Genomic DNA, 288,358 nt, shown 5'->3' on the forward strand with positions numbered 1-288,358 from the left:
GTAAGTAGTTTTTTGTCCTCTATGTAAATGGTCAGGTCCAGAAAGTTAATTTCTTTACTGCTGTATGTAGAACTAAATTCCAAGTAAAAATCATTTTTATTAATATCTTCTAAAAATTCCAGCAATTTTATTTCCCCCCCATCCCATATAAAAATAATATCGTCGATAAATCGTCGCCAGAGGACGAGACCCGCACGAGGGGCGCCACCTGGGTGGATGGTCAACTCCTCCCACCACCCAACATATAGGTTAGCGAACCCCGGTGCGAATCTCGTCCCCATCGCGGTACCCCACGTCTGTAGGTAAAATTGTTCATTGTATAAAAAATAGTTTTTGGTTAAAATGAACATAATGCATTCTCCCAGGAAGTTAATTTGTGTTTCGGGCATTTCTCCTTTTTTTGTTAGAAAGTGTTGGACAGCGTTCACTCCTTTATTGTTTTCTATCACGGTGTACAATGATTTTACATCCAATGTACCAATTATATAGTTGTCTTTCCATTCTATGTTATTGAGAATTTGTAGAGTGTGTTGGGTGTCTTTTAGATAGGTTGGAAGTATCTGTACGTAAGGTTGAAGTTGTTGATCTATATATCTGGATAGGGAGCTAGTGAGGCAGTCTATACCTGATACAATAGGTCTCCCTGGTGGGTTTCTCATATTTTTGTGTATTTTGGGATTGTGATATAGTACAGCAATTTTTGGATAGGTATTGTTTATAAATGTAGCTTCTTTTTTATTAAAAATGCCTATGTCTCTCCCTTTTTGGACTAGCCCTTTTAATTGTTTTTTGAACGGTTCAGTGGGATCACTTTTTAGTTTTTTGTATGTCCTTGCGTCACTTAGGATATTTTCGGTTTCTTTTTTGTAGTTGTCAGTGTTGAGTAGGACAATACCCCCCCCTTTATCAGCTGGGCGTATAATGATGTTGTGGTTTTTTTGCATGCTGGAGATAGCTTTCTTTTATTCCTCCGAGATGTTGCGCATATATTGGTTTTTTTTTGGGTATTTAATTTTCCTTATGTCCCTAGTTACTTGGTTCATAAAGCTTTTTAAGGCTGAAGAGTATTCTTGTATGGGATTGTATCTTGACTTAGGCTTTAAGTTGGTATGTTTGAAGATATCAGTCGGCTCTTCTTCCGTATCTTTACACGTTTCCTTCTGTTGATTTTTTTGGGGCATGTGGTTATTAGCCGATTTTTTTATAAAATATTTTTTCAGGGCTAGGTTCCTCATAAATTTTCTAACCCCGATGAATGCCTCAGATTTGTTGAGATGTACCGTGGGGGCGAAATTTAGTCCCTTTTTGAGGATTTTTTCCTCCCCTGGTTTTAGAGTGTGGTCGCTGAGGTTGTATATTTTTTGTTCCCATTTTCCCTCCGTTTCTGTTTTCCCTAATGGTTTTTTCTTTTTTTTGGAGAATTTCCCCCCTCTGCATCCTCTTTTTTGTTTGTATTTTTTCGGACCTGAAAAAAATCCTTTTTTACTGTTTTTTTGATGCTATCTCTCTTCCTTCTTGTTGTTCCCAAAAGTTCTTGATTTTCCTGATTGGTTTCCTTGTTTGTTGTTGGCTGTGTGTCCGCTGTGTCTTCTCCTGTTTCTCCAGAGTCTTTTCCATCTGTCACTATTGCGCTTTGTGATGTGTTTGTGTTTTGTCTTCTTAGTGAGAATCTTTCACTCTTCCCCTCACTCTTATTGCTGGCGTTTTCTGTTATCTTTTTTGATTTTATTGTTGGTTGTGTGTCATCATTTTGGTTTATGTCATCGTCTTTTGGTTTATGTCAAAAATGACACTGAATGCATGCAGGATTGGCAGGGAAGAGGTTAAAGCTCTGGAGAAATACCTATAAAAAGGGTGCACGAACAGCCAGGCAACACTCCCTGAGGAAGAACAGCGCCTGTTCGAAACGCGTTGGAGAAGGATACCTGGCACCTGTCGGTCAATGCTTGACCGCTTTAGTGACGTCACTAACCAAACTCCAAGTGAGCGCCAACCACTCCCCTACACACACCTCTACCTGCGGCTGTAGCGTGCCACCGGCCGGGACACGAGGCAGCACGCCGACTCATCCTGCATCTGGATTACTCCATCTTGATCCAAAAACAGCGATAAAGAATAAAGAAAAAGATAAAGAAAGAAAAACACCAACCAATAACCAAAGAAGCCTCCTTACCGAACGTACAGGGACGCAGACAAAAGCACGCCAACTGAAGGCTTCACTACAGGTAAGCGGTTCCTAACCAGCTAATACACCTGTATAGTGACACACCTTTGCATGCCAGCCTGCATCCAATTGCAAATACTCGTATAATAAATATCGATCGCCAAATAACTTGTCCTTCAGCGCAGTATCTCCAATATACCTGATTACCTTTCCAGTGCGGCAGATTTGTGTGGTCCCTGCCGCGATACCGCTGCTTCTGGCATACAGCTCCCACTGAGCGCCACCCCTGCAATTCTTCTATTACATGTCCTTGTTATTAGATTGTTATATTGGTTGTCACATCCACATAATTGCTATCTTGTTTTAGGATGTCTTTTGTGGTACTTGTGGTCCACTGCGGGCATCCTCCACTGTATGCATTTTTGCTGCGGATTGCCATTAGCAGCGGGCCACAAGTGCAGGATTTGCTCCCCTGTATATACATATATGCACAATTGGATATGGGTTTGAGCACTTCCTGCCTGTTTAACATCACGCTATTCTTGTTAGTTTGTGTATATATATATATACAGTACAGACCAAAAGTTTTAACACACCTTCTCATTCAAAGAGTTTTCTTTATTTTCATGACTATGAAAATTGTAGATTCACACTGAAGGCATCAAAACTATGAATTAACACACATGGAATTATATACATAACAAAAAAGTGTGAAACAACTGAAAATATGTCATATTCTAGGTTCTTCAAAGTAGCCACCTTTTGCTTTGATTACTGCTTTGCACACTCTTGGCATTCTCTTGATGAGCTTCAAGAGGTAGTCACCTGAAATGGTTTTCACTTCACAGGTGTGCCCTGTCAGGTTTAATAAGTGGGATTACTTGCCTTATAAATGGGGTTGGGGCCATTAGTTGCGTTGTTGAGAAGTCAGGTGGATACACAGCTGATAGTCCTACTGAATAGACTGTTAGAATTTGTATTATGGCAAGAAAAAAGCAGCTAAGTAAAGAAAAACGAGTGGCCATCATTACTTTAAGAAATGAAGGTCAGTCAGTCCCAAAAACCATCAAGCGCTACAAAGAAACTGGCTCACATGTGAACCGCCCAAGGAAAGGAAGACCAAGAGTCACCTCTGCTGCGGAGGATAAGTTCATCCGAGTCACCAGCCTCAGAAATCGCAGGTTAACAGCAGCTCAGATTAGAGACCGGGTCAATGCCACACAGAGTTCTAGCAGCAGACACATCTCTAGAACAACTGTTAAGAGTAGATTGTGTGAATCAGGCCTTCATGGTAGAATATCTGCTAGGAAACCACTGCTAAGGACAGGCAACAAGCAGAAGAGACTTGCTTGGGCTAAAGAACACAAGGAATGGACATTAGACCAGTGGAAATCTGTGCTTTGGTCTGATCAGTCCAAATTTGAGATCTTTGGTTCCAACCAGCGTGTCTTTGTGCGACACAGAAAAGGTGACCGGATGGACTCTACATGCCTGGTTCCCACCGTGAAGCATGGAGGAGGAGGTGTGATGGTGTGGGGGTGCTTTGCTGGTGACACTGTTGGGGATTTATTCAAAATTGAAGGCATACTGAACCAGCATGGCTACCACAGCATCTTGCAGCGGCATGCTATTCCATCCGTTTTGCGTTTAGTTGGACCATCATTTATTTTTCAACAGGACAATGACCCCAAACAGACCCCCAGGCTGTGTATAGGGCTATTTGACCATGAAGGAGAGTGATGGGGTTCTGCGCCAGATGACCTGGCCTCCATAGTCACCGGACCTGAACCCAATTGAGATGGTTTGGGGTCAGCTGGACCACAGAGTGAAGGCAAAAGGGCCAACAAGTGCTAAGCATCTCTGGGAACTCCTTCAAGACTGTTGGAAGACCATTTTAGGTGACTACCTCTTGAAGCTCATCAAGAGAATGCCAAGAGTGTGCAAAGCAATAATCAAAGCAAAAGGTGGCTACTTTGAAGAACCTAGAATATGACATATTTTCTGTTGTTTCACACTTTTTTTGTTATGTATATAATTCCACATGTGTTAATTCATAGTTTTGATTCCTTCAGTGTGAATCTACAATTTTCATAGTCATGAAAATAAAGAAAACTCTTTGAATGAGAAGGTGTGTGTCCAAACTTTTGGTCTGTACTGTGTATATATATATATATATATATATATATATACATACATATTCTATTTGCAAGCCTTTAGCAGGATATAATTGACTGATAGTTATGTGCTTCTCATCATGGGAGGAAACTGCTATTACAGCCTTCTGTGTCCAGATGTAAAGAAAATCCAGTGACTAAAGGGGTTTGATTCTGGTTGACACAGTCTGCTTTTGGTCTTTCCCCTCAACAGCATCATAACCCTAATTATACACCTAAACACTTCCTAGATGGTGTCACATATGACGGCAGGTAACACAGAATATGCAGGCACCCCAAAACTACCTCCGTTGCAACTAATTGCTCTCTCTCAGGCTGTAGAACAGCTAGAAATTTTAGTGAAAGCTTACATATTGTACCTGCAGATCTAACTGCAATCCTGCAGATCTTATTGTTTGTTTTGAGACAATCGAAATTGAGAGTTATAAAACAAGAACAGTACAATAGAGAAAAGTAATGACAGTAAAAGAATGGTACAAAGATAATACGTACACATTGCATATTGTATACACTGAATCAGATATAGCTTTAGCTCATAAGAACATTAACTTGTACAGATCCTGTACTCAGAGTTGGTCATATGCATCAGCATGAGATAAGGTTTATAAGAGAGTAGTAGTAGAGCTCAATTATTAGTCATATTAAAAGAAAATAATCTCCCAAGCTGTATGTAATACTGGGAACTCATGGGCAATTGCAGAATGGGATTCACCTGTGCTATCCAGAGATTGGGATTAAATTTAAAAAAGGGAAAAGGAGGGGGTAGGGAACATAAGAAACCTAGAACAAAAACATAACTGAACTAATTCTGAATAAACATATTGGTCATGGAGGTTGCGTCACCAATCCATCCTACTCTGCGAAATATATGCTTTTTATCCATATGTTCCATACATAAGTACTTAGGCATGTTAAAGCTTTGATACGACAGTATCTCCTCAAAGTTACAAACTCTGTTAACTGTGTTCAGAACTTTGTTGATATGTGGTAATTTACTTTCTTTCTAGCGTCTGGTAATTGCGAGCTTTGTGGTCATCAAAATGTGAGCCACTACTGTTCTCTGATGTGTTGGAAAAGATTCAAGGTCAATTAATAACAATGCCATAGCTGGTGATAGAACGTGAGTTCCAGTTAGAATATTAATTACTCTGTGTGGCATGTCGGAGGAGACTCACCTTATGACAATCCCAGAGAATGTTTTTCAATGTACCCAACTGACCACAATTCCTCCAACATCTATCTGTACACTTAGGTTACATAAGCCTAAGGCTACATGCACATGACAGTTGTTTTTATCTGTGTCCGTTCAGTTTTTTTTTTGGCTGATCAAATGGTTACCCATGCATTTCTATGGAGCTGTTAAAATTGCGGTGTAGTCAACCATTTCTTTTCCGCGTCCGCTGTCCGTGTTTCACGTCCGCAAAAAAAGTATTGCATATCTTATTCTTGTCTGCAATAAAGGTTTTGCGGACCCATTGAAGTCAATGGGTCCGCAAAAAATGTGGATGACCAACGGAAGCCATCCGTATGTCATCTGCATCCGTTTTTTGCGGATGGTTGCTGGGAAACCTGTATATACCAGTATCCTGGGTGGGGATATTTAAATTTCAAGACCGCAAAAAAAAAAACTGAAGACACACAGAAATACAACCTACAAAATTTGCTGACAAACGGAATGGATGTGGATGTAGGCTAAGTCTGGCTGATGTAAAATATTGTAATGGCTTTGCGGTGTGTAATACATCTAAATAGTTTATGAATGTGTTTAAGGCTACATCCACACGGCCGTGTGTGTTTTACGGTCCGCGGATCCGCCAAAAAAAAAGATGATGTTCCGTATGGCATCCGTTTTTGTTGTGGAGCTTCAAGATATACCATCAATATCTCCACTTAAATCCCCTTGTAGCTGAAGAAGCAGGTCAATATCCAAGAGACAATTTCCTCAGTGACGACACACAGTTTGGGAGTCAACTGACTTTACTAGGCATAGCACACATGGTTTCAAACCCCCAACAGCCTCATTTACATACAATACATAGATTACTATGGTACTAGGAAAGGTGGGGTCAGACAATAGCAAGAGCTGATGGGAGATTGAGGGGGGACACTGCAGCTAGTTTAAACAGGTTTGGCAGTGTCCCTGGGACACCGCCCTGATCTTGGGAAACAATGGAACAGGAAAGTGGGGAAGGGGAAAGAGGGTATACAGACAGCGGAACATAAAATAATATAAAAGGGTCCACCTGTTACAGTTTTTTTTTTTTTGCGGATCCATTATAATTATGCCTATCCTTGTACGCAAACTAGAAAAAAATAGGACATGCAGTATTTTTTTTGCGGGGCTATGTAACGGACATACTGATGCGGACAGCACACGGTGTACACGGTGTGCTGTCCACGTTTTTTGCGGACCAATTGAAATGAATGGGTTCGCATTCTATCCGCAAAAAAAAAGGAACGACACGGAAACAGATATGTCACTTCCTCACTCTGCCAATCAAGAGTGAACTTATTTTTTTAATTCTTACAGAGATTGGGATGAGACCAAGATTGGAAGTGCTTGTTGTGGAAATTTTATTAGGATGTGTATTTAATATATTGTGTATTGTCATCATTTCTCTCAGTGTCAGGGTAAACAATTGGAGTGGATATCTTCCCGTGTATGTCCTGTCACAGCTGCTGGGCGCAGAGGTCTCCGTCAGCGAATGGTCCATGTGCTAAGCACTGGGCTGTGGGCCGGGGGAGACTGACGTGTTCAGCAGAGCAGTGTTTTGTTGGCTGATGTATGGACGCCGGCTAGGGCCCCGGCTGAAGAGGCAGATTTATTGGCTTGGCGTGGATGCATTTGTTAAGAGAACAATATATGAAAGGAACTTGCGTTTGTTGTTTCTAGTGCGCCTGATCAGCCGCTGGAGATAATGATGTTGTCCTGTAAATAAACATGCATGAGGATCATAGTAATTTTATCTGGCATTGATCACTGAGCAAGGCTGGATAAAATTAGCTCCAGTGGTAATGGTACATGTGTTTGTTAGCTGGCTAGGTTATTCTAAATAATGGTGTCTTCCTATGTCATCACTTCCTGTATGTCATCACTTCCTGTATCCTTGTCTTGGGCCAGCCCCTTTTACATCTTTTGTTAGTAAATAAAAGAACAGACTGGGCATGGAGGAGAGGAGTTTCTCAGAATTCAATCAAGATGGTAACACCTGGGTCTGTCTCTGACTGTGGTTGAGGGAAGAGAGATTTACCTATTTCTTTACACAAGGTTTGATGCGATCAGATTTACAACTATTAATATTTCTACAACAATGCTTGATATTTTTCAGTGTTCATTACTTAGTAGTGATGAGCGGCAGGGTCTAATTTCGAATTCGAGATATTTCATGAATATTTGGGTGAATATTTGTCATATATTTGCAAATTCAAGATAATTTTCTTGATCGTGAAAAATTAGCAATGTAATATTCGCATAATGCGCGCAAAATGCAGCTGTGGGGCACTTTTGCTACATTTTCCAAGCTGCTAGAAGTTTCCTGAGACTGGAGAAAATGGTTGGCATGGCAGAACATTAAAAATGGCTTTATATGCACTTAGAGTGCTCCAATATATTCGCAATTGCGCAAATCAGCACTAACAATGCGAATATTTTGGCGCAATACGTGAAACTTCACATGCAGGTCAGCATATATGCATGGGCAGCAGAACCTATAACACTACCTAACACACTGCACTGCAACAGCTACGCTATATCAGGATATAACCTACACTGACTATCTGTATTATATATATAAGCTATCTAACTATCTATCTAATGTAGTGTGGAAAGCACAGAGCTCAGCAATGACACTGCTGTCTCTCTCAGAACTTATCACACTGCCTTACACACTGCACTGCAAGAGCTCCACTATTTCAGGATATAACCTACACTGACTATCTCCCACTAACTACCTGTATTATATATATATATAAGCTATCTAACTATCTATCTAATGTAGTGTGGAACGCACAGAGCACAGCAATGACACTGCTCTCTCTCTCTCTCTCTTTCAAAACTTTAAAAAACTGTAGAAAATGGCTGCTCGGGAGGTTCTTATATAGTAAGGGGTAGGAGACTTTTCTATTGGTTGCCAGGGATGTTGCTAAGCTCAGACAAAGACATTGCAGCCTTCTCATTGGCCCACAAGCAAGAAGGGAGGTTACTGATGAAAAAAAAAATCTAAAATATTTGAAATTACGAATATATATCACTATATTCAAAATATTCACAAACTCTCGAAGTGCTGATATTTGCGATTAATATTCGCTTTTTGAATATTCGTGATCAACACTATTTCTTAGTACAAGTGCTAAATTCTTCTGCAAATTTAAAAAAGGCATTCAGGGATGGTAATGGGTCTATAAGTGTCAAGACGATATTCACAAATAAGGCTAGTTTTGACTCTACACAGCCTATTGTGACTCCGTGAATGTGTTTTGTCTTATCATGGCAGCGAGGAGCTCAATAGCTAGGACAAATAGGATGGATGGAAAAGGAGCAGCCCTGCCTGGTACCATTCGACAGTGAAAAACTGAGAGAGTACTGATAGGCTACTTTCACACCAGCGTTTTTGCTGGATCCATCATGGATCAGCAAAAAGATTCCATCATGATAATACAACCATCTGCATCCGTCATGAATGGATCTAGTTGTATTATCTTTAAAATGGCCAAGACGGATCCGTCATGAGCACCACTGACGGATCCGTTTTCTAACGTGTCAGAGAAAACTGATCCATCCCCACTGACTTACATTGTGTTCTTGCAGCGTTATTCTGTCCACAATAGGGACGCAACCAAATGGAACGGAATGCATTCTGGTGCATTCCGTTTCGTTCAGTTCAGCTTTGTCCCCATTGACAATGAATAGGGACAAAACGGAAAAGAAAAGCAGAAGTGTGAAAGTAGCCTTAGTTAAAACATTAGCAGAGGAGACAGAATAAAATGCTTGATTGGCTTAAAACAAATTTGTTCAGAACTGAGAGTTCCCCCTATCAAAAAACTTCTAGGCGTCAATGGTAACTAATACTGTTGAAGAGTATTTTAATTAACTGCGTTGTATGATCAATATCATCCTCCTCGTATTGTCCGGACCGTGTCTACCTTTGATTAATCCCATCTGGTCAGGGTGTATTAGTGAGGATAGGATTGAGCTGAGTCTAGAAGCCAAGATTTTCACATACAGTTTCACATTCCCATTTAGCATTAATATTCTTAGTGTCAGTTGGAGATATGTTTTGCTTGGGGATTATGATGACAGTTGTCTGCAATATTTCTTTGGGGAAATTACTGGTTTTTGCAGCTTTGTGGAATACTTTTTAAAGACAGGGTTGGAGAATGTGTGTGTATTTACCTTAATATTCATTCACCAGACCCTCGGGCCCAGGGGATTTTCTCAGTGGAAACGTCAAAATTGCTCTATTGATTTCCCCTTCCGAGAAAGGTTTGTTTAACTTGGTAAGCTGTTCTGTAGTTAGTGATGGGAGGTTAACCTTATCTATGAATTCTTTAACTCTGTCTTGTAGCACTGGGGGGTTTGTAGGGTCTGATTGCAACTTATACAGGCGTTCGTAGTAATCTTTGACAGAGTTGGCATTATCCCTGGGGGCTAACATTTTTTGTTTGGAGAAGGGGTGTTCAATGGCTGCTATTTTCAATTTATTGGCTTGGGATTTGAGTTTGCTGGCTAATAAACAAGTAGATTTGTTATCTAATGAATAGTAATTCATTTTATTTTTTTAGTTTTTTTTTGTGTGCATATTCATGTTTTTGGAGGAGTACAAGAAGAAGTACAAGAAGTTAAATCCTTCAGTAATACATTTTAGAATATGCTATAAGATGGCCCATTGGAAACTATGGAGTTTCCCCTGTAAGTGTGCTGAATCAGTTCTGCCCAAATCACCTTTCACCCATAAAGAGTGTCAGAAAGGATGGCGAAGACCCATTTTATAAGAAATATCACCATGCATGAGCAGGAAAAAACATAAGAGGTAAACAGAACATAAAAAAATAAAAAATAAAAATAAATTATTTCCATCACAGGGGATGGAGAAGAGTCTCTAGGTTTTAGATGGTGGGGTGTGAACCAACTTTTGGTAACATCCGTAAGTTTACATGTGAATCAAAGAAAGAAAACATATTAATACCAGGTCTGGACCCAATAATACTTATAGAAGAGAAAATATAGCATGTAAAAGTGTAGGATAGTCATTAAGTCCTTTCTTTTGATAGCTTTCTTGGTTGAGGGCTTGGAATCGGTGAGGTTTCACTTTCTTAGCAGTTCCATGCCAGAATCTGGTGATGAGACGATGTAGGGAGCCCCTTGGAAAGAAAGCATGACTTTAACTCGGAATCCCCATCTGTATGGTATGTTGTGAGCTCGTAGTTCCTAAGTGAAGGAAGCAAACTTTCTCTGTTTCTGTAGAGTTATCGCCGAGAGGTCTGCAAGGAGTTTAATGCCTGTAAACTGGGGAGGCAGGTGTGGTGGTTTTCTCAAAATCGCTAGCATTCTTTCTGTAATGTGAAAGAACTTGAATCTTGCTAACGCATCTCTGGGGACCTCTGCCGGAATGTTCTTTGGTTTCACGACTCTTTTAGTTTTCTAAGATGTAGCTGTCTTTCTCTTTATGGAGTTAATGTCAGTGTGAATCATCTGGTTATTACCTTTTATGGAGGTGTTTAGAGTCCTCTCTCAGCTTCATGGTGGTTGGAAATCCTGGACCACGTTTCACAGCAATTGGAAGCAGTGGAGATCTGGTGCCATCTTGGGATCTTCTACCGCTTCCCTCCTTCTGCTTTTGTTTAATGGTGGATGCTAATGTAGTCTTCTCCATTCTTGTCCTACCGTACTGCCACATTTGTGGTGATTTAACTTTTGGTTTGTAGTTGCTGGCAAGGTTTAGTGATCGTTACTAGCGAGGGTTTAGATGGAGCTCTTAATTCACACGGCCATACTCTTCAGCGGCCAGAACAACGACCCCTCATTGTTTTAAAGTTTAGATTATTTGCTTTAAAACAAGACCTGGTTCATATCTCTAGCTGTTATACAGCCTAATCTGGAGCAGGTTGAAGCAGCTGCCTCTTTAGCTGGCTATGATCTCAACTCAGCGTGGAAAAGAAGGAAGGGCAGTGTGGGACCTGCCTACAGACTCAAGCCCTGCTGTAGGTCCTCCTGTCCCTGTATAACTGTATATGACCCCATTGGGTAACAAAGTACTGTTGATGGAATTTATTTACTGTTGATGTTATCAATTCCCCCACCCTCTGCATCAATCAGAGAACATGGTGTCATATTTCACCACTAACCACAGTACACACAATAAGAGACTGAGGCACAGTCAAATTAAATTTTATTAAATAACATTGTTTTGGATGTATAATGGCCACGGTGTTTTACATTACCTCACTTAGACAATCAAAATTAGTTAACACAACAGAACTAATTATAAAACCAAGACCTTGTCTAAGACCCCAACTAGTCCGCTCAAGGAGCGACTATTACCCCGCATAAACACTGTGACGATAAGACAAAGGGGAGGGTGGGGAGAGGGATTCTTCGCTGTCCAAAACGGTATGTGCAGCAAGTAACTGAATTCTCCGTCTCTTACAGATAACTCGTGCTGACCGTTACCAGTAAGCCAATCAAGGCCTCCACGTGCCCACGAGGACAAGATCAACCCAGCACACACTTCAGGTAAGTACATAAACTTAACCCTTTCAGATCCAAATATACCCTTGCACATACCAAAGGGGGGGGGGGGGGATGTTCCATGAAACCATGTCCCCCCTTTTGTATTCGCAAAAGGTTATCTCATACTTGCTCATTGTTTGTCACATATGGGAAGGCTTTTTCCAGGAAAGGAGTGAGCTGATGAATTCTTGTTTACCTAGGTACCCCTCTGGGCCTAATTTATCTGTTTATTGATGTCACCACCCAGTCATTTATCAGTATCCTTGCACCAAATGCACCACACAAAGTAACCCATGTCAGATTTCCAAAAATCAGCCTGGTCACGAAGGTGCAAACTGGCCCAGTCATTAAGGGGTTAACAGAGAACTCAAAAGGTTGATAACTTTACTACAGCAAATAATATCAGGGCAGCATTTTCATAACAAGTTAAAACCATAAAGGCAACATATTGGTCCACAGATTAAATGAACTCAACTACAACTTTGAGGTTGCTGCTCAATATAACAGGTTTCATAATATTTGCCAGTATCCTTTCTGCATTTTTGTTTGACGGTTGATATTTGCCAGAATAACTTCTAATTATCTCACTTTAGAGTCTGTTACTGAACTAGGTATTCACTGTAGAAAGTGTGCAAAGCTACGCAACATCTAGTGGCCTCCTAAGGCATCTTTCAGACTGATCAGTCTGAAAAATGCCTGATCAGTCAGAAAAAATGACATGCATTTGCATACAGTTTGCCTGATCAGGCAGGCAGTTCAGGCTACGGAACTGCCTGCCGGAATCAAACAACGCAAGTGTGAAAGTACCCTAAGAACACTGCTAAATAATCTCAACCATATAACTGTATTCCAAAGCCAGACCGCACGGTGTATGGACACCCTTAAGAGAACTTGTGATGATTTGGAAACCATTGGTTAAATATACAGTACAGACCAAAAGTTTGGACACACCTTCTCATTTAAAGAGTTTTCTTTATTTTCATGACTATGAAAATTGTAGCTTCACACTGAAGGCATCACAACTATGAATAAAGACATGTGGAATTATATACATAACAAAAAAGTGTGAAACAACTGAAAATATGTCATATTCTAGGTTCTTCAAAGTAGCCACCTTTTGCTTTTATTACTGCTTTGCACACTCTTGGCATTCTCTTGATGAGCTTCAAGAGGTAGTCACCTGAAATGGTCTTCCAAAAGTCTTGAAGGAGTTCCCAGAGATGCTTAGCACTTGTTGGCCCTTTTGCCTTCACTCTGCGGTCCAGCTCACCCCAAACCATCTCAATTGGGTTCAGGTCCGGTGACTGTGGAGGCCAGGTCATCTGGCGCAGCACCCCATCACTCTCCTTCATGGTCAAATAGCCCTTACACAGCCTGGAGGTGTGTTTGGGGTCATTGACCTGTTGAAAAATAAATGATAAAGACCATTGTGAATGTTTGGCTTTGTTCTCAAACCACAGTGCTGAAAAAATCTTTGAGATATGCTTAAGGAATATACAGTAAATGTGTATTGTGGTACAAAACATAATGTAACAACAGTTTATTAATATCCCCCTGTCATATTTTATAAATACGGGTTGTATTATGTCTCTTGTTAAATATTTTTATTGCTATATGTTTTTGGAATGATGTATTAAAGATTAAGAAAAGCTCTCTTTCAATATGTGAATTGTCTGGTGATAATGCGAAAAAAAGATAGATATTTCATCTGTCAAAAATATTATATAAACGCACCCAGATAGAAATGTCGGATTGCTGCAAAACTCAGCATGCAGTTATGTTTCAGGCAGATACATAAATGATCACAGGTGTGGTCTGATTAGACACTGGGTCTTGCCACAAGAGGGCGTCAGAGTGCTTCTCCCTTCTGAGAGGGGGCACATCACTGGACTGAGAAAAGCAGAATGGTTGTTTTGACGAATTGCTCACCATCTAGTCTAGGCCATTCTGATCTAGCTGTTAGTAGGTGTTGAAAGCAGTGGTTATATGAGGGCACGCACATACGGCAAACAGGCTCCAGATGGCCCAGACAGACCACCAATAGAGCATGGTTGCCTGTTCACTTCAGCAGGATCATTTTAACCAATGAGATCAATAATTGAAATGTACCCTACCACTGTCACAGCCTTTGGTTTAAGCTGTGACACTGTTGCCACACTTGCGGTTGCCCGCGGCAACGTGTTGCTGTGAGAGCATGCGGTGGCAGTGTCTCGGCCTTCTGGGTGATTGCCGGGACATTGTTGCCACGCATGCTGTTGCTGGTGGTAACATGTGGATTGGTATGCTTGTGTGTGCACTTCCCCTTTAAGTTGCTTCCTTCCCTTATCTGGTGTTGGAAGGGTTAACTCCCTTCCTAGTGTTTTGTGAACACTGGGTTTGTGTGTGTGGGTGTGGCTGCTTGGGCTATTTAGCCTCTGCTGGATGCCTGAAGCTCTGGGTTCCTCCAGCCTTGGTGTATGCTGGTGGTTCACGGTTCCTGGCTTGTTCCATCTGTCCAGTGAGGGCCACCCTTGTGGTCATTGATGTTCTATGTTATCCCAATGTCTCCTTCCCTTCCTGTCATTATTTGTATGGAGTGGGTTATGTGCAGGGTGTTTGAATGTCTAGTTTGGTGTTACATGTCTAGTTGTGTTTGGTGTCATGTTTACTAAACATTCCCCTGTCTCAAGTTATTGCAGCTTTGGTGTCCTGTGTTCCTGTGTGGTTTGTGGTGTTTGCTGTGTCCTTTAATGTTGGTGTGGACACTAGCACTTGTGCACGGGTTCCAGTCAGTGTGTCTGTGGCAGGTAAGTGTGTTACTGGTTTCACTTACCTGCCATCTCCTTTAGCTGTATGTGTTTCCCCTCCTTGCAGCCTGGCCTTAGTTAGAGACTCCTGTTCCTCCGAGTTGCGGATGAACAGGTAGTCTCTCCCCTGCTCCTAAGTAAGGGATTTCCAGGGCGACTCAGGATATTAGGTATCCAGTGTATGAGCCGTCCAACCATCTGGGTCCGCTCATATGGTGAGGAGTCAGGGAGAGGATTAGGGACGTGGTAGGAGGTGACCTGCTCCCTTATCACTCCTTTTGGCCAGGCTTATCCCCTTTACCCTTTGACATCGCACGGTGGGGGGTTTCCCCCACTCCCTGCCGTGACAACCACATCGACTTTCTGCCAACCATCTAAAACTAACCTCCTCCAGAGCCAAAACCTTTTACTTGTGTCTCCAAGACTTTTCTTGTGCTGCACCACTTCAGTGGAATGTGCTACTCTGGATAATCATATTAATTGCCAGCATCCACAGTTTTTTACATGCCTATCACATTCTGACTCATTTCTTTTTATCTCCTTTACATTATTACTTAGATACTGTTCAATTAATTTAATATTATCCCCCTGTGGGCATGGATGCAGCTCTACCTACTCACCATGCCAGCCAGCATCCTGGTCTCCTTAGGGCTACTGCACTTTCACCTCTGGCTTCTTAAAGGCCCAGTGAGCACGCTTGCTAATCATACCTCAGCCAATGGCAAGGGGCCCCTGGGTATTTAAAGGGAACCTGTCACCTCAAAAACGCATATGAAACTGCCAGCATTACCTCATAGTAGCCCCCAGTCTGTTAATAATCATATGTTTGATCTGGTAGTCTGATGCTCCATAAGTTCAAAAAAGCATGTTTTAAGCGCCATCAGCGATATCTTGCCGGTCAGCTTGAAGTCAAGGGGGCAGCAGCTTCCTTGCTTCAAGTCAAGGTAAGGACGCTCCCTAACCGTCCCCTTTTTTTTTTAGATTGACAGCCTGCAGTGAGGCCGGGATTGCATAAGTCTCGCCCATGCGCAGTGCGCTCCTTGATAAGACACGATCCTGCCTGTTCCTTGGAGACCAGCAAAGGTGTATTGAAGTCTTGTGCTTCTAAGATTCTTCTGCTTTTTGTCTGTAATTTGCCTGCATTATGTCCTGTGTATCCAGTCTTGAACCACCCTACATGTGTTATCCTACACTTTCAGTTTCAGTTCTGTTTGTATTTTGAGTTAACCTAGTTTGACAGCCTTGTCTGTATTCCTGCCAAACCGCAGTGGGTCAGCTGCCAACTTTACTGGAACTATTACAAAAGGCAGCGGTCTGGTAGCTACTCTGCAGCAAAGTCCAGATACCTGTACAGGGGTTAAAGGGCAGAGCTGCCCCTGCATTTGTTATCATGCACCTTCAGTTTGAGTTCTGTTTGTATTTAGAGTTAAGCCGTTTTTTCAGCCTTGTTTGTATTCGTGCCAAACACCCAGCCTGCCGTACCTGTGTCCGCATTAATACCCTGCCTGCCAGTCTACCCTATGCCCCCATACATCCACACTTCCAGTGTGCTTCCTGAACTTCCAAACCAGAATTGAGGTCTAAATCACTGTTGAGACCATACCTGTGGTCAAACTAGTTAGATAGTCCAGTGGACATCAAACAAATACTAAATAGAAGCGGAATATGGCGGCACTGCTACTGCATCAGGTGAACAAATTCACCTTACTACTGTCCTGAATGAAGGAAGAATAAAGAGATACATATTTGCTACTTCGGTGAGTGCCGCATGTTTACTTTGTTACTTTCTCTACATTGTTGCAGATAGCCCAGTGGGTCCACACTTACTGAACCATAACAATTTAGATGGCAGCCACCAAAAAGGGCAGAGCTACCGATAGCGACTGAATTATTCAATAAGATGTATCTTTATAGCGCCAACTGTTGCTTGCTATTCTCTTCATTTGTCCACCTCTCTCAGGTTGTCGTAATACTCAGTTCCATCTTTTAACTGACGCCAAAAGCTGGGGCAAATAGGCCTTATTCACACATTAGTGTTTGGTGTTTTCCCTCAGTGATTGTGAGCCAAAACCAAGTGCTAATCTTTCCAGTATACCTTATCTCTGTGTAGGCTCCACTCCTGGTTTTGGCTCAAAATCCCTGATGGAAATCCCTGACTAAACACTGACTGTTTCAATAAGGCCTTACAGGGAGCTCTAGCAGAATGCACACATCCTTGAGAAAGGACACACAGTGTGAATTGCCAGTTTGAAATAAATCTTTCAGAAGCATTGGAGCAATAAATGGGGGAAGCTTTGGATCTAGCTTTGTTAGAAAAAGAGTGTCATAGATCCAAAGTCAATTCGCTCTAACACTTACAGCATTCAAATGTATTGTCTCCATGGAAGCAAAATTAATTTCACTTGAGAGACTTTGTGCGAGACTTTGGTGAATGAATTCGGTATTCAGTTCTAAATCTTTAAAAACCTTTGAAATTCGCAATCTGAAGTCAGGTTTGGTACCGGCTGGTACCTCGTTACCAAACCCGACTTCGGATTGCTAATTTGAATTGTTTAAAAAAAATGTAGAAATAGATACCAACGTCTCGCACAAAGTCTCTCTCGAGTGAAACAAATTTTGCTTCCATGGAGGCAATACATTTGAACGTTATACAGGGACAGTTGTACAAATCGACTTTGGATCTATGATGTCACATGTCATATGATGTATGAGTTTAGATTAATCATGTGAAAACCTCTTGAAGCTAAACCTTGAATGCAAAGTTACAGTTTAAAGCTAGCATAGGGTCATTGTATGCAATAACTTTTATCTGTTTGGAACATAATGTTGAAAGAACCCATCTGAAGCCCAGCTAGTAGCACCTTGAGTAAAAATCACAGTCACGCACTTCCTCAATAGACTCTTTCTACATTGAAAGATGATGACGCACAATAATGAATAATCAATTCCTCTTTATTCATACCATTTTCTGGAAAGCTACCAAGTAGACCTGAATGGAAACAATTGCTGTTCAGATTAATTAGTTCCCTTCTCTGACAGCTGTCTCGTGACGGCTTGGACATCACATGTACACAGATATGGGTCACTGCTGCTTGTTGTTCATAAAGAACGTCTTTATTTGGATTATGCAGAAGCTAAATAAGTAGGATTGTCTCATTCATTAACTAAATGTAATATCAATTTAATAAAGCAGGATTTATCGAGAACAAAAATCTTAGGCCCCATTCCTCGCGGGTGCAATGCATGATGCGAACACATTGCGCCCGCACAGAATCTGGACCCATTCATATCAATGGGGCTGTGTACATGAGCGTTGGTTTTGTGCGTTGCGTGAAAATCGCAGCATGTTCTATATTTAGCAAATTTCACGCAATGCTGGTCCCATAGAAGTGAATGGGGCTGGTGAAAAATCACATTGCATCTGCACGCAAGTGCAGATGCGATGCGTTTTTCACGGATGGTTGCTAAGAGATGTTGTTTGTATATCTTCAGTTTTTTGTCACAAGTGTGCAAAACGCATTCAATCGCATTGCACTCGCATGATAAAAACTGAACAACTGAATGCGATTGCATACTAAACTGAATGGACTTTCTTGCGAAATTGAGCATTTTTCACTGAACACATCCCTAACGCATCCGGACCTATTCCGCTCACGCTTGTCTGCAAGGGGCCTTAGGAATATGTTTCTGGTCTGAGGCAAACACTTGTATGGTGCAGTGTATATGATAAAATTCTATGGAAACACATAGCATATTTTGAATATAGTGAAAAGATCACTATTTTATTCAGGAATTAATTCACTGGTATCCATTGTGAGCTGTTTGGATATGATTACTGAATTGTTCTGGATCTGAAACAGCTTCCCTCTTGTCCATGCGATTAAATGTAATTCCAGGCACAGCAATAGCAGACTAAGGCTACTTTCACACTTGCGTTCAGAGCGGATCTGTCTGAGATGGATCTGCTCATATAATGCAAACGGTGGATCCGTTCAGAACGGATCCGTCTGCATTATCTTGTAAAAAAAATTCTAAGTGTGAAAGTAGCCTCAGACGGATCCGTCCAGACTTTACATTGAAAGTCAATGGGGGACGGATCCATTTGAAAATTGAGCCATAGTGTGTCATATTCAAACGGATACATTGTAAGTCTGGACGGATCCGCACGGCCAGGCGGACACCCGAACGCTGCAAGCAGCGTTCAGGTGTCCGCTTGCTGAGCGGAGCGGAGGCTGAACGCTGCCAGACTGATGCATTCTGAGCGGATCCGCGTCCACTCAGAATGCATTAGTGCTGGACGGATGCGTTCGGGGCTGCTTGTGAGCCCCTTCAAACGGAGCTCACAAGCGGACACCCGAATGCTAGTGTGAAAGTAGCCTAAGGCCTCTTTTACATGACTGTATTTTTGTTCTGCATCTGACCAGCATTTTTTGCTGATCGGATGCGGACCCGTTCATATTAACGAGGCCGCAAAAGATATGTGTAGCACACCGTGTGCTGTCTCCATCCGTACACAATTCTGCAACCCTGCAGAAAACGTAGAACATGTCAAATTCTTGCCATTTTGCAAGCAAGAATAGGCATTTCTAACAGGGCAGGATGTGCTGATCTGCCAATTGTGAAATATTTGGACTGCAAAATAGATACGGCCCTATGTATACTGTTGGATTGAGTAATTTGATGCATCAGATGTTCATAGTGGTGATTGGTGGGGTCACAGCTCAGTGTCTCAAATAGAGACGAGTGAATCAAATCCCAAGTGGAATTCGATCCGAATTTCAGGTTAAATTCGATTTGCCTAGAAGCCGAATTTCCTCTTGCTTCGTGTCAGTGAATTGGTTTAACCTGAAATAGTATAAAAAAAAAAAAAAATCCAATTTACCTCCTCCATTTTCCTGCGACGGGCCACCAGCCTCCATCATGCTTGAAGATCTCGGCCGAAATTAAGTGCGGCGCGAGATTACATCACCACGCCAGCCGGCATGATGACGTAATCTCGCGCCGCATAGGATTTCGCCCGAGATCTTCAAGCAAGACTGTGGTGGCTGGCCTGTTGCAAGCAAATGGGAACGGTAAGTTTGATTCAATTATTTTTTTATTGTTCATTTTACACTCTGATGCCGCGATCATGTACCGTATGAATGCCGCATCTGAGGGGTACAATGACGTGGGAGGCACCATCGCAGCTCCATGTCATTGCACCCACTACTTACAAAAAAAGTAATTAGTCATGAAGCAAATGTGGTTTTTTTTTTATTCGGCAACTCAGCCAAATCGAACTTTTAAGAAATTCGCTCATCTCTAGTCTTGAGTAGAGTTGAGCGTACACCTGGATGTTCAGGTTTGTCCGAACTTCAAAAAAAAGATTGAGTTCGGGACCCAAACTTGACCCCGAACCCCATTGAAGTCAATGGGGACCCAAACTTTTAAGCACTAAAATGGCTCCAAAAATGTCATGGAAAGGGCTAGAAGGCTGCAAATGCCACAAAATGTGGTTAAGAGCATGGCAAGTGCTCTGCAAACAACTGCGGATAGGGAAATGACTTCAAATAACATAAAAAAAATATATATAATCTTGATCTAGGAGGACGAGGTCCATATGGAGTAGGAGGTTGAGGAGGCAGTGGATGTGGCGGAAGCGGCGGTGGAGGAGGAGTAGGTAGCCTACACTGTTTTTTAGTTTTAATTATTTATTTATTTTAAAATTAGGGTACACCCCAAAACATTGGGAAATATAACCTGTGATAACCCCCTCCAGCCGTGCTAAACACACATTCAGACAATACACTGGCTGCAGGGCAGGCCAGCACCTCCAAGGCATAAATGGCAAGCTCAGACCATGTGCCCAATTTTGAGTCCCAGAAGTTGAAGGGGGCAGACCATCAGTCAGTACATGTAGGCTTGTGCACACATACTGCCCCACCATGTTGCACGTCTCTGTGATGTTCATGATCCAATTGGATATCTTCTCTATCAACTTTCGATGTTCTTTTCTGCGCCTACCATGTTGATCACGGTTAGCGGTGAATCAGGGTTCCACGCCGGAGAGGGAGCGTGAGAAAGGGATACCACATCCAAGGGAGGTTAATTGTTTGAAATTAAATGTGATCGAATGGAAAAGTGGGACAAATTATTGAAGCGCAAATGTGGGACAAGTTGTTAAAGTTTAAGCATTAAATGAGTCAATTAAAGAAGAATTTTTGAAATTTAATTCCCTGTCACCTATGCAGAGCAGGGGTTTGTATACAGCGAAATTGGTAAAATGTCACCTGACAATGTAACAGACGATTTTTTGAAATTTATGTCCCTGTCACCTATGCAGAGCAGGAGTTTAATGACGGCAAAAATGGTCAAATGTCACCCAAGAATGTAACAGACAAATTAGTGAAGTGTCTACTAGGTATAGCAGGGGTATATCACAACCCAAAATTGTTTTTTCAAGGAGGCATAGAAGTGGGATAGTAACGCTCAGAACGGCGTTATCGGCACTGGCCATGTTGGTGGAGTACTCAAAACAGTGCAATAAGGAACAGAGGTCTCGCATGGAGGACCAGTCATTGGTGGTGAAGGGGTGTTGTTCCGCAGATCGACTCACCCGTGCGTGCTGCAGCTGAAACTCCACTATTGGCTGCTGCTGCTTGCACAGTCTGTCCAGCATGCGCAAGGTGGAGTTCCACCTTGTGGGCACGTCGCATATGAGGTGGTGAGCGGGAAGGCCAAAGTTACGCTGCAGCGCTGACAGGCAAGCAGCAGCAGGGTGAGAACGCCGAAAGCGCACACAGACGGCCTGCACTTTATGCAGCAGCTCTGACATATCGGGGTAATTTTTAACCCCTTAGGGACCGGGCTAATTTTCACCTTAAGGACCAGGCCATTTTTTGCAAATCTGACCAGTGTCACTTTATGCGGTGATAACTTTAAAACACTTTTACTTATCCAGGCCATTCTGAGATGGTTTTTTCCTCGCATATTGTACTTCATGACACTGGTAAAATGGAGTTAAAAAAATTCATTTTTATTTATAAAAAAATACCACATTCAATTTAAATTTCTCTACTTCTATAATATATAGTAATACCTACAAAAATAGTTATTACTTTACATTCCCCATATGTCTACTTCATGTTTGGATCAACCTACTTTTTAAGGACTAGTTCAGGTCTAAAGTCACTTTGTGAGGCTTATATAATAGAAACCACCCAAAAATGGGAAACTACACCCCTCAAGGTATTCAAAACTGATTTTACAGACGTCGTTAACCCTTTAGGTGTTCCACAAGAATTAATGGAAAATAGAGAACATTTCAAAATTTCACTTTTTTGGCAGATTTTACATTTTAATAATTTTTTTCCAGTTACAAAGCAAGGGTTAACAGCCAAACAAAACTCAATATTTATGGCCCTGATTCTGTAGTTTACAGAAACACCCCATATGTGGTCGTAAATTGCTGTACGGGCACACGGTAGGGCGCATAAGGAAAGGAATGCCCTACAATTTTTGGAAGGCAGATTTTGCTGGACTGGTATTTTGACACCATGTCCCATTGGAATCCCCCTGAAGCACCCCTATAATAGAAACTCCAAAAAAGTGATACCATTTTAGAAATTACACCCCTTAAGGTATTCAAAACTGATTTTACAGACGTCGTTAACCCTTTAGGTGTTCCACAAGAATTAATGGAAAATAGAGATAACATTTCAAAATTTAACTTTTTGGACAGATTTGCCATTTTAATAATTTTTTTCCAGTTACAAAGCAAGGGTTAACAGCCAAGCAAAACTCATTATTTATGGCTCTGATTCTGTAGTTTACAGAAACACCCCATATGTGGTCATAAACTGCTGTACGAGCACACGGCAGGGCGCAGAAGGAAAGGAATGCCATACGGTTATTGAAAGGCAGATTTTGCTGGACTGTCTTTTTGACACCATGTCCCATTTGAAGCCCCCCGGATACACCCCTAGAGGAGAAACTCCCAAAAAGTGACCCCATTTTAAAAACTACAGAATAGGGTAGCAGTTTTGTTGGTACTATTTTAGGGCACATATGATTTTTGGTTGCTCTATTACACTTTTTGTGAGGCAAGGTAACAAGAAATAGCTGTTTTGGCACAGTTTTTATTTTTTGTTATTTACAACATTCATCTGACAGGTTATATCATGTGGTATTTTTATAGATCATTTTTATAGATGTGACAATACCAAATATGACCTACTTTTTGGGGTTGTTTGTTTCGGTTTTACATAACAAAGCATTTATTTATTTTATTTAAATGATTCTTTAACGTCTCTACATTCTGAAAGCCATAGTTTTATTTATATTATATTTTGGGCGACTGTCTTTTGTAGGGGCTCACTTTTTTCAGGATCAGATGACGGTTTGATTGGCACTATTTTGGGGTGCGTATGACTTTTTGATCGCTTGCTATTGTGATATTTTTATAGAGTAGGTTTTTACAGACGCGGCGATACCTAATATGTACATTTTTTAATTTATGTAAGTTTTACACAATAATATTTTTTAAACAAAAAAAAAAAAATGCTTTAGTGTTTCCATATTCTGAGAGCCATAGTTTTTTCAATTTTTGGGTGACTATCTTAGGTAGGGTCTCTATCTTAGGTAGGGCACTATTTTTAGGTGCAAATGAATTTTTTATCGCTTGCTATTACACTTTTTGTGATATAAGGTGCCAAAAAATTGCTTTTTTAACACGCTTTTTTTTAATTTATTTTTATGGTGTTCACCTGAGGAGTCATGTGTTATTTTTATAGAGCATGGTTTTATGGATGTGGCGATACCTAATATGTATACTTTTTCTATTTGCTTAAGTTTTACACAATAACAGCTTTTTTAAAACAAAAAAAATGATGTTTTAGTGACTCCATATTCTATAAATCACTGAAAAAAATGCACTAAACGGATATTCCACTGACTATACTAGCTAGTCATACAAGCAGATATTAAAAGCTGAGACTTTTGCCAATATATTCCTGTCAGGAACATATCAGAGCCCATCATGCACCATGTCACGGTCTCTCAGCATGGCAAGGGTCCTACCACTACGCTAACTATGGTGTGAACACAGTCTGAAGGTCTTGAAATCCAGCTCACAGCCAAGCTTCCACACAACCGCATAGCAGTTCAACTAATGCAATGTGAATAAAGCAAGACTGTAAGCCACACCCATATCAGACCGTGTGATGGAGGTTACCAGGTGCAAAAGAATGTTTAAATGCCAGGTAAAGGCACATTTAATACATATAAAACAAAATCACAGAAATATAGTAGCAAATATGGGGGAATTTTTTTCTGTGATTTATATAATTATATTTTCATCCGCACAATGCTCCGGTTTGTGTAGGATGCCTTGGTGGTGCATGTGGACCGCGCCCGCATCCACCATTGTATGCATTTTGTTGCTGGGGATGGTCGTCTGCTGCGGTCCACATGCGGTGGGACTGCTCCCCCAATGAGAAACACGCTACAGTGTTTTAGCAGTTCCCCCATATTTGCCACTATATTTCTGTGATTTTGACTCCATATTCTGAGCCATAGTTTTTTTTATTTTTTGGGGCGATTGTCTTAGATAGGGGTTAATTTTTGGCGGGATGAGGTGACATTATATTGGTACTATTTTGGTGAGCATACGCTTTTTTGATCGCTTGCTTTTGTTCTTTTAGTGATGTCAGGTGACAAAAAAAAATTTTACATTTTTTTTTTTTACGGTGTTCATCTGAGGGGTTAGGTCATGTGATATGTTTATAGGGCCGTTCGATATGGACGCGGCAATACCTAATATCCCTATTTTTTACCAATTTGTTTTTACTTTATTTGGGGGGAATGACGTTTTTTTTTTTCTTTTTACTTCAAACTTTTTATTTTTTGGAGGGAAAACTTTATTTTTTCAACTTTTTTTCACTTTATTTTTTTGTCCCACTTTGGGACTTCAACTTTTGGGGGTCTGATCCCCTTTACAGTGCATTCATATTGCTTATACTGCATTGTAATACATTGGCTGTATGAGTAATACAGCTTCCTGCCTGTGAGATCCAGGGGGCTGGATCTAAGAGGCTCTTTACTGGAAGGCAGCGCTGATGCCTAAGGAAGGCATCCATGACATCGGGTCCTCATTACAGCAGCACGGGGACCCGGTGGCACCGCCGTTCCCTCTCAGGAACAACCCGCAAACGCAGAAAACCGCAGGTCTCAATTGACCTGCGGTTTGCTGCAATCACTGATACAGGGGGGTCACATGACTTATTAATTTTAGCAGGCACCCAGTTCCGACCACCGCCCGCCGCGTGGCGGTGATCGGAACTACACACTCCTTAAGTATCGGGACATCATGACGTACCGGTACGTCATGCGTCCCCAAGAGGTTAAGGAACCTCTGCACCACCAAATTCAGCACATGCGCCAGTAAAGGGATGTGCGTCAAACCGGCTAGTCCCAGAGCTGCTACGAGATTTCGTCCATTATCGCACACCACCAGGCTGGGCTTGAAGCTCACTGTCACAAACCACTCATCGGTCTGTTGTTGAAGGCCCGTCCACAGCTCCTGCGCGGTGTGGGGTTTGTCCACCAAACAGATACGTTTTAAAACTGCCTGCTGTCATTTACCCCTGGCTATGCTGAAGTTGGTGGTGAAGGTCTTACGCTAACCGGATGCGGAGCCGGTTGAGGATGAGGAAGCGGAATAGGAGGAGGAACCCTGTCATACCCTGTCACCTTTGCCCAGTCCCCTGCCCCCCTTAATCATACCCTGTCACCTTTACCCAGTCCCCTGCCCTTCTTAATCATACCCAGTGTCACCCTTACCCAGTCCCCTGCCCTCTCAAGGTACTCACTATTTGAAGTCTTCTGCTCCCTCCCTGTCTGCAGAGCACCGGCCGCTGCCCCCACGCATTGAGCGGATCCTTCCGCGGCTCTCTGTGAATGGCGCAGCACTTGAACGCTGTGCCTGCGCTCCTAAGCTCATCCTCCACATTCCGGAACCTGACCTGGCAGCTGCAGCGGCTCAGCTCGCCAGGCTTGCCTCACACAATCTCGGGCCGGCCTGCTGTAAGAGACCGACTGTAAGCTGTGTCGGCCACCGGGCGCCCCTGTTGCCATGGCGCCCTGTGCGGCCGCACAGCTCGCACACTCCAAAGGCTGGCCCTGGGCGGCAAGATGTACTGTGGGACAGCCACCGCCATAAGGCTTTTAAAACAATCTGTCTCCACCATACTGAATGATAGCATTTAAAAGGCCAGTAATTTTGAAATGCTGGCATTCAGGGCCAGGGATGGCAGGTGGGTAGGGGGGTACTTCCTCTTCCGCTCCAGTGTTTGGGAGATGGAGAGCTGAACGCTTCCATGAGACATTGTGGAGATGCTTGCTGACCTTGGTGGTGGTGTTGCTGGCAGATCCTCTGTTTGCGGGGTGGCAGGTGGCAATGTCACTCCAGGGGTGGATGAAGAGTCCGAGAATGCAGCAGAAGAGGAAGCAGGAGGAGCCAGAGATCTTTCTTGGTTTCTGAGGTGTCTACTCCACTGCAGCTTGTGCTTTGCACTTAGATGCCCGGTCATGCAGGTTTTGCTCAGGTTGAGAACTTTTATGCCTCGTGTCTTGTCATCAGCACATTATCTGAAGAACTGCCACGCCAGGGAACTCCTTGGAGCTGGCTTTGGTGTGCTCGGTCCCTTGCTGCGGTGGGCAGTAGCAGGTGTACTGTCTAGGGGACAGCCACTCCGCTTTTACACCCTACTCCCTCTTCTGCTGTGCTGGTGGCTCTGTGCAACCACCGCCTCTTCCTCCAAACTACACAGGTCACTTGCATGACGTTCATTCCATGTGGGGTCGAGGACCTTATCGTCCTCCACATCATCTTCCACCCAGTCTTCACCCCTGCCCTCCTTGTCGATCTGCACACTTTCGAAAGCCACAGCAGTTGGCACCCGTGTTTCATCATCATCCGAGATGTGCTGCGGTGGTCCTCCCATGTACTCATCTTGAAACATAAGTGGTTGGGCATCAGTGCGCTCAATCTCTTCCACTTTTGGGGCAGGGCTAGGTGGATGGCCCTGGGAAACCCTGCTAGCAGAGTCATCAAAAAGCAGAAGAGACTGCTGCATGACTTGGGGATCAGACTGCTTGGCTGATTTTCAAGGGGGTGAGGTTAAAGACTGATGGACATCGGCTGCAGGTGCCAATGATCTTTTAGCAGGAGACTGGGTGGGAGACAATGTAAAGGAACTGGAGGCACTGTCAGCAACCCAATCTACTATCGCCTGTACTTGCTTTGGCCTTACCATTCGTAGAGCCGCATTAGGCCCGACCAAATAACGCTGAAGGCTCTGTCGCCTACTCGCACCTGAAGAAGGCGTTTCACTTGTGCAAGTAGCTGGCACAGATCGACCACGTCCTCTCCCTGCAACAGGAGCTCCACCAGCAGCACCACTACCGGGGCCACGTTCCTTATTTGACGCTCTCCTCATATTTCTAAAATGTAGGATCTTGCCCAAAATGGGTGTTTTTTAAATAACAGAATAGAACACCAGTATCTAATGCGTGTATCTCACACTGACAGATCCAGCAAAGGCTGCAAATTTAGTTGTTTGACCAAAATTTGTGTTTTTTTAATAACAGAATAGAACACCAGTATTTAATGTGTGCATCTCACGCTGACAGATGCAGCAAAGGCTGCAAATTTTTTCTTAACCCAAAATGGGTGTTTTTTTTAAATAACAGAATAGAACACTAGTATCTAATGTGTGTATTTCACACTGACAAATGCAGCAAAGGCCGCAGATTTATTATTTTGTTTAAAATAGGTGTTTTTTTTATAATAGAATAGAACACCAGTATCTAATGCGTGTATCTCACACTAACAGATGAAGCATAGGCCCCTGAAGTAGGGTATTGCCAAAAATGGGTGTTTTATTAAACCCAGAATATTATTGCAGTATTTCAAGCTTGTATCTCACACTGACAAATGCAGCATAGGCTGCATAATTAAGTATTTTGCCCAAAATTTGTGTTTTTTAATAACAGAATAGAACACCAGTATCTAATGCGTTTATCTCACACTGACAGATGCAGCAAAGGCTGCAAGTTTAGAGTTTTGTTAAACCCAGAAAATTATTGAAGTATTTCAAGCTTGTCTTTCACACTGACAAATGCTGCAAATGTAAGATATTGCCAACAATGGGTGTTTTTTTAAACCCAGATTATTATTGCAGTATTTCAAGCTTGTATTTTACACTAGAAAATGCAGCATAGGCCCCAGATGTAGGGTGTTGCCAAAAATTGGTGTTTTTTAACCACTTCAACCCCTCTAGCTGAAACATCCTTAATGAATAGTCCACTTTTTACACTTCTGCACTACACTACTTTCACCGTTTATTGCTCGGTCATGCAACTTACCACCCAAATGAATTTTACCTCCTTTTCTTCTTACTAATAGAGCTTTCATTTGGTGGTGTTTCATTGCTGCTGACATTTTTTGTTATTAATCGAAATTTTATGTTTTTTGCAAAAAAATGACATTTTTCACTTTCAGTTGTAAAATTTTGCAAAAAAATCTGCATCCATATATACATTTTTCGCTAAAATTTATTGTTCTACATGTCTTTGATAAAAAAAAAAGTTGGGGTAAAAAAAAAAAAATGGTTTGGGTAAAAGTTATAGCGTTTACAAACTATGGTACAAAAATGTGAATTTCCACTTTTTGAAGCAGCTCTGACTTTCTGAGCACCTGTCATGTTTCCTGAGGTTCTACAATGCCCAGACAGTAGAAACCCCCCACAAATGACCCCATTTCGGAAAGTAGACACCCTAAGGTATTCGCTGATGGGCATAGTGAGTTCATAGAACTTTTTATTTTTTGTCACAAGTTAGCGGAAAATGATGATTTTTTTTTTCCCTTACAAAGTCTTATATTCCACTAACTTGTGACAAAAAATAAAAACTTCCATAAACTCACTATGCCCATCATGAAATACCTTGGGGTGTGTTCTTTCCAAAATGGGGTCACTTGTGGGGTAGTTATACTGCCCTTGCATTTTAGGGGCCCAAATGTGTGGGAAGTAGTTTGAAATCAAAATGTGTAAAAAATGGCCGGTGAAATCCTAAAGGTGCTCTTTGGAATGTGGGCCCCTTTGCCCACCTAGCCGGCAAAAAAGTGTCACACATGTGGTATCGCCGTACTCAGAAGAAGTAGGGCAATGTGTTTTGGGGTGTCATTTTACGTATAACCATGCTGGGTGAGAGAAATATCTTGGCAAAAGACAACTTTTCCCATTTTTTTTATACAAAGTTGGCATTTGACCAAGATATTTATCTCACCCAGCATGGGTATATGTAAAATGACACCCGAAAACACATTCCCCAACTTCTCCTGAGTACGGCGATACCACATTTGTGACTTTTTTTGCAGCCTAGGTGGGCAAAGGGGCCCACATTCCAAAGAGCACCTTTAGGATTTAATCGGCCATTTTTTACAGATTTTGATTTCAAACTACTTCCCACACATTTGGGCCCCTAAAATGCCAGGGCAGTATAACTACCCCACAAGTGACCTCATTTTGGAAAGAAGACACCCCAAGGTATTCCGCGAGGGGCATGGCGAGTTCCTAGAATTTTTTATTTTTTGTCACAAGTTAGTGGAATATGAGACTTTGTAAGAAAAAAAATAAAAAATCATCATTTTCCGCTAACTTGTGACAAAAAAAAAAAATTCTAGGAACTCACCATGCCCCTCCCGGAATACCTTGGGGTGTCTTCTTTCCAAAATGGGGTCACTTGTGGGGTAGTTATACTGCCCTGGAATTCTAGGGGCCCTAATGTGTGGTAAGTAGTTTGAAATCAAAATGTGTAAAAAATTACCTGTGAAATCCTAAAGGTGCTCTTTGGAATGTGAGCCCATTTGCCCACCTAGGCGGCAAAAAAGTGTCACACATGTGGTATCGCCGTACTCAGGAGAAGTTGGGGAATGTGTTTTGGGGTATCATTTTACATATACCCATGCTGGGTGAGAGAAATATCTTGGCAAAAGACAACTTTTCCCATTTTTTTATACAAAGTTGGCATTTGACCAAGATATTTATCTCACCCAGCATGGGTATATGTAAAATGACACCTGAAAACACATTCCCCAACTTCTCCTGAGTACGGCGATACCACATGTGTGACACTTTTTTGCAGCCTAGATGCGCAAAGCGGCCCAAATTCCTTTTAGGAGGGCATTTTTAGACATTTGGATCCCAAGTTAGCGGAAATATATATCTTTTTTTTTTCTTACAAAGTCTCATATTCCACTAACTTGTGTCAAAAAATAAAATCTCACATGAACTCACCATACCCCTCACGGAATCCAAATGCTTAAAAATTTTTAGACATTTATATTCCAGACTTCTTCTCACGCTTTCGGGCCCCTAAAATGCCAGGGCAGTATAAATACCCCACATGTGACCCCATTTTGGAAATAAGACACCCCAAGGTATTCAATGAGGGGCATGGCGAGTTCATAGAATTTTTTTTTTGGGTGCACAAGTTAGCGGAAATTGATTTTTTTTTGTATTTTCTCACAAAGTCTCCCTTTCCGCTAACTTTGGACAAAAATTTCAATCTTTCATGGACTCAATATGCCCCTCACGGAATACCTTGGGGTGTCTTCTTTCCAAAATGGGGTCACATGTGGGGTATTTATACTGCCCTGGCATTTTAGGGGCCCTAAAGCGTGAGAAGAAGTCTGGAATATAAATGTCTAAAAAATGTTACGCATTTGGATTCCGTGAGGGGTATGGTGAGTTCATGTGAGATTTTATTTTTTGACACAAGTTAGTGGAATATGAGACTTTGTAAGAAAAAAAAATATATATATATCTATTTCCGCTAACTTGTGCCAAAAAAATGTCTAAATGGAGCCTTACAGGGGGTGATCAATGACAGGGGGGTGATCAGGGAGTCTGTATGGAGTGATCACCACCCTGTCATTGATCACCCCCCTGTAAGGCTCCATTCAGACGTCCATATATGTTTTGCGGATCCGCGGTGTCCGTGTTTTGCGGATCTACGGATCTGCAAAACACATACGGACGTCTGAATGGAGCCTTACAGGGGGGTGATCAATGACAGGGGGGTGATCAGGGAATCTATATGGGTGATCACCCCCCTGTCATTGATCACCCCCCTGTAAGGCTCCATTCAGACGTCCGTATGTGTTTTGCGGATCCGATCTATGTATCCGTGGATCCGTAAAAATCATACGGACGTCTGAATGGAGCCTTACAGGGGGGTGATTAATGACAAGGGGGTGATCAATGACAGGGGGGTGATCAGGGAGTCTACATGGGGTGATCAGGGGTTAATAAGGGGTTAATAAGTGACAGGGGGGGTGTAGTGTAGTGTAGTGGTGTTTGGTGCTACTTTACAGCGCTACCTGTGTCCTCTGGTGGTCGATCCAAACAAAAGGGACCACCAGAGGACCAGGTAGCAGGTATATTAGACGCTGTTATCAAAACAGCGTCTAATATACTTGTTAGGGGTTAAAAAAATCGCATCTCCAGCCTGCCAGCGAACGATCGCCGCTGGCAGGCTGGAGATCCTGTCTCTTACCTTCCGATCCTGTGAACGCGCGTGCCTGTCGGCGCGCTTTCACAGGAAATCTCGGCTCGCGCGAGATGACGCGTATATTCGTCGCTGAGCCTGGGAGAGCCGCCTCCGGACCGCGATCCTGCGTTAGGCGGTCCGGAGGCGGTTAAACCCAGAAAATGATTGAAGTATTGCAAGCTTCTATTTCAAACTGACAAATGCTACAAAGGCACCAGATGTAGGATATTGCAAAAAATAGGTGTTTTTTTTAAACCCAGATTATTATTGCAGTATTTCAAGCTTGGATTTGAACGTCACAAAAGCACATATGCTGTGCTGGTTGCATAAAATGTCCACTGCCGTCCACCTAACAGATGGTTAAAAGTTATTTTTCTGTGTCACTGGGCTCAAGTGTCATGGAACCATGAACCAGACGTACAACAAGAGATAAGTGGAAATAAGAAGGCTTTATTGAAAATCAAGCTGTAAGGCAAAAGTCCAAATGGATGGCTAAACCGAAGCAGGGTCTTGCGAAGCCAGAGGTCAGGAACCAGAAGGGTAGTCAGACGAAGCCTGGATCAGGAACCAGCAGGGTAGTCAGACGAAGCCTGGATCAGGAACCAGCAGGGTAGTCAGACGAAGCCAGGATCAGGAACCAGAAGCAGCAGCAGTCTTAGAAGCATGTGAACACAGGAGGACCAAGCAAGGAACTGAAGCCACAGACCTCCTATATATATGAGCTAGGCATCCAGCTCCTCCCAGTGGGAAGGAGAAGCCGCAGGGTGGGAGGCTACAAGAAACCCAGAAACCAAGATGGCCGCCAGCACATGTCAAACGAAGGAGAACAGCAAGAAGGTAAGACCATGACAGTACCTCCCCCTCAAGGGCCCCTCCTCCGCGGAGTAAAGAACGGTTTCTGAGGGAAGCGTGCGTGGAAGGCTCGGAGTAAGGCAGGAGCATGGACATCTGCGGAGGGAACCCAGGAACGCTCCTCTGGACCATAACCACGCCAATGGACCAAAAACTGCACCCGACCGCGGACCAGGCGTGAGTCCAGGATATTGCTCACCTCATACTCCTCACGATTGCCCACTTGGACCGGACGAGGCCGAGGAACCGAGGAAGTGAAATGATTACACACCAGTGGCTTCAACAGGGAGACATGAAACACGTTGGAGATCCGCATGCCAGGAGGAAGCGCAAGGGCATAGGCTACCGGGTTTACCCTGCGAAGCACTCGGAAGGGACCAACAAAGCGAGGCGCCAGCTTGGGAGTGGGCACACGAAGGTTGAGGTTGCGGGTTGACAACCATACACGGTCTCCGATCTGGTAGGAAGGAGCGGGCGGTCGTCTGCGATCAGCCTGGAGTCTCTGGCGCTGCGCAGAGACCTCAAGGGACCTCTGGATCTGTACCCAAGAAGCACGTAGGACGGAAAGGTGATCCTCCACAGCCGGAATATCCTGGGGAGAGAATACCTCCGGTAACACGGCAGGTTGGAACCCATAATTGGCCATGAAGGGAGACGTCCCAGAGGAAGAGTTCACCGCCGTGTTCCTGGCAAACTCAGCCCAAGGCAGGAGGTCAACCCAATTGTCTTGGTGATCGGAGACATAGCAACGAAGGAATTGCTCCAAGGCCTGATTGGATCGTTCTGCGGCCCCATTGGACTGAGGGTGGTAGGCCGAGGAGAAAGAGAGATGAATCCCCAACTGGGAGCAAAAGGCGCGCCAGAACCTGGACACAAACTGACTCCTCCGATCCGACACAATCTCCTTGGGCAAACCGTGCAACCGGAAGACCTCCCTGGCAAAAATCGAGGCCAACTCTTGTGCAGAGGGTAACTTCTTGAGAGGAACACAGTGGCACATTTTGGAAAACCGATCCACAATCATGAGAATGACCGTATGGCCTCGGGATGCAGGGAGGTCCACAATGAAATCCATCCCCAGGTGTGACCATGGACGCTCCCCGGTGGCTATGGGTTGCAAAAGGCCCAACGGAAGGTGCCGAGGGGACTTACTCTGGGCACAAACGGAGCATGCCGCTACATATGCGGCGATGTCGGAACGTAGAGAAGGCCACCAGAACAGACGTGAAACAGCCCAGGACAGCTGATTCTTTCCAGGATGCCCCGCGGCCTTGGAGTTATGGTAGGTTCGCAACAGCCTAGTGCGCAACTCCTCAGGCACAAAACATCTGCCGTTGGGTCTCCCAGAGGGAGCACCAGATTGAGCCGCCAAAATCTGCTCACCCAGGGGAGAGGTCAGGCTGGTGCGAATGGCGGCCAGGATCTGATTCGGAGGTATGACCGAAGTCGGAATCGACTCCTCCCCGGACAGCTCGGAGTACTGCCGTGATAAGGCATCCGCTCTGATGTTCTTGGAACCGGGTAGGTAGGAGACCACGTAATTAAAACGTGACAAGAACAGAGCCCATCTGGCCTGACGTGGTGTCAATCTCTTGGCCTCAGAGAGGTAGGTCAGATTCTTGTGGTCCGTCAGGATGAGAACCGGAACCATCGAGCCCTCGAGCAAGTGCCTCCATTCTTTAAGGGCCTGCACGATGGCCAATAACTCCCTGTCACCAATCTGATAGTTGCACTCCGCGGAAGACAGTTTCCGGGAGTAAAACCCACAAGGAAGCAGAGGACCCTCTGGTGTTCTACGCTGAGACAGAAGGGCGCCTACTCCCGTCTCAGACGCGTCCACCTCGAGGACAAAAGGCAACCCAGGGTTGGGATGCGACAGAATCGGAGCCGACACAAAGGCGGACTTTAGAGCCTCAAAAGCTCGGATGGCCTCGAGCGGCCAGACCTGGGGATTACTGCCCTTCCTGGTCAGATCCGTGAGAGGCTTGGCTAGCATGGAAAAGTCCCTGATGAACTTCCGATAATAATTGGCGAAGCCCAAAAAGCGCTGCAGGGCACGAAGACCACTGGGCTGGGGCCACTGTAAGACAGCCGAAACCTTCTCAGGATCCATGGAGAACCCCTCAGCGGAAATGATGTAACCTAAGAAGGTTACCTGGGATCGGTGAAATTCGCATTTCTCAAGCTTACCGAACAGCTTGTTCTCTCGTAACCGTTGCAACACTCGTCTGACATCCAGAATGTGGGCCTCCATGGATTCAGAATATACCAAGATGTCATCCAAATAGACCACCACACACTGCTGCAACAGGTCACGGAAAACATCGTTGATGAATTCCTGGAAGACTGCGGGCGCATTGCACAACCCAAAGGGCATAACCAAGGATTCATAATGACCGGTCCTGGTGTTAAACGCGGTCTTCCACTCATCGCCCGCCTTGATCCTTACCAGGTTATATGCCGCCCTCAGGTCGAGTTTGGTAAAGACCGTGGCCCCTTTGAGGCGATCGAACAGCTCGGAAATCAAGGGTATCGGGTAAGCGTTCTTGATCGTGATGCGATTGAGGCCCCTGTAATCTATGCAAGGCCTCAACTCACCGCCCTTCTTTTTCACAAAGAAAAATCCAGCCCCTGCAGGGGACGAGGATTTGCGAATGTGTCCACGTGAAAGCGCCTCCATGGCCTCATTCTCCGCTACCGACAGTGGATAGACTTTGCCACGAGGAGGAACGGCACCAGATTGTAACTCTATGGCACAATCGTATGGGCGGTGCGGAGGTAGGGCAACCGCACGCACCTTATCGAATACATCCCGGTACTCCTCGTATTCAGGAGGCAACAGAGAGTCCGAGGAAGTACACAGCAACTTGACAGGCCCATGGATGCAACTAGCCCCACACTGCGGTGACCACGAGAGGATCTCGGCCGATCTCCAATCGAAAGTCGGATTATGCTTCTGGAGCCAGGGGTACCCCAAGACCACCGAGTAGTGTGGAGACGAAATAACCTGGAGACAGACTGACTCTCTGTGAACGGCACCAATGGCCATCCCCACTGGAAGGGTCTCCTGAGTCACGTGTGGCGGCAGAAGGGGTCTGCCGTCTATCGCCTCAAGAGCCAGTGGGGAACCTCGAGGCTGCAGAGGAATGGAATTGGCGGCAGCGAACACACTATCAATGAACAAACCACCAGCACCAGAGTCCACCAACGCCTGGGTCGTCACCGAGCCCCCGACCCAGGAGAGGACAACAGTAATCAGTGGTTTGTCAACACGGGAAACCGGGGACGAGGAGACTCCACCCAAGATCTGCCCCCGACAGGATCTCAGGTGCGAGCGTTTCCCGGACGGTTCGGGCATGCCAACCGAAAATGCCCACCGAGACCACAGTACATGCATCGGCCCTCGCGTCTCCGGAGTACCCTCTCCCCCTCGGACAGGCGAGCAAACCCCAGCTGCATGGGTTCACCCCCAGACAAGTCATCCCCAGGAGGCGTGGGAGGAGAGGGAGGCACGGGTGGGACAGCAAACGTAGGCGCCAATCTGTTGGAAGACCTCCGCAGGCTCTCCTTAAAGGAAGGTCTCTCCCTGAGTCTGGTGTCAATCAAAATCAGGAAAGAAATAAGAGACTCGAGCTCCACTGGTAGGTCCTTAGCTGCAACCTCATCCTTCAAGGCATCCGAGAGACCATGAGAGAAAGCAGCGACCAGAGCCTCATTATTCCAGCCCACCTCTGCTGCCAGGGTACGAAACTCAATGGCGTATTCAGCTACGGATCGTGAACCCTGTCTGATGGACATAAGGAGCTTCGCAGCAGAGGCAGCACGAGCCGGCACATCGAATACCTTCCGAAGAGAAGCAACAAAACCGGAAAACTCGGCAACCACCGGATTGTTGTTCTCCCATAAAGGGCTGGCCCAGGCCAAGGCCTTGTCCGAGAGCAGCGAGATCAAGAAACCCACCTTTGATCTCTCAGTAGGAAAGGCATGTGGCAGCAACTCGAAATAAATGCCCACCTGGTTAAGGAAACCTCGGCACTGAGTTGGCTCTCCCCCAAAGCGCTGTGGAAGGGGGGCAGAACCGGTCATACCCCGAAACACCGCAGGCGCAGCAACAGGTGTCGGGGTAGACTCTGGCGCAACAACCGGAGCGGCAGTAGGAGCGGGCCCAGGAGCGACAACCGACCCATCGGCAACGGAAGCTAAATGAGCCGTGCGTTCAAGCAGGGTTTGCAACGCCACAGCGAACCGACCCAACAGGTGATCCTGCTGATTAAGTCTGGCAACCAGCGTAGGTAGCGAGGATGGCCCTGTACCGTCAGAATTCATGGCTTGGTCCTAATGTCATGGAACCATGAACCAGACGTACAACAAGAGATAAGTGGAAATAAGAAGGCTTTATTGAAAATCAAGCTGTAAGGCAAAAGTCCAAACGGATGGCTAAACCGAAGCAGGGTCTTGCGAAGCCAGAGGTCAGGAACCAGAAGGGTAGTCAGACGAAGCCTGGATCAGGAACCAGCAGGGTAGTCAGACGAAGCCTGGATCAGGAACCAGCAGGGTAGTCAGACGAAGCCAGGATCAGGAACCAGAAGCAGCAGCAGTCTTAGAAGCATGTGAACACAGGAGGACCAAGCAAGGAACTGAAGCCACAGACCTCCTATATATATGAGCTAGGCATCCAGCTCCTCCCAGTGGGAAGGAGAAGCCGCAGGGTGGGAGGCTACAAGAAACCCAGAAACCAAGATGGCCGCCAGCACATGTCAAACGAAGGAGAACAGCAAGAAGGTAAGACCATGACATCAAGGCATGGTAAAAAGATTGTGCACTGCACCCACAAAACTAAATCTATGTAGATCACTGAGTTAACAATCAATTCTGATTAAAGATTCTTTCCTATACTCTCCCTCACAGCAGCAGCATCCTCTCCCTACACTAATCAGAGCAGAGTGACGTGCAGTGCTACGTGACTCCAGCTTATATAGAGGCTGGGTCACATGCTGCACTGGCCAATTACAGCCATGCCATTAGTAGGCATGGCTGTGATGGCTTCTAAGGGCACAGAGTTAAACGATTGTTGATTGGCTGCCCTGCAGCCTTTCTAAAAGCGCCATTAACTCGCCAAACACCGAACCCGAACTTTTACTGAATAGTTCAGGTTTGGGTCTGGGGTCCAAAAATCCTAAAGTTCGGTACAAGCCCAAACTTTTTGCTCAACCTTAGTCTTGAGTTCACATTTAAGTTATTTAATCAGTTATTTCCATCAGTTATTGTGAGCTAAAGCCAAGAGTGGAACCTACTCAGAGATGAAAATGGAAAGATTTGCACCTCTTCTGTGTTTTTGACCAGTGCCTGGTTTTGGCTCACAGTCACTGATGGAAATAACTGACAAAATAACTGAAGTGTGAACTTAGCCTTACATTTCAGAAGATGTTATAACCTGTTTACTCCTTCTATATACATTATATATCCTCCTTCTATATACATTAGATATCTTCTTCCAGTCCTCCCTCTATAAACATTATGTACTCTTCTCCAGTCCTCCCTCTATATACATTAGATATCTTCCTCCAGTGCTCCCTCTATATATATTAGATATCCTCCTCCAGTCCTCCCTCTATATACATTATACTGTATGTCCTCCTCCAGTCCTCCCTCTATATACATTATATACCCTTTTCCAGTCCTCACTCTATATACATTATATACCCTCCTCCACTCCTCCATCTATATAAATTATATACCCTCCTCCAGTCCTCCCTCTAATTAAACTATATACCCTCCTCCATTCCTCCCTTTATTTACAATTTATACCCTCCTCCAGTCCCCCCTTTATATACATTAGATATGCTTCTCCAATCCTCCCTCTATATACATTAAATATCCTTTTCCAGTCCTCCCTCCATATACATTAGATATCCTTCTTCAGTCCTTCCTCTATATGCATTATATACCCTCCTCCAGTTCTCCCTCTATATACATTATATACTCTCCTCCAGTTCTCCCTCTATATACATTATATACCCTCCTCCAGTTCTCCCTCAATATACATTATATACCCTCATCCAGTCCTCCCTCTATATACATTATATACCCTCCTACAGTCCTCCCTCTATATACATTATATGCCATCCTCCAGTCCTCCCTCTAATTACATTATATACCCTCCTCTAGTCCTCCCTCTATATACATTAGATAGCCTTCTCCAGTCCTCCCTCTATATACATTAAATATTCTTCTCCAGTCCTTCCTCTATATACATTAGATATCCTTCTCCAGTCCTTCCTCTTTATGCTTTAGATATCCTCCTCCAGTCCTCCCTCTATATACATTAGATATCCTTTCCCAGTCCTCCCTCTATATACATTAGGTATCCTCCTCCAGTCATCCTTCTATGTACATTAGATATCCTTCTCCACTCCTTCCTCTTTATGCATTAGATATCCTCCTCCAGGATGGGTCCCCAGAGACAGCACAAGACCCAAGGAGAAGGCAGAAGCAGTGTATCAGTGCTTCTGCCTTCTCCTCACACAGGGTCACGCTGTGCAGTTTAGACCCGGCGATTTCACCGAATGTCAGGGGCAGAGGACTGCAGAGCCTCACCAGCTCTGCCCTGTCAAAGCCCCCCCCCCCAGCATGCTGATTTTCCCTGTAACTGGGGCTCCTTTTAAAAAAAATCAGTTTCCCAAAAGTAAAAAAAAAAAATTGAAAACATAATAAAAAAAATAGAAATAAAAGAAAAATAAATTGTACAAAAAAAAAAAGTCTCCCAGAAGTCTTTTAATGACCTCTTGGGGGATAAACAGTGCTGCAAAAGAAAAAAAAGAAAAGAAAATAAATTTTAGATGTTAAATAAATAAAATAAAAGTAACAGAAAACTATTAAAAGGAAAAATTGTTCACTGTCATATTATGTGACAAAAATATATTTTAACCACCTCAGCTCCCCTAGCTTAAACACCCTTATGTCACCACCAGACATCTGAGAAGCTCTGACAGATGTCTTTCAGAACTTCCTCCTTGACCTTCCTTTTTGTTTTGCTTTCATTTTCTCATCTCGTTAGCCTCTCTCAGCTGTCATGTAGTTGCACTGATTGCATCCCTTTAAATTCCTTCCCAGACTGCTTCACTTTGCGGTTTATATTCCTTCCTGGAGTGTGTGCATGCTGATCCTACTTCTGAGTCTTCTACAGATAAGTTTTGTTCATTCATTTGTGTTTTTCTGTTTGCTGGATCCCAGGTGACCCTGACTCCCTCCGTATCAAGTGTAGGGAGCCAGTGGCCGTGTCCCCTCACTATTATAGGGTGTTCAAGTGTTATACAGTCGAGGTACGAGGATATGCGATCATCTACCATTGGGATTTTCGCATAGGCTGAGCAGTCAGGGAGAGAGACAGGTCTGATGCAGGGCTCTCCCTTTTGTTCCTTAGTTTTGGATCCAGTGAGTCGGATATTCATTTTGTGTCTTCTAGTTTCCTGTACACCTTCTGTGACACCTTAATGACCAGGCCACTTTTTACACTTCTGCACTACACTACTTTCACCGTTTATTGCTCAGTCATGCAACTTACCACCCAAATGAATTTTACCTCCTTTTCTTCTCACTAATAGAGCTTTCATTTGGTGGTATTTCATTGCTGCTGAAATTTTTTACTTTTTTTGTTATTAATCGAAATTTAACGACATTTTTGCAAAAATATTCTGCTTTTTGTAGCAGCTCTAACTTTCTGAGCACCTGTCATGTTTCCTGAGGTTCTACAATGCCCAGACAGTAGAAAAAACCCACAAATAACCCCATTTCGGAAAGTAGACACCCTAAGGTATTTGCTGATGGGCATAGTGAGTTCATAGAACTTTTTATTTTTTGTCACAATTTAGCGGAAAATGATGAATTTTTGTATTTTTTTTTTCCTTACAAAGTCTCATATTCCACTAACTTGTGACAAAATATAAAAGCTTCTGTGAACTCACTATGCCCATCATAAAATACCTTGGGGTGTCTTCTTTCCAAAATGGGGTCACTTGTGGGGTAGTTATACTGCCCTGGCATTTTAGGGGCCCTAATGCGTTAGTAGTAGTTTGAAAACAAAATGTGTAAAAAATGCCCTGTGAAATCCTAAAGGTGCTCTTTGGAATGTGGGCCCCTTTGCCCACCTAGGCTGCAAAAAAGTGTCACACATGTGGTATCGACGTACTTAGGAGAAGTTGGGCAATGTGTTTTGGGGTGTCATTTTACATATACCCATGCTGGGTGAGAGAAATATCTCAGCAAAAGACAACTTTTCCCATTTTTTTATACAAAGTTGGCATTTGACCAAGATATTTATCTCACCCAGCATGGGTATATGTAAAATGACACCCCAAAACACATTGCCCAACTTCTCCTGAGTACGGCGATACCACATGTGTGACACTTATTTGCAGCCTAGATGCGCAAAGTATTCAATGAGGGGCATGGCGAGTTCATAGAATTTTTTATTTTTTTAGGCACAAGTTAGCGGAAATTGATTTTTTGTTTGTTTTTTCTCACAAAGTCTCCCTTTTCCGCTAACTTGGAACAAAAATTTTAATCTTTCATGGACTCAATATGCCCCTCACGGAATACCTTGGGGTGTCTTCTTTCCAAAATGGGGTCACATGTGGGGTATTTATACTGCCCTGGCATTTTAGGGGCCCTAAAGCGTGAGAAGTCTGGAATATAAATGTCTAAAAAATGTTACGCATTTGGATTCCGTGAGGGGTATGGTGAGTTCATGTGAGATTTTATTTTTTGACACAAGTTAGTGGAATATGAGACTTTGTAAGAAAAAAAAATATATATATATCTATTTCCGCTAACTTGGGCCAAAAAAATGTCTAAATGGAGCCTTACAGGGGGTGATCAATGACAGGGGGGTGATCAGGGAGTTTGCATGGGGTGATCACCACCCTGTCATTGATCACCCCCCTGTAAGGCTCCATTCAGATGTCCGTATGTGTTTTGCGGATCCGATCCATGGATGCGTGGATCCACAAAACACATACGGACGTCTGAATAGAGCCTTACAGGGAGGTGATCAATGACAGGGGGTGATCAGGGAGTCTACATGGGGTGATCACCCCCCTGTAAGGCTCAGACGTCCGTATGTGTTTTGCGGATCCGATCCATGGATGCGTGGATCCGCAAAACACATACGGACGTCTGAATGGAGCCTTACAGGGGGGTGATCAATGACAGGGGGGTGATCACGGAGTGTATATGGGGTGATCACCCCCCTGTCATTGATCACCCTCTGTAAGGCTCCATTCAGACGTCCGTATGTGTTTTACGGATCCGATCCATGGATGCATGGATCCGTAAAACACATACGGATGTCTGAATGGAGCCTTACAGGGGGGTGATCAATGACGGGGGTGATAAGGGAGTCTATATGGGGTGATCATTCCCCTGTCATTGATCACCCCCCTGTAAGCCTCCATTCAGACTTCTGTATGTGTTTTGCGGATCCGATCCATGGATCCGTGGATCCGCAAAACACATACAGACATCTGAATGTAGCCTTACAGGGGGGTGATCAGGGAGTCTATATGGGGTGATTAGGGGTTCATAAGGGGTTAATAAGTGACGGGGGGTAGTGTAGTGTGGTGCTTGGTGCTACTTATTACAAAGCTGCCTGTGTCCTCTGGTGGTCGATCCAAGCAAAAGGGACCACCAGAGGACCAGGTAATATACCTGTTAGGGGTTAAAAAAAATCGCATCTACAGCCTGCCAGCGAACGATCGCCGCTGGCAGGCTGCAGATCCACTTGCTTACCTTCCGATCCTGTGAACGCGCGTGCCTGTGTGCGCGCGTTCACAGGAAATCTCGCGTCTCACGAGATGGCGCGAGGATGCGTCCAGGAGGAATGAATCGACTGCCACCAGGACGCATCCGTGCGTTAGGCGGTTGTGAAGCAGTTAAAAATAAATAATAAAGTGATGATTAAAAAAATACAAAATTAGTAAAATACAAAAAAAAGAAACATGTGGAAAATAAAAAGTCAGTCTCCCCCAAAGGTCTTTTTGTAGCAGAAATATATAAAAAAAGTTAAAAAAAGAAAAAATTGTAAAATACATAAAAGAAAAAAATTCTCACACCAACCAAAACCATTACAATTATCACGCCATTCATGTGAAATTATACATAATGTATAATAAAACGATCCAACACATATAGGGAACTAATTATAATAATTTGCATATTTAATAATGAGCTATAGTTTGAATAAAAATGTCAATTTTGTTTTTACAATTTCCCCCTAATAGAACTAAAAATATATATATTAAAAAGCCCTGTGTTATGTAATAAAAAGCTGCAAAAGTTATTTTGGTCGTCCAAAAAATAAGTGTCTGAACCATATGCGCTAAATCACAAAAAAATGACTGGTCATTAAGACCTTTTCAACCCTGGTCATTAAGGGTTAACCATTAAGTGCTTTACCGGCTAGTAAGGCATCATACACACGACCATACCTTTTCTTTTGGTCCGTAGGACACCATCAATGTGTGTTCTGCATTTTGCACAACAGAGTAATGGAAGCAGACAGCACATGGAGTGCTGTCCGCATCTTTTGCGGCCCCGTTGAAGTCAATGGGTCCACATCCAAGCCACATAAAAAAAAATGGTACGCTGGATGTACATTCCCTTTATACTATAATCAACCACCAACAAGGGATGGAGGCAATGAAAAAGCAACTATTAATAGATGGCCAATTACCCTTGGAACAGATAGAATATTTGGTAGAGGGGGTACAATTTATATTAACCCATAACAATTTTTTCTTTGAGTTTGAGTTGTACTTACAGATACAAGGCACTGCCATGGGCACCAGGCTTGCCCCCAGTTATGACAACCTATTCATGGTGGATTGGGAACACCAGTTTATTTTACCCAGACTGGGGACAGACCGGGTGCTCTGGCAAAGATATTTAGAAGACATCATATTTGTTTTGCAAAAAGATGAAAAAGAACTTAATTTTTTTTTGGAAGAAATAAACACAAATACTTTCAATTTACTATCTACATCTAGCATATGTAAGACATCAATAGAATTTTTTGATCTTAAAATCACCATAGAAAAATTAAACTTAGTCTGCAATACCTTCCAGAAACCTGTCACAAAAAATAGTTACATCTTATTCACGAGCTGCCATCTCCGCAGGTTGCTCCTAAACATACCACTAGGACAGTTTCATAGAATCAAACGTAATTGCATCAGGAAAGACAAATTTGAGGAAGAGGCCACAAAAATTAAGGAACAGTTTCTAAATAAAAAATATCCATCAACTATGTTAGAAACATCCCTAAAGAAAGTTTGAGATATGGATAGACACACATTTAAAAAAAAAAAAATGATAGTGTGACATTAGATAAATCAAAAGAAAGATTCAACAAATTATTATAAAACCCTGGCACTACATTTTAAAGGATAAATTTATAGGCTCGTTGGTCCCTAACATACCACAAATTAAAATTACAAAGGCCCCCAATTTAGGCCTTAAAGTAGCACCGTCCATTAAGATGAAACAAAAGGGCAATTGCACTATCCAAACATGGGCAGGACTGACTGGGTTCCATAGATGTGGAAAGTGTATCAACTATAAGGTTACCTCATTTCCAAAAATCACTCTAGAGATCATCTCAACTATGAACAACCACTCACAAAAGATTTTTTAACATGCAATTCTACCAAAGTAATCAACGTAATCTATGTATAATCTATGTACGTGGGGAGGACCAAAAGAACCCTTAAAGGGGTTATCCCATCTTATCGCTAGGATATGCCCCCATTGTCTGATAGGTGCGGGTCCCATCGCTGGGACCTGCACCTACAAGGAGAACAGAGCAGAGAAAGTGGAGGAGGGTGCACTGCGCATGCACAGCCGCCCTCCATTTATTTCTATAAATGAATGGGAGCAGTGGCCTGGCATGTGCGGTGCGCTCCCATTCACTTCAATGGGAGAGGCGGGGAGTTGCGCCTGGTGGTGCTGCGCCTGGTGGTGGACGGATCCCGGGAAACCCGAGGTCCTCCAGCCACAACTCTCCCCGACTCCGTTCTCCTTGTAGGTGCGGGTCCCAGAGGTGGGACCCGCACCTATCAGACAATGGGGGCATATTCTAGCAAAATGCCCCCATTGTCTAAGATGGGATAACCTCTTTAAGAAGAGAATTTCGGAACACATAACGAATATTAAAAAAGGTTTTGATAAACATTCCTTATTGAGCCATTTCAAAGCGGTGCATAATCAAAACCCTATGGGTTAAAATTTGCATCACTGGAAAGGGTAGAGAGACATTGGAGGGGTGGAGATCACATTAGCAAAATGTCAAGACTTAAATTCAGGAGAATCTTTGAATTTAACACACTATTACCTGCAGGCCTGAATGCCGAACTTGAAGTATTTGGATTCTTGTCGTTTTGGGTGGGTGCCCTCTGCTGACGGGCGATCGGATTATCCTGTTGATATACCGATCTATCCTTAGCGGGAGGCTGCAACCCGACTGGCGTTGATCCTGACCGCAGATATACACCTGTGAAAAGGATGAAATAACAGACAAGTTATAACAGAGACACAGTCATTTTTAGGACATGGATATAATACCCATGTAACCGCCCATTAAACACATCAAGGGGAAATAAATAAATTAAAAAAACAAAACAAAAAAAAAAACTAAAGAAGTTCAACCATACAGGGAGTGCAGAATTATTAGGCAAATGAGTATTTTGACCACATCATCCTCTTTATGCATGTTGTCTTACTCCAAGCTGTATAGGCTCGAAAGCCTACTACCAATTAAGCATATTAGGTGATGTGCATCTCTGTAATGAGAAGGAGTGTGGTCTAATTACATCAACACCCTATATCAGGTGTGCATAATTATTAGGCAACTTCCTTTCCTTTGGCAAAATGGGTCAAAAGAAGGACTTGACAGGCTCAGAAAAGTCAAAAATAGTGAGATATCTTGCAGAGGGATGCAGCACTCTTAAAATTGCAAAGCTTCTGAAGCGTGATCATCGAAAAATCAAGCGTTTCATTCAAAATAGTCAACAGGGTCGCAAGAAGCGTGTGGAAAAACCAAGGCGCAAAATAACTGCCCATGAACTGAGAAAAGTCAAGCGTGCAGCTGCCAAGATGCCACTTGCCACCAGTTTGGCCATATTTCAGAGCTGCAACATCACTGGAGTGCCCAAAAGCACAAGGTGTGCAATACTCAGAGACATGGCCAAGGTAAGAAAGGCTGAAAGACGACCACCACTGAACAAGACACACAAGCTGAAACGTCAAGACTGGGCCAAGAAATATCTCAAGACTGATTTTTCTAAGGTTTTATGGACTGATGAAATGAGAGTGAGTCTTGATGGGCCAGATGGCTGGATTGGTAAAGGGCAGAGAGCTCCAGTCCGACTCAGACGCCAGCAAGGTGGAGGTGGAGTACTGGTTTGGGCTGGTATCATCAAAGATGTGCTTGTGGGGCCTTTTTGGGTTGAGGATGGAGTCAAGCTCAACTCCCAGTCCTACTGCCAGTTTCTGGAAGACACCTTCTTCAAGCAGTGGTACAGGAAGAAGTCTGCAAGGTAAGAAAAACATGATTTTCATGCAGGACAATGCTCCATCACACGCGTCCAAGTACTCCACAACGTGGCTGGCAAGAAAGGGTATAAAAGAAGAAAATCTAATGACATGGCCTCCTTGTTCACCTGATCTGAACCCCATTGAGAACCTGTGGTCCATCATCAAATGTGAGATTTACAAGGAGGGAAAACAGTACACCTCTCTGAACAGTGTCTGGGAGGCTGTGGTCGCTGCTGCACACAATGTTGATGGTGAACAGATCAAAACACTGACAGAATCCATGGATGGCAGGCTTGCAAAGAAAGGTGGCTATATTGGTCACTGATTTGTTTTTGTTTTGTTTTTGAATGTCAGAAATGTATATTTGTGAATGTTGAGATGTTATATTGGTTTCACTGGTAAAAATAAATCATTGAAATGGGTAAATATTTGTTTTTTGTTAAGTTGCCTAATAATTATGTACAGTAATAGTCACCTGCACACACAGATATCCCCCTAAAATAGCTAAAATTAAAAACAAACTAAAAACTACTTCCAAAAATATTCAGCTTTGATATTAATGAGTTTTTTGGGTTCATTGAGAACATGGTTGTTGTTCAATAATAAAATTAATCCTCAAAAATACAACTTGCCTAATAATTCTGCACTCCCTGTATACCCTTTTAGGGACCTTTGAGGGATAGTAGTCTAGGCACGCGGACAGGGGGCCTCCACCATCAGAAGCCTTCCCTGGGCTGAGGTTATAGGATGGGGGTAGATATAGGGACAATTATTCCCATACCCCAGGTGATTATCTAGTCTCTGGATACTATTTATCGGTCACATACCCTGTATGTATTTTTTCTTTTTTGTGTTTTGTATGGTAGGTCCAATTGGGATCTTTTTAAGGTATATCATTAAACTCGTGATTTTAGGGGTATTTTTCTATGCTGGAACTTTGATATATACTCTCTATACCCGTGATATCTATGTTTATTGATTTTGCTGGAACCTAAATGATAAAGTACATGGAAGATACACTATATTGGTTTTCAGGTTAAATTGCCGTGTTGGCACTTTGTGATAAATAAGTGGGATTAGGTTGCAGTTTGGGCACCCGGTCTCTAAAAGATTCGCCATCACTGGCCTAGACCGACAGATGTCCGACTACATCGATGTGGATGCTCTGAGAAGCGATGAACCCTTGGACTACTGGGTGTGCAGGCTTGACCTATGGTTAGAGCCGGCACAATTTGCCATGGAACTGTTGGCTTTCCCTTCGTCCAGTGTCCTGTCCAAAAGGACGTTCAGTGCAGCAGGGGGGATCGTGACCGATAAGCGCACTCGCCTAGCTCACGACAGTGTGGACTACCTCACATTTCTAAAAATGAATGATGCATGGATCTTGGAGGAATTCAACACATGTGACGAGTCGATTATGTTTGATTGAAATTCCTCATGACAGCCCACAAATATCCGCCACCACCCAGAACAAATCATGGTCCCTGTCTTAGGTAAATACAGCGGCATAAAAGGCCTTCTATGTACGTTGAATGCCTAATTTTTTAGGCCTGTACTAGCCGAGAGTTACATACTTATCCTGTGACCGGCTAATGTACCTCCAGCCACAGAATCCAAAGTTCTTTGCTGTCAGGTGAACGCCTATTGACTAATTTTTGGGGCCTGTACTGGAGTGGCAAGTTCTCACAACAATACTTAATGCACCAATCACTAATATCTCATGAGACCTTATAAAATGTGAAGTTGTGTGTACCGCCAAAAAAAGAAATCACATCATAGGGATTTTTGCAATGGCGCTTTTGTTAAACACTCAATCTACATATACAACGATTGTTATAACATGCATGTGAAATGTAATAAAATACACTGCCTTAATGTTAAATTACTTACAGTGATCAGAAATTCTTCCTCAACGTTGCGAAAATTGTTGGCAACCATTTTTTCAGATCGCATCCAACTTCGGTCTGGTGGAAACCCAGTTGCTGTAGTAGGCCGCGCATATTTTACCCATGCGAATAGGCAAAAATTACAATGCCGATATTTTGCATTGAAAAAATAATGAATTGAAATCGCAAATTCAAAAAATACATCTGGTATGTCACTATCAATGTTGTGGGACGATTTTTGCACTTCATGTAATTATTTGGTGGCTGCAAATATGAGCTGAAGGTTTTTCAGGTTCGCCTACCATTAAAGTGAATGGGGCCCGCTACGAACTTGCGGTTCGCGAACATTTGATCGCATTTGATCGAACGCGAACTGTCCCGGCCGATGTTCGTCCATCACTAGTTGCTGGATATGACTCAGGTGTAGCTTAAGTGGTCATTCCAACTCCTCTATTTTGTCTCATTCATCATGCTATGCGGTTAATAGCTCCTTTCATGTTGTGGAAGTGCTGGTGTTTGGTGCTCCTCTGAGTTCCTGCTCATCCATGTACTTCCATGTACTTCGGAGTTAAATCTGATGGGCAGAAATATCTAACAAAGCTAAGCAAGTTTTATGCAAAAAAATAAAATAAAAATAAATAAATAAATATATATATATATATATATATATATATATACAGTGGAGGAAATAATTATTTGACCCCTCACTGATTTTGTAAGTTTGTCCAATGACAAAGAAATGAAAAGTCTCAGAACAGTATCATTTCAATGGTAGGTTTATTGTAACAGTGGCAGATAGCACATCAAAAGGAAAATCGAAAAAATAACTTTAAATAAAAGATAGCAACTGATTTGCATTTCATTGAGTGAAATAAGTATTTGAACCCTCTAACAAAAAAAGACTTAATACATGGTGGAAAAACCCTTGTTTGCAAGCACAGAGGTCAAACGTTTCTTGTAATTGATGACCAAGTTTGCGCACATTTTAGGAGGAATGTTGGTCCACTCCTCTTTGCAGATCATCTCTAAATCCCTAAGGTTTCGAGGCTGTCTCTGTGCAACTCTGAGCTTGAGCTCCCTCCATAGGTTTTCGATTGGATTAAGGTCCGGAGACTGACTAGGTTACTCCATGACCTTAATGTGCTTCTTCTTGAGCCACTCCTTTGTTGCCTTTGCTGTATGTTTTGGGTCATTGTCGTGCTGGAACACCCATCCACGACCCATTTTCAGTTTCCTGGCAGAGGGAAGGAGGTCACGCTCAGGATTTCACGATACATGGCTCCGTCCATTTTCCCGTTTATGCGAATAAGTTGTCCTGTGCCCTTAGCAGAAAAACACCCCCAAAGCAAAATGTTTCCACCCCCATGCTTGACGGTGGGGACGGTGTTTTGGGGGTCATAGGCAGCATTTTTCTTCCTCCAAACACAGCGAGTTGAGTTAATGCCAAAGAGCTCTATTTTGGTCTCATCAGACCACAGCACCTTCTCCCAGTCACTCTCTGAATCATTCAGGTGTTCATTGGCAAACTTCAGACGGGCCTGCACATGTGCCTTCCTGAGCAGGGGGACCTTGCGAGCCCTGCAGGATTTTAATCCATTGCGGTGTAATGTGTTTCCAATGGTTTTCTTGGTGACTGTGGTCCCTGCTAATTTGAGGTCATTAACTAACTCCTCCCGTGTAGTTCTAGGATGCTTTTTCACCTTTCTCAGAACCATTGACACCCCACGAGGTGAGATCTTGCGTGGAGCCCCAGAGCGAGGTCGATTGATGGTCATTTTGTGCTCCTTCCATTTTCGAACAATCGCACCAACAGTTGTCACCTTCTCTCCCAGCTTCTTGCTAATGGTTTTGTAGCCCATTCCAGCCTTGTGCAGGTCTACAATTTTGTCTCTGACATCCTTGGACAGCTCTTTGGTCTTTCCCATGTTGGAGAGTTTGGAGTCTGCTTGATTGATTGATTCTGTGGACAGGTGTCTTTTATACAGGTGACTAGTTAAGACAGGTGTCCTTAATGAGGGTGACTAATTGAGTAGAAGTGTCTAACCACTCTGTGGGAGCCAGAACTCTTAATGGTTGGTAGGGGTTCAAATACTTATTTCACTCAATGAAATGCAAATCAGTTGCTATCTTTTATTTAAAGTTATTTTTTCGATTTTCCTTTTGATGTGCTATCTGCCACTGTTACAATAAACCTACCATTGAAATGATACTGTTCTGAGACTTTTCATTTCTTTGTCATTGGACAAACTTACAAAATCAGTGAGGGGTCAAATAATTATTTCCGCCACTGTATATAAGATTTTCAAAGAAGAGGCAGCACTCCAGAATATCGGTAAAACGACCCACTTTAATTTCCCCTGTGCACAGGGGAAATTAAAGTGGGTCGTTTTACCGATATTCTGGAGTGCTGCCTCTTCTTTGAAAATCTTATAACCATACTTGACCAAGTGGCCTAAGGTCAGAGGATTTTTTTGCACCCGACTACATCCACAAGTGCTGCTGCTCTCTCTTTGCATTGTGTGTATATATATATATATATATATATATATATATATATATATATATATATATACAGACGTGGACAAAATTGTTGGTACCCTTTGGTCAATGAAAGAAAAAGTCACAATGGTCACAGAAATAACTTTAATCTGACAAAAGTAATAATAAATTAAAATTCTATAAATGTTAACCAATGAAAGTCAGACATTGTTTTTCAACCATGCTTCAACAGAATTATGTAAAAAAATAAACTCATGAAACAGGCATGGACAAAAATGATGGTACCCCTAACTTAATATTTTGTTGCGCAACCTTTTGAGGCAATCACTGCAATCAAACGCTTCCTGTAACTGTCAATGAGACATCTGCACCTCTCAGCAGGTATTTTGGCCCACTCCTCATGAGCAAACTGCTCCAGTTGTGTCCGGTTTGAAGGGTGCCTTTTCCAGACTGCATGTTTCAGCTCCTTCCAAAGATGCTCAATAGGATTGAGGTCAGGGCTCATAGAAGGCCACTTTAGAATAGTCCAATTTTTTCCTCTTAGCCATTCTTGGGTGTTTTTAGCGGTGTGTTTTGGGTCATTGTCCTGTTGCAAGACCCATGACCTGCGACTGAGACCAAGCTTTCTGACACTGGCTAGTACATTTCCCTCTAGAATTCCTTGATAGTCTTGAGATTTCATTGTACCCTGCACAGATTCAAGACACCCTGTGCCAGACGCAGCAAAGCAGCCCCAGAACATAACAGAGCCTCCTCCATGTTTCACAGTAGGGACAGTGTTCTTTTCTTGATATGCTTCATTTTTTCGTCTGTGAACATACAGCTGATGTGCCTTGGCAAAAACTTCGATTTTTGTCTCATCTGTCCACAGGACATTCTCCCAGAAGCTTTGTGGCTTGTCAACATGTAGTTTGGCATATTCCAGTCTTGCTTTTTTATGATTCGTTTTCAACAATGGTGTCCTCCTTGGTCGTCTCCCATGTAGTCCACTTTGGCTCAAACAACGACGGATGGTGCGATCTGACACTGATGTTCCTTGAGCATGAAGTTCACCTTGAATCTCTTTAGAAGTCTTTCTAGGCTCTTTTGTTACCATTCGGATTATCCGTCTCTTAGATTTGTCATCAATTTTCCTCCTGCGGCCACGTCCAGGGAGGTTGGCTACAGTCCCATGGATCTTAAACTTATGAATAATATGTGCAACTGTACTCACAGGAACATCTAGTTGCTTGGAGATGGTCTTATAGCCTTTACCTTTAACATGCTTGTCTATAATTTTCTTTCTGATCTCTTGAGACAGCTCTTTCCTTTGCTTCCTCTGGTCCATGTCGAGTGTGGTACACACCATATCACCAAACAACACAGTGATTACCTGGAGCCATATATATAGGCCCAATGGCTGATTACAAGGTTGTAGACACCTGTGATGCTAATTAGTGGACACACCTTGAATTAACATGTCCCTTTGGTCACATTATGTTCTGTGTTTTCTAGGGGTACCATCATTTTTGTCCATGCCTGTTTCATGAGTTTATTTTTTTACATAATTCTGTTGAAGCATGGTTGAAAAACAATGTCTGACTTTCATTGGTTAACATTTATAGAATTTTAATTTATTATTACTTTTGTCAGATTAAAGTTATTTCTGTGACCATTGTGACTTTTTCTTTCATTGACCAAAGGGTACCAACAATTTTGTCCACGTCTGTATATTTCCTCATTTCCCTGGTTCTTTTCTGGCCCTTTGTTTACATGCAATAAAAACAACCTCTGCCACTCCCCCTGCTCTGCTAAGGGAGTGACTACAAGTGCTGCCCTGAGTGACATGTCTGCCTGCTGGGAGACTCTGCAGCATGTTGTATGTGTAGAACTATAAGTGCCAGCTGTATAATGACACTGCTAATACACACAGGATCTTCCCCCTACCTTCTTGTGCAATGCTCTCTCTAGTCCTTCCGCTTCTGTGCCCAGAATTGTCATTGCTGCAGATACCCAGTGTGTGCCGCTGAAGGGGTTAAGAATCCTAGCAGAGAATAGACGGTAGTGAAGGGGGGCGTGGCCAGCACAGTGACGTCTCGTTTACAGGCTTGTAAACAACGTTTATCAGAGCAGGGAGAGAAGCTGACATCACAGGTCATGTGACCCTCAGTGAAATCTGAGAAACTAGCCACTGGAGATAAAGTGAGTTAATTGGAAAGCTGTTACATTTGCCCAGTTAGGAACATAGAAAGAACAAAAAAATAACTCGGACAACCCCTTTAAGTGTCTTTTCCCTATTTCTTGTTTGTTGTATTCCCCTATCTTTGGGTATTAGGCTTGAGGGAGTCTCCTGTTCCTTCAGCTGGGAAGGAACAGGTCATCATTTGTCCTGACACTATTTCCAGGACCCTTTAGGGTCAGATAGGGCTCTAGGTTCCTGCTTATAAACATTGCTACCATCGAGGTCTGTTCATACTGATAGTAGTTAGGGCTCGGTTTAGGGACCTTTCCCCTTTCTCTAGTTTCCAGGCCTAGTACCTTTTCACTTCCCGCTTGTGTTCGGTGTGGAGTTTACTACCCACACCGCGCCATGACAACGCCGCTCTATGGGTGAGGTAGAGGCAACACGTGTATTAGGTAGAGCCTAGACAGGCAGGTGTTTATTTTCGATGTTTGTGTGTGATGGTGCTGAAGTGCCAAAATAAAGCACCTTTTGGACTTGAACCCCATTGTCAGAGGAGAAGTCTGTGATTGTGAATCCCCTGAGAGAGAACGATCCCTTACACTTTAACCTTTAGAAGCTTTGCACATAATTAAACTTAGCCAGTGAGATAAGCTAGTGTGATACCTCACCAGCTATGACTTTAAACCTGGCTACATCTGGACTACCGGAGGACCCCATCGCTGAAATGCAGATATGTCCTATGAGTGTTCTTTTCTGTCTGTTATTTTTTCTTTTAGTAAGCATATACAACGTGTGAGTTGTATATGCTTACTATGGCAACATCAGCGGAGGTGTATAAAGAGTAGACGCATATGCGTCATGATGTCATAGGCCTGACAAGGGGTATTGACGCAAAATGGTTGTTGCCTTACTTGTGTAGTGTACTGCACTTGATACCTGTTCAAGTATAATAAAGCAAAGATTTTAGCAGTTGGTGAGTGCTGTCTTTCATACAATATTTCTACAACGTGGATGAATGTGTTAGTCATATTGATATCATTTATAACCATTTAATATCTTTGAGCTGCCAATTTAACAGTTAGGGTACCACCACTAGTGATGTCGCGAACATAAAGTTTTCCGTTCGCAAACAGCGAACGCAAATTTCCGCAAATGTTCGCGAACGTGCGAACCGGGCGAACCGCAATAGACATCAATAGGAAGGCGAATTTGAAAACCCACAGGTACTCTTTGTGGCCACAATAGTGATGGAAAAGTTGTTTCAAGGGGACAAACACCTGGACTGTGGCATGCCAGAGGGGGATCCATGGCAAAACACCCATGGAAAATTACGTAGTTGACGCAGAGTGTGGTAAGTTGAAATCGAAATGCGATTTATAGAACTTGAATTAATCGCATTGCGATTTCAACTTTCTCAATTTCGACAGTACATTCTAGCATGGAGTCGTTCCCATGGTGATAGGGACGCTCCATGAGCACGGAAGTCAGCAGAAGTTCTGTTGAAATCACAATGCGATTTATAGAACTTGAATTAATCGCATTGCGATTTCAACTTAGAGCTTCTGCCGACTTCCGTGCTCATAGAGCGTCCCCATCACCATGGGAACGGCTCCATGCTAGAATGTACTGTCGGATTTGAGAAAGTTGTAATCGCAATGCGATTAATGCAGGTTATATTAATCGCATTGCGAATTCAACTTAGAGCTGGGTTCCTAATGGTTGTATTGCTAGAATATAGCGAAGATTAAGAATATAGTGCTATATTCGTTATATTCGTCAATTCTAGCAATACAACCATTAGGAACTTAGCTTGCATTCGCTAGCTTGAATTCGCAATGCGATTAATATAACCTGCATTATTCGCATTGCGATTACAACTTAGATCTTAGTTCCTAATGGTTGTATTGCTAGAATTGACAACGAATATAGCACTATATTCTCAATCTTCATTATATTCTATCAATATAACCATTAGGAACCCAGCTCTAAGTTGTAATCGCAATGCTATAACCTGTATTAATCGCATTGTGATTACAACTTTGTGACACTGCAGCTTAAGAATGAATCTAAGATGGAAGCTGTCCCTAAGATGGATGCTGTCCTTGCTTTTTGATAGGCGGTGGGAGGGTCTGGGAGGGAGGGTATGCTGATTGGCTGGAATGTGTCTGCTGATTGTGAGGTAGAGGGTCGAAGTTTGCTCAATGATGACGTATAGGAGGCGGACCGAACATTGCATATGTTCGCCCGCAGCGGCGAACGCGAACAAGCTATGTTCGCTGGGAACTATTCGCCTGCAATCAGGTTTATGCATCCAGAAATCAGTAGTGGATCATAAAATGAGAGAAAGTATAATGGACAAATACTACTTTTCTTTTTTGAATTCACTCCTGGTTTTGGCTTCCAAAACTGCATGCAGAAACCTGACCGTGTGGCCGTACCCTCAAAATGTCATCGAGAAAATCTATTAAAACCTTTATTTATAATTGTGGCAATTGGTGTTTATAAGGCTTTTGTGTTTTTTTTTATTATTTTAAAAAGCTTTTAAAAGTAAATGTTCTGCAGCTCTACACATGTTATATTTATTATCTATTTCTCCAGCTGTGCCCTTCCAATATTGTAACCATGTTTCCTAGAAACTTCCAATCGATCAGACAATGTCTATACTTGGCTCCAGTCCAGAGCTATTTTTATACACTGTGCTTGTATAGAAACGAAGCCCACGCAAAGCGTTAGACAATTAGTGCAGAAGCATAAAATAGACAACCCATCACAATGTGGTAGCAACACATTCCCATGAAAATAATATAAAAAAATGTACGCACCAAGGGTTTGCACCGATATATGATTTACATGAGATGATTATTGAGATCATCTCATGTCAGTACTAACTATTTATAACTATTAGGCTTTTTTCACATGTGTTAGGGTCTATTTAGTGATGGTTTTTCATGCAAGTCGATTCAGTTTTGTCCTTGATTTAATTCATTGTTTGTTTGTTTTTTATTTGTATTGCATCAGTTTTTTAACATCTCCTAGCAACCATCAGTGAAAAATGGACTACATCCAGACCATGCGTGTACTGTCAGTTTATTTTTCACTGATACATTCACTTGAATAGACCAGTCAACTTGTAGTTTCACAGCAGCTGGAGTGCCGAAGGTTGCTGATCCCTGGCATATATCATTGAAATGCTTGGCTCACTGTTAAGTCCAGATGCTCTCTATTTGCAAAACGGAACACATTCAGACAGAAAACTCACTTGTGTGAAATTAGCCTTAGATCAGTGTTGGTCCAACCACTGGGACCCCCACTGATCACAAGAATGAGGCTCCCGTACTAGTCTCCCCCAAATAAATTGAGCAGCTGAACTGCCACTCCATTTATACACACTACAGACTTCCACTCCCTTTATATCTATGGCACTGCCACAGATAGCAAAATACAGATGTAGCAGAGCTAAAATTGACTCTGATAACCCGTGGCACAGTGTTATCTTGTGACAAAAGCCATTCAAATCCATTAAAAGGTCAGTTAACATTTTCTTAATTAACGCATTAATCATCAAGTTTGCTCGGCTGCATCTATACAAGTAGAGGTGAATGGAGTGGCATTTTGCATGCTCGACCAGCCATTCCATTCATTTCAAGGGCCCTATGGGTTATGGAGCCCTCATTCTTATGAACGGTGGGAGCCCCAGCAGCCAAACCCCCGTAGATCTAATATTTATCCCCTATCCTGTAGATAGGGGACAACTTGTTACAACTGGAAGTCCCTTACTAATGGTATAACTAATGGTATGTATAGTCACCCATTGTTCTGTCCTCAGATGCAAATCCAGTTGTTTCTGTGTGTTTCACAGTTTTCACATTGCAATTTATCTGTGCTGTATTTGATCTGCATTATATTGTATGGTAACAGCACCATCTACTGGCGAGTTCATGTATTTCATCCAGCCTGTTTTCCTATGCATTATGGGAGTCCCAGGGCATTGTGGGTAGTTCCTGGTTCTTTGTAGTCTTGTGCTTGTATTATTAGCAGTAGCCATCTTATGTCTGTGTGAGAAGCCACTGTCTTTTTCTCCTGATTTCTTATAAAGCCTGTTTCAAGCATAGTCGGTAAGGACACTATCTATGTGACATTTACTGTAGTTTTTATATGTTTCTTGTATTTGATAGCTCATTATCATTGTATTACCTCATGTACTGTATGTATAGCAGATATTCTGTATTCATGCCATGTACTATGAATATTCATGTTCTGAAACACTACTGTTTTATTCTGTAGTTTCACCTTTCCTGTCAATCTACTAGCAATAAAGAGAAGTTAAAAGGTAAACAGTCTCTCTTTCTCAGAAGACAGAGGGTTTAACTACATGTCAGATTACACACCATGCTAATGTGTATGAGGACAGTATACCCATACTGTAGTAGGTTCCAGACATTAGCCTTATCACACATCCCTTATAAAATCTAAGCAGTGACCGACTAAGGTTAATCAAAGGAAATGATTTTGACCGCACCTGCCATAAGGTAATAGATCTTAATGTCATGATTGGATTCTGCTTCTTCCTTATTGTCATAGTCTGAGCCTACTGGAATATGGAATATTAAAGGGCATCTGTCAGCAGATCTGTACCTATGAAACTGGCTGACGTTTTGTATGTGCACTTGGCAGCTGAAGGCAACTGTGTTGGCCCCATGTTCATATGTACCTCAGATTATGACTCAGCCAGCTCCCACCACACATGCATAGGTCCCAACCTTCTTGGATCTGGCAGGACAGTCCTAGTTTTTCACCCTGTCCTGCTGTTCCTGACGGTTGTCTCCATGTCCCGCCTCTCCCTTAAGGTTTATGCCCACGAATGTAAGGGCTCCATGCTCTTGCACCAAGTAATGGTCCACAATGCACGGGCACTGGCCGTGTGCACTCCGTGCTGTGGATATAGCCCAATTGACTTGAATGGGTCCACGATCTGCAAGATATGGTAAAAGATAGGACATGTCTTATCTTTTGCAGTACAGAGAAATGGACTCAAAAGCCCATAGAAACACTTTGTAGTGTCCTGAGGATAGGTCATCAAAATAAATACATTCTGTGCTGATTTATGTGGGTTTTGCATCTAAACAGCACCCAAAACTGTCATTTTTAACAAGCTTTTGGTGTGGATTTGATGCAGTTTTCACTAATTTGTAGAAAAGGGTGAAATCCGCAGCTAAAACATCGAAGACAATTGACAAGCTGACAATTTCTAAATCCACACAGCAGGTCAGTTTCTGAATGGAAATAATCCACAAATCAGATTGTGAATCTCATACACTTTGCTGGTACTGTACTACACTGAGGTTTTTCTGCACAGAAATCCGCAATTCTGCAAAGTCTGCAGGTAGCCTATGGTTTGGTTTCTGTGTGTTGTTTCATCAGCCACTTTACTGGGTGTGAGGTCTTCCTTTTGGGGGTGTGATGTTCTCTCTTTGGAGGTTTGATATCCTCCTTTTTGGGGTTATGAAAATGGCCTCTCTACTGTCCATACATACACACAGTAACAATTATGTCTGTCATCCATTACATCCCGGGCCTCATTCCCTGGTCATGCTTTCTCCAGCAGGCGTGATGTAGTGACATTTCCTGCAAGACTGACTAAAAGGGCGTACGCGCCAACGATCATCCCCTGGCTTGTCCTCGTCAACTAATCCCAGCAGTTGCGATTATGTCACTGCAGGATGCCTGCCGGGGAGAGTGGGATATGCTCTGTACATAGTGAGAATGAGGCTAGGTGAGTATTACTGATTTTAATTTATTTATAGCACTGGGAGTTTTCACTTATATTATTGGGAGTACTACTGTGTGGAGGCATTGAGGGGAAGCACTACTGTGTGGGTGCATTAAGAAGGCATACAAACAGGTTGGGAGCACTAAGGGAGAATTCTACTATATGGGGGTACTAAGGAGTGTAAAGATAGACATTGGGTGGAGTTAGAGGCATGCTTAGCATAAAAAGAAAATTGCCACGTGCAGCCAATATTTTCCCTACTTGGCTTTTTTAAAAGTTGTAAGGTATGCACATGGAGCGACAAGAGGTTAGGTTTGGAGTAGTAAATGTAGCATTAAAGTATAACTAAAACTGAGAGATTCTCCTAATAGGCTTGCTGGCGATTAGGCCATGAACTTATGGTATAAAATGAGTGTTTAAAGGGAAATTATACAGCCAAGTAGTCATAAGGAACCTGCGGTGGCCTGTCGAATGCATAGACATCAGCACATGGTCAGGCCGATCGCAATAATTGCAGTGGCTTTTTGTTCTGGTTAATAGAGAAGGGTCTCCTCCTATCTCATTTCCATAGGGCATATAGAAATGGTTTGTCTTAGGCCTCTTTCACACTACATTTTTTTTGTTCCGTTTTGCGGGCCGTTTTTTGCGTTCCGTATACAGTCCGTAAAAAAAAGTAATGTACTCCATATGCATTCCGTTTCTGTATTTCCTTTTTTCCGTTCCATTGAAAGATAGAACCTGTCCTATTATTGCCCGCAAATAACGTTCCGTGGCTCCATTCAAGTCAATGGGTCCACAAAAAAAAGGAACACATACGGAAATGCATCCGTATGTCTTCCATATCCGTTCCATTTTTTTAGGAACCATCTATTGAAAATGTTATGCCCAGCCCAATTTTTTCTATGCAATTACTGTATACTGTATATGCCATACGGAAAAACAGAACGGAAAAATGGAACGGAACCTGAAACTCAACGGAAACAAAAAAAGGAATAACGGATCCGTGAAAAACGGACCGCAAAACACTGAAATAGCCATACGGTAGTGTGAAAGAGGCCTTAATAAGACAATTTTTTAAATGCAATAATGTCAAATAATTAAATATGAGAGTGATGAGGCTATTCTGCATCTGTGCGTCTATGATCCACATTTTTGGATTGCACAGTATTAAATCTCAGTCACTCTGATATAGGACAGCACAATGGTTAGTGCGGCGAGCGGGAACTGAAGGGCCCAACGCTAGGGGTCCCTTTAAGGTGTTGTGAGAGTTTTTGTCATGACGCCAGTTGCATTTCAGCAACGAGGGACTGAGTCCCCCTAAGTAGATGGTATTGGTGGAACCCAGATGTAGGAATGCCAGAGTGGTGATGTAAGGGGTAGCCTATAATGTCCTTTTAGATGTTGTGGCTGTGCACTTGTCACGGTGCTCCTACATGGATATCCTGGAACACCAGATGTGGTCGTCCGCTGCAGAGCAAGGCATCGTTGTAGAAGGGGATGAAGTAAAGGAATTGAATCCAGGCTTGCATTAACGTTGAAAACAGCTTTACTTGAATAAACTTGCATCAGAGGAACAATCTTCCAAACTTTATCTTGGTTACCAGCAGGCTTTGGCTTAATTCTGGTAGGCAAACACATTCGGCTCTGCTACATCTGTCACTTTCTCTAGCTCTGCTGTGCTAACTGGATTAAATACAAACTTTTCCTTTCTGCTTTACTTAGCTTTGTAGTCTGACTCTGTCTTTATCTTTTAATCTCTGTCTTGGTATATTTAGCTTTATCTTTCTCTTTGTTTCTGTATTTTTATTCCTGTATTTATTCAGGAAACCTTTACTCTTGACTCTGGAGGCATTCAGCTTAGACCTCCGGGCCCAGCAGAGCAGATTGTGCTCTGCTGGCTGGAACACCGCCTCCCCTTGCAGGGGGTACTCTATTCTCACCTTCACTAACTAGAACTCGTCCCTCTCTAGAGAGTGCTAGAATGGAAGGAAAGTTCTAAAACCTAAATATGTAAAGAAATGATGATTTATTCAATCTAAGAATAGCAGTAAGAAACCATATAACCCACATTCACGCTACAGAGGGTGATGACAAACATTCAATATATTGACTTTGTTTCATTAAATATAGATAGCCGCACATCGAGCACTATACTTAGCTGTATACATCAAAAGTTCCTCGCTGGCATGGCTGGGTGGTGTGGCAATGGTGGATCTACATTGATTGAAGATATATATAACATGTAGTACAGTCCTAAAAATCAATCTTTCATAAGGAAGTTATAATAATGCTTACATAACACAGATCGAATGACAAAAAACAAATATAACTTAGAATTGTACATTGCTTTTAGAAATGAGAGAATATAAAAAAAAATCGATTTGGCTGGTTCGCAAATTTTTTTGCGGCGAATCGCGTTACAAAACTGCTATTTCCTGGCTGCATAGAGCCTTTATAGTGGTGCTTGCACTAACACACATAGGGAGTCTGCTGTGGTAGTGAAATAATACTGTGAGTCAGTATGACATGCAGATGACAGGCGTCGCTCTTAGACTCACTGCACACTTCACTTATTTGGGCAGTGACAGGGCCAAAATTGACCAAATAACTCAAGTATGAACTCAGCCAAGAAGAAGCGCACTCCTTTTACACCTTCGTCAACTGATTCCACATAGATCTCTACAGAACCTGTTCTATTAAAACGCTTATACAAGTAGAGCCCCCCGACAAAGTGGAGAGAGTGTCAGCAGTATGTTTGTGTTGACCTCACTGATTATTTTGCTCTTCCGCTGATCCGTCAGAACAATATCCCTCAAAAAACGTATCCTGTCTGTTGAGCATCCGCCTTCACTCAGTCAGGATTTGGTCAGTAATCCATCAATATTGCTAAAAAATAGGAGTGGATCCAAAACAGAAATGACACGAGAATGGAATATTTGCATGTCTTCTGTGTTTTGTACTCATTCCTGCTTTTGGCTACCAAATCACAAGCCAATTCTGATGGGACCATACAAGCCTTACAGCTGCTACACAGACAGGATCCATTGTGCATCTCACTTTTCCTTCCTTCTGACAGATCAGAAAAAGGTACAAATAAATGATGATGTCAGCCAGGACGAAAGGCAAAATAGTGGCCCAGTCATGAAGTGGGGAGGGTGGAAACAGCATGAGAAGTCCACAGAGTGGTCCTATGACATAGTGGTGAGATGGAAGCAGCATGAGGAGGCCACAGAGTGGCACAATGACACTGTGGAGGTGGCGGCAGCATCAGGAGGCCACAGAGTGGCACAATGGCAGTGTGGAGGCGGTGGCAGCATCAGGAGGCCACAGAGTGGCATAATGACAGTGTGGAGGTGACAGCAGCATCAGGAGACCACAGAGTGACCCAGTAACAGAGTGGGGAGGTGGCAGCAGCATCAGGAGACCACAGAGTGGCAAGGTGACATAGTGTGGAGGTGATAGCAGAATCAGGAAACCACAGAGTGGCAAGGTGACATAGTGTGGAGGTGTAAGCAGCATCAGGAGATCACAGAGTGACCCAGTAACAGAGTGGGGAGGTGGCAGCAGCATAAGGAGACCACAGAGTGGCAAGGTGACATAGTGTATAGGTGACAGCAGAATCAGGAAACCACAGAGTGCCAAGGTGACATAGTGTGGAGGTGACAGCAGCATGAGGAGACCACAGAGTGGCAAGGTGACATAGTGTGGAGGTGTAAGCAGCATCAGGAGATCACAGAGTGACCCGGTTAAAGAGTGGGGGGTGGCAGCAGCATCAGGAGACCACAGAGTGGTAAGGTGACATAGTGAGGAGGTGGCAGCAGCATCAGGAGACCACAGAGTGACCTGGTGACAGAGTGGGTAGGTAGGTTGCAATATGAGTACCAGCTGAAGATGGTGGGTGAAAGAGGGAGCACTTGACATCAGATGTGTTGCATCAAGCGGGTGGCAGCATCATAATAGTAGCTGTGGCAGGTAGCCAGAAGAAACCGGTCTCTTTTTTCAAAGTGTTGGTGTGGCACCATGGATGATGTAGTCTGATGCATCAGGCATTGGTGGGTAGAAATCATGGCTGATCCACGCATGATTAATCTTGACAAAGGTCAGTCTCTCCACATTTTGGGTGGACAAGCGAGTTCTTCTTGGGGTCTTGGGGTAACTATAGTCCCCGCCGCACTAAACACCCTCTCTGATGCCACACTACTGGCTGGGCAGGGCAGCTTTTCCAGGGCAAACTCTGCTGGTTGTAGCCACAAATCTAGTTTGGCTGCCCAGTAGTCCAGCGGATCGTCAATGAGGGGTGGCAGGGTACTGTCCAAGTATGGTACCACCTGCTGGTTTAGGTCCTGCTCCAGGTCTAGCTGCTGCTGCTGGTGAGTAGTTTCTTCAATAGGCGGTGAAGAAAGCTGCTCATCAGCGACTCTAGACTGAAGTTGCTGGAACTGCTCCTACCTCCCCCCACCCTGCCACAACAGCCATGGCAGAGGAACGTGAGCACAGTGGGCCCCCCAGGTCAGACCTGCAAAAGGATGGACGATGTCACAGATGGGCAGTGGCCAACTGACTACATAGGATGTCTCTATAGTAGTTCAGTTTGTCCTCCCTCTCAGCAGGTGTAAAAAAGGCCCCCATTTTGGACCGATAGCAAGGGTCCAACGCAGTAGAGAGCCTGAAGTCATCCCTCTGCTGAATGGTGACAATTTTGATTTCACTACTCAAGCAAGTGAACATGCATCGGGCCATTTTTGGAAGTGACTCGGCGGGACTCCCTACTTCCACCTCCACTGCATACTGCCATGGTGTGTCTAGGTCCTCTGCCTCATCTTCCTCATCACCCTGTAGCTCCTCTGGCTGCTTCTGCTCCTCCTCTCCTGTCACCTGTGTGTAAAAACCACCCATTTCGCTACACATTGCTTGTGCTCCAATGTCATCCTCCTCCTCCAGTTCAGCCCCCACAGAGCTAATGTGGCTGTGAGATCTAGGTGCCAAGTCTCCAGTCCCCTGACCAGCCAGATTTGCCAGCATCTGTTCAGGACATGAAGGAGTGGAATGACGTTGTTCATCCTATAGTCCTATCGAATTACAACATTTTTGGCCTTCTCGAAGGGCCTAAGCAAACGGCAGGTGTCACGCATGTGCTGCCACTGGCTGACAACAAAGTTACACAGAGGAGTACTCCTGTCCGCTTGCATCATCAAGAAATTGTTTTTGGCCTTTCTCTGTACATATAGTCGGTCCAACATGTGTAGGGTGAAATTCCTACTCTCCTATGTTGGGAGATGCCGTTCTGCCTCTGCAGCTCAAGGAGGATGTGCTTTGCAGTGTACGAGTGACTAAAGTACATGCAAAGTTTCCTGGACATGTATTGCAGATGGGCAGAATATTTTCAGGAACCACTTTACAACCAGATTGAACACGTGTGCCATACAGGGTGCATGGCTCAGCCCTCCTTGATGCAGAGCTGACACAATGTTCTTCCCATTGTTGGTCACCGTGGTTCCGATTTTGAGTTATCGCAGAGAAAGCCAGGATTCGATTTCTTGATGAAGCAAACGGAGCAGTTCCTCCCCTGTGTGACTTCATTCGCCCAGGCAAACGAGGTGCAGAACAGCGTGACACCGCTGTGCCCTGCACATGTGGTATGCTCGAGGGGTACTTTGAATTTTCCCTGCAGCGGAGGCTAATGACATGGTGGAGGATGAGGAGGCAGAGGAAGACATTGTCGCAGGACCAACGGCTTGACAACATGGAGGCGGAAGCAGCGTCACCTGGCCAAGTTGCTGGTGTGGCTGTGCAGGAACCACATTCACCCAGTGGGCCATAAAGGACATGTATTGTCCCTGACCGTAGTTACAGCTCCACACGTCGGCGCTGCCGTGCACTTTGGCAGACACAGACAGGCTCAAGGACTGGCCCACCTTCTGTTCTACATGTGTGTGCAGGGCTGGTACTACCTTTTTGGCAAAGAAATGACGGCTTGGGACTCTTAACCTCAACTCGGCACAAGCCATCAGTTCTCTGACAGGTGCAGAGTCCACCACTTGGAAAGGGAGGGACTCCAGCACCAGCAAAGTGGACAGGAGCACATTCAGCTTTTACGCCATTGGATGAGTGCATGCATACTGTTGTCTCTTGGCAATCGCTTCAGTGATCGATTGCTGATGGAATGATTGACGAGGAGTACGAGGAGGGGGAGAAGAAGGAGCATCAGGACCAGCAGATGATGGGAAGGACGGACAGCTCCCTTTGGCTGAGGTAATGGAGCCTTGACTGCCTGAAACCAGGTGCATCCCACTGGGTGATGCAGCGGTAGGCTGGACCATCACATCGGAGCCACGGTTCTCCCAGGCCACTTTATGGTGAAGCTGCATATGTTGACGCAGGCCATGTTCACCTCCTCTGTTGGAGTAACAAAAAACTGCCACACTGCCCAGCCATGCTAGCGACTTGCTGGCTCAGCCGCTGCCTCACGGGCAAGCTGTCACCCTCTTCTCCTGATAACGATGAAGCCCCTGATTCATTTGGCTCCCAAGTGCAATCAACTATATTAGCATCATTGAGTACTGTTTGCATTTCATTGATGTCCTCCTTAACAGTCTCTGGGTCAGGAGCCTCACCGCTCGCAACACCAGCTACCACTCCACTCTCCTCATCACTACTTGCCCTCCTACCGGAGGAAGCGGCAGATGTCTCCTCCACATCTTGGCTGGCCAGTAGCTGCTGACTGTCCTCTAGAGCTCGTCCTCGCTGTATAGTGGGGCTGAGCCCACAGCATATAATAGTTGTCTGGCTGAGGGAACAGAAGAGGACAGAGGCAGGTTGAGGACAGGTGAGAGCACAGGACCTTCTCCCGGGCCATGCCAACTAAGGGTTGTGTTTGACAAACCCACCGACTCTTGGCTGGGGGTGTCTGATGTCACTTGGGATGAAGTGGCTGACCGAGTCAACCATTCAAGAACCTCTTGTTGCTGGTCAAGACATGACCGCTAGATGACACTGGGAGCTCAGGCCTCTCGCTGCGACTCCTGCTGCCACGTTCCCTTACTCTGCTGCGACCTGTGCCTGCGCCCGAAAAAAATGTAAGCCTCTGCCACTCCCTTGTGCAGGGCCTGGCACTTCTCTGTCTGACATACTGTTAGATCAAATAAATAAATAAAAAGGAAAATAAAACACCCCAAAAAAGTCAGCAATTTTCTCACTTCACCACACAATGGCTAATAAGCCCTCTTTTTTTTCCCACTAATACATGCCAAAAGGGCTGTAATTTTCTCACTTCACCACACAACGGCAAATACTTTTTTGTGCCACTAATACATGACAAAAAATGGCTTTTGAACATAAAACCACACCTCTGAACGGCAAATAGGCCCTTATTTTTTTTTTACTTATACACTCCACAAAAGGCTTTAGAACATTTATCTGCACCGCTGAACGGCAAATATATTTATCTTTTTTCCACTGCCAAGCGTCACTCACATATACACCGGCTCCTCAACTACCTGTCTCTTTAAGAACACATGAAGTGGTGCACAGTCTCAAAAAAATAGGTATAGTAACCATGTGGAGAACAATAGAAAAGGCGGCACTCACCAGTGTAGATAAAACAATGCTTTATTCGTTCATATATAAAATCTTCGTGCTAGAGAATAACGTGCGGATGTACACAGATGAAGTTGGTGGCGATGGCTGTTTCACGCTAACTTGCGCTTCGTCAGGCCAATGACCTCATTGCGCTATCACACGCACTTTATACACGTCAAAGCGTCCTAGGCAACCCAGACGCTACTCTTCCTTGTAATAAGTGTGCATTGCAACAACTAAATAAAATCGCACCTGTGCGGCTGGTAGGTTGTGGATTGAACATCTCAAATAAAGACAAATCATTCCTATCATTTAGTCCTAGGGGACCTAGGGCATCGGTTCTCATTATCCATCTTGATTCCCTTTGCAGGAGTGCACGGTGCCTATCCCCACCTCGGGGCATGAATGGCACTTGCTCTATCCCCGCAAAGGAAATACATTGCGGATTTCCACCATGCGCATTACGAACATGTTCGATGAGCCTGGTACATCCTTTTCCTGTTTTCAGAGAATTCAAGTGCCCTCTGAACCTTTCAAATAAGGGGTGAATGGTTTTCCCTATATAAAAGGCACCACACTGGCATGTGACCAAGTAGACGACGTAACTACTCTTGCAGGTGATAAATTGTGTCACCAAATGTGACACCCCACCAAATGACAGATATTTATTTTGATTATTGTAGCTGCAAAAGGAGCAATTGCCACATTTATAATTGCCCACAGGTCTACTCGATGACAGCCAATTGTTTGCCCCTTTGTTCTTAAATCTGCTCCTCACTATTTTGTCTTTGATAGTATGGCATTTTCTGAAGACTATAAGAGGTCTATTATCTACAATGCTTTCTAGCCCTTCCTAAGTCTTCTTAGTCTCTTAGTCTACCTTTTAATTCTTTTGATTGTCTGTTATATCCCTCCTCCGTATTATTTATGTGCTTTAACCGTACAAACTGGCCATAAGGCACTGATCTCTTGACATTGTCTGGATGGAAGCTTTTGTGATGCAGTAGGGAGTTTGTGGCTGTAGGCTTGCGGTGGTCACGAGTCTGCAAGCCATCTTCTCCAGCTTCTATATACACGTCTAGGAACTCAAGAGAATAGCCCCCAAAATTTAGGGTAAATCTAATGTTCATGTTGTTGCAATTATTTAAATAAGACACAAACTCCCTACATTGCTTCTCGGTGCCCGACCAGATTACAAATACGTCATTGACATATCTTAAGAACAGCTGTATGTATTGTAAATAAGGATTAGCTGTAGTAAAAACATACCTGTATTCAAATACAGTCAGAAATAAATTAGCATACGTGCAAGATACAGGCGTACCCATTATTTTTGGCCAAGGGAGATATAATCATGGTATCCCCCTTGGCAACTGATTATGTTTTCTCTCAGGTGTGTGTCACACTTTTCTTTCTGATGTATTTTGTCTCTATCTTTTTACTGCATTTTATATACATATAGACTAAATAAAAATTTGTATTTATTTTGAGCTATTTTAGACCTTTTTTTGACTCAGAAGGAAAGGAGCTCCATATGGTTTTTGGAGGGCAGCTTTTGTTGGGATGGTTTTGGGATGCCATGTCACATTTTAAGAGACCCTGATGTACCCCTAGAAAGTAAACTACCAAAAAGTGACTCTTTTTTTTGAAAGTACACCCCTCAAGTCACTGTATGGGCAGTGTATTGACCTAACAAGCGTTTCATAGAATATAGAAATACTTTACTGTAAAAATGAATAAATACAATAATTTTTTTCCAATAAAATGTTGCTTTAGCCCCAAATTTTCTATGTTCACAAGGGGTAAAAGGAGAAAAAGCACTTAATTATTTGTTACACATTTTCTCCTGAATATGGTAACACCTCTTATGTGGTGGTAAACTACTGTGGCACATGGCAGGACTCAGACAGGAAGGAGCGCCATATTGCTTTTGCAGAGCAGATTTTGATGGATTGGTTTACTGGTGCCATTGGTTTTAATTTTTTGAGTGATTGTCTTATGTGGGCATTAATTTTTTTTGTGATGAGACCACATTTTCATTGGTACCATTTTGGGATATATATGACTTTTTAATCACTCGATATTATGCATTTTGTAAGGCGAGGTGCCAATAAAATAATGTTCTGGCGCAGGTTTTATTTATTTATTTTTAAAGCATTCACCTGAGGGGGCATATCATGTGATATTTTTATAGAGCAGGTTGTTACAGACGCGGTGATACTCAATGTGTCTATAATTTTAATTTTTGCTAAGTTTTACAGTGAAAGCATTTTTGAATAGCATAAAATATTGTTTTTGTGTTGCCATGTTCTGAGAGACATATTTCTTTTATTTTCTGATTGTCTTAGGTAGGTAGGGGTTCATTTTTGGCGGGATCAGATGACGGTTTGATTGGTACCATTTTGGGGTACATAAGACCTTTTGATCTCTTGGTATTACACTTTTTGTGATACAAGGTGACTAAAAATGCCTTTTTGTCGTAGTTTATTTCTTATTTTTTATTTTTAAAGCATTCACCTGAGGAAGCATATCATGTGATATTTTTATAGAGCACTTGAATGGGTCCGCAAATCCGGAGATGCGGTGCGGAAGCACGGATCAGAACCCCACGGAAGCACTACGGAGTGTAGACCATCGGATGTGGTTTGCGGATCCCATTCAAGTAAATTGGTCCGCGATCCGCATACGTCGCAGAGCCCTTACATTTGTGGGCATGAGCCCTAAGCCTGATCAGGCTCCTGCCTTTAGGAGGAGCATGATCAGGCTTAGATATACTGTGGCAAGCTGGATGCCTGTGAAGGCGTCTGGTTGCCATGGTAACCATATTACAGCTAACACTCTGCAACCACTGCTGCTCTGCCATCCAAAAGGGGGAGTGGGGCCATTCTGAACACGATTTGGAGTGAGAACAAGGGGGGCGGGGTTACATCAAGCACCACTGGCTTGGGCAGAGCAGGGGGCAGTCCATAAAGGTGTAGTCATTGCTTGACTGACAGGTTCATGGTAGGTGGTACTGAAGCTCCAGGATCACATGAACAATGAACAGCACGTGTTCTTGAAGCAAGCTGGAAGTGAAGGGAGGGCACCACGTGACCAGTTTGCAGAGCTCAGCCCCGGTAGGAAATTTTTTATAAAAGTGATTTTAAAACTTGCAGGGTGTGCTATTGTGGCAAGCATAGCATTAAAAAGTTTAATGTCTAAAAACCCCTTTAAGTAAAATTTTTGATTTCAGCATTTGTAACATGGCAAATAGAATCATTTTGCATGTAGAATTTCTCCCACCATATTGATGCCATGGGTATCTTCTAGGGGTGCACCGAAATTCCGGCGGCCGAAAATATCGGCCGAAAATGGGCCTGATCCATTTCGGCCGATATTGGTACATATCGGCAGAAAATAGCGGGGAGGGACTGGGAGGAGGAGCTGGGGGCCAGTGCGTTCACTGTGCTCCGGCCCCCAGCTCCAGTAGTTATAAAATGTGTACAATTAATAAGGATACTATTCATGAGGCCCCCTGCAGTAGAACATTCAATATAGCCACATCCTACTCACAGGGCTGTTATCTTAATGCTGGCCGGCCGGGCAGACGAGCAGTAGCGTCACGACTGACGTCATGTGCCCGGCCTACTTTCTGAATGAAGGAGGCGGCGCAGGCATGTGACGTCAGTCGTGACACTGCCGCTCGTCTGCCCGGCCGGCCAGCATTAAGATAACAGCCCTGTGAGTAGGATGTGGCTATATTGAATGTTCTACTGCAGAGGGGGCCTCATGAATAGAATCCTTATTAATTGTACACATTTTATAACTAGTCTGTACTGGAGCGGCAATGGGGGGGTCTGTGGATGGCACTGTTATGGGGTGGGTGGGGGTCTGTGGATGGCACTGTTATGGGGTGGGTGGGGGTCTGTGGATGGCACTGTTATGGGGTGGGTGGGGGTCTGTGGATGGCACTGTTATGAGGTGGGGGGGTCTGTGGATGGCACTGTTATGGGGTGGGGGGTCTGTGGATGGCACTGTTATGGGGTGGGTGGGGGTCTGTGGATGGCACTGTTATGGGGTTGGGGGGGTCTGTGGATGGCACTGTTATGGGGTGGGGGGTCTGTGGATGGCACTGTTATGGGGTGGGTGGGGGTCTGTGGATGGCACTGTTATGAGGTGGGGGGTCTGTGGATGGTACTGTTATGGGGTGGGGGGGTCTGTGGATGGCACTGTTATGGGGTGGGTGGGGGTCTGTGGATGGCACTGTTATGAGGTGGGGGGGTCTGTGGATGGCACTGTTATGAGGTGGGGGGTCTGTGGATGGCACTGTTATGGGGTGGGGGGGTCTGTGGATGGCACTGTTATGGGGTGGGGGGTCTGTGGATGGCACTGTTATGGGGTGGGTGGGGGTCTGTGGATGGCACTGTTATGAGGTGGGGGGGTCTGTGGATGGCACTGTTATAAATATCATTAAAAAAAAAAGTATTTTAAAAGTATTTGGGCAAAAAGGCAGTTTCGGTTTCGGTTTTCGGTCAAGGGCATCCTGAATTTTCGGTTTCGGTTTCGGACCAGAATTTTCATTTCGGTGCACCCCTAGTATCTTCAGAGTCTAACAACATGTCATGCATTAAAAGTACTGGAATAGGGGTAGTTGAGAGCAGCATCTAAGTCGATCAAAACTTATAAGTGTGTCTACACATAAGATGATGTGTCAGTTGGAGAAGAAGAATTTCAGCCACATGACACAGATAATGAGTAGTGATGAGCAGCAGGGGCAATATTCGAATTCGCAATATTTCGCGAATATTTGGGCGAATATTTGCCATATATTCGAGAATGCGCGAATTTATGATCTCCAGGCATTATTTTCTTGAAAATAATTCGCGATTACGAATATATTTTGCAATATTCTAAATTTTCGCAAATTCTCGAAGTGCCGATATTCGCGATTAAAATTCACAATTCGAATATTCGTGATCAACACTAATAAGGAACAGGAAGGAGGGGATAACTCACAACTACAGTCATCGGCAGGGATGCCAACCCTTCAAAAATTTCTGGACAGTCTGTAAAAATAGGCCACTTTTTTCCAAGGCATTTTTTAGGCCTGGTGAGCTTGCTGGGTAGTAATCTCTGGTCACCGCCTACTCCAGAGTATCAGGTTTAGCACTAACCACATTACAATATCTAAGGAGTAGCCTCAAAGAAGTTGCTTATCTAGGGTTGTCTCCTATCCTGGAGCAAGAGCTCAGTCCAGTAATTCAATTGACTGTCCAGAGCAGGTCCAAGACATAGGCATGCAATCGCCCTTTCAGATCTAAGGGTCCCTACCTGTTTTAGATCCTCCCCAGTGTTAACTAACTAGTGCTATGCAGGTGAGCGTCACCTAAGCAGCACTCTACCATGACTGACTGCAGAAGGCACCTTCATTTATGACTTTGCACTAACTAGGATGCAACCCAACATTGCAGCATCTGCAATTAGCTATATACTAGCTATCTCATAATTCATATAAATATGTATAGCTGTATATTATTGATTTTACTTATAGCACTGGCATTTTTTGCAGCACTTTACAAACATTATCATTGCTTGCTGTCTCCATTGGAGCTCAGAATCTATGTTCCCTATCAGTATGTCTTTGAAGTGTGGTAATACCCAGGGAAACCCGCACAAACACAAGAAGAACATGCAAACTCGCAAAGATGTTGTCATTCTTCAGATTTAAACCTAGAACCCCTGCACTGGCAAGACACTAGTGCTAACCACTGAGCCATGGTGCTAAGGATGCATAATGTGTGCTGGTGAAGCTGAAAACTAGGGTTGAGCGAACCCTAACTGTAAAGTTCGGGTTCGTATCGAACTTTAGGATTGTTGGACACCTGACCAAAACCCAAACATTTCAGTAAAAGTTTGGGTTCGGGATCAGTGTTCAGTGATTTATTGGCGCTTTTCGAAAGGCTGCAGAGCAGCCAATCAACAAGCGTTTAACTCTGTGCCCTTAGAAGCCATCACAGCCATGCCTACTAATGGCATGGCTGTGATTGGCCAGTGCAGCATGTGAGCCAGCCTCTATATAAGCTGAAGTCATGTAGCGCTGCACGTCACTCTGCTGTGCTTAGTGTAGGGATAGGATGCTGCTGCTGTGAGGGAGAGAATAGGAAAACATATTTAATCAGAACTGCAATTGAACTCAGCGATCTACATAGATTTGTTGTTTTACCCTGCCCTGAGCCCAGTGACAGAGAAAAATAACTTTTATCCGTCTGTTAGGTGGGCGGCGGCGGCAATTTTATGCAAGCTCAGTGCACCAGCACTGCATATGTGCTTTTGTGACATTGAAATCAAAGCTTAAAATACTGCAATAATAATCTGGCTTTAAAAAAAACACAAATTTTTGGCAATAGCCTACATCTGGTGCCTTTGCAGCTTTAGTTAGTGTGCAATTTAAGCTAGAAATACAGCTATAATTTTCTGGGTTTTGAAAAACACCCTTTTTGGGCATAATACTTTACAGCCCTTGCTGCATCTGTACGTGTGAAATTCAAGCGTTATATACTGCTGTCATATTGTGTTAGTAAAAAAAACTCCCTTTTTGGGAAAAGTACTTAATATTAAAGCCTTTGCTGCATCTGTGATTTTTAAAAACTAGCTTGAAATACTTCAATAATTTTCTGGCTTTTAAAAAACACTAATTTTTGGCAATAACCTCCATCTTGGGCCTCTGCCGCATTAGTCAGTGTGCAATTTAAGCTAGAAAAACTGCTATAATTTTCTGGGTTTTATAAAAAAAACACCCTTTTTGGGCAAAATACTAAATTTTACAGCCCTTGCTGCATCTGTACTTGTGAAATTCAAGTGTTATATATACTGCTGTCATATTCTGTTTTTAAAAAAACTCCTTTTTGGGGCAAACTACTTAATATTGCATCCTTTGTTGCATCTGTTATTGTTAAAACATGCTTTAAATACTTGAATAATTTTCTGTTTTTTAAAAATAACACACATTTTTTGCAATACCGTCCATCTGGGGCCACATCAGTCAGTGTGCAATTTAAGCTAGAAATACAGCTTTAATTTTCTGGGTTTTAAAAAAACACCCTTTTTGGCCAAAATACACAATTCTGCAGCCCTTGCTGCATCTGTACGTGTGAAATTAAAGCGTTATATACTGCTGTGATATTCTGTTATTCGAAAAACACCCATTTTGGGCAAAATACTTAATTTGCAGCCTTGTCTGCATCTGTCAGTGTGAAGTTCATGCGTTATATACTGCTGTCGCATTCTGTTATTCACAAAAACACCCTTTTTGGGCAAATTACTTATATTGCAGCATCTGTTATTGTTAAAACAAGCTTTAAATATGGTACTTCAATAATTTTCTGGGTTTTAAAAATGACCCATTTTTGGCAATACCCTCCATCTGGGGCCTCTGCCGCATTAGTCAGTGTGCAATTTAAGCTAGAAATACAGCTATAATTTTCAGAGTTTTAAAAAACACCCATTTTGGGCAAAATACTTAATTTGCGGCCTTGTATGCATCTGTGAGTGTGATATACACGCTTTAGATACTGCTGTGCTATTCTGGTATTAAAAAAACACCTATTTTGGGCAAATATCTTAATTTTGCAGCCTTTGCTGCATATGTCATTGTGAGATACACCCGTTAGATAATGTTTTTCTATTCTGTTTTTTTTTAAAACACCCATTTTGGGCAAGATCCTAAATTTGAGAAATATGAGGAGAGCGTCAAAGGTACGTGGCATCGGTCGTGGAGCTGCCGGTGGAGCTCCTGTTGCAGGGAGAGGACGTGGTCGATCTGTGCCAGCTACACGCACAAGTAAAACAACTTCCTCATGTGTGAGTAGGCGACAGAACCTTCAGCAGTATTTGGTCGGGCCTAATGCGGCTCTACGAATGGTGAGGCCAGAACAAGTACAGGCGATAGTAGATTGGGTTGCTGACAGTGCCTCCAGTTCCTTCACATTGTCTCCCACCCAGTCTCCTGCTGAAAGATCAGAGTTGGCACCTGCAGCCGATGTCCATCAGTCTTTAACCTCACCCCCTTGCAAATCAGCCAAGCAGTCTGAGCCCCAAGTCATACAGTCATGTGAAAAAATTAGGACACCCTTTGAAAGCATGTGGTTTTTTGTAACATTTTTAATAAAAGGTTATTTCATCTCCGTTTCAACAATACAGAGAGATTAAAGTAATCCAACTAAACAAAGAAAACTGAAGAAAAGTCTTTTCAAGATCTTCTGTAAATGTCATTCTACAAAAATGCCTATTCTAACTGAGGAAAAAGATAGGACACCCTTGCCCCTAATAGCGAGTGTTACCTCCTTTGGCTGAAATAACTGCAGTGAGACGGTTCTTGTAGCCATCTACCAGTCTTCGACATCGGTCTGAGGAAATTTTACCCCACTCCTCAATGCAGAACTTTTTCAGCTGTGAGATGTTTGAGGGGTTTCTTGCACGTACAGCCCTTTTCAAGTCACCCCACAGCATCTCAATGGGATTCAAATCTGGACTTTGACTTGGCCATTCCAGGACTCTCCATTTCTTCTTTTTCAGCCAATCTTTGGTTGATTTACTAGTATGTTTTGGGTCATTGTCATGTTGCATGGTCCAGTTCCGCTTCAGCTTTAATTTTCTAACTGATGGTCTCACATGTTCTTCAAGCACCTTCTGATACACAGTAGAATTCATCGTGGATTCTATGATGGTGAGCTGACCAGGTCCTGCTGCAGCAAAGCAGCCCCAAACCATGACACTTCCACCTCCATGCTTCACAGTTGGTATGAGGTTCTTTTCTTGGAATGCTGTGTTTGGTTTACGCCAAACATGTCCTCTGCTGTTGTGTCCAAATAATTCAATTTTGGACTCATCTGTCCAAAGAACATTATTCCAGAAGTCCTGGTCTTTGTCAACTTTATCTCTGGCAAATGTCAGTCTGGCCTCGATGTTTCTCTTGGAAAGCAAAGGTTTCCTCCTTGCACACCTCCCATGCAAGTTAAACTTGTACAGTCTCTTTCTGATTGTAGAGGCATGTACTTCTACATCAACAGTAGCCAGAGCCTGCTGTAGTTCTCGAGATGACACTTTAGGGTTTTTGGAGACCTCTTTTAGCATCTTGCGGTCTGCTCTTGGGGTGAACTTGCTGGGGCGACCAGTCCTGGGCATGTTGGCAGTTGTTTTGAAAGCCCTCCACTTGTAGACTATCTTCCGGACAGTGGAATGGCTGATTTCAAAATCTTTTGAGATCTTTTTAAATCCCTTCCCAGACTCATAGGCTGCTACAATCTTTTTTCTGAAGTCCTCTGACAGCTCTTTTGCTCTCACCATGGTGCTCACTCTCACTTCAACAGTCAGGAGCACACCAAACTAAATGTCTGAGGTTTAAATAGGGCAAGCCTCATTCAACATGCAGAGTAACGATCTACTAATTATGTGCACCTGGTGTGATATACCTGTGTGAGATCTGAGCCAATTTAAGAGGGAATACATGTGAGGGTGTCCTATCTTTTTCCTCAGTTAGAATAGGCATTTTTGTAGAATGACATTTACAGAAGATCTTGAAAAGACTTTTCTTCAGTTTTCTTTGTTTAGTTGGATTACTTTAATCTCTCTGTATTGTTGAAACGGAGATGAAATAACCTTTTATTAAAAATGTTACAAAAAACCACATGCTTTCAAAGGGTGTCCTAATTTTTTCACATGACTGTACAACAGTCTCTTCTGCTTTTTGATGACTCTGTTAGCACAGTTTCCCAGGGCCATCCACCTAGCCCTGCCCCAGAAGTGGAAGAGATTGAGTGCACTGATGCCCAACCACTTATGTTTCAAGATGAGTACATGGGAGGACCATCGCAGAACGTCTCGGATGATGATGAAACACAGGCGCCAACTGCTGTGGCTTTTGAAAGCGTTCAGATCGACAAGGAGGGCAGGGGTGAAGACTGGATGGAAGATGATGTGGAGGAAGATGAGGTCCTCGACCCCACATGGAATCAAAGTCATGCGAGTGACCTTTGTAGTTCGGAGGAAGCGGGGGTGGTCGCACAGAGCCACCAGCACAGCAGAAGAGGGAGCAGGGTGCAAAAGCGGAGCGGCCATCCTCTAGACAGTACGCCTGCTACTGCCCACCGCAGCACACCAAAGCCAGCACCAAGGAGTTCCCTGGCGTGGCAGTTCTTCAGACAATGTGCTGACAACAAGACACGAGTGGTTTGCATGCTGTGCAATCAGAGCCTGAAGCGAGGCATAAACATTCTCAACCTGAGCACAACTTGCATGACCAGGCATCTAAGTGCAAAGCACGAGCTGCAGTGGAGCAGACACCTCAAAAACCAAGAAAGGTTTCTGGCTCCTCCTGCTTCCCCTTCTGCTGCAGTCTCGGCCTCTTCATCCACCTCTGGAGTGAAAGTGCCACCTGCCACCCCGCAAACAGAGGATCTACCAGCAACACCACCACCTGGGTCACCAAGCATCTCCACAATGTCCCACGGAAGCGTTCAGCTTTCCATCTCCCAAACACTGGAGCTGAAGAGGAAGTACACCTCTACCCACCCGTGATCCCTGGCCCTGAATGCCAGCATTTCAATTCAATTAATGGCCTTTAAAATGTCATTCTGTCGGCCTAATGTCCCACAGTAAGTCGTGCCCAGCCACCACTACTTTTCCAGGCATGCCATCCCTTCCCTGCATAACCAAGTGGGGGATAAAATCAGGTGTGCACTGCGCAACGCTATCTGTGGCAAGTTGCACCTCACTACGGATGCGTGGACCAGTAAGCACGGTAAGGAACGTTATATCTCCATAACAGCACACTGGGTAAATGCAGTGGCGGCTGGGCCTGAGGCGGATAGCAGTTTGGCGCATGTCCTTCCACCACCAAGGATTGTAGGGCGCTTCAGTTTGTCTTCTGTTGCTTCCTCCTTCTACTCAGCTTCCTCATCCTCTACCAGCTCCTCATCCGGTCAGCGTAACACCTTCACCAACAACTTCAGCACAGCCAGGGGTAAACGACAGCAGGCAGTTTGAAAACGTATCTGTTTGGGGGACAAACCCCACACCGCGGAGGAGCTGTGGACGGGCCTTGAATAACAGACCGATGAGTGGTTGGTGCCAGTCAGCCTCAAGCCCAGCCTGGTGGTGTGCGATAATGGGCGAAATCTCGTAGCAGCTCTGGGATTAGCCGGTTTGACGCACCTCCCTTGCCTGGCGCATTTGGGGGTGCAGAGATTCCTTAAAAATGACCCTGATATGTCAGAGCTGCTGCATAAAGTGCGGGCCATCTGTGCTCGCTTTCGGTGTTCTCACCCTGCCGCTGCTCGCCTGTCAGCGCTGCAGCATAACTTCGGCCTTCCCACTCACCGCCTCATATGCAACATGCCCACAAGGTGGAACATGCTGGCCAGACTGTGCGAGCAGCAGCAAGCGATAGTGGAGTTTCAGCTGCAGCACGCACGGGTGAGTCGCTCTGCGGAACAGCACCACTTAACCACCAATGAGTGGGCCTCTATGTGACACCTGTGTTCCTTGCTGCGCTGTTTCGAGTACTCCACCAACATGGCCAGTGCCGATAACTCCATTCTCAGCGTAACTATCCCACTTCTATGCCTCCTTGAAAAAACGTTGCTGGCGATGATGGAAGAGGATGTGACACAGGAGGAGGAGGAGAAAGACGGATCATTTCGTAGGGTTTCCGGCCAGTCATTCACAAGTGGCTCCAAGGGTGGGTTCCTGCACCCACAAACGCCAGGTACACAATTGTCCAGCCAGGGCACAGTTCTGGAGGACGACGAGGTGGAGGATGAGGAGGAGGAGATGGAGGAGGAGGAACCATGTTCACAGCAGGGTGGCACCCAGACCAGCTCATGGCCATCACTGATGCTTGGCTGGGGGGATACAGAGGACACAGACGATACACCTCCCACAGAGGACAGTTTTTCTTTGCCTCAAGAAAGGTGATCAATTAATGAAAAAGCTTATAGAAGTAGAAGACATTAACAGGATAATTAAACATTGTCCTAAACCCAACATAGCTCCACAAGGCTGATGTACTTAAAAAGAGCATGCAAGGGAAGAAACTATAAGCAGGAGGATATGAAACTGATTATAGATGGCATAGTGGGTATACACTCAGGGTGGGATTGGACAAAGGTACCCGCTATAAATGACATTCAACAAAATGCCACTGCCCGTACTTATGCCCTCAATACACACGCAGGAAGAGAGGCTATGTGGACTCAACTAAGTCAACACATTTTGGGGGTTTTTAAACAGAGATCATCCCTCCTGATAGCAGCAGCATGCAAACAAAAGGTCAATGAGACTGTGCCTAATTTTTTGAAGAGGTTCAAAGACTGCTGGACCCAAGAGGCGGTCCTCCAATTGGTAAACAATGACAGTTTGCTAATTTCTACGTTTATCAACAATTTCCTCCCCGGTCTCATTCTCACAGTCAAACAAAATGTCTCTACTTGGACATCAGATAACATTGCAGACTTTGAGAGACATCTATATGAAACGGAAGCAGCAGGGTGTTTTGAAGTAAAGAAAATCACTACACATAATTTTCAGGGAACGAGAAACACAAATAGAAGGCAGAATAATTCATCACAGTGGCAGAAAACACTGAATAGGCCTCCATGACTAAATCAGCCCCCAACAGGAACCCCCCAGGAATGATAGAAACAGTTGCTATAATTGTAGACAAGAAGGGCACTGGGCTTGTCAATGCCCATATCCTAGAAGGGTAAAATCGTCCTAAGGGCCGCCCTAACCAACACCACAGAATCAAACTAACCAGACCCAGAGTCAAGGCCCCTAAGAGCCCAGGCTCCCCATTGATTGGAACTGACAACAGCAATATTGATGCTGCCCGGAAGACGGTATTCCCACTTTCACACAGATCACGAATCATTGGAAAGAGTCACCCATAATTGTCCTCAGAGTGGGGGGCCGAAAAGTTGGGTTTATGTTAGATAGCGGTGCTACCACAAGTGTTCTGTGTAGGGATCTCTACAAGGGGCCCCTCAGAAAGTCAGATCCTTCAATGGGTATAAATGGGATATTCACCAAAACCTACCAAACAGGCACTTTATTATTACAAACACCAGATGGAGATTATATCACTGAACATGCCTTCCACATTATACCTGACTGCCCTGTGAGCCTTCTGGGACGTGGCTTGTTTTGCAAACTTCATCTCAAGGTATTCGCCCCGCAGAAGGGCTTACACGTCTGGTCAGATATAATACCAATCACCAAATCTCATTTCTTTTTGAGCCTTACAAACACGCCCACAGAATTGACACGATTAGACCCACAACTCTGGTCACAAGGTGACTATGATACTGGTTTAATTGACTGTACGCCATATCAGGCTACTCTAAAAATAGGAGCTGCCCCAGTCTATCAGAAACAATACCCGTTGTCCAAAGAGAAACTGGAAGGCATTAAACCAATGGTGGAACAATTCCTAAAAAAGGGCATATTGGAGGAGACAGTATACCCATACTGCACCCCCATTAACCCCGTGGGCAAAAAAGATGGAACTGTCAGGTTTGTGCAGGACCTTAGGGCCATTAATAAACTCATTGTATCTATTGCACGAATAGTACCAGACATAACACAGCTCCTCTCGTCCATACCTGCAGACGCTGCCTTTTTTAGTGTGGTTGACCTGAAAAATGCCATCTTCTCCATTCCTGTTGACAAGCAAACCAGACTTATTTTTGCTTTTTCCTTTGAGGGGCGGCAGCTGACCTTGTGCAGAATGCCCCAGGGGTATGCTGATTCACCTGTTGTGTACAGCATTGTCCTCTAAGCCACTTTAAAATCATGGCACCTTCCACAAGGTTCCGTCCTCCTGCAATACGTGGATGATTTGTTACTGTGTAGTATGTCAGAGGAGGCCAATAGAGAAGATGGATTGTCTTTACTACAATGGTTTTTGTTATGTGGGCATAAAGTGTCACAAAAGAAAATGCAATGGTGTGAAAAGCAATTTGAATATTTGGGCTTTGTCCTCACACGGGGGAAAGGAGAATCACAGAGAAAATGCACCAAACGGATATGCCACTGACTATACTAGCTAGCCATACAAGCAGATATTAAAAGCTGAGACTTTTGCCAATATATTCCTGTCAGGAACATATCGGAGCCCATCATGCACCACGTCACGGTCATTCAGCATGGCAAGGGGTCCTACCACTGCGCTAACTATGGTGTGAACACGGTCTGAAGGTGATGAAATCCAGCTCACAGCCAAGCTTCCACACAACCGCATAGCAGGACAACTAATGCAATGTGAACAAAGCAAGACTGTAAGCCACACCCATATCAGACGGTGTGATGGAGGTTACCAGGTGCAAAAAAAATTTAAATGCCAGGTAAAGGCACATTCAATACATATAAAACAAAATCACAGAAATATAGTGGCAAATATGGGGGAACTGCTCAAACCCCAAACACTGTAGCGTGCTTTTCATTGGGGGAGCAGCCACTTTAAAACCATGGCACCTTCCACAAGGTTCCATCCTCCTGCAATACGTGGATGATTTGTTACTGTGTAGTATGTCAGAGGAGGCCAATAGAGAAGATGGATTGTCTTTACTACAATGGTTTTTGTTATGTGGGCACAAAGTGTCATAAAATAAAATTCAATGGTGTGAAAAGCAATTTGAATATTTGGGCTTTGTCCTCACACAGGAGGAAAGGAGAATCAGTCCAGGAAGAATCCAGTCTGTAGTGGGCCTGGTCACCCCGCAGACCAAGAAGGAACTGCTATCCTTCCTTGGTTACTGCAGTCAATGGATCCCTGACTGCTCCTACTATGACAATATTCTGAGGCAAGCCACACATTTGAAATGTCAGCTCTTGTAAGATGGTCCACTGAAATGTTGAATGCATTTGATTACTTGAAATGTTCTTTAATGTCATGTCCTGGTCTAGGCTCCCTGACTACAAACTGTCATTCCATGTCTTTGCATGAGACAACTGTAAAACCATGGTGGGGGTTCTGACCCAGTACCACAGAGGTAAGCTGCGCCCATGTGCCTTTTTCTCAAAGGTGATGCCTTTCACCGTACAAGGAATGCTGGCATGCCTTTGGTCACTGGCAGCGTGTGCAATGGTTGTAAAAAATGGCCACCACACTGACCCTTGGTCTCCACACCGTATTACACAGAACTCATGATGTTTTGGACCTCCTTAAAGGCGTGCACACCCAACACATGACTGCTCAGCGGTTATCAGCATATGAGATCCTGCTTCTCAGTAACCCTTCACTTTAACTTCAGTATGCAGGCCAGACCACAGGCCCCGCACCTATTCTCAACGATCTCCTTGGTCTCAAAAGTGAACAAGATGAATTACCTGAACCTCATGACTGCACTTACTCCATTACTTATAAGACCTCACCTAGGTTAGATCTCTCATCCGTACCAATATCAGGAGCACCGGAAGTTTTTGTTGATGGATCTTGCAGCAGACCTAATGACAATACCTTCCATGCAGGATATGCCATTGTCATGCTACCTGATATTGTGCTGGAGGCAAAACCCATCCCCTATCAGTCTGCACAAGCAGCAGAACTGATTGCCCTTACCCGTGCCTGCCAATTACACAAAGATATACATGTCACAATATACACGAACAGTAGATACGCCCACGGGGTAGTATAGGATCATGGGTTCATCTGACAATGAAGAGGATACACAGCAGCAGATGGCAAGCATATCTCACACTCACAACTAATCACTGAATTGATTGAGGCCATCCAACTACCTTCAGAATTAGCCATAGTACATTGCAAGGCACACACCGGGGGCAAGGATCATGTTTCCAAAGGTAACACACTCGTAGATGTAGAAGCAAAGAATGGGGCCCAACAGACTCCAGCCACCCTCCAACTGTCCCTCCTAGTGCCACCTTCCCTTGAGGAGACAGATGGTAGTGGACCTCCAAAGCTCTGCTCCGCTGGCAGAGTTAAAGGATTGGTGTTATCCAGTATTACAGAAGATTTCAAAATCAGGATTAATCTGCAAAGAGGGGAGACCATGCATTCCCCGTCACAGTGCACCCCTTTTTATTGCACACTTTTATGGTGTGGGACACAACAGCATACAAAACACGTGCACACTACCGAAACAAAATTTTGTGTATAAATCCAAATAATAAATGTGCACGTGACACACTAACATCTAGACTACCCCACCACACCTTTCACACACCTGCAGGTAGAATTCACACACATCCCTAGAACAAAAGGTAAACAGGAGTATACACTCATAGTAGTGGACATGTTCTCAAGGTGGCCAGAAGTATACCCTACCAAGGCAGAGGACGCAAGGACAGTTGCCAAGATACTCACCCACAAGATCATCCCACTTTGGGGATTCCCATTCAGAATAGAATCTGATCAGGGACCAGCTTTCACATCTAGAGTAAATAAGGAATTAGTTAAGAGTTTTAGAATAGAATGGAAATTTCATACTCCCTACCACCCACAAAGTTCAGGCATTGTGGAGAGAATGAACAGGACAATAAAAGACAAATTGAGGAAGGCTACCTCAGGAACCTTCGAAAGGTGGAAACAGGTATTACCAATAACACTTGCTGAAATCAGAATGACCCCTACCAAGAAACTAGGAATGTCCCCGTTTGAAATCCTAATGGGGAGGCCTTTCCCCACCCCATGAATAAAACAACCCATAATAACTCAGGAAAGGGATCTTGACCTCATCAGGGATGCGTATGTCAGACAACTGATTACTACTTTGAATAAAATAGAGGAAAAAGTTGCTTGTAAGTCTCCTTCTTTTCCACAGGATGCTACCCACCCTTATAGACCCGGTGATAATGTGATGATTAAGACCCTTACAGCAGTGACCAGAACAGCAATCCTGACAGAAGGTAGCCAGACCTGGATACACCCTACAAGAGTCAAACTATACCAGCCCGCTCCCAAGGCTCATACTGAGGTACTAACGGGGGCAGACAGCACTGACCTCGATAAAAGGGACCAAGAAAAGGAGGTAGCAACGGGAGGTAGACAACCCTGACCTCGAACATGCATCCCCCCGAGTTTTGGGAAATGGTGCACGCTCCAATGTGTAACAGTATTGACTATACTGACTTTCCTTGCAGGCAATTATGCTGAAGTAGCTATTACCCAAAAATACAGTCGGTACATCCTCTGGTATAATTCCACTGACACCCAGGTTGCCACCTATAAATTCACCTTTTGCCAAATAAAATGGTGTCCCAAGGATCAGCAAAAGTGGCAATGGGAAACTGGGTTTGTGGAAGCCAGTAGAGACTGGTACTATACAGGATATGGAGAATGATACCAGCAGTACCTTGCTAAGTATAGAGAAGAAAAAGAAAAAGCTGGGAATGAACCATGTTATATAATGTCCCATGTTATGGGATTGAAGGGAAACTGTGATTCTCCATTTTGCATGTATCAGCATCTATCTTGTCTAGATAAGTTACATATCTCTACCCTGATGTGTACAGCCACATTCCTGTTTTTACGATAGGGGAGTTCTAATTCTGCCACGTATGTCTTAACTGCCTATGAAAGGCGAAGCTTTAGCTGCAATAAACCAGAGTATTTCTCAGCTACCTTCTTGTATGTGTCATTTGTATGCAGCGCTGAGAAATATCTCTCCTGGATCCAGTGAGACTTAAACCAAGGTAGTCTTAGAGAAGGAAGCGATCCTTTCAGTCACAACTGCAACAGTAGCGGGGGAGTGAAGGATCTGGGGCTCTGGCCTTAGGGGGGAGTGTCTGCCAAAAGAAGATGAACAAACCCTTCAAGATCTGACAAGAATAAAACTGTCTGACTCACCCTTCAAAGTCTTCCAGAAAAAGTGACTCAATTAAACTCATCTGAAATTTTTCATTTCAAGCAGGTGACAGATATGAATAATTCTAAATAGTCTGCGTAGCTGGTAATTTATAGGTGTAAGGTGGGTGACCATATTTTGGCTTTCAAAAAAGAAGACACAGTGCACCCCCACCTCAGCTCCCACCCCTACTCCTCGATCCCCCTTCCTTTACAGAATCAATTTAGAGCGCCAATGCCTGGTGTCAGACCCCCACTGATCAGATACTGATGACCTAGCATAGGTTGTCAGTATAAAAATCTTGGAATTTTTTTTAAATTGCCTGCGGACTGCTGGACAACTTAAAAATCTGGCGGGTTCACATATAACTCTGCAATTATGTTCCTGAACTTCCTTGCCGAGTCTGCAATTGCATGGATATCGTGCAGACTCAAGAACAGGGATCTAGTTATCAATAATGGCTGGCGTCCTCAGAGATGATTTATTAATATCTCTCCTGCTTCTATGATGATGATCACATAATCACTGAGCTCCAGATATCTGAAGGAGCTTCTGGATCTTGGGAGACGTGGATGGAGTCTCCAGAAGCTGTATTTTCATTATAAATGAGGCTAATATGTCAATCAACAATAAAAATAAAAAAAATTGATAAATAATGTAATGTTGACCAGTTCAAGAAATAATGCAATGTTGACCAGTTCAAGATGGCTGAATACACACGGCCGTGAACGGTCCATGGTATCCCGGCCTGTCATCCTGCTGAGAGCAGGAGCGCACCGCGTCATTGGTTGCTATGATGTCGTGCGCTTCATGCCGCCGCTGCACTACAGTAATACACTCGTATGATCTATAAGAGTGTATTACTGTAGTGCAGCGGCGGCATCAAGCGCATGGCGTCATAGCAACCAATGACGCCGTGCGCTCCTGCTCTCAGCAGGATGCGAGGCCGGGATACCACAGACCGTTCACGGCCGTGTGCATTCGGCCATCGGGACATTTTTACCCCCTACATGAACAGGCATATTTTTAATACATGCTTCAAAAGCTGTAACTTATTTTTATTTGGCTATTTAAATAATTTTTGCAGCTTATTTCTGTGATATACCGTAAGGAGTTTTATTTTAATGCCATTTTTATTATAGTGTTTTTATACCAGTGAAAATGTTAAAAGGGAGAAAACTATTTTAGCATATTTTTTCAATGTTTTTCAACTAAAATACATTTTGAATTGTGTCCCCTTTCCGGTGCAGTTGTTTTTTATATAAGGGCTATATAGTTTATGGTGAATGGAGGTGGCACTCGAAGAAAAATAAATAAAACAAGAATGCCACTTCTAGCCCACACTGCAGCTTCTCGCTCCGCTGCTACAGCTGTAAATAATAGATAACATACCGTATATAAAAGTGATCGTAACAGAAAGTGGAAAAACAGATAAACTGATTCTTCCTCCCCATCTTTTATTTCCCTAGGTACTATATATATATATATATATATATATATATATAAAATTAAAAAGTACATTTTGTGAAAAAGACACAAAAAGGAATTCAATAATCCAATAAACAAACGTAAAACATTTTAAATGTTTCGAATGAGTTAAGGCAAGAGAACAGATCTCTGATTGATTGCTGTGTGCAATAAAGATATATGTGGGTGTGTGCTGAGTGACTGCGCACAAGTGCCACAATCTGAAGCATCTGTAGTAACAGCAGTATTGGTATTTTTGATACTGTGACAAAGGGCCACTGCAGGAGGAGTCTCAAATATGACCTCATGTCAGAATAGGTTCTTATGTGATAGTAACAGTAATAGTAGTCTCAGTACCCCTTTTTGCAACTTTTAAAATGCCTGTGCGACAATATTTTGTCTAAAGGGCGTTTCTGAGCCAAGTGGCGAGGGGATGGCAGGTAAGCGTTAATTTTAACGTAAATTTGTTTTCCCTTAGTCCTAACAGCAGCACAAGTGGGGTAGTTCTCCCCTGTGAAACTGGCAGGACAGGTGGAATTTTTATTGATTAAAATTACTACCAAGATAATTAAACAATTAACCCACCCCCTATAAAGGGACGCCCGCCCTTCAACCAGTGCTTTATCAGCAAGTACACAAACAAAAATAGGGTGGGAAATTTGTGCGCTGCTTTTAGGACTAAGGAAAAACAAATTTACGTTAAAATTAACGCTTCCTTTACGTCCTAACCAGCAGCACATGTGGGGACCTAGCAAGGAGCAATAGACAAATTGGGAGGGTTCCCCGTTCTCTTTTTTTAATTTATTTTTTATGAGAGGGCGGCACTGAGAATGGTACGTCCAAATGCCACTCCCTCAGAGCGCCTAGGGTCTAGGTGGTAATGCTTTATAAAGGTGCTGTGGGAGCTCCAAGAGGCTGCAGCACAGATTTGTTCCAGCGGAACCAAACTTTTCTCTGCATATGAAGTAGATACTGTCCTTGTAGAGTGGGCAGTGACAAAGGATGGAGGAGCCAACCCCTGAGCTAGAAAAGCTTCATGGATTGCCTCTGTTACCCATCTACTCAAAGAGGGTTTAGAGGCCTTTAGACCTTTGTTTTAACCCGACAAGAACAGCAGGAGGTGTTCGGATCTTCTGAAGTCCGCAGTTCTGTTCGGGTAGATTCTGAGCACTGATTGAAGGGCGGGCGTCCCTTTATAGGGGGTGGGTTAATTGTTTAATTATCTTGGTAGTAATTTTAATCAATAAAACTTCCACCTGTCCTGCCATTTTCACAGGGGAGAACTCCCCACTTGTGCTGCTGGTTAGGACGTAAGGGAACATCTACTACATTATCAGTACTCAGAAAGATATCACTGTGTTATCTGTGTTGTTAGATAGAACTGCAGGTGACATCTACTACATGATCTGTACTCAGAGAGTTATTACTGTGGTGTTACAAAGGCCTTCAGGTAATATGTACTACATTATCTGTACCCAGAGAGGTATTACTGTGTTATCTGTGATGTTACATAGGACTGCAAGTGACATCTACTACATGATCTGTACTCAGAGAGTTATCACTGTATCTGTAGTATTACATAGTACAGTACTGCAGGTAATGTCTACTACATGATCTGTACTCAGAGCTATCTCTGTTATCTTAGGTGTTACATAGGACCAGGGGCGGACACAGACAGCAGAGGGCCCCTGTGCAAAGAATGTGTCTGGGCCCCTCCACCCCCCCCCCCCCCATGCCGAATTCTCAACCTAACCTATTCCCTCCTAGCATTACATACATCAATACAAAACATACAGAGTAAGGCTACTTTCACACCTAAGGCATTACAATCCGTCCGGACACAAACAACAGCATGCAGCGGTGTGTCCCCCACTGATTCTCTGTATTTTTGCCAGATTGTGGCCTGATCTCTGACGTACCCATTATAGTTAATGGGGCCAGCGGGCATTCTGTCTGCATCCAACAGTGCCAGATCCAGTGAATTCCTGCAGACTGTTCTCTGCTGGAGCAGCCTGCCAGAATCACTAACGCTGATGTGAAAGCAGTCTAATACAGCGCCATATACCTTTTACATCCGGTGACATCTCCTTAGATATAGACCTTCTCTTTCCTCATATTCTCCTTTCAGACCAGACCACCATGATGATTTTTTTCAGCCTTTTCTTCTCTCTGCAGAGTTTGACAGACAGACATCTTAGTTTCCTACTTTTCCAACATCCTCCAAGCTTCTGAACACCCCATCCTGCTACCTCTAATACTGTGCCCACTGTGCTCCCTAATACTGTACTGCAGAAACAGATAAACCCTCTGAAAATACTAGTACCAGATAGTGCCCCTTTAATAATTATTGGCACACAGTGCCCTTAAAAATAACCCAGGAAACAGTGTCCGCGACGCTAATAGTGTAAACATAATGTCCCCCAAAAATACTGATACAAAAAATGCCCTGTTGTGTGGCAGCAAAGAAAATGCCTCCTCTCAGTTCTCCCAGTAGAGCCAATGTCCCTATAGTGCCTTCATAATGTGTGCCAATGCCCCATACGATGTGCCCCCCAAAAAAACTCTTAGTTCCCCCAGTTGAGCTAAGGTCCCCATAGTGCCCCATAATTTAGACCAGTATAAAATACTCCTATATAATGCCCCAGTAGATGCCCCCAAAGTGCTCCTCCCCATCCCATGGTGCCTGACATAATGTGCCAGTATAAAATGCCCCTATAGAGTGCCCCAAATAGATACCTCGATAATGTTCCTCTCTCCCCTTCCCCATAGTGCCCCCATAATGTCTGCCAGTATAAAATACCACTATAGTACTCATCCCCACCACATATTGCACATATAGTTTGTGACAGTATAAAATGCCCCTATATAATGCCCCTCAGCATATGCCCCCATAGTGCTCCTCTCCCCCACTTCTCTATAAGTCCCCCCATATGTGACAGTATATCATGCCAATATATAAGGCCCCTTTAGATGCCCTCATATGGCTCCTCTCCTCCCTATAGTGCCAGTATAATTCTAATATATAGTGCTCCCAGTAGATACCCCCATAGTGCTCCTCTCTCCCACGTGTGCCATTAAATAATGCCCCCTAGTAGATGGCCCCACAGTGCTCCCCCCATCTGTGCCAGTAAATAATGCCCCCTAGTAGATGCCTCCATAGTGCTCCTCTCTCCCCATGTGTTCCAGTAAATAATGCCCCCTAGTAGATGCCCTCATAGTGCTCCCCCCTCTGTGCAGTAAATAATACCCCCTAGTAGATGCCTCCATAGTGCTCCTCTCTCCCCATGTGTTCCAGTAAATAATGTCCCCTAGTAGATACCCTCATAGTGCTCTCCCATCTGTGCCAGTAAATAATACCCCCTAGTAGATGCCTCCATAGTGCTCCTCTCCCCCATGTGTGCCAGTATAATGCCCCCTAGTAGATGCCCCTATAGTGCTACTCACCCCCCTTCCCCATTCTGGGCAACAGCATAATGTTAATAAAAAAAATAAACTCACATACTTACCTTCATGACACTCTTAGTGAAGCGGTGCAGGCCCCTTCCGGGCCTGTGTCCCGGGCTGTACGACTCACGCACTCGGCCTGCAGCCTATCATAGGAAGGGCTAAGGGAAACGCCTCTCCCCTGCTCCGCAGCACATCCATCTGTATTGCTGTTGTGAGGGCATCTATACAGATAAATATAGAGATGAGCGCTTCCACAATGGAATCACTCATCTCTCCCTGCCCTGCCGCCAAACCCCTCACGGGCCCAATAGGACTGCAGGTAATGTCTACTACATGATCTGTACTCAGAGCTGTCACTGTGTTATCTGTGGTGTTACATAGGACTACAGGTAATGTCTACTACATGATCTGTACTCAGAGGGTTATCACTGTATCTGTGGTGTTACTACATAGTACTGCAGGTGACATCTACTATATTATCTGTACTCAGAGAGTTATCACTGTGTTATCTGTGGTGTTACATAGGACTGCAGATGACATCTACTACATTATCTGTACTCAGAGAGTTATCACTGTTATCTGTGGTGTTACATAGGACTGGAGGTGACATCTACTACATTACCTGTACTCAGAGATATCACTGTTATCTGTGGTGTTACATAGGACTGCAGGTGATATCTACTACATTATCTGTACTCAGAGAGTTATCACTGTTATCTGTGGTGTTACAGAGGACTGCAGGTGACATCTACGACATTATCTGTACTCAGAGAGTTATCATTGTGTTATCTGTGGTGTTACATAGGACTGTAGGTGACATCTACTACATTATCTGTACTCAGAGCGTTATCACTGTTATCTGTGGTGTTACATAGGACTGCAGGTGACATCTACTACATAATCTGTACTCAGAGAGTTATCACTGTGTTTTCTGAGGTGTTACATAGGACTGTAGGTGGCATCTACTACATTATCTCTACTCAGAGAGTTATCATTGTGTTATCTGTGGAGTTACATAGGACTGCAGGTGACATCTACTACATTATCTCTACTCAAAGAGTTATCATTGTGTTATCTGTGGTGTTACATAGGACTGCAGATCATGTCTACTACATTATCTGTACTCAGAGGGTTATGACTGTATCTGTGGTGTTACATAGTACTGCAGGTAATATCTATTACATTATCTGTACTCAGAGAGTTATCACTGTGTTATCTGTGGTGTTACATAGGACTGCAGGTGACATCTACTACATGATCTGTACTCAAAGAGTTATCATTGTGTTATCTGTGGTGTTTCATAGGACTGCAGGTCATGTCTACTACATTATCTGTACTCAGAGAGTTATCACTGTGTTATCTGTGGTGTTACATAGGACTGCAGGTGACATCTACTACATGATCTGTACTCAAAGAGTTATCACTGTGTTATCTGTGGTGTTACATAGGACTGCAGGTCATGTCTACTACATGTCGACGACGTGGCCCAATTGACCCTTGAGTAGTGCCCACATTTACTTATGCACATATAAGGATACCAGTGTTGTAAAAGGTAAATGATAGGTGGGCGTCCTGATTCAGATTTTGCATTGTAAAGTTTCAAGTGACGCCTCCGGTACAAGCCTCTCAATGTCACAAGTGCATCCTCCTAAATCAGTTTAGGAACCAAAGTGCAGCCATGCATAAAAATAGAAACAGAAAATTTGTATTTCTTCCATTTCAGTTCATCTAATAATCACCCATGAATTATAATATGATGATAATTAAATTATAATATTCCTCCAAACTGGGATCAATGGCTTGGTCACTTGCCTTACATACTAATAGTGTAATAAAAGAAGGAAGTCAATGGTAATGGAAACTACTCCCACAAAGAGAACGTTTCTGGAGACTAGATGTAAGAAAGTGAACATTATTTATCATCCATCAGGGAATCAGCAAAAATAGATCCAGTATAAAATACAACCCTCTGCATTCGTTCAGAACGGATCTGGTTGTATTAGATCCCAAATAATCCCAAAACGAAATCCATTGAAAATCAATAGGCACTGTATCAGTTTTTACTTGTGTCTGAAAAAACTGATCCGTTGACTTACTTTGTGTTTCATGCCAGATCCGTCTTGGTCCATATCCCATGATGCAAGCAGCGTCTTTGCGTGCGTCATGGGAAAGCAAAGAAAAGGAAGAGAATGCATTCTGGTGCACTCCATTCCGTTCAGTTTAGTTTTGTCCCCATTGAAAATACATGGGGACAAAACTGAAGCGTTTTCCTAGGGTTTTGAGAACCTATGACGGATCTCAATACCGAAAAGGAAAGCCCAGATGTGAAAGTAGCCTAAACAGGGTTTCCAACTGTCCTTTATACAGTTCACAAAAACTGTGGGGGAGATTTATCAAATTGGTACAAAGGAAAACTGACTTAGTTGCCCATAGCAACCAATTAGATTCCACCTTTTTCAGAGCTCCTCTTCACCAGTTTTGATGAATCTACCATTGTGTGTTTATTCTGCAGTAAGCAGTATCTGGGAGAAAAATACACTTGAAGAGGCAGAAAGCAGGAAGAGACATGGCAGGAAATTGGACACAGTCACTTAGCCAATCCCCACTTAGGTCTCTTTCACACGGGTGTCCCGGATTTGCTCCAGATGCGTCGTGCGTGCATTGCGGGAAGCTCGCGCGAGTAGGCACGCAATTGCAGTTTTGACATGCGTTCCGATGTTCATTTTTTTCCGCATGAGTGCAATGCGTATTGCACGCGTGTGAGAAAAAACTGAATGTGGTACCCAGACCCGGACTTCTTCACTGAAGTTCGGGTTTGGGTTAGGTGTTCTATAAATTTTATTATTTTCCCTTATAACATGATTATAAAGGAAAATAAAAGCATTCTTAATACAGAATGCTAATTAAAATGTGCCTTGAGGAGTAAAAAAATAAAAAAAATATTAATTCACCTCATCTACTTGTTCGCGCAGCCAGCATCTTCTTCTTTCTTCTTCTTTCAGGACCTGCCAAAGGACCTTTGATGACATAATCGCGCTCACCATTCAGCAGGACCTGCACTGACATTACTGCGCTCACCACGTGGTGAGCGTGATTACGTCATCAAAGGTCCGTTTGCAGGTCCTGAAAGAAGAAGAAAGAAGACGATGCCGGCTGCGCGAACAAGAGGATGGGGTGCCTCAAGGCACATTTTACTAAGCATTCTGTATTAAGAATGCTATTATTTTCCCTTATAACCATGTTATAAGGGAAAATAATACAGTGATTAGACTTTAATGAGGTTCCTCATCCCTATCATCTCCTAGCAACCATGCGTGAAAATCGCACCGCATCCACACTTGCTTGCGGATGCTTGCGATTTTCACACAGCCTAATTCATTTCTATGGGGCATGCTTTGCGTGAAAAACGCAGAATATAGAACATGCTGTGATTTTCACGCAACGCACAAGTGATGCGTGAAAATCACCGCTTATCTGCACAGCCCCATTGAAGTGAATGGGTCCGGATTCAGTGTGGGTGCAATGCGTACAACTCACGCATTGCACCAGCGTGGAAAACTTGCCCATGGCCTTACTTTGTCACTATCCCACTGCCAGCCCAAGACCTACCGCCATTTGGGACCATGGATGGATCAGTGAGAGTTAAGAGCCTGTATGCGCTCACCCATCCGCAGGTACCATTGCTGCTGATATGCCTCCTGCTACATGGTGCAGCTGATGTACTGGCGATATAGAGATGTGTATTGTCGTACAGATTGTGTGTATTCCTCACATGCTGAAACATCAGGGGGTCTTAGAGAACAATAGTCTTACCGTGTGGTGAATACAAACCCGTGGCATGGTAGTACGAATCTTTATATCGACAATATACTGTAGGTAACATTGTGTCATTGCTTTAGGAAAATGTGCATTCTGCCTGGCGACTGAAGACTATAGTGCAACTGTATCTGGCAATTATAGAGGAAACCGTGGCTGGCAATATTTTTTCGTTAATTAAATGGAGTGGCTCACTGCTGGTAGTGGGTGGTATGGTGCTACAAACTGATGATTGAGGACGCCCCACCTCAATTTAATGAGTAAACTGCACAGTACGGAAGCGAGCACTCAATTCTATGGCAACACTCAGATTTTATTGACTAAAAATTGTTTAAAATGGCAATAGTATTAAAATAGCATACATTCAAATCATTAAAATGATTAAAACAATATGGTCGACCGTGTGTAATAATGCAGTAATATCTAGAAGGCTCATACAGCTTCAATTCAATAGCCCAATCGTGTCCTAATAAACAAGATGAAGACAATAAATACGTGCCTAAAAGTGTTAAATAAGCAGTGTTAAATTAACTTAGAAGCATACAATGAAGGTCATAAATATGATAGTGACAATGCATAAAAAAGGTGAATAAAGTGTTAAGTGTGGGACACTGGTTGGAGTCCAGCGCAACAATGCGCAATGTGCTGTACTTGATTCCTGTGGAAAATAAAAGGGGTCCGAGTATCTGGTGTGGTACACCGCAACGCACAATATTTGGCTGTTTGATAAAATATTCTTATAGCCCGATTCTAGTCACGGCTGATTTCTTACCTCTATCTAGAGGAAGCCGTGAACGATGTAGTAAAAATCCTTTAGGACGCTCTGAGGTCTGCTGAAAACACCGCTCCGTCTTCACGGCTTGCAAGCTGTGACAGTCCAGCCCAATCTCGCGATACTCCAAGCGGGACTTCCGTCCGGTCTCTTCGCTCGCTCAGATGATCAGGGCAGTTCGATCGTCACAAAGTAGCAGTTATTAATTAGTCTCTCTTTAAAGCATGGCCATGCAATAAGTCCTTCTTATGGAGGTATGTGCGGAGTGTCTGTTACCCAGACGCGTTTCGGGATATTCCAATCCCTTCTTTAGTGGTAACCCCTGCAATTCTAACCTCCTCCTTTATAGGCGTCCATAGGATCCTATATAAAACCCGGGTTATCGTAATCCAGAATTGGAGTGTCCTCAGCCATTTTCCGCCATGATGCGGTTTTTAGTGCGTTTTTATTGCGGTTTTTTATTCAAGGATGCGTTTTTTTGTGCTTTATATTCTGATACATATATTGAATCAGTAAACCCCAAATTTAAATGTATAAAATATAAAAAATTACATATAATCAATATAATAAACATTAAGATTTTAAAATGCAGCATCAAGATAAAATTAGATGGATACAACATATAAATAGGTCCACGACAGTAAGTTGGGTTGGCATGGAGGTGGTCGGAATCAGGCCTGGGTCCCAAACCTGAGGGGGGGTCCCAGCGCCGATAAACGGCCAAGCTTGGGACCCGCCGTCGGGGATGGGGCCCAGGTCTTAAATGAAGCCGAACAGCTCCATGTCAGAATTCAGTCCAAACGGTAATAAGGAACCGAATTCGTATATCTGCCTGGATTCTGCTCTGGACATCCTCTGGATATAGTCACCTCCTCTCCAATGTTGATTAATCCTCTCCAGTCCTACAAATATTAGGTTCCCTGGATTGCTATTATGTGTGTCTTTGTAATGCTTTGACAATGAGTGCTTATCATACCCTTTTTATTGATTTCAAATCATTTTATTGATTTGAATGTATGTTATTTTAATACTATTGCCATTTTAAACTATTTTTAGTCAATAAAATCTGAGTGTTGCCATGGCAATATTTTTTATTTATCTCCCTGCTGGTCTCATGTTATGATTTATAGAAGGGTATTGCACACGATCTACATCATTTTTTAAAATTTTGTTATATGTCCATTAAAGTTTTGGCATGTATGTGATTTTTAGCTCAGTTGTCTAGATATAACTGAAAAGGAGGTTGGCAATACAACAATGGAGCATATTCATATTAATGAAGATGTGTGTGAAAGCCACAATCTCTACCTTATAATAAACACTGAATATATGTGCAACCTGTGAAGTTGTGTAGGGGCCATGCAGACAAGAGATCCAGTGCTACCTTAAAATCAGTTCTACCTACTGTTTTTTTTAGAATAGGAAAGGGCTATCAATGCCCCACAATGAAAGATACTAAGATTTCACAATAGTGCTTCTGTCAGGCAAGTTGCTGTGACATCACACATGGGTTTCACTTAGGTATCTTAGGGCCGCTTCACACGAGCGGATGCCGTGCGTGGCATCCGCTCCGTGAAAGAGAGCCAAGACCCGCTGCAGACTGCAGAGGCACGGAGCAGTAACATGACTGTTAATGCTCCGTGCCTCTCTGTGATCTCTTTACTACGAAATCACAGTGACAACTGTGATTTCGTAGTAAAGAGATCACAGAGAGGCACGGAGCATTAACAGTCATGTTACTGCTCCGTGCCTCTGCAGTCTGCAGCGGGTCTTGGCTCTCTTTCACGGAGCGGATGCCACGCACGGCATCCGCTCGTGTGAAGCGGCCCTTACTGTGACATCACAAGGGGCTTCTGTCAGGAAAACTGCTTTGAAAATAAGAGAAGCAATTACGCTTAAGAATGCAAACTCCTAGACAATGTGAACTGGGCAACTAGAAGATAAAGGCTGCTTACTAAAGAGACTCAGATCAGGGGTGGATTGGCCATAGAAATTTCCCAGGGGGACAATGCCCAGGGGGGTTGCCTCCTCACGGCCGTCCAGTGGAAGTTTTTGGGATGTGTTTTGTGCTGCTGGTGGCATTTGATGGACTGTGGTATTTGGCTCTGTTGTGGTGGTATAATGTGCCAAACATGGTATTGCTGCTTGTGTTGGCCCTGCCTTCCATAAATTTGGACCCGACTACAAAACGGGGCCACTTTCAGTATTTCCTCCAGGGCCTCTTTAAGTTCCCAGTCCGCCCTGACTCAGATACAGTACAGATGCTGCTCCCTCCTGCTTTTAGATAACCAAAGAGGTTCCCACTGATATGGTAACACTGAAAGAAAATGCACAAAGAACCTGAGGAAGAAGGTAGACGCTTTTGAAATGTGTCACACTTAAATTCCATATATTTATAATTTGATTATTTTTGATAAAAGTACTGTTGACTGTTATTGCCCATATTACTACATTTTCTTCAGAAGTTTCCAGCAAAACTTCTTTGACATTACAAGAAAGGTTTAGTCAGGTCACCTAATGTGACATAACAACTTGTTTTTTTGAAGTATGTGATATCACAAGTAGATTTTAAACAGGTAAATTGCTGTGACATCACAGGGGTGTTTTAGTTTTAGGAAAGCTACTGTGAGATCACAACTGTATCTCCATCAGGTAACTGCTGTGGTATTACTAGTGTGTCTTTATCAGATAAACTGTTGTGACACCTTCTGTGACATTATAAGATAGTTGAGTGAGTCAAGATGCTGGGACATCATAAGTGGGTCATTTAATGTTGTGAAACACTTATTCCCATCTTTACAATTATTGGTGGATTGGTACACTAGAATTGTTAGGCAGAATGGAACCATATTGGACATCATAGTGCAAGCATTTTAGGGAAATCTATAGCTGCTATGCCAGTTTTCTGCCATATAAAGTTGATAAAATGTCAAAATGTGCACTCTTATGCCACGCTCAGTGTGCTTCGAAAACAAGGGCTCATGATAGTTAGGGGTTAGCAGGAGGGTCATGGTCTTGGTATTGCAGTCATTATTAAATCTTTAGGTTTTTCCTGGCAAATTGGCTAACAGACCAACAACCTATACTCCTGTAGAAGCACAATAGACACAACAGTCATCCCAACCAGTGGTTCTTGGGCCCCCTGTATAATTGTAGCCAGCACCAACTGCACCCATGGCACGTTACACTATTTGTGTAGTGTTCCATTCTATGTACAAAAATAGCATGGCACCCTGTAACATGATAAATAGAGTTACAGTTGGTGTTTGCTAAAACTGTATGTAGCTCTCTAGAAACTATTAACATTAGGGGTGTCAAAGCATTACTGAAACTTAGTACTAGAGTCAAAACCTTATTACTAACAGTTAGGACTACAGTGAAACTATATATCTATATATCTATCATATCTGAAAGGGGCTCACAACCTACATAAAAATTGATGACCACTCGGCTAAAGCATTAAGAGGAGAAGCAGCTTTGCTAGCTCAAGCGGTCTCCACACCTGTTTTGTACAGACTGCCATGGAACAGTGGCATTATCTTACAATATTGACACAAGCTGTTTTAGACAAGGGGACATTTCCAAGAACCATACACTATAAACCTTAAGATAAGCACTGACCCTCTAAAGACATCAACCCTATGAACAGTAACTATTATGGTGGGACAGTCTATACTGTCTACCAATCAGTACATACCAAGTGAAGCAACATGGAAAAGAGAAGGATAATTAACAAACTCCATTATGCAACCTCCATGGTATCACTGACATCTCATCTATTCCAAGTACAAGTGCATAGACTACCCAGTACATTTGGAGTTTCCTTCTGTTTGTTGGAGCTACCTATATGTGTAGTTACTGTAGATATATTCCAATAACTGTAAGGACGTCTGTTTTGAATATTAGAATCACATTAGGGAGATAAGAATCCACTGAGTAGGTCCAAGGATCAGTTTGCCATCAGGTACATTGTGTTCATCTTCTTCAGATGTTCATATCCTATGAGACAAGATATGTGTTCAGGTGAATACAAAAACTTAATAATTGTTTTGGAACAAACTCCAAGACTCCATAATCCCTAACATTGAAGCACATGTTGGTTTTGAAGTTTTTGCATCATGATCTGGACTTGTTGAAGTCTAACTTATTGGCATGCTAAATTTTCTTTAATTATTGCTTTATACACTCCTCAACATTGAAACTGCAACACGAAGGAGAAAAAGTAGCGGAATTATGGAAATCACAGGATCTATAGAAATGTTAATGATATGCATATGAGCACCATGTGCATGGCATGCTGTCAGTTAAGTTATTAATGTTTGCTACGCTGAATTCACTTGGGCATGAAAATCATCAAGATCTGCTGCTGATAGCTCCATTTGCAAATTCTGCAGGCCATGGTAGCACATTTAGGCCATGCAGGCAGCTCACACTTGCATGATCAACATGCGGCCCGGCATTGTCCTGTTGAAAAATGGTTCCTGGGACACTATGAAGAAATGGCGGTACCAGTGATCCACGCCCAAATCAATGAAACATCAAGCTGTTAGTTTGCTTGAAATAAAGACTAGGAGGGGTCTGGCAATCATACATAATGCCACCCCACACCATAATCCCAGGAGTAGGACAGTGTGACATTCTCTTCTGGAGGCCTCTTTATAGTGTTGCCTATATGGTCTCCAGACAAATTTCTAGCTATCATTGTATCACTCATCGCTGAAGAGGATAGACCTCCATTTTAGCCTCCATTCCCATCTTGCTGTGCAGCATAACAACCTTTGAGAGCGGTGACATAAGGTCAATGGACCACTTGTAGCTGGACATCTGGCTCATAGCCCAGTGTCATGCAAAGGCCTTTTGATGGTATGTGTAGATACTGTTTGCCACCTTAGGCTTAAGATGTAATGTCCAATTTCACTTTCAGTACAGAATGCATCACTATGCGCCATTCTTCTAATCAGATGATCCAGCCATACAGAGGTTTGCCTCTGTGCACTGCTTGCTGTCATTCCAGTTTATCACTGTTCTCCCAACTATTGGGACATATAACGAACAGTGCTGAAATCTCTCCCCAGGCATGTAGAGATCTGCCAGAGTGATAAACCAAGGTCTCTCAGTTCAAGGATTCTATCCCACTCAGTTTGCGATAACTGGTATATTAACAAATAGGAGGCATCACACAACAATCTCACATGACTTAATCCAATTTTTGAGGCTTCATGTGACTAAAAACATTGCTTTAAATCTGGCTTTTATGCCCCTCCCACATGTCACAGATCGGAGCTAGGTGCTTAAAAATGTTATTGTATGCAGATCTTAGTGACACCTGCTACTTCCTCGATTTGCGTAACCTTACGACTTGTCCTTGTGCAATTTTATATTTGAGCAGTGTATGTCAATTCAATCACTAATGTTAGTTGTTCCTTCAGATGGCATAAAGGGGAACAACAGACAATTTACTATGTTGTAAATTTAAACTGTGGGTATCCTGTTCTTTTAAATACATTAAAGGCACATTGTCATGTTCCCTGAATAGTTTCAGCTACAGAAACTGGCAGAAATCAAAAGCCATTTGTGTTTTGCTGTGTATTATCTTGTCTCTCCTATTTTAATATTTTTTCCCCTCTGTCTATGAGCCTGTATTATAGTGAAATTCACCAGTCTGGAATGGAATGGAATGGCATGGCACAGCAAAGCTGGTGCTAATGAGGTAAGGAGACACATGATTTCCAGATTTTGTGGATGACCTTTGAGGATTACTCCTGCATTTGATCATTTTGCCAATCATATCACAGTCATCCTCAAAGCAAGACAACATCATAGGTGCTTCAGTGACTTTAAAGTACAATCTCTTGAAGTGGAAATGAACCAGTGGTAATTTTACAAATTTAAACTGGATATAGGAGCAGAAGTCGTAAGACTAGTAGACTGATCATTTTCACACAAGATTTATAGGAGGTGTCCATGTGGAAAAAATTTCAGAAATGCAGATCTGAGGCATAATGAAAATTTCAGCTGCATAGATTTATCCCCAAAAAAATATAGCTTAAGAATGTATATTATCCATTTATGAAAAATGAAAACCTACAGTATTAATAGTATGGCTGTATCATAAAACTTAAACTAAAAGTGTTGTTTTCTATCAGCGTAAATGTGAATGTCCACGTAAGCTGTACTGAATAATTTTAATACAACTTTATAGCGTTTGGAGCTCTATTTTTAAGTTAGAGAAAAAGTAGAATTTATAGACATTGAATGAGATTAAAAACCACTGCCACCACTAGGGGGAGCTTATGAGTTTACTGCATACCAGTAATCGTTATACATTGAGTTCAGTATCATAACATGCAGCTAGCTCCTTCTAATGGTGGCAGGATTTTACTTCTGCTCTATGGCTATGCAGGGGATTTGTATCTTTATTAGAAAGTAGCAGAAGGACCCGACTTCGCACGGGTATATTTCATCTATTTAATTTCATGTTTCTGGTTGTCCTTTAACAGGGAATTCCAAAGTCCCCCACCCCTTAACACTGCACCCCTCCACAGCGCCCCACCACTTTAAAATGGGACCTCCACAGCAGACCATCCCCTTAACTTTGACCTTCACAGCAGCCCGCCCCTTTAACAGTGAGTTTCACAGCACTCCACTCCCTTGACAGTGACCTCCTCAGGTGCCCGCCCCCTTAACAGTGACCTCCACAGTACCCCGCTACCTTAACAGTGACCTCACAGTACCCTGCTGCTTTAACAGTTACCTCAGTTGCCCCTTTAATAGTGGCCCCTGCCCCCTTAACAGTGACCTCCACAGTACCCCACTGCCTTAACAGTGACCTCCACAGTACCCCGCTGCCTTAACAGTGACCTCACAGTACCCTGCTGCTTTAACAGTGACCTCAGTTGCCCCTTTAATAGTGGCCCCTGCCTCCTTAACAGTGACCTCCACAGTGTCCGCCCCTTTAACAGTGACCTCCACAGCGGCCTGCCTCCTTAACAGTAACATCCACAGTAAACGCCTCTTTAATAGTGACCTTCACAGTGTCTGCCCATTTAACAGTGACCTCCACAGTGCCCTGCCCCTTTAAATCTAGGGCTATACGACGACATGTGTCGCGCCACATTTTGTCTCAACAACTTTTATAATGATAGGCTATGGTGTCTCACTGCGACATGTGACATGCTGCTACACGACAGTTGCAAAAAATCCATCCTAGATGGATTTTTTGACTGTTGTGTTGCAGTCGCAGCATGTCACATGTCGCAGTGCAACACCATAGGCCAGGGATGCTCAACCTGCTGCCCTCCAGCTGTTGTAAAACTACAACTCCCACCATGCCCTTTTGTACGCTGATAGCTGTAGGCTGCCTGGGAATTATGGGAGTTGTAGTTTTCCAACAGTTGTAGGGCTGCATCTTGAGCATGCCTGCCATAGACTATCATTATAAAAATTTTCACGCAACATTGGTGCGACATCAATATCATACGATTCATATTGCAATCTAGTTGTGCCCTATGTGTCGTGTGACTTATTGTCGTTGTGTAGCCCTAGCTTAAAGCTGACCTACAGCAATGAAGAAAAATGGCTGGGTTGTTATGGAAACCTGGAGTAAAACTGTGTGTATGTGAAGACTAAGGGCCTGCGAGCTTCTATTGACTGATAAGGGACATGTGACTGTGTGTATGGCAGTTGGAATATGAAGAGAAAGACTTGTATTAGCAAATGCAGGTCATTTTTTGGAAATATCTCAGGAACGGTACATCCTATAGAGGTGAGACCCGGTCTAAAACCTTCACCTGATTGTGTACCAGCATGTTACCTCCACAGTATTCTTTCCCAGATAGTAAGTGATATGTGTACCAGTAGAAATTGATAGATGAGTTTTTGAGTTACAGAGCAATATGTGTGTAGCAAAAACAGTTGGAGCATACAAACTCCAAGCAGCTGCTGTGTAGGGGCGTAGGACCCCCACAAGATTTCTTTCCAGGTAGCAAGGGATATGTATACCAAGTTTTGTTGAAATCGATGGTTGCATGTTTGAGTGATCGCGGAACATACATACATACACACATACATACATATATACGTCCTTCTTTATATACAGTATATAGATTCAGACCTGATGAGAGAAATCAGCATAAAATGCTGGACCTAAAATCATATGGTGCTTAAAGGTGGGCATTCACTTTAACCAACCAATTTTAAAATGAATAAGGTTTTAACTGGTGAGACTAGAAGCTACAATAGTGAAGAACACTTTTAGGCCCCTTTCACACGGGCGAGTATTCCACGCGGATGCGATGCGTAAGTTGAACACATTGCACCTGCACTGAATCCCGACCCATTCATTTCTACGGGGCTGTTCACATGAGCGGTGATTTTCACTCATCACTTGTGCGTTGTGTGAAAATCGCAGCATGCTCTATTTTGTGCGTTTTTCACGTAACGCAGGCCCCATAGAAATGAATGGGGTTGCGTGAAAATCACAAGCATCCACAATCAAGTGCGGATGCGGTGCGATTTTCACGCACGGTTGCTAGGAGATGATCGGGATGGAGACCTGATCATTATTATTTTCCCTTATAACATGGTAAAATAGCGCTGGAGGGGTTAAATATATTTTTTTTTAAATGTAACTCACCTTAGTCCACTTGATCGCGCAGCCCGGCTTCTCTTCTGTCTCCTTCTTTGCTGATTGCAGGAACAGGACCTGTGGTGATGTCACTCCCATCATCACATGATCCATCACATGATCTTTTACCATGGTGATGGATCATGTGATGGACCATGTGATGACCGGAGTGACGTCACCACAGGTCCTGTTCCTGCACACAGCAAAGATGAAGACAGAAGAGATGCCGGCTGCACGATAAAGTGGATTAAGGCAAGTTAAATTTTATTTTAATTTTTTAACCCCTCCAGCGCTATTTTACTATGCATTTTGTATTCAGAATGCTATTATTTTCCCTTATAACCATGTTATAAGGGAAAATAATACAATCTACAGAACACTGATCCCAAGCCGATCGGGTTTGGGTACCAAACATGCACGATTTTTCTCACGCGAGTGCAAAACGCATTACAATGTTTTGCACTTGCGCGGAAAAATCGCGCATGTTCCCGTAACGCACCCGCACCTTTTCCCGCAACGCCCGTGTGAAAGAGGCCTTAAAGGGAACCCATCTCCTAGTTTGGGGCCACTAAACCACCAGCACGACATTATGCAGCTTGGGTTTAGAGTCTCAGATTTTACCATAGCAAACGCATTTGTCCCTGCAAAGAATTAAAAAATGAAAATTAAACTTAATTGAACTTACTTAATTCACTACTTCAATGCAGTATTGTATAACTCACTTCACTGCGCATTTTAACAACGCGTAGAGCATGTACAGTGAATCAACCATTACCATTCATGGCTTCATTGGCACAGTGCACATGCGCCTAATGCTTCTAGAGAGGACTCACAGACTCTTCTCCAGGTCAATTAAGGGCTCTACTGAGGTGTGCCCTCAGGGTTTATTGTAAACCACAATGAGGAGAGTGACTAAACTAAATGCAATTAATTTAACAGTAAAGAACCTATTTAATGTTTTTCATGAAATACCACAATAATGTCCGGCAGAGACACATTTTTCATGACTCGCTAACAACCTACAGGGAGTGCAGAATTATTAGGCAAATTAGTATTTTGACCACATCATCCTCTTTATGCATGTTGTCTTACTCCAAGCTGTATAGGCTCGAAAGCCTACTACCAATTAAGCATATTAGGTGATGTGCATCTCTGTAATGAGAAGGGGTGTGGTCTAATGACATCAACACCCTATATCAGGTGTGCATAATTATTAGGCAACTTCCTTTCCTTTGGCAAAATGGGTCAAAAGAAGGACTTGACAGGCTCAGAAAAGGCAAAAATAGTGAGATATCTTGCAGAGGGATGCAGCACTCTTAAAATTGCAAAGCTTCTGAAGCGTGATCATCGAACAATCAAGCGTTTCATTCAAAATAGTCAACAGGGTAGCAAGAAGCGTGTGGAAAAACCAAGGCGCAAAATAACTGCCCATGAACTGAGAAAAGACAAGCGTGCAGCTGCCAAGATGCCACTTGCCACCAGTTTGGCCATATTTCAGAGCTGCAACATCACTGGAGTGCCCAAAAGCACATGGTGTGCAATACTCAGAGACATGGCCAAGGTAAGAAAGGCTGAAAGACGACCACCACTGAACAAGACACACAAGCTGAAACGTCAAGACTGGGCCAAGAAATATCTCAAGACTGTTTTTTCAAAGGTTTTATGGACTGATGAAATGAGAGTGAGTCTTGATGGGCCAGATGGATGGGCCCGTGGCTGGAGTGGTAAAGGGCAGAGAGCTCCAGTCCGACTCAGACGCCAGCAAGGTGGAGGTGAAGTACTGGTTTGGGCTGGTATCATCAAAGATGAGCTTGTGGGGCCTTTTCAGGTTGAGGATGGAGTCAAGCTCAACTCCCAGTCCTACTGCCAGTTTCTGGAAGACACCTTCTTCAAGCAGTGGTACAGGAAGAAGTCTGCATCCTTCAAGAAAAACATGATTTTCATACAGGACAATGCTCCATCACACGCGTCCAAGTACTCCACAGCGTGGCTGGCAAGAAAGGGTATAAAAGAAGAAAATCTAATGACATGGCCTCCTTGTTCACCTGATCTGAACCCCATTGAGAACCTGTGGTCCATCATCAAATGTGAGATTTACAAGGAGGGAAAACAGTACACCTCTCTGAACAGTGTCTGGGAGGCTGTGGTTGCTGCTGCACGCAATGTTGATGGTGAACAGATCAAAACACTGACAGAATCCATGGATGGCAGGCTTTTGAGTGTCCTTGCAAAGAAAGGTGGCTATATTGGTCACTGATTTGTTTTTGTTTTGTTTTTGAATGTCAGAAATGTATATTTGTGAATGTTGAGATGTTATATTGGTTTCACTGGTAAAAATAAATAATTGAAATGGGTATATATTTGTTTTTTGTTAAGTTGCCTAATAATTATGCACAGTAATAGTCACCTGCACACACAGATATCCCCCTAAAATAGCTAAAACTAAAAACAAACTAAAAACTACTTCCAAAAATATTCAGCTTTGATATTAATGAGTTTTTTGGGTTCATTGAGAACATGGTTGTTGTTCAATAATAAAATTAATCCTCAAAAATACAACTTGCCTAATAATTCTGCACTCCCTGTACACTTTCTGCAACATAAATGAAAATGATATGTAAAGCCTCTGCTACAAGGAATCAATACCTACCATCCATGGCTTCATCGGCACAGTGCACATGCACTTAATGCTTCTAGAGTGGAGTCACAGAGTCTTCTCCAGGTCAATTGAGGACTCTATTGAGGAGTGCCCTATAGAGTGACCTTGTTACTGCTAAGAGCACTATAGGGGACCTTATTTCTACCGGGGGCACTATAGTGGCATTATTACTACAGGAGTACAGTGGGGCATTATTATTGGACAGCAAACTCTGCAGAGTCGAGATGCGTCAGAAAAAGTCATTAAAGGTTCTTTCACACTAGTGTTGTTTGAATCCGGTGGGCAATTCCGTTGCCGGAACTGCCCGCTGGATCCGGAAAAACGTGTGAAAACGGATTACATTTGAATCCTGATCAGGATTCTGATCACAATGAAAAAATGCATTGGAAAAAATGGATCCACCATTTATGGACTTTATTTTGGGGGTTTAACATGCAAAAGCCGGATCCAGTTTGACAGAACACACGTCGCCGAATCCGGCATTAATGCAAGTCAATGGGAAAAATTCCGGATCCAGCGTTCAGTCAAAGTGTTCCGGATTTTTGGACGGTGGTAAAAATACAACATGCTACGGTTTTCTGAAAACCCTGATCAGTAAAAAGACTGAACTGGATGAATCCGGAACGGATTGCTCTCCATTCAGAATGCATGGGGATAAAACTGATTAGTTCTTTTCCGGATTTGAGCACCTAGGACGGAACTCAGCGCCGGAAAAGAAAAACGCTAGTGTGAAAGTACACTAAGGCGGTCTGCTCTGAATCTAGAAGAGGAGGAAAGAGAACATCTACATCAGAGGGGACATCATTGGATGTAAAAGGTATATTATACTGTATTCTCCTTCATGTTTTGTATCACTGTATGTAATGTCCACCCAAATCTGTCTTTAACAGTATGGCTGGAGTTCATTACAATTTCTGCCTCCAGCAGCGGACAGGTTAGGTGCACCCTTGTATCAATCTGCCCAGAGTTTTCTGCTCTATAACATATTGCCTGCAGATTTCCTGCATTTCCTGGTGACAGATTCTCTTTAAAGTCAGATCATACTTTAGTTCATTTCATATTTGTATGTTCGACTTAGGCTACTTTCACACTCGCGTTTGGTGTGGATCCGTCTTGTATCTGCACCAATAATGCAAACGCTTGTATCCGTTAATAACGGATCCGTTTGCCTTATTCATAAAAAAAAAAATGTCTAAGTCAAAACAAATCTGTCTTGACTTACATTGAAAGTCAATGGGGGATAGATCCGTTTTCAATTGCACCATATTGTGTCAGTGAAAAACGGATCCGTCCCCATTGACTTACATTGTAAGTCAAGACGGATTCGTTAGGCTCCTCATAGTCAGATGGCCACCAAAACGCTGCAAGCTGCGTTTTATTGAAGCCTAAAAAACACAACGGAGACCAAACGCAGCCAAACTGATGCATTCTGAACGGATCCTTATCCATTCAGAATGCATTGGGGCTAAACCGATCAGTTTTGGGCCGCTTGTGAGAGCCCTGAAACGGATCTCACAAGCGGACCCAGAAACGCCAGTGTGAAAGTAGCCTAACTTGATGCTTTGTCCCAAATATTACCTGGAGGACCTGTGTGAGTGTCTGGATCTGTGGTTCTTTCCTAGGTTTATGGTAAACCACAATGAGGACAGTGACAAAAAGAAATCCAATATTAAACAATAAACAAACTATTTAATGTTTTTCATGAAATACCACAATAATGTCCGGCACAGACACATTTTTTATGACTCGCTAACAACCTACACTTCCTGCAACGTAAATGAAAATGATATGTAAAGCCTCTGCTACAAGAACTCTGTCTTTACACACTTCTATCCAAGGTCACTGCACATTCTGGATATTACATAACATCATAAAATGACTTTTTCCTCGGGTCTATTCAATACAAAGATCTATAGAACATGAAGGACAAAACACAATTATCAATACATTCACATGTGGCACAGTAAGAATTCAAGGTTCAGAAATAAATGTATAGTATCGTTCTTTGTAAGCAACTTCTACAGAGTCATTAGGCACGCACAACCATATCGCAAGTTAGCAATATTGTGCAGAAATAAATTGCATTTGTCAAGAACTGAAAACAGACAATAAAATGTTAAACTCCTCTCACAATCAGGTTATACTGCACTTAACACCAACATCTTAGTTTCACTATTTTGCGTGCCTTATACTTTTTTTTATTTTTTTTATATTTTTTTATTCAATGCACTTATATAGCACTACTATATTCCGCATATTTTGATGTTGATGTTTTAAAATACGCTTATTGCTATGTTCACTTTTAAACCTTATGGCTTATGCACACGACCGTTGCTTTCCAGTCCGTTTTTCACTGATCCGTTGTTCCGTATCTGAGGTTTTTTTTCCCTCTGATTTAAGTCCACTTCCGTTCCGTTATTGCACAAAACATATCCGTATGGTTTCCGTATTTGATCTGTTTTTTGTGGATCGGAAACAGAAACAGTAACTTATTAATTACCAAACACATGAGCAATATGGGCTGGGCATAGCATTTTTACAGTATCGATCCGCAAAATACGGATGGAATACGGATGACATACGGATGTTTTTCGCGTGCTTTCTGTATTTTTTGCAGACCCATTGACTTGAATGGGGCCTCGGACCATGATTTGCAGACAATAATAGGACATGCTCCACTTTTTTGCAGAACAGAAGTACGTAAACGGAATGCACACCTTCCGTTGTTTTTACGGACCCATTGAAGGGAATGTTTCCGCATAAGGTCTGCAAAAAAACGGAACGTAAGCAGAAAGAAAATACGTTCATCTGCATGAGCCCTTAGATTGGATGCCCCCTGATTGCAACCAAAATTTACAGTACACTGCTGCACTGCTGTTGGCCCACTAAAATAGGCTTATTGCAGTGCACACCCATCTCTAATTATAAAACCTGACTTTCTACCTATTAATTCTACCTAGATCCACCTAACTAAATATACCTTCTTCACAATCCCTTCACTGTCCCTGCAAAATGACTGGCTTGTGTGTCTTATTTCTATGTTTGTCACAGAGATGGCCGACATGTCCTATCACCTCAGTGGATCAGCTTACAATGGTGTTTGTGCTTCCAAGCTACCGCAATATTCTCTTTCCTGATTGGCTGTCAGTCTGACAGCAAAGCATTGCGGGTAAACTCGCTAGCCAGGGCCATGCCCGAGGTCAGGGATCCTCTGTCTTCACGTTCCTTGCCCTGTTTCCATTAGTGTGCTGAATTTTATATGTAAAATGGCGGGCGCTGTTGTGCAAGATTTGTCCACAGTGAATTGCCAAAACTTCGGAACTGTTTGGAAGAAGAATTATTTTGATGAATCTGATTAGTTTACAATCTATTTACTCATCTCAAATCTGGACATTTTTGGGGAGACTTATAATGAGGGGAATTTTTAAAGGCAGTTTTGCAGGAGTCAGTCTGCGTTGCCATAATTTACGACAAATTTATCAAAATCACAGGATATTTGATAAATTTGCGGCATCTTTAAAGGGGTTTTCTAAGATTTAAATACTGATGACCTATCCACTGGATACATCACCAGTATCTGATTGGTGGGAGACCCCTGCCAATCAGCTGTTTGAGAAGGCACTGGCGCTCCTGTGAGCGCACCTCCTTCTTGCAGCTTTTCCTAGGCCAAGTTACGACACGTTCATCTGTCACATGACCTAGGATAGGCTTGAGGATAGGTCATCAGTATTAAAATCTTGTAATACCCTTTTAAGTTTAAAACCTCTGTGTTGAGATGTTACTCTGACTTATATGCCACCCCTCTACTAGAGTAAGATTGAGACAAAAGTCTCCATTGACCAAAAACTCCTTTTAGGGGTCCTATCTATATATTAAAACTTTAACCTTTATTATTTACTTTTAAAACGAAAATACTTAGAGAAACCAATACTACAAGGTAATTTAATAATATCACCTTGCAGTTTTGGGCTAAGTCAGTTATTTTATGTCTTTCCTGGGGCGCCGTCGCTCGCTCTGCACTCTACTCAAGAGGTGGCCAACCTCATGGATACTCAGTGACCATGTATCACCGCAGGTTGCCAGGTATGTTTTCAATGGTGAATTGTTTGGTGTCCCTATAGGTCCTAAGTATAGGAGTTTCTATTATAAATAGATACGATGTATTCCTATATCCCTATGCAACGCTGGGAGATCAGGCAGTTAGCCTCTGAGCATTTACACAATATGTATTGAGCTGGACAAAATTTGCGACCCTACTGGTTGTGGATCTTGCCCAATACTGCAAACTGTCAAAAAATTTGACTATTACCTCAACTGCCCTGACGAAATCACATCGCAGCAAAACATGTCGGGTGGGGTAGTGACAATTTCCAATTTTTAGACAGGTTGCAGTATAGAGCACAATCCACAACCAGTAGGGTTGCAATTTTTGTCCAGCTCAATACATATGGTGTAAATGTTTGGAGGCTAACTGCCTGATCTCCCAGCGTGTGAGATGTGTGAATGATTGATGGATGTCTGTCGCATAGGGATATAGGAATACATTATATCTATTTATAATCGAAACTCCTATACTTAGGACCTATAGGGACACCAAACAATTCACCATTGAAAACACACCTGGCAACCTGTATTGATACATGGCTACAGAGTATCCATGAGGTTGGCCACCTCTTGAGTAGAGTGCAGAGCGAGCAACGGCGCCCCAGGTAAGACTGCAACCTGATATTTTTAAATTACCTTGTAGTAATGGTTTCTCTAAGTATTTTCGTTTTAAAAGTAAATAATAAAGGTTAAAGTTTTAACATATAGATAGGACCCATAAAAGACGTTTTTGGTCAGGTGACCGGGGTTGGATTTTTGTTACAATCTCCTGAGGGTCCTATAGGGACAAAAATCTGGTTCTTTGAAGTCTCTTTCATCGACTAAAGAACGTGACTTTTAAAAATACCTTTATTATAATAGGAAGGGTATAGGTACAGTACAGACCAAAAGTTTGGAAACACCTTCTCATTCGAAGAGTTTTCTTTATTTTCATGACTATGAAAATTGTAGATTCACACTGAAGGCATCAAAACTATAAATTAACACATGTGGAATTATATATATAACAAAAAAGTGTGAAACAACTGAAAATATGTAATATTCTAGGTTCTTCAAAGTAGCCACCTTTTACTTTGATTACTGCTTTGCACACTCTTGGCATTCTCTTGATGAGCTTCAAGAGGTAGTCACCTGAAATGGTCTCCCAACAGTCTTGAAGGAGTTCCCAGAGATGCTTAGCACTTGTTGGCCCTTTTGCCTTCACTCTGCGGTCCAGCTCACCCCAAACCATCTTGATTGGGTTCAGGTCCGGTGACTGTGGAGGCCAGGTCATCTGGCGCAGCACCCCATCACTCTCCTTCATGGTCATATAGCCCTTACACAGCCTGTAGGTGTTTTTGGGGTCATTGTCCTGTTGAAAAAGAAATGCTGGTCCAACTAAACGTGAACCGGATGGAATAGCATGCCGCTGCAAGATGCTGTGGTAGCCATGCTGGTTCAGTATGCCTTCAATTTTGAATAAATCCCCAACAGTGTCACCAGCAAAGCACCCCCACACCATCACACCTCCTCCTCCATGCTTCACGGTGGGAACCAGGCATGTAGAGTCCATCCGTTCACCTTTTCTGCGTCGCAGAAGACACGGTGGTTGGAACCAAAGATCTCAGATTTGGACTCATCAGACCAAAGCACAGATTTCCACTGGTCTAATGTCCATTCCTTGTGTTCTTTAGCCCAAACAAGTCTCTTCTGCTTGTTGCCTGTCCTTAGCAGTGGTTTCCTAGCAGATATTCTACCATGAAGGCCTGATTCACACAGTCTCCTCTTAACAGTTGTTCTAGAGATGTGTCTGCTGCTAGAACTCTGTGTGGCATTCACCTGGTCTCTAATCTGAGCTGCTGTTAACCTGCGATTTCTGAGGCTGGTGACTCGGATGAACTTATCCTCCGCAGCAGAGGTGACTCTTGGTCTTCCTTTCCTGGGGCGGTCCGCATGTGAGCCAGTTTCTTTGTAGCGCTTGATGGTTTTTGTGACTGCACTTGGGGAAACTTTCAAAGTTTTCCCAATTTTTCAGACTGACTGACCTTCATTTCTTAAAGTAATGATGGCCACTCTTTTTTCTTTACTTAGCTGCTTTTTTCTTGCCATAATACAAATTCTAACAGTCTATTCAGTAGGACTATCAGCTGTGTATCCACCTGACTTCTCCACAACGACACTGATGGTCCCAACCCCATTTATAAGGCAAGAAATCCCACTTATTAAACCTGTCAGGGCACACCTGTGAAGTAAAAACCATTTCAGGTGACTACCTCTTGAAGCTCATCAAGAGAATGCCAAGAGTGTGCAAAGCAGTAATCAAAGCAAAAGGTGGCTACTTTGAAGAACCTAGAATATGACATATTTTCGATTGTTTCACACTTTTTTGTTATGTATATAATTCCACATGTGTTAATTCATAGACATTCATAGTGACATAATAGAAAAGCAGGTTCAGGGGGAGGGACCAAGGTCTTATTGAGAGGGCAGGGCAGACTAAACTTACCCTAGTTGCCCTACAGACTGGTTAGCCCAGGGCGACCCCCTGATAGTGGAGGTTCCCTGTCCCCGAACCTAGTACTATCCGGTCTCTAATAGATCCTAATAAGGGAAAGATAATTAACATACAGAGTGTCAATGGTTATCTTAGTGAATGGATGCTGCTGCCACTCTCTAAAAAGATAAACAAAACTTCAACGCGTTTCACCTAGAACTTTCTAGGCTCATCAGGGGGTGATCTCAATACACGAATAGATACACCAAATGTGATACTAAGTGTGATACTTAGCTCCAAGCAGGATGCAAAAACAGGTTTTGTGGACCACCAGGAATAGGGCTGTCCCATTAAGGATACCTAAAGGGAATGTATACAAACAATCAGTAAGAAACCCATGTCCTTCAGAGAAAGTGTCTATTTATATCATAGCAAGGTACATACAAACAAGAAGACCGGGTCCTACTTACATGTGGACAAGTGATGGAGTCACCACACAAACCAAAATGCTTGCGCCAAGGTGTATCTGGCCATTGTAGCGCCATTTATTTAAGTCAGTGCGCTTCCCCAGGGATGACGTCCAGACGCCAGAGGCTTACTTCCGGTGTCCGGACCGCACTCTGAAGCGCATATCTTCCTGTCTATGTCACCTCCAGTGACGTGACACGCATCGTGAACCGCATATGGTTCAATGCCTAAACAGGAAGTTCTTATACATCACTTCCGGATTTGTAAAAATTGTTGCGTGACATTGGTGCAACAAAATGTAGCGCGACAAATGTAGTGTAGACCTAGCCTTTTATCTAGAGTCCAGGGCTTAATATATTTCCCTTTTGATATACAGATGTAACAGAAACACTTGAAAAATGTTACAAAGCTGAACTTTTTCTTTGGCACAAATACAATCAATGCAGACTGCGTGATCTTGATGTGAAAAGCTGTCATGCTGCAATAAAACAATGTCCAAAAGAGGCAAAGCTCATTTTTGCTCAAAATCAAAAGTTACCAACCTGAGATCTGTTTATCCTTCAGCCTGTTATTCTGCTAAACAGGTAAATTACAGCAGACATGGAGATATCATTTAATTACAGAGTTGCTTGTGTTTTTTGGGGGGGAAATACAGAATACCTGCTCCCCCCCCCCCCCCCCTTCTCTCTATGGCTTCTATATACTATGGTGTTACAGAGAACTATCTATGATCTTTGGCAATTCCAGTAAAAACAAAAAACAAAACTATAAATGGCTGTAAAAACAACATATCTTAAGGGACTTAAGGGACTTTTTGACATGTGAAGCAATAAATAGAGATTATTATTCAGCTTTTCAAAATTTGTTCCTCTACTGCCATTTACAGTATTGTCTATATTGTATAGATAGTGTTTTTTGGCCAATGTACATTAGAGTGTCATTTATTTGCTTTATATTTTGTATGTAGAACATGTTAATAATTGTAGATACATTTTCTCTCTTGATAAAAATTTCTGCTTCCTTGGGTTACTCTTTGCATATTAAATGCGCTGGCGATAGCTTGTTTTGGCCACTAAAATAGAGAATTATTTTGCTCCTTCCTAATTTTGTGTATGGAAAGAGAATTGAACATCTTATCTCAAAATACCCAGAGCAATCAGAATTCAAATGAAGCACCACCATACAGCCACTCTACTATTTGGGCAATAGAGCAGGCAGAGATGTACCTTGAAGCTCTAAAGCTACATTAAAATGTATAACAGGGGTCTTCAACAATCATATTTAATGTAATTTATAGTATTCGTTTCTACCATTGCACCCCCTCAGGTGCAACAGCAGTCTCTGTGCTCCATATAGTTACGCTCTTGACTCCCTTTACAACAGAATAACCTCTGCTTAAAAAGGGAATAGAGATGATTGAACTGTTAAAGATTTAGTTCCTTTTCAGGTTTGACCAATTTTTGAAAAAAATTGGGTCTGGGCACGAATTGATTCTACCTGACTGAACTAAAGGGGAGTGGGACTGTGGGGAGGGGGTGAGGGGAAGTGGAGAGGTGGGAAAGAAACAAGTATGCTGCTCCAGGTCTCTCGGAAATATATATGTATTGTTTGGGGGTTACACGTTCTCATTACAGAGACCATCTGGTATATGTAATACGTGTGTAGTTTATTGTCAGGCAATTCCTCTCTAGGTTTTTGGGAAAGATATTCAAATTAGCTTTCCATGTCAGCAAATCTAAGATGTACTAATTTTCATATATTTTCCCCAGAAACCCAGATGGGCATTGCATGGCTGCAATACTCCACACACGTATTACGCATACTAGGCGTTCCCCCTAATGAGAAAGAGTACCCCCCAAACAACGCATATATATTGTTGAAAAACCCACAGTAGCATACTAATGTCTCTCTCTCGCTCTCTAGTCGAACCCCCGCCTATCTGATATTAATGACCTATCCTAGGATAGGTCATCTCAGTATCAACCCACTGCATAACCCCTTTAAAACATCTCACAGTTGGATCTAGTCATAAGCCTCAATATTCAGGTTAGTTACCTAAAACACATTCTAGAAAACAAATTACCCAAAGACAATAAGTTATGCTCATTCCAGATGAATAAGTCCCATCAGTTGACCTTGAACCACATTAATACTAAAGCCCAGCCATGTTGCTTTTAATTTCTGAGATCAACAAGAGCGTAGACCTGTAGAGCCTGTGAGTGGTGGAATATAATTGAAGTATGAATGAGTCCAGGCTTGAATGGGCATGTGCGGACAGTTCTTGCTCTTGTATTTAAGGGGAGGTTGAATCACTGCCTCCCAGCAGCACATGAATACAGCTATCTGCAGCTGCACAGATAAGCTCTTCACATCTTAGCTTCAGAGAAAGCTAAAAATAATTAAGATTTAGTAAATATAGTGAAGCCTGCAGATCCTGCCAATTATCTTGATTTAAGTATGAACTATATGCCAGCTCAAAAAGGCACCACCTGCCCACCTCAAGATGCTAACTGCACCAAGATACTAGAGTCTATGAGTACCTGGAACGATTCTGAATTTAGTTCTTACAAACTTGTTGAACTGCCACCAATAGTGACCACGGTAAGTTTTGTTTTACAAGTTGTGAATGATTATTTGAAAGTCATGTGTATAACTTATTTTTTTAGCACATGTCTTTTTTTTCATTATTTGTTTGGATTAACATTTTTTATTGTTTTATATAGAATTTTCAAAAGTACATAGGGATACATAATCAATGAATCCTGCACACATTAGCTAAAAGTAGAACAATCTATAACACTGAGATAGTTTTATTGTATAAATTATAATATATGAGAGAAATACCACTGCAGACTGTGTACATTGTCATAGAAATAATGTGAATTATTGCTCTGAAAGACTAAGGTTTCTTAGCTGTAAATGTGATTTTCCTTCTAGCTGAAAAGTGCAGATAGAAAGTGTGAATACCAGAATGTGTGCTAAGTGGTCAATGCTGCAAGTCAGAAGGGAGGGAGGATGTAGGTCAGTGATACACTGGAGCATTCCACACTGGCTTGTCATTTTACGATACATTATCAGTTTATAATGGGCCCTAAGTATTGCTAAGATTTGGGACTTTATTGGTGATGGTAGCACATCCTGCAAATCATAGAAGACCGCTTGCACAAGACTAATATGGTTTCTGTTTCTGTTGTTGACCTAATCCATATCCATTTTTTGAGTCTTAGTCAGTTTTTCACTGATCCGATAGACTTTAATGGGTGGCTCGGATCGGTAAAAATGGACATTGATAGTTATAAAAACAGATGCCATCAGAAAAAAAAATTGTCGTGTGCAAGGGGCTTAATACTGTATATCAGGGATCAGCAACCTTCGGCACTCCAGCTGCTGTGAAACTACAATTCCCATCATGCTCCATTAATTTCTATGTGAGTTGGGAGAAGAGCAGAGTAAGTATGCATGCTGGGAGTTGTAGTTTCACAACAGCAGGAATGCCAGATGTTGCCTGCCCTGCTGTACATACTAGTCACCAGAGCCCTTCATTTTTGTATAGTTAAAAGATAGAGGAGCAACACCTGGATATTGTTACTTTTACATTTTTAATGTGGTCATTATTCTTTTTAATGGTATTGTATGTTAGAACAATCCAGTCTAATGAGACAAACTGATCTGGTGGACATATTTTAAGAGGTACACTCACTTGTATTGAATTATGGATTACAAGTAAGTAGTTCTTAATGGGTTTTAGAGAAAATAACTAAAAAGTAGTAAGGCTTCCTTCAGACAGATTTTGGTGGCTTTTTTGACTTGTAAAAAGTCACCATGAATGTCAGGCATATTTTGCAATCATTTTTTGGGTGTTTTTTTTTTCTTTCATGTAGAGCTGCCTATAGGAAACACATGGAAAAGCCACACAAAGAACATGCTTTAAATTAAAAGAAAATAAAAAGCCAGTGACCCAAAAATTTGCTAAGGCCTATTGCACACGACCGTATGGCTTTTTCAGTGTTTTGCGGTCCATTTTTCATAGATCCGTTGTTCCGTTTTTTGTTTCCGTTGTGTTTCTGTTTCTGTTCTGTTTTTCCGTTCCGTTTTTCCGTATGGCATATACAGTATACAGTAATTACATAGATAAAATTGGGCTGGCCATAACATTTTCAATAGATAGTTCAGGAAAAAAACGGAACGGAAACGGAAGACATATGGATGCATTTCCATATGTGTTCCTTTTTTTTTGCGGATCCATTGACTTGAATGTAGCCACGGACCGTGATTTGCGGGCAATAATAGGACATGTTCTATGTTAAAACGGAACGGAAAAACGGAAATACGGAAACGGAATGCATACGGAGTACATTCCGTTTTTTTTTGCAGAACCATTGAAATGAATGGTCCGTATACGGAACGCAAAAAACGGCCAGTAAACGGGAAAAAAAAACGGCCGTGTGCAGGAGGCCTAAAAGTGAGGAAAATTCCACTAAACAAACAGTGTTGAACTGCAATGTTACTGCAATGTATTTTTGAAAAAGAAAAGCGCAGGTAAAAACAATATAATTTATCATGAGAAGATCAGTTTTGCTTGAGAGTGCTGTTTCATAAATTCATACCAAACATATGAAATGTTCCACCTAATTTAATAAATTTGGCACATCTTTAAATATATCTGGGGATTTTTTCTCTTTTTATTCCACTCCCCCTACACTAGTGAAAATTCTAAATTGTGGCGCATACCCGCTTGCCTAGCTAAACATGCCAGTTTTCCCACCACATTTTTCAAAAGTGGCAAAGACATTGTATAAAAGCAAAATCACAAATTTTAGTGCAAAAGCATAGTGCACCAAAATTTGCTTTTATTGTATTCAATAAAATAAATAATTTAATAGAATTGGTGTACAGCACTTCATAAATTCCACCATATGTGTGAACACCATGAGTGACGTTAGCTACAAGTTATAATAGAGATCATATAACAGGGTTATCACTGAATGGATGAGAAACCTAATCGGGTTTAAAGGAGGTATATAAAGGTCAGCTCAAATCCAATAGTCAATAATCATAATGAATGATATTAGAGAAATTGGTCAGGAATAAGAATAGGTTAAAAGATCAACCCATATGGTATAAAAATTATGTACCCAAGGAGACCAGTTTAGAATGAAGACCTAATTCATGGCATATAATTTTTTTAGCAGGAGTGTTGTATTGGGTGGATCACTTTCATTACCTGAATAGGAGTTGAACATTTCCAGGATTTAGCAGTTACCATAAACCTTTCTAACACAAAAGAAATTAGCGACAAAAAAGAATAATTAGTGGCTAATTGGAGGATTTCCACTGACTTTAGCTGTCATTCATATATTGACCATGCTCTTTCATCTAAATAATTATATTGATACTTTGATCCTTAGTTTTTTATGTGGTAATATGATGTGTATAGCCCTCTGCCAGCTGATTAGATGCCCCCATGGTGGTAAAAACTATAAGAGTGTGTGGATAGTAGCATAACTGCAGTTATATCATCTAATGGCCATACATTAGAAAGCAAATTATCTAAAATCACTTTTGAACCTTTTATGTTTTGGTTTATTTTATTTCTCTCACTTCTATATAAATGTAAGTTCTGTCTCATCTACATCCACTATAAACTTCCTTTTTAGGCATTTCAGGATAGAGGAAGAATGGATAAAGGCATATCCATTGGGCATGCTTGCCTATTTCTGTACTCAACAATCAAAAAACAACAACATAGGTTCATAAAGCTTCATTGACTTATATGTTGTGAGCATGCTCTGTGTTATGTGCAGTAAGCACTGTGCAGAGAGGGAAAGTGTCACAATGTAGGGGGAGGGGAGCTACATAGAATGACAACAGAAGGAAAATAACCAGAAACTAGGCCTCACCACCTATTAAACCCTAAACCTAGCCCTGACTCCTGTCAGTATGAATCTACCATGAAGGTGGGAATATTCACACACCTTAACCTAGTAACCCTGAATATCCCTAGGAATAGTGACAGGATCTGAGACCACTGGTTCCTTCCCAGATGAATGAACCAGCATCTCCCTGAGGCCTAGTGAACAACGAGCAAATGGGAACAACAAATACAAAGGGAAGTACACTTATCTTCAATAGAAAATGGATGAGCTGGAACTCAGATGAGGACCACACATCAGCTCTTTCAACTCCAGGCAGATAATATCAACCTCATGGTATGAAGTGTGAGTCCAAACTATATAGAGGAGCAATGACAACAAGCTACACCTGAGACAAGAGGTGTGGTCATTACCAACAACAACACTGCAACAAGTGAAAACAGATAGGCTGTCAGATAACCTAATGTGCAGCCAGTCTCTCAGATCTTCTAACCTCTGTCACAGGAGAGACCGTGAAAGGAAGCTAAGCAAAAACGCTTCTGTTACTGACACAGATCCGGTTGTATTATCTTTAACATAGCCAAGACGGATCCGTCATGAAAACCATTGAAAGTCAATGGGGGATGGTTACGTTTTCTATTGTGTCAGATTGTATCAGAGAAAACTTGCATTGGGGCTCGTGATGGATCCATTTTGCTCCACATCCCAGGACGGAAAGCAAACCGCAGTATGCTGCAGTTTGCTCTCTGGTATGAGAATGGAACGGAATGCATTTTGGAGCACTCCGTTCTGTTCAGTTACGTTTTGTCGCCATAAACAATGAATAGGGACAAAACGGAAGCGTTTTTTTACGGTATTAAGACCCTACAAAGGATCTCAATATCGGAAAATAGAAACACTAGTGCGAAAGTAGCGTTAACTTGAAACGTAAAAAAATAGGTCATTTTATAATCTTAGATTTTATGTAACCCTCCTGTGCACCATTAGCTTGGTTATGTAGGGTACGCAGTAGAAAATGCCATATCCATTATAGCAATTGTTGGTGAAAAATCTTGGTCATACTTCCAAACATAATGATTATCGGGAAGATTCCTTAACCCTTTCCTGATGCAGTGATTTTCAATTTTTGTGTTTTTGGGGCATTCCTGGAGCCCAATTTTTTTGGGGTTTTCAATGCACATAGCCGTATGAAGGCTTGTTTTTTGTGGGACAAGTTGTACTTTCTAATGCCACCATTAAATATTGCATACAATGTAGTGTGAAGCGATAAAAAAATTCCAAATGGGATGGAATTGGAAAAAACACAATTCCGCAACAGTTTTACGGGTTACATTTTTACGACGACATTCTTCAGGTCAGTGCAATTACTGCAATACCACATATGTGTCGTTTTTCATGCGTTTTAATACTGAAAAAAAAACTTTTGAAAAAATGAATTTTTCTTTTCATCACCATATTCTAACCCCAATAACTTTTTTATAGTTATGTCTACGGAGATGTGTGAGGGGTATTTTTTTGTGGGAGGATCTGTAGTTTAGGAAATTAGTTTATGGGGTATTGATGACTTTTTGATCACTTTTTATTAAATTTTTTGGGATGAAGTGATGAAAAAATGTTGAATTGCCCATTTGTTTTCCATTCTGTCATTCAACGAATGATATACATGTTTTTAATGTTTTAATAGAATGAGTGTTTTCGCATGCGGCAATACCCATGATGTTTATTTTTTGTATTGTTTAAGTATTTTTATTTTTGAATTTTTTTTAAACTTTATTTTTATTAGGTCCCTAAGTGAACCACAACATGCAATCATCAGATTGCAATTAGTATAGGGTAATGGAATTACCCTATTCAGAAATAGCTATATTACAGTTCAGTGCTGCCACCTGCTGGTCTGAACTGTGATATACAAGTAATGAGCCTGGAAACCTAATATAGGCTAAGGCCCCTTTCACACGGGCGAGTAGAATAGAAATGAATGGGGTTGCGTGAAAATCGCAAGCATCCGCAAGCAAGTGCGGATGCGGTGCGATTTTCACACACGGTTGCTAGGAGACGACCGGGATGGAGACCCGATCATTATTATTTTCCCTTATAACATGGTTATAAGGGAAAATAATAGCATTCTGAATACAGAATGCATAGTAAAATAGCGCTGGAGGGGTTAAAAAAAATAATAATAATAATTTACCTCACCTTAGTCCCCTTGATCGCGAAGCCGGCATCTCCTTCTGTCTTCATCTTAGCTGTGTGGAGGAACAGGACCTGTGGTGACGTCACTCCGCTCATCACATGATCCATCACCATGGTAAAAGATCATGTGATGGATCATGTGATGACCGGAGTGACGTCACCACAGGTCCTGTTCCTCCACACAGCTAAGATGAAGACAGAAGGAGATGCCGGCTTGGCGATCAAGTGGACTAAGGTGAGGTAAATTCTTTTTTATTTTGTTTTAACCCCTCCAGCGCTATTTTACTATACATTCTGTATTCAGAATGCTATTATTTTCCCTTATAACCATGTTATAAGGGAAAATAATACAATCTACAGAACACCGATTGCAAGCCCGAACTTCTGTGAGGAAGTTCAGGATTGGGTACCAAACATGCGCAATTTTTCTCGCGCGAGTGCAAAACGCATTACAATGTTTTGCACTCGCACAGAAAAATCGTATGTGTTCTCGCAACCCACCCGCACATTTTCCCGCAACGCCCGTGTGAAACCAGCCTAAGGCTCATTACTTTGAATGAATGCCTTCCCTGATCTGTGCCGAGGGGAGGCTTTCCAGCCCGAGAAGCTCTCGCTTCAGAGCTTCTGGCTTCTTAGATGCTGTGTTCACATTTGACCACAGCACCTGAGAGGTTAAATGTCCACGACTGGCATCATCACTGGTCGTGGACATTATCCATGAGTTTCTGCTGTATGAAATAGCAGGCACCCGCTAGCTATTAAAGACCTGACATCTGCCGTATATGTACAGCGGATGTTGTGAAGGGGTTAAAGCTGCCATACTGTGCAAACAAGTAGAAAAGTAATGAAAAATGTTCATAGTTATGTTGCCCTCATTAAGACTGTAAAGTACTGACCACAGTTTTCTACATATTTGTATGAATTGAAAAAAGTGGTGCTGGGGCTTAGTAAATATAGCATTTGGTCTGTAAAACCATATTTTCAGCTAGGCTTTAATGCCGAATAAGGGCTCAAAGCAAGATTTTCTTCAAACTTATAATTGGTTCCTCAGGGGAAAATTATTCTGACCAAGGCAGTCATAGCATAGAGGCAGATAATGTTTCCGTTTTGGGGCCCTTAGAGAGAGGGTCACCTCCTGTGCAAGGAGCTACCCACCAGAATAGTATTGTTTTGCAGTTCTTAGCACAGTTGGCAGCTGTGAGGTGCGGTCCCTTCCTGCTCTTGATTATCAGGGGTCCTAGAGGGCGGACTCCCACCGATCATAATGTTATGGCAAATCCTAGTATCACGCCTTAAGATTAGCACTTGGGATTACTCTTCTAATATATGATACAGCTGACAGAGTAAAGAACTGAACATTGTGTCACCATGTGTACACCAATTAGAGCTCAGACGGATCATTATGCTTTAATCAGTCAAACTATAGCTTCAAATAAAAATTGCTATTGTCACACACATGCTATAGTTTAGACATATTTAATTCAGTTTCTGGTTTTTGATGTGTTTCATTAACACGTAAAATACACAATGATATTGGAACTGACAGATACCATGAGGCAGGTCAGTGTAAAGTCTTCACTGCTGGAGCCAAAATGTAACAGTAAATCACAGGAAATCAAGTTAATGCAGAGTTCAAAGAGTTGTCAGCGGATGAACTGCCAGACTCCGAATTATGTTATCATATTATAGTCACCTGGAACGATACCAAGAAGCTGAAACCGCTGTTCTTTTACAACAGAAATGGAAGTGTCATATCTCAGCCTTCCTGCAGTTGCTGGGGGACCGACCAATGTGTTCTTCTTGACACTCACAGACCCTACTGGATAACGCCGCTCTCGTCATTGTACCCTCCATAGCTGATTGTGGCTTCTAACATTAATATTACAGTGTAAAATGTAAAAGAAAATGATAAAATCATACTTGCCTCATACATTTGATCGTGAAGAGCTGGCCATCGCCATCTTGATTGAAGATGCAAAGCAAAATCTCACGAGGAACGTCACCACGCATGGGATTTCAATCAAGATGGCGGCGGATTGTTATTTGTGCTCAAATAGATGAGGTAAGTATGATTTTTTTGTATTTTTTACCGCCATTCAGTTAAAATCTATTTGTTACCATGAAGCACGAGGAAATTCGGATCCATTCAGAATGCATCAGTTTGCCTCCGATCAGTCTCCATTCTGCTCTGGAGACGGACACCAAAACACTGCCTGCAGCGTTTTGCTGTACGCTTGACGAAACTGAGCCAAACGGATCCGTCCTGGCACACAATGTAAGTCAATGGGGACGGATCCATTTTCACTGACACAATCTGGCACAATAGAAAATGGATCCGTCTCCCATTGACTTTAATTGGTTTCTTGACTGATCCGTCTTGGCTATGTTACAGATAATACAAACAGATCCGTTCATGACGGATGCATGCGGCTGTATTATTGTAACGGATGCGTTTTTGCAGATCCATGACGGATCCGCCCAAAACGTGAGTGTGAAAGTAGCCTAAGATCAACATCCATTGATTTAGTCAACAGTCTAATGAAGGCAGCCCAGCAGTGCCCGATGTCAGCTTTTTTGCTATTTCACACTTTAAAACAATGTGTGTGGGGTTGGCCAGAAGTTGACGGGCCACCATTTACCTGGTGGATTTATTATGTTTTGGATGCAGCAAATTTATTAAGGGGTGTGTGCCTCTTAATAAAAATGGCACATCGTATTCCAGAGCACATTGGTTTAAAACATGTGCATAAAGCCTCATGCACGCAACCGTTTTTCGGGTCCGCATCCGATCCGCAGTTTTTGCGGCTCGGGTGCGGACCCATTCACTTCAATGGGGCCGCAAAAGATGGATCATGTCATCCATAAACTGTATATGAAATCTACAACACAGTGTACTATTCCATACAGCTGAAAAAAAGCTATACTGACTTACACCAGACCAACACAGGGCAAAAAGACAGTTTTTGGCCTGTCGGTAAGTGAATGTGGTATATGGATATTTTTTATGAAAACTGTAAATGCTGCAGAATTATAACAATTATAACATGGGCAGGTCCGACAATTGGAACCACTGTGATCCAAATAACAAGGGGTTCCCTGAATGGAGCCGTAGTGCACATCTTGGCTTACCACTCCATTTGTATGGAATGTCAGTGAGTGGCGCGGTGGACCAACATACGTATTATTGCTTAATTCAGAGAGGGGACTTTTCAGGTGTGTCAATGCAGAACAGAATTTCTCATTTCTGAGAATATTTGGCTATGGGTAAAAAAGATAAAAGTGATCATGACCCATTTCCCTGTTCACATGTCCTTCATAAGTTTAATAAAGGTACCATGGTAAATGAGGTTTTCAGTGAAACAGAATGTGTGCTTTTTAGCCAATTAAAACGATTCTTGTGAAGTACCGTAGCTTAGATATGGAGTCCTACAGCAGACTAAAATCTGAGCTCCTCTATGTTCTCCCTTTTTAATTTTGTAAATTTGCTGATCTCATTTTCTTTAACTAGGGATAGTTACTATAATAAAGTCACATGCAAGTGAGATCAATGAACCTTTGTGAGCAAATAACATCCAATATACAGTATACAGTAGTTCACATGCACATGTCACAGGCAGCCATAGTGGAGGAGACTTCCCTCTAGGCAAAAACAGCATTTCCAGATTTTTCTTGGAACCAGCAGATCCTATTTTTCTTTCTCAAAGCTTTAACTACATTTGTGTTTCTTTCCAGAGAACTAAGATACCAAACAAGTATATGTTCCTAGACATGAACTATAACTGCACTGTACTCTAATGTCCTTCAAACATTTTCACGTGTTTTTGTAAAATAATACCCAGCAACATGTTTATTTTAAGTAAAGTCTTTAGAGAAAAGCAATCAGCTGGGACATTTTGTGAAAGTAAATGTTTTTATATCTATTCTTAGTTTGACATTTACTGATACAAATGAGGTCAGTGAAGACCTTCCCCAATTCCCCATTAACATACCTGATCGGTAAGAGAGGTGAACGTATCTTATGAAAACAAAGAAGTGAAAAATGCAAGCCTTGTTGAAGTCAGAAGACTGTTGACTTTACTTCTTCCAATAATTGTATGATCCATTGAGAAGAAGGGATGTGTCTCACTAGCTGTATATGTGCACCTCAATGATTTGGCAGAAATAAAGAAAAAAAGATTGATAAGCTATTAAGGACCCTCCTTGTCCTGTATAGATCACCATACAAATTAGATTATTGTCGGCAGACCTGTGCATTGAGAACCTGCCTCTTCCCCGGACAGATGATGCACTTGGGTACTTGGAATTTTTATACCTGATCCTTTTGTTCTCCCAGGAGATAGGTTGCCACCAGAGGTGTCTGGTGACAGCTTACTCCCCTACAATATGGTTGAATGGCATATGAATGTTTATGGTGGAGTCAGAAGAGATAGCCGTTGGCCAACAGTTATTGAAGGTGTATGGGTGCAGTATGACTTGTAATGACTGAAGAGACTAACCAGCCTTTATTTGAAGAAGCTTTTCCGTGTGATGGCTGAAAATAAAAGAGTTTGAGATGCTGATTTGCAATAAGACAGATCCTTTTAATAAAGAGCACCTATAAGATACTTACTGTATTGTGCTTCATGGCAGTCGTGGTCTCTCCTCTTTCCCTATACAATTACTTATTGCTGTAAATTGCGCTTTCCATGTGCATTCCACATCCTGTCAAGGTTTCTGTCACTTTTTAAAGTAAGAACTGTTGCCACATTTGCCCTTCTTAGAGATCTGCCTTATATAACATGTGGTGTACGCTACATTCAAGGACATGATCATGGGGATTGCTATGTCAAAACATAGACAAGGGAGGAAGTGTTGAAGAATGCTATTCTGCTATTAAATCAGTAAAGACTTTTATTTATCTTTTAAATAATTTTACTGTTTGAATATCATGTGCATATAGTATTATACAGACAACAAAAAAATAAAAATAAAATCAAATAATCATATAAAGAAGATTGAATCAGTGGTTATCTAATGAAAGCCATCACCCTGATTGCAGTGAACTGATCTCATTGCATTTAATGAGTCAAGACTTTTAATTTTTTCTGGGAATAAATCAGCTTATGAGATCAGGGATTTACTTTCAGTGTAAAAAGCGTTAAGGCGATCTAAAGTCTAAACAGTAATTTGTTTTGATTGGCAGTGATATTTTCCTGTAAGGAATATGTATAGATCTATACATGCTTTGATTAGTTTATGAGACAATCATCAGAATATAGTGAATACACTGACAGTTACAGGAAAGAAGATACATTGCTTTGTATGGCTCTTTCACTGAGGCCAGCATTATAAATTAGCAATGATACATCAGTCAACTACATGTGGAGGGTGAAGAATGGATCAATATTCCTGCATTTCATCCTCCATTGCTTTACATTCAGAAAATACCACTCCATAATAATTTCCCCCAATTGACAAAACACAGATTTTACTGGTTCTTTTATCTGATATTTAGATTTTTACTCCTTTTGTTTCACAACATACTGCAAGCTTCTAAACCTTGCGTTGTACTATTCTCTGAGATCTGCTCTGATATCTACTCAAATGAATATATTCCATAGATGCAGTGTGGCACCTGGAGGAAGAAACACCCTAGTTTGAATGGTTGGCCAAAAAACCTACAAGTTGAGCTACGGAGGGTTGCAAGCAAAACGTTTCCCCTCAGGTGGTTAGGGGTTTTATTGCTAGATCATATTTAAAGGGGTTTTATACTATTCCTATATTGTTGACTTATCCTTAAGATAGATCATCAATATCAGATCACTGGGGGTCTGACTCCATGAACCCCAGCCAATCAGCTGTATGAAGAGAACGCAGCGCTCGTGCAAGCACTGCTTTCTCTTCACTGTTTACCTGCCTGCTGTTGACATTGCAGCAGAAAAAGGATACAGTTAGATGCATGACCTGGTTAGTGTGGTTGAAAAAAGACATATGTTCTTCAACACGGAGGGATGTTCGAGGAACAGAGAAATGAGAGCTGTAGTCAACTAGTTTTAAATAAATAAAAAAATTGACTTTAACATTACATTGTTCTACATGTCTTAATCAGTATGAATAAATGGTCAATTAATCATTTTATATATTTAGACAACCCTTTATATTATTTGGTTCAAGGACTTATCCAAACCTGCTTCAACACTGGTGACTGTTCCTTTACTCGGTGAAGGTGCTCATAATATGCTGTTTTTGTATTCATTTTTATTATAAATTTAATATTTTTCCATTCTTTGTGTGAACTGTGAGTGAAATGCATACTTAATAAACAATCATTATTACTTAAAGTTCAACATTGTATAGTAGGAACATCAAGCTAACCAGGTGCATAAGTTTGACCTTCTGGGCCCAAGGCACAATCTGTTACAAACCCCAGCTATCACACATCATTTATAGTAGTGATCTCCTCCTACGGCGTTAGGTCCTTATGAGTCCTCTCAGGCTTCAGCTTCCCTTTGTGACTGTACCTCTGCAACTATTTATAGTTAGATCTCTGAAGCCAATCCCTTACATAAGATCTTGAAAATGAATGGTTAACAAAACTTGATAAAATCTAGATGAACACAGCCATTTAGTATACCAATGTTCCTAATTGTTCTTCTGTAGAGTGCATATAAAAATGGTTTGGTTTTGTCCCTGGGTTTTTCTTCTCCATCTGCATATGTCTTAGTGAGTACTATCTAACATGGATCCATTCATGTTAACTCAGACAAAGTTCAGACAATACCCCAATATGAATATGTTGTGTCTCTATTTGTGTTTGAGAAGTTTCTCAATAGGAATATGGTTCTGTCTGTAAACAGTAAATATTAGACAGAGTGCTCATTCATTGCAGTTATTCAGTGAAAATTTGCCTTGGGCTGAAAGGACTAAAGACGGGTTTACTCCGCATGATATAACAGCTGATTGTCAGGAAGGAAGTGTTCCTTCCCAACAGTTGGCAGGTCTTTCAGTGAGGAAGACCTCTGCATTTACATGCAGTGATCTTCTTCACAGTAAGAGGATGAGGGATCACTATTGATGATTGATGTAACTGCATGACTATTGATTGATGTTCATCGGGTGATCGGCAGCACATTTATATGGGCAGATTGTTGGGAATGAGCATTTACAGGAACATTCGTTCCCATAAATCTGCCCAAAAATCAGGCTTTGTAAATCTACCTTTTACACCAAGTCATGCTGATAATGACACAATGGTGCTAGTGAGTGATCAGACTGCAGGAAAATCCCAAAAGTCATTAAACATTGTCCAAAATAATAAGACTAATGAATATGTGATAGCAAAAATGGATAAATTTTTTTATTTCAAAGTTAGTTTACATTGGGTCTCCAATAGGACCAAAGCTTTGAATTACAGGTATGTAACAAATAATTAGGGGTAGGGAAACGGTGTGATTGATGTCCAGACTTAAAGAGTTGTATCACAAAATATATTCTACATTTGACAAACAAGCATAGAATAGACAGAGTTTTTCAATAATAAAATGTACCTGTACAGCGCCACCTGCTGTTTGTTATTTTCCTTATTTTTTGTCCGTCTCACTATGCTGGTCGAGTGTACTCAGTTTAAATATTCAACTGTCACTAGCCATTTGTTCTGTTAGAAGCTGTGGCTGTTACAGGGAAAGAGCTGCAGCAGAAAGGAGACCCCTTCTAGGCTGATCAGCTGTAGACAGTCTAGCAGAGCAATTGGAGCAGTGATTGTGGAGATCTCTAGACCCATGTGAGATACAGAACTGGTTCTAGCTTTGTTAGAAAGCTATTGACATGTACTATACAGTGTCTAATTTGCATTTTTCTATCAATTATTTCATAACTCCTTTAATGTGTTATATGCGATGTTAAGTTCTCCAGGTAGCAACATTAATATTAAATCAGACAAGGTATTTTCTATTAAAATGTTGCAATTAGATAATTGGCTAAAGCGTCAACTTTCAAGAATCCCAAATTATAAGGTGAGCCTTAGTTCATGAAAGCTCATTTTTCATGTAAGGTAAGCAGTCAGATTTTCCTGCTGGAATTTCACATTATAACTGTATAGTAGAATCTTTGGGCTGATTTACACCACCCTGCTCGGCGGGGGAAACACAGTCCATGTGTTGCCACATCTCTGACTGCTTCATAGTGTTTTATAGTGCAATCAGTTCTAGACATGAGAGAACCTGTTGAGGTTTGGTTCGGTTAAGGTTTGCTGAATTTTTCTAAAAGTTTGGTTTGGTCCCGAACCAAATTGGCTCTAATTGCCCTGGAAACTGGTATATAACACCCTCTCTTCTCCTAGGACTCAGATTTTTTACAAAAACATATCTCTTTTAGTTAAATTTCTATGAATTTTTGCTTTTTCTAGCCAGTCTCCCACCTCCCTGCATTCTTGAACGCAAGGGCAGCAATAGGAAATCATTGCATCATGGCATGTGTTTTCATATTCCAAAGCTTCCAAAAATTGTCCCTTATCAGGGGCAGACGGTGTTTATGGGATTAAAAAAATGGCTTGTTAGGGGGAACCAAGCCTCCAAAAATTATGCCTTTACGGGCAAGAATGCCTGCCCATATGACACGCACAAGTATTAATTGTCAGAAGAAAAAGTGGATCGTGCAGCTATCCACGTGTGTGCAGCGTGCATGTGGAAAGGGTACGGTAATAAGAGACATGTGACCGCAATAGTATTGTCAGCAGAAGCAGTATAGCACGGAACATACAAGGCAGTAGATCAGCTGTCTATGGGTGGTAGTAGAAGTAGTAATAGTAGTAGTTGTAGTAGTAGTAGTAGTGGCAGATGCATAGCGTTAGTGGTGGCAGTAGGAGATTAGCAGTGAGGAGCAGAAGCTATGGCGGCAGCAGCCATATTGTACATGTTGGCAGGCAGGCAGCAGCAGCCATATGGAACATGTAGCAAGGTAGCAGCAGTGGCATGAAAGTGGAAGAAGCATGACGTAGGCAGCGGTATGGAACATTTTGGTAGGTAGGCAGCAGCAGTGGCATGATAAAGGCAGTCAGAGCAGCAGCTGCATGAAAAATAATGGTAGGCAGGCCATAGCAGTGGCATGATGGCAGCAGTGGCATGATGAAAGTAGTAATCAGCAGCAGCAGCCTTCTGGAACGCAATGGTAGGCAAGAAACATTATGGTAATCAGGAAGGCAGGCAAAAAGCAACAGTGGCAAGATGGGGCACCGTTAGCAAGGTCAGCTGGAGGAGTATGAAAATCCTTCTGAATCCAGGCTTGGCTCATTTTGACAAAATTGATGTTTTTGACACTGACGGAGAACAACTTGGTCTGTTTGGGTGTCACCATGCCCCCTGCAGTGCTGAAAACCCTCTCCGTAATTACACTGGAGGCTAGGCAGGAAAGAAGAAAAAAAAGTGTGCTTTGCTAGTTCGGGTCACTGTTCCAGTCTGCCTGCCCAGAAATCCATAAGGTAAAAGTACTGTCACAGCTTCGGTGTTGTGCACGTGACACATTGCCTGGGGCAACACGTTGATGCCAGCTTGTATGTGCTTTTTCCCCCTTCTCATGGTTCCTCCCCTGTCTGGTGCTTAAGAGGTTAACTTCCTGGCTGGGAGTGGCCACTAGGGTTTTATCTCCTGTGGCTCCCTGGCTGGAGCTCTGCTCCAGTCCAGGGTGTTCCATCTGCCCAGTTCTTGAGGGCCACCTAGTGGGACATCGATGTCTCCAGCAATGTCTTCCTTATGTATCTTCCATGTTCCCCTACCTCACTTTGGTGTGGGTTTATGTTCAGGGGTGGTGTACGTCTTGTTGTTGTTTCATGTCTGGTATGAATTCAAGGCGTTTCCCTGTCTGTTTAACCTTCATAAGGGGGTCTCAAGGTTCCCTGGAGGGGGAATCAAAAGTCAAGTCAGTGAGCAGTTGCTGGAGTGCTGGTTCCTATGTGTGTCAGTACATACTGAGTCTGGTATGGTGTTCTTATGTCAGTACGTTTGCATGGGTTCCAGTTCACCTTGGTGTGGTCTTCTGTTGTGCCATCCAGCAGCTGTAGCAGGTAAGTTACTATGCATTCCAGGGTTCTTGGTTCAGTGGTTATCCCCGACACTGGATACTTACCTGCCATTCCACTTGGCTTTTATTTCTTTCCCGTATTTGCTGCTAGGTCAGTGGAGACTCCTGTGCTTCCAAGTCATAGAGGAACAGGTCGTCTCTCCCCTGCTCCTATGTGAGGGATTTTTAGAGCAATTCAGGGTTCTAGGTTTCCTGGGTATGAGCCGTCCTACCATCCAGGTCCGCTCATGTGGTGAGAAGTTAGGGTGTGGATTAGGGATGCTATAGGAGGTTACCAGCTCCCTTTATCCCGGCATTCTGGCTCATTTTCTATCCTGCCTACCAAACATTGTACGGTGGAGAGTTTCCCCCACTCCCCACTGTGACAGGTACAGGGTATGTGCCAGAGACTGGCCAGACTGTATGTAGGCCTGAACCTGGACGTTGAGGTGAGAGGTCTTGGCTTGCTGATTGGCCTCAGCCTGCTACGGCAAGTGAAAAAACTGCTCCATCATGTTAAGGAGACTGAAGAGACTGAACTGGCTGCTGCTGTTGCTGCTGCTGCGGCTTCTCCTTGTGTCTTTAGGTGTATGACTCTGTGCAGGGTGGAGAGGGACCTCCCTTTCAGACACACTGGCAGGAAGTGTCTGGTTGCTAAAAGCTGTGGAAAGCTGCATAAACAGTGTTTCCTGGTAATAACGTAATTTGTACTTCCTTTCGACAGGAGGAAAACATTCCCCATTTTGCTTTTGCTAGCAAGGGTCTAAAATCATGGCTATTCCATAATCAGACTGTTTGATGTCACTGATCTGCTTGTCACTGTGTAAGCAAGTAAGCATACAGCTCACCATTCTGGCCTACATGCCCGAGTATCCAGTTCTTTCTAACTCCACCTCCAACTGAGACGATTGGGTGTTTTGGATGGTGTCAACACCATTATCATCCACTTGCTCTCCAACTCCTCCTCCAGTGGCAGCACCTCATCCTTCTCCTCTGTGGAGGGCAGACAGCAAGATGAATTAGATGTTCTTCTTCATCTGTCGCCCCCTGCTTCATGAGTGTCAACGTCTGTTCTAAGATGCATGTCAGGGGGATGAGGGAAAACTGCAACATGAATGGCATGAGCTGCCACTGCCAGACCTAGAAACAACACATGCTCCTTGCTGAGGTGGTCTGGTGCATGACAAACTTGTTCACGGCTTTCCGCTGCTTGTACAGACGTTGTATCATGAGCAATGTTCAATTTCAGCAAGCAGTATAGCTGCAAACCATTCTGTTGCTGCAAGTTCATTAGAGTGTTTCTTGCCATGTGAGAATGGCTGAAAAGAGGGACAGTCTTCTGGACATTGCCAGCACCTTGCAAAAGCAAGTGTACTCTTTTAAAAGCAATGCAGAGAGCCTGTGCTATTTCCCCCAGGTTCAAGGTGGCCAGGATATTGTGTGTTGTGGCCATTGTCGTTGACGACCTAGCCCAGTAGGAATCAACTGGGTGACAGCCATCGGAATGTTTGCTGCATGATGTACTTGTCCAGGCCGATCAGCTCCTACACTGAATTGCAACAATTGACTTGACACTTGATAGGATGGAGGGGGAGTAGAAGTGATGGTATGCCCTGCTGCTGTCGGGGACAGGAGCATGGCAATGGAGAAGGTGGAGGAGGCAGATAAATGATTGGTCTTGGAGCCTGTTCAATGCTATCGTGGTGGGGTCAAAAGGACCTGGCCATGTTGTTCGGGTGCTGCCTTGCCACTGACACAAAAAACATTGACCCAGTGGGCCAGGAAAGACATGTACTGCTCCTGCCCATAACAGCTTCCCCATGTATCCACCGTGGAGTGCAGCTTGCTGCAGAGAGATAATCACAAGGTTCAACCCATGTTCTCTGCCATGTGCGAGTACAAGTCACTATTACAGTTGTACTGCAGTTGCTCGGACAGAGCTAGAGGCAACCAAGTTTGGCTTAGTTCTGGCACCTTTTTTTTCTAACACACCCACAGTGTCAGCGGCATCACCAGATCCCAAAGCAGACATGGTCCTGGCTGTTCTTTGGGCTGTAGGTTACCTCTGCTCTTTATTGCTGCCGCTGCTGTCGCCACTCTCCTCGTCTGATGTTGCCTCCTCCTTAGCACCCCTATCTGGCTCCCACGTCCTGTCCAATACACGATTGTCATTGGAGTCCTCACCCTCCCTGCTCCTTTCCCGATTACATGCTGTTCATTTGCCCCAATTTCCACTGTTGCTACCCCCACCATAAATACTGTGGCTATGGGTTCCACTATTATCACCACCAACACAGCTATGCATGGTCTCCTCAGCCTCCTCCTGAACCTCCTCCTCAGGGCAGTCCAGACGCTGACTGCTCTCACACAAGTTGTCAACAGGGAAACTCTCTTAACTCTCTGCTGTAGGGCGTGGTGGAGTTTTCTTGCCACTATGTTATGCAAGTGGGTGTGGGCCCACTGCGCCACTGACTGGGTATACGCTGGAGGGGCGTAACTAAGCCACTACCTGGTCTTCACTCGAGCCTCTGATGGTGAGGATAGGCTTGGGCCATTAGGGTAGTTGCCAGGGGCTACTCCAGAGCAGTCCGCGAGTCAGTGGCAGCTGACCAGGGGGTCAGAGTACTCAGTGCAAGCACCGAGGGGACTTGCGCAGCCAGAAGGTTCCAGGTCTGGACAGGCGGCAATCAATCAAATTCAGTAAGCGAAGAGATAAGAGGCAGGCGGTAAAAAAAGTCCATAAACGAGATACGAGGTCAGGGGCAGGTGGCAAACAGGCAAAGTTTATAAATGAAGTCCGAGGTCAGATGCCGGCAGCAAACGGGCAAAGTCCAAGAATTCAATAAGCAAGGTCCAGTACACAGTGAAGCAGACAAGAGAGACACCTTAGCACTTGGAGATAGACAAGCTAAAACCATGAGGTTGCTCAGGCATCTTCCTGTGGTAGGAAGTGCCTTTACATACCTGCTGCAATCCACCCATAGGCTGGTGAGGCAGAGGGCGTGTATGTGCTGCTTCATAGATGGAGAGAGACACACCTATGCAAGTTCAAACACCAGTACAAGTCTCCAGCAGGAAGGAAACACTGGCATGGAACACAGATACCATAGTTAAGCTACCTGCTGCCTGTGCTTGTCAGCATGGCGCATGGCGGCAGGGAAAGAAGGAGCCCAGCGCCCTTGCACGCGGTTAGGTGCAGCACACTTCCAGAAAAAGGAAGGCACCCCACTAGAAAGGAGCAGTGAAGACAGAAAGGACTCCACTGAACTTTCTCTGGGGCTGCAAGGAGGAGGAGCTGCAAGAATGCTATGACCCTGGCTCCACGGCATGGTGTCAGATTCTGCAGTCACCTCCACATTATCCTGCTGCGATTGAGAGGAGGAGTGAGCCATCCAATCCTCAATCTCATCCTCTTTCTCCTCAATGATAATGTTGTGCCTTTGAGCCTACTACTACTTCTGATCAGATAGCTGTTGCTGCAACTACCCACACTCTGGCTCTGAGTCTTTTGTTTAGAACCCACACAAAGTATGGAATGGTTTGCTAATCTGTTTTCTGTTTTAACTTAAAGACAAGAGGCACAATACAATGTCCTTCACTTTCCAAGAACGCACTGAAGATATTGCTACTGACAGTTGACTTTGTTAATAATGCAGTATTGGAACCCCTAGCAGATTTTGGCCTAATGTTTGCGTGTGTAAATATGCAGATTCAGAAAAAAGCTCTCTCTAGTGTAAAACACCTCTTGTCAACCTTCTATGTGATTATTTTCCCAAACCCCCCACCACACCAACACTACCCTTAGTATTGTAAGAAACACGGATGCTATTTTACAAAACTTAAACACAAAAAACTTTTTTTTAACAGTCTGGAGATACACCGACACAGATTTCGGCCTAGTATCTCAAATTATCACTCAGAGATGTAAACCGTCCATTACCCTTTGAATTGTAAGACACATGTATGCTATTTTCCCAAACTAAAAAGGTATTCTGCAGTTTTTCTTTCTGATGATCTATCCTCTGGATAGATCATCAGCATCTGATCTGCGGGGGGCCCGACTCCTGGGGTGCTGCCGATCAGCTACAGTCATGTGAAAAAATTAGGACACCCTTTGAAAGCATGTGGTTTTTTGTAACATTTTTAATAAAAGGTTATTTCATCTCCGTTTCAACAATACAGAGAGATTAAAGTAATCCAACTAAACAAAGAAAACTGAAGAAAAGTCTTTTCAAGATCTTCTGTAAATGTCATTCTACAAAAATGCCTATTCTAACTGAGGAAAAAGATAGGACACCCTCACATGTATTCCCTCTTAAATTGGCTCAGATCTCACACAGGTATATCACACCAGGTGCACATAATTAGTAGATCGTTACTCTGCATGTTGAATGAGGCTTGCCCTATTTAAACCTCAGACATTTAGTTTGGTGTGCTCCTGACTGTTGAAGTGAGAGTGAGCACCATGGTGAGAGCAAAAGAGCTGTCAGAGGACTTCAGAAAAAAGATTGTAGCAGCCTATGAGTCTGGGAAGGGATTTAAAAAGATCTCAAAAGATTTTGAAATCAGCCATTCCACTGTCCGGAAGATAGTCTACAAGTGGAGGGCTTTCAAAACAACTGCCAACATGCCCAGGACTGGTCGCCCCAGCAAGTTCACCCCAAGAGCAGACCGCAAGATGCTAAAAGAGGTCTCCAAAAACCCTAAAGTGTCATCTCGAGAACTACAGCAGGCTCTGGCTACTGTTGATGTAGAAGTACATGCCTCTACAATCAGAAAGAGACTGTACAAGTTTAACTTGCATGGGAGGTGTGCAAGGAGGAAACCTTAGCTTTCCAAGAGAAACATCGAGGCCAGACTGACATTTGCCAGAGATAAAGTTGACAAAGACCAGGACTTCTGGAATAATGTTCTTTGGACAGATGAGTCCAAAATTGAATTATTTGGACACAACAGCAGAGGACATGTTTGGCGTAAACCAAACACAGCATTCCAAGAAAAGAACCTCATACCAACTGTGAAGCATGGAGGTGGAAGTGTCATGGTTTGGGGCTGCTTTGCTGCAGCAGGACCTGGTCAGCTCACCATCATAGAATCCACGATGAATTCTACTGTGTATCAGAAGGTGCTTGAAGAACATGTGAGACCAAAATTAAAGCTGAAGCGGAACTGGACCATGCAACATGACAATGACCCAAAACATACTAGTAAATCAACCAAAGATTGGCTGAAAAAGAAGAAATGGAGAGTCCTGGAATGGCCAAGTCAAAGTCCAGATTTGAATCCCATTGAGATGCTGTGGGGTGACTTGAAAAGGGCTGTACGTGCAAGAAACCCCTCAAACATCTCACAGCTGAAAAGGTTCTGCATTGAGGAGTGGGGTAAAATTTCCTCAGACCGATGTCGAAGACTGGTAGATGGCTACAAGAACCGTCTCACTGCAGTTATTTCAGCCAAAGGAGGTAACACTCGCTATTAGGGGCAAGGGTGTCCTATCTTTTTCCTCAGTTAGAATAGGCATTTTTGTAGAATGACATTTACAGAAGATCTTGAAAAGACTTTTCTTCAGTTTTCTTTGTTTAGTCGGATTACTTTAATCTCTCTGTATTGTTGAAACGGAGATGAAATAACCTTTTATTAAAAATGTTACAAAAAACCACATGCTTTCAAAGGGTGTCCTAATTTTTTTCACATGACTGTATTTGAGAAGTAAACAGGGCTTAGCTGCGCCCAGGCAACTGATACTATTTGTGACATCACTGGGCCTGCAGTAAACAGAGAGAAGACCATGGTACTATTGAAGCACTATGGCCTTCTCAAACAACTGATTGCCGATCAGATACTGATAATCTATCCAGAGGATATATCATTAGAAAGAAAAACTGCAGAATACCTTTAGTTTGGGAAAATAGCATACATGTTACATAGCATACATGTTAACAAAAACATTTTTATTGTCTGGAGATTCAACAATAAGGATTTCGGACTAGTAGTTTATGTTTTCACTGAGATTTCAATTGCTATCTATCCTCTGGAATAATAAAATAATTATTTCTGTTAAAATGACAAAAATAAATAAAAGAAATGTCCTGTCCTGTGGCTGCTTTTCATATTCTGCAGCAGCTACAGCTGTGTAATAAGGCAGTAACTGCATCTAGAATACACTGCCAGACACACTAAGCCTCAGGTCATCACTTTTCACCCCCTGGCTGACAGCTTTCCCTGCCTTTCCCTATTTACACAATTCTTCTTCTTTCTATCCTTTCCCTTCAATGACCTTTGCACTAGAAAAAAAAGCTTAATTGTGACTGTACACTGTCCCTAAGATGATTTTCTGTCAGACATTGTATAGACCCATCTTGTCACGCTTCGGTGTGGGAGGGAAACACCACACCTGCGATAAAACTTCTCCTACCCTCACCTCGGACGTGTCCACTTCCACAATGAAAGGTTGTGAAACATCCGGCTGCACCAATGTAGGGGCAGAAGAGAAGCATTCCTTAATCGCAAAAAAAGCTTGCAACGCCAAATCAGGCCACACTGAGGCATCTGTCCCTTTCTTAGTCATGTTTGTTTAGGGTTTTACTATTGTCGAATAATTCTGAATACATTTTCGGTAATAGTTGGTGAACCGCCAAAACCGCATAAGAGCCTTCAGATTTTCGGGTCGATCCCAGTCCAATACTGCATTGACTTTCTCTGGATCCATTCGAAAACCCGAACATGACAGCAGGTAAGCCCAAAAACTGCACCTCGTGTACCGCAAAAACACACTTATCTAATTTTGCGTACGATTTATTGTCCTTTAGGATCTGTAACACATGATTAGACAAGGTGATGAAAAATGTCATTCACCAAATGCTGGAAAACCACAGGAGCATTGGTCAACCCGAAAGGCATGACCAGGTTCTCAAAGTGCCCCTCAGGAGTATTAAAAGCCGTCTTCCATTCATCCCCTTCCTTGATCCTAACCAGATTATATGCCCCCCTTAAGTCCAACTTGGAGAACACCTTGGCACCAATAATCTGGTTAAACAAATCGGGAATCAAAGGAAGAGGGTAAGGATCACAGACAGTAATCCGATTGAGTTCACAGAAATTCAGACCTCCGTCCTTTTTTTTAACAAAAATGAACCCTCCTGCCACTGGAGACTTGGAAGGTCTTATGTGTCCTTTACCCAAACTCTCGGTAATATACAGTTCTCACTCATGGCCCATATTTCAGGTTCAGAAAGGTTATTCAACCTAGATTTTGGCAATTTAGCTCCGGGAATAAGATTGATAGGACAATCAAATTCCCGATGCAGAGGTAAATCCTGGCAACCACTCTGAGAAAACACGTCGGCAAAATCAGATATAAAAGAGGATAATGTCTTATTGGTTAAAACAGAAAAATATGTATTCAGACAATAGTCACTGCAACAATCAGTGCAGGGAGACCCTCCAACACAAAATAAGAAATAAATTCTTGATGAAAGTCACCCACTCTTAATCTGATATCATGCACCACTTGAGATAAACACTTCTGAGCTAGATGTGCAGAATCAATAGCAAAAATGTTTTTTTTTTTATTCACTCGGTGACAACCCGTGCATACGGATGAACTGAGCATCAATCAGATTCACCCTGGCCCCGCTGTCGATAAACACCTCAATCCCCACAGTTTTTTACTCTAGCACCACCTTAGTAGCCAGGGGAAATGGGGTACTACCAGTAAAAGACAAATGCACAGTTTTTGACTCTCCTCTCACCCCTCCAAGAGTCGGATGGGAATTAAATGTCCCTCTTTTTTTGCCATTGAATGCATGGACATACACTGATAAAATGTCCCCTTTGTCCGCACAAAAAACACACTCCCTTCCTATTACCAGTATGCTTAAAAGTGGATCCATGTGTAGCTCCCCCTAATTGCATGAGTTTGTCCCCAGACATAAACCCAGGAATAGTTTCACCCAAAGTATCAGAGTAGGATGATACATCATGTGATAGTACGTCCTGAGAGTGGGGGCCCCTAGATCTCTCTCTCAGGCATCTATCCATGTGTATAGCCAGAGACATAGCAGCCTCCAGAGACACTGTGGTTTCATGAAAGGCCAAGGCATACTTCAGCAGATCTGATAACCCCTGAGAAAACTGGCTATGGAGGGCAGGATCATTCCATTCTGTATCCGTAGCCCACCTCCTAAACTCAGAGCAATAAATCTCAGTGGAACGATCACCCTGACAAAGGCTGTGCAGTTTGGTTTCGGCTAGGGAGGTCCGATCCGGATCATCATAGATAAGACCCAAACCTTCGAAAAAATGTATCTACCGACCAGAGAGAGACTGCGATCCGGTCGGCAGAGAAAAAGCCCATGACTGCGCATTCCCCTTAAGCAAGGAAATAACCACACCGATTCGCTGTTTCTCATCCCCAGATGAGTGTGGATGTAGCCTAAAATACAGTTTGCACGCCTCCCTAAACAAAATAAAATTATCACGTTCCCCAGAGAATCTGTCCGGGAGGGCAACTTTAGGTTCAAGACAGGCCTGGTAACCACCACCTCCACTAGGACCAGCAGCCTGCAGTCTCTGCATCTGCGAGATGGTCGTACGGAGGTCAGCTACCTCCAAAGACAGCCTTGCAGCTGACCTGCCAGTGCAGCAATAGGATCCATGGCTACACACAAACAAAAAAATAAAGGTTTTGGCGGTTTATATTGTCATGCTTTGGTGAGGGACGGAAACGCCACACCGAGCATAAGAGGGAAGGGGGAACAGGAAATAAGGCCTCAGAACTAAGGAAGAAAGATGGTCACCTCCTAGTAAAACTCTAACCAAAATCCTGACTGACTATCAGTATGAACAGACACCAGAGGAAGGTGTTTTCATACACAGGAATACCTAGAGTCCTATCTAGCCCTATAGGACCCTGGTACTAATGGCAGGGACGAGACTACCTGTTTCTCCAAAAGTAAGGACGGACATGAGTCTCCCTAATACAAACAATTGGGAAATGTAACACATAGAACCAAAACAAAATACAAAAGGGAAAGAAAGACTTAACGTCAAAGGAGCAATGGAAGCACCAGGAACTCTGCTGAGATCCACACACCAGCAATCCACAACTGAAACTGAAGCTATAAACCGCACAGCATTGTGGGATAAGCAACAATAAATAAGGAAGGTTAAATGACTACATAAGCAACACCTGAGGCAAGGAAGGTGACCATTACCAGAAACAACACAGACACCTATTGATCCACAATGAAAACCAGATCAAATCAAACCATGTGTTGCCAGTCTCACCAATCTCCTGCAACCTGTCGCGGGAACGTCCGTGACACATCTACACTCATTCAAACTTTGGGTTCGGCTGCCAGATTAAATTTCGAAAAGTTTGGAAAGAACTCGGTTTGGAAAGAACTGGTACGAACTGGTTCACCCATCTCTAGTCAGTTCCTATCCGATTGCACTGAGGGTATTTACCATGCATTTACACCTAACTTTTATTCTCATACCCTTATATTATAAATCTATAATCTAAAGCCCAAGAAAATTCTTAGTTGTATCTTTTGTAGGGAGGCTTGTTGTGGGCTCACACAAAGGGGAAAAAATGTGCACTGACCATCCATTTAAAGTATAATTAATATAGGAATAATGAAATCCCGAATAACCCATATAGTCATGTAGTTAAATAGGCTGTAAGGATGACATGGGAGCATTAGATTCAACATTTCTGAAACAATTATAGATAATTATAATTATTGATTAATTATAACTCTCAATGCCATTTGTCATAAGATTTCGGCTATTTATGTATACTATTATATATAATATTCACCATTACTATCTAGTGAGGTAGGGCATTCTATAGTTTGGCTAAGCTAACTGTGAAGAACCCTTTACTATATTGATTAATTAATCATTCTTATACAAGAAATGTCTCCTGGACTTTTGTAAGGTCCTTGGAGAGAATTAATTATGTGCCACCTCATATTCAAGCACAATGTGTGAATAACACCTTAACGGAATCTTTTTTCCAAGATGAACAAAACTCATTTTACTATTCACTCATAAGATAAATCTCTTGTCCTAACCACCTGCCTTTAGACCATCTCAAGCTCTCCTATACCCTTTCAAAACAGGTCGTACATGGGATTTATAGAAAGGTTACATTGGGTCTAATGGTTTTATCTCTTTCTTCATAAAACCTTATTTGCTTTTGCAGCTGCTGCTTGACATTGAGTACTGCTGCTTGTTACTTCTGAGCGAATTTGTGTTTGATTTAGCTGAATAGGCCAACAGATTTGATTTAGGTCAAAATCAATTCTAACTGAATCAAAATTGCTCCAATTGGCTTGAAAGTTTGTCTGTGACACTCTGAGGTCTCCTAGATTTCTTAATACATGTTTTCCTCTCTCTAAAACCGAATTACCAAAAATTCTGATCCGAAAACACCAAAAATCTTCACACAATTCAGGTGGAATCCGATTAATTTCTAATCGATTTGCTCATCTCTACTTGTGACGAGAGATGTCACTCAATAGTTAAAATAAAAAAGTAGCACTACAAAAAGTTGCAGTGTTGCTCAGGCCTTAGATGAGTGAGTTTACTAGCTAGAGATATGCGAATTTCTAAAAATTTGATTCTGGTCCGATTTGGCTGATTCTCTCTCCGTGATCAAACTTCCTTTTATTGGTATCTTGGGGAAGTCAGTTACAGATGTACTTTTAACCTTTTCATATTTGTTGTTTTTACTTCTAATTCTTTTTTTTAAGTTGAAAAATGAGCTGCTTAAAAAGTTTCTATTTTATGGAACTATGGACTGTTTCATGGCTCTGTTAGCTGCCTGTCACTAACGATTTATCCCCTTTTATTGCCTGCATCCTATGTCTGTATGATTTCATCAAATATTTAACAATGAAAATTCTAATTCATCATATTATTGATAAAATGTCCTGTTCTGGCTTTATTAGGAACCCCCTAGAGAAGTTATACATCATGCCTACCCTACAGCTGATGTCCCAGATCATGTACATTATACCATCGGAGCTGTAATCCTGGCAGTAGGGATAACAGGAACGCTGGGTAACCTCCTAGTCATCTATGCTTTCTGCAGGTATTACTAGATTTATTTGTGCTGTTTTTTCATCTTTTACTAAATCAATGTGAATTTTGTTTATGTCCTTTTGCAAGGCTTTCTTGGCTGCCTTTTATAAAAGCCGTTTCTCCCATAAATACTGTATACATATCTATACCCAATAAATATAGCTCAAACAAACATGAATGCCGTGCCCGACCAACTGCAATCCACCACACCAAATTACAATACACAGCATATAATAAATCCAACAAATGTTTTATTTAATACATATTAGAAACATACATAGATAAAAAGTAGCAGCGACATGTACACACAGGAAAGAAAAAGAACCACATAATAGGTCACATAACAAATATCCAGACTCCTTAATCAGTGAAAATCATGTCAACATCCATTGTGTAAGTATGAAGATCGAGTAAGATCACACCATATATCAAATAAGGAAGACTCCAAGTGGAGGTCAAGTGATTAATAGATGAAAATGAGTATCACATGCACATTATAAACCAGTCTAAAGTGCCAAGTGCCATAAATAACATATACACAGCAAGAAGGAGTACTGATTGTAATGAGTAATACCGACCAGAACGGTTCAAAACCCCGACGTGCGTTTCGTGTTTAGCTCCTTCAAGGGAACATATTTGTAAAGTGAAAGATGTAGGGAGGCTGAATGGAGCAAAGTTTTTTAAAGAGGTCCTGTCACTATACCTGACATATGTGTTGTTGTACATACTAGGATAACATTCTGCATTGTGCTGTCCCTGTGTTATCTCTACTAGAAATGTATGTATGAATACATTGTTTCCAAAAAAAGGTGTGTCCCTACGCCATATGACACTGTCCAATAAATGCTGGCAGTGTTTGCTACATAGGGACACCCCTCCCAGTTGTCAACTTATTTACACATTTCTAAGGGTACTTTCACACTAGCGTTAAAGTTTTCCGGTATTGATTTCCGTCCTAGGAGCTCAATACCAGAAAAAAATTGATCAGTTTTATCCTAATGCATTCTCAATGGAGAGCAATCTGTTCAGTATGCATCAGGATGTCTTCAGTTCAATCCCTCTTACCGTATTTGGCCAGAGAAAATACTGTAGAATGCTGCAGTATTTTCTTCGTCCAAAATTTCATAACATTATTTCAGCATTATTTTCCATTGAAATGCATTAATGCCGGATCTGGCACCAATTGTTCCGGCAAATCAGTTTTTCCGGATGACACCGGAGAGACGGTTTCGGTGTTTCAATGCATTTGTTAGACAGATCCGCATCCGGATCGGTCTACAAATGCTATCCGTTTGTGCACGGATTTCCGGATCCGGCAGGCAGTTCTGGCGACGAAATTGCCTGCCGGATCTTCACAACGCAAGTGTGAAAGTGAAAGTACCCTTAGAGGATTAACATAGGAACAGTACAACGCAGAGTTATGAGAATAGATGCTCCAGATATTTTTATTACATGAGGAATACAAGAATTAGGAAAGGTGGCGGGTTCTTTTAAAGCACATAAATCATATCAGACTTCTGCAACAATGTGTGATAATAAACCCTATTCAATATATACTAGCCTTGAATGCATTCAGGAATGAGCAGTCAGCTCAGATTGTCTCCTGACCTTGTCCCAATTGTGGATAATCTCTCAGTGAGAATGGAATCTAAACTCTATAGAAAGTTTACAATAAAGAGGAGCAAAATACAGTTGAAAATAATCTTTTAAAAGCATATAGTGGAAGGAATGCTGGAGTGTTATAAAGGCGATATACTAAATATCATTATAGGGATGGAAAATGAATAAACTGCCCATGATATATTTTTTATTAGGAGATTGTTTGTAAATGCTTGGTTGGGGGATTAATTCTTGTTTTAAAAATTATTTAAGTAAAGTTATTGGTTTAAACATAAAATAATCCTCAGTGAAAGTTTATATGCAGATCATCTGTACGTGTAAAAGGACCCTGAGCCTTGCGTTATTCTCTGCACAGACTGGTGGTCCTGGCAGAAAATTGCCCAAGTAAATACTCATTCAGATAAATGGATCAGCGTTTAGACTGAGTGCTGACAGTCTGGAGAGCACCTGGAAAGAAATATCGCTTATGTGAACGCAGCCTTGGGGTACCTGCACACGGTTTTCAAAATAGAAAATCCACCCTTTTTTGTTGTGTTACTTGCAAGTTTTGTTGCCGATTTGATGAGGATTTGCCACAGATCTCACCCCTTGCCAGGGGCGTTGCTTGGTAAAATAATTCAGGGCCTGGGCCCCTGCTATTTTGTCCCAGGCCCCGAATGTCCTGCCTGCCAGATATATACAACTGTATTGGGCCTTACTGGCCAAGCGTTTTTCTTCCTTTTTTCATAGTCGCATTCCAAGAGCTATACCTTTTTTTATTTTTCAGTCTATATAGCTTTCTGAGGGCTTGTTTTTTGCGGGACAAGTTTTAGTTTTTAATGGCACCATTTTGGGGTACACATAACTTTCTTATTAACTTTTATTAACTCTTTCTAGGAGGGAGCTGGGAAAAACAGCAATGCTTCCACTGCGTTTCTATGTTATTAATTGCACAGCCTTCATTTTTTTGTATAAATAACATAAAATCTTTATTCACTGGGTTAGTACGATTACAGTGATACCAAATACATAAGGGTTATTTTTTACTACTTTTTTTGCAATAAAACACCTTTTTTTTTTAAGAAATAAAAAAATATTTTTTGCATTGCCGCTTCCCAAGACCCATAACTTTTTTATTTTTATTTCTCTGGAGTTGTATGAGGGCTTGATTTTTGCAGGATGACTTGAAATTTTCATTGGTATCATTTTGGAGTAAATTGCGCTTTTTGATCGCTTGATCTGTCATTTAAAAAAAAAAATTATGGCATTCACCGTAGGGGATAATTTACGTGATATTTGTGTATTCAGGGTCGTTACGGACGCTGCAATACTAAACATATAGGGGAGATTTTTTTTGCTATTTTTTTAATTGAAAAGTATTTTTTTTATAGAAAAAAAGCTTAAATTGATTTATTTATTGAATAAATGTGTTTTTCTTAACTTTTTTTTACAACTTAATAGTTCCACAAGGGGACTATAATAGACAGCTTTTTGATTGATTTTAAAATGCAATGCACTATCCCTACAGTGCATTGCAGTTTAACCGCCTCCGGACTGCCTAACGCAGATCTGCGGTCCGGAGGCGGCAGCTCTGCGCAGAGTGACGCATATACACGTCATCTCGCGAGAGCCGTGACTTCCTGTGAACGCGCGCACACAGGCGCGCGCGTTCACAGGAACGGAAGGTAAGAGACAGGATCTCCAGCCTGCCAGCGGCGATTGTTCGCTGGCAGGCTGGAGATGCGATTTTTTTAACCCCTAACAGGTATATTAGACACTGTTTTGATAACAGCGTCTAATATACCTGCTACCTGGTCCTCTGGTGGTCCCTTTTGTTTGGATCGACCACCAGAGGACACAGGTAGCTCAGTAAAGTAGCACCAAGCACCACTACACTACACTACACTACACCCCCCCTGTCACTTATTAACCCCTTATGAACCCCTGATCACCCCATATAGACTCCCTGATCACCCTCCTGTCATTGATCACCCCCCTGTCAGGCTCCGTTCAGACATCCGTATGATTTTTACGGATCCACAGATACATGGATCGGATCCGCAAAACACATACGGACGTCTGAATGGAGCCTTACAGGGGGGTGATCAATGACAGGCGGGTGATCACCCATATAGATTCCCTGATCACCCCCCTGTCATTGATCACCTCCCTGTCATTGATCACCCCCCTGTAAGGCTCCATTCAGACGTCCGTATGATTTTTACGGATCCACGGATACATGGATCGGATCCGCAAAACACATACGGACGTCTGAATGGAGCCTTACAGGGGGGTGATCAATGACAGGGGGGTGATCACCTCATATACACTCCCTGATCACCCCCTGTCATTGATCACCCCCCTGTAAGGCTCCATTCAGACGTCCGTATGATTTTTACAGATCCACGGATACATGGATTGGATCCGCAAAACACATACGGACGTCTGAATGGACCCTTACAGGGGGGTGATCAATGACAGGGGGGTGATCACCTCATATACACTCCCTGATCACCCCCTGTCATTGATCACCCCCCTGTCATTGATCACCCCCCCTGTCAGGCTCCGTTCAGACGTCCGTATGATTTTTACGGATCCACGGATACATGGATCGGATCTGCAAAACACAAACGGACGTCTGAATTGAGCCTTACAGGGGGGTGATCAATGACAGGGGGGTGATCACCCCATACAGACTCCCTGATCACCCCCTGTCATTGATCACCCCCCTGTAAGGCTCCATTCAGACGTCCGTATGATTTTTACAGATCCACGGATACATAGCGGAAAGGGAGACTTTGTGAGAAAATACTAAAAAAAATCAATTTCCGCTAACTTGTGCCAAAAAAAAAAAAATTCTATGAACTCGCCATGCCCCTCATTGAATGCCTTGGGGTGTCTTCTTTCCAAAATGGGGTCACATGTGGGGTATTTATACTGCCCTGGCATTTTAGGAGCCCGAAAGCGTGAGAAGAAGTCTGGGATCCAAATGTCTAAAAATGCCCTCCTAAAAGGAATTTGGGCCGCTTTGCGCATATAGGCTGCAAAAAAGTGTCACACATCTGGTATCGCCGTACTCAGGAGAAGTTGGGGAATGTGTTTTGGGGTGTCATTTTACATATACCCATGCTGGGTGAGATAAATATCTTGGTCAAATGCCAACTTTGTATAAAAAAATGGGAAAAGTTGTGTTTTGCCAAGATATTTCTCTCACCCAGCATGGGTATATGTAAAATGACACCCCAAAACACATTCCCCAACTTGTCCTGAGTACGGCGATACCAGATGTGTGACACTTTTTTGCCGCCTAGGTGAGCAAAGGGGCACACATTCCAAAGAGCACCTTTAGGATTTCACAGGTCATTTTTTACACATTTTGATTTCAAACTACTTACCACACATTAGGGCCCCTAGAATGCCAGGGCAGTATAACTACCCCACAAGTGACCACATTTTGGAAAGAAGACACCCCAAGTTATTCCGTGAGGGGCATGGCGAGTTCCTAGAATTTTTTATTTTTTGTCACAAGTTAGCGGAAAATGATGATTTTTTTTTTTCTTACAAAGTCTCATATTCCACTAACTTGTGACAAAAAATAAAAAATTCTAGGAACTCGCCATGCCCCTCACGGAATACCTTGGGGTGTCTTCTTTCCAAAATGGGGTCACTTGTGGGGTAGTTATACTGCCCTGGCAATTTAGGGGCCCATATGCGTGAGAAGTAGTTTGAAATCAAAATCTGTAAAAAATGGCCGGTGAAATCCTAAAGGTGCTCTCTGGAATGTGTGCCCCTTTGCCCACCTAGGCTGCAAAAAAGTGTCACACATCTGGTATCGCGTACTCAGGAGAAGTTGGGGAATGTGTTTTGGGGTGTCATTTTACATATACCCATGCTGGGTGAAAGAAATATCTTGGTAAAAGACAACATTTCCCATTTTTTTATACAAAGTTGGCATTTGACCAAGATATTTATCTCACCCAGCATGGGTATATGTAAAATGACACCCCAAAACACATTCCCCAACTTCTCCTGAGTACGGCGATACCAGATGTGTGACACTTTTTTGCAGCCTATGTGGGCAAAGGGACCCACATTCCAAAGTGCACCTTTCGGATTTCACCGGTCATTTTTTACAGATTTTGATTGCAAACTACTTCTCACACATATGGGCCCCTAAAATGCCAGGGCAGTATAACTACCCCACAAGTGACCCCATTTTGGAAAGAAGACACCTCAGGGTATTCCGTGAGGGGCATGGCGAGTTCCTAGACTTTTTTATTTTTTGTCACAAGTTTGTGGAATATGAGACTTTGTAAGAAAAAAATAAAATAAAAAATAAATCATCATTTTCCGCTAACTTGTGACAAAAAATAAAAAGTTCTATGAACTCACTATGCCCATCAGTGAATACCTTAGGGTGTCTACTGTCCGAAATGGGGTCATTTGTGGGGTGTTTCTACTGTCTGGGCATTGTAGAACCTGAGGAAACATGACAGGTGCTCAGAAAGTCAGAGCTGTTTCAAAAAGCGGAAATTCACATTTTTGTACCATAGTTTGTAAACGCTATAACTTTTACCTAAACCATTTTTTTTTTACCCAAACATTTTTTTTTATCAAAGACATGTAGAACAATAAATTTAGCAAAAAATTTATATATGGATGTCGTTTTTTTTGCAAAATTTTACAACTTAAAGCGAAAAATGTCATTTTTTGGCAAAAAAATCGTTAAATTTCGATTAATAACAAAAAAAGTAAAAATGTCAGCAGCAATGAAATACCACCAAATGAAAGCTCTATTAGTGAGAAGAAAAGGAGGTAAAATTCATTTGGGTGGTAAGTTGCATGACCGAGCAATAAACGGTGAAAATAGTGTAGTGCAGAAGTGTAAAAAGTGGCCTGGTCATTAAGGGGGTTTTAGCTAGCGGGGTTGAAGTGGTTAATGTCAGTGCTATTCTGACATTGACTAATCAAGGCTGGTCTGGGGCCTACACGAGACCCCAGCCAGCCTTCACACACATCGGCACCCCGCAATCGCATTTGCAGGGTGCCGATGGGAGACAGAGGGAGGGCGGTCACCATTGTCCATGGCATGTAAAGTGTTAAACAGCCCAGATCGGCACTCCTGTCGGTCCGGGCTGTTAGAGCAGGGCAGCGGCTCTCATGTGAGAGCCAGGTCCCTGCTCCCTGCTGAATGGGGGACAGCCTAAGGCCCCTTAGTATTATGGCCGTGGTTTTAGATCAGCTTTAAATATATGGAAATGGTCACTCTGCTCTCTCTCGCCTGAAAGCAGTAGAACTTCAACAAAGAAAACTATTCACTCTTGGGCAGAGCTGGTAAAATTTTAGGCCCCTTTCACACGGGCGAGTATTCCACGCGGATGCGATGCGTGAGTTGAACGCAATGCACCCGCAATGAATCCCGACCCATTCATTTCTATGGGGCTGTTCACATGAGCGGTGATTTTCACGCATCACTTGTGAGTTGCGTGAAAATCGCAGCATGCTCTATATTCTGTGTTTTTCACGTAACGCAGGCACCATAGAAATAAAAGGGGTTGCGTGAAGATCGCAAGCATCCGCAAGCAAGTGCGGATGCGGTGCGATTTTTACGCATGGTTGCTAGGAGACGATCGGGATGGAGACCCGATCATTATTATTTTCCCTTATAACATGGTTATAAAGGGAAAATAATAGCATTCTGAATACAGAATGCATAGTAAAATAGCACTGGAGGGGTTAAAAAATTATAATTTAACTCACCTTAATCCACTTGATCGCGCAGCCGGCATCTCCTTCTGTCTTCATCTTAGCTGTGTGCAGTAACAGGACCTGTGGTGACGTCACTCTGGTCATCACATGGTCCATCACATGATCCATCACCATGGTAAAAGATCATGTGAGGGATCATGTGATGACCGGAGTGACGTCACCACAGGTCCTGTTACTGCACACAGCTAAGATAAATACAGAAGGAGATGCCGTCTGCGCGATCAAGTGGATTAAGGTGAGTAAAATTTTTATTTTTTAACCCCTCCAGCACTATTTTACTATGCATTCTGTATTCAGAATGCTATTATTTTCCCTTATAACCATGTTATAAAGGAAAATAATACAATCTACAGAACACCGATCCCAAGCCCGAACTTGGGTACCAAACATGCGCGATTTTTCTCACGTGAGTGCAAAACGCATTACAATTTTTGCACTCGCGCAGAAATATCGTGCGTGTTCCCGCAACGCACCCGCACATTTTCCCGCAACGCCCGTAAGAAAACTAGCCTTAGGTCAGTCCAAAACGACTTTCAGTCCAAATATATTAAAATTTTAATTACACAGTCAGGTTTCTGCATGAGGTTTTGGATGCCAAAATCATGAGTAAATTTTAAAAAGAGAAGTAGAAGTCCTAGTAGAAGTCATATACTTGACTGTATTTTTGGTCCATGTCCGATCCACATTTTTTGCAGATCACACACAGTCTCATTTTTTTCAATGGGTCCGCAAAAAAAGTACATCCATGTGCTGTCCGCATCCGTACGGCTGAGCCACAATTAATAGAAAGTAACCTTTCTTGTACATTTTGCAGACAAGAATATGCTTTTTATATAGTGGGTCTTGCAAAAGTTGCAGGATGCACACAGACCAGCTCCATATTTTGCGGCCTAATTGGAAGTAGCTGGACTTGTTTCCCATTGTCTTTAAGATGAACATTGTGGTCCCACACAGCCTGCACCTCCAAATGCAATAGCTCTCCTTCTTTGTTCTAAAGTTTTTAAGATAGCAGAAACATACTGTAGTGCAGCACAGGCAGTGATTGAATTCCAGTAAAACTTATTTTATTATATTCACAAAGGGGAAACTCAAATTTGCACGTAACACATATAAAATTCCATGTGGCATGCCAAGTAGTCAGCCCAACCTTGGGTATCGCCTCTCTCCAGCGTCAATCCACAGCCTGTCCGTTTATGCTAAGGCCTCTTTCACACGGGCATTAAGTTTTGGCTCAGGATGCGTCCCAGGTGCATTGCGGCAAACCCGTACTAGTAGGTACGCAATTTCAGTCAGTTATGACTGCGATTGCGTTCCGTTGTTCAGTTTTTATCGCGCGGGTGCAATGCGTTTTGCACACGCGTGATAAAAAATTGAATGTGGTACCCACACCCAAGGTTTGGGTTCAAGGTTGTGTAGATGTAATTATTGTGTAGATGTAATTATTTTCCCTTATAACATGGTTATAAGGGAAAATAATAGCATTCTTAACCACTAAAGGACCGCCGCACGCAGGATTGCGTCCTGGCGGCGGCCCTGTTATTCCTCCTGGACACGCCGGCGCGTCCTCTCGCGAGACGCGAGATTCCCTGTGAACGCACGCACACAGGCGTGCACGTTCACAGGATCGGCAGGTAAACTAGTGCATCTACAGCCTGCCAGCGGCGATCATTCACTGGCAGGCTGTAGATGTGATTTTTTTAACCCCTAAAAGGTATATTGGACGCTGTTTTTATAACAGCGTCTAATATACCTGCTACCTGGTCCTCTGGTGGTCCCTTTTGCTTGGATCGACCACCAGAGGACACAGGCAGCTCTGTAAAGTAGCACCAAGCACCACTACACTACCCCCCCGTCACTTATTAACCCCTTATTAACCCCTGATCACCCCATATAGACTCCCTGATCACCCCCCTGTCATTGATCACCCCCCTGTAAGGCTCCATTGAGACGTCCGTATGTGTTTTGCGGATCCGTGGATCCACGGATCTGCGGATCCGCAAAACACATACGGATGTCTCAATGGAGCCTTACAGGGGGGGTGATCACCCCATATAGACTCCCTGATAACCCCCCTGTCAGGCTCCATTCAGACGTCCGTATGTGTTTTGCGGATCCGCAAAACACAGACACCGCGGATCCGCAAAACACGGACACCGGCAATGTGCTTTCCGCATTTTGCAGATCCGCACATTGCCAGAACTATATAGGAAATGCCTTTTCTTGTCCGCAATTGCGGACAAGAATAGGACATGCTCTATAGGCTCTACAAAAAACGCAGTGATCTTGTGACAAAAAATAAAATCTCACATGAACTCACCATACCCCTCATGGAATCCAAATGTGTAAAAAATTTTAGACATTTATATTCCAGACTTCTCCTCACGCTTTAGGGCCCCTAAAATGCCAGGGCAGTATAAATACCCCACAAATGACCCCATTTCGGAAAGAAGACACCCCAAGGTATTCGCTGAGGGGCATAGTGAGTCCATGAAAGATTGAATTTTTTGTCACAAGTTAGCGGAAAGGGAGACTTTGTGAGAAAAAAAAATAATACCCCATTTTGGAAAAAAGACACCCCAAGGTATTCCGAGAGGGGTATGGTTAGTTTATGTAAAAAAAAAATATTTTGTCACACGTTAGTGGAATATGAGACTTTGTAAAAAAAAATATATATATATATATATAGATAATTTTCCGCTAACTTGTGACAAAAAATAAAAACTTCCATGAACTCACTATGCCCATCAGCGAATACCTTAGGGTGTCTACTTTTCGAAATGGGGTCATTTGTGGGGTGTTTCTACTGTCTGGGCATTGTAGAACCTCAGGAAACATGACAGGTGCTCAGAAAGTCAGAGCTGCTTCAAAACGCGGAAATTCAAATTTTTGCACCATAGTTTGTAAACGCTATAACTTTTACCCAAACCAATAAATATACACTTATTAAATTTTTTTTATCAAAGACATGTAGAACAATAAATTTAGAGAAAAATTTATATAGAAATGTAGTTTTAATTGAAAAATTTTACAAAATGTTTTTTGGAAAAATGTGGGTTAATTTCAATTAATATAAAAAAAAGTTAAAATGTCAGCAGCAATGAAATACCACCAAATGAAAGCTCTATTAGTGAGAAGAAAAGGAGGCAAAATTCATTTGGGTGGTAAGTTGTATGACCGAGCAATAAACGGTGAAAGTAGTGTAGTGCAGAATTGTAAAAAGTGGTCTGGTCATTAAGGGGGTTTAAGCTAGGGGAGCTGAGCTTGTTAATACAGGAAAAATTAGTAAAATAGGGATGGAGGGGTTAAAAAAATAATAATAATTTAACTCACCTTAATCCACGCAGCCCTGCTTCTCTTCTGTCTTCATCTGTGAGGAAAAGGACCTGTGGTGACGTCACTGCGCTCATCACATGGTCTATCACATGATCCATCTCCATGTGGCCATACACATTAGATAAAATGAGATAAAAATAGGTGTATAGTTAAACAATTGCAAGAGGGATCATTTGGTGAACAGTCGTTTTACAGTTGAAGTCATACACATTTTACTCAATATTGGCCTTTAGATGAAACTTGCTATGTCCAATAAGACCAGGAGAAGAACAAAGAATTTTCGTGAATGAACAAATAATTGCTTTGGTTGAAATCGTCCATTTTGATGGACTATAGACTAGCATGTATGGCTACCTTAAGGAAGAAATAAGGGTCATATTCTAAGCTGTGCAGTATTTCCAAATAACAAAACTGCATTGCAGAACAATTCCAGTACAATTCCTGGAATTCAAAACTAAAGATTACAGTTGGTCTAATTTGTAATCTTCATATTTGGTAGTGAATGTTAATCTTAGCAGACACATAAAATGCTGCTGATCCTGAAGCTCAGCATACTCCAGCTCAAATCCTGCAAATCAATTAATAAGGTCAGCATTAATTTCCTCCTGGAGATAAAGCCTACTGAAGGCCAATATTCAGGCAGGATAATTAAAAACTGGTCATGTGCAGCAAGCACCCGAGGAGCCAGTGCAGAGGAGGAGAGTGGTAGTGGCTCCGATGAGAGGATGTTTCATGGTATACTCCCTCAAGCCGTTGCTCCCTGGGAATTGGTGCAGTGAAAAGGAGGTATAAGGAATTAGGCCAGAAGTAGAAGAATAAACGCCTCTCTTTACTAAGTGCAAAATAGGAGTAGTACATCCAGCACTAGTTGTATACAGTGTAATATCTCAGATGATGAGGTATGGTGGCTGTCAAAGTGACAGATGATTGCATCTCTGGTAGGCTATCTTGCTGATGTATTTGTCTTGAAATTATGGCTAAAAGCTGAAAGCTGGCACTTGTGGGTGTAGGAGTCCACTTTGTAATGCAGGCTTTTTTTCAGTTGGTCTGGCCTGGGTGTGATCGAGGTCATGGGTGTCTGAGCTGCAGTCCCTCATCTGCAGCAGGCTCTGGATAGCTGAGGTTGCTAATCACTCTCCTGAGCCATGGACCATGCCGTCTCCCTGAAGTAGTGTTCATCACAGATGAAGCTGGATCTCTGGTCCCTGATAGTGTACAGTGCAAACATTACATAGAAAAACATAACTTAACATTGCATTAAAAAATATATATATATTGCAGATACCCCCAGATTTGGGGTACTGCACATGTATCCTGGTTACTATATTATGACTAGATTATATATTTTTCATTTACAGAAGTCGGAGTCTTCGATCACCCGCCAATATTTTCATCATCAACCTCGCTATCACTGATTTCTGTATGTCTATCACTCAGGCACCAGTGTTCTTTGCTGCAAGTTTACATAAACGTTGGATATTTGGAGAGAAAGGTAATGGGGAAACTGGGTCTATGCAATCTGTACAGAATGTTTGAAGGTTAAAAGGTTAATCCAGAATGAGAAAACATGGTTCATTTATACCAGAAACAGTGCCCCACCTGTCCACAGGTTGTGTGTGTTATTAAGGCCCCATGCACACGGCCGTGTTTCACGGCCGTGTGCGGGCCGTGGAACCGCGGCCTGGATCCCTCCTGAGAGCAGGAGCGCACGGCGTCACTGGTTGCTATGACGCCATGCGCTCCCTGCTGCCGGCACAGTACAGTAATACACTGGTATAGTTCATACCAGTGTATTACTGTATTGCGGCGGCAGCAGGGAGCGCACGGCGTCATAGCAACCAGTGACGCCGTGCGCTCCTGCTCTCAGGAGGGATCCAGGCCGCGGTTCCACGGCCCGCAAATGGCCGTGAAACACGGCCGTGTGCATGGGGCCTAAAGCTGAGGCCCAATGGTGATTGGTGCTAATCTTCAATACAGCACACAGAACCTGTAGACAAACAGGTATGATGCCGTTTTGGGAACTACGGAGGTCATTTACAAAGACTGGGTTTTACTCTGGTCTTTGTTTTCCCCCTGCTCTGCCAGAGGATTCACCTTTTTTATGACTTGGCATTACAGCAGTAAAAACAACATCTGCTCTTGACTGGAGTATTTTTTTGTCAACATTTGTGTTTCCAGGTGTAAATGTTGGTTCTTGTTCAGGGTCATCAATTCTAAAATGGCATGACAGTGCTTCAGTTTACACATATGAAAGGAGGGAGCAGGAGTGGAAGCAATGCCCTGCCCTGTTTCTGTTGTGGATGGGAGGGAGTCTATTAAGATGGAGGAGGAGGGAGGATATAGATAAGAGCCTGGTGTGGAAACCAGACCAGCACAAACATTAAAGTGTCAATTGGACCAATGCTATTGTGCTGTGTCGCCACAGCCATGTAAAAAATGTATCCAGTGGGCCCTGAAAGACAAGTACTGTCCCTGGCCGTAACAGCTGCTCCACTTGTCCATGGTGGCATGCACCTTGCCACACTAAAACAATTCCTAGGGGCAACAGACCTTCTCCATCCCGTGAGACTACAAGGCACAGATGGTCTTTTTTTTTTTTTTATAATAGAAGGCGAGACAATTTTTGAGAAAAAAAGAATGGATAGCTGACCAGAAATACCAATGCCATAGAGTAGAATAAGATTTTAGTGAAGATATACTGTAGAACTGCACAGCATTTGGAGAATTAGATAATTTTAATGGACAGCTGGACAAAAGTACTAATCCCATAGAGCAAAATAAAAATAGGTGAAGGCGTGGTAATTCAAGACAAATACAACAACTAGGGGTCCATTCACACATCTGCAACTGTTTTGAGGTCCGCAAAACACAGACACCGGCCATGTGGGTTTCACAGTTTGCGGACCGCACATGACAGGCACTATGATAGAAATGCCTTTTATTGTCCGTGGCTGCGGACAAGAATAGGACATATTCTATATTTTTGTGGGGCCACAGAAGGGAAGTGCAGATGTGGACAAAATACGGTGTGCTGTCCACGTGTTTTGCCGCCCTATTGAAAATAAACGGGTCCACACCCGTTCCACAAAATTGCGGAACGGATGCAGACCCATTTTGTGGACCCTAAGTTGTACGGCAACAACTGCACCACCAACACACAACTGCACATAAACTAATGACTGGTCATTAATAGTTGCTTAATGGCCACATTCCGATATGGATGTCTCATAATGAAGTGGAGGACAAGGAGGAGGAGTCTGAGCAGGAGAGGACATTGTAGTGCCTTGGGATGCAGCCTGGCTGACACAGAAAATAATGGGTGAAGGAGGACAGTGTTGTTCCGAATGCTGGCTGGGCCTATTTTTCCACCGGAACTGGTGATGCTGCTTCATGTGCTGCAATTGAGCTCTGGTTTGTGTTTGAATGCCCATGGATTTTGTGTGGTGGCCAGATGGAAAAAAAAAACTGTCATATAGAAGATACTCCCACAGAGCTTGCAGCAGCCAAGCTTGGCCTAGTACTGGCACGTTTTGAGCCTGCATCAATGGTATCAGCTGCATCACCAGTTCCTGAGCTGGTCACAATACAACCAAATCTGGCACTGGTAGTATATCTGGAGGTTTTAGCCATATGTTGCCTTTGCTCTTTTTTGCCACCACAGCCACTACCCTTCTCCTCTAGTGTCACCTTCTCCTCAGCACCTTGATCCAGCTCCCAGGTCCTGTCTAACACAGAATCATAGTCCACACTCTCTCTGCCACTTTTGATAAGACTGTTTTAAAAAAAAAAAAAAGGAAAACAAGACAATATAAAGAAGAAAGTTGATGCACACCAGCTCCTAGATAATAATCTATGAAGAGAAGGTAAAGGCAACACATGTACTTGACTATCAAATAGTGAACAACTTTATTCCATAGTATTTAAATCCAGTAGATGCAATGGTTCAGATTTTTTCAAGCGATCTTCACCGCTTGATAATCAAGTATGTGTTTTGCCTTCTCTTCATGGACATTTTTCAGACTATGATATGCCAGCATGGGCACCTTGGCCCCCCTTCCGATTCCCTTGCCTATATTTGCCACTAATTCCACTGTAGCCATGGCTACCACTGCTCCTACCACCACCATCATGGCTACAGGTTCCATTACTACCACCACAACCACCATCACAGTTATGCATTGGGTCCTCCAACTATGCCTGAACATTCTCCTCATCGCAGTCCAAACGCTGATGCAGACAATTCTCACATGACTCATCAACAGGAAGACTATCTCGAGTATCTTCCATGGCATATGGGTTGTTGTTGCCTATGCTTAGGAAAAAATATGGTGCCCCACCAGGAGGGGTCAGTGAAGACAGATGTGATGCATTTGAAAGGCTTCTCTGGGGCCGCAAGGAGGAGGAACAGGAGGAATGCTGTGACCCATGGCTCAAAGGCACTGTTTCAGACTCAGTGGTGACATCAACATCTTTCTGCTGTGACTGAGAGGAGGAGTGAGCCATCCAGTCCACAATCTCATCCTCTTTGTCCTCAAATAATCTGCCACCTACCAGAAGCAAGGGGGAACTGTGGCCTGCTGCTACTATTACTGGTTGGACAGCTGGTGCAGACAGTGCTGTTACTGCTTTTTGCACCAGTACAACCACCCACATTCTGACTTTTGGATGATGAGGCACAGGTCTTTCCTTTTGCTTTAGGTACACTGATTATAAAACAGTGGCAACAATTTAACTGTTCTCTTGGGGAATTAACCTCTTCTACGAACACACTACACACTGATATGGACTTACTAAAATGTGTTTAATTCAACTGGTATATTGATGCACTAAATGCGCTGAATTAAACAGGTATATTGACTCACTATAATGTGCTGAATAAAACTGATATATTGAAGCACTAACATGAGCTGATTTAAACTGGTATATGTAAGATACCTGTCTCGCACTCCGGTGTGACTAAAAAGGGTCCTCGTGGAGCTGCGGGACAGGTTACGCGTGTCTCCATTGATACACCATCTCCGACCCCTTTGCGAACCAGCGTGGGGCTGCGTTTGCATGTGCACCAGAGGGGAAGACAGCATAGCTTTTGGGGACAGCTTGGCCGGGCTAGTAGCAGTACGCTGCGGCCAAGCTTGTCTCCAGTGCCTATTGCAGATTCCATTCCGGTGTCTATGTTCACGCGCTTGCGCACTCTCGCAGAGCCTGTCGTGCATCCGCATTTACGTTCGAAAACGGGTTTGCACAGGGATTATACGCTTTGCCGACCAGCGAAGGAAATAGCACCTGGCCGCAAGTTCAAAGCAGATTAGGGTGCCGGCATTGGTCTAATTGACTAATGACTGACCAAAGCCTTGTACACAGGTGTAGGGTATGATCATGACCTATGGGGAGTGGACACTGGGATTTGTTAGCAGGCACATTAAAGGTGCCCTCCCAGGTTGGTCAGTGCCCACTGTTATCCCTCCTTATCCAGGTGCAGGCAGGGCCGGACTGGGGATAAAAACCAGCCCTGGAAAAAGTTGCATACCAGCCCCACAGCATTGCGTCATTTACTTGTTTATAATAGGAGAAAGCATTCATTTTAAAACACATGTGTAAACACGAATATGAACTTTGCCCCACGATAGCTCTTTTGTAGAACCCCCATTGTTCATATGATAACAGTGTTTTCCCAACCAGGATGCCTCCAACTGTTGCAAAACTACAACTCTCAGCTTGCTCAGACAGTGTTTTACCATGCCCTTTGACCCGCCCTTTTTTTTGTTGGCCACCTATTTAATGATTGCTGCATGCAACATTTTACTTGACCAGCTATTTTAGATATTCTACGGCAGTCCTGTTACAATCCCCCCCCCCCCCAATGAGCCTGTTGACCAAATAATAAAAATATTTATAAAATATCACCCATATGCTACAAAGAAAATAAAAAATCTGCAATGTAAAATCGATAATAAAGATCAACTACATAAATAAACATATTTCACATAAAAACGTACAGTTACTTGGCTTGGCCCTTGGGGATCTCGGACACCACTTCAACACTTGGCCGGGGGCTCGGCGGAGCTGATGTGTTTTATCCTAATGAGAAAGATTTCATAATAAGCATTTGGAGAAGGGACAGAGGGATAGCAGAGCAGGGAGAGGCTGGTGCTGCTACTAGGGGGTCATACCATGGGGGAGTAATAAAGCCCACCATAATTCTCCCCCCCCCCAGTAGTAATACATCTCCTTATAATGTGCAAAACATACCCCTTTGTAATGCCCCTAGTTGAGCTAATGTTCCCATTATGTGCTAATATAAAATACCCCTTCTCAGTGCCCCCATAGATGACCCCATAGTGCTCCCCCTTCCCCATAGTACCCACCATAATGTGTCCCAGTATAAAATGCCCCTATATAGAGCCCCATATAAAATACCCCTTCTTTTTAGCCTAAGTAGATGCCCCTATAGTGCCACCCAATAATCTGCCAGTAATAAGTGCCCCAATAGATGCCCCCAATCATGTGCCAGTAAGATGTGCCCCATAGATGCCCCAATCATGTGCCAGTAATAAGAGCCCGCCCACCATCATGTGCCAGTAGCCAGAGTGCCCCCCATCATGTGCCAGTAGCCCCCCTTATTATGTGCCAGTAACTCCCCTTATGTGCCAGTAATCCCCCTTATGTGCCAGTAGCCGCCCCTTATGTGCCAGTAGCTGCCCCTTATGTGCCATAGGAAAAAATGCGTATAGCAGCACAACGAAAAATTAAAGTCATATAAAGTGCCAGCCGTGTTGGGAGCCAGTCAGAAGTTCCCCCTTGGATGCGTCATATAGAAGAAACCGCAGCACTCTCCTGTCTTCAATTCAGTGGAATTTATTTCACCAGCAAAAAAATGCGACATTTCGACCGTAAAGGTCTTTCTCAAGCAATGAGAAAGACCTTTACGGTCGAAATGTCGCATTTTTTTGCTGGTGAAATAAATTCCACTGAATTGAAGACAGGAGAGTGCTGCGGTTTCTTCTATATGATGCCCCTTATGTGCCAGTAGCCCCCCTTATCATGTGCCAGTAGCCCCCCTTATCATGTGCCAGTAGCCCCCCTTATCATGTGCCAGTAGCCCCCCTTATCATGTGCCAGTAGTTCCCCTTATCATGTGCCAGTAGTCCCCCTTATGTGCCAGTAGCCCCTCTTATGTGCCAATAGCCCCCTATGTTCCAGTAGCCCCCCTTATCATGTGCCAGTAGCCCCCATCATGTGCCAGTAGTCCCCCTTATGTGCCAGTACCCCCCTTATGTGCCAGTAGCCACCCCTTATGTGCCAGTAGCTGCCCCTTATTTGCCAGTAGCCCCCCTTATCATATGCTAGTAGCCCCCCCTTATCATGTGCCAGTAGTCCCCCATCATGTGCCAGTAGTCGTCCTTATGTGCCAGTAGCCCCCCCTTATCATGTGCCAGTAGTCCCCCTTATGTGCCAGTAGCCCCCTATTATGTGCCAGTAGTCCCCCTTACGTTCCATTAGTCCCCCTTACGTGCCAGTAGTCCCCCTTATGTGCCAGTAGCCACCCCTTATCATGTGCCAGTAGCCCCCTTATCATGTGCCAGTAGCCCCCATATCATGTGCCAGTAGCCCCCATATCATGTGCCAGTAGCCCCCATATCATGTGCCAGTAGCCCCACTTATCATGTGCCAGTAGTCCCTCTTATCATGTGCCAGTAGTCCCCCTTATGTGCCAGTAGCCCCTCTTATGTGCCAATAGCCCCCCTTATCATGTGCGAGTAGCCCCCCTTATCATGTGCCAGTAGCCCCCCATCATGTGCCAGTAGTCCCCCTTATGTGCCAGTACCCCCCCTTATGTGCCAGAGCACCCTTATCATGTGCCAGCCCAGTTGCCCCCCCTTATCATGTGCCAGCCCAGTAGTCCCCCTTATCATGTGCCAGCCCAGTAGTCCCCCCTTATCATGTGCCACTATTGTACCTATATAAAAAAAAAAAACACTTATACTTACCTCCAGCGATGCGATGCAGGCCTCTTCCGGCCTGTGTCCCTCGCTATACGGCTCAGTCGGCGCGATGACGTCATTGGGCCGTCTGCACCGGCCTCTGATAGGCTGCCAGCACTAGGCCGACAGCCTATCAGAGGAACAGGAGGGGACACACACCTCCCTCCCCTGCCGCAGCATAAACATCTGTATCGCTGTCCTCAGGACGGCGATACAGATCGATGACTATGGAGATGAGCGCTTCCACAATGGAAGCGCTCATCCCCTGCTGCTGTGCCGTGCCGCCGGCCGCCCCCACTTGTCACCAGGACCGCGGCCCTGCGGCACTCAGGCCTACTGGCCTAGGTCGATACTGCTAGTTACTGACTGAAGTTTGCTGGGACTCCGTCCGTTCCAGTGGGACCCAGGACCTGGGACTTTCCGTCACGCATCCGTTTACCTGGCAAGTTGCACAGAGACTTATACACGGATCGGGACTACTCCTGGCTTTCCTTTGTTTTTTGTTTACCTGATGTTTGCCCAGTGAAGTTTACCTGGACTTTGTTTATTTTGTTAATAAACCCCTTTGACTTCATCCTCACTGGTCTGTTTCGTTGGTGCCTTGCATTACAGTATATTGACATCTTTAAATGCACTGAATTAAAGGGGTTGCCCGAGTTATGAAAAAAATATATAGCACTGTAAATCTGATGGGCAGCAATATATAACTAAGCTATGCAAGTTTTAGGCAAAAAATATATATATATCTTCATTTCCCTGGTTCTCTTCTGGCCCTTTGTTTGCCTGCAATAACAACAATCTCTGCTCCTCCTCCTACTCTGCAAAGGGAGTGAATACAAGAGCTGCCCTGAGTGACATGTCTGCCTGCTGGGAGACTCAGCAGCATGTTGTATTTGTAGGACTATAAGTCCCAGCTGTACAATGACACTTCTGATACACACAGGATCTTCCCCCTACCTGTGCAATGCTCTACAGAACTCCTCTGTCAGCTCCTATGTTCAGCATTTGTCTACTCACTGCCTGCGGCTACTCAGTAAAGCCTTCAGCCCTGAGTCTGTGCAGCTGAAGGGGTTAATGTTTTTTTTCCCTCAAGAATCCAGGGAGAGAGCTATAAGCAACAGTTGGCAGTGCAGGGGGGCTTGGCCAGCACAATGATGTCTTGTGTACAGACACATATCTGCTCTCTCAGGCATGTGCACGAAACCTCAGTGAGATCTGAGAAAGGAGCAACTGGAAATAAAGTAAGTGAATTGTAAAGTCCTTACATTTGTCTGGTTAGGAACATACAAAGAACAAAAAAATGAGCGAAGCGGAATTTGGTCTGAAGTTTAGGAAACATTTGATTCTAAATGACTCAGAATCTCCTCACTCTTCGTGATAACGAATCAATTTTCCTAAAATGGCAGCTGCATTTGTTAGAAAGTGAAAGTAACTGTAGAGGAGCCAAGCCCAGGAACGCAAGATCACCCATAATGCCGTGCAGCCATCCAATCTACAGGTAGCCTTCCCCCTGTGATGTCACAGCTAGGCAGAGCTCAATAAAACCCTGATCCTGCACGGTCGCCGACATTTTCTTGTAAGCTGAGGATAGGGAGACACGTGACAAGACGCTCATGCACTAGGGGCAGTGTTGCTGCAAAACTGTTAACAGAGTGTAGGAATATATTGGAGAGGGAGAGTGCAGGGAGACTGCAGGGAGGTGGAGGTAGTGTATATGAGACTGCTGAACTACAGACTCTGCTACAATTTATCACCATGTACATAACGGTGCAGTGCACCAATATTCATAGTTAATCCATTCTGTTAGCTGTAGAGTTACTGTGAGTCAGTGTTAGAGGCCACTGTTACCAGCAAGTCTAATTTATTGCCATGTACATACGTGTACAGTGCATCAAGATTCATAGCTAATGTTTACTGTTAGCTGTAGAGTTTCTGTGCGTCAATATTACAGGCCACTGTTACAGGCAGGTCTAATTTATCGCTGGGTACATTAGTGTGTAGTGCACCAATATTCATAGATAATCGATTATGTTAGTTGTAGAGTTACTGTGTATCAGTATTACAGGCCACTGTTACCGGCAAGTCTAATTTATCACTGTGTACATAACTGTGCAGTGTACCAATATTTATCGCTAATCCCTTCTGTTAGCTGTAGAGTACTGTGCATCAGTATTATAGGTCACAATTACTGGCAGGTTTAATTTATCACCAAGTACATAATGGTGCAGTGCACCAAAATTCCTAGGTAATACATTCTGTTAGCGATACAGTTGTTATACAATATGGCCGACAGACAGTTGCCTAGGCCCTCCAAAGGAATGGACAGTGGAAAAAATTATGCTGAAGCCAGCACAAGTAACAACAGAAGAAGGGGTGGAGATAGCAGCCGCAGCAATATGTTAAGCTGCCACTGTCATCCAACAGTCGTGTTTTGACTAGGGATGAGCGAACTCGAACTGTATAGTTCGGGTTCGTACCGAATTTTGGGGTGTCCGTGACACGGACCCGAACCCGGACATTTTCGTAAAAGTCCGGGTTCGGGTTCGGTGTTCGTCGCTTTCTTGGCGCTTTTGTGACGCTTTCTTGGCGCTTTTTGAAAGGCTGCAAAGCAGCCAATCAACAAGCGTCATACTACTTGCCCCAAGAGGCCGTCACAGCCATGCCTACTATTGGCATGGCTGTGATTGGCCAGAGCACCATGTGACCCAGCCTCTATTTAAGCTGGAGTCACATAGCGCCGCCCGTCACTCTGCTCTGATTAGCGTAGGGAGAGGTTGCGGATGCGACAGTAGGGCGAGATTAGGCAGATTAACTCCTCCAAAGGACTTCACTTGATTAATCGATCGATCTGCAGCTGTGCATCATTGAGCTGCTGAAATTCAAATGCTCACTCACTGTTTTTAGGCTGCCCAGACCGTTTGTCAGTCACTTTTTTCTGGGGTGATCGGCGGCCATTTTGTGTCTTGTGCGGTGCTGCGACCAAGTGCATCCAAGCTGCGACCAAGTGCATTTAACCCTCAATGGTGTGGTTGTTTTTTGGCTAAAGCCTACATCAGGGTGAAGCTGTCACACCAAGTGCATTTAACCAGCAATAGTCTGTTCATTTTTTTGGCCATATACTAAATCAGGGGCAAGCTGCGCCTGTCACCAAGTGCATTTAACCCTCAATGGTGTGGTTGTTTTTTGGCTAAAGCCTACATCAGGGTGAAGCTGTCACACCAAGTGCATTTAACCAGCAATAGTCTGTTCATTTTTTGGCCATATACTACATCAGGGGCAAGCTGCGCCCGTCACCAAGTGCATTTAACCCTCAGTAGTGTGGTGCGTCAAGCTGTGACACCAAGTGCATTTAACCAGCAATAGTCTGTTCATTTTTTGGCCATATACTAAATCAGGGGCAAGCTGCGCCCGTCACCAAGTGCATTTAACCAGCAATAGTGTGGTTATTTTTTGGCCATATCCCAGTCTAATTCTGTCACTAAATCCATACCGGTCACCCAGCGCCTAAATACTAGGCCTCAAATTTATATCCCGCTAAATCTCTCGTTAACGCTGTCCTGTTGTGGCTGGGAAAGTTATTTAGTGTCCGTCAAAGCACATTTTTTGTTCTGGGTTGAAATACAATTCCCAATTTAGCAATTTCATAATTTAGTGGTTTCTGCTATATCAGAGCTATTTGAAATCTATCCCTAAAAGGGTATATAATATTCAAGGTGCACATTGGGTCATTCAGAATAACTTCACACACACCCGCTACTGTGTATTTCCAAGTCTAATTCTGTCACTAAACCCATACCTGTCACCCAGCGCCTAAATACTAGGCCTCAAATTTATATCCTGCTAAATCTCTCGTTAACGCTGTCCTGTTGTGGCTGGGAAAGTTATTTAGTGTCCGTCAAAGCACATTTTTTGTTCTGGGTTTAAATACAATTCCCAATTTAACAATTTCATAATTTAGTGGTTTCTGCTATATCAGAGCTATTTGAAATCTATCCCTAAAAGGGTATATAATATTCAAGGTGCACATTGGGTCATTCAGAATAACTTCACACACACCCGCTACTGTGTATTTCCAAGTCTAATTCTGTCACTAAACCCATACCTGTCACCCAGCGCCTAAATACTAGGCCTCAAATTTATATCCCGCTAAATCTCTCGTTACCGCTGTCCTGTTGTGGCTGGGAAAGTTATTTAGTGTCCGTCAAAGCACATTTTTTGTTCTGGGTTGAAGTACAATTCCCAATTTAGCAATTTCATAATTTAGTGGTTCCTGCTATATCAGAGCTATTTGAAATCTATCCCTAAAAGGGTATATAATATTCAAGGTGCACATAGGGTCATTCAGAATAACTTCACACACACGCTTCTGTGCATTTCCAAGTCTAATTCTGTCACTAAATCCATACCGGTCACCCAGCGCCTAAATACTAGGCCTCAAATTTATATTCCGCTGAATTTGAATACAATACATTGGGCCAAATAATATATTTGTTGTTGTGGTGAACCATAACAATGAGAAAAACATCTAGTAAGGGACGCGGACGTGGACATGGTCGTGGTGGTGTTAGTGGACCCTCTGGTGCTGGGAGAGGACGTGGCCGTTCTGCCACATCCACACGTCCTAGTGTACCAACTACCTCAGGTCCCAGTAGCCGCCAGAATTTACAGCGATATATGGTGGGGCCCAATGCCGTTCTAAGGATGGTAAGGCCTGAGCAGGTACAGGCATTAGTCAATTGGGTGGCCGACAGTGGATCCAGCACGTTCACATTATCTCCCACCCAGTCTTCTGCAGAAAGCGCACAGATGGCGCCTGAAAACCAACCCCATCAGTCTGTCACATCACCCCCATGCATACCAGGGAAACTGTCTCAGCCTCAAGTTATGCAGCAGTCTCTTATGCTGTTTGAAGACTCCGCTGGCAGGGTTTCCCAAGGGCATCCACCTAGCCCTTCCCCAGCGGTGAAAGACATAGAATGCACTGACGCACAACCACTTATGTTTCCTGATGATGAGGACATGGGAATACCACCTCAGCATGTCTCTGATGATGACGAAACACAGGTGCCAACTGCTGCGTCTTTCTGCAGTGTGCAGACTGAACAGGAGGTCAGGGATCAAGACTGGGTGGAAGACGATGCAGGGGACGATGAGGTCCTAGACCCCACATGGAATGAAGGTCGTGCCACTGACTTTCACAGTTCGGAGGAAGAGGCAGTGGTGAGACCGAGCCAACAGCGTAGCAAAAGAGGGAGCAGTGGGCAAAAGCAGAACACCCGCCGCCAAGAGACTCCGCCTGCTACTGACCGCCGCCATCTGGGACCGAGCACCCCAAAGGCAGCTTCAAGGAGTTCCCTGGCATGGCACTTCTTCAAACAATGTGCTGACGACAAGACCCGAGTGGTTTGCACGCTGTGCCATCAGAGCCTGAAGCGAGGCATTAACGTTCTGAACCTGAGCACAACCTGCATGACCAGGCACCTGCATGCAAAGCATGAACTGCAGTGGAGTAAACACCTTAAAACCAAGGAAGTCACTCAGGCTCCCCCTGCTACCTCTTCTGCTGCTGCCGCCTCGGCCTATTCTGCTGCTGCCGCCTCGGCCTCTTCCTCCGCCTCTGGAGGAACGTTGGCACCTGCCGCCCAGCAAACAGGGGATGTACCACCAACACCACCACCACCACCTCCGTCACCAAGCGTCTCAACCATGTCACACGCCAGCGTTCAGCTCTCCATCTCACAAACATTTGATAGAAAGCGTAAATTCCCACCTAGCCACCCTCGATCCCTGGCCCTGAATGCCAGCATTTCTAAACTACTGGCCTATGAAATGCTGTCATTTAGGCTGGTGGACACAGACAGCTTCAAACAGCTCATGTCGCTTGCTGTCCCACAGTATGTTGTTCCCAGCCGGCACTACTTCTCCAAGAGAGCCGTGCCTTCCCTGCACAACCAAGTATCCGATAAAATCAAGTGTGCACTGCGCAACGCCATCTGTAGCAAGGTCCACCTAACCACAGATACGTGGACCAGTAAGCACGGCCAGGGACGCTATATCTCCCTAACTGCACACTGGGTAAATGTAGTGGCAGCTGGGCCCCAGGCGGAGAGCTGTTTGGCGCACGTCCTTCCGCCGCCAAGGATCGCAGGGCAACATTCTTTGCCACCTGTTGCCACCTCCTCCTTCTCGGCTTCCTCCTCCTCTTCTTCCACCTGCTCATCCAGTCAGCCACACACCTTCACCACCAACTTCAGCACAGCCCGGGGTAAACGTCAGCAGGCCATTCTGAAACTCATATGTTTGGGGGACAGGCCCCACACCGCACAGGAGTTGTGGCGGGGTATTGAACAACAGACCGACGAGTGGTTGCTGCCGGTGAGCCTCAAGCCCGGCCTGGTGGTGTGTGATAATGGGCGAAATCTCGTTGCAGCTCTGGGACTAGCCAATTTGACGCACATCCCTTGCTTGGCGCATGTGCTGAATTTGGTGGTGCAGAAGTTCATTCACAACTACCCCGACATGTCAGAGCTGCTGCATAAAGTGCGGGCCGTCTGTTCGCGCTTCCGGCGTTCACATCCTGCTGCTGCTCGCCTGTCTGCGCTACAGCGTAACTTCGGCCTTCCCGCTCACCGCCTCATATGCGACGTGCCCACCAGGTGGAACTCCACCTTGCACATGCTGGACAGACTGTGCGAGCAGCAGCAGGCCATAGTGGAGTTTCAGCTGCAGCACGCACGGGTCAGTCGCACTACAGAACAGCACCACTTCACCACCAATGACTGGGCCTCCATGCGAGACCTGTGTGCCCTGTTGCGCTGTTTCGAGTACTCCACCAACATGGCCAGTGGCGATGACACCGTTATCAGCGTTACAATACCACTTCTATGTCTCCTTGAGAAAACACTTAGGGCGATGATGGAAGAGGTGTGCGGACTACTGGGTTGCCACCCTGCTGGATCCACGCTACAAAGACAATGTGCCCACCTTACTTCCTGCACTGGAGCGTGATAGGAAGATGCGCGAGTACAAGCGCACGTTGGTAGACGCGCTACTGAGAGCATTCCCAAATGTCACAGGGGAACAAGTGGAAGCCCAAGGCCAAGGCAGAGGAGGAGCAAGAGGTCGCCAAGGCAGCTGTGTCACGGCCAGCTCCTCTGAGGGCAGGGTTAGCATGGCAGAGATGTGGAAAACTTTTGTCAACACGCCACAGCTAACTGCACCACCACCTGATACGCAACGTGTTAGCAGGAGGCAACATTTCACTAACATGGTGGAACAGTACGTGTGCACACCCCTCCACGTACTGACTGATGGTTCGGCCCCATTCAACTTCTGGGTCTCTAAATTGTCCACGTGGCCAGAGCTAGCCTTTTATGCCTTGGAGGTGCTGGCCTGCCCGGCAGCCAGCGTTTTGTCTGAACGTGTATTCAGCACGGCAGGGGGCGTCATTACAGACAAACGCAGCCGCCTGTCTACAGCCAATGTGGACAAGCTGACGTTCATAAAAATGAACCAGGCATGGATCCCACAGGACCTGTCCGTCCCTTGTCCAGATTAGACATTAACTACCTCCCCATAACCATATATTATTGGACTCCAGGGCACTTCCTCATTCAATCCTATTTTTATTTTCATTTTACCATTATATTGCGAGGCTACCCAAAGTTGAATGAACCTCTCCTCTGCCTAGGTGCTAGGCCTAAATATATGCCAATGGACTGTTGCAGTGGTGGCTGACATGAAGCCTGATTCTCTGCTATGACATGCAGACTAATTCTCTGCTGACATGAAGCCAGATTGTCTGTTACGGGACCTCTCTCCTCTGCCTGGGTGCTGGGCCTAAATTTATGACAATGGACTGTTGCAGTGGTGGCTGACGTGAAGCCTCATTCTCTGCTATGACATGCAGACTGATTCTCTGCTGACATGAAGCCAGATTGTCTGTTACGGGACCTCTCTGCTCTGCCTGTGTGCTAGGCCTAAATATATGCCAATGGACTGTTGCAGTGGTGGGTGACGTGAAGCCTCATTCTCTGCTATGACATGCAGACTGATTCTCTGCTGACATGAAGCCAGATCGTCTGTTACGGGACCTCTCTGCTCTGCCTGTGTGCTAGGCCTAAATATATGCCAATGGACTGTTGCAGTGGTGGGTGACGTGAAGCCTCATTCTCTGCTATGACATGCAGACTGATTCTCTGCTGACATGAAGCCAGATTGTCTGTTACGGGACCTCTCTGCTCTGCCTGTGTGCTAGGCCTAAATATATGCCAATGGACTGTTGCAGTGGTGGGTGACGTGAAGCCTCATTCTCTGCTATGACATGCAGACTGATTCTCTGCTGTCATGAAGCCAGATTGTCTGTTACGGGACCTCTCTGCTCTGCCTGTGTGCTAGGCCTAAATATATGCCAATGGACTGTTGCAGTGGTGGGTGACGTGAAGCCTCATTCTCTGCTATGACATGCAGACTGATTCTCTGCTGACATGAAGCCAGATTGTCTGTTACGGGACCTCTCTGCTCTGCCTGTGTGCTAGGCCTAAATATATGCCAATGGACTGTTGCAGTGGTGGGTGACGTGAAGCCTCATTCTCTGCTATGACATGCAGACTGATTCTCTGCTGTCATGAAGCCAGATTGTCTGTTACGGGACCTCTCTGCTCTGCCTGTGTGCTAGGCCTAAATATATGCCAATGGACTGTTGCAGTGGTGGGTGACGTGAAGCCTCATTCTCTGCTATGACATGCAGACTGATTCTCTGCTGACATGAAGCCAGATTGTCTGTTACGGGACCTCTCTGCTCTGCCTGTGTGCTAGGCCTAAATATATGCCAATGGACTGTTGCAGTGGTGGGTGACGTGAAGCCTCATTCTCTGCTATGACATGCAGACTGATTCTCTGCTGACATGAAGCCAGATTGTCTGTTACGGGACCTCTCTCCTCTGCCTGTGTGTGTGCTGGGCCTAAATATATGCCAATGGACTGTTGCAGTGGTGGCTGACGTGAAGCCTCATTCTCTGCTATGACATGCAGACTGATTCTCTGCTGACATGAAGCCAGATTCTCTGTTACGGGACCTCTCTCCTCTGCCTGGGTGCTGGGCCTAAATTTATGACAATGGACTGTTGCAGTGGTGGCTGACGTGAAGCCTCATTCTCTGCTATGACATGCAGACTAATTCTCTGCTGACATGAAGCCAGATTGTCTGTTACGGGACCTCTCTCCTCTGCCTGGGTGCTGGGCCTAAATATATGCCAATCGACTGTTGCAGTGGTGGCTGACGTGAAGCCTCATTCTCTGCTATGACATGCAGACTGATTCTCTGCTGACATGAAGACAGATTCTCTGTTACGGGACCTCCCTCCTCTGCCTGGGTGCTGGGCCTAAATATATGCCAATGGACTGTTGCAGTGGTGGCTGATGTGAAGCCTTATTCTCTGCTATGACATGCAGACTGATTCTCTGCTGACATGAAGCCAGATTCTCTGTTACGGGACCTCCCTCCTCTGCCTGGGTGCTGGGCCTAAATATATGCCAATGGACTGTTGCAGTGGTGGCTGACGTGAAGCCTTATTCTCTGCTATGACATGCAGACTGATTCTCTGCTGACATGAAGCCAGATTCTCTGTTACGGGACCTCCCTCCTCTGCCTGGGTGCTGGGCCTAAATATATGCCAATGGACTGTTGCAGTGGTGGCTGACGTGAAGCCTCATTCTCTGCTATGACATGCAGACTAATTCTCTGCTGACATGAAGCCAGATTCTCTGTTACGGGACCTCTCTCCTCTGCCTGGGTGCTGGGGCTAAATTTATGAAAATGGACTCTTACAGTGGTGGGTGACGTGAAGCCAGATTCTCTGCTATGGGACCTCTCTCCAATTGATTTTGGTTAATTTTTATTTATTTAATTTTTATTTTAATTCATTTCCCTATCCACATTTGTTTGCAGGGGATTTACCTACATGTTGCTGCCTTTTGCAGCCCTCTAGCTCTTTCCTGGGCTGTTTTACAGCCTTTTTAGTGCCGAAAAGTTCGGGTCCCCATTGACTTCAATGGGGTTCGGGTTCGGGACGAAGTTCGGATCGGGTTCGGATCCCGAACCCGAACATTTCCGGGATGTTCGGCCGAACTTCTCGAACCCGAACATCCAGGTGTTCGCTCAACTCTAGTTTTGACCAACAATCCAGCTGTACTGGAATGGTTGACTCGCTCTTCATAATCATCTCAATTTACAACCGATACACACAGCCAGGAATCGGTGGATTCCCCTGACACCATGCTTAGTTGGCATGGACTCACCTGTACTGAATCTGCATCTTGCTTTTGCTGCTCTGTCTGTTAGTCAAGTAATGTTAGCCACTATACAGCGACTATGACCTTTGTGAGGATAGTCAGCAGTTATAGGCCAGCACAGACTTGGAGGAGAGGTCCGCTGCAGACTCCTTTAGGCATGCAACTACCGATGATGACAGTCGGGTGGGAACACAATAGGGAAGGGGGGGTCAGCACATCCCAATGCGCAGGTGCACGTTGCTGATGTGGCTGCAAATATACCTCTGACAAACACATGGTGCAACAGCACTCTACAAACCAAAAGTAGAGTACAAAAGTATATTACATTGCAAATGCTATGCTAATAACTTAGAGATGCTTAGCAAATACATTTTGTACAAAATCATTTGAGCCCGTCTGCCGCACGCCAAGGCGATCTCTATAAGACGGGTCCTAACACTAAAGCTCACCTGTTGGGTGCCATAACAGCGACCATGAAATCCTGCACTTCCTGGATTTCATGGTCGCTGTTATGGCACCCAACAGGTGAGCTTTAGTGTTAGGACCGGTCTTATAAAGATCTCCTTGGCGCGCGGCAGACGGGCTCAAATGATTTTGTACAAAATGTATTTGCTAAGCATCTCTAAGTTATTAGCATAGCATTTGCAATGTAATATACTTTTGTACTCTACTTTTGGTTTGTAGAGTGCTCTTGCACCATGTGTTTGACAGTCGGGTGGGAACACATGTTGCAAGAGGTCAGAGACATGCGCAAGAGACAGGTGAGGGTGAAACAAGTGACTCGCAAACATATGTAGATGATGATGTCAGTTGGCATAACTACGGGGTGAATTATGTCATTCCACTCCTTCACATCCTGCAGGGGATGCTGAGAAATATGATTGGCGAGGGGACAGAGGATGTAGAACCTACATCTCACAGGAGGATAACCTGGCAGAAGATGAGGATGAGGACATACTCACTCAGGAATGTTATACATATAGGGGCGTAGCTATAGGGGGTGCAGAGGTAGCAGTCTCTAATGGGACCAGGAGCCTGAGGGGCCCAAAGACACTTGTGCCACATAAGAAGACACTGGTATTATAGAAAGTTTATGCAAGTTACACCTCTGCCTGGACAGAAGGGGTTAGGTTAAGAATTTGGTATGGCGGAGGGGGGGTGCAGTTTAAATTTTTGCCTCATGCAGCACAAAGGTTTGAGGGAACAGGGGCCCAAGCTGAACTCTTGCACCAGGGCCCATAAGCCTTTAGCTACGCCCCTGTATACATGCCTAGCTGGTTTATCTGCCCAAGGAGCACTAGAGGAGCAGGGGGAGCATGATGAGCTGGAGGACGAAGACAAAGACATAGTGGAAGTATACAGTGGAGATAGAGGCAGGGAGGCCCTCTGAGTCAATTGTGCAAATTGCCAGATGCATGCTGTCATGTTTGTCAGGATTCAGCAGAGGGATGACTACTGGCTGTCCAAATTGTTAGACCCTCGTTACAGGTCATTTTTTAGACCTTCTGAGAGGGATGCAAAACTAGACTACTACAGAGACTTCCTGTGTAGTCAGTTGGTCACTACCTATGAGCACCATCGCCCATCTTCACGCAGGTCTGACCGGGGGACCCTCAACATCACGCTCTACTGCCATGACTAGTGGGGAGGCCAGGAGCAGCACCAGCTTCATATGCAGAAACTTCACTCTGGAGTCTATGATGAGCAGTTTTCTTCAGCTGCCTACCACCTAGGAAACTCAACCACCAGATGGTGGCATACTTGGACTTCACCCTGTCACCCATGATTCAAGATTCTTTGGACTACTAGGCATGCCAACTTGAATTGTGGCCGCAACTGGCAGAGTTTGCCATGGGCATGCTTTCCTGCCTGGCCAGTAGTGTGGCATCAGAGAGGGTGTTCATTGCTGTGGGAGTGGGGCATAGTTACCCCTAAGAGAACTTGCTTTTTCTCACAGAATTTTGAGAGACTAACCTTTATAAAGATGAATCAGGCATGGATCAACCAGGATTTTCTGGCACCTTTGCCTGATGCAACAGATTAGATCATTCTGCAACAAATAATCATATTGTAGTGTGCTGGCACACAGAAATATTATGCAAAATAGGCCATTACTTCAGGCCACGTGCTGCTGCCACCCGCCTGATACAACCCACCTCATGCCTCTCCTGCCATTCCTACATTTTTACATTTTTTTAAAAGGATATGCATGCCACTGGGCCTCCCTATTACACTGCTGTTGTTGGGTTCTGCTACTGCTGTGATCTGCCACTATCTTGTGCTGTATGCCGCTGCTGTTGCCCTCCCTCCACACTCTGTCATGGGGCCACTATTGTCCCTGTTACCACCACTGCTGTTGGCCCCCATACCCACTCTGTTATGGGGCCACTATTGTTCCCATTGTCCGAGTTGATATCGTTGTTTATATTTTTCCTTTCCTCTAAACTGTCAAAAGAACCGAATAAAAAAAAAAAGGATCCTGCATTTTGAGCATCTGTATGTCCTCTTTCACATGGCCAGTATTTGAACAGAATTTTTAAGCCAAAAGCATGAGTGTGTCCAAAACACAGATGAGATCCAAATAATTATATTGTATTTTATCTTTGTTTTGGACCGACTCTTTTTGGCTTACAATTACGGATACGAAATACTGACCTTAAATACTGATCTTAAAAGGGGCCATTAAAGTCCTGCATACAAGACTTTTTTCCTTGTTAAAAAAAAACTGTTTTCAGATGAAAATGGCCAAAACTGATGCAAACTGAACATAAGTCTTTCAGATGGTCAGTATTTGGTAAGTGTTTTGCATCAGTCTTTGTTAATCCAAAAGCAGGAGTTGGTCCAAAACACAGATGAGATGCAAATAATTCCATTATATTTTATCTCTGTTTTGAACCCACTCCAGTGTTTGGTTTATAAATACTGATCAAATGCTGATACAAAACACTGACCATATGAAAAAGGCTTTATGGATGCTGAAAATACTGGATTTTTTCTTTTTTTGTTTTCTGTTAGTTTTATGATGATCAGTAGAACAGAAAAATAAACAGTGATGTTAACACAACATTACTGCCACTGCTGATGCCCCCCTTCCCACTCTGTCGTGGGGCTTCTCCTGTCACTGTTTCTGCCACCTTTCCCACTCTGTCATGGGTCCACTACTTCTACTGCTGCTGCTGCCACCACCATCCCCACTCTGTCGAGGGACCACTTTTGTCATGATTAACTGCCACTGCACCTGCCACCACCATCCCCACTCTGTCATGGGGCCACTACTGCCACTGCTGCTGCCACCATCCCCACTCTGTCATGGGGACATTACTGCTGCTGCCACTATCCCATTCTGTCATAGGGGCCACTTTTGTCATGGTCACTGCCACTGCTGCTGCTGCCACCATGTCCACTCTGTCACGGGGCCACTTTTGTCATGGTTACTGCCACTGCTGCTGCTGCCACCATCCCCACTCTGTCATGGGCCACTTTTGTCACAGTTACTGCTACTACTGTCACCCTCCCCACTCTGTCATGGGACCACTATTGTCACTGTTACTGCGACTGCTGCTGCCAACCTTCTCACTCTGTCATGGGGCCACTACCCGAATCTTGGGGCACTGCACGGTTCAGTCCACGGCGATAAATTAGACCTGATGCTAGCAGTGACCTGTAATAAAGAAACACAGTGATTCGACAGCTAACAGAAGGGATTGAAAAGTATGTGTTTGGACTGCTACAACATGCATTAAAAGAAAAAAAAATCCACTACTTTATTGAGGCTACCTCCATTTCTTTATTTTGTTCCACTAAGGATCCATTTGTTCAAAGCTTCTGCAGGAGCGCACATTTTTTTTTCCTTTACTGAAGAGTACTATATGCTTTTCTTTTTGTTTAACAGAAGGGATTACCTATGAATCTTGGCGCACTGCACATTGATGTAGATGGCAATAAATTACAACTGCCTGCAATACTGATGACACAGTACATACAGAACGGATTAACTATTAAGGTGGGTCCACTAGAAGGTAATGCACACGGCAATGCCTTCACATTGAGATTGGACCACCAAGCGGGATGAATATTAATTGGCAGAGGGGCCTGGGTATACCTGTTTTATCGCAATTTGCGACAAATTAATTTGTAACAAATAAAATGTATTGTCAAAGTTCAGCAAACAGACCAAATCAAATTTTTCTAAACTTCGCTCATCACTACTTATGCATGTATAAATAATTCAGGCATTCTGCTGCAATTGAACCGTAAGTTTTGGAGACATACAGAACGAGCCACTCTTTCTTCTGATATCACTGGAATCACCACTCACTGGGATCTGCCCCATTGAGACATCATTTATGGATGCTTGGTCCCAACAGTTTGTGATGTGTCTTTAATTCATTTATTCATAGCTAAATATGTCAGTTTCACTCTGACATTATTTTCTATTGCTGTCATTGTGTTCGAGAGCTTAAAAGGGGAGGAGAGAAAGAGCTAAAATGTAAAAAAAATAATCAAAAAGAGATAACATATTTTCATGAAAAATCCTAGGAGACTTGAGTTTGCTATATACCAATTTTCAGGGCAACTGGAGTAACTTTTATATGTGACAAATCAATTTGGGACCAAACTGAATTTTTTGAAAAATTTGCTGAATCAGACACGAAGCGAAATTCAAGAAGAGTGCTGCCACACTATGGGGGACATTTATCAAATCTGTTACACCAGTTTTTTTTTTTTTGTTTTTTTTTTGTTTAAAAATGTTGCAAGCAATTCTGAGTGTAATATTTTGTGTCAAAATGTTGCACATATTGTGACTTTGGTCACTTTCAGCAGTGGAGTGAGATGTTGCTCAGGACTTACCAGTAGATAATTTTTAAGTCCCATTTATCTTTTTTACATGCAGCAAAACCATCTCATTTAGTTGGAACTCCACAACAGGTAACCTCTAGGTGTACTTTTACTGAAAAAGGCACAACAACATTACATTTTCTTCATAAATGAGTACAAAATTTTCTGATAGGTGTTTTGGGCCTTTTCTGGATCCATACTGCTGCATAGTAAGTCTAAATGGATAGACTTGTATTAAACGGGTTGTCCCATCTGGACATTTATGTGCAAATGCAGCATCCTCTCCATTTACTACTGTGGAACTCCCAGTGAACAGGATTTTTCAGAAGTCCCATCGTAGTGAATGTAGAAAGTAGCACGTGTAAAGTTCACGGTGGGACCAACATTTTTGACATAAGAGCAGGTCACAGAGGTGGGACCCATACCTATCGGACATTTATGCCATATCCTATCAATGGGACAGATGGGACAACCCATTTAACCTTACATTTTAAGCATGTTACCTTAACTATAATTATTGCATACATATCATGTATAAAATATTTGTACTAGACTAGATTATGACGGTTTAGACTTTTCCAGGAGAACTATTACCATTATCATTCATCTTGTAATTTAACTTTTCTTGTTGCCCTAGGTTGTGAATTATATGCCTTCTGCGGAGCCCTTTTTGGAATCACATCCATGATTACATTGATGGTGATTGCTGTGGATAGGTATTTCGTAATCACTCGACCACTTGCCTCGATCGGAATGATGTCCAAGAAAAGAGCAGTGTTAATCCTTTTAGGTGTCTGGCTGTATTCTTTGGCGTGGAGCCTTCCTCCCTTCTTTGGTTGGAGTAAGTTTGGATGACTGGTTTGACAGATGATATTAACCTTGCACCACATTGGCCTCTCAAAATCAGACAGGATTTGCATGACAAATTAGAGATAGAGATTATTGGCCTGTAATTAATTTTCAGGTACCTAATCAAGGATTAGGCTTCTTGAAAAAACTCTTACATATGTGTTAATTTTCTTTTTTGAGATTTGTGCGAGAAAAATACAAAGTGGATTACAGCATGGAATGCCAAAATATGCAGTAATTAAGACTGCAATAATCTACTGATGGATTTGACGTAGATGGAAACATTTGGCAATAGATTTTTAAACTAATGCATTACAGGGCTAAAACAATACATATATAGTCTCTGATGTTATTTGCAATAAGAAATTATCCACCTTATGAAGTTTCGATGAGAGCAATACATTCATAGTAGTAGCAGTAGTAGTAGTAGTTTGGGTTTTAAAAGGGTTCTCCGGGAATTAAAAAAATGAAGATACTTAAAAATTACTTTATTATAAATATATTCCCAAATACCTTTCATTAGTTAGAATGGGTAATATCTCTAGGGAGCAATCATCTGGGGGAAATAAAATGTCCTATTAGTGCAAACAAACCTGTCCTAAGCACACAGCAGGACAAGTTACTTCACAACACTGAGGTAAGGAGCTGCCTCACCCTCCTCTCTGCTCTGCTTGTCAGGGATTATGATCTTGATTATAGCTGACAAGATCTTCAACTCTAGGAATAGAGTTCATGATGAGACATGAAGTACAGAGGAGGTGGGGATGTGGCTAATGAGCAGCAGCTATCTCCATTACCACAGCCCCATATTACCACAGTCTGTCCTGTCTGTCCTCTCTGTACTTCATGTCTGCCAATGAGCTCCATTCCTATAGGGATTCAGCTGAAGATCTTATAATCTCTATTCAGGATTATAATTTCTGACAAGTAGGAGATAAGGATGAGGCATATCTTTACCTAAGTATTGTGAAGTAACTTGTCCTGCTGTGTGATTAGGACAGGTTTTGTATGTACTAATAGGGCGGCGGCCATTTTATTTCTCCAAATGAATGCTCCCTAGACAAAAAAAAAGCCATTATAACTAATGGAAGGTATTTGGGAATATATTTATAATAAACTAATACCTAAGTATTTCCATTTTCTTAATTCCCAGAGAACCCCATTAATGATGAGGTTTTTCTTCATTCTTCACAATGGCCATCTACCAAAAACAAAATATGGTTCGGTGTTCAGGCATTTAATAAATCTTTTGAAAGGCTGCAGGGCAGACAATCAACAAGCTTTTAAGCTGTGGGCATTTAGAAGCCATCACAGCCATGCCTAGTAATGGCTGTGATTGGCCGGTGCATCATGTGACCCAACCTCTATAAAAGCTGGATCACGTGTAGCACCGCCTATCAGCTCTGAGTATTGCAGGGACAGGAATCAGGCAGCTGAAGTGAGGGACAGTGTTAGGAATCTCATCTGGCTATTTGTTCTGTTGGTGACCTATAGTGAATTTTTTGTGGGTGCTATACACCAGTTCGGTGGGTGACATATACCCAATTTTTGAGTGAGGTACACCTGCATTGCATACCTGACAGGGAAATAAATATAGTTAATCCGTCTGTTAGATTGGTTGGTGACATATTCCCATTCTTGTTGCTAGGTACACCTGCACTGCATATGTGACAGGGAAATTAATATAGTTAATCTGTCTGTTAGTTCGGTGGGTGACCTCAAAGAATGATGAGAGCATCAAATAAGGGATGTGGCCCTGGTCGTGGTGCTGCTGGTGTTGGCAGAGCTCCTGTTGCAGGGAGAGGACGTGGTCGATCTGTGCCAGCTACACGCCCAAATGAAACACCTTCCTCAGGTACACGTAGGCGACAGAATGTTCAGCGTTATTTTGTAGGCCCTAATACCGGTGTGAAAAAGAAAATGTTGGCTATCTCCTACTTCCACCTCCACCGCCTCCTCAACCTCCTACTCCACTTTGACCTCCCCCTCCTAGTTCAAGATTATTATTTCTTTATTTTTTTTCTATTCTGTTATTTTATGTCATTTCCCTATCCACATTTGTTTGCAGGGCAATTATCCTGCTCTTACCCCCATTTTGCTTCCTTTTGCAGCCCTCTAGCCCTTACTATAAATATTTTTCAGAAATTTTAGTGCCCCAAATTCAGGTCTCCATTGACTTCAATGGGGTTCGGTTTCAGGGTGAAGTTCGGGTCAAGTTCAGGTCCCAAACCCGAACTTTGAGCTGAAGTTAGGCCAAACCCTGAGAACCCGAACTTCCAGGTGTTCGCTCATCCCTAATAGTTAGCAATGTGGAGCAAGCAGGAAGGGAGTCGTCTTTTAGACACTTCTACCTGAGACAAGCACATAACACTGGCTGTAACTCAATGTTAAATGGTTGTCCTATTTCAACCAACTTATCACCTATTAACAGTATACGTGATAAGTATCAGGGGTCAGTGGCAGGGGTCTTCTGAAGCCTATTCTGGTCAGGAGAACTGGGACCATGTTCCCCCTTATGAAACTCTATGGGACTACTGAGTATAAGTGCTCTGTTATCTATGGCAGCTCAATTGAATGATGCAGCAGACACTCATGCTCCAGAAGTCAGATCTTTGTAATTCAGATGCTTATTCCCATCCTATGGATAGTGGATGCTTTGTTGTAAGGGGACAAGCCCTTTAAGGCTAGTTTAATATACTCTATCTTTTTGAAAATTTCAAGTTCAGTTCTTCATGCAGCTTTTTAAGCCAAAGCCAGAAATTAAGTAGGAAGGAGAAGCATGAAGTTTCGTTACATGGCAACTTTGGCCATGACAGATGTTGCCCTACCAAAGATTGCAGTCACTACTGCAGCATGGCAACTAGTGTATCACGTCTAATACGGCAGGTAACAGATGTGCGGTGTAGAGAGGAGGGAAGCGGAGTACCCTTCCACTAGGGAGAGGGAGGAGTGGTGACCCCTAGCTCACCTGGCACTGGCACCTGGCTTCCTTGACGTCCCTAGACAGACTGTTAAACCATAAGCTGATCATGTGCCTCATCCATGGCTTACTAAGAAATAAGCCCTAGGTAGTGAATAGGGCGGTGAGAGCACTAGTCCTCACTACTGACACCTAGGGTAACAACAGGGAAAGGACAAACACATACACAATAAACAATCACCGAAGGGAGACAACAACAACTGGAGAGAACCTGAGATCCGACAGCACCAATTCCAACAGCTCCACAGCAACAGTTGTCCCAACTCCACCTGAGTTCAGAATGGAAGATCTGGAAAGAAGGTCTATATCTGGCAACAAGGAAAGCAGAAAGGGAGAATATATTGTAGCTGGGAGTGGCTGACAGAGAACAGCTGAAAGGAAAAGCTATAGATTCCTAAATGGGACAAAAAGGATCGCAAACCTAAGCAGGAAAACCTGGACCCGAATTTATTCTCACCACTAGGTCATGATGCGATCTCTTGAGAAACCGAGCCCGTAGCCACCGTCCGCGACCTTCTGATCCCAGGCACTATAGCATCAGAGATAGGTTGTGACATCCTTGTGATATAGTGACAAAGAATAGGTCCATATCATGACTTGCAAGTTGCAACCTAACAATCACACAAAATGCATGACATTTGGATTGTTTGCGGCCATAGCCACCATTCAGTAAGTTTGCTGACCCACAGGCCACTTTCACACAGTCAATATGAGCCAAAACTAGAAGTGAAACTGACAGAAAGAAAAAAATATTATGGAAAGATTGGTGACTATATTCTGTGATTTGGGCCCACTCTTGATTTTGTTTTGCAGATCCTGATGAAAAATACTATCCAAATGCTGACTAGTTTAAGGCCTAGTTTTCATTTCAGTGATTTGGTCAGTGATTTCCATCAGTGATTGTGAGACAAAAACACAGAGCAGCAGCAAATCTTTTCATTATACCTTTCCTTAATGTAATCAGGTCTGTGAATCTGTAATCTGGCACCAGCATGCAGTTAAATGCAGTGCTATTCTGTTCTCATGTAGACAAAGCAGGGGTCAATATTCAAGTTTAGGGTGCATTTACACCAACAGATATTCTGACCGTTTCTGTCCAATCTGACCAATGATTGGTCAGAAAATCTATCATATAATCTGTTGGTGTAATACAGCCCTTATCTCATTGCAGCCTCTGCTCCTGGCTTTGGCTTACAATCACTGACCAAATTACTGAAGTGTGAACTAGGCCTAAAGTGGCCTAAAGCTGTATTTCCAATACTACACTGGATTTCCTTAGAGTTCAGCATAGCTGGTTATTATTGTTGGACCTGTCACTAAACCATGCTGCCCACCTTTAGAGCACCATGATCTTGGTGACATGTTCAGAGGTCAAATGTCATTACTCATCCAAAGGGGGTGGGGGGTAGATACTAAGTCTGGCATGTGGGACATAGACCACTGATATCCTGGGTCATCAGGATATCAGTGAATTAGAGAATTACAGCATTTTTACTCATTTTGGGCCAAAAATCATTTTTTCAATTGGTCTTCATTAAAAATATTGAGCCGTTCTGTCACAAAGGGTTAACAGTTTATATCTGAATGTATTATACTTTTTACTTTCACTTTGTTCCCGTCATCTAATAAGCTTTATCTCTAAATTAATAAAAGGTCATAACCACTTATTAAAGCCACATTCTTATCAGAAAGATAAGAATTGAGCTATAATGAGTGATAATAATGTCAGAGATCTCATGTCTGCACAAAGACAGTGGTTCAAATTTTTAAAAAAAGACTAATAAGGAAAATTACATTTTAGCTCAAAATGAGTATAATGCAATCATTGTAAACAATTGTCCCCCAAGGTGTACATAGTGTTTAACCACTTTTCACAATCCAAAAATCCAAATTCACAATCCAAAAAAAAAACAATCCAAGGTTGATTTTTGCAATTCTGACATGTGTCACTTTATGTGGTAATAACCCTGGAACGATTTTACTCATCCAAGACATTCTGAGATGGTTTCCTCATGATGCATTGTACTTCATGTTAGTGATAAATTTGTCAATATGTTTTTGCCTTTATTTATATAAAAATCGAAATGTACAGACAATTTGAAAAAATGTGCAATTTCCCATTACAAATTATCATTTCTCTGTTTTTAAGTATACCTCATAGAATAGTTATTACTTGGCATAATTTTCTGAAAGGTATTTTATTTTTTTAGAACATTAGAGCGCTTATAAAGTTACTTTGTGGTGCTTATATAGTAGAAACAACTCATAAATGACCCGATTTTAGAAACTACACCCCCAAATGTTTCAAAACTGACTTTACAAACTTTGTTAACCCTTTAGTGGTTCCACAAGAATTAAAGGAAAATGGAGGTGAAATTTCAAAATTTCACTTTTTTTTGAAGACTTTCAATTTTAATATATTTTTAGGGAAACACAGCAAGGCTTAACAGTCAAACAAGACACAATATTGAATGCCATATGATTTTTGGAGGGCAGATTTCACTGGGATAATTTTAAGTTGCCATGTCGCATTTGATGACGTCCTGATGCACCACTACACTAGAAGTTCCCAAAGTGACCCCATTTGGGAAACTATGGGATAAGATTGGTACTATTTTGAGGTACATATGATTTTTTATCGCTAAATATTACGCTTTTTGTGACTCAAGGTAGCCAAAAAATGGCTGTGCTAGCACAGTTTTTATTTTATTGTGTGTTACGGTGTTCACTTAACAGGATAGATCATGTGTTATTTTTATATAGCAGGTCATTACGGATGTGACAATACTAAATATGTATTTTTTTCAGTAGGGCAGTTAAGAAAGTAGAGTGTCACAACCAGACAGCTGAGAAGCTCTGACAGAGGCCTTTCAGAACCTACTCCTTGAGTTCTTTGTTGTGCTGTTCAGTTCCTCATCTCGTTAGCCTCTCTCAGCTGTCATGGAGTTGGACTGATTGCATCCCTTTAAATTCCGCCGCATAATGCATTACTGGGTGGCTTATACTACTTCCTGGAGTGTGTGTGCATGCTGATCTTGTTTTCCAGTCTGCTACAAAGTTAAGTGCTGAACATTTATTTGTTATTTTCTGTTTGCTGGATCCCTGGTGACCCTGACTCCCTCCGTGTCTGGTGTAGGGAGCCGGTGGTCGTGTCCCCTCACTATTGTAGGGTGTTCAGGGGTTATACAGGGAGTGCAGAATTATTAGGCAAGTTGTATTTTTGAGGATTAATTTTATTATTGAGCAACAACCATGTTCTCAATGAACCCAAAAAAACTCATTAATATCAAAGCTGAATATTTTTGGAAGTAGTTTTTAGTTTGTTTTTAGTTTTAGCTATTTTAGGGGGATATCTGTGTGTGCGGGTGACTATTACTGTGCATAATTATTAGGCAACTTAACAAAAAACAAATATATACCCATTTCAATTATTTATTTTTACCAGTGAAACCAATATAACATCTCAACATTCACAAATATACATTTCTGACATTCAAAAACAAAACAAAAACAAATCAGTGACCAATATAGCCACCTTTCTTTGCAAGGACACTCAAAAGCCTGCCATCCATGGATTCCATCAGTGTTTTGATCTGTTCACCATCAACATTGCATGCAGCAGCAACCACAGCCTCCCAGACACTGTTCAGAGAGGTGTACTGTTTTCCCTCCTTGTAAATCTCACATTTGATGATGGACCACAGGTTCTCAATGGGGTTCAGATCAGGTGAACAAGGAGGCCATGTCATTAGATTTTCTTCTTTTATACCCTTTCTTGCCAGCCACGCTGTGGAGTACTTGGACGCGTGTGATGGAGCATTGTCCTGCATGAAAATCATGTTTTTCTTGAAGGATGCAGACTTCTTCCTGTACCACTGCTTGAAGAAGGTGTCTTCCAGAAACTGGCAGTAGGACTGGGAAAAGGCCCCACAAGCTCATCTTTGATGATACCAGCCCAAACCAGTACTCCACCTCCACCTTGCTGGCGTCTGAGTCGGACTGGAGCTCTCTGCCCTTTACCAATCCAGCCACGGGCCCATCCATCTGGCCCATCAAGACTCATTCTCATTTCATCAGTCCACAAAACCTTAGAAAAATCAGTCTTGAGATATTTCTTGGCCCAGTCTTGACATTTCAGCTTGTGTGTCTTGTTCAGTGGTGGTCGTCTTTCAGCCTTTCTTACCTTGGCCATGTCTCTGAGTATTGCACACCTTGTGCTTTTGGGCACTCCAGTGATGTTGCAGCTCTGAAATATGGCCAAACTGGTGGCAAGTGGCATCTTGGCAGCTGCACGCTTGACTTTTCTCAGTTCATGGGCAGTTATTTTGCGCCTTGGTTTTTCCACACGCTTCTTGCGACCCTGTTGACTATTTTGAATGAAACGCTTGATTGTTCGATGATCACGCTTCAGAAGCTTTGCAATTTTAAGAGTGCTGCATCCCTCTGCAAGATATCTCACTATTTTTGACTTTTCTGAGCCTGTCAAGTCCTTCTTTTGACCCATTTTGCCAAAGGAAAGGAAGTTGCCTAATAATTATGCACACCTGATATAGGGTGTTGATGTCATTAGACCACACCCCTTCTCATTACAGAGATGCACATCACCTAATATGCTTAATTGGTAGTAGGCTTTCGAGCCTATACAGCTTGGAGTAAGACAACATGCATAAAGAGAATGATGTGGTCAAAATACTCATTTGCCTAATAATTCTGCACTCCCTGTATAGTCGAGGTACGTGGATATGCAACCTTCCACCTTTCGGATCTTTGCATAGGCTGAGCAGCCAGGGAAAGTCTCAGGTCTTGTGCAGCGGTCTCCCTTTTGGTTCCTTAGCTTTGGATCCACTCAGCCATATATGCATGTTGCTTTGTCTTGTTTCCTGTACACCGTCCGTGACATTCAGTCATATATGCATGTTGCTTTGTCTTGTTTCCTGTACACCGTCCGTGACATAGAGAGACAGAAGACAGGATCTGTGGCTGGCTGTGCAGGTGCACCTCAAAAGCAGCAAATACGTTGACCCCCCCCCCCCCTTTTCATAGAAAGCCTTTTTTTGTGGGCTTCAATATAATTAAGCAGTGTATTACTGTATACGTGATTACTGCAGCAACACCCATGGTGTGGCAGCAATCCACCTGTGTGTATTAAGCTGAAATTGAGTGTCAAGTCTGTTTATGTATTTTCAGTTTCAACACGGTCGTAATAAAAAAAAAAAAATTTGGGGGGTGGTTCCATTCAATTAAGTCACCTTAGGTAGCTTGGGAGGACCGTGGCTCAGATGTGGTGGTCCAGCCTACCGCAGCAACCACTGCATCACCCAGCAGCACACACCCAATTTCAGGCAGTCAAAGCTCCACCACCTCAGCCGAAGTGAGCTGTGTGTCCTTCCCATCATCTGCTGGTCCTGATGCTCTTCCTCCTACTCCTCGTCAGTCATTCCGTGAGCAATCGATCACCAAAGCGATTGCCAAGAGACAACAGTATTCTTGCACTCATCCAATGGTGCAGAAGCTTAATGTGCTCCTGGCCAAGTTACTGGTCCTGCAGTCCCTCCCTTTCCAAGTGGTGGACTCTGCACCTTTCAGAGAACTGATGGCTTGTGCCGAGCAGAGGTGGAGAGTCCCAAGCCGTCATTTCTTTGCCAAAAAGGCAGTACCAGCCGTGCAGACATATGTAGAACAGAAGTTGGACCAGTCCTTGAGCCTGTTGGTGTCTGCCAAAGTGCACGGCAGCACCGATGTGTGGAGCTATAACTACTGTCAGGGACAATACATGTCCTTTACGGCCTACTGGGTGAATGTGGTTGCTGCACAGCCACACCAGCAACTTGGCCAGGTGATGACACTTCCGCCTCTGCCTATATGCCTCTGCCTCCTCATCCTCCACTGTTTTCTCAGCCTCCACTGCAGGGACAATTCACAGTGCCCCTGTCACTACCAGAGCTTTGAGACGTTCTCACAGCTCTGTTTCTCCACCCCTGTGATGATGTCACTACTAGAGCTTGGAGGAGTTCCCTCTGCCCTGTTTCTCCGCCCCTGTGATGAGGTCTTTACTTTCTGTTTCCTTCCTCCCAGCTGTCTCTCCTGTGTTTGATTTCGCTGCCTTTAAATCACCCCTCCTCCTTTGTAGAGGTGCGGATTATACTTTTCATTTGAGCTGTATCTCTCGCTTGAGTATCTTCACCTGTGTGATATCTTTTCACTGGATCTGTGTTCTGCTGAAGCAAGTACTTCGGATATTGTCTGCTGACTTTGGATCTGTTTTCACTGCAGCCGCAGCTCCTTCAGCGAAGTGTTCAGACATTGTGTGTTTCTGTTTCTTTGCTGACTGGATCCAAGGCGACCCCGGTACCATTCATATACTGAGCAGGGCACCGGTGGCCGTGCCCCTTCCACTATTGTAGGGGTTTCAGTGGTCATCAGCCTGAGGTACGCGGGCATGTCTCGATCCACCATATGGATCTGGACATGTGCATAGCAGCTTAGGGAGAGCTTTTAGGGTCTGACAGGGGTCACCCTTTATCCTCCCTAGTTTGGGTCTGGTCAGTTGCTATTTACTGTGTGTTGCTCACTTACAGCCGTGACATTTATAATCCGCCTAACCATCCTTTTTTGACATGGATACGCTTTCTGACCTGGTTGACCGCATGCAGGGTCTTTCTTTGGAGGTAGCGGATCTCCGTCAATCTATGACTCAGCTTCAAGCCTTGGGCTCTGCTCCGGCCCATGGAGTCTGTTGCGAGCCAAAGGTCTCACTTCCGGAAACGTTCTCCGGGGGCAGTGAGAATTTTGTTTGTTTCAGAGAGGCATGCAAACTCCATTTTTGCTTGTGTCCCCATTCCTCTGGTAATGAGGAACAGAGGGTGAGGATTGTCATCTCCCTGCTCAGGGGTAATGCTCAGACTTGGGCTTTTTCGTTGCCATCGGGGGATCCCTCCCTTCGATCCGTGGAAAGATTTTTTTGTGGCCCTGGGGCAGATATATGATGACCTGGATCGTGTTGCTCTGGCCGAATCTAACTTACGTTTTTTATGCCAGAACAAACTGTCTGCGGAGCTTTATTGTTCTGAAGATGGGCAGCTGATTCAGGTTGGAATGATGCTGCACTCCGGAGTCAGTTCTCTCATGGTCTCTCAGAGAGATTGAAAGATGCGTTTGCTTTCCATGAGAGACCAACGTCCTTAGAGTCTGCCATGTCATTGGCGGTACGCCTTAACAGGCGTCTAAGAGAAAGAAACGAGACCTCTCTGTCCAGTCATTTTCAGTCTAGGGGCAGTGGTGCGGACTCATTCAGTGTGCAGGGGCCTCATCCTCTCTCGGTTCCCTCTGTGGAGTAGCCCATGCAGCTAGGTCGACTTGCCCCAGATAAAAGAGGATTTAGTCCTCAGAGAATGGTGTGTTTTTGTTGTGGGGGCATAGGTCATTTGGCAAATGTTTGTCCGTCTAGGAAATTCTTGAACTGTACTAAGAGTTATAATAAGAGAAAAACCTCAAAAGGTAGATCATCAAACTCTGCTTCATCTGCTACTTTGGGCAAAGTTGATGTAGGAATTGATGCTTTTCCTCTGACCTACAGTTCCCGTTTTCTCCTTTCTGCCAGGGTAGCGCTAGGGAGCAAAGTCATTTCTTGTGAAATTTTTGTCGATAGTGGAGCGGCTGTCAATCTTATTGATACTCAATTTGTAGACATGCATGGTTTTCAGGTTTGCACATTAGAAAAGGATATACCTGTTTTTGCTATTGACTCTGCTCCACTCTCACAGAGATCCCTTAAGGGCATTGTTCACAATATCCAGTTAGCGGTAGGTGACACTCATGTGGAGGATATATCTTGTTTTGTCCTTAACAGATTGCCTTCTCCTCTAGTTTTGGGGTTACCCTGGCTCACTAGACATAACCCCACTATTGATTGGCAAGGAAGGCAAATAAATTAGTGGAGTGAGTTTTGTAGAGAGAATTGTCTCACAGCGATTTTTGCAGAGGTGTCTACTAAAACGGTGCCATCATTTCTCTCAGATTTTTTGGACGTGTTTTCCGAGAGCGGTGTTCAGGAGCTACCTCCTCACCGGGAGTTTGACTGTCCCATTAACCTCATTCCCGGCGCCAAGCTGCCAAAAGCACGCCTCTACAACCAGAAAGAATCGCAATGTGAACTTATATCTCTGAGAGTCTCGATAAGGGGCATATTCGTCCCTCAAAATCACCTGTTGCCGCTGTTTTTTTTTTTGTTAAAAAGAAAGATGGCTCTCGGAGACCTTGCCTAGATTTTAGGGAGCTGAACCGTATCACGATTCGCAATCCCTATGCCCTTCCTCTGATCCCGGACCTCTTCAACCAAATTGTTGGGGCCAAGGTTTTTTCCAAATTGGATTTGAGAGGCGCGTACAACCTGGTCAGGGTCAGAGAGGGGGATGAATGGAAAACGACCTTTAATACCCCTAACGGGCATTTTGAGAATCTCGTTATGCCTTTCGGCCTGATGAATGCTCCGGATGTCTTTCAGCATTTTGTTAACAGTATTTTCTACCATTTAATGGGGAAATTTGTATTGGTGTATCTTGATGATATTTTGATTTTTTCCCCTGATGTTCAGACCCATCAGGATCATCTTTTTCAGGTTCTGCGGATTCTGCGAGAGAATAAATTGTACGCCAAGCTGGAGAAATGTGTTTTTATGGTATCGGAGATTCAATTTCTGGGTTTTCTCCTCTCTGCTTCTGGTTTTCGCATGGATCCGGAGAAGGTCCGTGCTGTGCTGGAGTGGGAGCTTCCTGAGAATCAGAAGGCATTGATGCACTTTCTGGGTTTTGCGAAGTATTACAGAAAGTTCATTTTGAATTATTCCTCTGTTGTCAAACCCCTCACTGACATGACAAAAAAGGGGGCGGATTTTTCCTCTTGGTCGGAGGAGGCGCTTGCAGCTTTTTCTAAGATTAAAGAGAGTTTTGCGTCTGCTCCCGTCTTGGTGCATCCCGATGTTTCCTTACCTTTTATCGTTGAGGTGGATGCTTCCGAGGTGGGTGTGGGTGCGGTTTTGTCCCAGGGCCCTTCTGCCAAGTGGCGACCCTGTGCCTTTTTCTCTAAAAAACTCTCCCCGGCAGGGAGAAACTATGATGTGGGAGATAGAGAGTTGTTGGCCATCAAGTTGGCTTTCGAGGAATGGCGCCATTGGTTGGAGGGGGCCAGGCACCCTGTCACCGTTTTTACCGACCATAAGAATCTGGCGTACTTGGAGTCGGCCAGGCGTATGAATCCGAGACAGGCCAGATGGTCTCTGTTCTTCTCCAGATTCAATTTTGTTGTTACATTCCACCCTGGGATCAAAAATGTGAGGGCTGATGCTCTCTCTCGCTGTTTTCCGGGAGGAGGAAACTCCGAGGACCCGGGTCCCATTTTGGCGGAGGGGGTGGTTGTTTCTGCTCTGTATTCTGATTTGGAGGCCGAGGTCCAGGCTGCCCAGACTGAGGTACCTGCCTGTTGTCCTCCTGGGAAGTTGTTTGTGCCTCCTGAGTTACGTCACAAACTCTTCAAGGAGCATCATGATGCTGATCTTGCTGGTCCCCCGGGGAGTAGAGCCACGGTAGATCTCATTGCTCGTAGATTTTGGTGGCCGGCTCTTCGTAAGTCGGTGGAGGGTTTTGTGGCTGCTTGTGAGACGTGCGCTCGCGCTAAGGTCCCTCGTTCACGGCCTTCAGGTCCCCTTCTCCTGTTACCCATACCTTCCCGTCCTTGGACACACCTCTCCATGGACTTTATCACGGATCTTCCTCGTTCCTCAGGGAAGTCGGTGATCCTGGTGGTGGTGGACCTTTTTAGCAAGATGGCTCATTTCGTACCCTTCCCTGGTTTACCCAGTGCTAAAACGTTGGCGCAAGCTTTTGTCAACCATATTGTTAAATTGCATGGCATTCCCTCGGATATTGTTTCCGATAGAGGCACGCAGTTCGTGTCCAGATTCTGGAAGGCCTTCTGTTCTCGCCTGGGGGTTTCGGCTGTCCTTCTCTTCTGCTTTTCACCCGCAGTCAAATGGTCAGACTGAACGCGTCAACCAGAATCTGGAGACATATTTGCGCTGTTTTGTGCAGAGAACCAGGAGGATTGGTGTTCATTTCTCCCTCTTGCTGAGTTTGCTCTGAACAACCGTCGTCAGGAATCTTCTGATAAGTCACCATTCTTTGGTGCATATGGGTTCCATCCGCAGTTTGGGACATTCTCGGGAGGGGCTCCCTCTGGTTTGCCTGAGGAGGAGAGATTTCCCTCGTCTTTGTCTACCATTTGGCAAAAGATTCAGAGTAATCTTAGAAAGATGAGTGAGAAATATAAGCGTGTGGCTGATAAGAGACGTGTGCCTGGTCCGGACCTGAATGTGGGTGATCTGGTGTGGTTGTCTACAAGAAATATTGAACTGAAGGTTCCCTCCTGGAAATTGGGTCCCAAGTTTATCGGGCCTTATAAAATCTTGTCAGTCATCAATCCTGTTGCCTTCCGTCTTGATCTTCCACGGGTTTGGAAGATACATAATGTATTTCACAGGGCTCTTTTAAAACCATATGTCCAGCCCACTGTACCCTCCTCTTTGCCTCCTCCTCCGATTTTGGTTGATGGCAATCTGGAGTTTGAGGTTTCCAGAATTGTGGACTCTCGCATTGTCCGTGGTTCTCTTCAGTACCTCGTTCATTGGAAGGGTTATGGTCCTGAGGAGAGGATGTGGGTTCCGGTGTCGGACATTAAAGCCACTCGCCTCATCAGGGCATTTCATAGGGCTCATCCTGAGAAGGTGTCCGGAGTCCACCCGTAGAGGGGGGGGGGGGGGGTACTGTCACTACCAGAGCTTTGAGACGTTCTCACAGCTCTGTTTCTCCACCCCTGTGATGATGTCACTACTAGAGCTTGGAGGAGTTCCCTCTGCCCTGTTTCTCCGCCCCTGTGATGAGGTCTTTACTTTCTGTTTCCTTCCTCCCAGCTGTCTCTCCTGTGCTTGATTTCGCTGCCTTTAAATCACCCCTCCTCCTTTTGTAGAGGTGTGGATTATACTTTTCATTTGAGCTGTATCTCTCGCTTGAGTATCTTCACCTGTGTGATATCTTTTCACTGGATCTGTGTTCTGCTGAAGCAAGTACTTCGGATATTGTCTGCTGACTTTGGATCTGTTTTCACTGCAGCCGCAGCTCCTTCAGCGAAGTGTTCAGACATTGTGTGTTTCTGTTTCTTTGCTGTCTGGATCCGAGGCGACCCCGGTTCCGTCCATATACTGAGCAGGGCACCGGTGGCCGTGCCCCTTCCACTATTGTAGGGGTTTCAGTGGTCATCAGCCTGAGGTACGCGGGCATGTCTCGATCCACCATATGGATCTGGACATGTGCATAGCAGCTTAGGGAGAGCTTTTAGGGTCTGACGGGGTCACCCTTTATCCTCCCTAGTTTGGGTCCGGTCAGTTGCTATTTACTGTGTGTTGCTCACTTACAGCCGTGACAGCCCCTCAAGCATACCACATGTGCAGGGCACGGCGGTGTCACGCTGTTCTGCACCTTGTTTGCCTGGGCGAACGGAGTCACACAGGGGAGGAACTTCTACGTGTCCTTCATCAAGAAATCGAATCCTGGCTTTCTCTGCGACAACTAAAAATCGGAACCATGATGACTAACAACAGGAGGAACATGGTGTCGGCGCTGCGTCAAGGAGGGCTGAGCCATGCGCCCTGCATGGCGCATGTGTTTAATCTGATTGTCAAGCGGTTCCTGAAGTCTTCCACCCATCTGCAAGACATCCCACTTGTACACAGCAAAGCACACCCTCCTTGAGCTACATCAGTCGAACGGCATCCCCCAACATAGGCTGATATGCAATGTTTCCACCCACTGGAATTCCACCCTCCATATGTTGGACCAACTATATGAACAAAGAAAGGCCATAAACGATTTCTTCATGATCCAGGCGGACAGGAGTACTCCCCTGTGTAACTTCTATGTCAGCCATTGGCAGCTCATGCGTGACACCTGCTGTTTTCTCAGGCCCTTTGAGGAGGCCTTGTGTTTTGTCAGTCGCAAGGACTACAGGATGAACAACGCCATTCCACTGCTTTATGTCCTGGAACAGATGCTGTTAAATCTGGCTGGTCAGGGGACTGGAGACTAGTGTTCGAACCGCAAATATTTGAACAGCGAATTATTATCGCGAATATCGGCACTTCGAGAATTCACGAATATTCAGAATATAGTGCTATATATTCGTAATAACGATATTCAGTTGTTTTTTTAACACTGTACACATCAGCTGATCATCCCTCCCTTCTTCTAGCTTGTGGGCCAATGAGAAGGCTTTGTCACAGCTTAGCAAAATCCCTAGAAACCAACAGAAAAGTTGCCTGCCCCTTACTATACAAGTTGCACATATTGCGAAAAAATCTGTGCATCATTGCCGAAAATTCGCAAGCGCAAATATATTGGAGCACTCTATCTGCATATAAAGTTATTTTAATGTTCTGTTGTGTCAACCATTTTCTCCAGTCTCAGGAAACTTATACCAGCTTGAAAAATGTAGCACCCACGCAGGTATTTCGCGCGCATTACGCGAATAATACATTGCCGATTTTCGCAATCAAGAATATAATCTCGAATTCTCAAATTCGTGAATTTATGACAAATATTCTACAAAATATTTGTGAAATATCACAAATTCGAATATTGCCCCTGTCACTCATCACTACTGGAGATGTGGCGCCTAGATCTCACGGCCACATGAGCCCTGTGGGGGCTGAACTGGAGGAGGAGGACATTGGAGCACAAGCAATGTGTAGCAAAATGGGTGGATTTTCTACACAGGTGACAGGAGAGGAGGAGCAGGAGCAGCCAGAGGAGCTACAGGGCAATGAGGAAGACGAGGCAGATTACCTAGACACACCATGGAAGTATGCAGTGAAGATGGAGGCAGGGAGTCCCTCCGAGTCACTTGCACAAATGGCCCACTGCATGCTCACTTGCTTGGGTAGTGACAGCCGAATTGTCACCATTCTGCAGAGGGATTACTTCTGGCTCTCCACCTGGTTGGACCCTCGCTACTGCTCCAAAATGGGGGCCTTTTTTTTACACCCATTGAGAGGGAGGACAAACTGAACTACTATAGAGACATCCTATGTAGTCAGTTGGCCGCTGCCTATCTGCACTATTGTCTATCCTCTTGCAGGTCTGACCGGGGGGACCCTCTGCGCACACGTTAATCTGCCATGGCTGCTTTGGCAGGGTGGGGGAGGGGAGGAGCATTTCCAGCTCCATCAGCAGCAACTTGTGTCTATAGTCTCTGATGAGCATCTTTCTTCACTCCTGTGGCCTCCTCCTGATGCTGCTTCTGCAGCCATCTCCATATTCTGTCATTGTGCCACTCTGTGGCGTCCGGATGTTGCTACTGCCACATCCACAATGTCATTGGGCCACTCTGTGGTCTTCTGATGCTGCTTCCACCTCACGGCATCCGCTCGTGTGAAACAGCCCTAACTTGTATAAAACTGACTGTGTACAGATTTCCATATGCAGAATAGCCTACATTTTGCAATAATACTGATTCAACAAGATGCTGGAAACATGCCATAGCCATTCTAATCCAAGTGCACATGATATCCTGCAATTGCTATAGATTTGTGAGCTGCACATAAATTCTCCAAATTTCTCATCCCATAATTTTCCAAAGGTACTCTTTCAGTTTAGATCTGTTACATACAATTGAAGTTAACAAGATCTGTTGTCACATTTATGGATACCGGGTGCTTTTTTAATATTTTTAAGCTGTTCAACTTCTCCATTAGAAGAAAGGTAGCCAATGGGTATAGCAGGCTACACATTGTAACTAAAAATACTATGATATTTAAACAATGCTCATTAATTATCAAACTAAGGCATTACATTTATGTGAAAGTCAAAACTAAATTTTGACCTAATGAATTATAAGACCATGCAACTTTTTTCAAGTCTACAGCTGATGAGGTTTGGTGAGTTTGTGTCCATTTTAGCCCTAGTCTCCTTTGCTGACATGATTGGACACATGATGTGGTTTTGTATCGCATTAGTCTACCCACTTCAAGGAGGGTAGTCAGGAGTTACTTACTGACATACCTAGCCAGTTAGATGTTTGCACTGAAGTATTCACAATGAAGTATGAACTCTGTGTTATTCGTAATGGTTCCACCAAATAAATACAAATCAATTAGAGCAGTGGCATGCCTAGGGTGTTTGGCACCTGGGGCACGTCCTTTATCTGGAACCCCCCCCCCCCCCCCCCCCCACATACCTCTTATATCCAGGGACATCTCCTGTCATGTAGACCTTCTCTTTCCTTTTCTTCTCTGTTAGACCGCCATGACAAATTCTTTCAGCCGCATCTTGTCTCTACAGAGTTCATAATACACACACGTTAGATTTCTCAGTTTTTCCATCAACCTCCACATCCTGGTGTCCCCACAGTGTCATCCTGCTACCACCCACAATACTGTGCCCGTTGTGCCCCCCAATGTCCCAGGTACTATCCTGCTGAAAAAATTGTGACCCCAGTAGACATAATTGGGGTCATTTATCAAACTGGTGTAAAGTAGAACTGGATTTCCAAAAGAGCTGTCAAATATGAAAGGTGGAATCTGATTGGCTACTATGGGCAATTAAGCCAGTTCTACTTTACACCAGTTTGATAAATTACCCCAAATGTCCCTATAGTGTCTATAGCAGTTATAATGTCTCCTAGAGTGCCCCCAGTAATAATAACACTCTATATTGTGCTCCAGGTAATAATCCCTGTATAGTGTCCCCAGAAATTATAGAATTGTCTCTACAGTGCCTAGCCAATAGCAACACCTCCCATGCTGCCCCCATATAGTAATTTTCCCCACACTGCCCCCATAATAATCCCCCCATAGTAATCCCCCCACACAGTAATTTCCCCCACACTTCTCCCATACAGTAATTTTCCCCACACTACACCCCCCGCCCCCTCTAGGCACGCCACTTAATTAGAGGTTTTTAATGTTAAAGGATATTAGACAAGCGTTTTGGAATCTGTAAAGCAAGTCAGGAGTACATGTGGGCTCAGGGGAACTTAAAGTGGCTCTGGAAAAAAGTGCCCCTTTGGAAGACATTATACCATCCCAAGAGAGCCAAATACCACAATCCACCACAAAATACTGCCGCCAGCAGCACAAAATACATCCCCAAAAACTTCCACTGGCCAGCTATGAGGGCATCGGCCCACCGGGAAATTTCCCTGTAAGGTCTATGGCCAATCCACCCCTGTGTGGGCTCATGTTCAAGGCCATGTGGTTACAAGCAGTGATGAAAAGAAACTTAGTTTACCAGTCTTTTTGAGAGTCAGAAGTATATCAGTAAGGTTAGGATGGTACATGTTACAACTCTGAGTATAACAATTAGTCTTGAGTAGAGATGGCCTTGCGGTTCGCGATTCGCCGATGGAGAATATGGAACATATGGAGAAATTTGCGCCCGCCATATTCTTTTACATTATGAAGAGCTTTGACCCATGACACATCCATCAGGTGGTACAGGACAGCCAATTGAGACATTTCAGCACATGGACATACCCCCTACCTTATAAATAAACCTGATCTGGCCGCCATTTTACAGTCAGTGTTTTGCCAGTGTAGGGAGAGATTGCTGTGTGGAGCAGGGACAGGCTGTTAGGGACACCAAACACTAGCTAATAGGGCCACAAAAGTCATTTTAAGGTGTGCTATCGATAGGTGTGATACACAGAGGGTGCGATATACTTATAATATACTTTTATAATGAGTCAAAAACACATAGATCTAAATAGTGATCACCTGGAAGTCAGGGGCCTAGGGGCTAGACTCTAGAGGCTTACTAGGGCTATTTTTATATAGGGTAAGGTTCCGGGTGGGGTCGCTCTTATCAGGGCGGGTGGTCTGTGATTAGGCTATAAGGCCAGAATAGCACCCCCTGTAGGGCAATATCAGGGACAGTTCTGTGCCCACCCTGTCCTTCAATACCACATCATCATCTAGCCCAGGGATAGATGGTTTTTGCTTTCCTTCTGGGATTCATGGATGTGCACTGGAACCCCCCGTATTGTGGTAGGACATATGGTTTCTGATTTGGTGCCGCCGAGCACCTGATTTAGTGCTGCCGAGCACTTGCTATTGCCTACCACATCTATGCTTTTTGCTTAAAGGGGTTCTGCACTTTGTTTTAACTGATGATCTATCCTCTGGATAGATCATCAGCATCTGATCGGCGGGGGCCTGACACCCGGGACCCCCGCCGATCAGCTGTTTGAGAAGGCAGCGGTGCTCCAGCAGCGCAGCGGGATTCTCGCCAAATATTCTTGCTCTGCGTGGTAATGAATCAATTTTTCCCAAAATGGTGGCTGAAAAGCAAAAAATTATACTCAGCTCATCCATTGGATCGCGGAGAGGTCTTCCGCTCCCGTGATCACGCTGGCCATGCACTGTGATTTCATTAGTGACGTCATCATGCTCGCCACAGTTTCTTTGTTAGGTTTTCAATCAAGACGGGAGCGGACAGCTTCTCCACGATCAAGTGGATGAAGTGAGTATAATTATGACGGGGGTTGTGCGATAACCGTTCCCTGTCAAACAATAAAAAGGGATTTGTGACAAAGTAATTCATAATGAATCAAATTTCTTGATGAAGTTTAGCAAAGCTGCTGAATCGAATTTTTTAAAGCTTCGCTCATCTCTAATAATAATGCATTCTGATTTCTATATATTTTCATATTTACCGTATTTATGATGTATATACCATTGTCTTGTCCAACACTGTTCCAACATAAAACATTAACTTCAACTCTATCTTTCCTTTTTAAAAGGTGCCTATGTTCCTGAAGGGCTTTTGACCTCCTGCACATGGGACTATGTGACATTCACACCATCTGTTAGAGCATACACAATGCTCCTCTTCTGCTTTGTCTTCTTCATACCACTTTTTGTCATTATATATTGCTACATATTTATTTTTAAGGCCATCAAGAACACTAACAGGTAATTCATTTACATCTATCTATGGCAATGTTATTGATTGGAGACAGACCTGTACATAGATATGACTTTTGTAGGACACAATGACCACCACTAACATCATATTCAACCTACGTAAGTAAAGGCAGTTTTTCATTGTGCATCTAGCCAATTAAATGCACAGCTGTTTTATGTGCAAAGGTTTATTTGCTTTTGTAAAATGACAACTCTGAGATAAAAATATTTCAATGAGTTAAAGCTCCAGGATAGTCAGGAGACTATAACTGAATCACAAATGTTCTTGTTAAAGGAATTATACACCTAAATATATAATGGATTACAGGTGAAACTCAAAAAAATTTGAATATTGTGCAAAGTTCGTGTATTTCAGTAATGCAACTTAAAAGGTAATAACTAATATATGAGATAGACTCATTACATGCAAAGTGAGATATTTCAAGCCTTTATTTGGTATAATTTGGATGATTATGGCTTACAGCTTATGAAACCCCAAAGTCACAATCTCAGGTACCCTTTGCTCAGGGGGTATGGATTAGTTAGCTGACTAGAGTGTGACACTTTGAGCCTAGAATATTGAAGCTTTTCACAAAATTCTAATTTTAAGCTGCATTAATGCAATTCCTTTTAATTTGCATTACTGAAATAAATGGACTTTTGCACGATATTCAATTTTTTCGAGTTTCACCTGTACTTTGTATATGCTTGTGAATGTGACCCGGCTCTTTTATTTTTGTTTGTTTTTCATGTTAATCATTACAGGGCTGTTCAAAAGATTGGTTCGGATGACAACAAGGAATCTCAGAAACAGTATCAGAAAATGAAAAATGAATGGAAGATGGCAAAGATTGCTTTAATTGTCATCCTCTTATATGTGATTTCATGGTCTCCCTATTCAACTGTTGCATTGGTGGCCTTTGCTGGGTAATGCAGTCATTCTAAGATTATAATATATCTCACTTTTTGTTTGTTTTTGTTTTTACGTGATGTAAAGTCAGTAGATTTCATTAGGACGTTGGAGCAGGAGCTATTACCTATAGCAACCTACTACATGCTTTTATATTCTAGCTTGCACCACTTCTCTTTTGCATATTTTGTTACACATAAGGTCCAACATATTATTTTAGGGGAGCCATAAAATGTGCAGTCTACCAGAAAATTTACACTAGTGCATATAAGTAGAGATGAGCGAATCGAAGCTGACGAAGTGAAATTCAATCAGAATTTCGAAAATTATTCAATTCACTCTGAATTTCCACATACTTCATGGTAACAAATCGATTTTTTTTCCTAAAATGGCTGCTGCACGTGTTAGGACATGGAGCAAAGAACTCTTGAAATGAGGGAGCACCCACAATGCCATGCATGCAGCCAATCAGCAGCCAGCCCGGTGATGTCACAGCCCTATAAATAGCCTCAGCCATCTTGGATTCAGCGATTTTACAGTGTACTTAGTGAAGGGAGAGACGTTAGCAGGCGCTAGGGACAGTGCTAGGAATTACTTGAAAATATATATTTTGCTCAGTAGACGTTCAGGGAAAGGGCATTAGAAGTGTAGGAAAAGGATAGGGAGGAATTATTCCACAGTACTGAATCAGAACAGGGTCTAATAGGGGAGTGTACAGTCTGAGTAATAGGAACAATCCTATTACACCTTGCTGTAATAGGATTATACTGCTGCTCATTTCAGGTTTGCAATACCTCTGTAATTCCAGCAAACCATTTTTGTTATTGGGGTCTTATTAGCCCTTGTGCGATGCAGTTATATATATGTTCTAAAGCCTTTTTGTTGTTGTGTACTAGTGGGGGGGGGGGGGGAACGGGCTTATTAGCTGTTGTGTGTTGAAGTGAGAAAATTACAGCCCTTTTAGGTGTGTATTAGTGGCAAAAAAATATTATTTGCCATTCACAGGCACAGTTATATGTTCTAAAGCCTTTTTTTTGTAGTGTATTAGTGGGGGGAAAAACAGGGACTTATTAGCCGTTGTGTGGTGAAGTGAGAAAATTACAGCCCTTTTTGGAGTGTATTGCTGTTATATGTTATTTGCTGTTATATGTTATAAAGCCTTTTTTTTTTGTAGCGTATTAGTGGGGGGTCGGGGGTTTGGCTCTGGTAGATAAGGTAAGTGGGCGCAGTACAGAGGCAAAAAGTTTTTAACTCAAAACTTCAGTGTTTGTTCACACTTGAGGCAATTGCACAAAACTTTGCAGTCTTGGTGTTAATTCACACACAATGGAAAGTTCATGTAACACCAGTAACCTTGCTGGCAGTTCTGCATCTAGTAGTCCACAGCAGGCTTTAGGGGGCCTGTTTCCCCATCATGCGGCTCTCAGCCCTCCAGCTCAGCACATAGCCTCAGATCCCAAAAACAGAGACGTCTCTGCTGAACCTAGCTGCCTATTTAAGTACAGCCAGGTGCTGCCAAAACCAGGACTGGCACTTAAACTCCGGTCCGGTATTTGACCTCACCTGGATGGGAGGAAAATACCTGCTTTTCCAGACACAACCCCTCACTGTGTCACATATTCCCCCCCCCCATCTTTGTTCAACCCTGACACATGCCAGACAATGCACCTAGGACAGGGCATTCACGTTTCAATGTAACCGGCCTGCTCTGTGTTCTACCGAGAACTTAAAGTTCTGCAGAGACAAAAACCATCTGGTGACCTGGGCATTCCTGTCTTTGGCCTGGCTCATCCACTTGAGAGGGGAGTGGTCAGTCACCAGGCAGAACTTTCTCCCCAACAAATAGTAGCGGAGAGACTCGAGTGACCACTTGATAGCCAGGCACTCTATCTCCACTATACTGTACCTGGTTTCAGATGGGGTGAGGAAGACAATAGGATGCTCCTCCCTGTTGACTTCCTGAGACAGTTCGGTACCGAAGCCTACTTTGGAGGCATCTGTTTGTACCATGAACTCCCACTTGAGGTCGGGCGTCACCAAAACCGGTGACCCACACAGGGCCGACTTCAAAGCGGCAAAAGCCTCTTCCGCCTGATCATTCCAGCTAACCATCACTGATTTCTGTCCCTTCAAGAGCCCTGTCAAGGGCGCGGCTAGAGTAGAAAAGTGGGGAACAAACCTCATGTAATAGCCCACCATTCTCAGGAATTACTTTATTTGCTTAGTGGTGACAGGTCGGGCCAATTCCGTATCGCCTCTATTTTGTTCACTTGGGGTTTGATGACCCCACGTCTAATTACATATAACAGGTATTTAGTCTCTTCTAACCCTATCACACATTTTTGGGGTTAGCGGTTAGGCCAGCTCTCCGAAGGGAGTCGACTACAGCCTGCACTTTGGGTAGCTGACTTTCCCGGTCTGTACTGTGGGTGACAATATTGTCCAGGTAAGCTGAAGCGTACCGACAATGTGGATGAAGCACAATGTCCATTAGTCGCTGACAAGTTGCGGGGGCGCCATGCAGACCAAAGGGTAAGACCTTATAATGATACAGCCCCTCAGGCGTGATGAAGGCAGTTTTCTCTTTGGCAGCCTCCGTTAAGGGCACCTACCAGTACCCTTTCGTGAGGTCCAAAACAGAAAAATACCGGGCTTGTCCTAACCTCTCGATGAGCTCATCCACCCGGGGCATGGGATACGCATCAAATTTGGAAACCTTGTTAAGTTTTCGAACGTCCCGTCCGGCTTGGGTATCAATACTATAGGACTGACTCCTCAATGACGTCTAGCTGCAACATTAGCTGCACCTCCTCCGATATGGCTTGTCACCAAGCCTCGGGTACCCGGCATGGTTTTAATTGGACATTTGCCTGAGGCTCAGTGACAATATCATGCTGGATTATGGAAGTACGTCCAGGGAGGTCTGAGAACACATCCATGTTCTGACTAATGAACTCCCTGGTCTCCTGAGTCTGTTTAGAGGAGAGGCTGTCAGCAATTTTTACTGTGGGAGCGCCTCTCCTGCATCAGACAGAGGGGCCTGTACCTGGTCGCGGGCTGTCTTCTGTACAGGTATGTCTATCTTGTACAGTTTTATGTTGAGTGGGTTGTTCTTCCAACGCTTCTTTGGCCAGGGCCAAGAGGCCACGAGGGTGACTGCCATATAGCAGTTTGAAGGGCGAGAACCCAGTAGAGGCCTGGGGTACCTCACGCACTGCAAACATGAGATAGGGCAGAAGGAGGTCCCAGTCCTTCCCATCTTTAGACACTACCTTTTTCAACATATTTTTTAATGTTTGGTTAAACCGTTCTACCAGACCGTTCATTTGCGGATGGTAAACGGACATCGTAGTTATTTTATGTGCAGCAACTTGCAGAGTTCCCTCATCACCTTGGACATAAAAGTTCCCTTGGTTGGTCAGTACCTCTTTAGGTAGTCCTACTCAGAAAAAGCTTACGATAAGCCTTGGTTTAGCCGATACAACATATCCTGATGAACCACAAAATGGGGAAACACTGACTCTGCCCCAGGTTGTTGTGGTTCATCTACTATTAACACATTTTCCCAGGCACAGGATAGGGTTGAAAAGCAAAATTGGTGCGCTCACCTGAGGCAAAAGGAGGATGCACGGACCAAGCCAGGAACCTTGGCATGAGGGTATATATCCAGAAAAAAAAATAAAAAGGTCCAGCTTCCAAATAACGTGGAATCTTTTAATGATACAGGGCAATAAAACCAAGTACATCCAGTCTACGCGTTTCAGATCTTTAACAATATAGATCCTTACTCATGATAGATCTATATTGTTAACCCCTTAAGGACCAGGCTCATTTTCACCTTAAGGACCAGGCCATTTTTTGCAAATCTGACCAGTGTCACTTTAAGTGCTGATAACTTTAAAACACTTTGACTTATCCAGGCCATTCTGAGATTGTTTTTTCGTCACATATTGTACTTCATGACACTGGTAAAATAAAGTAAAAAAAAATATTTTTTTTGCATAATAAAATACCTAATTTACCCAAAAGTTTCAGTTTCTCTACTTCTGTAATACATAGTAATACCCCCAAAAATTGTGATGACTTAACATTCCCCATATGTCTATTTCATGTTTGAATTATTTTGGGAATGATATTTTATTTTTTGGGGATGTTACAAGGCTTAGAAATTTAGAAGCAAATCTTGAAATTTTTCTGAAATTTAACCCATTTTTTCCACTAACAAAGCAAGGGTTAACAGCCAAACAAGACTGTATCTTTATTGCCCTGACTCTGCTGTTTACAGAAACACCCCAAATGTGGTCATAAACTACTGTACGGCCACACAGCGGGGAGTGAAAGGTGCGCCGTATGGTTTTTGGAAGCCAGATTTTGCTGGACAGTTTTTTTGACACCATGTCCCATTTGAAGCCCCCTGATGCACCCCTAGAGTAGAAACTCCATAAAAGTGACCCCATCTAAGAAACTACACCCCTCAAGGTATTCAAAACTGATTTTACAAACTTTGTTAACCCTTTAGGTGTTGCACAAGATTTAATGGAAAATAGAGATACAATTTCAAAATTTCACTTTTTTTGGCAGATTTTCCATTTTAATATTTTTTTTCCAGTTACAAAGCAAGGGTTAACAGCCAAACAAAACTCATTATTTATGGCCCTGATTCTGTAGTTTACAGAAACACATCATATGTGGTCGTAAACTGCTGTACGGGCACACGGTAGGGCACAGAAGGAAAGGAATGCCATACGGTTTTTGGAAGGCAGATTTTGCTGGACTGTTTTTCTGACACCATGTCCCATTTGAAGCCCCCCTGATGCACCCCTAGAGTAGAAACTCCCAAAAAGTGACCCCATTTTAGAAAGTAAGTAATAGGGTGGCAGTATTGTTGATACTAGTTTAGGGTACATATGATTTTTGGTTGCTCTATATTACACTTTTTGTGCGGCAAGGTAACAAGAAATAGCTTTTTTGGCACGTTTTTTTTTGTTATTTAAAACATTCATCTGACAGGTTAGATCATGTGGTAATTTTATAGAGCAGGTTGTCACAGACGCAGCGATACCTAATATGTATACAATTTTTTTTATTTATGTAAGTTTTATACAATAACTTTTTTAAAACCAATAATTTGTTTAGTGTCTCCAAAGTCTAAGAGCCATAGTTTTTTCAGTTTTTGGGCGATTATCTTGAGTAGGGTCTAATTTTTTGCGGGATGAGATGACTGTTTGATTGGCACTATTTTGGGGTGCATATGACTTTTTGATCGCTTGCTATTACACTTTTTGTGACGTAAGATGGCAAAAAATTGCTTTTTTTACACAGTTTTTTTTTTTTTTTACGGTGGTCATCTGAGGGGTTAGGTCATGTGATATTTTTATAGAGCCGGTCGATACGGACGCGGCGATACCTAATATGTGTACTTTATTTTTATTTATGTAAGTTTTACACAATTATTTTATTTTTGAAACCAAAAAAAATCATGTTTTAGTGTTTCCATAGTCTAAGAGCCATAGTTTTTTCAGTTTTTGGGCGATTATCTTGAGTAGGGTCTCATTTTTTGCGGGATGAGATGACGGTTTGATTGGTACTATTTTAGCGTACATGCGACTTTTTTGATCACTTTTATTAACTTTTTTGGGAAGTAAGGTGGGCAAAATTTCAATTTTCTCATATTTTTTTTTTTTATGGCGTTCACCGTGCGGGGAAAGTAACATGACCGTTTTATAGATCAGGTCGTTACGGACGCGGCGATACCTAATATGTGTAGTGTATTTTTTTTATTTATTTTTTATTCAGTGATAAATGTTTTTTTTTTATCTTAACTTTTTTCACTTTTTTTTACATTTTTTTGACCCAGACCCACTTGGTTCTTGAAGACCCTATATAGGTTTCTGTACTGTATTTTACTTACACTGAACAGATCTATGCTTTTAGCATAGATCTGTTACAGCACCATGGACAGCAGGACGCCTGAGCAGGTGTCCTGTTGCCATGGGAACCTTCCCCGTCTGCCACAACTTCGCAGACGGGGAAGGGTAAGGACTGGGGCTTCGGGGGGCTGTCTGGGGGCTCTCTCCCTCTCCCATCGGGGGGCTGCAAAGGCACAGCAGCCCCCCGATCGGAGAGGGAGGGAGCTTTCTGCGCTGTTAACCTTTTCCATACAGCGGTCCGTACGGACCGCTGTATGGAAAGGGTTAAACGGCTGACCTCGCATCAACGATGTCAGCCGTTTATACCAGGGTGCCAGCAATGTGCTGGCACCCTGGTATAACCCACTAGACGCCAACGATTATTCAAGGGGAGGCGGATTATTCAAGGGGATCGCGATCCCACCTGCCGCACCGCCCACCTCCCGCAATGCCCCCACCGCCTGCGACACCCCCCCTGCACCACCCGCCGCCATCAAATCGTGCAGGGGTGCAGGGGGGGGTGCAAAACCTTGATTTTAGGCACTCTAAAGTTTCTGATCCCCGCGGTCAGGGACCGCGGGGATCAGAAACTGCAAAAAGCGCAGCAAACCGCTGGTCTGAATTGACCTGCGGTTTGCTGCGATCGCCGACACGGGGGGGTCACATGGCGTTTTGACAGGATGCCGGCTGAATGATTACAGCCGGCATCCTGTTCAGATTAACCCCTGGGGCGCCGGAATGCCGATTTAAAGATAGGACGTACCGGTACGTCCTTGGTCCTTAAGGACTCGGGAAATAGGGCGTACCGGTACGCCCTATGTCCTTAAGGGGTTAAAGATCTGAAACGCGTAGACTGTATGTACTTGGTTTTATTGCAAAGTATCAATAAAAGATTCCACATTATTTGGAAGCTGGACCTTTTTCTCTTTTTTCTGGACTGGATAGGGTTGGGTCCCTACGTTAACGGGTACCAAAATTATCCCCCAATTCAGGACCTGGCGGCAAGTCCTCCATGTCTCCCACCATCACACTTATCAGGGTTGTCTCCCCCTCTTCCACCAAAGTGTCACCCCTACTGCTGGCCCTTCGGTCTCAAGTTCCCAGGGTTCTGGTCTCCCCCCGATCCAGGCCACTCTGCTAGGGTTACCCCTGTCTCATGGGTATCAGTCACTCTCATAGCAGGCCTCAGTGCCGGGAAGCCCAGGAAGTTTCTCCCTATTATAAGTTGGTAGTGTAAATTTGGGGAAACTGCCACTTTGTGAGTCCATCTGCCAGCCCCTGTGGTAAGAGACACCAGGGCGGTTGGATAGTCTTTTAAGTCTCCATGGATGCACATGACCCAGACTTTCCGGCCAGTATACTCCTCTGACTGTACCACAGGAGCCCTTACTAGGGACAGCAGACTCCGCTGGAGTGTCTGCTACCTCCACCTGGCATAGGTGGTTTAGAGTTTTTGGGGTACCTGCTGCACACAGCTTCCTGCATATAGCGACTGACGGCAGCTATAGTTAGTATCCATGGGTTCCACCTGATGAGGACAGTCAGCTCTGACATGGCCCGGCTCCTGTCACCGCCAGCAGACTATCAGAGCCAAGTCCGTAGAGGGTACACTCCAGGTGGGTTTGGTTGGTACAAGTTGCCGGGTCTGGGATGGAGATTTACTGGGTTTGACTGCCCCCCTCCAAAAAGAACCCCCTGTAACAGTCTTAGTAGCCTCGTAGCGCTCCATCAGGTCCACCATTTATAGGGTCCTTCCAGAAGACACCTGGCCGATCCAGTGTTGGAGAGGGGGTGGCAGAGCGCTCCAGAACATATCAGCCAGCATAGCTGTGGGACTCAGCACATCAGGCTGTAGCCACTTTTGCAAGAGGTGGAGTAAGTCATAATAAAGGCTTTGATGTCGTCTGCAGGGGTCATCTTAGGAATCGCGGCACAGACTGCTTTCCGAGCATCGTGGACGCTCTGGGTTGCTCCTGCTGTCTGCAAAGCCATCACGTGTTGTAGCAGCAACTGGTTAGTCTCCTGCTGCTGCTTATTAACCTCGTGTTGCTGCAGGTTTGTCTCTCGCTGCTGAAGATTAGCCTCCATGAGGGCCTTCATAACAGCCTCCATTTTGTCGTCGTGCACTGGTTGTAATACAGCTGGTTTAATGTACGACATACAACCATGCCTGAAAAATGCAGAAACCAAAAATATTGGCGTTCACGCAATATGGCCTCACTGCTTATGCGCGCATCCTCCTCCAGTTGTAGGGTTTTGCTCTGGTAGATAGGGTAAGCGGACGCAGTATAGAGGCAAAATACACGTTCTTAACTCAAAACTTCAGTGTTTATTCACACTTGAGGCAATTGCACAAAACAGCATGTATCTTTGCAGTCTTGGTGTTAATTCACACAGAATGGAAAGTACATATAACAAAAATTTTTGCCACTAATACAAAATTATTATTTGCCGTTCACCGCCGCAATTATATGTTCTAAAGCCCTTTTTTGCGTGTATTAGTGGCAATTTTATTTTTTTATTTGCCATTCATGGCCGCAGTTATATGTTCTAAAGACTTTTTTGTCATGTATTAGTGGGGGGAATAAAAAGGGGCATATTAGCTGTTGTGTGGTGACGTGAGAAAAAATAAACTGTATTTACCGCTCACGGCCGCAGTTATATGTTCTTGTTGGCGTGTATTAGTGGGGAAAAATAAAAAGTACATATTAGTCATTGTGTGGTGAAGTGGGAAAATTACTGCCATTTTTGTCGTATATTAGTGCCCCAAAGTTTTTTTATTTGCTCTTCACGATCTTATGTGTTCTAAATCCTTTTTTGGCATGTATTAGTGGGAAAAAAGGGGCTTATTAGCTGTTGTGTGGTAGAGTGAGAAAATTACAGCCCTTTTTGTTGTGTATTAGTTGGGTAAAAAGAAGGGGGTTATTAGCCGTTGTGTGGTGAAGTGAGAAAATTACAGCCCTTTTTGTCGTGTATTAGTGGCAAGAAAAATATTATTTGCAGTTCACGGACGCAGTTATATGTTCTAAAGCCTTTTTTGGGAGTGTATTAGTGTGGAAAAAGAGAGAAGGCTTATTTGCCGTTGTGTGGTGAAGTGAGAAAATTAAAGCTCTTTTTGGCGTGTATTAGTGGCAAAAAATATTTACGGTGCAGTTATATGTTCTAATGCCTTTTTTGGGATGTATTCACCGTTGTGCAGTGAAGTGACAAAATTACTTACAAAATTTCCTTTTTATTTACTTATTTGATCAGTATGTCAGACAGAGAAGTGACAGGCCCTGCACATGGGAGGAACACAGGCCTAAATGTTTCTAGCGCATGCAAAGGTCGCAGCAGAGTAAGGGGGCATGGCAGCAGGAGTCACTTCGAGAGGGCTGAGCTCCTAGTGTCAGCTAGCGGTTGTGTCTTGACCAGCAACCCAGTGGTTCTTGAATGGTTGACTCGATCTTCAACTTTGTCGCAAGTGACATCAGACACCCCCAGCCAAAAGTCAGTGGGTTCATCAGACACAACCCTTAGTTGGCACGGCACGGGAGCAGGCACTGTGCCTTCACCTGTCCTCAACCTGCCTCTGTCCTTTTCTGTTCCCTCAGCCAGTGAAGTACTATATGCTGTGGGATCAGCCCCACTAAACAGCGAGGACGAGCTACTAGAAGACAGTCAGCAGCTACTGCCCAGCCAAGATCTGGAGGACACATCCTCCGGTAGGCGGGCAAGTAGTAATGAGGAGAGTGCCTTGGGAGCTGCTGTTGCGATCGGTCAGGTTCCTGGCTCAGAGACCATTGAGGAGGACATCAGTGACATGCAGACAGTACTCGATGATGTAGCCGATCGCAATTGGGAGCTGAGTGATGAAGGGGCTTCATCATCAACAGGAGAAGAGGGTGTCAGCTTGCCCGTGAGGCAGTGGTGGGAGGTCGGGACCCTAACATGCCCGGGGTAGACCACCCGCTTTGCAGGACCCTACCTAGAAAGTAGTGGTGCAGGGGTTTATGGAGGCAGTGACGGTAGCAGTCAGTCAGTGCAGAGTGTTTGGGGTAAAATCACCTACTCGGAGGTGTGGCAATTTTTTGTTAAGCCGCCGGGGGAGAGGAACATGGCCATTTGTCAAATCTGTGGGCAGAAGGTGAAGCCTGGCCAGAGTGCCAATGTTAGCACCATGGCCCTGCATCAACATATGCAGCGTCACCATAAAGTCACCTGGGAGAACCGTGGCTGTAATGTGGCGATGCAGCCTGACGCAGTAACCGGTGCGTCACCCAGTTGCACCCGATTTCAGGCAGTCAACGCTCCACCACCTCAGCAAAAGGAAGCTGTATGTCCTTCCCATCATATGCTGGTCCTGAGTCTCCTGCTCCTCCTCCTACTCCTTGTCAGTCATTCCATCAGCAATTGATCACCGAAGTGATTGCCAAAAGACAACAGTATGCGTGCACTCATCCAACGTCGCAGAAGCTGAACGTGCTCCTGGCCAAGTTGCTGGTACTGCAGTCCCTCTCTTTCCAAGTGCTGGACTCATGCGTGACACCTGCCGTTTGCTTGTAAACTTTGAGGAGGCCACTTTATTTGTCAGTCACCAGGACTACGGGATGAACAACGTCATTCCACTAATTCATATCCTGAAAAAGATTCTGGTAAATCTGGCTGGTCAGGGGACTGAGAAGTGGGGCCTACATCTCACTACCACATGAGCCGTGTGGGGGCTGAACTGGAGGAGGAGGAGGACATTGGAGCACAAACAATGTGTAGTGAAATGGGTGGTTTTTATACACAGGTGACAGGAGAGGAGGAGCAGGAGTAGGCGGAGGAGCAAAAAGGAGATGAGGAAGACGAGGCAGATGACTTAGACACACCGTGGCAGTATGCAGTGGCGATGGAGGCAGGGAGTCCCTCCGAGTCACTTGCGTAAATGGCCCGATGCATGCTCACTTGCTTGTGTAGTGACAGCCGAATTGTCGCCATTCAGCAGAGGGATGACTACTGGCTCTCTACCATGTTAGACCATCGCTACCCGTCCAAAATAGGGGCCTTTTTTACACCCGCTGAGAGGTAGGACAAACTGAACTACTATGGAGACATCTTATGTAGTCAGTTGGCTGTTGCCTATCTGCGCCATCATCCAACCTCTCACTGGTCTGACCGGGTGGCCCTCTGCGCTCACATTCCACTGCCATGGCTGCTGAGGAAGGGTGGGGTAGCACACGCAGTATCAACTTGATGGAGCAGCAGCAACCTGAATCTAGAGTCGCTGATGAGCAACTTTCTTCACCCGCCTAGTGAAGAAACTACTCACCAGCATCTAGACATAGAGCAGAACCTGAACCAGCTGGTGGTTGCATACTTGGAGTGCACCCTGCCAGCTGTCACTGAAGATCTGCTGGAATACTGGGCAGCCAAACTAGATTTGTGGCCGCAACTAGCAGAGTTTGCCCTAGAAAAGCTGTCCTGTCTGGCCGGTAGTGTGGAATTAGAGCTGGTGGTTAGTGCAGCGGGGGCCATAGTTTCCCCAAGGAGAACTCGCCTGTCCAAAATGTGGCGAGACTGACCTTTGTCAAGATGAATCAGGCGTGGATCAGCCAGGATTTCCACCCACCAATGCCTAATGCATCAGATTAGATAATCCATGCTGCCTCACCCAAACCATGACAAAAGAAACTGGTTTCTTCTGGCTACCTGCCTCAGCTACTATTTTGATGCTGCCACCCACCTGATGCCACACATCTGATGCCAAGTGCTCCTTCTTACCCACACCATCGTCAGCAGGTACTGTTATTGCCACCCACCTCCCCACTCTGTCACGGGTCACTCTTTGGTCTCCTGATGCTCCTGCCACCATCACACTATGTCACCCTTCCACTCTGTGGTCTCCTGATGCTACTGCTACCTCCACATTATGTCACCTTGCCACTCTGTGGTCTCCTAATGCTGCTGGCCATTCAATAATCCGCAGCACTCGCTGGTGAATAATGAAAATAGTGGTGATTTATTCACTCAAGCAGCCAGTATACAGCGACGTTTCGACCTCAGTTGGTCTTTATCAAGCAGACTGCTTGATAAAGACCAACTGAGGTCGAAACGTCGCTGTATACTGGCTGCTTGAGTGAATAAATCACCACTATTTTCATTATTCACCGGCGAGTGCTGCGGATTATTGAATTGTCTGGATGAGTTGGGACCCCCAGCCACGATCCCTATCTGCGCGCACCATTTGGCTTGTAAGCCATTTCCTGGTCAGTACCCAAATGAGTGGGATGAGTAGTGCTGCCAACCCCTGAATTTTCTCCTAATGCTGCTGCCACCTCCACACTATATCACCTTGCCTCTCTGTTGTCTCCTGATGCTGCTACCTCAACTCTATGTCACCTTGCCACTCTGTGGCCTCCCCATGCTGCTGCTGCCAACTCCACACTCTGTCATTGTGCCGCTCTGTGGTCTCCTGATGCTGCTGCTACCTCCACACTATGTCCCTTGCCACTCTGTGGTCTCCTGATTCTGATGCTACCTCAACACTGTCACCTTGCCACTCGGTGGCCTCCTCATGCTGCTGCTGTCATCTCTGCACTCTGTGATTGTGCCACTCTGTGGCCTCCTGATGCTGCCGCCACCTCCACACTATGTCACTTTGCCACTCTATGGTCTCCTGATACTACTGCCACCTCCACACTATGTCATTGGGCCACTCTGTGGACTTCTCATGCTGTTCCCACCCTCCCACTTCTTGACTGGGCCACTATTTTGCCTTTTTGACCTGGCTGACATCATCATTTATTTGACGCTTCTTCTGATCTGTCAGAAGGAAGGAAAAATGAGACACACAAAGGATCCTATCTGTGTAGCAGCTGTAAGGCCTGTCTGGTCCCAACAGAATTGGCTTATGATTTGGTAGCCAAAAGCAGGAGTGGGTATAAAACAAAGAAGACATGACAATATTTTTGGATCTACTCCAATTTTTTTTTGGGGCATTAGCAATACTGATATATTACTGACCAAATGCTGACCGAGTTGAGGCGGATGCTCAACAGACAGGATACGTTTTTTGTAGGTTATTCTGACGGATCAGAGAAAGGGCAAGATAATCAGTGACGTCAACACAAACTTACTGATGACACCCTTTCCACTCTGTCGGGGGGGCTCTACTTGTATAAGCATTTAATAGAACAGGTTCTGTAGACATCTATGTGGAAACAGCTGACGATGGTGTAAAAGGAGTGCGCTTCTTCTTGGCGCTAACATCGACCTGTAAGGCTGAGTACCTACAGTATTTGAGTTATTTGGTCTGTTTTGGCCCTGTGACTGCCCAAATAAGTGAAATGTGCAGTGATTCTAAGAGCGACACCTATCATCTACATGTCATACTGACTCACAGTATAATTTAACTACCACAGCAGACTCCCTATGCGTGTTACTGCAATACTGCAAGGCACAGTGTTCTACATCACTATAAAGGCTCTCTGCAGCCAGGAAATAGACGTTTTTTAAACGTAATTTGCTGCAAATAAATTCAGATCGAAGCAAATATTTTCAAAAAATTAGGAGGACCGGCCAAATCAAATTTTAAAAAAATGTGCTCATCTCTAATAGGAACTGTGTATCGTTTTGAGGAACAAAGATCCATATGCTGACCATGGAACCATTGAAGTGTGGACTGCACATGGACATCATCTGTGTTTTGCAGATCTGTGATTTATGGACCGAAAAACAGAGACGGCCATGTATATGAAGCTTAATACTGTGATTTTTCAGCTCTAAAGCCTGCAGAATTGTGAATGCAGCTCTGGGCATACAAACTGTAACTCAGGACCAGTACAAGTATTATATATTATACTGTATATATACAACTATATATCTTTACTAAGTTATGATGATTTATTTCTAATCTATTTGTATGTTCACATGTTTTACTACAGGTATGCCAATATCTTAACGCCGTACATGAACTCCGTACCTGCTGTAATCGCAAAGGCATCTGCCATTCACAATCCAATTATCTATGCCATCACTCATCCTAAATATAGGTATGTCTCCCTATATAAATATAATATATATGAGAAGTTTGATTTGGTATCACACAATGCATACACTAAATACATCATCAGAAAATATGTAACCTAATGCTATACTCACTATATAAAGGAATGGGAGGTACTTAGCAATTACATTTTGATTTAAATGATTTTGAGCCCATCCACCTCGAGATAGTGACCTCTAAAAGCTACTTCTTATGGTGCCAACCAGCATCCAGTGAATTTAGGAAAGGCAGATTCCACGTATACGCTGAAGCCACTCTGTATGCCACCTCTCCTGGTGCCTCCTTTATACTACACTAATTAAAATCAGCTCATGGGAAAGATGGGTTATTCAGGAGTACACAACCAAAATGGAGACAAAAATGAAATTTGATCTGGTATACTCTATTACGCTATATGGAATTTTTTTATTTATTATTTGCATAATAGCATATGGATCAGCCATGTTGTGTAATCTTTTTAATAGGTAGGCAAGAAATTAGCATTTTAGATTTGGAACTGGGCATAGGAGTGAAAAGTCCTAGTAAAGTTCAAAAGATGCATTTGGTGATTTCCATCAGTGATTTTGAGCCAAAGCCAGGTGCGGGTCCATATGCACAACAGGTGCAGATCTTTCCCTTATACCTTATGTCTGTGGAGGCTCCAATCCTAGTTTTGGCTCACAATCACTAATGAAAATCACTGACCCAAACAGTGACATGTGAATAAGGTTTTAAGAAGTAAATAGGTACATAGAAATGTTTGGTTTCACTACTTGACGACATGCAGCCTGTACCATGCTATTAGGCCTAATCCATTGTAGGCCAGCATGTGGCATTGCTGCATTGGAATATACTGAATTTACCATCAACTACTGTAAATCATAGTAATATATGGGAGAAGCAATCTAATGATTGCACATTCAGGTTCCCTAGGGGTCCTTACAAAAGTAAAAAAAAAGTTTTTAAAAACAAAAAATAAGTAAATATAAAGTTTCAACCCCCACTATCCTCTAAAAATAAATAAACAATAAAGAAAACAAAGATCACATACACCGCCATGTCCCTAAATTCCTGAACTATTAAATTATAAATGTATTTATCCCATATGGTGAACGCTGTAATGGAAAAAAAATCTGGACGACTTGCAGTTTTTTTACAGGTTCGGGTTCAGTGTTCGGATGTTGTAGGAATTCTGTTATAACAGAATATAACATCATTTGTAGAGGCATTCAATATTTATCCATCATAATAGTAGTCTATAGTAGAAAAATGGTTGGCACTCCGCTTTGAATCGGCGGGGCTCAGTGGCAAAAAGGCACTGCATTACAATTTTGTAGTGCCGTTGTATCTACATAGTAGTAGTCTATGACCAAGCTTAACGGATCCATCTGGGTTCTGTTATGCATGACTGAAAACAAAGTCCTGCATAACGAAAACCAGACGGATCCTTTATGCTTGACCATAGACTACTATTCTGACAGATCAAAATGGAATATCTCTTAAAGGTTTCCGTTTAGCATACCATCTACATTAAACACAACACTGAAAACAGCCATACTCACTGATAAGTGCAAACTAAGGCCTGGTTCACACTGTCATTAGTGTGCTCCGATAGGCTCTTCCGGCTTAGAATACTGGGATTCAGCTGGACAAAAACCGCTGCGCAGTGGTATTGGTCTGGCCAATTCTCTCCATTATAGTTAATGAGGCCAGATGGTATGTCGGCAGTGTCTGTCAGTGCATTCAGTGTCGGATCTGGCAAGATGTTTCCGAATGGAACGGGCTGCCGGATCTGTAAAATGCAGCTGTGTAACCAGCCTAAGACTATGTTCACAGATGCAGCTGCAGTTTTCTCTTCTGGCATAGTTCACATCTGCTGCAAAATTACAGTTTTCTCCTCTGGCCCAGGAATAGTAAACTGGCAAAGACACCATCAGTGCTCATTGAAGTCCAGCAGGTTTACAGCATGATATTTTGCCCATTTTTTGCCAGAATGTGAACCTAGTTTCAAGCCCCTTCTTTTAGAGATTATAACTACTACTTATTTTATGGCTTGGCTATTGTTGATCCTGTATCTTTGTACGTCACAGGAACAGACAGGTCTGGCAGTGTCTTATTCCCCGTACGGTTACCCCATTGGAAAAACAAAAACGTACATACTTAGCAGAGATGCAGTGCCTGCTGATGGTGGAGTTGTGAGGAATAGCTATTTTGAACTTATGGCCAGCTTTACAGCGCATATATGCCCGAAAAAAGTCGTAAACCATGAATCAACAATAAATGGATGAATGAAACAACCATCCATACGCATCAATATCATGCACGACACAATCCACTCATGCCTATGGCAACAAAAGTATATACCTATATGCCAACAAAGATTGCCAGGCCGCATGAAATATAAGTATAATTTATTGACACAATTTACAAATGACAATCCATACATAAAATCAAGTGCAGGAGAAAGGCGACATCCACAACAGGAGATACAAATGGTGACTCATTCCCCATTATACATAATACTAAAGTGAAAGTGCATATAACCATCTCATACAGTAAACAGAGTCTATTTACCCATTATATGTCTCCTCTGGAATGGCGCCAGCCCCGCGCGCGTTTCGGCAGACCTTCGTCTGGGGCTGGCGCCGTCACAGACGAGACGCATAATGGACAAATAGACTCTGTTTATTGTATGAGATGGTTATATGCACTTGCACTTTAGTATTATGTAATATGTACTATGTATAATTGGGATTGAGTCACCATTTGTGTCTCCTGTTGTGGATGTCGACTTTCTCCTGCACTTGATTTTATGTATGGATTGTCATTTGTGAATTATGTTAATCAATTATACTTATATTTTATGTGGACTGGCAATCTTTATTGGCATATAGCTCACTGAGAAAGCCTTATTGAGGCTGACCTTTTATGAAATAACTTCACTGGGGTCCTATGACATTTGTAAAATCACAGAGATTTTTTTATATAACCCGTTTTTCTAATATTCTTTGGAGATTTCATACCTATATGCTTGGTTGCAATGAATATGTCTAAGGCTACTTTCACACTAGCGTTCGGGCGGATCCGTTCTGAACGGATCCGCTCATAATAATGCAGACGGAGGCTCCGTTCAGAACGGATCCGTCTGCATTATATTAGCAAAAAAAAGCTAAGTGTGAAAATAGCCTGGGACGGATCCGTCCAGACTTTCAATGTAAAGTCAATGGGGGACGGATCCGCTTGAAGATTGAGCCACATTGTGGCATCTTCAAACGGATCCGTCCCCATTGACTTACATTGAAAGTCTGGACGGATCCGCACGGATCCGCACGCCTCCGAACGGCCAGGCGGACACCCGAACGCTGCAAGCAGCGTTCAGCTGTCCGCCTGTCCGTGCGGAGGCGAGCGGAGCGGAGGCTGAACGCCGCCAGACTGATGCAGTCTGAGCGGATCCGCCTCCATTCAGACTGCATCAGGGCTGGACGGAAGCGTTCGGGTCCGCTCGTGAGCCCCTTCAAACGGAGCTCACGAACGGAAACCCGAACGCTAGTGTGAAAGTAGCCTAAACTAGTCAACCTAAATCAGTGGTTCTCAACCTTTCTAAAGCCGTGACCCCTTAATACAGTTCCTCATGTTGTGACCCCCAACCATTACATTTTTTTCCTTGCTACGTCATAACTAATTTTGCTACTGTTATGAATTGTAATGTAAATATCTGATATGCAGGATGTATTTTTATTGCTACAAATTGAACATAATTAAAGCAGAGTAATTAATCACAAAGACAAAATGTTAGGTACCCCTCAAATAAATAAATCAGTGGTGCTTCAAGTCCCCCCCAAATAAATAATAAACAACAAATACCCCCTAAAAAATAAATCAGTGGTGCGCACAGTACCCCTCAAATAAATAACTCAGTGGTGCTCACAGTACCACCCCCCAACAAAAAAAAATCAGTGGTGCTCAGGGTACCCCTCAAATAAATAAATCAGTGGTGCTTCAAGTCCCCCCCCCCCCAAATAAATAAATCAGAAGTGCTCAGGGTCCCCCAAATAAATAAATCAGCGGTGCCTCATGTCCCCCCAAATAAATTAAGCCTTGCTCAGCCAAATAATTAAAATAAAATTAGCCAGGCTCAATTAAATCATTGGTGGCAGTGGTGCCCAGCGGCAGTGTCATTAACGAAAAAACTCGGACCTCAGCAGACAGGCGGCCAGACTTACCCGTCCAGACGTCAGGCTCCTTCAAGCACAGGCAGTGATAGGACATCACTTCCTGTGCATGAGGATAAGGGGCCGCTGCCGTTGTGCAGGCGACCCACAATAGGAAGCCTCAGGCGACCCCCCGGAAAGGGCCGATCGACCCCCAAAGGGGTCGCGACCCCTAGGTTGAGAACCACTGACCTAAATAAATAAGAAGTCTTACTTTAGGACATATACTGTATATGATAGTTACAGATTGAATCAAGTTGGCTTTCATACACTTTAATGTTTACTTGTAAAAATGTATTACTTATATCTTTGGAGAAGTTATAACAATGAAACATTGCTAACATATTGGATGATATATTTTTGGCTATGCGGTAGCATAGACTACAAGCTGATGATGCATCTGGCTCAGGGTCATGCCTTCCTCCAATTTTGGAGACTGTACATTGTTTACACTGCCTCACACAGCAGGTGTCTACCGTATTGTCTGCCTGGTGTTCTGAAAATGTTTCTTGGCATTGCATCCAGAACAAAGACAGATGCTTATGTCTAACAGAATCAGAGATGAAACATCTAAAATTGTGCTTTTAGAATTTGGATCCATTTGTTTCCTTCTTAGGATAAAGGATTGTATCTAAAAATATTAATCTTACTGTGGGGAAGAAATACAAGTTGTATGCTGGATTAAAGTTATTGAGGCATATTTGTAATGCCCTGAATAGAGATTTCTGACTTTTGCTTATGCATGAAAGTAGATAGAATGTTTTATATAACTGTTGCTGTACTCGTGACATCAAGTCAGCAATCTTCTTTTAGATAATCTTTACTTCTAACCTTTGGTTTGAAGGCCCAACAGTGACTATAAAACCTCTTTTGGGCAATCACATGAATACACTAAACAGAGCTGCATAATACTCAGTGAACTATAATTATCATAAAACTAGACAAACTAAAGATACTTACACATTAAAAAGAAAACATGCTAAGTGCCTTACCTAAAATTTACCTAAATGTGTCTGAATGTTCACTAATTTCTGTTTCCATAGCTCGGATGTAATTATTTATTTCATTGTCAATATTTGGTACAGCTCTGTAAAGCACCTTTGTTTTAATGCTGCCAGGGTTTGATGTGGGTGGGATTCAATATGCAGAATTGCAACCCGCAGGGGTAGTGCTGGGAAGAGAATGGAAGTGGTAGCAGTGGCACAGATAGGAGATGTAGTGGTTCACGGTGGCTGTCCTCTCTCCGATGCTCCGTGGGCAGTGGAGTGAAAGGAGGGTGCACCCTATTTCCCATTGGGGTGCTTCCTGGTCTGTTTGGGGTGTCCTGCCTGCTGTTAGGTGGGGTGCCCTTGATGGTGAATGTTTGGCAGGGTGCAAGGAATAAGTTTAGGAACAGGGTGTCTCAATGACCAGGTCCAGTTTAGTGATAACAAAGAACAGTTTCATTACTGAAGATGATAGGTATTGCAATACAAGCATATAAAGAAGTCAGAGTTCTGAGGTATTTTACAGGCACTTGAAATGTTAAGTTCAGTCTCTTCAGGGTACGTACACCCAGTCATTCCAAGGCTGTATATGGGAAAACAGGCTGTAAGGTAGCTGACTCTAAGTCTCTCTCTAAATTCACTTGAAAATCTTCCCAAATAACCGAGGCGTGCAATGCTCTAAAAAAGTGTTAGGCATCAGAAACTACAACCCGCTACACATACAAAAGTATGATAGGCACAACAGGCTAAAACCCACTCCACATGCAGCAAAGTCCATGTTATCTTAACTGTCCTGCATATGCAGTCACCCAGTTCTAAACAGTCTGTAAAAGTTCTTTGCTTCTCTCATTTCAGAGCTTTAGCTAGTACTTAGGCACTTCCAAGGATAACATGCAGTTAGACTACACTGGACAGCACCTGACTCAGAGAGGGCAGAGATATTCTCCTCCTACTGAGTAGGGCACAACCAACCAAATAGTGCTACCAATTTCAGCTCTTGGAATTACGCTCAAAGTATGCAAAGTATCTTAACCCAAAATAGCAAATATTAACCCTCTTAGCAATAATTTACCCTGGCAGTGATCCTCTGGGGCACATGACTCCTCACCCTTCTCACATACATTGACTTGATTTACAAATGCCTGCATGCTTCTGTATCATAAGGATGTGTAATAAATTACTGTCTTTCTTCACACACAGCACAGATCTGCTACTGACACAATTTTTTTGCTGTTCACCTACCTCACATTCTGAGAGAGGGAGTTAGACGAAAGCATAGGAATATTGGAGATAAGGGGCATGTGATGTGTGACATCCTGTACTGAGAAAGGGATGAGAGGGAATAACCATGTATTCAGAGCACAGGAATAAAGAGATGCAAAAGTGCTCTTAACAAGCTCTTCCTCTAATGCCATCAGGTGTAAGGCAGCTATCCTATAAGTCAGGGACACTTAACCTGTGGCCCTCCAGTTGTTGTAAAACTACAACTCCCACCATGCACTGCTGTAGACTGATATCTGTAGGCTGTCTAGGCATACTGGGAGATGTAGTTTTCTGACAGCTGGAGGGTCGCAGGTTGAGCATCCCTGCTATAAGTCAATGTGAAACCCTTTACATAGGCCTTCAGACATGACTTGGATATTAAATAAGCCAGCACCTCATCTGCAGACAGCTGTTTCAGGGTGATTGCCCCTCATCAGTGCAGAGCAGAGAGTAGTGACTTAACTGGGTGAGAGGCCTAAGTCAGGATTTGGGGGGGTACTATCTCTCCTTGGGGAAAGCGCCTTAATCGGCATGAGGAGACTTATAGGCCATATATGCTCTTCTGGGAAAAAAGGGATCACCCCGAAACAGCTGTCTGCAGATGAGGTGCTGGCTTATTTATTATCCAAGTCATGTCTCAGGGCTATTTAAAAGGTTGAACATTGCCTTATAGGACAGCTGCCTTACATCTGGTGGCATTAGAGGCAGAGCTTGCTAAGAGCTCATTTGCATCCCTTTCTTCCACCAAAAACAACAGGTTTGGCCTCCAATAGTTTAAGGTATTTGGGGGCATTTAAAGAGGCATCTCAGCTACACACAGTAGTATAGTATGCAACTTACCTTACTGCATGTAAAATCTGCATAGAATGGTTAAAGATGGAAAACCCCATTTAAGTCACTTACTATGGATATGCTGTTCCTAGGTGAATGCATTTGACATCTTACTTTTGTTCTGATAAATGCAATCATTGGGTTGATGAAATTATGGGTTAGATATTATCGGAATTCATTTCACCCTATGCAAATGTCTATGTCAGACTAGGCTATTTTTTATTTTTTATTCACTGGATCACTTTGAGTTTGTATGTATGAAAGGTTGACCTTGATGTATATTTGTGATTTATATGTGACAGTTTTTCTACCCAATTTCTTTATTATAGTATTTGAGTCCATAAAATGTTTGAAAGGCTGAAATTTTCATTTTGTCTGATAATAAACAATTTTGTTTCCTAGAATGGCAATTGTAAAGTACATTCCTTGTCTGCGGTCAATACTTAGAGTATCCCGCAAAGACTCTAGATCCTTTAGCAACTATCCATCATCTAGACGCTCGACTGTTACCAGCCATTGCAGCCAAGCTTCTGATATAAGTGGACATCCAAAACTGAGAGGCCATCTACCCTCTGTCTCAGACAGTGAATCAGTAAGTAAATTTAAATATACCATTTCTGCAATATATTATAAGGTTACCTATTTGCATACTGTAGCCATTAGTAGATTTACATTAGCGTTGAGGGAATTGAAGTATCCAAAGTGGAGTTCAATATGAACTTGCTGCAAAGCCGAATTTCCTCGTGCTTCATGGTTGAACGTGAACAGGCTGACGCTACTGTCTTGATTGAAGATCCCTTGCAAAATCTTGTGTGCGGTGATATATGGCATCACAGTGCTTTCCAGCATGATAATGTCATCAGGCACCACACGAGATTTTGAGTGGGATCTTCAATCAAGATGGCTAAAGTGGCCTTGTCGCGCTCAAATGGATAAGGTGAGTTTTATTTTTTGTTTTAACCGATTAACCTCTGAAAGCCCTAATTTTTTTTTTTATCTCAGATGCTGCGATCAGCGATGAACGTGGCATCTGAAGGGTTTAATCATGGGGGTGGGCAAAATCGCTGTTCCCTGTCATTGCGCCCACTATTTACAAAGAAATGCACTTTGTGACAAAGTAATTTGTCACGAAGGGCATTTCTTTGTGAAATTCGGCAAAACGGCTGAATCAAAGTTTTGTAAACTTTGCTCATCTCTAATTTACATGTCAGGAGCCTATAAGCCAGTAGTAGCAATACTCGATTCTAACGAACCAACACAGGTAGTTTTTTTTTTTATTAGTAACCTCCGTAAGACAAAATTCACACTGTGTTTCTCAGCATTTTTAGTAAAACATGCTGTAGCTGTTACTCCTAAAGTCTATAGTCAAATCAAATAAAAAACACATATAAAGTGTTTTGGTTCATGGCCTTTTTTGGTATGATCTCTGGTGTTTTTACCGTAGCATTCTAAGTCTTTCAAAAACACCAGAAAGAACACATGTATAAAATGTTACATAATAAGAGATGTAATTAAAAACGCTTGTAAGCAATGCTATGATTAAAAACACTTAAAAACTTTTTTTTTACGAGAGTTTAAAAACACTAATAAAACATTGTGTGGAGCCCTAAGAAAACAGTACTAAAGATCTCAGCTGTGAGTCTGAAGAAAACTAAAACATGCATTGTTTTTTTATCTTAAAGGATATAGTTGGCCACCACTGCTCTAGGCACAGAATGTGTGGCACCTTAGGCCTGCCCATGACCCTCATTCCCTAAAATACACTTTTAGGTTTTTACTTTGTATCACACCTGTAGTTTTTAGTAGGAAACAATTCTACTGGTTGCATACACTGCGAACTGCTGTAACAACCATGATGCTCATGCAGAAGTCACAGTAGTGTTCTACTACAAAATTCCAGTAGTCACAGGAGTTATGTAAAGAGCATTCAGTCTGGTGCTCCCATAACAGTAATCACTCATTGCCCCCTTTTGTCTCTACATCAATTGTGCCCCCCACCCCACCTAGTAGCCACATCAGGCTCCCTCTCTATTTTTTACAATACTTCGCCTTGCCACATACCTACTCTACTGGCCCTTGGCAGAAGGCTGGCCATGAGCCTGTGCCTTATGGGGAAAATGGCCTTGACTACAGCCTAATATTTAGAAAGAGAAATTATATATTAGTATTTATTCAAAGACTCTTTAATAGTATACATAATAAAAAAGTATGCCAAAGACACTCTTTTGTCTTATGTTTTGCCCATAGGTATTGCAAATTATGCACCATGGAAATGAAAGATTATGTAGCCCATAATCAGGGTAGTGTTAAAGGGGCCAAACCATATCCTGCTGTTAACTGACCCCTCTTATTCCTGCACACAATATTCTTTACATTGGAATCAGGTAATACATAATGGGTAGTAAATATATACAGATAAATGGGCACATTTATTAACACCGGCTATTTAGACGCCGATATTAATCGGGCCTGTGCTACTTGAGGAAGTGTCAAAATTATGTGGAGAGACAGGCCTCTACATAACTTTGTCACCTCCTCCAGCAGGACGTGTGGCAATCTAAAATCTACACCAGCTCCCTTGCTGGCATACAAAATGATGAATGAGACAGGCCTGCCAGTCTGCCCTCTTCTCCGGCCATGCTATGCCCCCTTTTTAGACCAGTCGGAAAAGTGTCATGATTGGAGAAAAGTTGCAGATTTATTTGCAAAATGGCTTATGACAAAATTGGCGACTGATATATGACACACAAGTAGCGTATATCAGTACATATATATCGGGCCCAAAGTATTTAGTGTTATTTAGTTGGAAAAAATAAACCATTATGTATCACACTGGTGACAAATTTCCTAATGGAAAATGTTTTATAAACTTTGTTGCAAGGAGAAAAAATAATGATTGCTGATCTGACCAAGTTAAATGTGGTCTTCGGTTTAAAGCCAATACTGAACAGTCAGGGTACAAGTCTGAAAACAATGCATTTTTTGGCATGTGGAAAATTCTATAAATTGTTAATATCATCAAATAGAAATATAGAGAGACTTGGTGAGATTTATATAATCATATAATAGAGGAACTGTCTTGTTACCCATAGAAACCAATTGGCTTACATTTCATATACTGCTTTTTAATAAATATATAAAATACATGTATTGGATTAATGAACACCGCCATAGGCGTTTATTATTGTGCTGTACTTATTTTGGACAAAAAAAAACGAAACATTTTCCCATTAGATCTTTAGTACAAATTTTTACTTTTTAACCATCTTTTTCTTCAACCAGCACTTGTTCACATATACAGATCACTCTACAATGCAATGATAAAAAAAGCCCCTACCAAATGTGTCTTCAGGCTTGAAACATTGACCAAGTGAAGACAGCAGTTAGCTTAATGTATCCTTGAGGATTGCACACAATCTCAATCTATTTATCATCAGTAAAAGACCATTTTCAATTAGCGGCTTGAAGAATTTTGTAAAATATATTATATATTATTATGTTTTTACTGTTTCTAGTAATGTATAATAAATGTAATAATAAATTACAATATTAATGTATTCATTGTGAAGGACTGGACATCAGCATGACTTAAGGTGTCTTGATACATTTATTAAAGGGTTGGACCGATACTGAAGCTGATAGTAGTGTAAACTCCAGACCAGCTAGCAGGCAGGTGTCCCATGAAATGAGCAAAAACACCACTGAGAACAATGACATAAAATCTAAAGCTATGCTGAAAAGTCATGATTCTGGAATATTTGAAAAGGTAAGACACATCTAAATCCCTATGTACATGTCATACCATGGCATATTGTGTTCTCAGCAATTTTGTGTAGCCCATTTTAAGGAGATTTGGTGACTTCTATGCTAGCCTGCATCTCCTCAGCGCCTGAGTGAGATTCTCCCGATATACTGAGTGGCAGATGCCTCTTAATAAATTAGGTGGCTCTCTGGCCGTCCATACATCAAAAAATCAAAGCTACACCAGCTGTAGAAAAGTGTCAAAAAGCTCAAAAAGTCACAAGTTATGGCACAAATAAGGCAAGTGTCATAATTAATGCCACAAAAATCACATTAAAGCTTTGATGAATCTCCTTGTGTGTAAATTATGTTTTTGTATGGTCTATTTCAATTTGTCTAATATTTATGATGAAATGTTTTTTCTCCAAAAGACTTGGGCTTTTCTAAAACCTAGAGTTCTGCTTCCTACCTGAACCTCAGACCTGCTGTTTATTTTAATGTTCTCACAACAAGGGCATAAGTATAATAGAGGCAGATTATGGCACTGTGGCCGAGATTGGCTGGATCCATTATTTTCATCTAGCACTCTCAGAAAAATGTTTTGTCCCCCTTCCCCCCACCCATTTGTAAGTCAGCAGGCACATATAATAGTCCATTTAACAAGCATTATTTTTGGCCTTTACATCACATGATGATACTCGCCTGATCCCACAGCATGTGTGGACCAGAAGTCAGCTTCCCTACTCATTTTTCAGAGCATTGATGTCAGTATCATAGAAATGAAGACTGAAATATTTATCATGTAGAGAAACTTAATACAAGACACTTACTAATATATTGTGATTGTCGATGTTGCCTCCTATGCTGGCTTGATTAATTTTTCCATCGCATTATACATTGCTTGTATCCAGGGGTTCCGACCATCACTGCAGCGCAGATACAAGGTGGTTGGGATGGGAGCACAGGCATGTTTATGCGTACTCCCACAGTCCCGGTCACCAGAGAGGCTGGTACTTTTTCCTATAGTCTACGTGATAAATGCCATTTACTGAAGTGAGACAACCCCTTTAATGAGTTTTGAGAATATGTGCATGCATCCCTACTCCACAGGTCATACAATGTGATCAACAAGGCTGGTGGGAATCAACAATGGGATCAGGGAAAAGTGAACAGGAACAAACAAGCTGTACTTCTGTCTGAAATAGTGAAGATTATGGAGGTTCTAACCTGCATCAAGAAAGTAGTCCTCATTTTAATGCACCACCACTACAATATGAAAGTAGTTAGATCTTAGCAACTTTACATCTGATGTTTTATATTATACTATATACAATATTTAGTACTAATAGATACCTTTTAAAATTTTTCTTTTTTTTAGAACTCAATAGACGCCGATGACATTTCATTGGTAGAAATTGGCCCATCAGATCGCAGTTCTCCACTTGCTGTAAGTAATTTACAGTATGTTAAACATGAGTTTTTGTATGTATCTATCTGTCTGTTTGTCTATCTAGTTAAAGGTCTTACCTTTTCAGAAATTTAAATGGACATTAAGTGCTGCCAAGCTGCTTTTGCCCTCTTCATTTGGCTTTATTATTTATTTGTGATATTCGGGCAACACATCTCTAACAGAATTCTGTCCCACAGTCTTTATGGTTTTTATATCGTTTTATTGAGTGACTGTACAAAATAGCAGTATAGGCAAAAAAGTTTGTTACAAAGCTTAAAGGGATTTCTGGGAATATGAACAGATAAGGAAGGCCCATAGCCTGCATCTCCTCTCAAAAGATTCATACTTACCCATTTCTTCCTGGAGCTTGGCTGTAGCTGTGTACTTGGACATGCCCATGCCCCAGCCTGAAGTCAATAGTTTCCTTAATAATTCATATTCCTAAGAAACCCCTCTAAAGGCTATTTACACCTTTGGAGTCAATTTTTTATGATTGCATTTAGCTTATTTTTGGCTAAAAATAATATTTTCAGTTGGCATTTATTAAATATATTGAGCTGTTCAGTCACAAACCGTTAACAGTTTTTCTAACTGTGTGACTGGTACTTTCACTTTCACTTTGTGCCATGTAATTACTAAGTGGTCATAAACACTTAGTTAAGCCACATTCTTATCAGTAAAATAAGGATTAAGCTTAGAGCAGAAATTAGAAGCCTGTCTGCTCCTCGGATGACAGAAAAGGAAAAAAAATCTACAGGCAGCAAGTAGAGCATATCAGCTCTGTACAGAAAAAAGCATTCCATATTGTTAATAAAGTTAAATGATTTGTAGCTCAAAATAAGTATAATGCAATAATTAAAAAAATCTCCACCAAAGGTGTACATAGCCTTTAAGGTCAAATACACTAATTAAAGGATTGGCAAGACTTAAAGGAGTATTCTGGTTGTTAGAAGCTATCCACAGGATAGAGGATAACTATTAGATTGGTGGGTTTCCTACCACTGGGACCCCTACTGATCATGAGAAGGGAGGTTCCGTACCCCTGCTGCCCCCCTGAAATGAATAGAACGACAATTCAGCACAATGTGAGCATTACTACTGTTATGGGGGCACAGAGAGGGCATTACTACTGTGAAGGGGCATAACAACTGTTATGGGGGCACAGGGAGGGCATATCTACTGTGAGAGGGGGGCACAGTGATAGCATAACTACTCTGAAGAGGACACAGAGAGGGCATGACTAATGTGGTGAAGGGGGAACAATGAGCGCATAATTACTATGAAGGGCACAGTGAGGAAATAACTACGGTGAAGGGGGCGCCATGAGGACATAACTACTGTGAGGGAGCACAACTGCTGTGAAGGGGAACAGTGTGGGCATAACTACTGTGAGGGGGCACATTCTGGGCATAACTACCGTTAAGTGGTGCATTGAGGGCATACCTACTGTGAAGGGGCGCAATGAGTGCATAACTACTGTGAGGGGGCACAACTGTTGTGAGGGGGCACAGTGTGGGCATAACTACTGTGAGGGGGCACATTGTGGTCATAACTGCAGTGAAGTGGTGCATTGAGGGCATTACTACTGTGAGGGGGCACAATGTGGAAATTATTACTTGAGAAGGCAATGGGCACTCATTGGACACAACGTTAGAGAGGCTCTGTCATGGGATCAACCCTATTAAACCAGACATACTGGCTGCTAGGGGTCATCATGTTGATTAAAATTATACCTTTCTTTTTTCTTTATGATAAATAGCTGCAGAGAAATATGCATTTTTATTAATATGCAAATGAGCAATTGGAGCACCAGGTGGGGCTGAATCATTTGAGCACTGCCTTGTAATACTCCCTGTGCTCTGCACACTCTCCCCTCCCCTTGATTGACAGGGCTAGACACCAGACTGAGGGCAGAGCCCTCTCCAAGAGCTTTGTGCTAGCAATATCATATACACTATGTACTACAGCTTGACCACACTGAGATCTCAGAAAGCGAATCTACATATTACTGCTTTACTCACAGGCACAATATATGATTAGAAATACACCAGTAATCTGTGATAGCTTCTAAGTATTGAAAAAAATGATATGTCTATGTGGTAATGCTATAGCTTAATTATATACTGATTTATTATGCATGTACAGGTCCCAGGTGAGATGTGAATTTTCTTTAGGTTAATTTTTTTCTCTCTTATTTAAACTTATTTAAAACAATATTAAAAGGCTTTCCTATAATACAGTGGATATAAAAAGTCTACACACCACTGTTAAAATGTCAGGTTTCTGTGATGTAAAAAAATGAGACAAAGATAAATCATTTCAGAACTTTTTCCACCTTTAATGTGACCTATAAACTGTACAACTCAATTGAAAAACAAACTGAAATCTTTTAGGTAGAGGGAAGAAAAAATATAAAAATAAAATAATATGGTTGCATAAGTGTGCACACCCTTAAACTAATACTTTGTTGAAGCACCTTTTGATTTTATTACAGCACTCAGTCTTTTGGGTATGAGTCTATCAACATGGCACATTTTTACTTGGCAAAATTTGCCCACTCTTCTTTGCAAAAACACTCCAAATCTGTCAGATTGCCAGGTCACCCCACAGATTTTCAATCGGATTCAGGTCTGGGCTCTGGCTGGGCCATTCCAAAACTTTAATCTTCTTCTGGTGAAGCCATTCCTTTGCTGATTTGGATGTATGCTTTGGGTCATTGTCATGCTGAAAGATGAAGTTCCTCTTCATGTTCAGCTTTCTAGCAAAAGCCTGAAGGTTTTGTGCCAATATTGACTGGTATTTGGAACTTATCATAATTCCCTCTAGCTTAACTAAGGCTAAAGTTACAGCTGAAGACAAACAGCGCCAAACCATGATAGGGCACAACAATGCTTCACTGTGGGTATGGTGTTCTTTTGGTGATGTGCAGTGTAGCCTCCCAGACCAGTTTTCTTCTCATCTTTTCATCAATTTTGGAGGGACGTCCAGTTCTTGGTAATGTCACTGTTGTGCTATTTTTTCTCCACTTGATGATGACTGTCTTCACTGTGTTCCATGGTATATCTAATGCCTTGGAAACATTTTTGTACTCTTCTCCTGACTGATACCTTTTAAAAATGAGATCCGTCTGATGCTTTGGAAGCTCTCTGTGGACCATGGCTTTTGCTGTGGGATGCGACTAAGAAAATTTCATAAAAGACCAACTAGAGCAGCTGAACTTTATTTGGGGTTAATCAGAGGCACTTTAACCACTTAAGGACCACAGGTTTATACCCCCCTAGTGACCAGGCCCTTTTTTACAAATCGGCACTCCACAACTTTAGCGGTTTATTGCTCGGTCATGCAACTTACCACCCAAATGAATTTTACCTCCTTTTCTTCTCACTAATAGAGCTTTCATTTGGTGGTATTTCATTGCTGCTGACATTTTTACTTTTTTTGTTATTAATCAAAATTGAACGATTTTTTTGCAAAAAAATTTCATTTTTCACTTTCAGTTGTAAAATTTTGCAAAAAAAACGACATCCATATATAAATTTTTCACTAAATTTATTGTTCTACATGTCTTTGATTAAAAAAAAATGTTTGGGTAAAAAAAAAAAAATGGGTTGGGTAAAAGTTATAGCGTTTACAAACTATGGTACAAAAATGTGAATTTCCGCTTTTTGAAGCAGCTCTGACTTTCTGAGCACCTGTCATGTTTCCTGAGGTTCTACAATGCCCAAACAGTAGAAAAAACCCACAAATGACCCCATTTCAGAAAGTAGACACCCTGAGGTATTCGCTGATGGGCATAGTGAGTTCATAGAACTTTTTGTTTTTTGTCACAAGTTAGCGGAAAATGATGATTTATTATTATTATTTTTTTTTTCTTACAAAGTCTCATATTCCACTAACTTGTGACAAAAAATAAAAACTTCCATGAACTCACTATGCCCATCACGAAATACCTTGGGGTGTCTTCTTTCCAAAATGGGGTCACTTGTGGGGTAGTTATACTGCCCTGGCAATTTAGGGGCCCAAATGTGTGAGAAGAACTTTGCAATCGAAATGTGTAAAAAATGACCGGTGAAATCCGAAAGGTGCTCTTTGGAATGTGTGCCCCTTTGCCCACCTAGGCTGCAAAAAAGTGTCACACATCTTGTATCGCCGTACTCCGGAGAAGTTAGGGAATGTGCTTTGGGGTGTCATTTTACATATACCCATGCTGGGTGAGAGAAATATCTTGGCAAAAGACAACTTTTCCCATTTTTTTATACACAGTTGGCATTTGACCAAGATATTTATATCACCCAGCATGGGTATATGTAAAATGACACCCCAAAACACATTGCCCAACTTCTCCTGAGTACGGCGATACCAGATGTGTGACACTTTTTTGCAGCCAAGGTGGGCAAAGGGGCACACATTCCAAAGAACACCTTTAGGATTTCACCGGCCATTTTTTACAGATTTTGATTTCAAACTACTTCGCACACATTAGGGCCCCTAAATTGCCAGGGCAGTATAACTACCCCACAAGTGACCCCATTTTGGAAAGAAGACACCCCAAGGTATTCCGTGAGGGGCATGGCGAGTTCCTGGAATTTTTTTTTTTTGTCACAAGTTAGTGGAATATGAGACTTTGTAAGGGAAAAAAAATAAATAAAAAAAATCATCATTTTCCGCTAACTTGTGACAAAAAATAAAAAATTCTAGGAACTCGCCATGCCCCTCACGGAATACCTTGGGGTGTCTTCTTTCCAAAATGGGGTCACTTGTGGGGTAGTTATACTGCCCTGGCATTCTAGGGGCCCTAATGTGTGGTAAGTAGTTTGAAATCAAAATGTGTAAAAAAGGACCTGTGAAATCTGAAAGGTGCTCTTTGGAATGTGTGCCCCTTTGCCCACCTAGGCGGCAAAAAAGTGACACACATCTGGTATCGCCGTACTCAGGAGAAGTTGGGGAATGTGTTTTGGGGTGTCATTTTACATATACCCATGCTGGGTGAGAGAAATATCTCGGCAAAAGACAACTTTTCCCATTTTTTTATACAAAGTTGGCATTTGACCAAGATATTTATCTCACCCAGCATGGGTATATGTAAAATGACACCCCAAAACACATTCCCCAACTTCTCCTGAGTACGGCGATACCACATGTGTGACACTTTTTTGCAGCCTAGATGCGCAAAGCGGCCCAAATTCCTTTTAGGAGGGCATTTTTAGACATTTGGATCCCAGACTTCTTCTCACGCTTTCGGGCCCCTAACATGCCAGGGCAGTATAAATACCCCACATGTGACCCCATTTTGGAAAGAAGACACCCTAAGGTATTCCGTGAGGGGCATGGCGAGTTCCTAGAATTTTTTTTTTTGGCACAAGTTAGCGGAAATTGTTTTTTTTTGTATTTTCTCACAAAGTCTCCCTTTCTGCTAACTTGGGACAAAAATTTCAATCTTTCATGGACTCAATATGCCCCTCACGGAATACCTTGGGGTGTCTTCTTTCCAAAATGGGGTCACATGTGGGGTACTTATACTGCCCTGGCATTTTAGGGGCCCTACAGCGTCAGAAGAAGTCTGGAATATAAATGTCTAAAAAAAATTACGCATTTGGATTCCGTGAGGGGTATGGTGAGTTCATGTGAGATTTAATTTTTTGACACAAGTTAGTGGAATATGAGACTTTGTAAGAAAAAACAAAAACAAACAAAAAATTTCCGCTAACTTGTGCCCAAAAAAATGTCTACATGGAGCCTTACAGGGGGTGATCAATGACAGGGGGGTGATCAGGGAATCTATATGGGGTGATCACCCCCCTGTCATTGATCACACCCCTGTCATTGATCACCCCCCTGTAAGGCTCCATTCAGACATCCGTATGATTTTTTACGGATCCACGGATACATGGATCGGATCCGCAAAACACATGCGGACGTCTGAATGGAGCCTTACAGGGGGGTGATCAATGACAGAGGGGTGATCACCCATATAGACTCCCTGATCACCTTCGTCATTGATCACCCCCCTGTAAGGCTCCATTCAGACGTCCGTATGATTTTTTACGGATCCACGGATACATGGATCGGATCCGCAAAACACATGCGGCGTTTTGCGGATCCAATCCATATATCCGTGGATCCGTAAAAATCATACGGACCTCTGAATGGAGCCTTACAGGGGGGTGATCAATGACAGGGGGGTGATCAATGACAGGGGGGTGATCAGGGAGTCTATATGGGCTGATCAGTGGTTTATAAAGGGTTAATAAGTGACAGGGGGGGTGTAGTGTAGTGTAGTGGTGTTTGGTGCTACTTTAGTGAGCTGCCTGAGTCCTCTGGTGGTCGATCCTAACAAAAGGGACCACCAGAGGACCAGGTAGCAGGTATATTAGACGCTGTTATCAAAACAGCGTCTAATATGCCTGTTAGGGGTTAAAAAAATCACATCTCCAGCCTGCCAGCGAGCGATCGCCGCTGGCAGGCTGGAGATCCACTCGCTTACCTCCCGTTCCTGTGAACGCGCGCGTCTGCGTGCGCGCGTTCACAGGAAATCTCGGCTCACGCGAGATGACGCCTATTGGCGTTAGCGTAGCCTGGGAGAGCCGCCGCGATGACGCCTTTCGGCGTTAGCGTAGCGCTAAGTGGTTAAATGATGGCAGGTGCATGCTCACTCCTATTTAACATGATTTTGAATGTGATTGCTTAATTCTGAACACAGCTACATCCCCAGTTATGCGACCACATTATTTTATTTTATTTTTTGTTTTCTTCCCTCCACCTAAAAGATTTCAGTTTGTTTTTCAATTGAGTGGTACAGCTTATAGGTCACATTAAAGGTGGAAAAAGTTCTGGAATGATTTATCTTTGTCTCCTTTTTTACATCACAGAAAACTGACATTTTAACAGGGGTGTGTAGACTTTTTATATCCACTGTAAATAATCATACAAAAATAAGGCCTTACTATATTGAGAATAGGGTTTTGTTTTTTTGCTAAAATCTATTACTGCTTTATTCATAGGCACAAAATATGATTATAAAGAAACCAGTAATATTAATAGCTTTCTAAAAAAAAACATTATTTTTAATATGATAAGGGTATAGACTTTTCTTATGGAATAAATGTGGAAGAAAAAACATATCTGAAGAAAGTTTCTCCCAAGATTCAAATCTGGAATCTCTTCATGCAAAAACACAGCTACCAAGATATAACATTACCACACAAATATATATGTTTTTCCCATGCTTATAAGCTAACACACATTACTGGTCTCTTTATAATCATCTATTGTGCTGGTAAATAAAGCAGTAATATGTATATTAGCTTTCTGAGCATATCTCAGCGTCGTTAAGCTATAGTACATAGTGATATAATATTTACATGCTAGCACACAGCTCTATCCTCAGCATGTCCACCCCTGTCAATAAAGGAGATGGGGGAGTGTGCAGAGTACAGGTTGTGTTACAAAGTAGTGTTAAAATGATTCAGCCCCTCAGCCCCGTCTCCTTGTGCTCCAATTGCTCATTTGCATGTAAATAAAAATGCTGATTTCTCTGCAGCTATTTATCATACAGACCAAATAAAGGTATAAACATAAAAATAATACAAATAAGGAAGCTCACTGGAATATAGCTCAGCCTGCTATACCACCTAGATTATTATTCATTATAATGAAATTTACAATAATTGGCCGACTCTTTACCAACAATTTAGTACCATTTAATCACTTTGAAACCAATGGACATATATTCATATACCATACATATATCTTAAAAAATCCATATATAATAAAACACAAATAACAGAAATGTCTTAAAATAATAATATAGACTCTATGTATACTGTCATTTATCATAACATAAAGTATAGTCACGGTCCCCCTGTTACGCACTAACAGAAAATATTTATGTTCCACAGCAATACTGACAAATATTTGCAGGGTATCCTATTGGTTGATTAAATATGTTTTATTTCTTACAGAGTCACTATTTATTCCGTCCTGGAATTACCGCTTAGTAGCTAGTTTTCATATAAAACACGGTTATTATTGTGAATTTCTATGGTTGTTAATCAATAGCTCGGTTCCATAGATAATGCATGCAGTTATATATGGCAATCTGGCAGGTAATGATGTTAGAAGTTGAAGTTGATCGTGCTCTGTAGTCACAGGATTGTTTATTAATGTAGGACCGTGTGTTCTTTGGTGTTTACTGTGTTTTTCTCTTTCCCAAGCGCGTTTCGGAACCCGTATAGGTTTCTGTTGTGGCTTGTATAGAGATCTTTAACACCTGAGCTGACCTAAATCAGGCCGGTGTTATCAAAACCCTGGACCGGACTATAAAATGTTTGTTACTTGTTAAGCTTTGTTCAGACATTGTGATCCCCATACACAGACCCTATTTGACAGTTTCACATATCATGCATCTCTCTCTCTCTCTCTATATATATATATATATATATATATATATATTTCCATTGTATACTATCAGATTATCTTATTACATATCATATATTGTCTAGTTCAAAGTTAGGTTACCTTCACACTTGCGTTTGGTGCGGATCCGTCATGGATCAGTTTGTATTATCTTTAACATAGCCAATACGGATCCGTCTTGAACACCATTTAAAGTCAATGGAGGACGGATCTGTTTTCTATTGTGTCATAGAAAACAGATCCGTCCCCATTGACTTGCATTGTGTGTCAGAACGGTCCGTTTGGCTCAGGTTCGTCAGACGGACACCAAAATCGCTGCAAGCAACGCTTTGTTGTCCGCCTCCAAAGTGGAATGGAGATAGAACGGAGGCAAACTGATGCATTCTGAGCGGATCCTTTCCATTCAGAATGCATTAGGGCAAAACTGATCTGTTTTGGACCGCTTGTGAGAGCCCTGAAACGGATCTCACAAACGGAAAGCCAAAATGCCAGTGTGAAAGTAGCCTAAACTACATCTAATTTATAGTTAGTAACTCATACAGAATCCCCATACATATCGATTTGGGTATGTGGCAGTATGTTGTTTGTGCTCTGGAATTCTGATCCCCATAATAGTAATGTACAAAGTCTCATTCAGACCCTGTGATTTGTACAAACATTTCTTATATATTTATTCTACCACATGGTTGTCTATTTTTGTATAATTTCCATCTCCATAGATGTCATTACAAAATGTAGTTTACTATTAACTAGACAATATATGATATATTATAAGACAAACACCAATAGGATACCCTGCAAATATTTGTCAGTATTGCTGTGGAACATAAATATTTTCTGTTAGTGTGTAAGCTTCACACTGACAACAAACAGGGAAACCGTAACTATACTTTATGTCATGATAAATGACAGTATACAGTACAGACCAAAAGTTTGGACACACCTTCTCATTGAAAGAGTTTTCTTTATTTTCATGACTATGAAAATTGTAGATTCACACTGAAGATATCAAAACTATGAATTAACACATGTGTAATTATATACATAACAAAAAAGTGTGAAACATCTGAAAATATGTCATATTCTAGGTTCTTCAAAATAGCCACCTTTTGCTTTGATTACTGCTTTGCACACTCTTGGCATTCTCTTGATGAGCTTCAAGAGGTAGTCACCTGAAATGGTCTTCCAACAGTCTTGAAGGAGTTCCCAGAGATGCTTAGCACTTGTTGGCCCTTTTGCCTTCACTCTGCGGTCCAGCTCACCCCAAACCATCTCGATTGGGTTCAGGTCCGGTGACTGTGGAGGCCAGGTCATCTGGCGCAGCACCCCATCACTCTCCTTCATGGTCAAATAGCCCTTACACAGTCTGGAGGTGTGTTTGGGGTCATTGTCCTGTTGAAAAATAAATGATGGTCCAACTAAACGCAAACCGGATGGAATAGCATGCCGCTGCAAGATGCTGTGGTAGCCATGCTGGTTCAGTATGCCTTAAATTTTGAATAAATCCCCAACAGTGTCACCAGCAAAGCACCCCCACACCATCACTCCTCCTCCTCCATGCTTCACGGTGGGAACCAAGCATGTAGAGTCCATCCGTTCACCTTTTCTGCATCGCACAAAGACACGGTGGTTGGAACCAAAGATCTCAAATTTGGACTCATCAGACCAAAGCACAGATTTCCACTGGTCTAATGTCCATTCCTTGTGTTCTTTAGCCCAAACAAGTCTCTTCTGCTTGTTGCCTGTCCTTAGCAGTGGTTTCCTAGCAGATATTCTACCATGAAGGCCTGATTCACACAGTCTCCTCTTAACAGTTGTTCTAGAGATGTGTCTGCTGCTAGAACTCTGTGTGGCATTCACCTGGTCTCTAATCTGAGCTGCTGTTAACCTGCGATTTCTGAGGCTGGTGACTCGGATGAACTTATCCTCCACAGCAGAGGTGACTCTTGGTCTTCCTTTCCTGGGGCAGTCCGCATGTGAGCCAGTTTCTTTGTAGCGCTTGATGATTTTTGTGACTGCACTTGGGGACACTTTCAAAGTTTTCCCAATTTTTCAGACTGACTGACCTTCATTTCTTAAAGTAATGATGGCCACTCATTTTTCTTTACTTAGCTGCTTTTTTTCTTGCCATAATACAAATTCTAACAGTCTATTCAGTAGGACTATCAGCTGTGTATCCACCTGACTTCTCCACAATACAACTGATGGTCCCAACCCCATTTATAAGGCAAGAAATCCTACTTATTAAACCTGACAGGGCACACCTGTGAAGTGAAAACCATTTCAGGTGACTACCTCTTGAAGCTCATCAAGAGAATGCCAAGAGTGTGCAAAACAGTAATCAAAGCAAAAGGTGGCTACTTTGAAGAACCTAGAATATGACATATTTTCAGTTGTTTCACACTTTTTTTTATGTATATAATTCTATATGTGTTAATTCATAGTTTTGATGCCTTCAGTGTGAATCTACAATTTTCATAGTCATGAAAATAAAGAAAACTCTTTGAATGAGATGGTGTGTCCAAACTTTTGGTCTGTACTGTATATATATATATATATATATATATATATAGGCATATTTTATGTATTCCCCTCCAACCATCATGAACTTATTATCATTTATATTTCTCATATTATTGTGTTAACTTTGTTTTTACTAGACTTGATAAAGGGGTCCTGTGTACCCTGAAACGCGTCGTCTTTCCATTTATAATAAAAAAACTTTGTATCCAAGCTTGGGTTGTGTTGTGCGCCTTGTGTCGGCTCGCCGCACGGACCCAGTGCAGACAAGTTTCTCTTTGCATTTTATAGGGCAGCTGTAACCAACAACACCTCCAATCTCATCTCATTCATTGGACTCCAGTTGGCTTACACCTCACTCCAATTAGCTCTTGGAGATTAGTCTAGGGGTTCACATACTTGTTCCACCTGCACTGTGAATGTTTACATGGTGTGTTCAATAAAAAACATGGTAACATTTAATTCTTTGTGTGTTATTAGTTTAATCAGACTGTGATTGTCTATTGTTGTGACTTAGATGAAGATCAGATCAGATTTTATGACCAATTTGTGCAGAAATCCATATTATTCCAAAGGGTTCACATACTTTTTTCTTGCAACTGTATATGTCCATTGTTTTTAAAGTGATTAAATGGTACTATATTGTTGGTAAAGAGCCGGACAATTATTGTAAATGAAAGGTATAGTTTTAATCATCATGATGAGCCCTAGCAGCCAGTATGTCTGGTTTAATAGGGTTCATCCTGGTGACAGAGCCTCTTTAAAGGCATTAAGGAGGAGAGGAGTTTTACAACCTCTAGATGTTTAGCCCTCCAGTCCAGAACTCTTACCCAGTTAGGCTCTTAATCACCTGGACCAGATCAGGCTCTGATAAATCTTCATATAGGTCTGTTGCATCTCCCCCCAAGATAGTACCTGGGGCATTAATTTCAAGGTATTCTTCCATAACCAACTTTGTGGAGCTCTTAGTAGGAGTAGAACACACTGAGATGGAATATAACTCAGAATAGGAAAATATTTAGGCCTTTAGCAGGAAAGCTGATGAAGACCCTGTCCTGACACCTTGTCACATTTGTCCACATACTCAGAGACTTCCATTTCTTGTCTCTGATACAGAAAGATGTTTCCTCTAAATAGACAGAATTTGCTGATGATGAAATTGTATCTTTGCTTTTAGAATGTCTGAAGGGGACAGTTTATTAGATGACAAATTGCTAAATATATAAAGGGGTTTTTAAAGCATTTCACAGGTATGATTAGATGCATATATATGTAGGTTTATATCAAATATTTGTCAATGGAAGAGGTTAACCTACTTAAAATGTAACTTTTATATTTGCTTTTTAAAATAAGTCCCACAACAGTGTTGTGGGTTTTCCAAGCCTTTAATATTGATGACCTATCTTCCTATAAGATTGTCCTTGATTAGGAAAATAAAGATGCTAGAGTCAGCAACATGTTAGCTATATAAACTTTGATAAATTAAATCTGTCATTAGGGTCATCTTCAGAAGAAACTAGATTGTTCTGGGCTGATTTATGTAATGCTACTAAGTCTCTGGAACTTGCAGTTGGGGTGAGGTCCATGATGCCATGTAGGATAGTATTACAAGACACAAGTACACAATTGAGTCACATTATTATGACCAGCAGTTAATATCAGTAATCCAGCAATGGTTGCAAGGTGTTTGTTCTCTGATGTTTTTCGCCTGACACGGTGACACCTACATATGTCCATCTATTTGATGAAGCAGAAAACATGATTAATCAGAGAAGGCAACCTTTTGCCAATCAGTAGAGGTCCAAATCTAATACTCCTGAGAAAAAGGAAACCGTTTCTGCTTAGTAGCACCACATGCAATAGAGTTCACAGAACTTTTGTTTTATATACATGACGGGTAGCTCCCTGTTTTTTTTTGGGCAGTGAGCTGCTCTACTGTAGCATGTCAGTCCACCCTTGAGCCCCGTTGTAGCTGACTTTCACTTCTCACATCAATGGCACGGGGTGCTCCGCAGCTTCCATGCCGCTTATTCATAATGGGACCATTTATCCACTTACAATACATTTTCACCATAGCAGCACATGAAGAAATCAAAAACTGCACAGTTTCAGAAATACCGCTGCCCCTTTCCTGAAAGCCAACAATCATCCCTTTTTTCAACTAAAAAAAATCACTCCTTTTACCCATGACAGCAATGATGGATATGTGTACAGACAGCCTATTGAACACCTGATATACCCACCAAGTCAGCTTCTGACATGTGACCATCTTTATAAGTTGCTGATGTCAAAGGTAGGAAAAGTTCCTAATAATGTGACTCAACTGTGTAGGAAAGTTAGAAACCTGATAGTCTGTCTCCTGGAAAATGGCCACCTGCACTCTTTATTTATTTTCTTAAAGATGATATACAGCAAGATTTTTTTTTTTTCAGGATTATTTAAGCCTCTACCATTAAATGTGCAAAGTCAAGGTAGCCATGGTGCAGGTAAACTTGGAGGGTGGCTAAGAAAATAAATTTACTGCCAGGTGGGTAGGAAAGGAGGAGAGTAAGGAAGACAAGACATAAAGCGAAGTTCTACAATAAGTCATGAGTGAAATTGATACCCAGAGGGGAAGTTGCTAAAAGGAAACCACCAACAAGGTCAGCATCCTCCTAAGTCCTGGTAACAAATTGAGGATCTAAAGAGCCTATACCAATTTGACAGCCAATACAATTGTATTAAAGATGTGCAAATTTCTTGAAATTCGTTGATGTCAGATTCCCTGAATAAATAAAAAAATTCGATTCATGTCTGGATAATTTGGTACGAATCAAAGTCGCTCCAATTGCCCAGGGAATTGGTATATAATAGCCTCTAGTCTCCTAGTACTCAGATATTCTTAACAACAGATGTTGGACCTCAGTTATCAAAACTGTCTAACAAGAAAACTGTTTTAGTTGCTCATAGGAATCAATCAGAATGCCACCCTGCTTGATTTTTTAAAATATGCCTCCTATGCCCCGCTGTGCCCTGCTGGATTTCTCCTGCTCAGTATTCTAATACTGAGCACTGGAGCAATGAGGAGGAGACTGAGTCTTTCTCCGTGGGCGTTTCCTTCTCCCTGGCTGTAGCGCTGTCCAATCACAGTGCAGAGCGTCACAGCCAGGGAGAAAAAACTCAACAAGGGATAAGGAGACGCCCATGGTGAAAGACTCAGTCTCCTCCTCAATGCTCCAATGCTCAGTATTAGCATACTGAGCAGGAGAAATCCTATGGGACACAGCGGATCATAAGAGGCATATTTTAAAGCAAGTACAGGTATATATCTCCCTTAATAAAATCACATGAAAGGTCCTCTTTAAGAAATGAAAGGTGAACTTTAACTGGTTTCTATCGCAACTAGACAGTATTCCTGTTTAACTCTTTTAGTTATTTTTTACAAATTTGTGCTCTTTCTGTCACCCCCCCCCCCCCCCCCAAGCCTTTTTAAGCAATGAAAGCAATAGCAAATAATGTTAGAATGATACTGACATAAAAATCTATGGGTAAACAAATGTTTCATGTTAAAAACACACTGCATCATTGCATGTGCTATGCTTTTTAGGAAGCTTTCAAAAATTGTTCCCTTTTTGGGGAAATATTGTGTTTAAAGATGCACAGTGTTATGGCAAAAACTGTGGCTTGTTAGGACCAAGCATCCAAAAATATTGCCTCAGTGGTGGCAGAATGCCTGCCCATATGTAGACACGCGCAAATACTAATTGAATAAATATTGGCTCGTTATGCATAAGTGTCCTTATTAGTCCTTAACAGGGGCAGAATGCCTGCCCGTATTTACACTGCAAGCATAAGTGTATAGAATATATACCTCCAGGCCAATAAAATAAAATATGTGTGTAGCCTTAAAAGGGTTGGTAGTAAGAGAATAGGAAACCAACCAAGGGAGCATCATTAAAATGTCTCTGTGATTGGTACAAGAAATGAGAGCAGGAGACTTAAAGGGGTTTTCCGGTAATATTGATTTCTAAGCAATTGGTTTGTTTAAATATAGGTGAAAAAAGAAATCATTTTAATTTATATCAGAATCAAAAATGTATAACAGTAATATAGAATCTGCTGTAGCCATGTGGAGAGGCAGAGAACTGGTGTTTGCTCAAATGTTAATAGTCAAACAGTACATTTGGGGATACCCAGTTACTTCATCTTTTTCATGCTGATTTATGATCAATTGCTCTGCCAATACAATATCAATAGTTTTTATTTTATTCTTCATCTGTAGTAAATACACTTTTTTATAGTGCGTTAAGAACTAACTTTTTTTGGAATTACGTCTTCTGATCTTCTTTTCCCTCCCATTATGACATGAGTAGTACTGCAGATGAGTCCAAATCACAATTTTAAATTTTCCTACTGCCCCCTGTTTACCCACTGTCAGCAATTAAATGAGTGCTGAAATACATTGCCGGGACTGCTGTGCACATGTACAAGAGTCCTCTCCATAATGTTAGCACAGCAGACAAGATTGTGTATTTCAGAGCAGCCCTGATAGCGGGGAGAAGGGGCAGTAGGAAAAAAAAAAATATATATATAGATCTGGACTCCTTATCTGCAGTCAAACTCATGTATTACTGCAGATAATAGTCCAAGATCATCATGACAGATTCCATTTAAGTGGTACCCAGTGGAGGCTCTATACTAAGGGTGCGACCCCACTATGCAATCGTAATCTGTTTAGGTTGTGTCCAAGAACCGAGAGGCCAATTATGCCATCACGGTCTGATATTTAATTAATGAATACTGCATTGTATAGACAGTCTGAATTCTTAATGGCCATGCAGTATTGAAGGTGCTGTGCGGCAATTAAGAATTTCGAGCTCCCATACAGTGCGATTTTCATTAAATAGCAGACAGCTGTGGCCTTCTTGGCCGCACGGTTGTTGACCTCGGCTGATCGCGATCCAAATGTATCACGACCGTGCCGTGTGGTCATACCCTTATAGAGGTATACAGTATCTAAAAATAAAGTTAGTGCATGAATACAATGTAAAGGTAATACTAATATAACAGGTCTGCTTTATGTCTATATTAGTAAATCAGCACAGTAAGGGGTGAAGATTTCAAAAAAATTTGACAAAAATATAATGCATCTATATATACTAAAACCTAGTTATTGTATGGAGTTATGGTGAACTGATTTTAACAGGTTTTTTTTTACTCTTTTCAAATTTAAGATGGGGAAATATTTGAATAGCTATGGCCAAAGGAAAGGGGATCCTATCACCCGTGTAGCAGCATCAAGAATACCCAGCATCATAGTGACCTACAGCAATCACCAAGGAGACCAACCGGTAGTAGAACATAACACGACCCTGCCTTGTCATAGAAACAACCAAGATTGGGAGAAAGATATCAGAAGACAAATGGATAAAATGAAGCAGAATTCTACATCCATCATCACTGAGACCATACCAGAAAATAGCACAGAAGTGATCACAGATCAGTCTTCACCAAGTAAAATGTCATAAAACTGCTATAAATGTGATGTGTACTGGCGCACCATTGTGCTATCTTTTGGTTTGGTTACGTTAAACAGACCATAGTTGGTCCACCATGTTACACTACTTAGAGTGCTTCCTCATTCTACAATTTATACAGTTTAACTAGATATAATATATGGGTAATATATCATCCTATACAGCCAGCTTTATTGTAATAAGAATGTACTTCTGTGAAACGCTCATTAAATGTATAGTACAATATATTCATGGGGTGAAAAGACATAGAATGACATAGGACTACATAAAAGGGTTGTCTGCTCATCAAAAAACATTCTAATGTTTCCACAGCAAATCGCCCACAGGAGTTTGAGTTTCTGTAGGATCACCGCTTCATTCCCCTGTTATGTCATAGTGACTTGTCCAGGGCTTCTTGCAATGACTTCATATCCCATCTGCTGATCACATGGGTTTCTCTCCATGTAGTCCATCACCTCTGATGAAATGAGATGGACAGCCATATCCTTAAAGGGGTATTCCGGTAGGTAAAAGATATTCCCTATCCCTGCTCTTACATGTGATATAAAAATACTTTTTCTAAAAGTCATCCACATTTTTATTATAAACAATTCACACCTGATAAGCACCTTACATCCTTAGAAGGATCAGAAGGGAGAACGTTTTATTCAGTCTTTTCCTACAAAACTATATATAAAACTGCTCAGCTCCTCCTGCTCTGTAACATGCTGACTAGAGATCAGACAGCATTTTGTGGTAACAGGTTCCCTTTAGGTGCATTGCTTCTTGACTTTCCAAAATAGCCAGTCTTTATATAGCACAGTCTATGATCTGAGTAGTGTTGATCGCGAAATTCTAATCACTAATTTTTATCGTGAATATTGGCACTTCGAGAATTAGCGAAGATTGGGAATATAGTGCTATATCTTCGTAATCGCGTATATTCTAGTACCCTCACTGCTTCTTTCTTGTGGGCGAATGAGAAGGCTGCAATATCTTTGTCTGAGCTCAGCAACATCCCTAGCAACCAATAGGAAAGTTGCCTCTTACTATATCAATTAATATCGATATAAGACCAACATTAGCCCCCACGCCAAGACTACAATGAGTCAATACAACACACATTGCGGCAAAAATAAAGGGGGTCAACTATCAGAAAGTACAATGAAGTACCAGCTCCTTTAACAAAGCAACGACCTACAAGAAGCAAAGCCAAAAGGTACAAATGCAAAAAATGTATATACTTTATTAAATGACATGATTACATACATAAAAGACGTTATATAACAAAGAAGTAGAAAAGGATTCTTTATGGTAAGAGCAGTGAGACTATGGAACTCTCTGCCTGAGGAGGTGGTGATCGTGAGTACAATAAAGGAATTCAAGAGGGGCCTGGATGTATTTCTGGAGTGTAATAATATTACAGGCTATAGCTACTAGTGAGGGGTCGTTGATCCAGGGAGTTATTCTGATTGCCTGATTGGAGTCGGGAAGGAATGTTACCATGTTACTAAGTAGCAGCAGGAAAAAAAACACCATCCCAGTGGTACACTACACTAAAAATAATAACATGATGATAGTCACAAATGGATCTCTATAACATAAGGCAGTCTCCTATATTAAGAGCAATCAATATCTCTCCATGGAACATAACAGTCATTACCAAAGATAATAGCAGCATTCAAACCTGCAGATGTAACCAAGACATATATAGTCCAAATGGAACCATGACATCAAGCAGATAATGGTCATATATGGAGGGGACTCACCAAATGGGGTAGTGTATCCAAACCGGGATGGCGTTAACCCAACGCGAGTTTCGGCGTGCTTTCGTCAGGGGGTAGTCCCTTACTATATAAGAAACTCCCCAGCAGCCATTTTCTGCAGTTTTTTTGCAGTTCTAACAGAGAGAGCAGTGTCATTGCTGTGCTCTGTGCTTTCATCTGGATCCTATTCCTTATCCAATTACATTAGATAGTTAGTAAGCTTATATATATATAATATAGATAGTTAGTGGGAGATAGTCAGTGTAGGTTATATTCTGATATAGTGTAGCTGATAGGTTCCAGTGCAGGGTGTTAGGTAGTGTGATAGGAATTACTGTACTGTGCATTTTCTCAAGTCTCAGGAAACTTCTAGCAGCTTGAAAAATGTAGCAAAAGTGACCCACGCCTGTATTGCACGTGCAATATGCGCATATTACATTGCCAATTTTCGCAATCAAGAAATTAATGACTGGAGATCACGAATTCTAGAATTTGTGAATTTATGGTGAATATTAGGCCACAAATTTATTGCAAAAACAAATATTGCCTATGCTACTCATCCCCTAGATCTGAGAGCCAAAAAGTTCACACTTCAGTTATTTGAGTTATTTCCATCAGTTATTGTGAGCCAAAACCAGGTGCAGGTCAAAAACACAGCTTTATAGTAAATGGGGCCGGACAAGCTTCCAGCAGCACATGGCTGCACACAGTAGTTATGGATCTGACAGGCTGTTATGGCCAGAACCATTAATGAAAGCGTGAAACAGGCCTTAGTCTATTTGATGTCAGTAGATGTAAGATGTACTCATTTTCATATATTTTTCCCAGAAACCCAGAGGAACATTGACTGGCTTACAATTCTCCTCATGTGTGATTGAACAGTTTGAGGCTACGACCAGCGGAAAATCTTATCAAAAAGCACTTATTAAACAATTTGAGGCTACCACCAAAATTTGGTGGAAGCCTTCTGCTGGTAGCACATGGCTTTCTCCAAGCCCCCTTTAAATGAATGGGACAGCCCCAAATAGTTTTGCAAAAAATCTAACGTGTGAACCGATCTTTAAAATTTCTGTACGCATTATAGTTTATTTGCATTCAATGCACTATTTATATCTTTGTCATTTTGATTTCCTTATTTCAAAGTCAGTGTCCTTTCTATTACTTTGTTCTACAGGTACATATATGTTTAGTCATTATGGAAACAAACTAAGATGAATCTGTTGTGCATTAAAAAGTACAGATACAGTACAGATACTAAGGTAATGTTTAATAGAGATTTATTTATGGCAATCCTGTATTCAACTAGGAATGAAAAGAACTACTAAAAACTCAATGTAAACAGTGAGTGAAACCGCTGTATTTTTGGGAAACTGGTAACGGGGTTGTACAGGAATAGAAAACACGGTTGCTTTATTCCAGAAACAACGTCATCCCTGTCCATGGGTTCTGCTAGAATTTCAGGTTTGCACCATTCACTTTAAAAGAACTGAGCTGCAATAAGAGAGACAATCTATGGACAGTAGTTCCATCGTTTCTGAAAGAAAGCAGCCACGTTTTTCTAATTCTGTACAACCCCTTTAATATACGAGCTGTGTTTTATTCCTAGCAGATGCCTGATGATAAGAGGAAAAATATAGACTGTTTTTGAGTGCTTTATATCCTCATTATGTCATTTAATGTCATCTTGTAATATTATCAGTAAAGTGTAGGACATTGGTGTGTTTTTTTTTCAGCTGAAATAAATGGCCATTTATAACACATTCTCAAGTGTTCAAAAACAAAGTTAAACCAGCACATCCAAACAGTACAAAGCAAATGTACAGGTGAAAGTCACCGTGGGTGATATACAAAAGAAACACCCTTAACAGCACAATGTTTTACACACTAATACATATACGGTACAATGTATATATGCCTTATGCTGAATTGCATTACTATTATACTTATTGTACATAGAAATCTTAGGCTCTTCATGTACATTTATTGACATGGTGGACCTTTAGGTGGGAACTTCATCTATATTTTCTGTGTCTAGGCCTACAAAATGAATTCAGGGCAATGTAGGATCCAGCTATACTATGTACTAAATAAAAGGCTTCGGCAGCCACTCCTCCATACATGCAATGCGAAAAAAAAAAAAGATCAGCACCTCCAAACAAAATTAAATGAATGTACAGGTACATGCTACAGTGGCTGACATGCAGAAACAAACACTACATGAAGGGCACGCTGCTTTAAAGGGGATGCGTCATCAGAAAATGACCTAATTTCTAAGCCACAGAGAGGACTTTTCAAACTGAAAAATTTGGTCAACCTTCCAATCCAGTATCCTATTAAAAGTAACCTGGTAGATAGCCAATATATAGGTACCAATAAATTGGCAGCCATTATTAATTGTTTGAAATGAAGGGTAGTACATTTTCTTCTCTATTCTAGGAATAGGGAAGGTAGGGCAATTTCCAGAGAGACCTGGTGAGTGGTGTTAAAATTTGATTACATTTCTTAAAAATCTCAACCCACTAAGGATATATTTTATTGCAACTTCACCAGATATGGCAGAAAGAGTCTTCTACCTCCAAACACCTCCAAAACCTGTTTGGGATACCAGAAATAAACAAAGCCTGTTCTTTACCCAATTTTAATAAAGACGATCTAGTAAATTGCAATAAGGGAGTATAAGCTAAAGGAACAGCCAACTTTTGAGAGAGCTTCTTCAAATCAATTGGATAGCCCTGTTCATCCATGAGATCAGTCACATGAAGCACCAGCAGTATGAGCTTGTCAGGCACGTTTTTTCTTAGCGCACCTGGGCCTCAAACCACCAAGTCTCTGACTTGGGGTGAAGGACGGATTAGAATGAGAAAACCAGAGCCAAGTGCACAGAGTAGCTTTCGCAAGGGAATATATAAGCTGTTTAGTAGGTAATAAGGCATTATTATTATTGAAAAACAATGAACAAAGAGAATAGGGGCCAACACATTCTCAACAGGTACCCAAACTTCATGTTCTGGGTTTCTATCAGTCAAGGATCCGTGAAAGATTAATAGATCTTATATACATTTTAGGGTCTGACATTCCAGAGACCCCATTCAATTTGGTCTAAAGAGAATTTTTTAGAAACCTGGGCTCTCCGATCCATATATATTTGAACATAGATTGTTGCAAGAAGCGAGAAAAAGTCTGTGCAACAGGGGTTGGCAATACCTGCAGTAAGTAAGATGAAGAGCAAAAAGAGATACTGCTATATTCTATTGGTCAAGCCAATGGAGGATTGGTGAAGCAAGCTCAACAATAGATGCCATAAGCGAATGTAGAAAGGTACTATAAGTTAAAAAAGGTCAGAAAAATGGACACTGATTTTAACAACGAAATAGTTAATTTGCTACCTTGATCAATTGTAAAGGCAGGAACTGGTTAATTTCAACTTTACATCAGGAGAAAGCACTAAACTTAAAATATGATAGTGGGATAAAGTTTATAATAAGATAAGATACTAACTTTGTCCAGAATATCTTGTATATATGTGTCACGGATGTAGTAGGGGAGGACACCAAAAGACAACAAGACGGAAGGGAAAAGACACTAGGCCTCACTGCTAGGGAAGGAAAAGGGTCACCACCTATGAAACCCTGCTTCTGGCCCTAACTCCTATCCGTATGGGCACCTCTCGATGGTAGAGATGCCCATACACAGGAACCTAGAAAACCCTGGTGGCCCTCAGATGCTCTAGACTTAATGACAGGGCAAGGACAACCCGCTCCTTCCCTGGTGAAGGAACCAGCGTCTCACTGAGGCCTAGTAAACAACAGAGGGGGGGGGGGGGGAATGCAAAACACAACAAGCGGAACACTTAACTTCTAAGGATGATGGATGATAGATGATCAGGACTTCAACTAGAACCACACTCCAGCTCTTCCAACACCAAATGAAGCTATCCAGAGCAAGGAATGATGGGTGAAGTCAAACTAAATAGGGGGAGGTAAAGGTCACATGATCCACACCTGAACAGGAGGTGTGGACATACAAGCAACACACAAACAAAGTGAAACCAAAAGCTGCTGTCAGATCACTAATGAGCAGATAATCTTTCAGACCTTCTCAAACCTGTCACCGGTGTGAATATATGGAAGGTCAAAATTGGTGTTAGAGCCGAGAATAAGAAGGTCATCCATGTAAGCAGCCAACTTGTCTTCCCATCCCCTCAATTTCACATCAGATACGGCAACAGATGCCAAGGAAGTTGCATGCATAAAAAATACAGCACTTACAGAAGGCTGAAGAAGTGGAAATTTATACAAGACATACTTCATATAGTACCAGTATATCCTGTCAAAGTCCTTCTCAGCATTTGTGCCAAGAATGGCCAATGACGACAACTTCCTCTGCACATATCTAAAGTATGCAAAATTCTAACTGTATATATTTTTGGTAGTTTTGAGCGAATCAAAGCATCTGAAGTGGAATTCAGTCAGAAGTTTGGGAAAACTTCAATTCACAACGAACCTGAATTTCCCCGCCCTTCGTGATAACAAATCAGTTTTTCATAAAATGGCTGCTTCACGTGTTACAAAGTGAAAGGAAGAAGGGTGGTAACATGAGATCAGCCATAATGCCATGCAGCCAGCCAATCCCCAGGTAGCCATCCCCTGTAATGTCACAACCCTATAAAAGCCTCATCCCGCAGGGTCTTCGCCATTGTCCTGTGAGCTGAACATAGGGAGAGATATGACAAACTCTCATGCGCTAGGGACAGTGTTGCGGCAAACTGTTAATAGGACAATATTGGAGAGGGAGACCGTATTGCCATGTGCATCACTGTGTAGTGCATCGACATTCATAGTTAATCCGTTCTGTTAGGGATACAGTTACTGTGCCTCAGTATTAAAGGCAGGTGTAATATATTGCCATGTGCATCACTTTGCTGTGCACTGACATTCAGAGTTAGGCCTCATGCACACGACCTTGCCGTTTTTTGTGGTCCGCAAACCGCGAATCCGCAAAAAATGGAAGCCGCCCGTGTGCCTTCCACAATTTGCGGAACGGGTGGCCCATTGTAGACACGCCTATTCTTGTCCGCATCACGGACAAGAATAGGACATGCTATATTTTTTTTGCGGGGCCACGGAATGGAGCAAAGGATGCGGACAGTACACTGAGTGCTGTCCACATCTTTTGCGACCCCTTTGAAGTGAATGGGTCCACACCCGAGCCGCAAAAACTGCATGGAATGGAATGCTCTCCTGCACTTACAGCAACAGAATGGCTTGCTGCCACACCGCTTAATTCACAATGTTCCAACCCGCTGGACTTAAACTTTGCATATGCTCGAGCATTTGTAAGAGCAGCAGAAAATTGTTATAAATTTTGTCATGCACCAGACCTTCTCAGTAGTATGTGTTGCTTCAAGGACAGGCAGTGGTAGCTCATCCAGGATGCCTATGGAGTTCTGAAGCCCATCAAAGAGGCCAAAAAGTTTATCAGCAGGAACAAATGCGGCATGAAATATTTCACCCCCTCATATCATCTTAGAACAGATGCTGACACTCATGCAGCAGGGGAGACAGCAGAAGAACAGCTAATATATCTTGCTGTCTGCCATGTAGCTGTTGGGGATCCACAAGGAGAAACTGCCATGGAGGAGGTGGATAATGAGCTGCCACTGCAAGACGAGGAGGAGGTGGAAGAGTAATAGCACATTGATGACTAGTGATGAGCGAAGCATTCAAATAATTTGATTCTGCTACTTCGCCAAATTTTACCATAAAATTTGCTTTCTGATTAACTACTTCATCACAAAGCGCATTTCTTTGTAAGCAGTGGGTGCAATGACAGGGAGCGATGATTGCACTGCCCCCCGTCATTGTACCCCTCAGATGGCATGTTCATACTGATTGCGGAATCTGACATTGATATTACTATGTAAAATAAAATAAATAAAACCTACTTACCTCATCCGTTTGATTACGAAGAGCTGGACGCCACCATCTTGATTGAAGATCTAGCGCAAAATCTCACGCAGCCTGTGTTGACGTCATTATATCGGTTGACGTGGTGATGTCATACGTCACGGCGCACAGGTTTTCGCTCTTTGCGCTCAAATGAATGAAGTAGGATTTTTTTATTTTTTACCACTATTCAGGGAAAAAAATTCGCAACCACGAGGCATGAGCAAATTCGGCTTCACAGTGAAATTAATTTTCCCTGAAATTCGGATAGAATTCCACTTCAACAGGTTTGCTTCGCTTAACCCTAATGATGACAATAGCACCAGCCAGAGCACCCAATCATTTCAGTGGGGGCCACAGACAGAAAGAACTGTCTCTTTGGCCACGCTCGCCAGAATGCAGTGACTAGGGTTTCACCGAGTATCGAATTGTCGATGCCCAATCGATGCTTTTGTACCGGTATCGATTGAATACCAGGATTTGCCTTCTGCAGCACAGCCTACTATCAGAGAACATGGCACGCGCTGTTCTCAGAGGAGGGGAGGGGCTATGGCCACTGCACCACCAATGAATATAACTAATGTTTAATACAAATACAGCCGACACCTGACCTGACAGGGAGCCGCACCCTGTCTTGGAGGTCGAGTGCTGGCTATGTGATTCTACGGCCAGCACCCGTCTGCTGTATTTGTATTAAACGTTAGTTATCTTCATTGGTGATGTAGTGCCCCCCCAGTATTAAAAACATTGGTGGCGCAGTGCACCCACCTCACCCCAGTATTAAAAACAATGGTGGCACAGTGTGCCCCCCAACCCCCCCAGTATTAAAGTCATTGGAGGCGTAGTGCGCCCCCCCAATCCCCCCCAGTATTAAATCATTGGTGGCAGTGGCCACAGCGTCCCCTCCCCCCCTCTTCATTGATGGTGTAGTGGCAGTTCTGATCAGAGCCCCAGCAGTGTAAGCCCAGGATGCTACTGAAGCCCTGGCTGCCATGGTAACCTCCCTGCTGCTGTGTACACAAAGCACAGGGCAGCAGGAAGAGAGCTCTATTAGGGTGAATAGGACAAGAGTTTAAAAGATCCCAGGTTCTAGCCCCTAAGGGGTGTAAGTAAAAAAGTAAAAGTTAAAAAAAAACACCTAAATATTAAGTATAAATCACCCCCTTTCCCAATTTTAAAATATAAAAAAAATCTCCTATGCTGTGAACGCCGTAACAGAAAAAAAATAAAAACTGCGCGATTCGCCATTTTTTTGTCACCTTGTTCCCCCCAAAAATAGGATAGGACTGTTCGGTTATGGGCCAGACGTTCCAAAAAATGCAGAATGCATGTGGATTTATTTTTTTATTTTTATTTTTCGTGTGCTATTGAGTATCGCAATACTTTTTATGGTATCGAAATCGCATCAAAATTTTGGTATCGTGACATCCCTAGCCGTGACAGGCATATTATTGTCATGAAGCAGTCTGATTATTACTGGATAGCCATGCCAGACCCTCGCTATCAAAGCTAAATGCGGAAATGTTTTCCTCCTCCAGAAAAAGGGATGCCAAATTACATTACAACATGGAAACCCTTTGTACGAAGCTTGCACGGTTTTCGGCGAGCAGACACCTGCGGCCAGTGTGTCTGAAAGGGAGGCCCCTCTTTGCCCCCCGCAGAATCAGCCCCCTCCCGCCGCCTGAAGCAATAGAAGCTGCCGTAGCAGCCATTTCTGCCAGTCTGCTCAGCACTGATGTGGGGCAATCACCTCGACACCAGCTGTCTGTAGATGAGGTTCTGGCTTATTTAATATCTGAGTCATGTCTCAAGGCCTATTTAAAGAGCTGAACATTACTTATAAGACAGCTACCCAGGGCCGGCGCTTCCATAAGGCAGACCAAGCGGTCGCCTTAGGGCGCGCCCTGCGCAGGGCGGAAGAATTGATGAATGCAAGCAGCGTTCAGCTGTCCGCCTGTCCGTGCGGAGGCGAGCGGAGCGGAGGCTGAACGCCGCCAGACTGATGCAGTCTGAGCGGATCCGCTCCATTCAGACTGCATCAGGGCTGGACGGCTGCGTTCGGGTCCGCTCGTGAGCTCCTTCAAACGGAGCTCACGAGCGGACACCCGAACGCTAGTGTGAAAGCAGCCTAATTCAGTCACTCAGACATAATATATTCAGCAGAGTCAGACGGCAGCCGTGGCCTGCGCCCGCCAAGAAATTGAATCAGAATTATCATCAGATTAGGGTACTTTCACACTTGCGTTTTTCTTTTCCGGCACTGAGTTCCGTCACAGGGGCTCTATACCGGAAAATAACTGATCAGGCATATCCCCATGCATTCTGAATGGAGAGTAATCCGTTCAGTTTGCATCAGGATGTCTTCAGTTCAGTCGTTTTGACTAATCAGGCAAAAGAGAAAACCGTAGCATGCTACGGTTTTATCTCCGGCGAAAAAAACTGAAGACTTGCCTGAATGCATTTTTTTCCATAGGAATGTATTAGTGCCGGATCCGGCATTCAAAATACCGGAATGCCGGATCCGTCCTTCCGATCTGCGCATGCGCAGACCTTTAAAAATGAAAAAAAAAAAAAAAAAACAGATCCGTTTTGCCTGATGACACCGGAAAAACAGATCCGGTATTGCAATGCATTTTTCTGACTGATCAGGCATTTTTCTGACTGATCAGGATCCTGATCAGTCTGAAAAATGCCTGATCAGTCAGAAAAAATTACATCTGTTTGCATACAGTTTGCCTGATCAGGCAGTCAGTTCAGGCAACGGAACTGCCTGCCGGAATCAAACAACGCAAGTGTGAAAGTACCCTAAGATCAGATGATGATTCTTCAGTCAGTCATATATATTCAGGCTTCAGCAGAGTCAGTCAGACCTTCAGACAGAAGACGCACACTGGCACTCGGCAGGCTTTCAGGACTAAACAGGGGTCAGGACTTGTTAGGGTAGGTCCCAATTGAATTTTGAATGTTATTTTATAATAATTAATATGATCATTTGATTTAAAATTAATTCAAAATGATGAGATGAGCGCAAAGCGCTAGGCTAGCTAGCGCACACACAAACTAGCGCCAGAGCAGAGGCGCTCAGGCTTAGCACGACATCAATGACGTGTTTAAAATTTTTTATAACAAAACAACAATCATTAATATTGGGGGGGAAGGGGGGTGTCACACACCCCAACCGCCCCCCCCCCCCAATATTAATTGTTGTTTTGTAATAAAAAAAATGTAAACACATCATGCCCTGCTAAGCCTGAGCGCCTCTGCTCTGGCGCTAGTTTGTGTGAGGGTGACATGATGGAGCCTGGAGGGAGGGCCGGGGGGAAAAGGTAAATGTCTGTACTCTGAGTATGTCACTGTATGTGACATGGGAATGGGGCCAGGCCGCCAGGAAGGGTCGGCCGGGGGCCGTGGGGGAATAATGTGCCATGGGGGGGGGGTAAAATGTGACACATTAGGGGGTAATGATGTGATCATGGATGGGGCCAGGGCCGTCCGGGCGGGGGGGGGGGGGGGGGGGGGTAATGATGTGATCATGGATGGGGGGGGGGGGGGGGGCGCCAAAATGTAGCTTCGCTTGTGTTGGCAAAAATCCTTGCACCGGCCCTGCAGCTACCTTACATCTGATGGCATTAGAGGCAGAGCTTGTTAAGAGTTTGTTTGCATTCCAGTCTACACAACATGATGGAGCAGTTTTTCCTTTTTCTTTTCTAATCTCTATTTATTTAAAAAGAAAGACAATAATACAGAGGGATAAAACATATGCTATAGCCATATACAACAAGGAAAAGTCATCATGCAAGACAATGTTCCTCTATATGGACAATGTATGTTTACAGGGTTTCTAGCATGTAGCCCCCATATCCGATATAACATACACTAAAACATAGTTACAAAAGCACTAGGCATGTGAACTTGGTTATATAGTAGTGAGTCCATCTGTAATGTTATCAGACAATTATCAATGCATAGTGATGAGCGGCATAGGCAATATTCGAATTTGTGATATTTTGCGATTTTTTTTCTAAATATTCGCCATAAATCCGCAAATTTGATTATAAAAAATCGGCAATGTAATATACGTGTATTGCGCGCGCAATTTCATTACCTATAACATATAATAGACAATCACAGAAAGGCTGTATTCTAAAAGCATGTGCAAGCCAACAACCTATCCAACAACCTATCCATGAGACAGGTACAGTCAGCATACCCTACAATGGCAGCCTTGTGGACTATGAGACATACAAATTAGCAGAATTAGGCTAGGTCTACACGACGACATTTGTCGCGCGACAAAAAGTCGCGCGACAGATAGGGCGCAACAGTTGTCGCGCGACATTTTGTTGCACCAATGTCGCGCGACAATTTTTATAATGGCAGTCTATGGTGTCGCACTGCAACATGCGACATGTTGCGACTGCGACGCGACAGTCGCAGAAAAATCCATCTTGAATGGTTTTTCTGCGACTGTCGCGTCGCAGTCGCAGCATGTCGCATGTTGCAGTGTGACACCATAGACTGCCATTATAAAAATTGTCGCGAGACATTGGTGCAACAAAATGTCGCGCGACAACTGTCGTCGTGTAGACCTAGCCTAAGCCTTGTTTTTTAGCTGAAACACTATTTGCATGTCTTTCCCATATACCCAAGTTTATGCAAATGTATTCACATGACAAAACAGTATAGAAAGGTTATTGAATATAATGTTAGGACAATTAGATAACTGAAAATTTTAATGCAGCCCTCATAAGCAGTGAGAGAAGAGTTAGCTGGCATCCAAAAAAAAATCATTTATAATTTTTGTCACCCTAATGTAGAGTTGAGCGGACACCTGGATGTTTGGGTTTGACGGATTCGGCCTAACTTGAGAAAAAAGTTCGAGTTTGGGCCCCGAACTTGACCCCGAACCCCATTGAAGTCAATGGGGACCCGAACTTTTGAGCACTAAAATGGCTGTAAAAATGTCATGGAAAGGGCTAGAGGGCTGCAAATGGCATCAAAATGTGGTTAAGAGCATGGCAAGTGCTCTGCAAACAAATGTAGATAGGGAAATGACTTTAACCCCTTAAGGACTCAGCCCTATTTCACCTTAAGGACTTGGCAATCTTTTTGCAAAACTGACCAGTGTCACTTTAAGTGCTGATAACTTTAAAACACTTTGACTTATTCAGGCCATTCTGAGACTGTTTTTTCGTCACATATTGTACTTCATGACACTGGTAAAATGAAGTAAAAAAAAAAATATTTATAAAAAAATACAACATTTACCCAAATTTTTTCAAAATGGCAAATTTCCAAGTTTAAATTTCTCTACTTCTACAATACATAGTAAAACCTCCAAAAATAGTTATTAATTTACATTCCCCATATGTCTACTTAATGTTTGGATCATTTTGGGAATGATAGTTTATTTTTTGGGGATGTTACAAGGCTTAGAAGTTTAGAAGCAAATCTTGAAATTTTTCAGAAATTTCAAAAAAATTGGGGACCCAAAATTTTTAGGGACCAATTTCTGTATTTCACATTTTTGGCAGATTTTCCATTTTAATTATTGTTTACCAGTTACAAAGCAAGGGTTAACAGCCAAACCAAACTCAATATTTATGGCCCTGATTCTGTAGTTTACAGAAACACCCCATATATGGTCGTAAACCGTTGTACGAGCACACGGCAGGGCGCAAAAGAAAAGGAATGCCATACGGTTTATGGAAGGCAGGTTTTGCTGGACTGTTTTTTTTTACACCATGTCCCATTTGAAGCCCCCCTGATGCACCCCTAGAATAGAAACTCCATAAAAGTGACCCCATCTAAGAAACTACACCCCTCAAGGTATTCAAAACTGATTTTACAAACGTTGTTAACCCTTTAGGTGTTCCACAAGATTTATTGGCAAATGGAGATGAAATTTTGAAATTTCACTTTTTGGGCAGATTTTCCATTTTAATATTTTTTTTCCAGTTACAAATCAAGGGTTAACAGCCAAACCAAACTCAATATTTATGGCCCTGATTCTGTAGTTTACATAAACACCCCATATGTGGTCATAAACCGCTGTACAGGCACACGGTAGGGTGCAGAAGGAAAGGAATGTCATACGGTTTTTGGAAGGCAGGTTTTGCTGGACTGGTTTTTTGACACCATGTCCTATTTGAAGCCCCCTGATGCACCCCTAGAGTAGAAACTCCCAAAAAGTGACCCCATTTTAGAAACTACGGGATAGGGTGGTACTAGTTTAGGGTACATATGATTTTTGGTTGCTGTATATTACACTTTTTGTGAGGCAAGGTGCTGTTTTGGCACCGTTTTTATTTTTTGTTATTTGCATATCACAGGTTAGATCATGTGATTTTTTTGATACCTAATATGTATACTTTTTTTATTTATGTAAGTTTTACACAATGATTTCATTTTTGAAGCAAAAAAGTCTGAAAGCCATAATTTTTTCAGTTTTTGGGCGATTGATTACCTTTGGTACGGTATGATTTTTTTCGGGATGAAATGACGGTTTTATTGGCACTATTTTGGGGTGCGTGTGACTTTTTGATCACTTGCTATTACACTTTTTGTGTTGTAAGATGACAAAAATGGCTTTTTTTACAACGTTTTTATTTTAATTTTTTTTACGGTATTCGCCTGAGGGGTTAGGTCATGTGATATTTTTATAGAGCAAGTTATTACGGATGCTGCGATACCTAATATGTATACTTTCTTTTTATTTATGTAAGTTTTACACAATGATTTCATTTTTGAAGCCAAAAAAAAAGTTTTAGTCTGAGAGCAATAATTTTTTCAGTTTTTGGGCGATTACCTTGGGTAGGCTATGATTTTTGCGGGATGAGATGATGGTTTTATTGGCACTATTTTGGGGTGCGTGTGACTTTTTGATCGCTTGCTATAACACTTTTTGTGATGTAAAGTGACAAAAAAATGGTTTATTTAGCACAGTTTTTATTTTTAATTTTTTACGTTGTTCATCTGAGGGGTTAAGTCATGTGATATATTTATAGAGCCGGTCGATACGGACACGGCGATACCTAATATGTATAAAAAAATTCCCTATTTTTTACCAATTTTTTTGAACTTTATTTGGGGAAAATTACGTTTTTGTTTATTTTTACTTGAAACTTTTAATTTTTGGGGGGAAAACTTTATTTTTTCAACTTTTTTTCACTTTCTTTTTTTTCGACGTTGGGACTTGAACTTTTGGGGGTCTAATACCCTTTACAATGCATTTTAATACTTCTGTATTGGAATGCATTGGCTGTATGAGTAATAATGTGTGTATTACTCATACAGCTTCCGGCCTGTGAGATCCCGGGGCCTGGATCTCACAAGCACGTCACAGGAAGGCAGCGGGCACGTCACAGGAAGGCAGCGGCGATGCCTCAGGAAGGCATCGCACTGCCTTCCATGCCATCGGGTCCCCCCCGCACTGCCGCCCGCCAGATAAGGTAAAACTTTGACCTGCGGTTTGCGGCGATCGCCAATGCGGGGGGTTGGAGGACTCGGCAAACACGGCGTACCGGTACATCCTAAGTCCCTAAGGGGTTAAATAACATAAAATAGATAAAAATAAAAAATTATAATCTTGATCTAGGAGGACGTGGTCCATATGGAGTAGGAGGTTGAGGAGGCGGTGGATGTGGCAGTGTAGGTGGAAGCGGCGGTGGAGGAGGAGGAGATAGCCAACACTGCTTTTTGTTTTGAATTTTATTTTTAAAATTAGGGTATACCCCAAAACATTGGGAAATATAACCTGTGATAACCCCCTCCAGTCATACTAAACACACATTCAGACGATACACTGGCTGCAGGGAAGGCCAGCACCTCCAAGGGGTAATGGGCAAGCTCAGGCCATGTACCCAATTTGGGGACCCAGAAGTTGCAGGAGCTGACCCCTGTCAGTCAGTTTGTGTAGGCGTGTGCACACTTAGTGCCCCACCATGTCGCACGTCCCCGTGATGTTCACGATCCAATTTGATATCTGCTCTATCAACTTTCGATGTTCTGTTATGCGCCTACCATGGTGATCACGGGTGGCGGGGAATCAGGGTTCCAGGCCAGAGAGGGAGCGTGAGAAAGAGAGACCACATCCAAGGGAGGATTCATATATTTAAATTTAAATTATTGAAATATAGGAGAAATTATTAAAGCATAAAAGTATGACAACTTTTCAAAGTTTAAGCATCGAATGAAAGGCTGTAGCTCGCATTAATTACTGAATAATTTTTAAAATTTTATCCCCTGTCACATATGCATAGCAGGTGTTTATTCACGTCTAAAATTGCATAATGTCACCCCAAGAATGTAACTGAAAAATTATAGAAATTTATCAAGCTGTCATCTAGGTAGAGGAGGGTATATTACACACAAAAAATGGTGAATTTCAACCAAAAATGTAACTAACAAATGCTATTTTATTTTTCGGTCTACTAGGTATAGGAGTGGTACATCACACCCAAAAATTGGTAAATATTAACAGAAAATGTAACTGACTATTTTTTTATTTTTTTTTAACCTGTCTACTAGGTACAGGAGTGGTACATCACACCCAAAAATTGTCAAATAATACCGGAAAATGTAACTATTTATTTCTTTCTTTAACCTGTCTACTAGGTATAGCAGTGGTACTAAACACACCAAAATTGGTGAATTTCACCAGAAAATGTAACTGACAATTTTTTTTTTTTTTTTTTTTTTTTTTTTTTTTTTTTTTTTTTACCGGTCTACTAGGTATAGCAGTGGTACTTTACACACCAAAATTGGTTAATTTCACCCAAAAATGTTAATGACAATAATATTGTTTTTTTAACCGGCCTACTAGGTATAGCAGTGGTACTATACACCCAAAAATTTGTTAATTTCACCAGAAAATGTAACTGACAATTTTTTAAATTTTTTTTTTACCGGTCTACTAGGTATAGCAGTGGTACTATACACACCAAAATTGGTTAATTTCACCCAAAAATGTTGATGACAATAATATTATTTTTTTTAACCGGCCTACTAGGTATAACAGTGGTGCTATATACCCAAAAATTGGTGAATTTCACCCGAAAATGTAAATGACAATTGTTATTTTTTTTTTACAGGCCTACTAGGTATATCAGTGGTACTATACACCCAAAAATTGGTGCATTTCACCCGAAAAAAGTAAATTACTTATTTATTTATTTTTTTAAACCTGTCTACTTGGTATAGCAGTGGTACTATACACCCAAAAAATTGCTGAATTTCACCAGAAAATGTAAATGACAAAGTAGTGAAATGATATAAAATAAAATACGTATAAATAAAAAATAACCAAATTGATTTATGAGGTGGAGTTCCATATGGAGTAGGAGTTTAAGGAGGCATGGACGTAGCTGTGTAGGTGGAAGCGGGGGTGGAGGAGGACGAGGTAGCCAACACAGGTTTTTGGTTTTAATAATTTTCTTTTTTTAATTCGGGTACACTCTAAAAGAGTGCGAAATATCCAAAATACAAGAATGAGCAATTGCGCTGCAGTATAACAATGGCTGGTTGGTGCCGGCATACATGTCTATTCTGCACAAGGTACGACCAAGTCCTGAGGGATCCATGCCTGGTTCATTTTAATGAACGTGAGCTTGTCCACATTGGCTGTGGACAGGCGGCTGCGCTTGCTTGTGATAAAGCCCCCTGCCGTGCTAAACACACGTTCAAATAATACACTGGCTGCAAGGCAGGCCAGCACCTCCAAGTCGTAAAGGGCAAGCTCAGGCCATGTGCCCAATTTGGAGACCCAGAAGTTGAAGGGGGCAGACCCGTCATTCAGTACGTGTAGGTGTGTGCACACATACTGCTCCACAATGTTGGTGAAATGCTGCCTCCTGCTAAGACGTTCCATATCAGCTGGTGGTGCTGATTGTTGTGGCGTGCTGACATTTCGGCCATGCTAACCCTGCCTTCTGAGGTGCTGGCGGTGCCCCAGCTGAGTTGGCGACCTCTTCCTCATCCTCTGCCTTCGCCTTGTGCTTCCACTGTACCCCGATGTCAGGTGGGAATGCCACCAGCAGCGCGTCTATCAGCGTGCGCTTGTACTAGAGCATCTTACGATCACGCTCCAGTGAGGCAATTATGGACGATACGTTGTCCTTGTAACGGGGATCCAGCAGCGTGGCCATCCAGTAATCAGCAGAAGTTAGAGTGTGGTCCACTCGGCGGTCATTGCGGAGACACTGCAGCATGTAATCGCTTATGTGTGCCAGGCTGCCCAGAGGCAACGAAAAGCTGTCCTCTGTGGGAGGTGTATCTTCTGTGTCCTCTTTATCCCCCCCATCCACGCACCAGTGATGGCCATGAGCTGGTCTGGGTGCCACCCTGCTGTGAACATGATTCCTCCTCCTCCATCTCCTCATCCTCCACCTCGTCATCCTCCAGAACTGTGCCCTGGCTGGACAATTGTGTACCTTGGGTTTATGGGTGCAGGAACCCACCCTCGGAGCCACTTGGGAATGACTGACCGGAAACCCTACGAAATGATCCCTCTTCCTCCTCCTGCCACATCCTCTTCCATAATCGCCAGGACCGTTTTCTCAAGGAGGAGTGGGATAGTAACGCTGAGAATGGCATTATCGGCACTCGCCATGTTGGTGGAGTACTCAAAACAGCGCAACAAGTAACACAGGTCTCGCATAAAGGCCCAGTCATTGGTGGTGATGTGGTGCTGTTACGCCCAGCGACTCACCCGTGCGTTCTGCTGCTGAAACTCCACTATCGCCTGCTGCTGCTTAGTCTGGCCAGCATGTGCAAGGTGGAGTTCCACCTTGTTGGCACGTCGCATATGAGGCGGTTAGCGGGAAGGCCGAAGTTACGCTGCAGCGCTAACAGGCGAGCAGCAGCAGGGTGAGAATGCCGAAAGCACGCACAGACAGCCCGCACTTTATGCAGCAGCTCTAACATCGGAGTAATTTTTAAGGAATCTCTGCACCACCAAATTCAGCACATGTGCCAGGCAAGGGATGTGCGTCAAACAGGCTATTCCCAAAGCTGCTACGAGATTTAGCCAATTATCGCACACCACCAGGCCGGGCTTGAGGCTGACTAGCACAAACCACTCATCGGTCTGTTGTTCAAGGCCCGTCCACAGCTCCTGCGCGGTGTGGGGTTTGTCTCTCAAACAGATAAGTTTTAAAACTGTCTGCTGTTGTTTAACCCCTGGCTGTGCTGAAGTTGGTGGTGAAGGTGTTACGCTGACCGAATGAGGAGCTGGTAGAGGATGAGGAAGCAGAGTAGCAGGAGGAAGAAACAGGAGGCAAACTGTAGCGCCCTGCAATCCTCAGTGGTGGAAGGACATTCACCAAACTGCTATCCGCCTCAGGCCTAGCTGCCACTGCATTTACCCAGTGTGCTGTTATGGAGATATAACGTCCCGGACCGTGCTTACTGGTCCACGTATCAGTTATCAGGTGCACCTTGCCACAGATGGCGTTGCACAGTGCACACCTGATTTTGTCCCCTACTTGGTTGTGCAGGGAAGGGATGGCTCGCCTTGAAAAGTAGTGGCGGCTGGGCACGATGTACTGTGGGACAGGCACCTCCATAAGGTCTTTAACCCCTTAGGGACCCATGACGTATCGGTACGGCATGTTTCCCGAATCCTTAAGGACCCATGACGTACCGGTACGTCATGGCTTCAATTCGCGATTCCGGCGCCGCGGGGGTTAATCGGAACGGGATGCCGGCTGAAATCATTCAGCCGGCATCCCGTAACAACGCAGGGGGGGGTCATTTGACCCCCCCCCGTATAGACGATCGCAGAAAACCGCAGGTCCATTCAGACCTGCGGTTTTCTGCGTTTCCGGTCCATTCGGGTGTGCTGTGACCCGATGAACCGGAAAAAGACTGCGATCGGTGGCGTAATTTTACACCACCAATCGCAGTCCGAGGATTTGAGGAGGCGGTGCTGGCCCTGGTGCTGAACACTGCTGTCCAGGGTGCTGATTGGTGCAGGGGAGAGAGGCGCGAGATTCAAACTTCCTGCGCTCCTCTCTCCCCTCCTCTTCCTGTCCAGCACCCTGACCGTGCAGCATCGTCCAGCACCAGCTCCTGTGTCCCCCTAATCGGCATCCATCACCCTCCTGCACCCATCGCCACTCAGGTAGGTTAGGGTCAGTGAGGGAGAGGCACCATTAGGAAGGGAAAGAAGGGAAAAGTTAGTTAGGAAAAAAAAAAAAAAAAAGAACTTTTACACAAAACTTTTTTGATCCATCTATCAGACCCCAGAGCCCCCCCTGCCACTTGCCCCCCCCTACCAGCCCCCCACCACCACCAGCCCCCCCCACCCCCCCACCCATCCCCCCACCAGCCCTCCCCCAGCCTCCCCCCCCCTCACCACTAGCCCCCTTACCACCACTTTTTTTTTTATTTTTCTGCGTTCGCTGACTGGTCGGCACTTTAGCGTCCGTCCACTGTTAGCGCATCGCCTGCCCCACCGCTGATCAGCGTTGTACCGCTGATCAGCAACTTTGAACTTTTTTTTTTTTTTTTCCTAACACTTGCCCCTTTATTTTCCTTTTTTTAGTACGCGAACACCCGTTGCCCCCACACACACGCACATATAATAAAGGTTTCCACACACGCACACCTACACGCACACACACCCATGGCCCGCCGGGTGTTCTCGGCCGAGGAGGCATACGCCCAGATTGCCTCCGACTCCGAGAGCCCCAGTGAGGATGAGGATGACCCCACATTCCTTCTGTCATCCGCATCCTCCTCATCATCATCGGATGACGATGAGCCACCAAGGCGGCGGAGACGCCGCCAGGCGGAGCCAGGGGCCACACATGCTAGGGATCCTGTGGCCCACCCTAGTACGAGCCGCCCTGGGGTTCGTACTGGTTTCCCGGCCCACCAAATAAGTTCACCGGAGCCCCCTGCCGATGAACTTAGCTGGTGTCCCCCAGTGGACTTTGAGCCTGAGATTCCGGATTTCGCTGGCAATCCTGGAATCCAGATTCCCACAGTGGGGTTTACTGAAATAGACTTTTTTAGTTTTTTTTTCAGTAACCCACTGGTGAATTTGATGGTGGAGCAGACGAATCTGTACGCCCAACAGTTCGTCGCTCAAAACCCAGGCTCATTTTTGGCTAGACCCGGTGGCTGGACGCCGGTCAGTGCAGCCGAAATGAGGACATTTTGGGGCCTCGTGCTGCATATGGGTCTAGTCCAAAAACCCAGTGTCAGGCAATACTGGAGTGGGGACGTCCTATACCAGACCCCACTGTACAGTATGGTCATGACACGTCCCCGGTTTGAGGCCATCCGGAAATGTCTGCATTATTCCGATAATGCAGCATGTCCACCCCGAGGTGATCCTGCCTATGACCGGCTGTATAAGATACGGCCGGTCATCGATCACTTTGGGGCCACATTTCAGCAGGCCTACGTACCTGGAAGGGAGGTCGCGGTTGATGAGTCTCTCGTTGCGTTCAAGGGGAGACTCAGTTTCCGCCAATACATTCCCACAAAGCGGGCGAGGTATGGCGTGAAGCTATACAAAATTTGTGAGAGTACCTCAGGGTACACTTACAAATTTCGTGTGTACGAGGGGCGAGATTCCCGTATTCAACCCCCAGAATGTCCCCCCACTCTGGGTGTTAGCGGGAAACTCGTGTGGGACCTTATGCACCACCCACTGCTGGATAAGGGTTACCACTTGTACGTGGATAACTTTTATACCAGCATTCCCTTGTTCAGGTCCCTTGCCGCCAGATCCACGTTCGCTTGTGGGACCGTGCGGAAAAATCAGCGCGGCCTCCCTGCCCACCCCCTCCAGGTACCTATCCCCAGGGGTGAGACCCGTGCCCTTACCAGTGGAAACCTGTTGCTGGTCAGGTATAAGGACAAGAGGGATGTCCTTATGCTGTCCACAATCCACGGTAACAGCACCACCCCAGTCCCTGTGCGAGGTACCGCGGCAACGGTCCTCAAGCCCGATTGTATCGTCGACTACAATCGGTATATGGGAGGAGTTGATCTCTCTGATCAAGTCCTCACGCCATATAATGCCATGCGCAAAACCCGGGCATGGTACAAAAAAGTTACGGTCTACATGGTGCAGGTTGCCATGTACAACTCTTTTGTACTATCCCGAAGCGCTGGCAGCACAGGGACATTCCTCCAATTCTATGAGGCAGTCCTCAAAGACCTGATCTTTTCGGACCGGGAAAGAGCAGGCCGGAGTACCTCGGGAACTGGAGGCGCCCGGATCGTCCCTGGCCAACACTTTCCAGGTGTGGTCCCCCATACTGGAAAGAAGGGACGAACCCAAAAAAGATGCAGAGTGTGTCACAAGAGGGGGATACGGAAGGACACCACCACTCAATGTGACACGTGCCCCGATCATCCGGGCCTCTGCGTTATCGATTGCTTCAGGGAGTATCACACTTCCATGGAGTACTAAATTTTTATAATCCCCAACAGTCCACTAGAGAACATAAAACACTATGGCTCTTAGACTTTGGAGACACAGAAACAATTTTTTTTCCCCAAAAAAATATTAGTTTTAGAGCAGGCATCCTCAAACTGCGGCCCTCCAGATGTTGTAAAACTATAACTCCCAGCATGCCCAGACAACCTACAGCCATCAGCAGGGCATGGTGGGAATTGTAGTTTTACAACATCTGGAGGGCCGCAGTTTTTAGGATGCCTGCTTAGTGTCTCCAAAGTCTGAGAGCCATACATATTGGGCATCGTCGCGTGCGTAAAAGTCGTCGCTATAAAAATAACATTTGACCAAACGCCTCGAATGAACGGTGTTAAAAATATAAAACAAAAACGGTGCCAAAACACCAATTTTTGGGCAAAATTTCAATTTGAATCCCTTTTGCCGGTAATAAAGCAAGGGTTAACAGCCAAACAAAACTCAATATTTATGGCCCTGATTCTGTAGTTTGCAGAAACACCCCATATGTGGTCGTAAATGGCTATATAGCCGCACGGCAGGGCATAGAACGAAGGGAACTCCATACGGTTTCTGGAAGGCAGATTTTGATGGACAGTTTTTTTTTTGACACCATGTCCCATTAGAAGCCCCCCCTGATGTAGCCTAGACTAGAAACTCCAAAAAAGTGACCCCATCTAAGAAACTACACCCCTCAAGGTATTCAAAAGTTACTTTACAAACTATGTTAACCCTTTAGGTGTTCCACAAAACTAAATAGCGAATGTAGAAAATTTTTTAGAATTTAATTTTTTTGTTACATTGCCTCAAAAAAGAGTAATATAGAGCAACCAAAAATCATATTTACCCCTAAAATAGTCCCAAAACAACAACCACCTTATCCTGTAGTTTCCTAGATGGGGTCACTTTTATGGAGTTTCTACTCTAGGGGTGCATCAGGGGGCTTGAAAGGGTACATGGTGTAAATAAACCAGTCCAGCAAAATCTGCCTTCCAAAAACCATATGACGTTCCCCTCCTTCTATGTCCTGCCGTTTGGCCAAACAGTAGTTTACGACCACATATGGGGTGTTTCTGCAAACTACAGAATCAGGGCAACCCATTTTGAGTTTTGTTTGGCAGTTAACCCTTGTTTTACTCCTGGAAAAAATTGATTATATTGGAAAATTTTCCAAAAAATAGAAATTTCTAAATTGTTTCTCCATCTGCCATTAACTCTTGTGGAACACCTAAAGGGTTAACAAAGTTTGTAAACCCAGTTTTGAATACCTTGAGGGGTGTACTTTCTTAGATGGAGTCACTTTTTTGAAATTTCTATTCTAGGGGTGCAACAGGGGGCTTCAAATGGGACATGGTATAAACAAAACCAGTCCTGCAAAATCTGCCTTCCAAAACCCATATGGTGTTCCCCTCCTTCTATGTCCTCCCGTTTGGCCAAACAGTAGTTTACGACCACATATGGGGTGTTTCTGCAAACTACAGAATCAGGGCAACCCATTTTGAGTTTTGTTTGGCAGTTAACCCTTGTTTTACTCCTGGAAAAAATTGATTATATTGGAAAATTTTCCAAAAAATAGAAATTTCTAAATTGTTTCTCCATCTGCCATTAACTCTTGTGGAACACCTAAAGGGTTAACAAAGTTTGTAAACCCAGTTTTGAATACCTTGAGGGGTGTACTTTCTTAGATGGAGTCACTTTTTTGAAATTTCTATTCTAGGGGTGCAACAGGGGGCTTCAAATGGGACATGGTATAAACAAAACCAGTCCTGCAAAATCTGCCTTCCAAAACCCATATGGTGTTCCCCTCCTTCTATGTCCTGCCGTTTGGCCAAACAGTAGTTTACGACCACATATGGGGTGTTTCTGCAAACTACAGAATCAGGGCAACCCATTTTGAGTTTTGTTTGGCAGTTAACCCTTGTTTTACTCCTGGAAAAAATTGATTATATTGGAAAATTTTCCCAAAAATAGAAATTTCTAAATTGTTTCTCCATCTGCCATTAACTCTTGTGGAAGACCTAAAGGGTTAATAAAGTTTGAAAAAACAGTTTTGAATACCTTGAGGGGTGTAGTTTCTAGAATGGGGTCATTTTTGGGAGGTTTCTATTATCTAAGCCTCACAATATGACTGCAAACCTGAACTGGTCCATAAAAAGTGGGATTTTGAAGATTTCTGAAAAATTTCAAAATTTGCTTCTAAACTTCTAAGCCTTGTAACATCCCCAAAAAATAAAATATCATTCCCAAAATGCTACACACATGAAGTAGACATATGGGGAATGTAAAGCCATCACAATTTTTGGGGGTATTACTATGTATTACAGAAGTAGAGAAACTGAAACTTTGAAATTTGCTAATTTTTCAAAAAAAATTGTAAAATTTTTATTTTTTGGTGCAAAAAAAATTAACTTTTTTGACCCAATTTTAGCAGTGTCATGAAGTACAATATGTGACGAAAAAACAATCTCAGAACGGCCTGGGTAAGTCAAAGCGTTTTAAAGTTATGAGCACTTAAAGGGACACTGGTCAGATTTGCAAAAAATGGCCAAGTCCTTAAGGTGAAATAGGGCTGAGTCCTTAAGGGGTTAAAACTCACGGGTGGGTAGGGGGGTACTACTTCTTCCTCTCCAGTGTTTGGGATATGGAGAGCTAAACGCTTCCGTGGGACATTGTGGAGATGCTTGGTGACCCAGGTATCGGTGTTGCTGGCAGATCCCATGTTTTTGCTGGGTGACAGGTGGCACTTTCACTCCAGAGGTGGATGAAGAGGCCGAGACTGCAGCTGAAGAGGAAGCAGGAGGAGCCAGAGACCTTTCTTTTTGAGGTGTCTACTACACTGCAGCTCTTGCTTTGCACTTAAATGCCCGGTCCTAAAGGTCATAAAGGTTGTGATCAGGTTGAGAACGTTTATGCCTTGCTTCAGGCTCTGATTGCACTCGTGTCTTGTCATCAGCACATTGTCTGAAGAACTGCCAAGCCAGGGAACTCCTTGGAGCTGGCTTTGGTGTGCTTGATCCCTTGCTGCGGTGTGCAGTAGCAGGCGTACTGTCTAGAGGACGGCCGCTCCGATTTTGCACCCTGCTCCCTCTTCTTCTGTGCTGGTGGCTCTGTGCAACCACCACCTCTTCCTCCGAACTACATAGGTCACTCGCATGACCTTGATTCCATGTGGGGTCGAGGACCTCATCGTCCTCCACATCATCTTCCTCCCAGTCTTCACCGCTGCCTTCCATGTTGGTCTGCACACTTTCAAAAGCCCCAGCAGTTGACACCTGTGTTTCGTCATCATCCGAGACGTGCTGCGATGGTCCTCCCATGTACTCATCTTGAAAGATAAGTGATTGGGCATTGGTGCACTCAATCTCTTCCACTTCTGGGGCAGGGCTAGGTGGAGGGCCCTGGGAAACCCTGCTAACAGAGTCATCAAAAAGCAGAAGAGACTGCTGCATGACTTGGGGCTCAGACTTCTTGGCTGATTTGCAAGGGGGTGAGGTGAAAAACTGATTGACATCGGCTGCAGGTGCCAACTGTAGTCTTTCAGTAGGAGACTGGGTGGGAGACAATGTGAAGGAACTGGATCCACTGTCAGCAACCCAATCTACTATCGCCTGTACTTGTTCAGGCCTCACCATTCGCAGAGCCGCATTAGCCCCGACCAAATACCACTGCAGGTTCTGTCGCCTATTCGCACCTGAGGAAGAACTTTCACTTGTGCGTGTAGCTGGCACAAACCGGCCATGATTTGTTTGCCCAAAATGGCTGTATTTCAAAAACCTGAATCAAACCCCTGTATTTAAAGGGTGTATTTCACACGGCCTGAACCAGACTAGGCCTCAAGTAAAGATTTGTTTGTCCAAAATAGCTGTATTTCAAATAACTGAATCAAACCCCTGTATGTAGAGGGTGTATCTCACAGGGCCTGACCCAATGTAGACCTGAATTAAAGATTTATTTTCTCAAAATGGCTGTATTTCAAATGCCTGAATCAAACCCCTGTATGTAGAGAGTGTATATCACACGGCCTGACCCACTGTAAGCCTAAATTAAAGATTTATTTCCCAAAAATGGCTGTATTTCAAATGCCTGAATCAAACCCCTGTATGTAGAGGGTGTATCTCACACGGCCTGACCCATTGTAGGTCTGAATTAAAGATTTATTTGCCCAAAATGGCTGTATTTCAAATGCTTGAATCAAACCCCTGTATGTATAGGGTGTATCTCACACGGCCTGAACCAGTGTAAGCCTGAATTAAATATTTATTTGCCCAAAATGGCTGTATTTCAAATGCCTGAATCAAACCCCTGTATGTAGAGGGTGTATCTCACACGGTCTGAACCAGTGTAGGCCTGAATTTAAGATTTCTTTGCCAAAAAAAGGCTGTATTTCAAATGCCTGAATCAAACCCCTGTATGTAGATGGTGTATCTCACACGGCCTGAACCAGTGTAGGCCTGAATTAAAGATTTATTTGCCCAAAATGGCTGTACTTTAAATGCCTGATTCAAACCCCTGTATGTAGAGGGTGTATCTCACACAGCCTGAACCAGTGTAGGCCTGAATTAAAGATTTATTTGCCAAAAATGGCTGTATTTCAAATGTCTGCATCAAACCTCTGTATGTAGAGGGTGTATCTCACATGGCCTGAACCAGTGTAGGTCTTAATTAAAGATTTTTTTGCCCAAAAAGGCTGCATTTCACATGCCTGAACCAAACCCCTGTATAAAGAGTGTGTATCTCACACGGCCTGACCCACTGTAGGTTTGAATTCAATATTGGAGCACAAAATGGCTGTATTTCAAATGCTTGAATCAAACCCCTGTATGTATAGGGTGTATCTCACACGGCCTGAACCAGTGTAGGCCTGAATTAAACATTTATTTGCCCAAAATGGCTGTATTTCAAATGCCTGAATCAAACCCCTGTATGTAGAGGGTGTATCTCACACGGCCTGAACCAGTGTAGGCCTGAATTAAAGATTTATTTGCCAAAAATGGCTGTATTTCAAATGTCTGAATCAAACCTCTGTATGTAGAGGGTGTATCTCACATGGCCTGAACCAGTGTAGGCCTGAATTAAAGATTTCTTTGTCCAAAATGGCTGTATTTCAAATGCCTGAATCAAACCCCTGTTTGTAGAGGGTGTATCTCACACAGCCTGAACCAGTGTAGGCCTGAATTAAAGATTTCTTTGCCCAAAAAGCTGTATTTCAAATGCCTGAATCAAATCCATGTTTGTAGAGGGTGTATCTCACACGGCCTGAACCAGTGTAGGCCTGAATTAAAGATTTATTTGCCCAAAATGGCTGTATTTCAAATGCCTGATTCAAACCCCTGTACTTAGAGGGTGTATCTCACACGGCCTGAACCAGTGTAGGCCTGGATTAAAGATTTCTTTGCCCAAAATGGCTGTATTTCAAGTGCCTGAATCAAACCCCTGTATGTAGCGGGTGTATTTCACACGGCCTGAACCAGTGTAGGCATTAATTAAAGATTTATTTGGCCAAAATGACGGTATTTCAAATGCCTGAATCAATCCCCTGTATGTAGAGGGTGTATCTCACACGGCCTGACCCACTGTAGGACTGAATTAAAGATTTCTTTGCCCAAAATGGCTGTATTTCAAATGCCTGAATAAAACACCTGTATGTAGATAGTGTATCTCACACGGCCTGACCCACTGTAGGCCTGAATTAAAGATTTCTTTGCCCAAAATGGCTGTATTTCAAATACCTGAATCAAACCCCTGTATATAGAGGGTGTATCTCACATGGCCTGAACCAGTGTAGGTCTTAATTAAAGATTTTTTTGCCCAAAAAGGCTGCATTTCAAATGCCTGAACCAAACCCCTGTATGAAGAGTGTGTATCTCACACGGCCTGACCCACTGTAGGTTTGAATTCAATATTGGAGCACAAAATGGCTGTATTTCAAATGCTTGAATCAAACCCCTGTATGTATAGGGTGTATCTCACACGGCCTGAACCAGTGTAGGCCTGAATTAAACATTTATTTGCCCAAAATGGCTGTATTTCAAATGCCTGAATCAAACCCCTGTATGTAGAGGGTGTATCTCACACGGCCTGAACCAGTGTAGGCCTGAATTTAAGATTTCTTTGCCCAAAAATGGCTGTATTTCAAATGCCTGAATCAAACCCCTGTATGTAGAGGGTGTATCTCACACGGCCTGAACCAGTGTAGGCCTGAATTTAAGATTTCTTTGCCCAAAAATGGCTGTATTTCAAATGCCTGAATCAAACACCTGTATGTAGAGGGTGTATCTCACACAGCCTGAACCAGTGTAGGCCTGAATTAAAGATTTATTTGCCCAAAATGGCTGTATTTTAAATGCCTGATTCAAACCCCTGTATGTAGAGGGTGTATCTCACACAGCCTTAACCAGTGTAGGCCTGAATTAAAGATTTATTTGCCAAAAATGGCTGTATTTCAAATGTCTGAATCAAACCTCTGTATGTAGAGGGTGTATCTCACATGGCCTGAACCAGTGTAGGCCTGAATTAAAGATTTCTTTGTCCAAAATGGCTGTATTTCAAATGCCTGAATCAAACCCCTGTTTGTAGAGGGTGTATCTCACACAGCCTGAACCAGTGTAGGCCTGAATTAAAGATTTCTTTGCCCAAAAAGCTGTATTTCAAATGCCTGAATCAAATCCATGTTTGTAGAGGGTGTATCTCACACGGCCTGAACCAGTGTAGGCCTGAATTAAAGATTTATTTGCCCAAAATGGCTGTATTTCAAATGCCTGATTCAAACCCCTGTACTTAGAGGGTGTATCTCACACGGCCTGAACCAGTGTAGGCCTGGATTAAAGATTTCTTTGCCCAAAATGGCTGTATTTCAAGTGCCTGAATCAAACCCCTGTATGTAGCGGGTGTATTTCACACGGCCTGAACCAGTGTAGGCATTAATTAAAGATTTATTTGGCCAAAATGACGGTATTTCAAATGCCTGAATCAATCCCCTGTATGTAGAGGGTGTATCTCACACGGCCTGACCCACTGTAGGACTGAATTAAAGATTTCTTTGCCCAAAATGGCTGTATTTCAAATGCCTGAATAAAACACCTGTATGTAGATAGTGTATCTCACACGGCCTGACCCACTGTAGGCCTGAATTAAAGATTTCTTTGCCCAAAATGGCTGTATTTCAAATACCTGAATCAAACCCCTGTATATAGAGGGTGTATCTCACATGGCCTGAACCAGTGTAGGTCTTAATTAAAGATTTTTTTGCCCAAAAAGGCTGCATTTCAAATGCCTGAACCAAACCCCTGTATGAAGAGTGTGTATCTCACACGGCCTGACCCACTGTAGGTCTGTATTCAATATTGGAGCACAAAATGGCTGTATTTCAAATCTCTGAATCTAACCCAAATGTATTAAGGGTGTATCTCACAATAACATATGCAGCAAAGGCTTCCAAATAAACTTTTTTTGCCCAAACGGGTGTTTTTTTAATAACTCAATATGGCAGCGGTATATAACCCAGGAATTTAAAACGTGCTTATGCTGCAAGGCCTGAAATATTGTGTATTTTGCCCCAAAAAGGGTGTTTTATTAATGAAATAATATAAGCCCTGTTTATACATGGTGTATCTCACACGGCCTAACCCACTGTATGCCTGAATTAAATATTGGTGCACCAAATGGCGGTATTTCAAATCTCAGAATCTAGTGGTTTTTGGGGAAAAAGTGTGTTTTTAACCTCTTCATGACACATGATGAACTGGTACGGCATGTTGTCCTGGTACTTAAGGACACATGACGTACCGGTACATCATGTGTATTTCCGATCACCACCGCCTGGCGGGCGGTGATCGGAACCCGGTGCCTGCTCAAATCATTGAGCAGGCCCCTTGGCTAAATGCGCAGGGGGGTCCCGTGACCCCCCCTGTGTCGGCGATCTCCGCAAACCTCAGGTCAATTCAGACCTGCGGTTTGAGGCTTTACCTGCGGTTTGTGGAGGCGATAGGCGGTGCCATTTGGTCTCCATGCGGCTGTAGGGGGGAGCCGATGGCATGGAAGGCAGCGAGGTGCCTAAGGAAGGCATTGCGCTGCCTTCCGGTGACGAGCCTGTGAGAGCCAGGGGGGATCTCACAGGCCAGAAGCTGTATGAGTAATACTCACTGTTTTACTCATACAGCCAATGCATTCCAATACAGAATAATTGGAATGCATTGTAAAGGATTAGACCCCCAAAAGTTCAAGTCCCAAAGTGGGACAAAAAATAAAGTGAAAAAAAAGTAGAAAAATTTAGTTTTCCCCCCAAAAAATTAAAAGTTTCAAGTAAAAATAAACAAAAACGTAATTTCCCCCAAATAAAGTAAAAAAAAATAGGTGAAAAAAAAAGTATACATATTAGGTATTGCCGTGTCCATATTGACCGGCTCTATAAACATATCACATGACCTAACTGTGCTAAATAAACCATTTTTTGTCACCTTACATCACAAAAAGTGTTATAGCAAACGATCAAAACGTCATATGCACCCCAAAATAGTGCCAATCAAACTGTCATCTCATACCACAAAAAATGAGACCCTACCTAAGATAATCGCCCAAAAAATGAAAAAACTATGGCTCTCAGAATATGGAGACACTAAAACATGATTATTTTTTTGTGTTTCAAAAATGATATTATTGTGTAAAACTTACATAAATAAAAAAAGTATACATATTAAGTATAGCCGTGACCGTTTCGACCTGCTCTATAAAAATATCACATGACCTAACCCCTCAGATAAACACCGTAAAAAAGTTAAAATAAAAACTGTGCTAAATAAACAATTTTTTTGTCACCTTACCTCACAAAAAGTGTATTAGTAAGAGATCAGAAAGTCACACGCACCCCAAAATAGTGCCAATAAAACCGTCATCTCATCGCGCAAAAATCCTACCCTACCCAAGGTAATCGCCAAAAACTGAAAAAATTATGGCTCCCAGACTATTGAAAAGCTAAAACATGATTTTTTTTGCTTAAAAAATGAAATCATTGTGTAAAACTTACATTAAAAAAAAGTATACATATTAGGTATCACCGCGTCCGTATCGACCAGATCTATAAAAATATCACATGACCTAACCCCTCAGATGAACACCGTAAAAAAATTGAAAATAAAAACTGTGCTAAATAAACCATTTTTTGCCACCTTACATCATAAAAAGTGTAATAGCAAGTGATCAAAAAGTCACATGCACCCCAAAATAGTGCCAATAAAACAGTCATCTCATCCCGCTAAAATCATACCCTACTCAAGGAGGTAATCGCCAAAAAACTGAAAACATTATGGCTCTCAGACTATGGAAACACTAAAACATGATTTTTTTTGCTTCAAAAATTTTATCATTGTGTAAAACTTACGTAGATAAAAAAAGTATACATGTTAGGTATCGCAGCGTCTATCCTGTCAGATGAATGTTGTAAATAGCAAAAAATAAAAACAGTGCCAAAACAGCTATTTCTTGTTACCTTGCCTCACAAAAAGTGCAATATAGAGCAACCAAAAATCATATGTACTCTAAACTAGTACCAACAATACTGCCACCCTATCCCGTAGTTTCTAAAATGGGGTCACTTTTTTGGAATTTCTACTCTAGGGGTGCATCAGGGGGGCTTCAAATGGGACATGGTGTCAAAAAACCAGTCCAGCAAAATCTGCCTTCCAAAAACCGTATGGCATTCCTTTCCTTCTGCGCCCTGCCGTGTGCCCGTACAGCAGTTTACGACCACATATGGGGTGTTTCTGTAAACTACAGAATCATGACCATAAATATTGAGTTTGGTTTGGCTGTTAACTCTTGCTTTGTAACTGGAAAAAATGGATTAAAATGGAAATTTTGCCAAAAAAGTGACATTTTTAAATTGTATCTATATTTTCCATTAATTCTTGTGGAACACCTAAAGGGTTAACAAAGTTTGTAAAATCCGTTTTGAATAGCTTGAGGGGTGTCGTTTCTAGAATTGGGTCATTTTTGGGTGGTTTCTATTATGTAAGCCTCACAAAATGACTTTAGACCTGAACTGGTCCTTAAAAATTGTTTTTGGGAAAATTTCGGAAAAATTTAAAGATTTGTTTCTAAACTTCTAAGCCTTGTAACACCCCAAAAAAATAAAATCTCATTCCCAAAATGAACCAAACATGAAGTAGACATACGGGGAATGTAAAGTAATAACAATTTTTTGAGGTATGACTATGTATTATAGAAGTAGAGAAATTGAAACTTGGAAATTTGCAATTTATTTATTTTTTTGTAAATTTGTTTTTTTTTTTATAACATTTTTTTTCCTTCATTTTACCAGTGTCATGAAGTACAATATGTGACGAAAAAACTATCTCAGAATGGCCTGGATAAGTCAAAGCGTTTTAACGTTATCAGCACTTAAAGTGACACTGGTCAGATTTGCAAAAAATGGTCTGGTCCTTAAGGTGAAATAATGCTGTGTCCCAAAGGGGTTAAAACCCTAGAAAATGATGGGTGTATTTCTAGCTTAAATTGCACACTAACTAATCCAGATTAAACTTTTTTGGGTAACAGAATATGAAAGCTGTATATATTAAACTTGAATTTAACACTTGCAGATCAGGAAAATACAGTTTTTTGGCAAAACAAAGTGTGTTTTTAAAACCCCAGAAAATGATGGGTGTATTTCTAGCTTAAATTGCACACTGACTAATCCAGATTATGTACTATGTTACTATATTGCCAAAAAAGGTAACAGAATATGAAAGCTGTATATATTAAACTTGAATTTAACACTGGCAGATCAGGAAAATACAGTTTTTTGGCAAAAAAGTGTGTTTTTCAAACCCTAGAAAATGATGGCTGTATTTCTAGCTTAAATTGCACACTGACTAATCCAGATGTTGTATATTGCTAACTAACAGACGGATAAAAGTTATTTTGGTCAATGGGCTCAGGGCAGGGTAAAAAGATTGTGCCCTGCACCCACACAACTATTTCTATGTAGATCACTGAGTTAGATTCTCTCCTAGTCTCTCCCTGAAATCACAAGTCCAGCAGCATCCTCTCCCTACACTTGTAACAGCAGAGTGTTGTGCAACGCTGCGTGACTCAAGCTTATATAGAGCCTGGGTCACATGCTGCACTGGCCAATCACAGCCATGCCATTAGTAGACATAGCTGTGATGGCTTCTAAGGTCATACAGTTAAACGCTTGTTGATTGGCTGCTCTGCAGCCTTTCAAAAATCACCACGAAAGCGCCGAACACCAAACCCGAACTTTTATTGAAATATTCGGGTTCGGGTCCAGGGTCCAAAAATCCTAAAGTTCTGTACGAACCCGAACTTTACCGTTCGGGTTCGCTCAACCCTATGCCAGACTTGTTGATACCGACACTCTGTTACCTGCGCAAATCAGTCCCGAGGGACACTCAAGTACTCAGTCCCAAAAGACCCTATTCTTATTGCACATTGTGTCCACACAGTTACATTGTAGAGTGTGGTCTTTACTATATAAATATGCTCTATTGATATATAGAGGTGCTATGCTGACTATTCAGTACTTTAGAGTGAATCCTGGGGTGCATTTCAGTATTGGATGATATCATATAAGAAGCATTCAAATCTTGGTATATATGATGTGGCTATAGTGGCGCTATCATCACTAAGATTTTGCCAATATAACACTCTGTGCCGCATTTTCTCCCCTAATTACTTAATTGGGCTTTATTTTTCCAAGTGTGGTCTTTTTTTGATGTATCCTACACATTATATGCTTAAGACACCATACTTTTAAGGAGGATTCCTCTCCAAGTCCTCTGTCCCTTGATGAGGTACTACTTGTCCAAATGCGTTGGGGCTTATAATCTTCTGGGACTATCGTTATTGTGGAACATTTTATCTTTTGGGACTACAGTACTCAGATTCTGAAATACTTTGTTGATTTAACCCATTTTCCGTACCTAGATAAGAGGAAATACTTGCTGATTTGGGCCCAAATGGTTCTTGTTCGTTTGTTTTTCTGAGATATAAAGACTGACATATTCAGTATGTGGCAATGGTTCTCTATCCCTGTCAGAGTCAATAGGAGGTTCCTGACACGGGATCGCCCCTATTGGGGCAGCCATTCTGTTCTAATAGGGATAATAACTTCCTCTTTCACAGTGCTCCCAAACTGTATTTTTAAGGCACTTAATGGTATTTTTTAAGTATATCCTAATAAAGACTATACTACGAGTGGAGCATACAGGGCCCTGGTGGCATACTGTCAAGTAAACGCTTGAGTCCCCCTGTCCAGTCTTAAAAAGCATTTTATTTTATTTTTTATATATATATCACTGACTGAGTTGGTATGCAAGTGTGGGTGGTCTTGACTGACCACAGGAGAGGTTTGCTGGGAAAGGGAGTTCAAAAATATGCTATGGGCCTAGTCATCACTAGTTGCAATACTGCACAACCAAAACACTAAACTATAATACAACGTATATTACTGTAGAAAAACACACCTTCAGTACTAAAAGAACGTTTGCCTGAATAAGTGGCAAATTTGACATAGGGGGATTCATTATAAACTACACCAGAACTTAGAATATTCCATAAGCTGCAATAGAATAAGCAGAGTTACATATAAGAACTAGAGAATAGCTGTCAAACAAACATAAAACATATCCAAATAATGGCTCTAGTTCTGCAAGACAGCTGGAATGCAGACTATAAGATTGAAAAGCAGAGGAGCAGAGAAGAAATACATAATTACAAAGATTCACCCCATAGGTAAAAATAAAGATAAGTGAACATTGAAAACAAGAGAAATGTCTCCACATATTGCAGAAGGTTCATCTCAGGCATAATCAGGCAAAATCCTTATAGGAGTAAAGCGACTTGACACTTTCTTCTTGGCTTTTTGTGATTTGGGAGAATACACTCTTATTTTCCATGTTAAGTGATGAGAGGCTAAGTTGATGTATATGTTCTCCAGAACCCAAAAATTGGACACCAAAATCCTACAGCCAGATTACATAAATACAAAGCTAAACAGGAAAGTCTAGTGGTATAACATATTAATCAAGTGAATCCAATCATTAAAGGGGTTCTCCAAGAGTATAAAATGTCCCCTCATGTGCCAGGCACCTCACCTGGAATATACTTACCCAGCTCCCTGCTCCCGGCGCCGCTCCTGGTCCCTGCACCGCCGCTGCTTACCCCTGCACAAGGATAAATAACATCTGGCATTGGGGGGAGCACCCAATGGCAGGTGGGGATGGGGAAGAGCCTCCTTAGCATCGCCGGTGATGCTACGGAAATTCGTCCCCATCCCCGCCTGTGTCTACAGAAAACTAGAAGCCACAAATGAAGATCCGACTGACTTAATCCAAAACTAAGGAACAATAGGGTAAGCCCTGTAAGAGCCCTAGATCTCTCCCTTACTGCTCAGCCTATGCAAAAATCTCAATGGTAGAAAAGTGAATACCCTCGTTCCTCGACTGTATGACACCTGAACACCCTATAATAGTGAGGGGACACGACCACCGTCTCCCTACACTTAATACGGAGGGAGTCAGGGTCACCTAGGATCAAGCCCACAGGCAAACAGAAATAAAGAAAACAGACTTATCTTGTGGCTGCAGCAGTAACAGCTTCTAGCATCAGAACACTCCAGGAAGTTGTATAAACCGCAAAGTGATGCAGTATGGGAGTGGATTTAGAGGGATGCAATCAGTGCAACTAGATTACAGCTGAGAGAGGGAAACGAGATGACAAAACAAAAGCAAAACAAAAGAACCTCAGGCAGGAGGTTCTGAAGAACGTCTGTCAGAGCTTCTCAGAAGTCTGGCCGTGACAGCCTGCCATTGGCTGCTCCCCCCGACACCGGATGTTTTCATCTGTATGCAGTGAGAATCAGCAGCGGGGTCCAGGAGCGGCGCTGGGAGCAGGGATCGGGGTAAGTGGGACATTTTATACTCTTGGAGAATCCCTTTAAGGGGCTTGAGAAGCTGTTGTTTTTGTAGTGACACAAATTAAACATCTTCGGAAATGGTAATAGCAGAATTCATATACTGAAGATGTTCCTGTCTGACTTATTGAGGATTAACTCTCTATCTTTGTAATTCAGGAAACAACATATCTCTTGTGGCGGTAAGGCCTAGGGTTGGGGTTGTAAGGCACATGTACTCCTTCAATAATAGTGGAATTCGCTACCTCTGGGCACAGCAAAGAAGCACACACACTGACGAGTAAAAGGGTAGCAACGTTTTGAACTTTTCACTTTTAGGCTCCATATCTCACCATCCACTACAGCTTCGAATGTGAGACTACCATCATTTTACAGACAATCATCTTGGCTATTTCATATATAAATTGGACTTGCAATTCTTTAGCGTATGATTACTTATGCAGATTCTTGTCATGTAACTGCATTGTTACTGTTTTGCTCCTAAAATAAAAATGTTTAATTTTCATTATTTTGTTAGCATTTTCCTGGATAAGAACACAACATGAAGATTGATGTGGCAATTTTTTTAGGAAGTATTGAGATGGGTAGATCTATCCCAGTATCTGTTTCCCAACTACTTACAAAAGCTGGTTTAATAGTTAGAGGAGGAGAGCGTAGTTTGTTATATATTTGTGAAATTAGTTTTTTTTTTGGGGGGGGGGTTTAGGATTTAATATTAGGGATTCAAACCAAACAAAGGGGCGAAGAAGTTCCCCATTTGTGTTGTTTCTTGCAACAAAGGATTTAAGTTGTGGGATTAAGGTAAGGTCACAGGGGTGGCGGTTGAGCAAGTCAAGCAAAACATCCGAGCTGACCAGATTACCTGGCAACTCGAGGAGAGAATTGATAGGGAGGGGAGATGATCTAACCCCTTTAGAAGAAGAGTCAAGCAAGGTTGGAGAGGACGTGCCTAAGATGTCACTGACCGTAAGCAGTGGGGAGGGAAAGGGGATGGAGCAATGGGAAGAGCCCAACCAACTCCAGGCATCCAACGTAGCTTTTATGATTGGATAAGCAGAGAGAGGAATATGAGGTAGGATTTGATGACCTAAAAGGAGAGCTTGTGTAGGCTTACCTATGATACTTTGTTCCAGTGCCACCCAAGGTTTATGTCTAGAATTTCGTAGCCAGTCTACGGTTCTGGCCAGAAGTATTGCTTTCCCATGCAGCTCCGGGTCAGGGAGCCCAATGCCACCTGTCTGCCGGGAATGGGACAGTAGAGCATACGAGAGTCTCTCCTTTTTCCCGTTCCAGATGAAAGCTCAGAATTTCTGTTTAAGAGAGGTATAATAGGACTTGGGCACAGGGATTGGCAACACCTGTTGAAGGTATGTGAGACGAGGAGAGAGAAAAACTTGAATATTGTTGTCTCTCTCCTTTCTGTGGAGACCGAATCAAGGCAGTCCCATAGGCTTTATTTTCAGTCCAGCCTGTTTCCTCTCCTGCAGTGAGGAAAAATCTAAACATTTTTCAAAAACTCAGTGTCCCTTTAAGATATCTTTCCAAATCTCCTGGCAGATTTGACATGCAGGAAAAGCTACTGGTATCCTTTTTGCTTGATTCCACCTATTTTCACCATGTTGGAGGTAGAAAGGCTATCTTAAACCTAAAGAAGCATCCATTCAGCCTTGACTTTTATTTTTTTTTAAAAGATAAAAATAAAAAGGTTTATACCATTTTCACCTTTTTAACCTGTACTATTTATATCAGACATAAAACAACTAATAAATTAATCTACAAACATTATATTAGTGAAGTGATATAATCTGTGTGATATGTATCTAGAATTATACTATCATCTAAATAATCCAATGAAAATGTTAAATTCTATATTTGAAACAAATTTTCTACAGCACAGTAACCTCCACAGTGCCCGCCCCTTTAACAGTGACCTCCACAGTGCCCGCCCCTTTAATAGTTACCTCCACAGTGTCGGCCCCTTTAACAGAGACCTCCACAATGCCCGTCTCTTTAGCAGTGACCGCCCCTTTAACAGTGACCTCCACATTGCCTGTCCCTTTAATAGTGGCCGCCCTTTAACAGTGTTCTTCACAGTTCCCGCCCCTTTAACAGTGACTTTCACATTCACAGTACCTGCTCTTTTAACAGTGAACTCTACAGTGCCCGCCCCTTCAACATTAACCTCCCCTTTAACAGTGACCTCCATAGTGGCCGCCCCTTTAACATTGACCTCCACAGTACCCGCCCCTTTAGCAGTGACCTCCACAGTGCCCGTCCCTTTAACAGTGACCTTCATAGTGGCCACACCTTTAACAGTTTCCTCAACAGTACCTGAAAGGATTTGGACCTTTCTGGACCTCTACGACAACCTTGGTTTGAGACACTGACGTCAGGAGAGATGTTTCTCAGTTGGCAATAATAGACACACAGGTATCACTGAGAAACACTCTAGCTTTATTATGCTATAGCTTGGCCTTATATAGGCAGTAGAAAAGTTTGCATAACAACAGCGTTAAACAAATCATAAAAGATAAACATTGGTGGTCACACAGATACTACCGGAACATCCGTATATGGTATGTAATACGTCACATATAAGAATGTACGTAGTTGTGCCGAATGACCCTGAATTAGACAGAACATTTGTTCTAGTTCTAGGAGATTCCCAGAATCTGTCCTGAGACAGATAAGTGAACCTAACTCACAGCAGGGGGATGTGAAACAGTATGTGGGTGAGATATTATAACAATTCTGTACATGTAAGAGAAGACAAGATGGAGTCTGGAGTCATATTTCCCTTCAGTACTCGCCCCTTTAACAGTGACATCCACAGTGCCTGCCCCTTTAACAGTAAACTCCACAGCACCCGTACGTTTAATAGTGGCCACTTCCCACCAGGCATGTAGCAGTGTATTTGTGCCGTCAGTTAAGGACCTGTGAACTGCTAAAACCTGTTATCAGTTGTTATGGCAACCTGAAGTAGGACCTGCAAGCTTCTATTGGCTAATAAGGGAAATGTGACCGTGTAAATGGCAGTTCGGATTTAAGTGAAAGGCTTGCTGGCTTCTATTGGCTAATGCAGGTAATTTTTGGGGAATATCTCAGGAACAGTAAGTCCTAGAGAGCTAAGAAACACCTGACGTACCTGTGTGCCAAATTTGGTGAAGATAGGTCCAGTCGTTTGGTCGGTCATATAGAACGTCCAGACAGACAGACAGATGTCTACACAGACAGACAGAAATACATTTTTATATATACAGTGGCAAGAAAAAGTATGTGAACCCTTTGGAATTATATGGATTTCTGCACAAATTGGTCATAAAATGAGATCTGATCTTCATATAAGTCACAATAATAGACAATCACAGTCTGCTTAAACTAATAACACGCAGATAATTAAATGTTACCATGTTTTTATTGAACACACCATGTAAACATTCACAGTGCAGGTGGAAAAAGTATGTGACCCCCTAGACTAATGACATCTCCAACAGCTAATTGGAGTGAGTTGTCAGCCAACTGGAGTCCAATCAATGAGATGAGATTGGAGGTGTTGGTTACAGCTGCCCTGCCCTATAAAAAAAACACACACCAGTTCTGGGTTTGCTTTTCACAAGAAGCATTGCCTGATGTGAATGATGCCTCGCACAAAAGAGCTCTCAGAAGACCTACGATTAAGATTTGTTGACTTGCATAAAGCTGGAAAGGGTTATAAAAGTATCTCCAAAAGCCTTGCTGTTCATCAGTCCACGGTAATACAAATTGTCTATACATGGAGAACGTTCAGCACTGCAGCCTATCTCCCTAGGAGTGGCTATCCTGTAAAGATGAATGCAAGAGCACAGAGCAGACTCCTCAATGAGGTGAAGAAGAATCCTAGAGTGTCAGCTAAAGACTTACAAAAGTCTCTGGCATATACAAACATCCCTGTTAGTGAATCTGCGATACGTAAAACACTAAACAAGAATGGATTTCATGGGAGGATACCACAGAGGAAGCCACTGCTGTCCAAAAAAACATTGCTGCATGTTTACAGTTTGCACAAGAGCACCTGGATGTTCCACAGCAGTACAGGCAAAATATTCTGTAGACAGATGAAACCAAAGTTGAGTTGTTTGGAAGAAACACACAACACTATGTGTGGAGAAAAAGAGGCACAGCACACCAACATCAAAACCTCATCCCAACTGTGAAGTATGCTGGTGGGGGCATCATGGTTTGGGGCTGCTTTGCTGCATCAGGGCCTGGACGGATTGCTATCATTGAAGGAAAAATTAATTCCCAAGTTTATCAAGACATTTTGCAGGAGAACTTAAGGCATCTGTCCACCACCTGAAGCTCAACAGAAGATGGGTATTGCAACAGGACAACGACCCAAAGCATAGAAGTAAATCAACAACAGAATGTCTTAAACAGGAGAAAATACGCCTTCTGGAGTGGCCCAGTCAGAGTCCTGACCTCAACTTGATTGAGTTGCTGTGGCATGACCTCAAGAAAGCGATTCACACCAGACATCCCAAGAATATTGCTGAACTGAAACAGTTCTGTAAAGAGGAATGGTCAATAATTACTCCTGACCGCTGTGCACGTCTGATCTGCAACTACAGGAAACATTTGGTTGAAGTTATTACTGCCAAAGGAGGTTCAACCAGTTATTAAATCCAAGGGTTCACATACTTTTTCCACCTGCACTGTGAATGTTTACATGGTGTGTTCAATAAAAACATGGTAACATTTAATTATTTGTGTGTTATTAGTTTAAGCAGACTGTGATTGTCTATTGTTGTGACTTAGATGAAGATCAGATCTTATTTTATGCCCAATTTGTGCAGAAATCCATATCATTCCAAAGGGTTCACATACTTTTTCTTGCAACTGTATAAGAGACTAGCAGAAGGACCCGGCTTCGCATGGGTATATTTCATCTATTTCATTTTATGTTTCCGTGTGTCGTAAAAAGATATCGACAGTTTCCCCCATAACAGTGACCTATACAGTATTTGCCCCTTTAACAATGACCTCCACAGTGCCTGCCCCTTTAACAGTGACCTCCACAGTGCCCGCCCCTTTAAAAGTGACCTCCATAGTGCCCGCCCCTGTAACAATGACCTTCACAGTTCCCACCCCTTTAACCTGTTACGGACACATGACGTACCGGTAAAGCATGATGTCCCGGTATTTAAGGACACATGACAAGCCATCGGGTCCCCGTGCGGCTGTAGAGGGGACCCGATGGCATGAAAGGCAGCGCGATGCGTTCCTTAGGCATCTGTGCTGCCTTCCAGTGACGAGTCTGTGAGATCCAGCCCCCTAGATCTCACAGGCCAGAAGCTGTATGAGTAATACACACTGTATTAATTATACAGATAATGCATTCCAATACAGAAGTACTGGAATGCATTGTAAAGGGGATTAGACCCTCAAAAGTTGAAGTCCCAAAGTGGGACAAAAAAAATTAAGTGAAAAAAAAGTTGAAAATATAAAGTTCCCCTCCAAGTTAAAAGTTTCAAGTAAAAATAAACAAAAACATAATTTTCCCCAAATAAAATTAAAAAAAATGGTAAAAGTTGACATATTAGGTATCGCCGCATCCGTATTGACCGGCTCTATATCACATTACCTAACCCCTCAGATGAACACTATAAAAACAAAAAAATAAAAACTGTGCTAAATAAACAATTTTTTTGTCACCTACATCACAAAAAGTACAACGGCAATCAATCAAAAAGGCGTATGCCCACCAAAATAGTACCAATCTAACCGTCACCTCATCCCGCAAAAATTGAAACTATTTTTTTGTTTTAAAAAAGCTGTTATTGTGTAAAACTGAAGTAAATTTTAAAAAGTATACATTTTAGGTATTGCCGCGTCCATAACAACCTGCTCTATAAAAATAGCACATGACTTAACCCCTCAGATGAAAACCGGAAAAAAAAAAAAGTGTAAAAATTTTTTTTGTCACCTTACATCACCAAAAGTGTCATAGCAAGCGACCAAAAATTCATAAGCACCCCAAAATAGTGCCAATCAAACCGTCATCTCATCCCGCAAAAATCATACCCTACCCAAGATAATCGCCCAAATACTGAAAAAACTATGGTTCTCAGACTATGGATACACTAAAACATGATTTTTAGTTTTTTAAAATGAAATCATTGTGTAAAACTTACAGAAATTAAAAAAATTGTATACATATTAGGTATCGCCGCGTCTGTGACAACCTAGTCTATAAAAATACCACATGATCTAACCTGTCAGATGAATTTTGTAAATAACAAAAAATAAAAACTGTGCCAAAACAGCTATTTCTTGTTACCTTGCAACCAAAAATCATATGCACCCTAAACTAGTACCAACAAAACTGCAACCCTATCCTGTAGTTTCTAAAATGGGGTCACTTTTTTGGAGTTTCTACTCTAGGGGTGCATCAGGGGGGCTTCAAATGTGACATGGTATAAAAAAACCAGTCCAGCAAAATTTGCCTTCCAAAATCCATATGGCATTCCTTTCCTTCTGCGCCCTGCCGTGTGTCCATACAGCAGTTTACGACCACATATGGGGTGTTTCTGTAAACTACAGAATCAGAGCCATAAATATTGAGTTTTGTTTGGCTGTTAACCCTTGCTTTGTAACTGGAAAAAAATTATTAAAATGGAAAATCTGCCAAAAAAGTGAAATTATTTAATTGTATCTCTATTTTCCATTAATTCTTGTGAAACACCTAAAGGGTTAACAAAGTTTGTAAAATCCGTTTTGAATAGCTTGAGTGGTGTAGTTTCTAGACTGTGGTCATTTTTGGGTGGTTTCTATTATGTAAGCCTCACAAAGTGACTTCCGACCTGAACTGGTCCTTAAAAAGTTGGTTTTTGAAAATTTCGGAAAAATTTCAAGATTTGCTTATAAACTTCTAAGCCTTGTAACGTCCCCCAAAAATAAAATATAATTCCCAAAATTATCTTAACATGAAGTAGACATATGGGAAATGTAAAGTAATAAAAAAATAGGTATTACTATGTATTATAGAAATAGAGAAATAGAAACTTGGAAATTTGCTAATTTTTCCAAATTTTGGGATTTTTTTTATATTTTTATAATTAATTTTACTCCATTTTACCAGTGTCATAAAGTAAAATATGTGACGAAAAAACTATCTCAGAATGGCCAGGATAAGTCAAAGCATTTTAAAGTTATCATCACATAAAGTGACACTGGTCAGATTTGCAAAAAATTGCCTGGTCCTTAAGGTGAAAATGAACCCGGTCCCTAAGGGGTTAACAGTGCCTGTCCATTTAACAGTGACCTCCACAGTACCTGCCCCTTTAACAGTGACTTTCACAGTGACCGCCCCTTTAACAGTGACTGTCACAGCGACCGCCCTGTTAACAGAGACCTCCACAGTGCCCGCCCATTTAAAAGTGACTGTCACAGTGACTGCACCTTTAACAGGGACCTTCACAGTGACCACCCCTTTAACAGTGACTTTCACAGTGACCGCCCCTTTAACGGTAACCGCCCCTTTAACAGTGATTTTCACAGTGACCGCCTTTTTAACAGAGACCTCCACAGTGCCCGCCCCTTTACCAGTGACTTTCACAGAGAACGCCGCTTTAAAAGTGACTTTCATAGTGACCGCTCCTTTTAACAGTGACTTTCACAGTGACCGCCCCTTTAACAGTGACTTTCATAGTGACCGTCCCTTTAACAGTGACTTTCACAGTAAATGCCTCCTTAACAGTGAACGCCCCTTTACCAGTAACTTTCACAGTGACTGTCCCTTTACCAGTGATTTTATCAGTGACCTCCCCTTTAACAGTGACTTTCACAGTGACCGCCCTTTAACAGTGACTTTTACAGTGACAGCCCCTTTAACAGTGACTTTCACAGTGACAGCCCCTTTAACAGTGACTTTCACAGGGACAGCCCCCTTTAACAGTGACTTTCACAGTGACTGCTTTTTTAACAGTGACTTTCAAAGTGACCGCCCGTTTAACAGTGACTTTCACAGTGCCTACCCCTTTACAGGAATTTTCATAGCATTCGCCCTTTTAATAACAGTGACCTCCAAAGTGCCCGCCCATTTAATAACAGTGACCTCCACAGTGCCCGCCTCTTTAAGAACAGTGACCTCCACTGTGCCCGACCCTTTAAGGGGTATTCCCATCAGCAGTTTTTATACTTACTTGCGGCGAGCGCGACGTTCACTTCCTGGATTCGGCTGGACGGGCTCAGTCAGCTTGATTGACGTCTTCTTCCGCCGCGCATGCGCCATGGTGACTTATTCCTGGCCTGTATAGTACAGAGCCGGCGTGCACGTTCGGGGCTCTGTACTATACTGGCCAGGAAGAAGTCATCAAGCTGACTGAACCCGTCCAGTTGAATCCAGGAAGTGAACGTCGCGCTCGCAGCAGGTAAGTATGAAAACTGAACTCAGTAATGAGTAGCTCCGCCGTTATTGTTTATCACTTCAAAAATTTGTTTCGGCATGCGTTTCCATGAGGTGAGTGGGAACATTCCAAGTGGTGAAGACGGCCGTACGAAAGCCATCTACTGTCTGGAACTGTTGTCCATTTGTGTAAACTTCCCTTGCCATCCATCCCCAAAGGTTCTCAATTGGATTTAGATCAGGGGAACACGTAGGATGGGCCAAAAGAGTGATGTTATTCTCCTGGAAGAAGTCCCTTGTCCTGTGGGCATTGTGTACTGTAGCGTTGTCCTGTTGAAAAACCCAGTCATTACCACACAGACGAGGGCCCCTCAGTTATGAGGAATGCTCTCTGCAACATCTGGCCATAGCCAGCGGCCATTTGACGCCCCTGCACTTCCTGAAGCTCCATTGTTTCACTGAAGGAAAAAGCACCCCAGACCATTATGGCGCCCCTCCACTGTGGTGCGTAGAAAACATCTCAGGTGGGGGCTGCTTGTCATGCCAGTAACGTTGGAAACTATCAGGACCATCAAGGTTAAATTTTTTCTCATCAGAGAATAAAACTTTCTTCCACCTTTGAATGTCCCATGTTTGGTGCTGTCTTGCAAAGTCCAAACGAGCAGTTCTGTGGCGTTCAAGGAGACGAGGTCTTTGAAGACGTTTTTTGTTTTTGAAGAGCTTCAGTCTCAGATGCCGTCTGATGGTTATGGGGCTGCAGTCAGCACCAGTAAGGGCCTTATTTTGGGTCGAGGATTGTCCAGTGTCTTGACGGACAGCCAATTGGATCCTCCGACTCAGTGCTGATGAAATTTTTTTGGGTCTTCCACTTGACTTTTTTGTTCCATAACCCTCAGGATCATTTAAGAAATTCCAAATGACTGTCTTACTGCGTCCCACCTCAGCAGCGATGGCGCACTGTGAGAGACCCTGCTTATGCAGTTCAACAACCCGACCACGTTCAAAAAGGGAGAGTTTTTTTGCCTTTGCCATGACAACGTTTGACTACCTGACAGAAAATGACAATGAAAACACATCTTTGCACAGATTTGGCCTTTTAACCGCCTCCGGACCGCCTAACGCAGGATCACGTTCCGGAGGCGGCAGCTCCAGGCACAGTCACGCATGCGTCATCTCGCGAGACGCGAGATGACGCGCTTAGCCGGCCCGCGCATCGCGGGCTGGCAAAAGTTAGAGGGGGGTCACGTAACCAGCCTGCCAGCCAATGATTGTTGCTGGCAGGCTGGCGATTTTTAAAATCTCTCATCAGAAGCCATCTAACACATTATATTTGTAAATATGATGTGTTAAATGGCTTCCCTGCTCCTCTGCTGGTCCTTTTCGTCGGTTGGTCTCAGCAGAGGAGCAGGCATCACAGTGAGTAGCACCAAACATTTCACTTAGCCCCAGATCACCATCCAGCACCCCAATTAACCCCTTGATCACCCCTTGATCGCCCCTGTCAATCACCTAGTGAAAGGAAAAAAGTGATCAGTGTAAACTGTCACTTTTTTTTTTCACTGGTATTGACCGTTAGGTTTTAGGGATAGTTTAGGCCCCTTGGTTAGGTAGTTTAGCGATCGTTTAGCGCCCAGCCCACCGCACTGCAGTCACTTATTCGCTGATTAGCGTATCGCTAATCAGCTTTTGTACTTTTATAGTATCTGTAAGTGATCAAAACTGATCACAGTCAGAGCTATAATAGTATCAGTGTCACCTTAGTTCGCCCTCCACCCAAAACGCAGTGTTTGCCCAATCAGACCTGATCGGTCGCCCACACGTGCGTTCACCCACGCCCACCCCGCCGCAGTGACAAAAAATATATATTTTTTTATCACTGCACAATCACTTTACAAGCACTGCGGCGATAAAAAAAATCTGTTTTGATATTTTTTATCAACCGCAGCGGCCTCCGGTACTTCGCTAGCCTCCCATTTGTAAGACAGGCTTGCTTTTTTTCTTGGGTAGTCTCAGGGAATACCCGTAAATTTAGTAGCCCAAATGTCAAACAGGGGGTATTCTTCTGAAGAGGCTTACAGGCTTCTGACCCAGTCGGATGAGGAATGGGAACCCTCATCTGATGAATCTAGCAGGTCAGAATATGAACCTGTAGAAAGCAGTGGCAGTCTGACCCAAAGTTCGGACTAGGAGGTTGAGGTCCCTGATACCACCAGGCGTACCCGGCCCCATGTCGCTAGACCACAGGTTGCGCAGGATCCGCTTCAAGGGCAGCAGAGTGGGGCTGGCGCTGTCGGATTACGTGTCGAGGCATACACCAGCAGCGCAGCCCTCCCTGGATCTAGTACCAGCACTGCCGTACAACATGGTGAAGTGGCAAGCACCAGAAGGGCAGTTGAAGCTGGTACGGTGGCACGTGCAGTAATTACACCGTCACAGCCACCGCACAGACAGGCCCGTAGACCCCCTAGAATCCCTGAGGTTCTGGAAAATCCTGATTGGCAGTCCCCAACTTCAGCCGCACCAGTAGTTCCCCCTTTCACCGCCCAGTCTGGAGTTCGGGTTGAGACAGCTCAGATCGGTTCGGCCCTGGGATTTTTGGAGCTCTTCTTGACTGCGGAGCTCTTGGACTTAGTTGTGGCAGAAACAAACCGGTATGCCACTCAATTTATATCCCCCAACCCGGGAAGCTTTTATGCCCAGCCTTTCCGGTGGAAACCAGTCCAAGTTTCCAAATTAAAAAAAATTCTGGGCCTCTCCTCAACATGGGTCTAACCAAAAAGCATGAATTGCGGTCATATTGGTCCACGAACCCAATTCATCACATGCCCATGTTCTCTGCTGCCATGTCCAGGGCACGATTTGAGGCCATCCTGCATTTCCTGCACTTTAGCGATAACACCACCTCCCGTCACAGAGGCCACCCAGCTTTTGACCGGCTCCACAAAATTCGGCCCCTCATAGACCACTTCAACCAGCAATTTGCAGATTTGTATACCCCTGAGCAAAACATCTGCGTAGACGAGTCCCTAATACATTTTACCGGGCGCCTTGGCTTCAAACAATACATCCGAAGCAAGCGCGCCCGGTATGGGGTCAAATTGTATAAGCTCTGTGAAAGGGCCACAGGCTATACCCACAAATTTCGGACCTATGAGGGAAAAGATCAGACCCTGGAGCCGGTCGGTTGCCCTGACTACCTGGGGAGCAGTGGGAAGACAGTCTGGGACTTGGTGTCACCCTTATTTGGCAAGGGGTACCATCTTTATGTGGACAATTTCTACACAAGTGTGGCCCTCTTCAGGCATTTGTTCCTAGAACAGATTGGCTGCTGTGGCACCGCGCGAACTAGTCGGCGGGCTTCCCCCAACGGCTCGTTACTACCCGTCTTGCAAGGGGGGAGAGGGCTGCCTTGTGTAACGAAGAACTGCTTGCGGTGAAATGGAGAGACAAGCGTGACGTTTACATGCTCTCCTCCATTCACGTAGACACGACAATCCAAATTGAGCGAGCAACCAGAGTCATTGAAATGCCCCTCTGTGTCCACGACTATAATTTGCTCATTGGAGGGGTGGACTTCAATGACCAGATGTTGTCTCCGTATTTAGTTTCCCGACGCACCAGACGCTGGTATAAGAAGGTGTCTGTATAGTTAATTCAATTGGCTGCATATAATAGTTTTGTTCTCTACAGTAAGGCTGGGAGAACAGGATCCTTCCTCAAATTTCAGGAAGAGATCATCGAGAACCTCCTGTATCCAGGAGATTCCGTGGCCCCATCCACCAGTGTAGTTAGCCGTCTACACGAGCGACATTTCCCCAATGTCGTTGCTGGTACCTCAACCCAACCGTCACCCCGAAAAAGATGTTGTGTCTGTAGCAGGAGTGGAATAAGGTGTGACACCTGCTATTTCTGTCCTGACTGCCCTGACCACCCTGCCCTATGCTTTGGAGAGTGTTTCCGGAAGTACCACACACAGGTACACTTAGCATAGGGATCACATCTCACAGGACAGGCACACAGGGCTATTAGGGCCCATTCACACACAGCTGCTGCAAACCTCTCCTTTCACCTGGGACAAAGTGCATAACGCACTTCGCCACATCTTTGGGCGATTTGCGCTTTGCACATTGTCCCATGGGGAAGGAGAGGTTTGTCCTATAAAGGTAAAAAAACAAAAAAAACACCAGTAAGCAAAAAAGTTAACGTTCAGTTTCAAAAGTTAAATAAAGTTTATATGTTCTGTTCTAAAGTTATTATAAAGTTAATCAAATTTATTGCGTTGCGGCCTGTTTTTTTTTTTTTTTTTTTTTTTTTTTTTACCTTCCAGGTGGACCAACAGATCGACTAGCTGCACCACGCATTGCGCTGCTGTCAGATTACACACAAGTCGGTGTATGCAAGATGAGATTTCTCCTCTGCAGTAAAATATACGTTTGCCGAGGCATATGAGATGAGGAGGCGGCAGTGTTCATATGCTTTGGCAAACACTTTGTATATATATATATATATATATAAAAAATAATAATATCCCGGCAATGATTTATTCATCCACATCGATTGATGTGAATGGATAAATCGGGTTTGCCAGCACATACGAGCTAAGTGGGTATGGAAGTTGGGCGGAGCTCCTATGTCCTAGCAGACACCTTTCCCCTCCTTTTTTTTTTGGGCAGAGATTTTTTCATCCACGTTGATCGATGCGAATGAAGAAATCTGTGACATTCATTTTTTCTTTCAGCCCAGAGGCTGAACGGAAAAAAAAAATCTCATTACCTGTATGCTCAATATAAGGAGAATAGCAGAAACTCCTAATGCTGGCCATACATGTAATGATTGCGGAGACCCTCAAATGCCAGGGCACTACAAACACCCCACAAA

The 288,358-nt window shown here is 43.0% G+C and overlaps 1 protein-coding gene across 1 annotated transcript; it reads left to right on the forward strand.

Moving 5' to 3' along the window:
- Positions 1-113,809: 113,809 nt before the first annotated feature.
- OPN4 (opsin 4) lies at positions 113,810-239,957 on the forward strand. The gene is made up of 11 exons (XM_044298607.1): positions 113,810-114,052; positions 140,508-140,650; positions 152,700-152,833; positions 175,093-175,296; positions 195,127-195,298; positions 196,055-196,216; positions 210,016-210,123; positions 217,810-217,999; positions 221,024-221,173; positions 222,527-222,595; positions 238,747-239,957. Exons 1-11 carry the CDS (start codon positions 113,909-113,911, stop codon positions 239,038-239,040), a joined length of 1,770 nt encoding a protein of 589 aa, XP_044154542.1. The 5' UTR covers positions 113,810-113,908; the 3' UTR covers positions 239,041-239,957.
- The last annotated feature ends 48,401 nt before the right edge of the window (positions 239,958-288,358 follow it).

The sequence above is a fragment of the Bufo gargarizans genome, chromosome 6 (genome assembly GCF_014858855.1).
Source record: "Bufo gargarizans isolate SCDJY-AF-19 chromosome 6, ASM1485885v1, whole genome shotgun sequence".
Classification (NCBI taxonomy): Eukaryota; Metazoa; Chordata; class Amphibia; order Anura; family Bufonidae; genus Bufo; species Bufo gargarizans.

Excerpts from the sequence above, each read along its gene's own strand:
- OPN4 (XM_044298607.1), top strand. The coding sequence starts at position 113,909 with ATGAACTATATGCCAGCTCAAAAAGGCACCACCTGCCCACCTCAAGAT. Across the intron at positions 152,834-175,092 it reads TTGGATATTTGGAGAGAAAG|GTTGTGAATTATATGCCTTC; the intron begins GTAATGGGGAAA and ends TTGTTGCCCTAG. Across the intron at positions 221,174-222,526 it reads ATTCTGGAATATTTGAAAAG|AACTCAATAGACGCCGATGA; the intron begins GTAAGACACATC and ends TCTTTTTTTTAG.